Source organism: Pangasianodon hypophthalmus, chromosome 15 (assembly GCF_027358585.1).
Source record: "Pangasianodon hypophthalmus isolate fPanHyp1 chromosome 15, fPanHyp1.pri, whole genome shotgun sequence".
Taxonomy (NCBI): domain Eukaryota; kingdom Metazoa; phylum Chordata; class Actinopteri; order Siluriformes; family Pangasiidae; genus Pangasianodon; species Pangasianodon hypophthalmus.
In genome coordinates, this window is record NC_069724.1 from 5001638 (window position 1) to 5270984 (window position 269347).

The window sequence follows — 269347 nt, forward strand, 5'->3', positions numbered from 1 at the left end:
CTTTGTGTTACACTCCTGAACTGCACAAAGCAGATGGTTAAAAAATAAAAGGCTTCTCCTGTCGTGACATGGGTGATAATTCTCTAGATGTGGACATAATGCAGCAGCACAGAGCACTTCCGCTGAAATGCGGTGTGTTGCCTATGCGGCGTCGGGGAATGAATGACCTTGAAGTCAAGGTCGCGTGCAGCTTCTCAATGACACCGGGAACACAGCGTTCCTCCCCTGCAGGCTATATACAGCTCTTTTATTACTGTATCCCTGCATACCCAGAGATGACTCATCTTCTCTCATTTTTATGTTTATGATTTGTGAGATGGTAGATCAGGTTGGGTTTTTTTTCCTTCATCAAACCCGCATGATCCCTGAGGTCATTCTTCCCGCACGGCGGCGGACAGCACGCGCGTGTGTTTCCGGTTCGAGTTACCGGTGGCACTGGAGACTTTCAGGCTTGTTTCCTCTGGTCTGCTCGCTCACTCTGTAGGGAGTGAAGTGTGTGAGCTGCTGCTGGTGCTGTAGTCGAGCCAGCTGACCGGGGGAAGGCCGCAGAGCTGGGTCAGTGTCACGAGACCGAGAATTTTCCATGCCATCTAAAGCCATGCGGGATTTACAACCGGGCCAAACGCATTCTGCCGCATTACAACACCACCTACTAGCCCCCAAAGCATACATCACACACATTAGACCATGTGTGACACCGTGTTTAGGCTAAATCCTTGTTTATATTATTATTGCATATGATAAATATGAATCAGAAGTGAGCTCAGACAACTCATGCATTTTTATTTGATTTATTTTAACCCAAACTTAAGCACAATTACACAATCTTTAAGCATTTTGTAACAGCGATCTGTTAAATATTGAATGTGATAAGTGAGATTTTGTAACTCAAGTCACCCTGTCTGTGCACACACACACACACACACACACACATCACTGCAGTTACTTCATATCCATGATCTAATAAAATAAGCTTCTGAATATCTGAGTCAACTCCAGTGTTAAAGCTCTGTAAACTACCAGATCTCTCTCTCTCTCTCTCTCTCTCTTTTTTTTTTACTTGTTAAAAGCCTGAAAATAGAAACATTCCAGTTAAGTTAAGCAATAAAAAAAAAAAGCTGCAAAAGATCAAAAGCATGTTAACTCGTGAGTCAGAGAGACTTCACTGTAGGCCCGAGGGCGAATCCCGAGTCGCTCCCTACACACGCGCACTACATAGGGTGTCTAATAATGGCTTCTGCAGCCTACATAGTGCACTCAGGATCTAAGAGGAACTCGTTTGGGATTCTCTCTGGCGTTGCGGCGTTGATGACGAACAAGCGGCATGGAAAAGGACGTAACGGAGAGAGAAAGGGAGGAGGAAGAGCGCGTGTGTGAGAGAGAGAGAAACGGAGAGAGGGAGAGGGAGAGAGAGAGAGAGAGAGAGACGTAAGCAGGATCAGCGGAAGACAGGATTCAGGCTTCCAGTGGCAACTGAAAGCGCTTTATAAAGCACCTCAGAAAGCTTTCCAGCGGACAAGCACTGGATTAAAAGCCCGTTCTGCTGGTGTGCACTGAAGATCTCGAGGTGTCATGTCACATTTATCTCGTGTGTAGTCTACAGGCTCGAGCTCCAATCGCAAAGCTGCTGGGAGATTAAAGTTGATCGCCACCCGGAGCCACGTTCAAGATATAGCCTCACAATTTGTGCGCGCGCGCACGCGTGTGTATGTGCGTGTGAGTGTGTGTTTATTAAAACCGGAGTGTGTTGTTGGAGGACAAGCGACGATGTTGTGCGACTCGTGAGACTTGCACCTTGTCACCCAAGTCGACTTCAGCAATATTTTTTCCACAAATGCTGGTAAGTATCTTGTTCAGAAATAACCTGATCTCGAGCCTAACTCCAATCTTCACACACACACACACACACACACACACACACACACACACTGTGTGTGTGTAATTCACTATCCACTGCACCTACCTAATCATCTATTCTGATAGTGTCCAGATATCACTAAGTTTACTTTATAAATTCTATCTTCTTGCTCTTCCTTCATGAAGTCCTTCATAACAATATGCCAGATGTTTTTTCTCCCCTTCCAGTAGTTGTGTAGCAGGGGCATGGTGTGTAAAGTAAAGAAGAAAGTCCGCATAGGCTGGAGCAGTGTGTTGATGCGTGCTGACCTTGATCATGTTGTCCTAATCCTTAGTCCATAATAATGTGTACACTACATCGGTCATTTCCCATTGGCCTTCAGTTTGCAGTCCGAAAATAAACCCGGACCCACGTCACAGCCTCATGAGGCGAACTGACATTCAGTGAAAAGTGTATCTTTAGTGTATAGAAATTGCATGATTCTGTTGAGGACTTAATGTATGATAGTCTAATTCATTCAGCAGGCACTTTCAGGACACTCCAATGTGCCACCTGGTCCACTTTGACCTACTAAAATAGACTATCATTCATTGGTTAACAAGATATTAAATAATAAACCTGGTCGGTCATGTGTACAAATCTCTCCCTAATTCAGGAGTGTGCAGTCTTCTGAGTGCATTGTGTATTACTTCCAAAACTCAGAAATTCACTTTACGGGCTTGTTCAGGCCACCGTCCTCCGAAGGACTGGGATTGACATGGGAATCCTTGCTCTTAAGAAGAAGTAATCCAATTTTAGAAATTAACCTTTCGCCATTCACTTTGCAAAGTCACCTTTAGAAGTCTGCTTTGGCAATCTTTGCTGTATGCTCTCATTGCACGTGAGCTTTAGCCAAAAAACCAAGAAGGCTAATAACCCTTGTTTCATATCTTGGCCATGAATTGGTTTTACACACTGGCCTTCAGATAAGGCAATCAGTCGATCTGTGACTTCACCTCATGTGTGATGTGAGAAGTTTTACTGCACATTTTATGCAGTTGCTGTGACTATCTCAGTCTGATGGCTCGTACGTCTCTTTCACCTTGGGCATCGTGCCACTTTTTCTCTTTACTCCCTTGATAATGTTAGTGGGCTGTATTTCTCTGCGGTGTTCATTCCGTATGAAAGCAATATACGGAACAAAACTGCATTCTGGAAACTAATCTCTTTGGCCGGTCTCTGGGCATCACATGGCACATTCTGACAATGGCTTTGCCTTTATTTTAAACCTGATATTTTATATCATATTTTCAATAATTCCTTGACATTCAGATTTAAAGTTCTGGGCTGTTAATAGTCAGGCAAAGGCAACTTTATTAATTGATGGTTGTTATCATATCAATTTGTTTAGCCTCTGTATCAACTAAATCTTTTACATTAACATTAAATGAGTTGCTCTTCATGTATTATAGAAATACCAGTAAAAGTATGAAAGTCATTCATTTAAAAAAAAAAGTACAAATGATTGTTGCAGGTCTAAGAACAGTCTACCTTTCGCACCTCTGCATATCTCTTCTAAGATCTCTCGCCAAGTCGTTACTCTAAATACACAAAGTTGAGTACTTTTACGCCTAACTTGAGTACTTAAGCTTCTTGATCTTAGCATTGTTTGCAAGTGTTAAATACATGAATTTCATTTAATTATACATGCTTTGGTAAAACAAGCCTTTCAAAACACTTCCATATAGTCACACGGAGTATTCTTACAAAGTTCTTCTTACTTTGAATTAAATCCCATCTTAACATGTCAAACATGTCATTTTTTTAAATTCATGATAACATTTATCAGCAATAAACTGCACCAATTGGAAGTTTCCTAGTTTTCCTATTAAGGAAACCTTTAAAAGTAGAAATATCTGCCTATAATTGAGTCCATACATTATTGTTCCTCTTTCGACTCACTTTTTTTTGTGTTGTCAACATCTGTAATCTCTCTCTGTATCTCTTAAAGCTTGGTAAATTATCACCCAGGTGGAACTGTGTTTTTCTGCATGCGCATGCAGTGCGATAGAGTGAGTTGCCTTGTCTGTCCTTCAAGCCCTCATGTGACTTTGACCTTTGGAATGTGTTGGAGAAGGAGGGGGGGAGTATTGTGAGCAGAAATAGTGAGTGTGTGTGTGTGTGTGTAAGAGAGAGAGAAAGAGAGTGTATGTCCCCCTGACATGGACAAAGAGTGTGTGAATGACAGTAAGCAAGAGCAGCAAATGTTTGCCTTTGAGAAAGATGAAGAAATAACCTACTTTCCCCATCCGTCAGCATTTTCTGTCTAATGGTGTTGATGCAGTGTGATAGACAGACAGACGGTCTGTTAAAGGCTGAAAATCCAATTCAGCCCTGTATGAGGTATAAGGGTGCGTACTGACTATATTCTGTGAGGTAGTCTTCTTTTCAAGTGTCATACATCACTTGAAAAGAAGACTACCTCACAGAATATAGTCAGTGATAGCCAGGATAGACAAGCCTGAAAAGTTTAAGTGTACATTTAAGTGTAATCTTGTTAAATGCTTTACTAAATCCAAAGTATTTGGCTTACAAGCTTGTTTCAGTTCTAGCTTCTATAATTAATACAGCGTGTCCATATGTAGTTACTCATACAGGGTTGCTTCTATCTTACAGTGTTCCTGATGGCTGGAGGAAACTGACCTATCGTCACACATCTGAAGACAAAAGGAAGTGAGTGGACATTGTTCGTAGCCCACGCGGGGCTGAACGTAAAAGCAAAAAAGGTAGGGCATCTCTCCGAATAAATTCCAATTCACTAGACTCTTGAATGGGAATCTAAATCAGAATTAGTTGAAGAGATATTACTCCCAAAAGGAATCTGTCCTAGTGGATTTACATGAAACAGGCTATATAGTTAAGCAGACAGCACTAGACTATTTTTACAACCATGGCACTCCAAGTGGGGGCCCCGGGGTCTGCGATTTTTTTTTTTTTCTTTTCAAGACAAACATCAATAAGTATAAAAGTATAAAAACAAGTATGCCAACTTAAATCTAATTCAATAATAAAACTAGGAGGAGCGCTCTTGATATATGCAAAATATTTCAAGTCTACATTCAGATCTCGGGTTGTGGTCTGTGAATGACTGTAAACCTCTAACGACTTCAATAAATAGATATGCTCATACTTGGTACTGAATATTTAGTGGCAGAGGTATGGTGGTGTACCAGGGTTCATTGCTGCCTCACAGCTTCAGGGTCCCTGGTTCAATCCTGAGCTTTAGTTTGTGTGTCTGTGTGAAGTTCACAGGAGTTCTCTGTTTTCCTTCCATCTCCCAGAATCATCCCGTGGCTACATTAAATTTGCTACATAACATAAAATGGCTAGATTAAGTGTGAATGAGTGTGTGAATAGTGCTCTGGGATGGACTGGTATCCCATTCAGGGTGTGTTCCTGTCCATTCACACTCATTGTTCCTGGGATAGCTTTATCCTGACCAGGATAAAACCGTTACTGAAGATGAATAGAATATAGATGAATAGATGAATAGAATAGATGAATAGAATGGAGGCATAAATGAATATTATGTACGTGTATGTGCAAATAGATACATGATATGGCTGAAAGTATGTGGACACCTGCCCATCACACCCATATGTGCTTTCTGAAGAACCCATTCCAGATTTAGTCACCATTTGCTGTTATAATAACCTCCACATTTCTGTGAAGGCTTTCCACTTTGGAGCATGGCTGTGGGGATTTGCATTAGTGAGGTCAGGCACTGATGTTAGGTGAGGAGGCCTGGGGTGCAGTCGGCGTACCAGTTCATTCTAAAAGTGTTCAGTGGGGTTGAGATCAGGGCTCTGTGCAGGCCTCTCAATTTCTTCCACATCAGTCTTGGCAAACATGGACTTTGTTTTGTGCACAGTGTCATTGTCACGAGGCCCTTTATTTCCAGTGAAGGGAAATCTTAATGCTACAGCATACAAATACAATCTAGACACTTGTGTGCTTCCAACTTTGTGGCAAGTGTTTGGGGAAGGTCCATGTACTGGTGTGATGATCAGGTGTCCACAAACTTTTTGGCATATAGTGTATATTTCACTTAATCTCTCAATGTTTTGTGTATTTTGAGATGCCTTTCTGCACACCATGATTGTAAAGAGTGGTTATTTAAGTTACTATACCCTTCCTTAGCTCAAGAATACTTTTGGACATATAGTGTACTTGACTTGACCAGCATTACAGCTAAGCATCTAATTTTTATTCACTAAAGAATTGTAGTGGCTATTTATTTCGAGAGGAAAAAAAAAAAAAAAACCTGTCAGGCTGTTAGTGAGCTGCTCCTCCTCTTCTTCCTGATGAATACCCAATGAGTACAGCCCATGTGAGGGGAAAAAGTGAAGTTTACAATGCTGTTAACTCGGATACTAGATTTACGCGCCCTAAAATTGGATTTTCGTTGCTAAAATTACAAATAAGTATCTAAGAAACAAATATTCTGTGAGGAAACACGACGGCTAGAGTAAGGAAATCTAGCACGCTTTGCTGCCTTCAACACGGCACAGGAGGTAAGTTAGCAATCACACCGAGTATGCTAAGCTAACTTTGGCTAGCGCGAGCCTGCGTGGTAACGGTAGCTTGTGTGTTGTTGCTATATTGTTAGCTTGGTAGGGCCTCCAGGGTGGTTGTGGCTTAGAATATACATCCGAGGAGCTAAATATTTAGACACACGAGCACAAAAATGGAGCTGTGGCATGTAGTGTGCTGTGTTTGACTGATATTAGATGATAGCCGTGCTAGTTTGCTAGCTAGCATAGGTTCAGAAAGACCTGAGCAAGTTATCAGCCATATGTTAAGTGTTATCTGGGTTAGTGGAAGTGACACTTGTGTGGTGGTCGTTTGAACTCCTCTGGAGGTTATTCAGTCGAACCCTGGAGCACTGACACACACACACACACACACACACACACACACACACGGTTGGTTTGCTGCGCTGTTCATTTGCATCAGGTCGTTTTTTTAAAGCAGCAGAGATTTTTGTCATGCACCATTTGATCAACCGGCGCCTTCTCAAGTCATGCACACTGAAATATGAGCGACGGTTAATGTGTTTCTTATGAATAAAAAGCACTTCAGACATGAGCTGTGATCACCTGCCTTCCCCTGACCATGTTTTTAATCATGTAACATTGAGGTTTTACTTCTTTCATTCAGTGACCCTTTCTGTTCTAACCTCATGAACCAAATGTTAAGCACATTAGACATCATAGTGTGTGTGTGTGTGTGTGTGTGTGTGTGTGTGATCATATTTATTTATTTATTTATCAGATTTTTCTCCTTGAGTTTTCTTCCCACAGACCCCAAATGAGTTAGTGTGAAAATGTAGATTTAGAGATCATATCATATATATACCTGGGTCTAAATCCTGCTGCTGCATGAGATATTTATAATCAAATCAGGGTTTCTTAAACTTTTTACAACCAAAGACTCCTTAAACTAGGGGTGTAAACCTAGATATGATTTTAAGTCTTAAGACAACGATTCAATATTTGACAACACGACTGAATCTGGTACGATTTCAATCCGTAAGGCAACGATTCGATGTTTGATGCTACCAGTAAATCTGGTACGTTACGATCTGATTCATTTAGTAGTCTCTGGTTGATATATGACCAACCATGTTCAGAATCTGCACTAGGCTTACCATTAATTTGTGAACGATGATGTAGAAAAGGACTAATTTAAGTATCAGCGTTATGGGCTATTTACACACCAGTTTAAAAATATTAATTCTATTTAACAAACCATTTATCAGTTTCTTTTCTCAGTAAAAAAATCGATTTATAATCCATTCTAATCGCTAAAAATCGAATTATGATTGTCGCCTTGATTTATTTCAGTCATTGCCTTTTAAATCGACGCATGGATCCAAATCATCTGATCGTTACACCTATATAAGAATTCCATAGACTCACTCAGCACATATTTATCTTATGCACTACTCAAATAATAGGCTCATTATCATTCAGATGTGTTTTTTTTAATGCCTCTGCTGCTAGGTGATAGAGGCATTATGTTTTGTCTCTGTGTTTGTATCTGAAGAATGAGTGGTTGAATATTTGTAGGATTTATATAGAATTATCATTGTAATCAGCAGATGAACTGTTTTGATTTAGGAATTGATCCAAACAGAATCAAGGTCACAGCCAAATGTCTGAAGTACAAGGTGTCCCAAAAGTCTCCACAAACAGGAGACTGTGTACGGCAGCAGCACATCGGTCGTGCCTTCGTCAGTGGATGTTCGCCAGTGGATGTCCACTTCTCAGTTGGTCCATAACACTTCCAGTCTTTTTGAATTTGCTAATAAGTTTGGCAACAGTGTTGTGTGTGATGTGTTTGCCTTGTTTCCTTTTATAGTCCATCGCAACCTTGTGACAGCTTCCCCATCCAACCATGAGAATGATTTCAATACAGTCTTCTTTTCTCAAAGGCATTTTTAAAGACTGTCTGGGGAAAATATATATATGTGCGTGTGTGTGTGTGTGTGTGTGTGTGTGTGTGTGTGTGTGTGTGTGTGTATATATATATATATATATATATATATATATATATATATATATATATATATATATATATATATATACAACTAATATTCTAAAAAGTGTTTATTTCCTCTATGTATGGAGACTCCCTGTAGTTTTGTTTTAATAGCTTCCTTCTTGTTTGTTATAGTGAGATGTTACAGAAATGTAAATCAAGGCCTATTTTCTGCCTATTAATGATTTTTGCCATCAGTCCATTAGTCAGTCCATCTTGTAGGACTATCTATCTTGTATCTGTCTATCTTGTTAGTCATTGTAAGTGGCATGTAAATGTAGGATTTGTATGGACTCGCTACCACTAGATGAAATGATTACACACTCGCATTGATTCAGACATGGTCACGATATATTTTAAGGGTATTGGAGGCAAACAAACTAGTCACAAGAAGGACTAGACTTGTTTGTGGCACAGGCATCCCCGTCAGTGCCGTTGGCATCGAGTTCTACTTGCTGTTCCAGAACTTTCCTCTAGCAGAGCAGGTCCGAGTAGCAATATGACAAAAAATATTATATCCCAATACTGGACATTTCTGCCATGTGTAATATGTATATAGGTTTGCCAGCAAAACAGTTTAAAAAAAAAAAAAAAAAAAAAAAAAGAAAAAGAAATACATGAAATGCTTTTATTAAATGTCTACAAAAACAAGTTTAACACTGAAAAAGAGAATGGAAAATTCTATACAAAATTATAGCTTTATTATTATTATTATTATTATTATTATATTTGACATCTAATCAGCTACTTACAGTTAGAATTTATTATTATAAGAATACTGACAATACGTATTGACACATACTGAAAATATATCATCATAGTTATCGATATTGTATTGTCATACTGCCCAGCCGTACCAAGATCCGTGGTGTTAAAGCTTCTCAGATATGACAAGTCTTCACTTGTGTTGCATATTTAAAATGTTGATAAATACTGCACATTAATAGTAGGAAGTCCCGAGTGTGTTTGCGCTCGTGTCCTTTCATTACAATCAGAGAGTGTAGCATGCTTAGGTTGAGATGTGTGGAAGGGTGATAGGGTGTAATGTCAAAGTTCACCAGGTTGCGCAAGTGGTGGAGCACAGATTGTGAGCATTGGGCCATAGTTATACTCTGTACGCTGCCCAGAGTACACTCCCATCTCTCACTGTCGCTCATGTATGCATGGACTGCAGATGACATTGGAGACACCTGCTGTCAGTTCTGTTTCTCATCAGATTCCTGCATGTCTTGCCATCATCTCTGTATATCAGTGGTGTGGTGAACACTTTGAGGTTAGGCTTTTCACTGCTGGCTTTTTTCCAAAAGAAAGAAATTGTGCAATAAATGTCTGTCTTAAAAATACGAAAATAGCAAAGTTAACTGCTAGTAAACAAGCGTTATGGCCACAACTGCTCCGTGTTCCAGTATATAGACTGTTTAAGGAGTTTTGTACTTTTCCAACCATCCCCGAAAGCATAGTGTAGAATGTCCAGTCTGCTTCTGAAATCCCAAAATGCACTGCAGTAGGTTAGTGTTAAAATGATGTACGCTGGCTCCAGAGTGGCGCAACATTCGTGATCTCTAGTTCGAATCCTGATGATGCCATCCGTGGACAGGAGCCAGGGAGCAAAATTGCCCGTGCTCTCCTCTCACTGTGTAACACACTAGCCACTAGCCATTCGTTGGCATCTGTTAGCTTATTTATGAGTAATCGGGCCAGTAGTGCTTTCCTTCATGTATGTTACGCTGCCCTGTGACGCAACATGAGCAGCAGTTCAAAAAGATACGGTTGTTTCAGAGGAAGCACGTGTGAGCCGTCACTTTACCTGGTTGGTAGCTGTCATATGATGGGGAAAGCTGTCTGGTGGGTGATCAAATTGGGGAGAAAATGGGTACCAATCCCCCAAAATATGATGGACCCCATCAGGTAGAGAATACCCATAAAGCACTTACAGGTTTGTAGGGAATAGAAATAGTGAGATTTGCATTGCGTGAGCTATTCTGAGCTATTTATTTTAAAACTAGCTAACCCTGTTTGATGATTTTGGTCATTACTAACATTAGCCAAGTGAGCTAGCAAGTTCTTTGACTAACAGTTTCCAGGTACTAGTTAATTTAATTTTAATTTGCATATCAGAAGGCACACTGGTACAGGGGGTAGCTTTGCCACCATACAGCTCTAGGGTCCCTGCATAGATCCTGAGCTTGGGTTACTATCTGTGTGGGTGTTTCACTTGTTCTTCCCCTGTCAGTGTTGGTTCCCTTTGGGTTCTCCGGTTTCCTCCCAGTGTGCAGGTAGAATTACATGAATTCTAGTGTGTCTCCCAGTGTTCATGAATTAATGAATAAATATGCATATATAGACCATGAGTGTTTAAAATCTTTTGTTTTTATACAAAAGTGTTACTGTTTCCAATGGAAATAATGTCAGTTTAATGCTTTCTTAGCAAATTTGACTCTTTGTAATTGGAATCAACCATCCAAGACAAGTGTCAGAATTTTTTTTGTTTTAAAGGTTTTGAGTTTAGGAGTACTTTTGACAGTTTGTCATAAGGTGTGTTCCTCAAGCCAGGTCAGTGAAAATGACTGTCTCACTGATGTGACTGTGAAATTTATCGTTTTGCCCGTAGACTGTTACCACGCTTGCCATTTGTAACAGTCAGCATGGAGTGGCAAGCCGATGATTAGCAGTCCGGTTTTACATCCGGGTTTGCAGCTGGCCAGATGAGTCTTTATTCCTTTTGAGTGTCATGGATACGCAGTATCGTCTGTTGTGTCAGTCATTATGTCCAGCTTTATTAGCTGTATCGGTGAGACGGGAGGTAAGAGGACACACTGATACACTCTGACAACCAGACTAGCCTGAGTTTACCAGCAACATACTGTAATTAAGATTAGCCACAGTGTGCTTTGACATTGCAAAAGTGAATTTATAAACATATCACTTATCCTCGGAAGGGCCTGCTTTTCATTTTAATTGTGTTGACATCAAAACAAGTGATATTGGTTTACGACCGCAGTGGCTATAGTGGTGTACACCAATGTTGCTATGTATTATTAAATGTCTTGAAGTGGCTGAGAGCCCGCATCTTTCTCAGGCTCTGGATATGATGGAGCTAATAGCCTAATCCCACAGCCACCTGGGAGTCTACAAATCTACTTCTGCCAATTTACCGTGGTTGCTGTTGTCATTACGAGCCTCTATCAAAGCAATATTTCCGATTAGGCAGTCTGATTGTCTTGTGTAATATCATATTTAGTAATGCCTTAGCTAACAGTTTTGAAATATCAGCAGTTTCAGGGAAAGGGAGACATGAGTCAGAGGTTTCTGAGGAAGGACGAGCTGTGGATCTGTTGAGTGCCTGGGAGACTGCCTGTCTCTGTCTGGCTTCTGTAGGATTGTACCTCCTCCTCCCTAGATTAATGACCCTAATCTGGTGTAGGCTGGTGAGGCCACGGTGTTGGGGATTATGAGCCAACGTTTTGTGTAGAATTCACTCTGTTCTGCACGCACACATCTAGCTTTCTAGATTTCCGTCATGACAAAGTTGTTTCATACTGGTGGATATTTGAATGTCTCTGCAGGCTTAATTTATCTAACTGCACATTGTGCATTGTTGTGAATGCCGCAGCTTGCTCAGACATGTATGACCCCTTATGAATTGTAGGTCTTTTGGGTCTTTTAGACTGTTTGAATTGAGATTTTACCCTGTGCTTTTATAGTGATGCTACATTTGACTGATGCACTCAAAACAATGGATGTTATTACATGCCTTTACCGGTAATATTTAGGCTTCTGCATCACTTATAGCTTTCAAGGAATATTTTTTGATGATGATTTACAGATTCATATTTGCCACAACATTTTTCTTTTTCATTGACTTTTTCTCCTGTTCTTGCTTCACCATGTTAAATCCGCTTTAAATCATCTACCTTACAGTGTTTGTAGGATAAATAACCATAAAAACGCCATCCTGTTTCCCAGTAAAGTGTTGGCTTCTGTTCACATGCAAGCCTTCCCAGTAATTTCTCAGTCTTGACAGTATATCTGGACTTTAAGTACGTATGTCAGTCTCACCCCCTATTCCTGACTCTTTCTGTCTTTCTCCCCACAGGTATCATGTCTTCCAGAGAGCGCCGCTCAGAGCTGCACATAAAGGCTGAGCCTAGCAGTCCGGAGGGCGGAGGCGGAGGCGGGAGGACGAGTCCCGGAGGCGTCTCTTCCGATTCCTCTCAGAGCGGTGGAGGAGGCGTACGGGGGGAAGGAACAGTACGCTACTCCTCACCTGTATACAGCCCAGCACTGCGCTGCCACTTTAAGGAGGATGGAGCCGATGGTGCGGACGAGGGCTCTACAGGCAGTAGCGGGGGCCGCTGCAAATACGCCCTGAGCACTCTTCCTAAAAGGCTTTGCCTTGTATGTGGAGACGTGGCCTCCGGCTACCACTATGGTGTGGCCTCCTGCGAAGCCTGCAAGGCGTTCTTCAAGAGAACCATCCAAGGTGAGCGCACCTGCCTGTCAGCAGGAGGAGAAATAATATAAATGGGAAGCACGCCTGGATGTATAACACTTTATCAAGGCTGTATTCACACTAGGCATTTTTTGTACAGAATTTGCTGCCTGATGCATTTTTATTGCTGATATATAAATAAAGAAAAAGCATCTCAGGTGATGTGCATGTTGTAACTACAACACTGTTGAAACTACTTACTTCTGCCTTGTATCCAATTATACAAGTTATCTTATATAGCTTAGGTTGCTACCTGTATTACTACTATTTATTACTATTAATAAAAACATTTATCAAGATTTTTTTTTAATAACCTAGCATTCTACCTTACATAAGGATTGGTTTCACGTTCCCTCTGAGCTCTGACATGTAATACAGTACTTTTCTAAATACTTTGCTCTAGCAGCAGTGTTTTTAAAACCGTCCATAGCCTCACAGCCTTTACTGTTCCGGTGGTTAAAGAGAAAAAAAAAAAACATCTAGTACATCCGTACACAGCCTAAATTATAACTTGCCAATATGTGTCAGGGTAACTAATGAGCTAGAACTGTATGTAAAAGAGGAAATATCATACATAAGTGAACTCTGGTATTTATTTTTATCCCTACCCCTCTTCACCTCCTTCACAGGCAACATTGAGTACAGCTGTCCAGCGTCCAACGTGTGTGAGATCACCAAGAGACGCAGGAAGGCCTGCCAGGCATGTCGCTTTACAAAGTGCCTCAAAGTGGGCATGCTCAAAGAGGGTAAGCAATTGAAAATAACGCAGCCTTTATATCAAAGTGAATGCACTCTGCTCTGTTTTATTCTGCTTTACTGTTCCAGTCACTTTAACTTCGATCTTTTCTGTTTCTGTTCACTTACATACTGTTTGGTATGACGTGTGTGTGCAGGAGTTCGTCTGGACCGGGTGAGAGGGGGGAGGCAGAAGTACAAGAGGCGGCCAGAAGTGGAGAACGCCATGTACCAGAGCACACCAATACCTGTAAAGAAAGAGGGGGAAAGAGGTAAATAATAAAATATATTACACAATTGGATTACTGTATGAAATACATTGGCCACGTTTAGATGCAATCCTGAGAGTGCGAATTCCAAGGCACCAAAACTGGTCGTGCATTCTCTGTCTCTTCTGTCAATCACTGCGAGAGTAGCCAATCGTGGCTGTCTGTAAGCTCATGTACGTGTGTTTCACGCTGTCCTGTGACGCAGCATGAGCAGCAGTTTGAAAAGATGCAGATGGCTGGCTTCGCATGTCTTCTAGGACACATGTTTTAGCCTTCGCTCTCTCCGATTGTCATATGATAGGAGGTGGGTGGGAGGGAATTGGCAGGTGACTGCCAAACTGAGGGAAAAATGGGGAGATATCCCCTCCAAAAATTGGCACTGATGAAAATCTCGTGTAATGTATAGTACATGCAATGCAGACCTAAAAAATATCTGAATTTCAGGATGTTAGTCTTGTTGTCACTTGCATTGCTGGTCCTACAAATCAGTCTCCACAAAACATACTCTAAACATTCTTATTATTCGAAAGGATGAGTCTGAATTCATGTCCTGTGACACTGTGTTTCAAGATATTTGCTGGATGCCGATCCCACCGTCTTATTTTAATTTTGAAATTGTTTAAGTCATTCCAAATGTCTAACATGTATTTTGTCTTATCGAGATGTTTTTGTACGCACTGTGCATTGTAAATACACACGCACAAAGTGTATACAAAAATTGAGTGTGAAATTTATTTACAAGGCAATTATTCAGTTTTAATAGATTACTCAGCTATTTTGTGTGCATAAAGATTAAATTAGGACCACTGACAGATTATTAGGGTACATGTTAATACTAGTGTGTCCTGCGTTATAATTGTTTGGTGTGTGTGTGTGTTTCTCAGGCTCCCCCAGCATCATTGTGTCACATCTGCTGGTAGCCGAGCCTGAGAAGCTGTTCGCCATGCCGGATCCACTGCAGCCCGACACGGCTCAGCGCACCCTCACCACGCTGTGTGACCTCGCCGACCGCGAGCTCGTCGTCATCATTGGCTGGGCCAAACACGTCCCCGGTGAGAAAGCAGACCTAGAGGGAGAGATGAAGCAGTGAAAGAATGGTCTAGATTTGAAGGTGCTGATAATAGGCTGGCATTTCTTGAAGCTGTTAAAAGACCAGCTGGAAAAGCACTGGAAAGGTAGAGAACCTGTCAGCCCGTTGTTTCGATAGCCTCCCTGAGGAGAGAGCTAGAACGTCTTGAGCACTAGAGAGTGCTGAGTAATCACACACCTTGCTGTGGAGAAACAGGTGCCTGGAGACAAAGAGACGTATAATTGAGAGAGTATCTGGAGGTGGGGATGCAGTGTGTGGGAAGTTTTTCACCTAATTGCCATCCAGGCCCACAGCAAGCTTTCCAGGCTTTTCCCTGCAAGGCGTGAGTGAGCGCCCTGGCTTTTGTTAGTTCCATGCTATTTTAAAGAGGGCTCTAAATTACCAGTTGTAACTCAGAATTCCAGGTTACAGTTGTATGCTTCAAAACAATAATACCCTGCACATTTATCCTTATAGTCTCTCTCTCTCTCTCTCTCTCTCTCTCTCTCTCTCTCTGGACGCTGTGCAGGTTTTCTGTCTCTGTCCCTGGCTGACCAGATGTCTGTACTACAGTCTGTATGGTTGGAGGTGCTGGTGCTAGGGGTGGCGTATCGCTCTCTGGGCTGCGAGGATGAGGTGGTGTTTGCTGAAGACTTTGTGCTGGATGAAGAGATGTCACGTGTAGCTGGCTTGACCGAGCTCAATGCTGCCATCTGCCAGCTGGCACGCCGCTTTAGGGCCCTGCAGCTGGAACGTGAGGAGTTCGTCATGCTGAAGGCCATCGCTCTCACCAACTCAGGTGAGAAGCTTTATCACTTCCAGTCTTTACCAAGATAACAATGTCCTGATTCAGTCTTACACCCAGTTGACTCCTATAGTTATTATATTTTCTGAACAATAAGACTCTAAGCTAGAAGCTTTTTTATTCTCATGCAGGCAGGAACGGGTGGTCAAATACAAATCTCACGGCACAAAGAAAGGCCACGTTGATTAACATGGGAGCATATTAGACGGCTCACGTCTGGTGTAAAATGGACTGAATTTGTTCTTAAAATTCTCAGTTATACTTTCATGTTAGTGAGAATAGAATATAGAGGGGCCATGTCACATTAAAATATGAAGGAAAAAAACCCAATGAAAATCAAATTCTGTTAAATGTCATTTTGTAATACTCTATGTAAAGAGCCTACAGCAAATACTGAGACATTTTTTGATTGAAGAAGTAAAATTTTATGAGGGTAGCTTAAGAAATCACACTAGGTACCAATGATGAAATAATTAAAAATTAATATGATTTTCATCGCTTCAAGAAAGCAACACCCTGTGATTTGTGCAAAAAAAAATCATCTTATAGACTGAAAAATATGGTAATCACTACTAATGCAGCAGGGAAAACACTAAACGCTGCAATACTATGGCCCTGTTACAATTCATCTTGCTGTTATTTTCCTCAAAGATGTAGTGCAGAAGAATAGTCAGCCATTTTGTTTCATGAGCCATACCCACATCAATCCTGTTTTGTAATTATATTGTAAAGAACAGAGCTGCCCACTGATTATTTTGCCTCCAGCAGGTAGAATGCCTGCACGACATCGGTTACTGTAAACATTCAGCCCAACCCCCCCACACCCAAAGCCTCTCTATTTGCTATGCAAATACTACAAGTCACATGTGATGGCCGTCGATTTTAAAAGCACACCTCTGATCTCTCAACACCGGATGTGTTAGCACACGTATTAGCAAGCCCCTATTATCCAAGTCTGGTTTGGTTGGTAGCTCACGCCCATCTGTCTCTCTGTGTCTTTGTCTTTCTCTCTCTCTCAGACTCTGTCTACATAGAGGACATTGAGGCCGTGCAGAAGCTGAGGGATCTCCTCCATCAGGCTCTGTTAGAGCTGGTGATGCAGCAGCGTCCGGAAGACCCTCAGCGCGCCGGCCGTCTTCTCCTCACGCTGCCCCTCCTCCGGCAAACAGCCAACCGCGCACTCACCACTTTCTACAGTATCAAGACCCGTGGAGGTGTGCCCATGCATAAACTCTTCCTGGAGATGCTGGAAGCCATGATGGACTCCCCTTAGAGTGAGGTACACAACGAGGTGAACAACGGGTCAGCAAAAGAAGAGAGGAAAAAATTAATCATTTTTGTAAGATGAAGAAACTTTTTTTTTTTTGTCTTTTAAAATGCAAGTGCAGCAGCCAAAAGGCAAGTCAGAAAGTCCCTTCAAATATCATTCATATGTGAAAGCTTTGATATCGAGCAGCAAGAAAGGTGATCTCTCATTCATTTGATTGGACTTATTTCTCACATCAGAACATTCACTCGATTGTTGGAATAATTTGCCCAAAATATACAAGGATATCAGAGTTAATCAGTTATTATCACACAGTTTTCTGTAGATTGCTTTAACAAATGGGACCTTCCATCAGTGTAACATTTAGGGGCTACAGCATTGCAAGGAAGTGATGTTTAGTTACTGCTATATGAAATCTCTTTCACCTGTAGCGCCCCCTTTTGAAACTATAGCTAAGCCATACAAACCACCACACAAATACAGTAATCCATTAGGTGACCTCATAAAGAGCCATGTTTAACCTTCTTGCAGTCCCACTCGTGTGTTTGTTTGTTTGTGTGTTTGTGTAGACCGTTTCATGTACCAGTACTTGCTGTACCATGTAAGTACTATCTTGATTTACCCAGATCGTTTTGTGGTTCGAATTGAAATATGCAAGACATGTACAGGAATGTTAGACCTGCAGGGTAAACGGGGGGATGTAGTAATTTACGAGTTACATTCGACAGGAGCGGAACTATAGTACATGCTATAACATGCAATATATTTTAAAGCAATATGTATAAGAAGTGCAAGTCATGCATTTTTCCGTATAGAGGGGGCGCTGTTGACTCAAAACTTTTGTTCTGTTCAAGCTGTATAATGTAGTGGTACATAAAGGGAATGCTGTCAAATAGGACACCACTCTTCTTCATGCAGTAGTGCACTCTTTATAGTTTAGCAGTCTGTTCTACAGAGTGAACGGCTAGAGAATCTTGAATTGTGTACATGAGTTTGTGTGTGTGTGTGTGTGTGTGTGTGTGTGTGTGTTTCTGTGCAGTGTGTGAGTGCACGGATGCATTGGTGCATTTAGATCAGGGTAAAAGAGCCACCTCGGGCCCTGTAGGCCAGCTGGCTCTGTACATGGAGTCTGCTGCTGTGCTGTGGAAAGACGTTGTTTTATAATCCGCCTGAAAGGACTGAGCATGAACTCATGCTCAAAGCTAAAGCTCAAGGCTTCACCTGATGTCACAAGTTCTTCACGTGACCAATACAATATTATACACTGGGAGCCCACACGGGAGACGGCACCGAGACTGATCATAGCCGTTAGTCGTTATGCCTCTGCACTCTAAATCCTCCCTCTGAAAGACTGAGAAGGAGCTGATTCAGGATCAAGATGGAGTGAAACTTGAATCCTCATGACAGACGTGGATGCAGCGCGTGGCCCTCGTTGGTCGTGCTCCGTATGACTTTCACTGTATGAAAGCAACACTTGGTACAACATGAAGAGCCTCACACTATGATGTAAAAAAAAAAAAAAAAGATCCCTCACAGCCCATGACCATTCTTGTAACTTTTTATTGACATTGTGTTGGTCACTGCTGTTTCCGAGCCGTTTTTGGGTGTTTCTTTTGCAGACATGTGTCTGGTATTATATGCAATCATTTTCAGAGCCCTACAACTCTTCTACCTTTATTATTTTATTATTATTATTAATTTTTTTTTTTTTTTTTTTTTGCATTTTAAAAACTCAACAGTAGGAAGAAAAGCCAACTGCTGTCCAGGCCAAGGCAGAATAAATAAGAAAATCGAACCACTAATCAACAGTTTCAGACCTCTGAGATTACAGTGTGTCTTCAGGGTGCTTTTCACTGTACGTTTCTAGTAATGATTTTGTGTGTACAAGATATTCTTGCATCCCATACACAGGTAATTCCCAATTCTAGGTGGTGATTGAATTTTCATAGATAATTTCCAATTAATATAAGCTTATCTTCTTGTAGGAATCCCCAGCCCAAAATGCCATGGGAATTTCTGATCCTCAAGTATGAGTTTCTTTTCTCCTTTGTGGTTTGTCAGAATTTGACCGACTTGAAACGTAGACTGTCTGTATATTACATGTCCTCAAGCTTGGTACTAAAATAAAGCAATCTGGTTGAATGTTGTAAAATATTACTTTTACTGTTGATTTTTTTTTTTTTTGCCTCTCTTTACAGTTTATTTTTCAACATTTTGCTTTTGTCATTGAGTGCTAACAATTGAAGAATAACGAAAGCCAGGGAAAGATATGTTAATGTATTTTAATGTAGCCTCGTAATAATAATAGTCTTGCAGATTTCAGGCAGTCAGTATGTGGTGTTGAACACTGAGTTATTTCCTCCATTTACTGTCTCGTTCTAGCATGGCATCAGTCCTGTTACCTGGCCGAAAGCTGTTTTTCAGTTGAAGCTATCTTAATCTAATCAACACTAAAATACTTTTGGGTTAGTTTCCTATATAAGTTTTCTATAAGTCTTTTCCTCTTTTGTATACAGAGATAAACACGTCTCTCTGTTCCTGGTCACGTTGCAGAATGTGTACAAAACTATAGATGTCTGGGTCCATTCAAAGGAAGCTGTAAACAATTGTCAATGTTTGTGTGAATAATAATAATAATAATAATATTAGCAAATATAATTCTAATACATTAGTGTTTTCATCAACTATCGACATTGTATGATGCCATTTTGTAATTGTCGACGTTATATGAGATTTTGGGATATCCGTCAGTGGGACGCATCATTTAGAAATCACTTAAAGTCACGGGTAGCTGTTAGCGTGTCTGTGTATATTTATGTAAATGAGCAATACCAGAATTTACCAAAACTCTGTTTTCACCTTTCTCTGTATAGTGACCTACTGTAAATCAAACCTCAGCAGTAATAACAGTGTTAAAAATCCACAGAAATGATACAGCTTATAAGGTAAAGAACAAATCAATGTTTGTATTTTAAAATATTGTATTTAAAAGATTAAATTCTATTTTTTACTCAATTTGCTGATGTTTATTAATATTATTTGGTTGTTTTTATTTTCTGTGGGTTTTAGTATAATGATTGTGGATGTCTCTGTGTGCTGTTTTTTTTTTCTTCTTCTTCGTAAAGCTAAATGGTTCTGCAGTAGTGACTCTTTCAGCAATTTGTTCATATTGAATCACTGTGATTAAACAGCAAACACTAAAACACCACAGGAACTTAGGGGTACTTCAAGATATTGTCGGTGTCATGTGTTTTGTAATAAATTAACACACGTCAGAACTTGCCATTTAGTCTGTCCTTTGTTATGATCTTGTTCATTTCCTGTGAAAATATTGTGTACAAACAGCACTGTGTGGTTTCAGCACGTTTGCTTTCGACATGGGACTGTGGTAACGTAGTACTCTCGCTGTTCAAGTGGTTAAAGTTGTAAGACCCCCAGCTAGCTACATTTTTAATCATTTATAAATATGAACAATGTAAAGGCACAATTACTGTGTAAACAATAGAAAACTGCCAGGAAAAGCAATGTTTTTTTTTTTTGTTTGTTTTTTTTTGCATTGGTAAATGAATCAATGCAGAAAAAAATGTGGCCTTCAGCTCAAGGTTTTAGTGATGTCAAGACAACAACCTCGCTCTTGAGAATTTCTAACACAATTTATATAAAAACGTCAGGATTAATGTTAGGGTTAATGAGGGTTTAGTGGTTCTATTTATTCATACAACTTAATTCTAATGAAATTGAATGAAGCCTTAATACATGACTTTGGCTTACTTGTATTCATACACAAAACTAAGGCATTTTGACATTCATTAAAAACCAAAGTACTAACATTCACTTCATGAGAATGATGCATTGACTGACAGCTCGCACAAACGCTTGCTGATACATAAAAATTATTAAAAATAAAATTACACTCCGTTGTCTGTTAAAAAGTTTGCCAGAGTATAACTTTTGATAGAACATTGTGTCATCGTGGGACGTGTCAGCCAGTAGGAGACTGTCTTAGCACCGCTTCAGTTGTTCACATCAGTTTTGAGGGAGATGATGTGGTTGTGGGGTAGCAGCTAAAGTTGTACAGTCAAGCATTAACCATAAGTGCAACTCATGGCGAGCCTATTTTTCCCCATTCTGATGTTTGATGTGAACATGAACTAACGCTCTTGACCTGTATCTGCATGCATTACGCTGCTGCCACGTGATTGGCTGATTGGATAATTGCATGAATGAGCAGGTGTACAGGTATTCCTAATGAATCTGGTTTTTTTTTGTTTTTTTTTGATGGATACCAAGTAAAGAAAGATACCCCCCACCCCTTGCTCTTAACTGTTCATACTTTTTCATCACAGTTTGCCCGAGTTAATTCTAATTTGCAATAATGCAAAAAAAAACAAAAAAAAAAAAAGTTGGATTTTCAAGTGGAGGAAAGGAATGAAGTCGTAAGATAAAACACTACACTTCAGGCCCTCCAAAGTGACACGGTGTAGAGCACTGTAGGATAAATGATGTCCCTGAAGGTTGTGCATCACAAGTTCCTCCTGCTTTTGTGTCAAGGCGTGAAGTTTCTTATCAGTGACTGGTCCTGGCGTGAGTCAATGCGGTTGCAGAAAACACTACAGAAATTTGGTGACCAAAGAAAAGATGAAGAGATCAGTGTGACACTGAATGGAATGGAAGAAAGTAATTGATATGGGAGATATGCTGCTGTATTTACAGGACAGAGAAAGAAGATTTGAAATAGATGTGGAGATAGCAATGTTTCTGCTTGACTGACAGGGTCTCTTTATCACAGACTGACCAATCAAACTAAGAGGGCGGAGCTAAACCACGACACTGAAGGTATAAGAAGAGCGGTGAACAGTGTTGCTTTCTAGAAGGTTGTAAGGCCTCGGGGAAGTGTTAAGGGGAAACGCTAAATGTGAACACTAAACTGTTTATTTTAAAACTACACTGGGTAAATCACCTTTGTGTGTCTGTGTGTCTATGTATGTATGTGTGTTTGTGTATGTCTGTCTGTGAGTATGTGTGAGTGTGTGTCTGTGTGTGAGTATGTCTGTGACTGCTTGTCTGTGAGTGTGTGTGTGTGTCTCTGTGTTTATTTTAAAACTACATTGGGTAAATCACCTATGTGTGTGTGTTTGTGTCTGTGTGTGTGTGAGTGCGTCTGTGTGTGTGTTTGTGTGAGTGTGTGTCTGTGACTGCTTGTCTGTGAGTGTGTGTGTCTCTGTGTTTATTTTAAAACTACATTGGGTAAATCACCTGTGTGTGTGTGTGTGTGTGTGTGTGTGTGTGTGTGTGTGTGTGTGTAGGGGGCGGGGCCTTATTAGAGAGTAGTAGTTGTGACACTTCCAGGCTGTGCTCTTCAGCTGCCCGCCTTTTCTTCCTCTCATATAAAAGCCACTGAAGTGCTGAACAGTTATGTTCCTCAGAGGACCCCGAGTGTTCAGCTTCATCAGACCACTTCATACTGCGGTCACTGCAAACATGCCCATCAAGGTAAGAAGCTCGTTTAGCCGTAGAGTCGGTGTTGTTGTTGTTGTTGTTGTTACACACAGTTCCGGTTCCACTGTTTTATGTTTCCATCACTTCCAGCACGCGCTGCGTGACGGCCATGCTGCCTGAGCTAGTGACGCAGCAGAGTGTTTTTCAGTGTTACAGCAGTATAAATGCTGTTATTCAGAGTGTTGCTGTGACCAGGCGGAAGTTTGGTCGGTTAAACATTCTCAAACATTCTCAACTCAGTCGCGACATCATCAGCTTGGTGTATTTTGCACAATGCACAATTCTTCGGCTACACGTCTTTTAAATTCATCTTGCATGCTCCATCTTGTCATATTTCTTGTCTGCAGTACACATTATGCCCAAAATAAAACTTGTGACGTTACTGAAAGGGAGGCGCTTGCACAGTCACGGTGAACTGCGCATGCGCATTGACAACAAACACTGTCAGTTTTGCTGTCTGAAGCAGCTGATGTCCAGTCCTCCACTTGTCCCCTAATGCAGGGGGTTCTCAAGTTTTCCATCCAAGGACCTTTTAAACTGTAAAATAAATCCCACAGACCCCCTCAATACAAATTTATCTCATGAATGAATATTTGAATGAATTTTGAATGAATAATAATAATAATAATAATAATAATAATAACTTTTCAGTTGTGATTTCCACCACTGTAACTACAAGGTGTCCAAAAAGTCAGGAACCAATGAGACTGGGCAAATATGTTGAGCAAAATCCACAAAAACATGATACAGCGGCTGAGAAAATGCGTAAGGGTGAACATGTAGAGCATATGTTGTATTGTAGTAAATACTAAATAAAGTATATGTGGTTTTACTCCCATTGGTTCCTGACTTTGAGAACCGCTGTTTTAAAATGTTTTCTCCTGGCAAAACAAGTTGGACCTTTTTGTTTGCACATTTTATGCCATTGTATACACGTACACAGACAAGATTCATTCATCTTTAGAAATTGCTTTATTCCAGTCATGGTCTCGGAGATATGAGGTGGCATCGGTAGACGCCGAGCCACTGTATATACTTAAATACATATCCATATACAGATTGAATGACCATATAAATCTACTTGACTTTAATACCACATGCACTGAATATACTAGAGCTTATTGTCATCCTATTAAACCTGATTAACTACCAAGCTGAATTGAGTTGAACTGTGTTTGTTAGACTAAGGAAATGCTAAAATAGACCGGGCAGGGGTACGCCAGTGAGCAGGATTGAAATACACACATGTATATCACTCTTTCCAAGGTTGGAGAGAGTCTGCCAGCTGTGGAGGTCCAGGAAGGAGAACCAGGGAATAAAATTTCCATCGCCCAACTCTTCAAAGGGAAAAAGGGGGTACTGTTTGCAGTGCCAGGGGCCTTTACTCCTGGATGCTCCAAGGTAGCTTACACACACAGCACACATGATACACAGTCCAGGACAATACAATACACTTCTGATGGTGTGGTGTTCAGTTACAAAAGATTCAGTTGTTCTGCCTACTTGGTTATGTTGTACTTGCTGCTCAAAACAGCCGCATTTATGATCATAATTCATGAATTGTAAAGGTTAACTTATTCAGCATGCATATGTGAATGTGACTGTTTGTGTGGCTCAGACGCATCTCCCTGGATTTGTGGCTGACGCTGAAAAGCTGAGGAGCAAAGGTGTGCAGGAGGTGGCCTGTGTCTCTGTGAACGACGTGTTTGTCATGGCCGCATGGGGAAAGGAACATGGCACAGATGGCAAGGTGAGCAGGGAGCCCAAGGCATAAACCACTGATTTCTACAGTTGTAGAGAAGTAATGATTTGTAATCCTATGGCGTTTACCCAGAAGAGGATGTGTTTTTTTTCAGTCTGGTTCCCGTCAACACTTTCTTCCTCATGACCTCTCAGGGACTTTTTCATTGCAACTATCGCTGTTGGTTTGTTCTGTGTTCATTTGTTCTGGATCTAAATCTATATTCATGTTTCTGTAAAGCTGCTTTGTAACAATGCCTATTGTTTAAAGCACTACGCAAATTAAATTGCATTGAATTGAATCTTATATTTACACAACTTAACGTTACATCAGTTACTGAGCATCACTGAGGGTGGGTGTAATTACATATCCCAGCCCGAGAAGCTGTTTATCAGAACAAGCTTAGAAACCTGTTAGAAACCTGATCTTCAGCCACCATGAAGGATGCTTAATGGGTTATTCGGTGTATTGTTCAACTGGAAAATGGCCTTTCTCCAAGTCCTCATATGCAGGTTTTTGGAAATTGACTTCCTTGTGAATTCCCCAACCAGCACTGTGCCGAGTTGTAAAGAATAGGAAATAAGGAAATTGCGAGCCTACATTAAAGATGTTTAACAGGTTTGGCAGCGTATTGTTTAACTGACAATCATTGTTTTGCAAAGTCATCCAAGGTAGGATTATTAGAAATTTTGGTTCCACGGAAATTCCCATTTCTCAGCATTCAACAGGGTATAATCTCCCAGTTTGTGGAAGGATGTAAAGGACAACAGTGTGCCATTATTACCCAGTAATTTAAACTGTACTGTGTATAAAGTGGATAATTTTTAAATCAGAATTTGTCATCCCAAATCGAAGACATGATTGGGAGAATTTGAACAGTGAGGGGCAATGAACCCTCTCTCAGCTCCCTTTCTCCAATCTACACCTATGTGTGAAATCATTAAGTGGTTAAAAAAGTTAGGGCTGCGCCTGTGGAAGGTGTGAGCATGGTAACTGCAAGGGAATGATGAAAAACACCACTAACACCTCATGGGAATAAATGTAAAGAATGTTCATTGATTAGGAGTGAAGTTTCCTCTCTTGGTTTGCACAAGGTAACTTGTGGAGAGCTTCAGTAGAGCTCATTAAATATTAAGTTTTGTAATTTGTGTATCACCACATTGATATCTGAAACCTTTCCATTTCATTATAGGTGCGAATGCTGGCCGATCCCACAGGAGCCTTCACTGCGGTAAGATTTGTTTTTGATATACCTACCGTTCTCATTAACAATGCAGGTATCAGGAAATTGTATGGAAATCCCTATGCAAATGTGTCTCACCACTACCCGTCTGAGCCATGCGCCGTGGTTTGCAATGTCAGGCCCTGTTTCCTGTTTTGGACATGTGAACATGGTGTAACTACAGACTACATTCTTCTTTTTCAGGCAGTGGATCTCTTTCTGGACAATGATGACATTTTGAAGGTACTTGGTAACAAGAGATCCAAGAGGTAAGAATTATTTTCTAGGGCAAATTATATTTGTGCTTGTGTAATTATAAACTATAGGGAACCCTAGCTTATTTCCAGGCAACAAAAGATATCTGCAGCTTCAGTTAAGCCCTTTTCACCCTGCTAAATAATTTAGAAGGCAATATTTTTTTAATGTTACCTCCTTATGTTATCCTAAACTAGCAAAGTTGCCAAGTAGTGAATTGCCCCAGCTTAAAGGTTCATGGGTGGTTCTCAGAAACCCCGTATGGTCTATACTAACAGCTCACTCCAGAAAATAATTAATTCAGTTGGGACTGGAACCTACAACCTTTGAATGGCTTCAACTCTGAGCCTAGAATTTGAATGTACCACAGAGCCAAAAATAGGTTTTGCAGCTCGGAATCAGTGCCAATTTCTTGGAACAGGGTTGATATAAAAGGAAAGACAGTGCTAGGATTCACACCCGGGCTCTTCTGTTTACTTCGACAGCTGCTTTAACCAACTAGGTCACAGTGACACACCTAGCTTTCAGAATTCATGATTATGTCCAACGGTAGTCACTCGAGCAGTTTTGCTTCTTTCTATAAAATTGTAATGGAAAATCTGAGTATTGAACATGTCATGACAGCATTACTGGATTATTAAACATAAAAGCTTGTCAGGTTTCAATATGCAAAAGTAGAAAACAGCAGTTTACTAGGGAAATGGGGTGAAGGTTGTAGTGTTGGAAGCATCAATCTGGAATATTCAAGTCAAAGTGTAAGTTTCAATGTCACATCAAGCAATTATCGTCATTAAAACAGGTATTGGGTGACTGACCAATAAGATCCATGTTCTTGTTCGTGTGTTTGAGTTTAAGATTCCTGATAGTAAATAAGATTTTGTGTAAAATTGCTATATCTTGTGTAGATATGCAATGGTTGTTGAGGACGGCGTGGTGAAGAAGCTCAACGTGGAGCCTGATGGTACCGGTCTCACCTGCAGCTTAGCCTCCAACATCCTCTCTGATCTGCTCTAAAGCACAGACAGCATCTACATCCTTACTGTGACTTATCTTTCAGTGATCAGTATTTTCAGTTTTGCTTCAGTTATATATATTAAAAAAAGTGTCGGTGGCGATGCAACTAAAGAAAGCATAGCAGTACTGTAATAGAGGACGCTACACAGTTGGGCGAGACCTCAACGCACAACATGAACTTCATACGCACAGTAATCTGAAATGCTGCACTGCACAATACCATTGCTCTTACTCTAACACTGTTATCTGTTTGTCTATAAAAATAATAAACAGAACTTTTGCATTCCAGGGAATGTTTTCTCAGCTTCATTATGACCACAATAAACATTTTGATTGACTTTTTCAAAAAATTTTAATCAAAACAACATTCATAAAGAAAGTTTACAAGGAAGTGATGTATATACTACATTTTTGTACAGAATAAGTAGCTGGTAAATATTGTAGAGAAAGAACATCACCAAAAACAATGAAACCGGTAATTTAAATCAACAATAATTACATCAGATACAAACACAAATCGAAGCCTTGTTCTACAGCTCATTGGACAAAACATGATTATTTAAAAAAAAAAAACAAAACATTTTCACTTTATGAAAGCGACATCTGGGATCTTTCCTCGGGCCTAAAAACAGAAACACTGCTTAGGAAATGTGTTCAGTATCAACAACAAAGTGTACTGGACTTTGCTATATTTGCACAAATTGTTTTGCAAATAAACAAGTTTGAAATGACTGATTACCTTAAGGTCTGTGAAAATCTGACCGGCCCGTTCAAAATTCCAATCGTTGTCTTGCAAGCACCTGCAAAAAAAAAAAAACAAGCAAATGACTGTCAATAACTACAATGCAAAGTACCTGTTACACATGTACCCATGTGTGGTTTTGTTGAAATATAGTACATTTCATAAAACATACTGTCAATTACTATTGGTACCACTCATGAAAATGAGCAGAAACAAATGTATGTTATAGAGAGTTAAAGAGACGCTAGTTTTATTATCTACAATATTTTCTAAACATAAATGGTTCTCTTAGTAGTGCAATTCTTCTGCAGAACGTATTTGAGACAATGTCTAACGCAGTTCAAGAACAGTTACAGATGGATCTTGGACCACTCCTCTATGCAGAACTTCAAGTTCCTTTAAACTATTACTGGTGTAGGGTTGTAACTATTTGGATCGATGCATCAATTTAAAAGACTAACTGAAATGAATCGAGGCAACAATCCTAAATCTATTCAACTATAGCTGATTATAAATCAGTTGTCATTAGAAAAAGACAGACAACGTGTGTGTAAAAAGGTAACTCATTTTTAAACTGATGTGTAAATAATTTTCTAAGCTGGAAAGGCCATTTGCTTGGAACTCTCATACGTAAAATAGTCCTTCTCTATGTTCTCATCATTTACGAATTAACGGTAAGCCTCCGATATGCATAGAAATGTCTGTATGCACGGTTGATAAATGACTGTGTGAAATACTGCATTCCTACATCCATTCCTGTGTTCTTCTGTACGTGTGAGGTCCTTATCTTGGCTAAAGATCTACCTGGCTCAGACAAACAGGTTTTGGGACAAGATATCGAGATTGAGATCCTAACTGAATGTCGACTGTATATTGTGGTGTGGGGTAAAGCTTTTAAATCTTACTTCTGAGACCACTCCAGATTCATGCCTGACTGCTGGGAGAACGCAGAGAGCATTTCCTGTTGGGTGGCAGACAGCGTGGGCACAGGGCTGCTGGAGGGGGTCGGGGCCGGTGCGACAAACGCTCGCCGAATCTCCTCCGTCGTGGCATTTCGGACAAACATCTCATCATTCACAATACACATCCTGAGAATACAAGATGAAGCATGCATCAGCAGTGGTACAAGGTAGCTGTGTCCTCCAAATCATTCAAAGATTCGAGAGAAGGGCCTTACGTTCCATTTCCAGGGGACACGGCAATGAACACACGAGAGAAAGCTCTGTATGAGTCACGAGAGTTGCCATCCACTGGAGGAAACACAGAATGAGAGAAAAACTTGGCAGCTGGATCTTGCAATAGAATTACCTGCGATACTCCAGTGTTTTTAATTAATTTCGAAATTAAAGAGCACATCCATACCTTCTTTAAATACTCCACTGACCGTGAATGACAGCAATGTGTTCTGCGAAAAGGGAGAAAAGCAAGTTAAACAGATGCTAAGCGACTTAAATGCAGACTATCTGAGCACTAGCATGGTGAAATTCACTCACAGTGTAGGTGTTGACATCGACATTAAACGAGGCAATGTCATGCTGGGTCTTGGGAAGCTCATTCAGAAACGCGACCACGTTCAACCGTGTGTGCTTCAGCAAGCGAAACCTTGTAGCTGAAGGACCAGAACAATAAAATATTACTTAAGGTGCAATGATGAAATGGTCACAGGTTAAGTCAGATTTTACACTTTGTGTAGATGAAAGAAAAAAAAATCTTCCATACAGTAATAATCCAGTAACTAAGCAACTGCAGAAAATAAGAACAATATTCTTACTGGAATCTTTCACTCGCTTGATGTTACGATTGTCCTTCAGGTACTCTCCCAAACTGCTTCTACAAGAACAATAAAACAAAGCGATTAAAAAGACCTAGCATTAGCTACACGCAGCCACTTTACCAAATAAACCTACCATATATGTGCACTTTGTAATGTAAAATTACTGACTCTGTTTGTTAGCCACCTGCTGTACTGAATGTCAGCACGGCTGTGATGTGGCTGCAGGTAATCACAGCCGTGCTGACATTCAGTACAACAGCATGATTGCAGTCGAGATAAATTTATACATTTAAAATTTATATCCAGAATTTATATATTTCTGTAAAGCTGCTTTGTGACAATGCCCATTGTTAAAAACGCTATACAAATAAAATTGAATTGAACTGGAATATTACTTAAAGTCCACTAACCAAAAATTTCCAGTCAACTGCAACCCTGTGGTAGTAAACTGACACTGATTGTGGGCTGGTGTACAATTAATACACAGTGTGCATGGGCAAAAAGAGTGTATAACTGTACACTTACACGACTGACTAACAAGGAAAGTGCACCTAATAAAAATGACCAGTTAAAACGCAGTTTAAATCTCCCAGCAATGCAGCTGATTTCGGCCAAGAGAAAAAAAAAATCCAGAAAATGAAAGATTAAATGGTTCTACAACATTGTTTCAAATCTAACACTTTTCAAACAGTTGCTAGGGGAAGAATGTTTTGACACCATGCACAGCCACAGCCACGGAAAAAAAAGACATATGACAGTGATAAAGTGATAAACTAAAAAAATTTCGTAGACTAGTTGCACAGAAAATTTTCTCTTTTTGGTCCAGTGTGTCTTTCCATCTGGTTTCAACCAAAGATTTTAATCTGAAGCATCAGCAGCACTCACAATAGCACAACAATGAGTGTAAATACAAGGTAGTGCTAAATTGTACTGTGTGTTGAAGGACATCCTATAGGTGCCAGCCAGAGAACAGTCATAAAGACAGACAGGAGGCGGATATACTCTACCTGGAAGGGTTCTGCGAGGAGAACGGGAGAATGAGTGAGAACGTTGCTCCATCGTGATAAGCATCAAGCAGAGGCTGTCTGTCTGCTGAGTCGTATATAGCGTAATACCTTAGACAAGAGAAATCTATTTATAGCTTCAGTCACAACCCTGCTTCGTATTCATAAACACAAACTAGACATTCAGAATTGTGAGAGCAACGTACTGCTGCAGGAAGCAAGTGATCAGGCCCTTCAGTTCTTCTGAGCCAAAGTAACTGGGCTGGATTGAAAAAGATTCAGATTAGCTCACATTTAAACAGTATACCAACATGCAAAAAGAGGGGTGCCAAACAAACGTCCCGCAGGCTGGGACCAGCCCGGTAGCGGTTCTAATCATGCCCACCAATTAAAGTTTAGAATCCATGTTTTAAATTAAAATGGTCTGGTTTACCGTGATTGAATTAAAAGGTTCAGGATGAAGAGCTAGTCTCTTATTCCACTAGGGGGCAGATTGGAGCAATAAACTCTACAAACTCAGCTACTGATAAGATGTGCTAATATTTAATTTTTCATTAACAAACTAAACATTTGACACTGTAAAAGCACTTTCCAAAATAAATACCTTAGGAGTGATCCTATGTTATGAATATACTGTAAATCTAAACATGTTTTAATTGTAAATAATTTTTACAAACTATTGATTTCACCTCCCTCACTTCAAAATTATGGATTATTTTGTGTGGACTGACAAATTCATTTAAGTTCCTGGCTGTAACACTTAAAAATGTGGAAAATTCAAGGAAGACGGGAAACCGTATGCAAGCCACTATGTACTTTTTGGTATTTTTGCAGTTGTGGCCTAATGGTTAGAGTGTCGGACTTTCGAGTCGAGTCTCAGGTCCGGCAGGGATTGTAGGTGGGGGGAGTGAATGACCAGCGCTCTCTCCCACCCTCAATACCACGAATGAGGTGAGACCCTTGAGCAAGGCACCGAACTCCCATTTGCTCCCCGGGCGCCGCAGCAAAAAAAGGCTGCCCACTGCTCCGGGTGTGTGTTCACAGTGTGTGTGTGTGTTCACTACTGTGTGTGCGTGCACTTGGATGGGTTAAATGCAGAGCACAAATTCCGAGTATTGGTCACCATGCTTGGCCACACGTCACTTCACGTTTCACTTACATGTTTAATCCTTTTAGATAAATGCCAACAAAAAAACACCTAAAATAAGTTTGACACCCCTGTGCTAAAGGACAGTGGACTGGTACAACATTATAAGTGAAGTTACCTTGCATGGAGGAAGAACGGCAGGAGCAACCTCCAGGTCAAAACCAATGGGAGGAGGAAGATCATGTCCATCCTGTAGCAAAGAGAAGAAACAATGAAAAGGTGTGATAACACCTTCGGCCAACTCTTTGATGTTCATGAAATATAGAGGTGAATTACAAAAATGATGTGTGTCAAGATCTAATCCTAGAAGGTGCATTTCCACTGAAATCCAGGAACATTTTGAGGAACTAAAGAGGCCTGGAACTGTCCTGGAGCACAGTGCCTGGACAAGTCTGTGTACACCACACTATCAGACATAAACTGTACAACAGAATCAGCAAAAGTACAGCAAGATACCAAACATTGACGCATCGTTGCTCTTTAGCATTTTTTGCTTTGTTGTACAATGAATGCAGAGAGGTCAAAAATTTCACCAGGCAAGTCGATGTAAAGACTGTATCTGTCCAATCAGCAATGCTCAGTACATCAAGGTCTACCACACAAGTCATAGGAAGCAGATAAGTTCCATGAAACACCCTGAAACAGTTCCTAAAAAGGTACCTGAGGCAGAAATGCACCTACTGTGTGTCAGTAAATACTGTGAGGGGTGGGGGAAAAGAAACCACTGATTGTGTCAGATACACCTGACTAAACCAGTGATGTGCAGAGCCTACCAGTTTGAGCAGTCTGGGGAACCTCTCCCGTATGGCACTGTCCAACAACCACAAAGACAGAAGACAAGAGAAATTCACGGTTATTTGAGAAGAAACTAGATAGCAGATATTTCCTCCCACTGGCCACATACACCACTGGCACAGTCACCCTGAAGACATGAAGTAAGGACAATTCATCACTGGGCATACAAAATTAAACAGGGGTTTATTTAATTAAATAATACATGAGAGACTCTACAAAATTCATGACTTAAACCTGAGGTGCTTACATACACAATCTGTTTTCTGCTAAATATATTTACCCCAGCCAAACAAGATACATAAGCTTCAAATAATTGTAGGCATCTTGTTACAGTCTGAGCAGCATCACTCACAAAGACACAGCAAAGCTGTAAGCAGGTCAATGGCAATAACAATATTCACAGTGCTTGTATGTTCCCCTACCCCAACAGGAATGTAGTACTTACCCCTCCACAATACTCACCATCGGCCCCCTACGCGCCGGAACACACTGACACGCAGGCTCTGAGGGGTGGGGGTGAGGGAAGGGGAGTGTGTGGGGTAGAGGTGGTGGACACGGTCAGTACTTTCAGGCACATAGCGAGTGGACTGAGGTCTCTCGGGGGCCGTGGTGAGTTCAGTTCGACATGCCATTACTAAATAACCGTTTCAAGTCAACTGTAAACTAATTATGAGTAGGACAACGGTATTTTCAGTGCTTAATCGCTGTGAGGTGGTTATTTAACAGTTAAAGCAGTTAACAAAAAACTATGATCAGGTAAAAATTCACATACATAGCTGTTGAACTATTGTGATTTTTCAAATTAATCTTTCTGTAATCAAATTTGTAAGAAGACTGCATTTAAGCAGAACTCAAAGTATCTAATTTTTCCTATGGAGCACACTATCTATATTGATGAAGGCCATTTAAAATAAGCTGGGGGAAAAAAAGGCAACTTAAAGAGCAGAAAACTTTACATGAGACAAATTTCAGCATAGAAAAAAAAAAACATGGCATTTGAAAGTAAGGAAGAAAGAGCAGCAATGAAGCTGAACCCTGAGCTTTTATACAGAGTACTGCAATTTCTCATAATTCTGGCGACGCAGCTATAAAGAGACAATGAATTGTTCTAAAGCGTATAACCTAACACTTCTGGACCCAACCAATGCATTTAAAAATGGCCGGGTTTTCTTTCAAGAAAAAAACAATTGAAGCTAAAGTTTTAACGCTCCTAGTCAGCTATGTCTAATTTTATGTTATTGTATCTTCACTACAGTTTATGAACTTGATGCTTACTCTAAATTTGGGATGAGAATATGGCCACAAAGCCCACATTCCAGTGTTCCTCAGTTTAGTAACAGCCAAGAGAGCACTTGCTTTGTTTAAACGTTCACATTACTGTCCATGCACCACGGACGTGGAGCTCCAGTTTTAAGCAACAAACTCCCCATTGGAGTTATAAGGGTCCCAGCATTGCTGAGAACTGCTTGGCTTGAAGGATTTTCTTAAATCCCCACTCCCTTTCCTCCTCCACCCAAGAGCTCTCCTCAGTGCGGTGTTAGCAATCCACATACTCCTCTTCTTCTCTCCTAGGGATCTTCATTGTTTGCTCTATGCTGTGTGCTGTGGCCAGCTTTGCGACTGTGCCTGCCTTAGGTTGTCCCAAGTTTATGGAGGGATCTTACCCGTCTTTGGCTAACCAGCCTTCGTCACTGGCCAATCAGCAACCTTGGGTTGAGACCTAAGCTCAACCCATATATGAGGGGTGGAGGGGATGGAGGTGGCACCATTACAGAGCGGTTGAGAAATCAAGAGCACTTCAGTGTGCATAAACTTTCCACACATGCATTTTCCTTCTCTTCTAGTGTCAGCTTAGGCCCGATGCTCTCGCAGGGTTAAGAGGCATTGGGCGTTGAGTGGTTAAATGGAGTTGTTTCCTAAATGACTAAGAATAAGCCAAGTAAAAGATTCATATGTAGACATAACTAAAGTCTTCCACTAAACTGACCTTGCTGACTAACAATATAAATGCAACTGTATGAGCAGTAACCTGTAAAGAGCAACAGAGCCAACTGCACTGCAGGAAAATACAGAAAGAACGGAGAACTGAAATTGCAAAAAGGTTGAGGAGAAAAGATAACAGATAAGCAAGAATCTTTATCCTTTATGCTATACTATACCACCACACTATTTCAGAAATACACGATCACGATACATAGTACTACTATAAACCTGTAGTAAACGCCTTGATTTGTTGTAGAGTGATTGTGTTGCGTCTACAGTTTGGTTTTATGTTTCATGACAGAAACCGGTTAACAACATGTCTTGTGTGCGTCACGTTCTGTTTCAGAACAGAAGAGGCCTAAGTGATATGATTATCCTTGCACTAGCGATGGGCTAGTTGGCAAAAACATATCAAATACCCTTAGACATGTTCAGGGAGCACAAGATTTGCTAAGATTATGATGACAAATAACTTGTAGTAGAAATGCTTGACAATATTGGCATAATAGGCTAGTATCCAGTCAGCTGCTTGTCACTATGTGGGTTTAATTCACTAGACAGAGGCCCCTCTGTTTACAGACTCCCTAACTTTTTTAAAGAAATATGCAGTTGGTTTTGTGCAGTACTGACAATACCCACCATACACCCAAAAAGCATATTGTGACTTATACCACAGCACTGTTGAATTCTCAAATCCGTTTCTTGGTAACATGTCAAGTTGCATTTTTTTTGTCTTATTAAAGAAATTACAGAAAATAAAGACTGATGACTGGTGAGGGAAAGACTGGTTATAGCCGCTATAACATTAAGGAATAATAGAGACTAAGTTACCTTCCATAACATTAAGCATATCTTCAAACTGATTGCATCATGTGATTAATTAATTTAAAAACAAAACAAACAAAAAAAACATTGTAATCAATGGCAAATTGCGATGGTATAAGTCACATGAAACAATAAAATAATAACGATATGTGCTGTTATAGGAAAATGATCAACCACGGGGAAAAAAAACAACCTCTGTGCTGGTTATTTTCCTATACAAGCACACGTCATGTTTTATTACTCATAATTTACAGAATAATATTAACATAACGTCATATTGCCCAGTGCTACCTTACACATGGTGCACTAATCTTCCATAAGATAGCAGTGCTGAAAAATGATGGACATGGTACATTTACTCCATTTCCTTTGGTTTCTACATAAGCCTTCTTCGCTTCCATTTGGCTCTGCTTGAAAGGGCTCGTTGACCTCCAGGGAGAAGATGTGTATGATGTACACACATACACACACACACACGGACATTCACTCACCCAAACCACACTCATTCAACCTTTTCCACATTTCACTGCACTACAAATTAGAAAAAGAACTGACCTAATGTAGTCGGCCTGGTCGTTAAAGTGATCGCACAGAGGGTTCCTCTGCAGTGACAACTCCACCAGCCTCAGCCCCTTCAGCTTGTCCAACTCTCTCTCCGTCCTGATCTGCAGTGAACAGAGGAGTAACTATGAGAACCAAAAAGACAGAGCGACTCCAAATGTAATAAAGACAAAACTCCATACCTCATTGTGTGAGAGATTCAGAATCTTCAGATTTGGGACTTTGCTGACAAGCTCAGAGAGGTCATCAAGTTTGTACAATCTGTTGTTGCTTAGGTTTAAACAAACCAGCTGTGAAGAGAATGAAGGACCAGGGTAAATTAGATTTTTCCATGTGATCATTAACATGTATTCCATTTCATGCTATGAATGAAAGACAAGCGATCCTTTTCTGTACCTCAGGGATGTTATCCTCAATGATCTTAATGACTGCCTGCATTGAGTTCTTCCTGCTAAGTGCCACCTCAATGTTCAAGGAAACCAAATCTGTCACAGGGAGAACGACAATGACAATGGAATAACATTAGATAAATACATTTTCTGCTACACTTCTGCTACACTTACAGCTGCAACTTGGGTCAAGTCACAGTCATAATTCAACTACATTTACCAACAGCCAGACATTCCAGATGAACTAGTCTCGCAAAAGGCTGTGTTGTTCTTCACACTTGGTTAGAATACTTTAGCATACACTCGAGACCGATCCTTGTCTCATTTGTCGTAAACAAGGAGCTGTTATCATATACGACGTTTTTGCAGACCGACAAGAAATGTGTGTTTTTCACGATGCTCTCAGTGCGAGCACATATACCACAAAGGTGGGCTAATTATAGTGCTTATAGTGCTTAATTATAGTATAAAAGACTGGTTTTATACATCAAATATCATAATCCTTTTCTTGCGATCACAAAAATAGATACAGGAAGTAATGTGACACGTTGAACCTGTCACGTTATTTGGTCTGTGGTGTCGAGAGTGAATAGCTTCTGCACCAGGGATCAGCTGAAGTGAACCCTTGAACACCTTTTTCAAGAGGAGTAGGGATCTGTTTTCTGGACTGAACCTGGGCTTGAGAACAGCTTTCATACTTCGTACTTTCATACAATCGGGCCAAACTCTGTCAAACGCAAAATGCATGGGGGGGGAACCACGCAAGTGTGAAAACGACCTAATCGCAATTTTTCCCCCATAAATGTTTTTTCCAATTGTTCTTTGTCTTTCAACCATAATTAATTTGTCATCTGTAACTTCTCTAAATATACTTTAACATATCACACAGCACAGAGAAAGTTTACAGCTGTTAAACATTTGACGATTAAGCTGTCTTCACATAATCCTAAATATTTATGAGTGTTTAATTAATGTGTGAATGGCGGCATTTTAATATGCAACCTACCTGGGTCAACTCTGATGTTGTTCAAATCAAGGGCCTGTTGTGAACCGTCAAAGCGCTTGGACATGCATTGCTGTAATAAATGTTAAAAAAAAAAAAAAGGTTTCACTGCAACACATCAACCTCTTAACTACTGCAGGGCCATTATTTTACAAGACATTTCAAGATCAGTGTCAAAGTTGCTGCATCACTCAGGTGTCAGCCAGGTTCACTCACCTTCAAATGCTCCAGGTCCTCTAGCTTCAGGTCCTGTTGGGGTAAGCTCGGAGGCTGGCACTGATTCAGCAGGACTGCTACCTGTTAGGCCCAGAGCAGAACACAGAAAACTACCGAATTACATTTAAGGTGAAAAGATATTAAACAAATGTGGTAAATAATCCGTTATTAGGTTTTCGTCTATGTTATATCATAAATCACTAATCTAGCCAGTTTTGGTACAGCATATGTATTTTATAACACTGAACCTTATATCCATCTTTGTCTGTGATTTTTCTGGATACTTTGGCCAAAGCATGCGCTGTAGTAGAATCATCAACGTAGAACTGTGCTCGGTTTCCTTCTGTATGGTACTGTAAAGAAGAAAAATGTATAGTTATTGTATTCAAACACACACACAAAAAAACTCAAACACATTTGAAACAAATTTTTTTTTATTTTTTATTGTATTTCAAATAATGTGTGTGTGACTCATAGACAGTAAAAACCTGTATTTTGCTTTGCGGTTGGAACTAATGTCAGAATCACTGTTACAGAAAATTAATCAACACCTTCTGACCAATGATAATTCAGAATTTAACAATACTGTGGTATAATCACTAATTTCATATTCCATTTACCTGTATGGCATGGAATGGAATTGTGCAGATGCTCTGGAGTGCAGAGAGAAGCCACTGTTTTTCATATTTTTTCCCATGGGGAATCTGAAGAGACACAAAAAAAGGATCAGTAAAAGGATTAAAAACAAATATTTGTTTCATTTCAAGCCATGGACATTATGGCAAAGCAGCTAATAAAACACTCACAGTCATCTTGAACCAATTCTTACGGCCTCCACCTCCATCAGCTACGTCTCCACTGCCTCCTCCACCTCCTCCCCTGTTCCCACGCCCCCTGTGGTTACCACCATCTCCTCTCGCATCCTTTCCTCCTCTTCGACCATTGCGTCGATTTTGGGGCCGCCCATAAGGATTACTACACAGAAATGAAAGCTTGTGTGATTCGGATGCATTCACTGCCTCACAATGGACACATAAGCAAAACTCTTATTATAAAGAAATAACACAGGACATTAAACAAGAACTGCGATCTCACAATCTCCGTTGCGATCCCCCGTCATGAGAGTCATCCGTCATTGCGACATCACCATCGTCGTCCTCAAATCTGGATCTGGGACCAGGCCCGCCACCTCCGCCTCCACCTCCACCACCTCCTCCTCCTTGGCCTCCACGATGTCTTTGCTTCGAGATCTGGTCGCTGTACAGTGGCGCTCTGAAAGGTCCCCTGCCTTTCCTGCGATGCCTGGGTCCGACACGATCATCGTGTTCTGAAAGACGAATAATCAATTCACCTTGCTGGGCACATTCACCATTAACACTTTCTATTCTTCTAACATGGCGGCCTTGCAGAAGTCATACACATCTGTAGCAATACCTGGACTGGGCACTACAACACAATCATTACAAGTTATATGTTGATAAATTGGTAACTCTTCGGTTACGGGTTGGAAGATTGTATTCTTAAACCATAGAAGTGTCAAAGACTCACTGCTGTGCCCTGGAGTATGCCCTAGAGTCTTTACTCTAAACCTCTGCAAACCTTTTTGAGCAGATGTTAGCGACTGCCCTGCACTTCATGTGTCTCTACAGCTCGCACAACAGCTGCTGGTTATACAAGTTTAGAGAGCAGGTTCACTCGAATCACCACCAGCGTGTAAAGCCTGACTGAGTTGCACTGAGTTCCCAAAACCCAACCGCTGACCACCATTATCATCAACACCCACTTCCTGACCACCATAGCTCCCAACAACCAATCGCTGATCATCAACGTCCTCAATAACTAACCACCAATCACCACTGTTTGTCCCTCCATAACTGTTTTTTTAACACTTTCCTTGGCTATATTTACAAGTAATAAAAGCAAGTCGTTCTCTCCGTAATCAACTAATACTTCATTTCATCTGCCTCCTCATGTCTACATGTCAGCTAAATAGAAATACATTTCCACAAAATAACATGCTTGTTTCATTTATATACATACACAGTAGGGCTGCATAATATATCAGAATTATCAAAATATCGCGATATGCATATCACAAGGGCTGGCGATAACTGAATGATTTTAATACTTCAAAAAGTTACGAAAAATCAAAGTTTTAGGGCGACATAGATAGCAGAGAATGCTTACTTTTCCTCAAAAGAACATGAAACGTATGCTGGTTATGTCATTTTCATTTTTTAGATATATAAATATAATTTAAATTGACTTATAGCATTATCGTACTGCATATCGCATTATTTAACAATTACAGCATTTTTCTTCAATATCGTGTAACTCTAATACACAGTTCTGGATATTCTTTAATTCTTTTAGTCTGCATTCTTGATAGTATTTAAAATTATATAAATGTTTGTATTATTATATATATATATATATATATATATATATATATATATATATATATATATATATATATATATATACTAATCTATGCATAAATATATTCAAATAGCTTGTGGTGCCATGACCAAATACGACTTTGTTCACTATGTTAAAATCATTTACTTTACATTCTGATAAATCTCTCTTCTATTTTATGTCTTCAGAAAAATTGAAAACCCAAGACCACCCTGATAACACCAATGTGTAAACTGGAGAATGACGTCATCCAGTAACCCCGTTACAGCCCATGATCGCAGCTCTCTGCCCCCCAGGATCTACGGTGGCCCGCAGGGCGTCTGGAAAATGACGGACATGAGCCCCGTTAAAACAAAGAGCAGCCGTCCGGCCCGGACCTCAGTTTTCCAAACGGGTTTTCTCAGCCACTTAGTACACTTGTGCTGAGGTCGTGGTTTAACAAATATTATTTTATCATGTTCTAACTATCTTTCAGGTTATTTGTAAAAGTAAGAAATAAAAAAATCGACTATTGCACCTTTAACTACTTTACCAAGAAAAGCACTGGCAGAACTGAACAACTTCAACGATGAGGCCACGCAGTGAAAAACGGCTGCTAGCTGAATAACTAGCGAGCTAATCATGTTAAAACTTAGATAAATATAAACTAGATAAATATAAACTAACCAGGACAACAAAAAAATGACAAACTTAATTAATTATTCTTGGTAGTGATTAGTTACCGAGTTAGGCGCGCGTGCGCTGAGAGAGCAACAGTTACGTTCGGCTAACAACCAGGTCACACTTCAATGCTAAAAGCTAACGTGGTTAGCCGTAGCTAGCTAACCAAACGACGACTAGCTGTAGCTCGAGAGTCACTGTAAAACAGGACTTAGGGGAAAAATAAAGAAAGGCGCTACACTGTTAGTTATTTTTGCGTAAACACACTGACACCGCTAAGCTAGTTAGCAGCCACAGGCTAGCGCTGTTCACTCACCACTGTAGAATCGGGAGTCGTCCGCTGTCGCCATTTTGCGTTAAAACAACCTAGCTAAGCGAACAGCTGTCTTGTGACCGTTATGTTTTCAGCGTACGACCAAAACCAAAAACGACAGCAATAAAGGAATAAAGCTAAGCCTTGTATGAGGTTAGCTACAGAAAAGCAGATCGTTGCTTTGTTTTCTACTGTCTTTTTTCTTTTGAACAACGCAATGTAGTAGTGCGCATGCGCCCGCTCATCTCTTCTTCTACAGTTCACTAGTGGTGTTTAATGCAAACATTCTGTTAGTGGCGCCATCTGCTGAGAGCATGCGCACACTGCAAGAACATTTAATTAACAGTAGGGCTGTAATGATGATAAAATGAATGGATGCTATAACTAAAAGTTAATTATTATCGGTTAGAATTCATTATTAATCTATTATTATCCTAAACACTCAGAAACTGGACTGAAAGAACACACACATACATACATATATATATATATATACACACACACACACAACTGAGGATCCTCCATCCTCTTTGCAATTTTTTTGCAAGTTTTTGCACATTACATTATGCTGCTACAATATTTATTATACTGTACATAGGCTGCTACTCTTATGTTTACACTATTTCAGCTATTTATATTGTACTCTTGTACTCTTTGCACTATTCTCACTGGACTCACTTTCAAACAGAACTGTGTACTGGTCGGCGCTGCACTGGGACTTACTGCGCCCAGTGTCTATCCCAGTAGTCACTGTACTGTCTTGTGCTGTCTGCACGTTTGCACTTGTGCTCTTTATATATAAATTTATGTAGTCCCTTATAGTTCTGTGTTGTTCTGTGTTTGTCTTATGTAGCACCTTGATCCTGGAGAAACGTTGTTTCGTTTCACTATGTACAAACTAGCTGTATATGGTTGAAATGACAAAAAATTCCACTTGACTTGATTATAAATAGATTATTATCTAAAAAGGACAAACTGGTGTATAAAAATAATTCATACTTTAAAACTGATGTGTAAATAATTGAATAGGCTGGCAGAGGCTAGACCATGGCTCCAATACTTTCAAAAACAACATGTATAAGGTTAAAATAATTGCATACATGAAGAACAAAAAAAGGAATTACAATGAAGATAAACAGTAAATGCTATTAGTACCATAAAACCACCTACAGGTATGAACTAAAGTCTCAATAGATTTAGCACGGTCACAAATGGTATGTTTAATGACAGAAACTATAAATAAGCCAGTTTGAACAGGATGGTCTTCAATCTGGATTTAAAAATATTTTATACAACCTGCGTTCCTAATACAGTATATTCCAGAGTTTAGGCGCAATATAACACGTGTACCCCTGCTCATTCATGCAATTATCCAGTCAGTCAATCATGTGGCAAAGGCGCCAATACATAAACTCATGCAGATACAGGTCTAGAGCTGCAGTTAATGTTCGCATCAGACATCAGAATGGGGGAAAACGTGATCTCAGTGATCTGAGACCACATTTTTCCCCATGATCATGGTTGTTGGGCTCGTTTTGAAACTGCTAATCTCCTGCGATTTTCACACAAACAGTCTCTAGAGTTGACACAGAATGGTGTGAAAAACCAAAAACATCCAGTAAGAGGCTGTTCTGTGGGTAGAAGCACCTTGTTGATGAGAAAGGTCTCAAAAGAATGGCCAGACTGGTTCAAGCTGACAGGAAGGTTAGTGTGACTCAATTAACCACTCTTTACAACTGTGGTGAGCAGAAAAGCATCTCAGCAAGCACAACATGCCAAACATTGAGGCAGATGGGCTACATATTCTAGGAAATCATGAAATATTGAGTACTCCTTATAAACAACATAGTACACACTGTTAGCACAGACGAAAGAAGTAGAGCTCCCCTATCTCCTCAGTCATAACCAATCATAACCTCAGTCACCTTCTACAGACGGACAAAGAGAGCGTCCTGACCAGCTGTCTCACCGTGTGGTCCAGGAACTGCACAGCATCCGACTGCAAGACCCTACAGCGAATTGTGAGAACAGCTGAAAAGACCATCGGAGTCTCTCTACCCACCATCGACACCTCATACAACAACTGCGGTATCCGTAAAGCCACGAGCATTGCGGACGAACCCTCTCACCTCTCTCCTGGACTCTTCACCCTCCTGCCATCTGGCAGAAGATACAGGAGCATCCGTGCTACCAACACCAACCGACTCCGCAACAGTTTCTTCCCTGAGGCAGTCAGACTACTCAACACCCTGCTGCCTCCCAGCACTCACCTGGGCTAGTCAAACACCTAACGCAGTATGACTCGAAAACATTGCATACCTGCACCTTACAAAGCTGCATCAGTCACTTTTTATTATGGAATTATTTATTTATTAATTATTATTTTGATGTCAATACTGCTGCTATACTTATTGCTGCTACACTACAAAATAGTTTACAGTTTACAGCCCATGTTCTGTGTATTTACTGTCCAGTATATCTATTGTTCTATTGTTCTGTATCTATTATATATTTATTGTCCTGCACTCGTCTCACACTGATGTGTACGGCCCTGGAGGAACAAAATTTCATGCCAATGTATACAAGCTATATAGAGAAATGCCAATAAAAACACATTTGACTTGATAAATATTATTAATAATATTAGTTGTCCCAATCTGTGACAGAACTGGCATGCCGTTTGCTTACATGAGCCAAGGTTTCAAGGTGTTCCCTGACGGTAAAAAACACTTCACTGAGACAGTAGATCTAAAGGATGTTTACTTTTACGTTTCCGTCCTTTCAGCTTACTGGCACTTGAGATTTACATCCATTCCAGGATAAGTGTGTACTGAAGTCCTACAAGAAAGCAAAACTATGTCATAGTGTGTAAACAATGTGTGAATCATAGATTTATTTATTCTAAAAAAAAAAAAAAGGACAAAGAAAAAAAGAAATTTATTACTGGATAAGCCTTTATAGTGGCACCATGCATTACAAACATGTCATTATGATAGTAATATTATTTCCAGTAGTATACTTTAGTACAGTACGGCTAGAAACACACGTCAGGTATATTTATTTCGTACAACAAGCCTCTTGGATTAATGTAATGTTGTTGGATTGTTGCTTATAACTCCACACACACACACACACACAACTTACACTCATTTTCTTTTTGCATTCATGAACTCCAGCTAAAAAATCACGTCCTTGATTTCCTTTCACTTACAGTTTTCTAAAATTCTAGGATGCTAAAGAGTGACCTGGCTTTAAAGGTCATTGAAAGGGCATGTCGTAGCTAAAATAGTTGGAGAACCACGGTCTTAAATCATCCTGATTGTATTCTTATGAGACAGAGGAAGAGATTGCCATGGTTTCAACAAAACAAATGAGATATTGTTGTAAAGGCCAGGACGTACAGCAAGCTTTAGTAAACCTGCATAAATGACCTCTGAGATCCAGACCAATATCATGTTTCCTCCACATGGGACAAAAATTCACTGTCACCTGGCAACTTTCCACACATTACCACAGTTTTATATTCCTTTATGACTTATATCACAGCGTTGTTGGATGTTTGAGCTGTACTTCTGGCTGCAAGGTCCATATTAATGCCCTTGTTGTAATACATTATTGCTTCCATAGTAAAACAGGGACTTGTATGGCAGATGCTCCACATAAACAGGTTAAAACCGTGTACACATTGATAAGTTTTCTACAGTTAGATGTTTATTTAGTATTTTTGGAAGGAATCTCCAGTGTCAGTGTATTGTAATAGTCAGAAGTAAAGCTGTAACACACAGAGGTCTTCAGGATAGAGGAGTTACGCATTGTGGTTTCTTTGTATCGTGACAAGCTGCATTTTTTTTAAATTAATTTCAAGCGAGAGAAAAAAGACAGGCTGGTGAGGGAATGCTATAATTGTAGCTGGAATTATTCAATCAGCATGATGCATAAAATCATGCAGCAGCGAAATGAGACTTTATTTTTTTTCCCAATATTTAGCTGGCCAGATTGGGTGACCCTGTGCCCAGTGTATCCTCAATTCCTGTTCTTGACTGACAGGAGTGACACCTGCTCTTGTAGCCTCAAGGTTCAATGTGTTGTGTGTTCTGAGATGCTTTTCTGCTCTCCACGCTTGTAAAAAAGCAGTGATCTGACTTGCCATAGCTTTCCTCTCTGGCCATTCTCCCTTTGACCTCTCTCAGCAACAAGGCGTCTCCAACCACAGAACTATCACTCACTGGATGTACTTTTGTTTGTTTGATTTTTACACCATTCTTTGTTAACTCTAGAGATGGCTGTGTGTGAAAATCCCAAGAGATCAGCAATTTCTAAAATACTTAAACCAGCCCCTATGGCACAATTTTCCCCATTCTGATGTTTGATGTGAACATGGACTGAAGCTCTTGACCTGCTTCTGCAGGAGTTTATGCGTTGCGCTGTTGATTGCCTGATAGTTGCATGAATGAGCAGGAGTCCAGGTGTTATTATTAAAATGTCCTGTGAGTGTATATGAGCAACTACTTAGATGAGCCAAAGGGAATAAATTGTAAAAATAAAAAAATAAAAAAATAAAAAGTTATGAAATAAATGTGAGGTTTGTAAGACTTTTATAAAGGCTGCCTCTTGAACTTGTTACTAGACATAAATTAAAAGGGAGGTGGCAGAGGAAGTCTGGAAGAACCCAAAGGAAAAGGGAGGTGGAGATGTCTCAAACTTAAGAGAGTCTCACTGTGACACAGACTCAGTGGTGCTATGACTGGAGGTGGATTTTGGATAAATATTTGAACTGTAGTTCTGTTACACCGAAGTGTTAGAAGTACCTCAGCCTGAATCATCTACCGCAGCGTAACGATGTACAACAGTGGCTATAACGGTGGCTATAACGGTGGCTATTCAGAAGCCAAACTGGGATGGTCAGCCAAGAAAATGCACAGACCAGAAGAGAAGGGATGTGGTTACTACATGAAGATGGTCTTCTTCTTTTCCTCGCTGATCCAGTCTCTCATCATTGTCAGTCTGGTGCTCTTTCTGGTTTATGGACAGCCGGAGCAGACGATAGAGGAGAAGAGAGTCCAGGATTTGGAGCAAAGTTATAATAAACTAAGGTTGGAGAAAACAGCTCTTCAAGACAAAGTGAAGAACCTCACCAAGCAACTGAATACCACTATTACAGCAAAGATGGCTGTTGAAAAAGACTTTAACACATTACGTGAACTGGCAAAAAATTCAACCATTGGTATAAGTTTCTTGCAAAACAAATGGGTAAGAATTTATTCATAGTCATGAGTCCTTAATATTATTCAGTACATTATTCAGACGACATGCTAATGTGAATTGTTATTTATTCTCCAATTCTAATCCATCATGTCAGATTACACATGAAATATTACCCCAGCAAATGTAATATTACTTTTACTTTAACTGCTATTTTTTGTTTTTGTAATAGATAAATTTGTAATCATTTATATTTATAGTAAATTAAATATAATGTACTAATACTTAAGAAATACACAGTTTTGTGTGTATTCAATGATATTATATTATATTATATTATATGGTTTCTATTAAAGATTTTTGCAGAATATTTATGACTGTATGTCTTTTTAATTTGGCAGCGACAGTGTGAGACAGAAAAAAGGTCAGTTTTGAATCCCATTTGTCCTCCCATCCATTATACAGACGGTGAGCCATCTTCATTCTTCATTAATATTCTTTAAAATAAATTAATTAATACATTTAAATGACTAACTTACATTTTAATGTCACAAAGCGAGCAAAAGCCTGGCTGAACTGGATATACGGATGTAATCTAGATTTCAAAATCTTAACAAGATGCTTCATAGTGACTTTTGTTTTTTCTCAGGCCGAAGCTGTGTATATACGCTTCAGAAGTCTGAAGAAATGCTGAAACTTGTTAAGGCAAACTTCACCGAACAAATGACTACAATGAAACTTAACTTAGAAAACACCAAAAAAGACAAACTTCTGTATCATCTGGAGGCAATTAAGCTGCGGCGAAGCAAAGCCTCCCTTGAAGAAAGGATTGAAAAGTATGAGAAATCGTGTAAGGAGGATTTCGTTAAGTCCTTACAGGGAATCCCCAATGTCACCAGGGAGTTTCTTAAAAAGGTTGATGATTTGTTCATGAAGCACGAATCCTTCCAGCTAACCTGTGAGAAACAAAGCACGAAACTTGAAGACATTCGTGTAAACTGCAGCAGCCTGTCAAGAGAGGTGGAGAACAAGCTTCAGGCATATCTGGACAAAGTGGGGAGTCAGGTCTCGTCAATTCTAGGCGCAAATGCCAAATATCAAACAGAAAACAAACTACTGACAGAGGATGCCACTTGGTGCAAGGGGAATCTCAGTGCCACTGTGGAGGAGAACCAAAAGGTTCTCCAGCAAGCCCGGCTGAAATATGACCAAGAAACGGAGAGGCTCCTGCTGCAGGTCAGACAGCTGACTGAAAATGGCAAACTTCAAGAAAATCTACTGTCTGTGAAAGAAATCGACATTAAAATTCTCAACGAGAATGTCAAGACCCTCAACGCGTCATTGACAAGTTGTAAGGTGGGCTTTCACCAAGAAATATCATATTATACTTAAACACTATGCAGTAAATGATTTCAAACTGTTCTTTGTTTCCTTACAGGGAGCACAGAAAAATAATTTTGGACAATTTTCTCCTGGAAGGCCCACCTCTTTCCAGTGGCCACATTCCACCGGGTCGCAGATGACTGGAGTTGGTGGCATTGGGCAAGGTACAGCAGGACTGGGCAATGTGGGTTCAAGCAGTACTAGTCTACTGGGTCGACCAGGTTTGGTTGGATCAACAGGGCTTAACAGTGCAGGGTCGACTGGAACATCCGTGATCAGAACATCCCCATTTGGAGCAGGACCCGGTGTAAGCGACCACCAGCTCTCAGGTAAGAAAAAAATGAACATGAGCTTTACACCTTGTGTTGTAACGAATTGTGGTGGAAGTATAACACTTTTACTGCTTCTGTTTCTGGTTCTTGTCCCCAGCACAAATCACTCAGCACTTGAAAGAGCTTCAACGGTATGCGAAAACAGACTGAAGAGACCACAGACCAGTGCAAAGATCAACCTTGTATATGGAATATATATGTATATTAATAGTTTATACCACAGTGCTGTTGAAATCTCCAATCTGATTGGTTAGGAGGTGATGATTACTTTTCTGTAACAGGTTTATACTAATGCATTGTTTCTATAGTAAGAACTCTCGAGTCTGACGCGTGCTGTTATTTAACAAAGGAAAAACATATAATCATTGATATGGTGAAGTTTTATTAATGTTTATATAACTTTTATGGAAGAAGTCTCAGGTTTTCAGCACTTTGTAACAGTCAATTTTCCTCCATGGGAGAGTCTTCAGGACAGACCAAGCAAACGGATGCTTTCCGGTTTCTTGAGAACAACAAGCTTTTTGTTTTTTGTTTTCTTCTTTTTGTCTTATTAACTTCAAGAAAGAGAACAACAGAGAAAAGAGGAAACAACTGTTTATAGCTGTGATAATGTACATGATAACCAGGAACTAACTAGTTCAACAACATAAATGTGACTATATATGGTTAAAAAAACTCTACGTGTTGTTCAATAATTACTGAAAAATCATAATCGTTGGTAAATCGCTGTGGTAAAAAAGGAATTAAACACTTTTGGACGTGCTGTTATAGGAAAATAATCAACTTCAGGGTAGTAACAGCATCACACTCAGTCATTGTTGCTTTTCATACGACAGCACACCCTGTCGTGTTTTATTCCTTACTTAAATAATAGCTTAAAATGTGCATATTTTAATGCATTATCTACAGTTGTACTATTATTCTTATGATGTTAATAAATTGCATTTGACCTGCATGACAGGACATGTAGAATCCCTTTAATATAAGGTTATAAGATCTTTAAGTCAGACTACTTGCAATCTTGCACTTTTTGGCAGGGTCCATTTATTTCTTCATGTATGAAAAAAAAAACAATAATAAAAAGCACAAATGAAAACGCTTTTTTCTCTGTGTCTTGAAAAGCATGGATGTTCATATTTTAAATCATGCATTTCAAATCAAACTGTCTTATTGTAAGAAACACATTTAAGGAGAGCACATGGCAAGAATCCAACTTATGTACGTCAAAGGAATGTGTCAGTAAACAACAGACAGGTTTGTGATGCACTTTAAGGGGCTTTACCCAATCCAAATAGATGGTCCGCCCCAGCAGAGATGAATGTTAGTCTGCCAGACTGTTTATGGCCCTGAATAGGAAGGGTGGATGAAACAATGACTCACCCATGCTCCAAAAGTCAGGTGCATGCTATCAGTAGTATTAAAGGGTTACCCATCTCTCTTAACACCCCTAAAATAACTCTGGCCAACCATAGCCTATTGTGATTACTTTTTTTTTTTTACGTCAATGGGAATTTTTTTTTTAAAAAAAAAAACAAAACCCTCTCTAACCAACGGAAATCCATTTCGAGCCAAAGTTGACCTATCATTCAACCACGTTGGCAGCAAGGTTAGATAATGTGCTTGAATGGATGCGCTCCTTCAAATAATGCAAACAATGAAAACAGGTCGAGATTGAAGAATAAAATAAACACACCTTAAATTTTGGCAGTTGATTCAGGATATACCCACCGAGAGGACACATTGTCTTTCCAAAAGGCAATGTTCGTCATGTCCACAGAGAGACATTGGCACTGATAAGCTGCACTACATGTGCAGAATGTAAAACAATTAGGACAGTTTCCCATGCTGACTTGCTTCCTGTGAGAAGCAATGCCAAAAGCATTGCAATAAAAAAAAATAGAAAAGCTTAAGCAGAGCAGAAACAAGGCGCCAATTAATAAATAATGCAGTTGCATAATGGAAGCCACAGTTCTGCTAAAAGGATATCCTTTGTTTAGCATAAGTGACTTCCACTTAGGCCTGCTTGCTCTGAGAGACGCTCGTAACGTTAGCATCTGTGACATCTGAACAATAAGTCCTTGACAAAATGTTGTGTTTATTTACTGGCATTAAAGATTTCAGCAGGCGGGAAATGTGCTGTCCTTGTCATGTGTTCAAGCTTGAGGATGCAGCGCAAGAAACTGATTTTCTTAGATATTGAAAATGAATACACTATGGTTTTTCCTAGTTTTTCTTAAAGTGCAAGATACATCAAATGTCACGTTTTGACATGTAACATTATACTGCAGGTCAATATACTGTTCAGCTTTCAAATGAAAATTTTATTTCGGAAGCTCAACCAAGCACAGGGCCTGAAAAAATGTAATATGGGTAATAGGTAAAATATCTTCTCCCCCTTTTACAGGAAGGGATCGATGCTTATTATTAAAACCTCCTTCCTAGTCTAATTGGTTATGAAACTCTGACCACTGTTATTCATATTCTCTCGATCCTCTCAACGCTAATTGCACTTCCTACATTACTGGGGCATTAGGACCCTATGGTAAAGACATTAAGAGGTCAAACCCTTTTGTTCATCTCCAAAATTAGACAGTAAACAATTTATAAATAAACTTATAAATATCTCCTTGACTCATATAAATAGCTTTCACACAGCTGCATTTAAGCTACTACTTCTACTATATTTAGTTTTTTACCCATAAATGCCATGGTGTGCAGCTGTTTTTTTTTTTTTTTTTAGCTCTCCAGTGTGAGTTAAGGTTGAACAAGTATGCTGCACTCAAAACCCAGGAACCTGGGAAAGATAGACACACATAGCTGGCTTTGATTGAAGCTTGAGCTTAAATTCTGTGTAAATCTGCAATAGGAATTTGGAGATATTAATAAAGCCGTTAAAAACATTTGATCATGTAATGGAAGGATTAAACTCTAATCGGCATTCTTGACAGTTTCAGGGGAAAATAAGACTCATGAAGTGATTTTCTTTTTTATGTGACCCACGTGCCAAACCTTCAAAATCCGAAGCATTACTCAAAGTATATACACTCACTGTCCACTTGAATAGAAACCCCTGTATTCATTCATGCAACTATCCAATCAGGCAATCATGTGTCAGCAGCACAATGCATAAAATTATGGAAAAGTTTGTGTAGAAACGTTTTTCCAATCTTCAACTGTCCCGTTTCGGTGAGTCTGTGCCCGCTGCTCTTGGCCAGTGTGGTCTCCAGCTGTTGTGGCTCATCTGCCTCAAATTTCGACATGTTGTGTCTTTTGAGCTGCTTTTCTGCTCACCACGGCTGTAAAGAGTGGTTATTTGAGTCATAGTAGCATTCTTTTCAGCTCCAGCCTGTCTGGATGTTCTCCTCTGACCTCTCTCATCAACAAGGCGTTTCTGCCCACTGAACTGCCGCTCACTGGATTTTTTTTCACACCATTCTGCGTAAACTCTAGAGACTGTTGTTCTCAAAAATTCCAGGAAATCATCCTGTCTGGCACCAACAAACACGCCACATACCACAATCAAAGTCACTGAGAACCCGTTTTTCTCCGTTATGATGTTTGTGAACATTAAATGAAGCTCTTGACCTGTATCTGAATGATTTTATGCATGTAGCTACTGCCATATGATTGGTTGATCTGAAAATTGTATGAATGTAATAAGAAATAAAGTGCACGGTGAGTGTATACTGCATAGGTTTCAAAGGATACAGGAGGTACCAAGAGCACTGATGTGTACTAAAGTTAAAGTTCAGCAGCCCGGTGTGTCTCTGAAATGGTCCGCCGCCCAGCTGTCCTTCAGCCAACGCCTGGTCAGTGCTAAAAATGATGCATCGATGAAAGAGGTGAAAGGAGACTGACACAATATGCGGAAATGAACAGACAGTCAACATCACTGCCAAAAGATCAACAAAAAAAAGGTAAAGCTCATAACACTTTGACATGAATGGGGTTTGGTAGCAGACAGCCATACAAAGGTTTGTTTTTTTTAGCCAGAGACAGAGAAAAAGAAATAGATATTGCTTAATACACATCTGCACCTAAAATAATTTCCAGTACATATTTATTCCCCATTCAACAGCCAGCACTACTACAAATTTAACTTTTTATGAATTTATATGTTTAAAATGCTGTGTTAATAGTGTCTCAGAGGACTACATCATACTAGTATATGAAAATTATTTGAAAATTTTTACTCAAATCACATTTCAGAGACAGGAAGTCCTCTGAAGCCTGCGTCCATGGCTGCCCACGAGGGCGGATCTTCTCAACAACCTCCGAGAGGAAAAAGCCATAATCATCAGTCTCACGAGGCAAGAACAGACGGAAAGAGTGGAAAAAGGAAAAATATGGCCGCGACACCTCCACAAACAATATCAGTGACAGAAATAAAATTTGCAAACGTCATAAGGAAATGAGACTGGCACTTGTTGTTGTTTTTATTGTTTTTTTTTTTTTTTTTTTTTGTAATAGTGGGCATAGACCCACATCTTATATATACTCCTTTGTTTTTGGCTCACTAACTTAACCTATGAGCCTGGCAAGCACTCAAAAATCCTCATTTCCTCAAGACAAAACATCACTTTCACGCTATGCATCTTTGGAAAGTCCACTGAATTTAAATAGCTCATGTGACAGACCACATGCCTGAGACGCCATCTCGTCACGAAGAGTGTGAAGCACACATGGAGTGAAACAGATAGATGGGGGGGCTATCAGGCAGACTCTGAAAAAAATGTTGCATCAACACCTACACAAGGGAATATTGCAAATATTGAAAAAAAATGTTTTCTACGGTACTTAGAAATAACTACACTATAACTACACCGAACCCTTTTTTTTTTTTTTGCTTTAATGTGTGAATCAGTTTAGCATCTCATGCTTTTACTTGAGTCATCCATTGTAAGTTATGGAACATTTTAGTTCCCACAGCATTCACTCAACCCTGTTAACTATGCAATATCTGGAATATTCCACCAGTCACATGTTCAACAGGACGTTGTGTCAGCCAAATTTCCTGAAGATCACGAGAAGAAGAAAAGTTCATTATTTTTACAATGCGTTATTGACTGATGATGTCACTTTGCACATACAAACCTGTTAACTGAATTACAGATTGAAAGTAAATTACGAATTTTAAAAATTAAGTAAAACATTAGAATGTCCTTAGTGTCTTCATGACATTAGCATGGATGCTAGCTTTGTGTGCTAATCTGATGTTTAAAAAAACTCAACCCTCTAAATTAACAGCAGAATTTCAGCAAAGAACGGAAACCTTGTAAAAAATGAGATTGTTGCTTGAGATGGGTTACATGCATGCTTTCTTAGATCCAGTGCTGAAAAATGATTAAAAATCAATTTATTGACTAAGATGTTATGCTTGGCACATTAGAAATATTTTTTATTTTTCACAAAATTGACCTGACCTTATGGTAGTATTTATGTAATACATGTATCTTTTGATAACGAACTGTAATGCATCCTGTAAAATGTTTTCAAGTCTTATAACCTGCTAACCAGCAGTTATAAACAGTTATAACAGCCGTAAAGATCAGTCAGTGGTCCTCTCTTTCCATTAAAGACATCTTAAAGAGCATGAAAACAAAGAAGCAATATTTTATTAAATAAATAACATGAAAACGTAATAGCGTACACATATTAACACTTCAGTATTACACCAAGCCAACATAAATTGTACTATACATTACAGAAGTCATGTAACATAAGACTGAACACAAAACATTGTATTAGTACAAAAATATTAGTTCAAACAATCGATGAGTTTAAAAACAGTTTAGTTGATGATGTGTGCTTTAATATGTGTGGCGGCCTGGGAAAACCCTTCAACGCTGAGTTTTCTATTATATGTCCTAAAAACAGGCTGTATTAAACAAACACCCTGCCTACTTCCACATTTGTAACTTATTATATTATATACCTAATATAATACGATTGACACTTTATGAAAGATTATACGAGGGTGAGTCAAATGAAGACTGTAAATGTTTTATTTTTGCATTGTTTATGGCAAATAGTTTTCACAAAAGTGTATCAGGTTTAAGGTAGCAATGGAAGGCGCTATCAAACACAATGGACCAGTAGTACATTTTTACTTTTGCAACTACAAATTGAATGCATGGTTTCTGTCGCATTTATGTCGCATTTTTAAGGTTTTCATCTGAAAACGAGTATTCACTTTGATCATCAGCTAGTTACACCGACTGAGGTAAATATCAGCCATGGCATTTGATTATCTGGAGCCTCACGTCACTCTTGACCAGACCGATCACTGTTCACGTCGTTACACCTGTGCTGAAATAATCGCCAATTAATTTAGTGTTCTCTATTCCGCTGGGTGAATTTCCAATTATTTTTTTATTAACATTTAATCATCACAACTTTGTTTGCCGTTTACAAAAGGAAGTGCTTAGGCTGACACGTATGACACGAAACTTGATCAAATGACATTCACTACGTGAGGAAAGCATACTTGGCAAGCAAGCAATTAAAACATCTTTAGGCATGTGTGTTTAACACGCTCCTTACCCAACATGATCATGGGCAAATAGGAAGCAAATAAAACATTTCAAACATTATTCTGCTGAAATATTCATATTTATGTTTTCTTAAAGTATCAGTATGTCTTTTTAAAAAAAAAAAAAAAAAAAAGCATTTTTTTGGCTGTTTGGTGGTTTTCCCAGGTCACCACACATATTTCTAAAATCTTTGGAACAACTGAAACAAATATCATGGTATTACATTCTTTACATGTTTCATACACTACCTGTTTTTAGGGTACATTTATTAGCCTCTTTAAATGATACATGGTGTCACTATGTAACATTTCACCAACGATATTTTTTACTTATTTCTGTTTAGACAAATTTGTATACATGTCTAAAGTATATCCCTCATTTTATTCCTAAAAAGTCAAACAAACAAAGGTCTACCACTTGATGCAGACCGATGGGAGTGCTCAACCAGCTCAGTGGAAATTTCCATGGTTTGTTCAAACACTCATTTGCTTTCTAGCAATGGTGTTGCGTGAACAAACAGAATACTTTGACAAACCAACTGTAACTTCAACACAATAAAGTAAAACCAATAACCCGAAGCCATAAAAGCATCATGTAACAGATGAATCTTTAATCCTGACCCCAAAGCAGCAAGGTGTTTGCTCAGAATTTAAAACCAAGTTGTGAGTGGAATCTGCAGTTGTTCACCTTCATTACAAGTGAAATAAATAAACTTAGGCGCATAGGAGTGTACTTTAAGCAGCGTGTGCATGAACACCAATAAGCGCTGGCTGTAAATATACATCTGAGCTGTGCATTAGCATTACTAATTAGTCTTTTGCAAAGCTATTTCAGACACAGCTGGAAAGCTGAGGGGAATGTTAAAGCTCAGTGAGGTAAACTGTAGAACAAGCTTACACCAGTAAACACACATTGGTACACACACATTAAGCCTGTTGTGATGTGTCTTCTCTGCACACACACACACACACACACGTCTCTCATGTAACTCAAGAGAAAATGTCCAAGCGTGTTGACTTTCTCTAAAAGAGAACTCACAGACGCATCCAGGGCCCGTGTCTTTGCCTTAAGCTGGTGTCCTGAGTGGCTCTCTGCTCAAGCTCAGTGTCGTCACTTGTGTTGATCTCCGGTACGTGTGGAACATTAAGATCTGGTGCATCAAGACAGGATGTGCGAGATTAAAAACCTTGGCATGGCATGCACCCGAGCACGTGTGTGCGCTTTGTTTACTCACCATTCTCTTCAGTTTGCGAAGGTTCACCAAGTGAACTAATTGCACCGAGTGTGTCTAGATCACCTGCCCAAAAAAAAAAAAAAGGTGTTGAACATTTTAGAGTGCTATTCTAACTTAATATAGGCAAATAACATGTTCTCATGAACCTTGCTAAAAGCCCTATTCAAGCTGGATTTGTTTTATACTGAAAGAGCTTTCAGAGTCAGCGCTCAGACCCCCACACAGACCAAGTTTCTGCTCTCTCACAGCCTCCAACACACCTGACGCAGACATTTAATGTTCTTGACTGCTTGTTTCAGGTGTGAGCTTCGAGAGAACAAAAAATGTAGATTGTCCTGGGCTGCTTGAGGACTGGGATTAAAAAACACTGACTTAAATGATTACAATCTAGCGCTGTGATTTTAATCCCGTAAGGATCATCAATATCTAGTCTGACAAGCAATATTTATAAAGCAATGATTTTCTGGTGTTAGTACTCCTGTTCTAATTCACATCACAGCAATGTAATAAATACAACCAATAATCATGTTAATGTTATAGAGTTATGCCAAGAAAAGTTACATCCAAGTTACGATGTGTAAATTTAGGCTATTTGTGGTAATTTGGCGAACTGCAGAGATACTTAATCCTGTCCACATTGAGAATGGAAATCCCTTAAAAAGACATAACTGAAACGTTTGCAAAAGTAATCCAATTTGAATAGTCCGTCAGACATTTCTGAAAATAACTGTCACAATTTTTTGGTCTTTCTTGCCATACGTCTGTACTTCTGAACAATGTCTGTAAATATGAGAGGGCAACATGGTGCCATTTGCTCCCACTGGAAAAGATTTTAGAGTCGTGACTGACTGAGCTACCATTTGCTAGCTAGCTGACATTGGCTAATCCAGCACGTTAAATTAATGTAAGTGGAGATGTATTTTATGGAGAAAAAAAAAAATAAAAAAATCGCTGCTCTCCACGATTTTCATCTAGCTCTGACACCCATCTGATGTGGGCACTTTGATGCTCATTCCTTCGGTCAGTGGAGTTTGTTTCAAAAGGAGTGACCTTACCAAGCTACTTCAAGTGATTGCTGAAGTCATACAATCAATAGTAAATTGCTATAAAATTTATCTATTGTAAAATTTTGCCTTGATTTGAGCCATCACTTCGTTCACTTACGCTGGTTTCTAGTTATAATTTTAGTACAGTGAGCTAGCTTAGACATCGAACTTCACTATTCCTGAAAATAACTTGTGGAGATGTCATTTAAAATGTAAGTTTAGCTCCTTCTCTGTTCACTTACATGGGACTCGCGGGGTTAAACATTGTTCTGCAGCCAGCCACTAGATGGCCTCAGAGACATTTCAGCTTCCCCAAGCCGTTTATATACAGTCACTGATTCTGAGTAACTCACCTTCAGCTTGCTCAATCTCTGCTGCTTGGTCTGCAGGTGCATCTTGGTCCTTCACGTACTTCAGATCTGGCAAACATTTGCAAGATTATATAAATGTATACACCAAACAACACTGACTCTGTGTAAACATTCACCATCCTGTTATTTAGCTGTGCCTGTCAGTCCCAGTGAAGGGGACGTGGCTTCCCTCTCACACTCAGCACATCCACCTATTATTGTTTTTCCCTAGAACCAGTATGAAAATACAATATAATTAAATTTAGCTGCTTGCACAATACTGAATCACAATGTATTTCAAGGGTCTAAAACTTATCGCAGTAAATCACTTATTGTGTATTGATCACGTATCGCACGTGGTGTCATACTGAAACGTATTGCAGAGGATGTGCTAGAGGAGGGTTCTTAGGGTACTTTGGGCTCTTACTTGGTGCGCTAGCTGTTGTGTGCATGCGTCTCCGGGCCTCCTCTCTCCTCTTTTGTAGACGTGTTGTGTCTCCCATCATTACCTACACATGAGATATAAAAGTCAGAACATAGCAAGAATTCACCATATACAGTCTGCTTCAGAATTATTGGCACCCCTGGAACAGATGTTTAAAAAAAGATTATGAAAAAATTTATAGTGTGTATAACAAATATTGGCAACTCTGCCGTTAGTACATCGTATGACCTCCCTTTACTAGTAATAACAGCAATGGGTCTTTTCCTATAAGGCTCGAAGAGATCAGAGGATAAAGAAGATCAGAGAGTTCTCAATACAGAATCTCTCCAGATCCTCCAGGGTCTTAGGTCCTCTCTTCAGCTCACTCCATAGCCCTTCCAAGAAGTTTAGGTCAGGGGCTGATCGGAAGGACATGAGTGGCACGGCCAAGCTGACACTACTGGGCCCTTCAGCAAGGCCCTTAACCCTCCACTGCTCAGTTGTATAAATGAGATAAATGTAAGTTTTTTGGCTTTAGGTGCATCTTTTGAGTCATCATGTTTTGAAACAGGAAGTCATAGACGACCACTTAAGATTTCCTTCACACAAAGTAAAACATAAATGGAAACATGGTTCAGTTAGTATTTCTAGGGGTGCCACCAATTGTGAAATGTGGTTTAGTTAAAAAAATATTTTTTTGATAAAGCTTTTAAGTTCTTAGAATAAATTTACTTGAAATAAAGATTAGATTTCTCTCATATTATCAGTGTGAGTTTAATCTAATTAACCACACGCATTTTTAATAACCTTTTTAGTCATCTTTACCAAGAATGCTAAAAAACCTGGAACTGACTATAACTTGTCATTTGGGACAGGAGTGCAGATGTCATACCTGGACTCTAACCTGCTCTGGGGGCCACAATCCTCCCCAGATGAACTGCAAGTAACTAAACAGCACAATCACGCTGAGGAACGTGAAGTTACTGGCAACTCCTATGACCGCTGATGTTAGAGGGAAATTATATAACAGGTATCTGTGGAGAGAGGGAGAGGGAGAGAGGGAGAGAGAGAGAGAGAGAGAGAGAGCGCACAGTGTTATGAGCTGAGACTAATAACATTAAGACATAATACAATATTGCCTGCTGAGACTAATAATATTAGTTATTATTTAACATATATACTTTTTATATGTTAGATTTTAAAACTGTTATGCTTTGTGTTATTTCTACCCACCACAAATAACTAGTTTAAGGTCAGTTGGATAGAAAGTGCAGTATATGGTAAATAGTATGGATGCATTATGAATATACTGAAGTTGCACCAAAGCAATTAGCTGTAAGAAGTGAATTGAGCTGTAAAGGAAGTGAGCTTGTCGAATCTGTGAAAGGTGGACATGGTACACACCTGATGCCAGTGAAGTAGGCGTGGATCCTAAGCTGGGCAGAATAGATCTGCACGCGCCGAGACTGAATCTCTATCACAGCCCCAATAGTGGGCTGATACTGCAAAGTAAAAGAGAAGACAGTGAAAAAAACTACTCTTGCAATCTACTACAATAAGCTGTTTTCAATATCAATAAAGAATTTTAAGGCTTATTAGACTCTGACTACTCGAAACAAAAATTGACAAACAGTTTTAACATATTCTGCTGAAATTAGGTGAATTCATCGTAGCTGATGACATCACACATCGTAGCCGTGTGTTTGTATTTCATTTAATTTTATTGTACTCACAGAGTCCGACTTGTAGTCTGAGAAGAGCTCCACCTCTATAAGCTGCTTCTGCTCCGACAGGCCTGTGAGCAGCACTGGCGAGAACAGCAAGGTGCTGAGGGTCTGCAGGAGACTGGAGCGATAATGCAGCATGGCCTGATGGGAAAACACATAGTCGCATTTATTAATCCTGATTCCAGGTTTAAAATAGCAAGCAATTGCAGATCCATGCAAGGCAAGAAATGTATTTTAGGAAATAATGCCGTGGTATGCTTCATATCACACAGACTTAACAGAGAGAGCTGGAGGAATACTTGTGGAGTCTGGAAAAAATGTGTTATTTTGCTTACGGACTAATTTGACTCTATTAAGGCGCAACTATGTAGTTACTACAATGTAGTTGCTACAGTGTGAGGTCTAGCCTAGGTAACATTTTTATTGTGCGTTGAATTAGAATTGTATTTGTATAGAAACTGATGAGTTTATGAGATTTTACAGTTTTTGATTTTCCTGTTATGTCACCTCCTGATATTACTGCTAACACTGAAAGAGTAAAAATATGTTTAAAGTAAATATAAAGCAATTTGCTTCATCCTTCCCCCCCCAAAATGCTCTGTTCCATCCTTGCGCTGTTTAATGACCTTAATTGCACAGCTACAAATGTTTTTCCTGTTGTTATGACCGTCCCTACAGCTGTCAATGCTTAAAGCCTTTAATGAGACCGTAATGCTGCACAGTAGTGTCCTGCTACTATATTGCATATCACCAGTAACCAATCTGGGACTGAAAAACCCAACAGAAATGCTGCAGTGGTGATGTTTTAAGACGAAACCAATCCCAAACCTAGACTTTTGTGCACACTCAAGTACAGGGCGCCCTCTTGTGGGCCTTGTCAGTTTGTTATTTTAATTCCATTATAAATCAGCTGATTTCCTGACCCAAATATGACACAGGTTCTAAACAACTGGACCACAAAGTTATAAACAGCTGGCCTGACATGTCCTAGTCCACAGAGGAGTGTGATGGAAAATCAAATCAAAACACAGCAACATGAGTTTTAATTCTTACTCACAGAGCGAGCCACAGTGGAAACGGTTTTCCCGTCTTTGGTGTAGCAGGACATTTTGATCATGAACATGCCGAGCTGCTCGTTAACGGGTGATTCCGGCATCTCCAGTTCGAGTGAGACTCGATAAGGCTGACCATACATCAACACCTACAGCACAGACAGAATTACTTGCTATTAAACTGTCTTTCAAAATAAACATGATTTGTGTGGCATCTAAATCATTTCAAGCAATATGCTGATAAAAAGAGACAACTGGTGAAATTAGGGCTGTACATTATGTTTGTGGATACTTTATATGAGAAGGAATAAGCAATAAATGTGAGGATCTTACCTGCTCTTTGCCATTTTTTAGGAGAGAGATGTTAGCCATTGGGAAGGAACAGAGAACAGAGTTGGCAGACTCACAATCGCTTCTGAAACAAAATATTCAGATATATTCTTAATTGTTTATTACATATACATTACATAAATACTGCATATATGCATAATATATATATATATATATATATATATATATATATATATATATATATATATATATATATGTATTATATGTTTTATATAATTATATGTATTATATTATATATGCATATACTGTATATGTGTGTGTGTGTGTGTATATATGTATATATATATCCAAAAGTATTAGAACAGCAAGGCCAATTCTTTTGTTTTTTGCTATACACTGTAGACGTTTGGGTTTGAGGTCAAAAGATGAATACGAGATGATCGATCAGAATTTCAGCTTTCGTTTGCTGATGTTTACATCTAAATGCGTTAAACAACTTAAAACAGGGCACCTTTGATAGCAGACCACCCAATTTTTAGGTGAGCAAAGGTTTTGGAACAGATAGTCTTAAAGTAAATAACGCTTAATATTTGTTTGCATATCCCTTGCTTGCAATAACATCATCAAGCTGGAGACCCACTGACATCACCAAACTGTTGCATTCTTCTTCTGAGATGCTTTTCCAGGTTTGTACTGCAGCTTCTTTCAGTTGTTGTTTGTTTTGGGGGATTTCTCCCTTCAGTCTCCTTTTCAGGAAGTGAAATGCATGCTTAGTTGGGTCTGGTGATTGACTTGGCCAGTCTAAACCCTTCCATTTTCCCCCTGATGAAGTCTTTTGTTGAGTTGGCAGTGTGTTTTGGGTCATTGTCTTGCTGCATGCTGAAGTTCCTCCCAATTAGACTGGATACACTTCTCTGTAAATTGGCAGACAGAATGTTTCGGTAGACGTCTGAACTCATTCTGCTGCTACCATCATGAGTTCCATCATCGATAAAGATTAGTGAGCCCGTTCCAGAAGCAGCCATGCAAGCCCAAGCCATAACACTACCTCCACCATGCTTGACTGATGAGCTTGTATGTTTCGGCTCATGAGCAGATTCTTTCTTTCTCCACATTTTGGCCTTTCCATCACGTTGGTAGAGGTTAATCTTGGTTTCAGAACTTTTGTTGCTCATCTCTGTATTTCTTTGCGAATTCCCATCTGGCCTTCTGAATCTTATTGCTGATGAGTGGGGTGCATCTTGTGGTATGGCTTCTATATTTCTGCTCTTAAAGTCTTCTTCAACCGGTGGATTGTGATACCTTCACCTCTGCCCTGTGGAGGTAGTTGGTGATGTCACTAATTGTTGTTTTTGGATTTTTCTTCATAGCTCTTGCAATGTTTCTTGCATCAACTGCTGCTGTTTCCTTGGCCAACCTCTTTGATGTACGGTTTTTAGCACACTCGTGGTTTCTTTCTTTTTCAGCACATTCCAAATTGTTGTACTGGCTATGCCTGATGCTTGTGCAATGGCTCAGATTTCCTTCTTTATTCAACTTCAAAATGGCTTGTTTTTCTCCTATAGACAGCTCTCTGGTCTTCATGTGGGTCTATCCTGCAGTCTTCACAGACAAAACCGAGGGCTCAGATTAAGAGTAGACATTCGGAGCTATTAACTGTTTAAACAATCAATCTAACAAGGTACACCTGGGCAACAAGAAACACCTGTCAGTCACATGTTCTGACCACTTGAAAAATGGGTGGGTTCAAACAAAAGGTGCTCAATATAACGTGGCTTTTACAGAAACTACAATCTAACATTTGCAATAAAATGGTCAAGCAGCGAAAAACCCCTTCTCCTTCTGCGACTTTATAAATCCTCTAGTCATATCTATAAATAACTCGTCTAACAGACACAGTACAGTGTGTCAGTACCTGTAGTGGTAGTTCACAGGTGTTGAGAAGCTGACGGTAGGCATGTAGGAGTAATAGAAACTGCCATACAAAAAGATCGACACCCAAAGCAGCAGCACCAACACGCAGAAGAGGATGGCGGCCTGCAGCAGCGTACGCCGAGCCCTCAGCAGAGTCACAGCCGCCACATCCTGAAGCCAGACCAGAACAGGACCCATCATCGAGTCCATCCGATTCAGTCCTCAGCCGTCTAATCAGCATTCAGGTCCTCCAGTCTGAATGCCCTAAACTCGTCATACAAACCCAGTCACACTCATACAGACCTTTTTGCTTTCTGACTGGTTCTCTTTATTGTGCTCGCTGAGAATCAGCAGTTTTAACTTCTGAATGCGAGGTCTAATTCACGACTCATTCTGAGCGTATAATGTCTGACTGGTGTCTTCTTATCTGATTGCTGTCGTCATCAAGAACCTGAGAAAGAAAAATAAACAGTACATATACTGTTATATTGTTAATATAATTAACACACAAAATATGGTACAAGACAGCTGTACATAAAATAATTATATACAAAAATAATATATGGCATTCTAGGTCTTTCATTAAAAAAAAAAAGAATTTGCTGGATGAGTTGCATTAAATCAATTCATCTTCAGCAAAAGCTTTATCCTTGTCAGGGTCATTGTGGATCTGAAGCCTATCCCTGAGGCTGGGACACACTTTGAATTGAATGCCAGCCCATGCGTGCGCCCACACACACACACTCACACACACACCTTCACACACTCACACACACACCTTCACACACTCATTCACAACTATGGGTAGTGTGTAGACAATCCACCTACTGGCATGTTTTTTGGGAGGTGGGAGGAAACTGGAGAACCCTGAGGAAACCCACATGGGCACAAAAACTCCACACCGACGATAACCCTGGCTAAAGATCGAACCCGGGACCCTGGGGCTGTGAGGCTACAAAGCTACCCCCTGCACCACCAAATGCATGCCAGCATTTAGAAACATTTAATATATATGTATATATGTATATATTATAATTAAGCAAATGTCAATCCACCATAAAAATTAAGGCTAGCCATGATGTAAAATTTTAAATATCTAGTTTAATTTTTACAGAGTGAGGTTGCAGATGGGTAATTGTGTAGCTCCAGTGTGCACATGTGTGATAGTGGACCTGACAGGTGTGTAACGTAAATATCCTAATAAACTGGCAGATGCACACAGACAGCTTTAACACTGAGCCAGTCACACAGGCGGGTACACAATGTTCTCATGAGCAGCAGAGTAAATACAGAGGCAGCTAACATTCCCATATAAAAACAAAAGACTAACAACACAAAATTTCACATAAATATTAAACATTAACTGCAGTCACTTAACAGCATCTGTAGATAAACGTTAGCCATCATCATCATCATCATCACTAAACAGTGCGCGCGCACAGATGGGCTGATGGCTAGCTAACATTACTGATACTAATACTCGTTAACTAACTAGCTTCATTATTGTTCCTAATTAATCATCGTTTTCAACCTCGAAAACGTAGGATTATGGAGTGAAAAATACCATCATACCCACCGTCTATGAAAATAACTATCACTCAGCCCTGAAGAGGAAGGAATAGTGATAGATAACAAACTGCTAGCACCGCGGCTACAAATTCAACTACGGAAAGTGCGGAGGGACAAACAGCCCAAGGCGCGCTACGTATTTCAGTTTTCTGTCATGTCTTCATGGCTGGCATGCAAGGAAATGAGAGGAAATGAATAATTATGAAGAGCAGGATACAGGGGTGGGGTGATGCACAGGAAATGAGATAAGGGAGAGAGAGAAATGAGAAAAATAACTAACTAATAACTAAATAAACAGCCTGTAGGCCAGTTTTTGTCCCCATTCTCAGTGTCACAGAGACACTTCACATGTACTCCTCCATTGCCACTTCATCACTTTACACCTTTTTTTCTCTTTCCTTATTTACCTGTACTGTATATTATACTTTGTTTATTGTATTCTTGTTCTATTTTGATCATTTATTTAAACTCCTGTGCTCTCTCTCTCTCTCTCTCTCTCTCTCTCTGTGTGTGTGTGTGTGTGTGTGTGTGTGTGTCCATCTGTCTGTCTGTTTTCCCCGTTACATGTAAGTTTTTTAAATTTTTAAAAAAATGATTCATAATTCAGTTACCTCAAAGCTCACCACAAGACTTGACATACTGTGAAAATAAAAAATAAATTAAAAAAAAAGCTTGACTTAACTGAATGAATGAATGAATGAATGAATGAATGAACGAACAAGTTGTATGTAGGTATGCTAGTAAAGAAACTTCCCAAGACAATTACAGAATTTCATTATATTTTCTAATATAATATATAATAATATTATATCATTACTATACTATTATTATATTATATTATTATGTAGAATAATATTATATATTCATTATAATTTCATTTACGTTTCTTATAATGGAGAAAAAACCAGTAAAGGAATAAAAACAAATGCTTTTTCTTATTTGTCTTATATTGCCTTTAGCGTCCTCTTTTATGAATAAAAAAATTAATATGAATTAATAATAGGATTTTCCATTAAAAAATTCATATCATGTTATTACTTGTTTTTATTGCTATAATATTTGGCACGTCACATGTTTTTCCTTGTCACTGTCACCTCGAGCTTGCTCATTAGGGATCTAAGTATAAATAGAAAAAAGATTTCTGTAATGCTGCTTTGTGAAAATGTCTGTTGTTAAAAGTGGTATAAAAAAATTGAATAAAACATTTTATTGAACCATATTCAAGGCAAATAAATACATAATGTATGTGTGAATAAGGTGAAGAAGCAATGAAAATAAAGTAGAAAAGCAAACAAATTAAATATTACCTAATGAAATATACAAAAATGTTTTATGTAAGTGAAATATACACATATCTACATATCTATTTAGCATTTAATTGCATTAATCCACTTTAACTACGTATTTTAATTAATTATGCGTTAATAAATAAGTTAGTTAATAAATAAATTTAGTAAACATACTAAAAAAATTCTTATTTTTTTTTAAATATCTCTGAAACCAATGAGAAATAACAAAATACTGCTAAGTAAAGTGTTTGCTGGATAAAATGTATGAAGAAGCTACTTGTGCTAGGTTTCAGTTACTATGTTTAATATTTAATAATTTTCTGTTTTGCCTTTTAAATGGAGAAATTAACTATAGCATAAGCCAATCCAAAAGAAAATTCAAGGTTGGGTATTAATTTCTGAAAACTGTATGATGATGATGATGAAAACGTGAAAAATACTTAATTTGTGCATAGATTGTTTGGTAATCTTTGTCAATAATATGCTTTAATTAATCTTTTAGATCTTACGGTTCATAGCTCACTAGAAGAAGTGAATTATAGTGCAGTTTGTGATATGCCTGTTCGCTTGGAGGCATTTTCACACACACAGTCTCAGCATAAAGCGGGCTTCATAAATGTAACATGAGCTGGAATGGATGATGGGGGGATGAGAATAGGCAGAGATGTTAATGTGGCCATATGGAGATGGAGCAAGCTGTAATATCTGAGTGGGAGAGACCACTGAGGCAAAATGGAGCCACACATTCACACAAAGAGGCTGAGACTGCAGCAGTTCCCATGGTAACAGGAGCCACGAGCGGTAGGATTTACTGGTGCACAAAATAACACAAACCAAACCCATATAGCTCTTAAAGCACTTTGGTTTAATGCCAAATATTACGTGCCTATCTTTTATACAGTTTGCCTTCATGCTGTGTATTTTCATCCAAACACACATCACCTCCCCCTCGTCCTACCTAACTGGAGCAGAAATGGTACAGACCAACCCGCAGAATAGAAGAGCCCCCCAGGCTCTTCCTGGCTCGTTCCACTCACTGCAGAGGGGCGTTTTTAATGCATCCATCAGGAGCCTGGTGCTCAGTGTAGCAGAATTGCAGTGCACTGGACTGGACAGAGCCGGGAAGCATCCATACTGTCAGTGAGGGTGGGGTCCGGCTGCACTGAGAGACAAAACACACACGGAGGGAAAAAGGAATAAGGAGAGAAGAGGAGGGCGAGCACCAGAAGAGGAACACAACAAGGGTAGGACAGAGGAGAAAAAGGGGAGATGGGGAAAAATTAGGAGGCCCTACACTGAGTGAATGAGATCTCAAGTGGTCTTTTTTCCCCCATCTCCTCCTTCATCCATCCTTATTTTGTTCTGCATTTGCTTCTGAAATCAGAAAGAGCCTCTCTGTTTTCACACTTGTGCTTTTAATATAGGATGTTCATTGAGATTTCATTCAGTTAGTTTATTAAATCTGATTTTTTTCATTAGGAATCAGTTGATAATGTACAAGTGGCCGTTACTGCCATGTACCCGTTTGGCCCGGTTTACTCCCTGCAGCCAATTCATGATATATGGACTGGAAACAAATCTGTAGTTTGTATTTGTTGGCAGTTTCTGAGGAATATGCTGCAGAAATATGATGATGTAACTGTTTACTAGTCTATGAAAATGAAAATCCAGCATTCTGCATTCTGATGGTGGTTAATACAACTCCCTGTATATCTAGAGAAAATATAATGTGAATATTCTAAGATGCTAGTATATCCTTATTGATTTGTTAGCTAAACAAACTGGTAATATTAGTTTAGCTATAAATATAAATCTAAATCTTGTAGTTTAGCTGTAAATAGCTAAACAAAAGGACTAGATCTGAATGAACAATGAATGGTGATCACAAGGAATTTCACTGTTTTACAGTATCGAGTGATCTATTGCGTTCAGATTGTCTCTAATCAAGGTGAGGTTTAGGTTTTCCAGGACAGGCTGGATTTAGAAGGGAAGTAGTAAATGACGCTAGTAGGGGTGAATCTCTGGAGGGAAGGACAAGTGGAGAGGACAGGAGAGATGTAAGTGGTGAAGGAGAGGATGGGCTTTACGAGAGGTTGGCCTTCTCTTTGCATCTATCCCTGCCTGATTCCTGTAAACATTATCACTGTGTATAATAATTAATGAAGCAATGGGGATTCACTGAGGTGTGTCCCTGTGGCAATTAAGATGCACAATTCATACCATGCACATTCGTAACAGTTATTCTTACTCAAATGCAACTTGTGTGGTTATTAGTCTTATACTAGTGCTGTTTTTGCCAATGCGTGGATGTCTGTATACGGCAGGATGAAAGGAGACACCCCTGTGAACAGCACCATGAGTGTCGGTCAGGCAAGGAAGCTGGTGGAACAGCTGAAGATCGAAGCTAGTTTCTGTCGGATCAAGGTGAGAGAGGGGGGATTGTTTTTAAACCTTTTCTCCACTCATAGACTCGCAGCCTAATTTGTATTACACGTTCTCACAAATCTGGAATCAGGTTAATAGGTATGGCCTAATTCTACCATCCCTTATGGATACTGTGTGACGCAGGTCATTTAATGAATCTACACAGCCGATACATGCTTGCTATTTAAAGCTCGCTTCTTTAGTTTTGGACCTGTAAGGCATGGGGTGCTTCCCAAAACTCTAACTGATGCCTCCTTGATTGCACAATCCTACCTCGTTCAGCCAGTGACTTGGAAATCAGTTGAAGTCCTCCATCTTTAAGGATGTCCAATTCTTAAAATGCAGTTATAGGAATCAAGGAGAGAGGAGATACAATGCATCTAGAGCAAGGACACACAGGTGTTTCCTATGCTCAAGTATTTATTTATTTTTTTTGTAGCATGTAGCAAATTACAATAAACGATATAATAACAAGAACCACAAAAGAATACAATATTCATTAATCCATTCAAGCTTTATCCTGGTCAGAGACTGTCCGAGGAAAATTCACTCCAAATGGAATGCCAGTCCATCACAGGGCACCATGCAGACACACACACACACACACACACACACCTACATGGAGTTTAGAGTAGCCAATCCACCTACCTGCATGTTTTTCTGCATGGAAACCAAAATTAATACAAAATACAAAATGAATAATTCAATCTTAATTAAATAAACCATTAATTTGCTTGGACAAAAGTCAGTTTCTATGCCTTGCAATAAAAACAGAGAAATCAGGTGAGGATTCGAATCTTGTTTAGGCTAAAACATCAACATATAAGTGTGCAATGATATTTTAATTAAGGATAATTTGGCATTTAATAGCTGTTCTGGATATGTAGATTTCCTTTCCTTTCATCCTTTCCTCGCTAAGGAGCTAAAAAGTGAGAAAGGGAAGCAAGGAAAAGAAACGAGGAGGTGCAAATTAATTGAAGAAGAAATGAGAAGCATCATTGGTTTATGCTTGATGCCTGACTATGCATGTGTGTGCATCGGCAGTGTTTTAGGCATTGTTCATGTGATCATCTGTTTGCCTAATTATGCACATCTGGCAGACCAAAAGCAGCTGAAACATCATCTTCCATCAGGTTTCCATGTCTACCTGTAAAATGTCTAGTTTTATACCATGTTTATCTCTGTGTCACAGAATGTAAATGTTAAGCGCATGAGCTTCTGTTTAAAACTTTCTGCCGTCACCGTGATTGTTGTCATGAGCTGCATCTCAAATCGAAAAGTATGCTCAGACCTATTTAGGCTACTTGTTTGTTCTAGATTTGTATGCAAGACAGACTTTTTGGTAGATTTGAAGGCTACATTGCTCTATACTGATTCAGTGAATTCAATTAATTCAATTGACTGTTAAGGCAGTTACAATATTGCAAAATCATTGAAATGTAATAAAAAGAAAACTATTTACATTTATGTTCTACCACGAGCAAGCATTTAGTTGTAGTTAAAAGCATGTATAAATCTAACTAATATTGTATGTGATGGATGTCTGTCTAACCCAAAATCATTCTTAGCAGTTCTTTGGATCATTAAAGTTCCTGAAAGGGTTCAATATGGAGCCCTTCAGGTGGGAGACAGAGTTTCTAAATAGAACTTTTAAGGTTAAAGGAAAAACCCGATTATTAGTTACTGATATCTATTATATTTCTAATAGTAATGAGCAAATCATTATAAAGCTGCTTAAAATCTCATTGTTAGGTTTCGTAATTTCATTTTTAAATAATTGATTTTGAAATAAATAAATAAACAAACAAACAAACAAACAAACAAACAAATAAATAAATAAATCGAAAGAAGCAAGCATTGGACACCAAACTCGTCTCAGCTGACTGAATGCATTTTGGGTAAAGGGGCTATTGTATATATTGCATATATTTTCATTTTTGGCCAAACTATTCCTTGTGTTTTCATTCCTAATGTTCTTCTGCGTCAGTTTTCCTACTGCCCTTGTGCAGAGACCACAGACCACTCAGGCAACTTCCGTGAGTCAAGTATTTCAGCTCACCTCCTTTTCCTCTCCTAAGAAAAAAGGTTCAGTCTACTAAAGGTTTTATGTTTCATTTTCACAGAGTTCCCATTAGAACCCCTTTAAGAAAGCTTAGAATCATCAACTTTCCAAAGAACCTCTGAAGAAAACCATTTTTTCAGTGTATACAGCATCCTAGAGCATGTTTCACAGTCATCAGGACCCCTCCAGACATTCTGGTTTTGTCAGCTCACAACACACCTGAACCAAACAATCAGATCACTCAGTATGACGACTGGGTTGGGAAACCCCGTCCTAGAGATTAAGAAATTTGTTGAATCAAGCACTGTTGAATGGCTCTGCTCCTGCTCCCTCAGGTATCGAAGGCAGCCGCGGACTTGATGGCTTACTGCGATGCCCACGCCTGCGAGGACCCCCTCATCACCCCTGTGCCCACCTCAGAGAACCCCTTCAGGGAGAAAAAGTTCTTCTGTGCTCTCCTCTGAGCGCCAAAGCAACAAGAATCGAATTAGCCTCATTTAGATGATTGATTTGTGTATGCTCATCTCACACACACACACACACACACATATATATATATATATACACAACACCAAAAATGTGAGTTTTAAATTTCTGGTTCTGGAATTTGATTATTTGACCGTGGTCAAGGCTAAACATCCATAACGTGTGAGGACATTTTGTGCTACGCTGTTTTTCGTGTTCTATGAGAGACACTAAGTCTCGATTTTATTAGGCAGGTGTGCATTAGATAGAAAGTAATGACACAAATATAACTATACTAAATGGTGTATATGGTGAACACACACATACTACACGCACATATGCAAGCACATGATTTTTCTAACCAATGAAAATGAAAAGTTTTACGGTTGGATGTTTTATTATTTCAACTATTTCAATTACTACACATTTAAGTAATATGTATATTGCTTTTATCCCCCACACAGTATACAATCGTGATTTATAAATTCTGTACGTTTTGGGTTTTTTAATCTTCTTTTTAAGTGGCTCTGTATTCGGAAAAGGGTACGAGAGGTTGATTTTCGGGAACTGGCCAAGTGGGATGCATTGATCTACTCAATAATTACACTTAAAAATCATCTGAAACATATGCTAAGGGGTTTTCAAAGTGAAAGGAAAGGAAATAGCTATCAGTGATCTTATACGCAGGATGGATTCAGAATAGATGACTGTTAGCTAAAAAAGTTCACTTGTTTAAGAGCCCAAGCAACTGTAAATCAAAAAAAAAAAAAAAAAACAGCCTTGTGATCCAATCTGGGGTTTTGCAAAAATACTGCAGACAAAATTAAATGAAAAATAAAAATATCACCAAGAAAGTTTGTGTTCTTGGAAATCTTGTAGTGCTTATTCAGGATGATTGCCACCTGTGGGAATGTTTCATACTTTATACAATGCATAAACCAGTTAAGAGACATGCATCACAATAAAAAAAATCCTTCTTTAGTTTTCAACTGGTGCTATGAGGCTAATGTAGCTAACAAGTACATTTATCTCACCAAGGGGTAGAAAAAAGTACTGAGATATTATACTTGTGAATGTATTATATATAATAGATCAAAATCTTACTCAATTAAAAGTGGAAATATCCAGTAAAAATGTACTCAAGTGCAAGTAAAAACAAAAAAAGTTGCTACTTTTAAATGTACCCAAGTATAAAAAAGTAAGAAGTAAATTTTTTTTACTAATGAAACTAAGTTAGTCATGTTTTCATATGAAAAGTAACTTTTTCTTTATTTATTAAAACAGAAGATGAATTTAAAGCAATTTTTAAAGCAACAACACCATTTTGCCTACAAACATCATTCAATCCCTTTAAGTCTGCTGATGGTATGCATGACTCATGCTACGTAGTTTGCTACTGAACTCATGAGAATTCAGGAAAATTCAGGAAATTCTTGAGATTTTTTAGACTGATGAACTTGATTGGATGCTAAACTGAGCCCATTTGATTGATATATAGTTTACAGTCATTACAGAAGAGACTGCCAAGATTTCTAAGGAGTACACTGAATGTCTAAATAATAATGCAAGGAGTAAAAAGTACTTTATTTTCTTGGAAATGTAAAGTCAGAGTACAAGTATTCCATTTCAGTACTACTACTACTACAACTACTACTACTAACAGGGTCCCTGGAGGACTAGTGGTTAGGCCACAGCCGCGGTCCGGGCTCGATTCCCGGCCAGGGAACTGACCCCAGCCACTGGGGTTACACACGACGGAGGGGTGTGTCAGGAAGGGCATCTGGGGTTAAAAATTGGGCCAAATCAAATATGCGGAGCAATGATCCACTGTGGTGACCCCTAATGGGAGCAACTGAAAGAACAACTACTAATAAAAAAAGTTAAATATAAATATGCCAAATAATGATTAAGTATAGTAACAAAGTAATTACTCACGTATTTTCCACCCCAAATCTCACTTCAGATCTTTTCTTCAAGTATCTGTCTCAAACCACATCCAACATCCATTTATAACTTTTGGGAGTTTCCATCTTGGGCAACCAGAATCACTTATTTCTTTTATGCATTTTGGGATTGTTGAACCCAACCTAGGCCTCTGAATATTAAACTCCAAAGTGTACCATTAAAAGTTATGCAGAAGCAGATAATGACACTAAATTTCCAAGAAACACTAAAGTTTGTGCTACAACTTCTCTTACTTGTTGCTACATTCGCATTATAACTTCAGTGCTAAACAAACATACATCAGACACTAACTGTGTTAGTTCAGGGGTGTCCAAAGCCCGACCTCGGGGCCAAATGCAGCCCGCGACTTCTCAGTTACAAAGTATTATAGCTGCTGTGCCAGTCAACGTTATATTTTCTTTTCACCTGATGGAGGCAGCAGATTGTGTTAACACAGCTAGCTAAAATACAAGAGCCTTTTTTTTCTCTGACTACACCTGCACATTGATTTACAGAACGATATTTAGTCATGACTATACAGACAAAAAGCGCAAAGTTTTGCAAAACAGTGAGAACAGGCAATTTCAAAGAGCTGGAAGCCACTAAGCATGAAAAACCTTTCATGAATTCTTGGATGACAATTTAATTAATGATTATGTTAGTTTATCTAGTTTACTTTAGGGCCCTGAAATGGAGGCATCGCATATAAAAAGAGCTGTAATTACTACACCATTCTCCAGATTTGGAAGTAAATATCCTCAAATTAAACTGAAAGTCTGCAATTGTGTTCATATTTAATTTCAACTCCACTATACTGTGGTAGACATATTTATGACTGTGTATGTATATATATTTAAAGGTAAGAGTGTAATTCTATCATTTTTGACAGGACCATTCTGGTAAAATGTGAAGCCATGACAGCAACTGGTGCAGAAGTAATAGAGGACACGCTCAGATGGACAAACTGTAATGAACTGTCATACATCATACAGATCTACTTCAGTGGTTCATAATGTAATTTTATTCAAAAGAGAAATGCATAACAGAAAAAAAAATTGTATTCCACCCATCTGCACTGTTACAGTAAACACTTACCAGTGTTTTCATGTTTTAACATTTACTTTTCAGAAGTAAAATATTTGTGATAGAGTAAACCACTTTTAAAACCATGTTAAAACACATCTAAGAGTACACAGAATGATCACTTTATTAAGGCATTTCTGTTTGAATGAAAAGACCACTGGGACATAAAAATGTAATAGCTGTTCAGCTGAACCACATTTATTTTGAACATCTTCTTAAAACAACCTTCATGTTAATGACTACACGCAGTTGTAGCAGTTTTCAATTAAAACACGTGTAGAAATGAAAAGGAAACGTCAACATCGTGTCAGTATGAGGTCATAAAACGATGCTGTCCGTTCCGTAAAGAAAACCATTGGGAAGGCGCAGCTTTAACGTGCACGATATGATCAGCACCAGGAGTACTGAATCAAAACAGCTACATGCATGCCGTGAATTCAGATTCGGTTTCATTGATTAAGCAGTATAAAACAATAAAATGTTGGCAAAAATAATCTGTGTAGTTCCAATACATAAAAACGCACAAGGAAGTATAATCCACCTGTGTCTGAAAACCCTGCTCACATTGTAGTGCTAAAGCTGTGCTGACTACTGATGTATCTTTTGGAAAGGGCAACCCATGACTAAAAAACAAACAAACAAACAAACAAACAAAGACAACAAAAAACCTAATTACAGGAAGGAGTCACACCATTCTCGAAGGCAGCCATAACAGTCGCCTTGCTGTTTAGAGTTCGCCCCACAGGTATCCTTTAACCACTCCCGAAACAGCTCTTCATCCTTCTTCAGCACCAGGAACTGGCCAAGAACAACATACGCCTGGGAGGAGAACAGAAAGTGAAAGCAACAAAGCATCGTTAGCTCATCTCTCCTCACAGCATCTCTAATACCTGCGTATTTCCATAAACTAGAGCCGCAGCTTTAATGTAACTCCTGAGGACGTGTGTCCTGAGGACAATCCACAGCTGGATTGCAGCAGCACGTCTTGTGTAAATACACGTGTATCAGCTTCAGGTTTGGCTTGCCCTTGTAACAGGACATTGGGTCTCTCTCTGGGGTAACATGGTGTATCATTACATTTGTATCATACCACAAAAGTGTTGAATTCTCTAATCTGATTGGACAGAAGGTGTTGGTTAATTTTCTATAGTAACAGACAGGAAAAACATGGACGGTTCACATAATCCAAGATGTGTTTTTATTTAAAAAAATTTTTAAAAAAAGAAAAAAAAAAAAGTATAATCTCTAATAGAGTGAAACTTTCTGCGAGGAGATGTTTATTTAAGGTTTATGGACAGAGTCTCCAGTGTCAGTGCTTTGTAACGTCAGACACAAGACTTGGTAACATGACAAGCTGTCTTAATGTCGAGAGAGGGGAAGAAAAGGGGTTGGTGAGGTGGCTGTTTCCGCAGCATTAAATGTAACAACAAAAGGATAAAAAGTATGAAGTGTAGTCATTGTCAAAATGCTGTGGTACAAGAAATAAACCCTACAAGATGTGCTGTTACAGGAAAGCAATCATCTTCAGCGTGGTAACTTCTGCATCATGTCAGGCCGCATTGCACTGCAAGTCGTTGATTATTTTCCTAAAATGGCATAGATTTCATTTCTGATTGTGATTATATGGACATACTAAATAAGTTGAAAAGAAAGGTGCTGTGGTGTGAGTATGTAAGTACAGTCAAATTACAGATTGGTGTGAATCCGTCTAATTCTATAAAGATCAGACTATAATATGTCTAGAAGCACTTGTGTGCCTACTGATGCTGATTCTTATGGATTTACGTAATACGTAATTCTGTTATACATATAGTTTCATGTATAGTCTATGCATAACTACAATTATTACAGACACCTAATACAGAACAAGACCCAATACATTTTCTAAGCGATTAAACGACAGGTTTGCTCACTTTATCAAAGCCCTTTTCCTCCAGCCTCTTTCCAAGCACTTCTCCAATTCCAGCGAGTGCCATCACCGGCTTCTCACCCATAGGCTCGGCCACAAACTCCTTGTGTTTCTGTGATGTTGACGACATTGCTGGTGTAGGTGCGTTTCCCCTTCCTTAAGATATCACACTGAAGAGACAAAAGGAGAAAAATATAATGTGACTGCACAGCTCATCTAATCCTTGTTCCTAGTTAGTGACCTTAACAGAAGTAATAATTAATCAGTTTGCCTACACACGCCAGGTTTATACGTCCTCCCAAGTTCACTGCCTCATAAAGCCAGAAGTGACGTACATTTATATTCCTGATAAAGAAAAAAAGTTGATCTCTAGCTGTAATCTTGACTAGAAGGCAAATCTGGCCACATTTTCCTTAAAGTCAAATCAGTCCAAGATGTGTATAGATATTCCTCATGTTTGATTTAATAATTGTAAGATTGCACTTCAGCAAAATTTAAGACTAAATTTACATTGCCACTCCAAATATTGTTTATATTGTTTTACAGATTATTATTTCTATATTCAACAGCAAGGAAAAAACACAACAGGGCAGTGGAAGTTCAGTGGTTAAGAATTTGGAGTACTGATTGGAAGATGATGAGGTCAAACCCCAGCATCGCCTCGCTGCCACTGTTGGGCCCTTGATCAAGGCCCTTAACCCTGAACTGCTCAGAGGTATAAATGAGATAAACGTAAGTCACTCTGGATAAGAGCGTCTGCCAAATGCCATAAATGTATAAGTAACCACAGTGTGACATAATAAAACCCATTAAATCATGTATAATCAAGAATGAATGTAACATTTATGGCATTTAAATAATAGAATGCACTTTGACAAATTAAAGAGGACTAGTCTAACTGACTTTTCACCTATTTTTAACTGACTGAGCTTTAGATTAATAAAAGAACTTCATTAATAATCAAGATATTAATCACATACAGTTTTGGACAGTTTTTCCCAATCATTTCGAGGTACTTTGTCTCAAAGACTAACAGCATGACCTATACTTACAAAGAAATAAACAAGAAAAACAAAATTCGACTCATATGTGAGTCGACTCTCAAAATTCACTCAAAAGAGTCGACTCAAAAAGCCGAACGACACATTACTGATACTCACAGTTCAGAGGGATGTGTGATCAATTCTCACCTTTTCTAATAGATAATAACAAACACCTCTTTCATTCCCAAAGAAAAAGGCAATAAGATGGTTACATAAGTTACATATTTGGACCTAAATATGTAACTTTGATCCGTTTTAAGGATTATATATTGCTAAAAATAAATTACCACACCCCCGCATTTACACACGTCGTCTAGTCCAATGATTTACATGACGGAAACTCAACCTGATAATAAAACAAACTCTATTTGCTTTAAATAAGGTATCTAATTGATTTCATTGGTCGTGAAAAACAAGTTATTTTTATACATTATAACTTGAAACACTTATCCATTGTACATTTGATGTATTTTGCAATTCTTGTGGTACGTGTAACCGCCGCTAATAATCTCTAGGGATTAATGAAAGCGAAACCTCTTATGAGGAATGTGAAAGCTAACTAACTTATGCTAATGGCCAGGATAAACCATTTAGCTAGCTAACGATTTAAACTGTTAAAAGCTGAAATATACTACAGTGACAAGGTGATATTTAACATGTACGCCTTGCAGAATACACGTTATTACAATGAAGTAACATTAATAAATGAATATTTTATACAGGAGTCAGTTTCGAGGCAGCTCGCGCAAAGATCATGCTAACTAGCACACTAGCAGAGCAGCGTATTAGAGCACGAGTGCAGATTTATTACCATATAAACTAATTATTTACTCCGCTTCAGGCATACGAGACAAATTTCAAAAGTATATTTTCTTCATTTTTTTAATTCTTTGAATAAAATAACAAAACAAAATGGGTTCATTACCTAGCCAGTGAAAGTTGTAGCCGCTGTAATCTACAGTCACTGCAATATTCTGAACTGTAGCTAGCTAGCGTTCAAAACTCAACTTCCTGATCCCGCCTTTAACAAATCGACTTCCGCTTCCTTTCCTGATGGTTTGCCCTCTAGTGGCCAGCGGCAGAATTGAAGTGTTTGTTTTTCATGTCATAACCATGTCATAATAGTCGGTTCAATACAATCTGACATCAGCTCTTAGCTTTATAAACGTGATTTATGTGGAATAGTGAATATGTTGATTACTTCCCTCCTTATAGCACTTTAACACTTGATCATCACACCCATATGTGGTTTTTCCCCAAACTGTTGCCACAAAGTGGGAAGCACACAGTTGTACAGGATGTCTTTATATGCTGTAGCATGAAAATTTCCCTGAAACTAAGAGCCTCAAACCTGTTCCAGCATGACAATGCCACTGTGTACAAAGCGAGCTCCATGAACACAAGGTTTGCCAAATTTGGCATGGAAGAACTCAAATGTCCTGCACAGAGCCCTGACCTCAACCCCACTGAACACCTTTGGGATAAACAGGAACGCTGACCATCAGTGACTAACCTCACTAATGCTCTTGTAACTGAATGAACACAAATCCCCACAGCCACGCTCCAAAATCTAGAGCAAAGCCTTACCAGAAGAGTGGAGTTTATTATAACAGCAAAGGAGGAACTAAATCTGGAATGGGATGTTCAACAAGCACATATGAGTGTGACTGACAGGTGTCCATGATCTCAGGTGTCCAAGGGTTTATATATCGAGGTTTATATACACAGGTTTATATGAGAAATTGAAATTTGGTCAGCCCTCCATTATATTCAGTGAGTCACTTAACACTTTGCAAACTGTCATGACCAGGACAAAACTTAGCTTATCATTCAGTCATTGATTTTCAGTAACGTCACTATCCAGAAGCCTATCCTGGGAACACTGGGACAGAGGCAGGAAAGCAACACACCCTGGATGGGACACTAGCCATTGGAGGGGACCATTCACATACACATGTTTACACATTCATGGCATTTGGCAGACGCCCTTATGACAATTATCTCATTTATACAATTGATCAGTTGAGTTGAGTTGCTAAGGGACCAGCAGTGGCAGCTTAGTGGTGCTGGGATTTGAACTCTCAGCCTTCCGATCAGAAGCCCAACATCTTAACCACTGAGCTACCACTTCCCTATTCATTCACACCTAGGGGTCATTTGGAGTAGCCAATCCAGGTACCAGCATCTTTTGGAGAGGTGGGAGAAAGCCAGAGAAGTTGCAGGACACCCAGACAGACACATGTGAAAACTCAGAACAGACAGTATCCCAAGCTCAGGGTCAAACCAGGGAGCCTGGAGCTGAGAGGTTGCAAAGCTACTTGCTGCCACATCATGCCGCCTGCTTACCAAAGATGTTCAGCAGCCATTCTTTTTTTTTTGTACACATTTTGAATTGTAAATAACGTACCCCCATTTGCTTTAACTGAAATGTAAATAACTCATAGCCTTTAAAGCAAGCTTGGGCTGGGTTTGGTAACCTTTTGCAAACAGATCCTAGTTAAATCTGAATACCAAAGCAAACTAGGTCTCCACAGTCTAGTCCACAAGTTTGGAACCCTGATCCTGGAGTACTCCCTGACTGTCCTGCACATTTTAGTGTTTTTCCTGCTCCCAACATGCCTGGTTCAACTTATCAGATAATTAGCATTTCTTCCTGAGTTTGAGTGGGTGAAAAAAAAAAAAGCTAAAATGTGCAGAGCAGTCAGGGGGTACTCCCGGATCAGGGTTGGGAACTTTGACAGTCGGAATTAACTAGGATCTGTTTGCAAAAGCAGGTTACCAAAGCTATCCCAAACTTCCTTAAATGTTATATGATATTCACATTAGTTAAAGCCAGTGGAAGTACTTTATTTAGCTGTACAGGCAGTAGTCCAGGACCAGGGCTGGGAGCCTGTGGTCTAGTCCATGAGCTGTTGAGCTGAGTGGACTGAAGAGTGTTCAAATCAGCAGGTTCTAATATATATAGGAAAAAGGCATGAAAGCAAGCCAAAGCCTGTGGCAATCCTACCAAAAATACACGTGCTGAAATGCAGAAATTTAAACAGAAATATCTAATCAAAGAGTACTAGAGCTCAGTATTAACAAAGAGAAATCAATAATTAAACCAAGCTGTTAAATTACACCCTAGCAATCAATGTGATTTGGGGGAAGGGAGTGATTTAATCAGATCTGACCCCAAGGTCACTGACCACAATATTTTAGACATCTAATTTCCTTTGTGAGATAACATTGAAGAACTGTACAGCAGGGCAGGAAGAACAAACCAACAGCTTTGTTTTAATGAAAAGCAACAGAACAATGCTCCTGGCGAATCGTTTATAACATGTTTCAGTGTTTCAGAGAAAAGACAAGTGAAGTATTGAAGTGTGTGGGCCATGCTGTCTTGATACTTTTTTGAAACAAAATTCTTGAGTAACTGTACCTTGTTACTGTACTTAAGTACAGATTAACACTTTAATCAAGTATTATTGAATCAAATACTTCAATTATTGAAACACTTCAATATTCAATTAATAAGTAAAATCATTTTGACCTTTAAAGAGCTTTATACATCTTAAACGCTATGCGATTTTTCTTTGTTTCTATTTTTCCTCTTTTCTTTTCTCACTAAGATTTCCCTCATGCAAAAATGAAACATCAGCCTTTAAAATTCATTATCAACGAAGTATGTTGAGTTATCTTTAAGCTTAGTAAATTAGCTCATTAGGTTAAATTAGCTAGTTAGTAATTTAGCTAGTTAAATTTGCTACTAAGTTAAGTTTTGTAAATTAGCTAGACAAGAGTTGTTTTCATTTCTCATGTGCAAATAACCCAAAAGGGTGATTAACCGGTAGCTAACCATTAAGCCAAATTCTAGGTTTGTCTGAGTTAGCAGAATAATTTCCTTATGACTGATCGCTTAGCAAACTAGCTAGTCATGCAGGATTTGTGGTCAGCGAAAAATATTAACTTTTTACTCTTAAATACTTATATGTAAATGTAGATACTTCTGAACATTCACTAAAGTAAATTTTTGTCCCGTACGCCCAGTTTTAATTAAGATTTTGTCAGAGGACCTATATATTTTTTATACTTAAATACAGTTTCTCTGTACTTTTTCCACCCCTGCACTTAAGTTACCCCTTCGGAAAGATTTAATTCTCGCATTTGGTCTACAGTACAATGAGTACAGAATAATGGTTTTCAAAATCGTGAGGAATTGTCGTAAGCAATTAAGATTGTACTGCTAAATTCTGTCATTTTTTAATAGTTGGGATATGTGTTGGTAGGACATATTATACATGGTTGGTAGGTCATAGGGTCGATGGTCCAGTACTTTAATCAGTTTGTCATCCTGTTTGTCCTGCTGAGTAAAGTTTGAGCATAGATTTTCCTGTGGGGTTTCCTCACTTGAGAGACACTTAAAGGAATGTTCCGGTGTTTTTCAACGTAATCTCTATCTATCATATCTGAATTTCAGTGCAATATCCACAGGAACCACAGGCAGAAATTTCAACATGTTCTCTGTACTGAGATCAAAAACTGTTCATTTGAAATATACATGTAAAGAAGCCTAAGGGTTGTCATTGTATTGTGTCTGTAAATGTGTACAATACACAACTATATGTACAAAATAAAATTTGAAACAATAAACTTACACTATGACAATAAAGCTCTAGGGTTTTATGTTCTCCCAAAGCTGTTCTTTTTTAGATTTGTAACAACGGAGCAATAAAATATAAAGAAATTCCAGTTACTTCCACTTTTCTGAAGGTTATGCAGTATCCAAGTGTCAGCAAAACATAACCACAAATTCTTCCTTTTTAAAAAAATGTGTACCATCTCCACATGAGTTAAATGAATGCTTAATACACAGATTCTCATGAAAGCATTCTATAATAATACATTCATCATCATGGATCTTCAGTAACCGCTTTATCTTGGTCAGGTGATTCTAAAGCCTATCCCAGGAACCTCTGGGCGTAAACCGGGTAAAACATCCTGGGTGGGAAGCTAGAGCACCATGTACGAACACGTTCACACCCTCATTCACACCCAGGGGCAATTTATCTCAGAACCTTATCTCAGAAATCTAAGAACCTGGAGGAAACCCACATAAACATGGGGAGAACATGAGAGATTCCACACAGGCAGTACCCAGGATTACTCAGGATTGAACCAGGACCCGGTAAAGTGGCTGCATCACTGTGACTGCTACTGCCACTTCTACAAAAATGCGCTTATACTGAAATCTATCGACTGCCCCAACAACTGCCCTTGGACTTCCAATATAAATGAGAAAAAAAGTGATGAAATTTATGTTTGTGCTAATCATGCATCTACTGGTGCTATAGATAGAGACTAGACTGAAAAACACTGGAGTATTTCTTTAAACTGGAATAGAGAAATAAAAGACTGACTCCGTCAAGACTGTTGAAGAGCAGATGTCCATCCTAATTATTTATTCCTTGGCTCAAAGATCAATGTGGATGTTCGATGTCTGGGATTTTATAAATCAGTACAAGCCCATACAAGGTTACTTTAAATGCTCAGACATTAGGAGGAGACTCAAGCTGAAAATAAGAATCTTGTTTTGAAAGTTGTTTTTGCCATTTAGACCAATTTCATCAGTTCGTCTTTGTCACTGGGAGAATTGGAAAGAATTGCCTTATTAAAAGCTTATGTGACAAGTTGGTTCACATGTGTTATGGCTTGCCTTGCCTTTATTATGTGTTCTGTGTAAGGCCTGCTCAGAACCACAGGACACTTTTGCTGCAGGGTGTTTACATGATATGTGATCCTTTTTCCTGCCCTCTCTCTGAGGGAGGAGTGTACAGCATGAACTAGTGTGACCTTGTTTTGCCTAAGTATTAGAAATAAGGTACAAAACAGAAGTGAACTCTTTTTTTACTATAAGACTAAAGGTGAAAATATGTCCTAATTATTGCACAGACCCCTTAGTATGAAATTATCCTATAGCTAATACATGTGTGCTCTGAACATCACTGCTAGATCTGATTGCAGTTTCCTGGAAGAATGGCTTTATTCCAGCAGCTCAGAGAACAAAATGTTAGCACAGGCCTCTTTTCTCTCTCTCTCTCTTTTTTTTTACACTTAGGGCTGACTTTGCTTTGAAAAGGGAGTACATGTTGTACTCGTAAAACTCGATTTTCATACATGAAAGGCCAAGAAAAATAATTAAATTCACACTTAACATCTCACACTTAACATCATCTTGCCTTGCATTGAAAAGCAGTCTAGCTATCTGCCTAGTCATTTCATGATTAGATCATTTCATCAATTGATCAAAGGGAAAATGCTCTCTGCACTGAGACCATGTTGAAGAAATCAGTTTCACTGCTTGCAGATTAAATTTCCAATCACATATTTACACGTTTCCTATAATTGTGGAGAACTGTGTACACATCTAACATCATTCAACCATTCAGATTGGGTAGTGATCTCTCTCTCTCTCTCGCTCTCTCTCTCTGTTATCCACACCTTTTATGGGCTTGTATTGATTTATAAAATCCCAGACACTGAACCTCCACATTGATCTTTGAGCCAAGAAATAAATAATTAGGATGAACATCTGCTCCTCAGCAGTCTTGATGGAGTCAGTCTTTTATCTCTCTATTCCAGTTTAATGAAAAAATCCAGTGTTTTTCAGTCTAGTCTCTATCTACTGTAACAGTAGATACATGATTAACACAAACACAAATTTCATCACTTTTTTTCTCATTTATATTGGAAGTCTAAGGGCAGCTGTTGGGGCAGTTGATAGATTTAAACATAAGTGCATTTTTGTAGAAGTGGCAGTGGCAGTCACAGTGGTGCAGCCACTTTACACACTCACACACACATATATATACAGTATATGTGTGTGTGTGTGTGTATATATGTACATACATTTCTCAACTGTTTAAACTGATCCTACAACTAGATCATACAACCAAACGTATGTAATCTTTCAGTCACAACCATGTTTGTTACTGAACTGAATCTGAATTAGAAGCCAGACTGTTAAGTGAGGCTGTTATTACTTGTTATCTAATTCACCTATTTAAAATCTACAGCTGTTTACCACTGCGTCTCCAGGAAAGAAATCCAATGCCTAACAACCTCAGGCTTGTTTGGCCCTCTTTGCACAGAACAGCGTGACTGGGGGAGTCTCCTAACAAAAGACCCTTTTAAGGTGGACTTGGGTGTTTGTTTGTTTTTTTTGTCAAGATTTCAGTTTTGGAAGATGGAATAAGATTTTTAGCAATTGTGCAAGGTTTAACTTGGCGAAAGTTTCATCCTAAAATAAAGCAAAATGGCAGTCAGGATTTATTTGTGTTATTAAAATAGTTTCTCTGAACCCAGTAGCATCTCATCAAGCATCTGGGACAAACCGGATCAGCCTTGGTAAATTTTTTAATCTCATGTAGCAGTAGGGTAACAATATAGCATCTATATATTCAAAAATGGCAAAATAACACAAAATCTAACTATAACAGTTTACAAAAACTGGTAGCTTAGCTGAAAGGACCCATGAACCCTACGGCATATAAATAGATCCCCCTTAAATGTGGGCGGGGTTTCAGACCTTCCCTTAGTGTGAAACCAGAATAAAGCCTGAGCATCACTGAACCAGAAAAGCATTGAAGACACGAGGCGCGACTTGACCAACCCTGAGAAAGGGATTTTATTATTTGTTCTTTTTCTTCTTCAGTATATTGACGGTAAATATCTATTTGCTTCGTTTTATATTAATTCTAACCAAAAAAAATCCTTTTACAAGTTGATATTTATTTAACACAGTAGCTTGTTATGCATCTTTGGCTGAATTGAGTCGTTTAAAATGTCCACATTGTACAGTTACATTGTTAAATAACATTGTTCATGGCATTTGTTTCTTATTCTGTTATTCTTATTGTGTTATAACTGTGTAAATGAATGGTGTTTATGTTTTAATGAGGCAGAACTGGTCTGATCCGGTTCACCAGCTTAATTCGCTGCGCGCGACTTCCTCAGGGATACTCGCTGGTTATATAGGCATGATTATTGTCATTATCAGCAAGCAATAGGCTACATTTATTTATTTTTCCCTTATCCACAAAAAAAATGTTTAAATAATAGTTATATTTGTGTTTGGGAATATTTAAAAAAAAAAAAAAAAAGCGGTCGAATTAATTGCCGGCTTGATGCGCCGTGTGTTAGCGGCTACATATTTATCCCTGAGAGTTTTTTTTTTTTTTTTAAACCAAAATGTCTGGCCTGGTTGATATGTATTTTGTTTTTGTTTTCTTTTTAATTCGTGTTTTTTTTTTTTTTTTTTTTAATATATAAATATATATTAAACCAGTTCGGTAATCCTTGCTCTACGTCACTGTATGGAAGCTGACGTCACGTTGCTGGTTACACTGATGCAACATTACTTCCCGTTTGCGCGCGACTCCGCCTTCCGCATCTAGAAAGCATGGTGTGTAAACCACTGCGCCACTCCTTTGTAGATTGTAATCCAAGAAAGCAGTGAAGATGTCGAACGAAGCTGAGGTCGACATGAAGGACGTGGAGCTGAATGACGTGGACCCGGAAAGGCAGCCCATGACCACCGGAAACGGTGATGCCAACTCAGCTGTGGCAGTAAAAAACGGCATCGTGAAGATCAAGATTCCTGATGAGAAGGAATCCAAATTCACTGGACTGTCCAAGGAGGAGCTGTTAAAAGTTGCCGGAACTCCCGGGTATGGCTGATTTATAAATATTTTTCTCCTTCATTTCCTTTACACTCCCTCAGGGTTTGATTCAGATTTCTGATCACACAGATAATCAGAGCTGTTTTCTGTCTAGGTGGGTGCGAGCCCGATGGGCGCTCCTCATTCTCTTCTGGCTCGGCTGGATTGGCATGCTCGCCGGCGCCATTGCCATCATCGTACAGGCGCCTCGGTGCAAGCCGCTTCCTGAGATGAACTGGTGGGATTCCGGGCCCCTGTACCAGATTGGAGATGTTAACGCATTCGCAGGGTCTTCTGGCCTTAAAGGTAATGGAATGTGCAAAATTAAAGATGGGACATCTTAAATGTCAGGGTGTTTCACTAAATTTAGTGCAGCTGCACTAGTCTGGGGGAGGCAATACTCATAAACACATTGTGACATGCTGACATTTCCTGTTCCTGTGACTCAACTGCAGTGATATTTCACGCCCCAAGCTCTGGTACACACCGCCCTGGGTTTACACGTCTCCTAAAATTTTATCTAAAGTTTAAAAACGTTATCTGCTAAGGCTTGAATAGTTTGTATGAAGGACACGTAATATCAATCTTAGGCAATCTTTGTTCAAGATTATTGCTGCGTTCATGATCACGTGGGAAAAGGAAAGTTTCCGACTTCCCAGTATGAAAGATCAGTTTGAATGGCTCTTCAGCTCGTAATTTCCACTCGGAAAGCAGGGTTTCTCGAGCGCTCTGACTTCTCAGAGTTGAGGTTCTGTGACGTCAATTCAACATTGTGGCGTTAATGGGGTTTTTTGAGTTTCTGTTTATGTTGGAGTTACTGGTGTTACTTTGATAATTGCAATGTTATTTTGCTTTCCGCAATTTATTTATTTATTTTTTAACTGCGCTTTCATGAAATCTTCAGTGCTATTAACAGTGAATTATTACATCCACTATAAATGATTATTCTATTATTATTATTATTATTATTATTATTATTATGTAATGTGGGCAGTAGGAGGTACCGAGTTGGAAAATTCCAACTTCCCCATTTTCGTGAGCGCAGCATATGGTCATGCGGCTTAGGGAGAGGTGCATGTAGACATCACTTATTCATAACGCACATTTTCCATCGCAAGACCAGCATTTACGTGGGGAATACAAAAAGATGTAAACACGTATCCTCGTATAGGATGTTGGTGAATATTCCATCATTTAGGATTTGGGCTGTGTTGTATGTGGTGTAAGCAGTATGTGTCGTGCACCTTGAGAAACGGTTAAGAACAAGCTAAGTTGATTTCCACAATGCTGCTTCTCCTCAGATTTGGAGGCGAAGGTTGGTGCTTTGGGACAGCTGAAGGTGAAGGGTCTGATTGTAGGTCCCATTCATGTGTCCACTGCTGATCAGTCTGATGACCTGAATTTGACGGAGATCACCCCTTCTGCTGGCAGCCTGAATGATCTGGAGTCACTTATTGCAGCAGCACACAAGAAGAGTGAGTTTTTATTTGCGCACGGTTGAAAAATGTTAAGTACAGCAATACAAAGAAATATTTTCTCCATATTATGCCGCTACTACAATGCTCATTTGTCTTTTGCCTAGGTATCTCCGTGGTTTTGGATCTGACTCCGAACTACAAAGGATCTGAGCCATGGTTCTCCAACACTTTAGTGACAAATGTGGCAGAAAAAGTCAAGGTATGAATGATTAGAACTTGTGCCAGGAATATTTTGTTCTTACTGTTCCTCAAGATTTCAGTATGGTGGTTGTTAATCCTGCTGATCTTTTTTTTGTTTGTTTTGTTTTGTTTTCAGGTTGCCACTGATTTCTGGTTGAAGAAAGGTGTGGATGGTATTCTGCTGTATGGTGTTGAGCGTGTCGCCACTGTTGTACCATCGGTTTGGGCTGGCATAAGGGAGACTGTCAGTAATCACTCTGAAGAGGAGAAGAAAAAGTAAGCATAAATCACCACATTTTATCACGATAGCTCTTGCAAGGATGTCTTCAGCCACTAAGTACTGAATTATCAATGATGTATTATCCTTGATTACCTATGAGAATTATCTTGTGTTATGAAAATGCAAAATAGTTGCCAGCTTCATAGCTCTTCACACCAAGCCCAACACTAACAAAAGGCCATTGTACTAATGCAAAGCCAATCATGAGGTTTTGGGCATGGATAGAAATGCCTGTGTATGTTTTAAAAGGTTACAGTTTAGTGTGAATCAGTCTTTAATGCTTGCAGTGCTTCATCTGGTGGTAGACATTTTGAGCTCAAATATTAGAAAGAGCTGTTTTTCCTTTTCTGAGATTTTTGAAACCGTTGTTTGTTTCTTCTGATTGAAGGGTCTTAATTGGAGTTACCCTGGCTGAATCTCCTGATGAGGTGAACAACCTTTTGAATCGAACTGGTGTGGATTTGCTCCTTTCTGACGTCCTGAGACACAAATCTGGCGCAGCGGTTGGTCAGGTTGTGCAGAATCTCTACTCCCAGAATGGCACCCGACTGGCTTGGAACTTGGGTCACCGTGTCAGGGGACACCTGGCCAGCATAGCAGATTTTATGACTGTAAAGTTATACCAGCTGCTGCTGTTTACCTTGCCTGGTACTCCCATCTTCAACTATGGTGATGAAATTGGACTAAAGGATGAGGTAAGAATACCTGATATGTGTGATTATTGAGAACATGGAATGGTGGTCTGGATTGAAAGGCACATATGGTCTTGTTTATTGACTTTATTCCTTCCTGATTTAGAATACATCATATCCAGTGATGATATGGGACTCGTCAAGCACAAATGAGACCGAGAAGGTAATGAAAATGACTAGCTTGCACATTCACTTGGGTACAATACATACTGAAAATGAATCCCATCCAGGGGTGGACAAATTTAAAATTCATTGGCAAGCCCACTGGGCAGGTGAATACTTGGATGTGCTCCAGTTATTTATTTATTTATTTATTTATTTATTTATTTGCTAAGTCATTACTATGTTTAGCTGACTCGTATGTGTAAATGGTGGTTTGTGCCCTTTTTACTTCCGGCACTAACAAGTCCAATGTTATCCGAAGCCATTTCTTGAAAGTTGAAAATTAGAAAGTAATACAGACTGGTAAAAATAGCTAGGCTGGTTTGTCCACTCCTGCCATTTAGCCTGTCATCTTCTCTAAAAACTTAAAATGGCAAGATCTGACTCTCCCTAAACTTTTTTTTTTCCTCTCTTTTTCCTGCTTTGCAGTCTGAGGTAGAACAGAGGAACTCTCTGCGCACATTCTTCAAGGCTGTGAGTGAACTGAGAGGGAAGGAGCGCTCCCTTCTGCATGGAGATTATGTGCCTCTGTACAAGAGCACCAGTGCTCTTGCATACTTGCGCTCATGGGACCAGAGTGAACGCTACGTAGCTGCATTTAACTGGTCTCCTAATGATCGAGCCACTCTGCAGCTGAGCCACGAAATGCTTCCCAAGGAAGCCAAGGTCGTAGTTAGTACTAATGAAGAAAAATTGGCCCCTGACCAATTGATTAATTTGGACCAGTTAGAGCTGGAGCCACAACAGGCCGTTATGCTTAAATTCCCTTATGCTGCATAAATAGCAGCTGTCCTACATGTGTACACTAAAACATGTGGTTGTTGGGTATTGTTACATTTGATGAAATATTGTTACTGTCATTGTGCTAATGTATTTCTAGTTTACTCCCCAATTCTGCACATTAGTGATATGTAAGTGTGCATAAATCAAAGCCCTACAGGTCAAGACCAATGGTTTTATGGTTTTTTTCCACTGCAACATTTTATTTTATCCTTATTTAAAAAAAACATTCCAAGTTTCAGCATATTTAAATGTTTTAGTGGTTGTAATGCAATTTTGGGATTGTGCAAAATGTTACTGAGTTTGATGTGATGGTGTTGGCAAACCTTGAAACCCTGTGCAAAAATAGCATTTAAAAATAAAAATAGAACAGTACTCATCATATCTGCCTGATGTATTTCTTTGCCTTTTTTTTTTTTTGGGTTGATTTTCCTTTCTTGTAAAGAGTCATGATTGAATCGTAAAGCTTTCACCAGCAATACTTTGTCCAACTGGTTAGATATACAGTGTCTGTGCATCTTTATTTAGAACAATTCGTTAAGGACAGGGGAGCGCTCCATCTCACCTGGCTATTTAAACTCTTATTAAAATAATCAGCACAAGGGCAGTCCTGGCTGAAGCAGATATAGGTTAAACAGCAAGCGTTCTGAACTAAGTCGATTCACACAAATTAAGATGGTTCACTAAAATACAAAAAAGGGTGGTTTCCATTAGGAGGGCTTTTCTCTAGAACTCGGATTTGAAGTCCATGTGGTCTGTCTATGGATTATGGCATCAATGGGGAGAGATTATGGTGCCTGTTTAGAGGGATGAAAAGAGCAGGCATTACAATGATAACAGTAGGCACTAAAACATTTTTATAATCAGAGACTTCATAGCATTTTGAATGCTTAGGGAATGTGTCAGATAATTATGGATACCTGCATTATAGGGACACTAGGACACAGGTTCCCAACCCTGTCCTGCAGAAAGCACTGAGATGTGCAGATCAGGGGGTAGTCCAGGGCCAGGGCTGGGAGGGAACCTGTCTCTCAGAGAATCAAAATCGTCTAGAGTGAGATGCCTATTAATAATGGCACCCCTGCAGCTAATATTTCAGTGACAACACATAAATCTGGTTTCTCTCTCCTGAGTTGTAATTTTTTTATAATTCGTAACGTGTTTATTTTGTACAATCCCGATTACAGGGATAATGTCCTTATTTCAGAAATAAGATGTAGGCTACTTAGACAAGTCTACCAAGACACCATCCCTGAGGTGTACTACCGCAAAGGATGGGCTTGTCTCTTTAAGAATCCTGCGCATCCCCTCCTCCCCTCAGTGACTCCCTGACGCATTGCAGGTGGACGGGAACCAATCAAATTGTTCCGTTCTGGTCAGCTGACACGCGCCAACCGCCTTCTATATATAAATCCACTGATAGCGCTGCTCAAACTTCCAGGAGAAGGTGCAGGTTATTTGTTGTTTGTGACTGAAAGCTAGTTAGTTAGTGCTAGACACGAGAAGAAATATTAGACAATCTTTTTTTTGTGTTTTGCAACAAGTATCAGCGGATCGATTTTGTTTAATCTTTTAGGATTTGCTTCGCTTTTGGGATTTGCTTTGCTTATTTGTGCGCAGGCGCACCATAGCGACAGCTCGGTTGCTAGGGGGTGCGGCGGCCCGCTTTCGACCCAAGAACGGAGGCGGAGTGATCCTGAAATTTGGGCGCACAGCGGTTAGCTGCGGGAAGGAAAGCGGAACCCAGGCGACGTTAGCTGCCTAATTTCTCTACGTAGAGCGCAGAAGAACCGTCTGAATAACAAACAGTAACAATGGTAAGTAGTGAAGCTTTGAGTCTGCACGTAAAATACGAACTGAAACCTATTTGTTGTTGAGTGAATGGCTTAGCTAATCAGTAAGCTAGCTAACAATTGAATCGTCTGCTGCAGCGCATTACCCAGATTAGCCAGGCGGCTAGCTAACCTCAAAGCGCAGGATGCTAATCTCACTAGTCTTCCGTATCGTTTACGTGAATCGATATTTATCGACTGAATTGCTTTGAGTAGTGTTTAATACCTTATTTTGGTAAGTCTTAAGCGTTTAAATGAGATTAAGCCCCGGGTCTAACGCAGTGCGCTCGATGCAGTCAGCCGGCAGCAGTTGCCAAGCATTAACAGCTAAAGCTAATTGTGCTAAGCAGAATGGATGCGTATTTAATATTGAAATGTGGCTAACTAGCTAAGCTACGCAGCAGACACCTCAAATCAGCAGATCATCAAATATAGTAAAATTATATATTTGTTTATATATGTTAAAATTATACATATATATATATATATATATATATATATATATATATATATATATATATATATATTCCTGTATTATACATTCTAGGAAACAGAATGGTGATGGATTAGGAATTCATTTATAATTTTTCCGACCAAAGCAACTCAGAAAAAAACCATTAATGAGAATTAATGTAATGGTTCCAGTTCCTCATTTTCCCATCAGTATCATTTCAAGTGCTCCATTCATTCTTGAGGTTACATTAATCACGATGTCATTAACTGGGTTTTGGTGAGTCTTAATGGAATATTTCCCACATGAAAGCTGCACATCAGTGCTTTGGTTCCTGTGTGGATGCAAATCATCTCAAGTCCATTAGGTCCATGGAATAACCATTAAACCACAGCTCATTAATCCAAGGTGACCATCATCGCCAGCCTCCTGAAGGACGACTGTGAAGCCCATCAGAAAGTGAAATTTTGTCTTGACTCGAAAACATGACATGTTAAACCATTACTGCTCTTTTGGATATTTATGATGTTTGGAAAACACAAAAAAAAATACCACCAAGTTTAACCCATTAACAAGCTGTGTTATAGTAAAATAACAGAATTGTAGACTGCAGTGTTCCTGATTGTTGTTTGCTCTGTTAACAGGCTGATCAACTAACTGAGGAGCAGATCGCTGGTAATGAACCGTCTTAAACGTTTTACTTAACATACTTTTCTCTTATTCTGTCTGGTAATTATTCCTGACTAATCTAATGCTCTTTGTTTGTATTTTTAAGAATTCAAGGAGGCTTTCTCACTATTTGATAAAGACGGTGATGGCACCATTACCACCAAAGAGCTGGGGACGGTGATGCGCTCTCTAGGGCAGAACCCTACAGAGGCCGAGCTCCAGGACATGATCAACGAAGTCGATGCTGACGGTGAGGGGGAAGTCTACGTGCACAGTTAGCTCTAAATGGCCACAATCAGGAACGTAATCGTGACTAATCAGATTTCACATCTTTAATTAACACAAAGGTAACGGAACAATTGATTTTCCTGAGTTTCTCACCATGATGGCGAGGAAGATGAAGGACACCGACAGCGAGGAGGAAATCAGAGAAGCCTTCCGGGTTTTTGACAAGGTAATGAGCGACGAGCGCTGTTTGTTCTAGGATAGTAATATTTTTCCAAGTAATATTTCTAGCTGGATGTTTAAATATTGGCTAGTGAGTGACATTGTTTATGTAGGACGGAAACGGCTACATCAGTGCTGCAGAGCTGCGTCATGTCATGACGAACCTGGGGGAAAAGCTGACCGATGAGGAGGTAGACGAGATGATCCGAGAGGCAGATATCGATGGAGACGGTCAGGTCAACTACGAAGGTTGGTATTATTATTATTATTATTATTATTTTTAAGGACTGTCACTAAACCTGTTATAACAGTGATGGAATGTGCTGCTTATACAATACAATAGTTCTGATTATAAAAGTGTCTGTAATGTTGAGCAGTTCAGGGTTGATTAAAAGGAAATTCATTTCACGTTGAACAAAGGTAAAGGTTATACATTCGTCTTGATCTGTTTTTCTAATTAAAACTTTAATCTTAAGATGAAAATGCTCAAGCAGGTTTAATGGTATATGTTAAAATACATTTAAACGTAGACTATTGAACATATGATGTTCATTGCTATAGGAATGAACGCTCCTTACATCCTTCAACGCTGATGTAAATGACTGTGTTAATGCATTTGATGCGTATATTTGGGCTCCAGGATCTATGATGTATGCAGACTGCAAAACATGGACATTGTCATGAACATTAGTTTTGCTCTCATTTTAAAATGATGTACTGAACGCTCTGCGTGAACTCATCAGCCCTTCTCATTTTCAGAATTTGTCCAGATGATGACTGCAAAGTAAAACTGGAAACCCAAAGGACTACAGCAGACCAAACAGTGGGCAGCATACTCACTGTCAACCTTCAACAAGCATTCACACTGTCCTCCTACTGCTTTCCATTACTTAGTTCTCACTCCCTTTTCCTCTTTCCTTCAGTTCAACTCTTCTCTGCTCTGCCTGTTTATCCCCCCCAACTTGTTTTCCTCGTCTTCACCTCATTATTATTATTCCATAAAAATCAAAGAACTGTTTACATATAATCTAAGATAAGAAGAAAAAAAAAAACTTAAATATATGATGTAATACATGTATCAATATTTTAAAAGTTATATAACATATACTATGGCGAACAGCAAATGCATGCTTTATTTGGTTTTGGCATGTTTCTGTGCTTCTCTGCTTGCCTTGATTTCGAACTTGCTCGCTCTCCTTTAACTCTGCATGTTTCTCATGCAACCTCTGCTCAGTGGTCTTAGAACTGTATGGTGAACAACCATTCATGGATATCAGGGGCTTTTAATGATAAGTGGTCCAAAAATGTACATCTAGTGTTAGTTGAATAGCTGCAGTTTAGTGTAATTGAGTATGTAGTAACTACACAGAATAGATACTGAGAACTTTTAGGGGAAATAAATAAAAAAATTAAATAAATAAAAATAAGGGTAGAAGATTTGGCCTGGCGGGGGGGCAGCAATATTTTTGCAAGGAATTGTACTACTTCTGCATGCCTTTTAGAAAAGGACAAAGGCAGACACTAAGCGACAGGATTTTAGTCTTAAATACAAGCCTGTTCTTAAAAAGCTCTATTGGTCCTGTCCCAAGTAAATGCCATGATCTGTTCTAGGCTAGAGAGGTCTGATGGCTCATGTCGGAGGATTTCCCAGCTGTAACACTTTTTTTTGTTTTGTTTTTTGTTTTTTTTTTTTTTTTTTTTCTTTTTCTATAGGCTGAATTTAGTTGTTTTGAGCGGTTGCTGTGTGTAAGTTTCGTATTGACGATGTAAAATAACTTCCATGTGGACGTATGGTCTTTAGATTTTTATGCTGCACTGTGTCCAATCCATCCATTCATGTCCAGTAGCTTATTCAGTGGACCATTTCTGGGTTGGGAATAAACGCACTTAAGCTGTGTACAACATTCTTCCTGCAAGGTATTGGCAAGCGTGCATGGTGTACATGGAGAAAACACATCATTATGGAAACCTTGACCTTTAGCAAGAAAGGTAGTGAGAGTAGTGATAATGTTTAAAGGCAGGATTGAATTGAATTGCCCAATAACAACAATTTTGTCAATGTGCATCATTGGAAGGTTTATAGTCATTGTAGCACCTGCTTAACACTCGTCCAGTTAATAATGAGCAAAATTATTCTATTCAATTCAATTTTTGAATTGAATTATAAATTCAAGTCGACTGTGGAGGCTGGTGCATGGACAAAACCTGCAGGAAGGGTGATGTACTATGCTTAAAATGCTGCATCCTCTATAGCGACAATCTGTCTTTTCTACTGTTATGAATGTATTTTTTTAAATGTAATTTTAACTGTTTATTCTAAGGGCTGGTTTCCCAGAATGAGCCTAACCTTGGACTAAAAAGGAGTTTCAATGTAGAATCACTGGCTTAGGCTAAGATTGGGCTTAATGCCTGGAAAAAACACCCTTCCTTCTTTCCTGCTCATGTTGTCATTTAGGGAGCATTGAAGTTATGCGTTCCATTGCAGAACTGTTATTCTTGCTAAATAAACTTCTGGGACTTGTGTTTCTATACTGAGACTCTTGTCTTTTTATTACAGATGTACTGTTTATGAAAAAGCAATTTGTCTTGTTACAGTTTCCTAATTCTCCGGTATGTAAAACCTGCAGTACCTTTAAATCACAGTATGTATATATGATAGAAATCCTTTGTCCCCCCCTCCACCCTGTGGTTCTCAGCAAACTACCAGACTGACTTCACAAATTTGCTATTTGATTTATGCAAAATATATTTTGTACTTAGGCCTTTCATAACTACAGACAAGTAATGAAAAAGCATTGTGTCCATGGTGATTGTTCTTACATTGAACTTGTAAAGGAACAGTTACAGTAAAATTTTTCTTGTACCCCAATGTAGTTTGAGACATGTTTGACATGTTTTCCAAATTATTTTTCATCATTTTTGCATTCAAGCTAATGTGTAACAGACGCTTATAGCCTCTAGTTTAGCCGTGAGCAAACTACATCCCTAAATCACACTTGCTTCAAACAGTGTCAGGACATCTCAAATAGATTTGCTTACGTCCTTAAATTATTCTTCCATGGAACTTGGAGGCCTCCTTATCGCAAGATGGCTAAATGGTGAGTGTGTATTTTATTAGTATAGTCAACATTTCTAAGAACTGCAAGCCTCCACGAATTAACATCAGACCTTCCCCAGATTGTGAACTACCATGGTAATTTGCCCTCACACTTCATTCAGAACTTGCCTCCTTGCACATTACTGACTAATTACTACATGCACCTTGTCATTTGCACTAAGCTGGTCTCTACTTTCTCTGCCTCTTACCTTGCACATGTATATACGTATGTACACACACACACACACACATATATATATATATATATATATATATATATATATATATATATCTAACCAGAAGTGCAAATATCAAAATGTCTATATAAATCTAGTGGAAAGCCTTCCCAGAAGAGTGGAGGCGCACATATGAATGTGATAGTCAGGTGTCCACAAACTTTTGGCCATATAGTCTATCTATCTATCTATCTATCTATCTATCTCTCTCTCTCTCTCTCTCTCTAATGTCTATATATGTCTATATATATATATATATATATATATATATATATATATATATATATATATATATATAGACATATTGCTATTTGCACTTCTGGCTAGATGCTAACTGCACTCCATTGGCTCTGTACTCTGCACAATGACAATAAAGTTGAATCTAATCTAATCTAATCTAATCTAAAGTTGACACAGACTAGCAAAGTGATCAACTCTGATACTTAAGTCCTTGCCTACGTCACTATCATTCTCAATTCAAGGAAAGACTGTGCACAGTTTGGTCAGAGACTATTAAATCGGATCATATACTGTATGACTAAAAACAATGTCGGATTTATAAAAACTTTTTTTAGTGTTTTGACAAACGATACGTAATCCTGCGCGGTTAGCCCCGCCTATCTAGGAAGCTTGGGATAATCTGTCCAATCACACGCTCCAGACGGAGTAGGGGTTTTGAGTGACAGCAGCTGTGACGAGTGGCTTGACGTCAATCCATGAGCCAGCCAATAAGATCAATAACAAGTATATCAAAGAAGAAATTCCGGGTGGTGTTAACCAATAGGCGCGCGACATACAGACTGGGTCAGGAGAAGTAGATGAAACGGTGCACGCGATGAAACGGTGCTGGGCTGGAACCCAATAGCGAGTGATTTCGACTCATTATAGAGTAGCTGGCTTCCAGAAAGTTCACTTGTATAGTTTGCTTTTCTCTCGGATTCACGTCGAGACGAAACTATTAAAGGCAGCACTGCCTATGTCCTTAATGATAAGCACTCACGTGCGAGCTGTAGCTCTCGAGCGTAGGCTTTATTCATCAGATCAGTAGCATTTCAGCAGCTTTGGCGTACGCAGCCTTGACATTCACAGAAAGTTACGTCGGATCTGGGCTTTACAGGTCTGCCGTTTTCTTGAGACACGCGATCACTTTCCTGGCACATAGTTTGTCTCGGTGCAAAAAGAAAAGGTAAGAGTGCATCCATCCATTCATCCATCCATCCATCCATCCATTCATCCAGTCATGCATGCATTCATTCATTCATTCATTCATTTATCCATCCAGATGTGTGTATTAATCAACACATTATTCACAGTGTGCACATTTTAGGAAAGAAATGCTTTGAGTCTTAACCTAGTCTGTTCTTGTTGTTTGCTGTTAAAAGAGCAAGCTAGTTAGGGTTGCCTTGTGGGCTGCAAACTAAAAGGGCTGGAGTTAGTTTTAAAGCCTGTGTGTGTGTGTGTGTGTGTGTGTGTGTGTGTGTATGTGTGTGTGTATGTGTGCACCAATGTCCTGAGAGCTGACACTTATAAGTATAATTGCACGAAGTTAACAAATGTTTCATGAATGTATGGTGTGTGTGTGTGTGTGTGTGTGTGTGACTCTCACGTGCGGTGTGTTTTATATATACATACACATTATATATATGTGTGTGTGTGTGTGTGTGTATGTGTGTATATATATATATATATATATATATATATATATATATATATCTCACGTGAGATGTATTTGACTTCATCTCAATTTGTGCAGAATGCTTATTAAAAAAAGAACTGTATTTATAAATGCACATTATTTTCCTGCTCACAGTAAATCTAGGTAAAACTTTACTAGTAACTCGACTACAGACAGCTTGGTAGCTTTGATATGGCAGCTGTCATGAATTAATCCCACCATGCATGGAGCAGGATGTTGGAATCTCTCCTGAATCCAGCACACTAATCACTGAGAAGGAGCTGATGGAAATGATTACTTATTAGAATGAGTGCATTAATATAAACCTGTGATTTCAAATAAGGCCTATTGCCATTGCCGTGTTGTTACAGAATATGAGTCAGCACCTTCTGACCAATCAGAATGCAGCATCACAGCACTGTGATGATTTTGATATTACGATAATTACTTGTAGCGTATGTATGTCGTCTTGGGTCACACATTACAAGACAAATGTAAACGTTCAGCTTGAATTATCCATGTTTATATCTGCAACAATCCTTATTTACCTGTCAACCCAGACTTGCTACAACTGACTCAGCGTGACTGCATGCTTCATTTACCTCACATCACATATGTTTCTAATGTGGCTGAATGCATATATTGCAATTTTAGAGAAATTTCTACATAAATGTTGAATGGTTAATAGTGAAAATCTGTATGAAACTTGCATTTGATGCCCTTACTTACAATGGTAGGTTTTATTTTAAATGGAAGTATGAACATGAACATGTACATGCAAATATTTTGGGTTGTAGGAATAATGGAGTGTCACCTGGCACATATACTGCAACATAAGTACCTACTGCCTGTATATAACTGAAATTTCTGTGTATATATCCAAGATACAATGGCATACCAGATGTTGGTGCCTTGTTGTTATAGCTGTGCTCTAATTCATTTTAGGGTGAATATCTAATGGTGAGAACTTTGGAATTTTTGGAGTATTTTCTTTCAGGTGAAGGTCGGAGCTGGACGTGTCTTTTGAATGTGCTGAGTCTGTAGATATCAGCGTGTTAAAGAGCCCTGACTGTACATCCTTTACTAGGGAGGAGGAACTACTTTATTAGGAGCCCAGAACACATCTGTTTGTCATAGCCTCAAAAAAATTCTTGACATGATAAAAGGAAAAAAAAAAAGGCTTTGGAATGGTTTAAAACCAACAGCTTGTTATTTTGTCCTGCAGAGTTGAGCGAGTAAAGCTGCCTGCTAGTACTGACTACATAGTCTAGTTTAGTCAAGACTTCACCTCTGACTGATATTTTGTGAAGGCCAGCAGGTGCCAGTTAATATGATCCCATGCTGGTGTATTAAGAAACCTGATGCCTCTAGTTGAATCAAGCTGAAGTGCAGCTGATGATGGAGGAAATTCCCTGGTAGAGTGTTTGCTCATCTACTTTTTGAAAGAGTATTCTAGTGAATTCTATCTCAATATTTATAATACTGCTGTGCTGATTGAAAACAACACACATTGGGTTAATTTTTGCACAAGACTGAATCAATAATTCAATAAGATATGTCTTGTTTTAGTACTACTGTACAACTAGTAAGAAGCAAAATCAACAGGTATTTCCTTTTGCACGCTTATTTCCTGTTGTTGGTCTATCAGTAGTGTGGCTTTTAGAGTGGTTAGTCCCAGTGAAAGGTGTGGCCTACGCAGCTGCCAGTCACAGTGAAAGAAGCATTGCCTGTTTGCCTGTCAGTCCTGATGAGGGTGTGCCCTATGCAGCTGCCAGTCCCAGTGAAGGAGGTGTGGCCTATGCAGCTGCCAGTCACAGGGAAGGAGGTGTGGCCTATGCAGCTGCCAGTCCCCATGAAGGTGTGGCCAAAGTAGCTGCCAGTCCCAGGGAAGGAGGTGTGGCCTAAGCAGCTGCCAGTCCCAGGGAAGGTGTGCCCTATGTAGCTGCCAGTCCCAGGGAAGGAGGTGTGGCCTATGTAGCTGCCAGTCCCAGGGAAGGAGGTGTGGCCTAAGCAGCTGCCAGTCCCAGGGAAGGAGGTGTGCCCTACGTAGCTGCCAGTCCCAGGGAAGGAGGTGTGCCCTACATAGCTGCCAGTTCCAGGGAAGGAGGTGTGGCCTATGTAGCTGTCAAGGCCAATTTATACTTTGTCCACATCAGGATGTCGTGTGTAGACACTCTTCCAGGGTAAAGTATTCGTGCAGGTAACATGAATGTGTCCTCTAGGAGTTGCAGTCACAAACAACACCAGAATTTACTAATTTACACAGTGTCTCTGCAAGCCACATTTACCCATGATTCCCCGAACTGTGTCGCAATCAAATATGCGTTAATGCAAAAGTATAAATCGGCTTTTAGTCACAGTGAAGGAGGCGTGGCCTATGTAGCTTTCAGTCACAGTGAAGGAGGCATGGCCTCTACCTGTGACAGAGTGAAGTAGGTGTGGTGGTTAATACCATCAGTTCCACTTAAGAGGGCGTGGCTTCTGTGCTTGTCAGTAGCAGTGAAGGAAGACTTCTACATTTCATTATAGATAAACTGTGTCTGCAGTTTACAGTGAAAATGCTTTAGATTGTATCGTATTCCAATTTAAATTGCTATAAATATATTAATAAGCATGTATTTTCTTTATATCAGAGCACGTAAAGCTCATAAAAAGCTACTTTACCTGCACTTTTACAGTTACAGGCCTGAGTGGCTACTGGTACTGTTCTACTGTAGTGAGCTTCACACATTCATGCAATATTTTGGACTCAAATTGCAGAACGGCAACAACAGCGGACGATAACAAGTAACATTAGCAACAAGCTAACCAGCAGACAATAGCGTGTAGTGTTAGCACCAATCTAGCCAGCTAACATTAGTGATAACTCTAATGTTGATGATTACCTTCTCAAAACAGTGATTAGTATGATCAGTGTTATAGATTTAACCAAGACCTGTGTCTGTATATTAACTGATCTAAAGCCAATATTGTTATAAACTAATAACAGTACAGAACAGGGAACTTTACACTGTTCAGTGTGTGTGGCCATGTTGATTTGATGTCACTCTGTAAACAGCAAAGGAACTGGCAGTTCAGAAGACTACCCCAAGCTGACGATCTAAAGTTTCATGTTGAGGGCTGTTTTCGGTGTTTTTTGCCATTTGTAGGCCGGGAATTACACGTTGCCACTTAGCCTTGAACGCAGCATAAATATCAGGAGCACAAATACTCACCATTTACATATTTACGAAGTCACAGAGAAGTACTTGTTGTTAATTTGCGTGTTATGAGCGTTGCATACTTTACAGACGGGTTTGGTGAGCTGGATTACCTGGGGAGGTAGTGTGTCGTAAATGTTTTCTTAAAAATCTCGGTGAAACCAGACCAAACTGCCGAAATGTCATGTTAATACCTCTGGCTTGGCTGACCAGTTTACAGGTTTCATCATCTTGGCATTTTCCATTCATTCCAAACTACTTTTTTTTCCCCTGCATGTCAGCGCAACACAGTCAGAGTACTGTTCATCTGCAGTGGAATGTGATCCTTAAGCAGGGGGTGGACAAAACTGAGAACTAGGTCATTCTAAGAGCATCATTAGCAGATTTACAAGCTTGCTGAAAACCAATACCTTTAAATGTACTGCTGGTATTGAACTAGTATGCTTGTAGGAAGAAGGAAGAAACAAAGGGAAGTGTTTTGGAATGCTATCATACTCCTCCTCGAAACCTTAAAAAGAAATTAAATGGAGCTTCATAAAATTGGTTTGCAGTTCAGTACATTCCCCCCCCCCCCCCCCCCCCCAAAAGATATGCAAAGCTTTATCGTATAATGCCAGTGTACTGTATAAGCAATTAAACATTCCCTGGAAAGAGATATTACTACTTATATTGCCATTTAAAAAGGATTAAACCTTTTATTTTGTACGATTTAGGCTCTTTTACTCTCTCTATTATATTATAATATAATGTATTATAATATGAACTATGAATGATTATGGTATAAAATAGCCTTCGTTTTCAGCAGCTCTGTACACCAGCTTCCACCAGGATACTCATATGCTAATGCGAAGCGTTAATGTTACAACAGTGATTTAAATCATGCAACATTTCCTAATATCCTCCGTGATTCTATGTAAACAAGGGGGCGTGGCTTATTTCCCCAGGCAGTATCTGATGCACCTTTTGACTGATCATTGTGCAGAAGTGCTTGACTGTTATAGTCTAGGAATAGTGCCATCATATTTAAGCCAATAGATGTAGTCAGTTTTTCATTTTAAGGTCAGTTGACCAACTGTGAGCTGCTTCATTGTCACAGAACATAAGCGGAAAAATTATGAAATAGATAAATGACTGAGTAATCCTGGGCTCGGGTTACTGTATGTGCATACTGTGTATAGAGTTTCCTCCAGGTTCTTCGGTTTACTCTCACCTCCCAAAAAACATGTCAGTAGGTGAATTACACACTCTAAATAGCCCCTAAGTGTGAATGAATGTATAAATGTGTGTGCTTGGTCCCATGCGATGAACTCGTGTGTATTCCCCTTTGGTCTCCGGACCAAAATAAAGTGGGTACTAAAGATGAACAAATGATTAATGTTAGGCAAACTGATCTGTATCGGTACCAGAAATGTTACTAAATAATTATTTTCCATATACCTCCCTTTTTTTTTTTTTTTTGCCATTTGTCAGTGAAGGCCCATATTTTTGTGAGCATATCATACAGTAGACTTTAAAGTAGGGCTGGATAATATAACGATATAATATGTTTTGATAAATATTGTGATTTCACAATATGCTTTTCTGAGATCAGTTATCATGATAACTTGCAAATAACTATATATATATATATATATATATAATATTATAAATGCAACAGTACTGTTGTGCAGGCAGTTGGTTAGCAAACCAATACATTATGATACACACTTTATATATACATGTCGTAGAAAAATATCGTGATATGAGGCCCTACTACTTCAAAACAGGTGCACCTTCGAACAATGTTCTGCAGTGTTTAGTTTTGCCATTGTGGATCCACACCCATTCCCCTCTCCTGCTTAAAGCTGAGTGTAGCTTTTGACCCAGTAAACATGTTTAGATATTGCCTAAGTGAAGTAGTGTATATGATAAGTGAGCAGTATGACCTTGTGCTTTCTTGTGTGTTTTCTTTTCTCTCTTTTTCTGCTCTAGCACATACTGTTCTACAGTTACGCACCACGTAGCTGCTCTTAGCCTTGTAGCTTCGGATCAAGTCATTAAATGATAATTCATTGTGTTGGCAGGAGCTGATCATCTAGAGCTGCCTTCTGGGAAACATGTCTTGTCATTGCATTCCTTCTCTCTTTGTCTTCTCCCTTTTTTTTTTTGCCCTTGAGGCATTTAATAGCTGTTGTTTATTCAGGTGTGCCACTCTTTTCTCTTGCTGCCCTGTTCCTCTTTTGTACGCCTTTTCAGCCTGATGTAGTAACAACAGCGCAGTGGTGTCTAGTGATTCTTCTGTCCCTGTGACAGCATGGTTTCTCACAGCGGGAAGTTGTAAGATAGCTTTTACTACTTCAGCTCTGCCTGTATGTGGAATTGTACAAAATGTGGCAATACCAGAACATAACATGGCTTAAAATAACTTCTGGGTGGCAGTAAGCTGGAGGGCATTTAGCAAAGAATGTCCACGTGAATTCGTTTTGGTGTTTGACATGTCTAACATTTCACAACACTTGTTTAACATTTGATTTTACTAGTGTTTGTATTGCAATTTCATTTGGCCTTCATGACCCCGTCGACCTCTTTCAGGTCCACTGTTACTTTATCTTATCGGAAATAAACCAGGCAGTGGTTTTAAAAGCTGCAGCATGGCAGCATACTCTGGACGTTATTGGAATTCAAGTGCTAATTAAAAAATGAAGTGTGACGTGTATTTGAAATTGCATTTTCTCTGTGTGTGTGTGTGTGTGAGCATAAAACATCCTCCCACAGCGTTTGATTGACAGGTCTAGCTCAGTGGCGGTGAAAAAAATGCAAATGTAGTCCGGATTGCGGAAGTGTTTGGCGTGTGGATGAGAAAATGTAATCATAAAATGTAAAGATTTGTTATTACAATTTCAAATATCGGTTAGGCACTGAAAACGAAATGTCAAATGTGTTTGAATTTGGGCAGCCATTATACAACTCTGTCGGAGTCATAATCTATGAATTGATACAGCTATGATGTATTTTTGTAATGCGAGCAAAACAGCATATAGTGACTCTATATAGATAGTGATAGATATAGATATCGATATATAGATATAGATAGACTCTATATAGATAGCATATAGTGATGGAGATAAACATGACATGTATACAAAATTGTGAATTCTGACAAAATGCTAAATCTGAAACATGCAATACTGCACTACAGAATGCTACATAAGGTGGAAAACACTATTATTAAACACTACTTTTCTCCTGGACCTTTTTTTCATTTAACTGCTTAATGTTTTATAGACACACTCATTAAAATAATTTTTCCTGCTTTTCTGTTATTGTGTTCCCCTCTGTGTATAGATGCTGCTGAAAGTGGGAGGGATGCGTGCCGCTCTGGGCATGCTGGCGGTGCGCAGGGCCTGCTGTCTGTCCCGCTCCGCTCATACATCATCACAGGCCCTGGAGTACAAGCCCATTAAAAAAGTCATGGTGGCCAACAGAGGTCAGCCTACATGGATTTTTCATTTCATGCTATACTTGAAAATATTTTGATCTTTTACTATATCATGACCGTTTACACATGGCAGATTGTTTTCTCTAATGAGTAAATGTGTAAAACTGTGTTTGCAGGAGAGATTGCGATCCGGGTGTTCCGGGCGTGTACAGAGCTGGGCATCCGGACGGTGGCCGTGTACTCGGAGCAGGACACTGGCCAGATGCACAGGCAGAAAGCAGACGAGGCCTACCTCATAGGAAGGGGCCTGCCGCCTGTCGCTGCTTATCTCCACATACCTGACATCATCAAAGTGGCCAAGGTCAGGAAGATGCTTCTTAATGGACAGTATGAATGCAGATCGTGTGTATCTCTCTTGTTTATAATCGGGCTGTCGGATAAATGACACTGTTCAGAAAATGTTCTATTTTTTCTTATGTACATATGGAAAGGTAAAAATCCACATTGTCTGTTTACACTTTTTTGTCTAAATGACTTCAGTTTATAATATAAACTTTTCAGTTTATTATATATATTCAGTTATGTTTCATTAGACAGTGTGTGTGTGTGTGTGTGTGTATGTATATATGTGTATATATATATATATATATATATATATATTTTCAAATTAAATGTTATTTTAAAAAAAAAAAAAAAAAAAAAAAAGCTTCAAACAAAGGTTTTGTCCTAAAAGTGATGGTGTGTATAAATTAATTTAAATGCTTTTTAGCAGGCACTTATTAAGGTCACTCTTTTTGGGTCCTAATATGCCACACTTGCATAGTGAGCATGTGTAGTAAATGGGTAGCCATTTTGGAATTTGGCCCTCTGCATTTGTGGGGCTTAACATTATTTATATATATATATATATATATATATATATATATATATATATATATATATATATATATATATATATATATATATATATATATATATAAAATGATGATAAGGTAGTGTGATGCTGTTACCACCCTGATGTTGATTATTCTCCAGTAACAGTACATCTCAAAGTACTTTATTCTTCTTGTATCACAGGAAGTTGCAAACAATAACAGTTTTTTAAAATTTATTAAAGAAAAGCATGTTATACCGTTTATCCTTTGAATGTTGTGGAATATCTGAGAAACAATTTCCTGTTAGCACAGCAGAGTGGAAAGGTCTCCGCCTTGAAGACTTTCCTATGTTGGAAAACCTAGTTATAGCTTTACCTCTGACTGTTACAAAGCACTGGAACTGGAGACTCCTTCCAAAAATGCTAAAGAAGCAACTCCTTACAGAAAACAATTGTTACTTTAAATCCGTTTACGTTAGGCATCCAACATGCAAGTCTCTGTTTACCTCTTTTACCACGAAAACGATAACGTATTATCAGGAACACATTAATATAAACCTGGGAATTAAATGTCAGTTATCAGTGTTGTAAGAGCTGCTGTTAAAAATTAACTCCTGACCAATCAGAATCAAGAATTCAGGAGCACTGTATTCAAGATCAAATTAGTATTTCTTTATAGAGAAGATGCTATTTCTCTACTTAAATCTTTATAGCAAATGTGTTTAGGTTGTAATGCTTGTTAGTGTTTAGACCAGTGTTGTTCCTAAGATTTATGCATCTTAAGAAGGATGTTTTGGTGTAAAAGAGTGTAAGATAACATGCTGTATATATAATCTCATGACCTGTGTGAGCGTTATCACAAAACGAAATCCAGTCCTGTTTAAACTTGATCTCGTTTTTGAAAAGCAACTCTCGTCTGTCAGTTTTCACAAAGAATACAAGGTTGACTAGACGTTTCGAGGAAGGGATTGTTCAGTAATAATCATCCAGTCTGCTTCCTTTCTACACTTTGTAAATAAGCTGTTTGTGAATGATGTTATGCATGTGATGTAGAATGTATGTCAAAGTTCACTGGGGAGTTAAACATGAACTCTGTAGGGTTGGGTTCCAGACACAAGAACCAGATTAGTCAGTAAGATAATAGATAAAATGAATAGCTGTAGAACATCTGTAGTTATTTTAGTCTCAGGCAGAGGTCAGGCTCTCGCTGGTGGAATGAGGGATTCTGGGTTTTTGGCATCTGCTGGAATCTGAAGTCTTGGATGAGAACTCCAGCTGGAATTTATTTGTTTGATAGCCATGAATCTTTCTCCAAACTATTTTTGGGATAAAATAATGTACTATTCACTCAGTGGAGACAGACTTTTTTGGCTGTTTATGTTCTTGTTTCTGATTGTCTTTCTGTATTAAGATCCAACGCTAAATAGCTGATTGGTTCCTGTCTCTGTGCTTTAGGAGAATGACGTAGACGCTATCCACCCAGGCTACGGCTTTCTGTCCGAGAGGGCCGATTTTGCTCAGGCGTGTGCCGACGCTGGTGTGCGCTTTATCGGCCCTTCTTCTGAGGTCGTCCGTAAGATGGGTGACAAGGTGGAAGCTCGTGCCATTGCTATCCGTGCTGGTAGGCAGATGTCCCTTTCTTTGGCAGACTACTCATCATGAGCGATATGGAGAATTCATCCTGGCTTTCTTGATCTGCTCAGATGAACTGACCGTCGTGATCTGCTCAGATGAACTGAGACTTTAAATACTCAGTTTGTTTTTTTGCTTGAAACAAAGGGCCTGTTCTTATTTTCTTTCCCAATTACACTTCCAATTATAAATGGCTCTAAGCTAACCTTATGATCATTCATATAACTTTAAAACATCGTGTACTATTGGTAGAATACCCCTGGACATGTAGTTTTAAACCATTAAAATGGTCTGTGGAGAATAATAATAATATAATACATATTATACAGACATTTATTATATTCAGGAAACTGCTAGAAATGGCCCAGAAACATCTCTACACCTTTATGCCAATGCCAAGACCTTTAAATGTGTCGGAATATGCAATTTACAAAACCATTGTCCTCCCTGCTCTCTATAATAGTTCATTGGTAATAGCTCATATTTATCACAGGAAGTAAAAGTCTGATATCAGTATTTTGAGTCTTGATTTATATTGTTATATACAGTACTGTGCAAAAGTCTTAAGCACCCTATATATTTTTTTTTTTTAAGTACAAATTTTGTTATAGACATTTATTTTATTGCTTCTGCATTATTGAGTCAGTACAATATATTTTATATTTCCAAACATTACTTTTCCAAAAAATTTAATGTTACAGAAAAATGCAAAAAAAAAAAAAAAAAAAAAAGAGAACCCAAAAAACCAAAAAAAAAGAACCTGTGATTCTCTGGAAGAACTGAGAGCTTACCAGACAATTTCCCTATAAAACTGGACAAATTATACTGAGACTACTTTTTTTGGGGGTTGTTTTTTTAAAAATATGTATTATTATTATATTATTTATTATATATTTTTTTATTATTATTTATTACTATTTACTGCTCTTTATAGTAGATTTTTTTTGTATGTAGAAATGTTTATTATTTTTGAAGGCTTCTTTGCTTTACATCATTTCTTTGCATGTGCCTAAGACTTTTGCTCAGCACTATATAACAGGAGCCCAACTTGTCAAAATGATCACAAAGTCAGCAAGTTGTTTTCTTATGTTGCTTCCTAAAGGGAATAACCCATTTTTCTAGTCCGATCAAGTTGCTTTTTTATTTTAGAAGTGATTCAAGTGGCAGAAATGATGATTTCCATGGGCTCTACTTATACTTTCCAGGCATACTGGGGATAAACAACCACGCAGTCTTCACTGTGTGTCTCTGTATCCTTTCTGTGTAGGTGTGCCAGTGGTCCCTGGAACAGATGCTCCTATCTCCTCCTTGCAGGAAGCGCAGGAGTTTTCCAACACGTATGGCTTCCCGATCATTTTCAAGGCGGCGTACGGGGGCGGGGGTCGCGGCATGCGGGTGGTGCGGGAGTACGAGGTGAGTCGAGCTAGGGAGGCCACATCTGCTTCAGTGCATCCAATGCAGATTAGCATAATGCAAAGTCGACAGCTAGTAAAGCAATAAGCCACTCGAGGATGTATATTACCGTGATTTTATCATGGGTAAGACCTTTCCGAAACCCCCTTACCTGCTCCAGCATCTCTGCTCATTATAGTTTGGGTGCTAGTGCGACCGTAGAGACGGTCCGCTTCAGTGGCCCGTCACGAGCGTAATTTCCCTTGCCTCTGAATCAGCAGAAAGTTTCTGCACAGTTGTAGTTCACAGAGAGTGGTTGGTGTGTACAGTTAATGCCGGCTGCCTTGCAGCGAAACATCATCCTCTCTTCATTTCTTCATTTTTCTAATCTCTCCATTGATAATTTCAGCCTTCTTATTATTATCTTTTGCTCAATTCTGTCTCTCATCACACCACTCATCTGCTGTCAAACCAAATTAAAACTGACCTCAGAGTTTTCGATTTTTAGTGCACTGCCACACGTCAAAATGTAATTAATAATGTAAAGGTTTATTGGTTTACAATCTGGTTCATTAATACAGAATTCAGTAGTTGTCATGCATTCATATAGGATATATATATATATATATATATTTTTTTTTCTGCTTTGAACATGGCTCAGCCAATCACAATTTAGAACCTGAACTTTTTTATAAAAGTTGTTTTTATGCTGCTGGAACAAAACTCTATTATTGTTTTAACTGTGTGTAGTTTTATTCAGTACCACTGTGGCATGTGTGTGTGTGTGTGTAGGAGCTGGAAGAAAACTACCAACGGGCCTACTCTGAAGCCCTGGCTGCCTTTGGCAATGGAGCCCTGTTTGTGGAGAAATTCATTGAGAAGCCAAGGCACATTGAAGTGCAAATCCTGGGTGAGTTGAATGGTGTTTAGTAGATAATCCTCAGGCAGCCTATTGTTACGCAGCTTAGAAAGCTTTAAAACCAGCTCTGGTTTCATCTCACTGTTTTGTGGCTTTTACAGGGCTGTCCTTTATCCTTTAATTATAACTCTCCCTCTCGGTGAATAGAGTGGACTTTTTCACGCTTGTACTCTCTGGCTTTACAGATAACTGGAGGCGTCTCTCTGATGTTTCTGACAGATATTTTAGAGGTGGTGAAAAGTGCAGTTTAGTTTAAAAAACATCATGAGGAACAGGGAATTAGAAAAAAAAAGCCTTTATCAGCTTTATAAAAGCAATACTGCATATACCGTATACTGTACATTTTTCTATAATGTGAATTGATGTCATGACTTTATATGACTCTTCCTATATTGTTTTATTAGGATAATTTTGGTAAACAATGACATTTTAAATGGATGGTTTCAGAAATATTGAGTGTAACAGCTGATAATCAGAAAATCATCATGTATAGTTTTAGCTATAATAGTTGGATAACCTGCAAAAGTTGTACTGTAATTATTATACATTACCAAAATGCAGTTATTTTATTCTGAAATCTATATTTTTCAGGTACAAGTTTTACTTTCTCTATCTGTAAGAAGTTCTCTGACTATTGTAAGGAACTAATACTAAGGAACTAATTTGGTCTGTTTTCCATTTATCAATTATCTGATGATTTATTTTCAAATATATATAAAATATATTCGCTTGCAAATATTGACCTGGAGATGGGTATGAATATAAAGATCTCTGTATTGTACCCGTTCTCAACATTGAAAACCATTATTCAGAAATGTAAACTTGTAGACTCAAAGGCACCACTACAGGCTGGAGAATAGTGGGAAAATAGCCCAATCCAAACCAGTACAAAAATTGTTTTGGGTCATCTATGAATCAAATGAAATGAAACCTGAAGCAGAACAAAACAAAAAATCTGTAATGAAACGAAACCCAAAATTAAACAGACGCGAACAGTCTTTAGAGGCCAAACGAAAGGTCTACATTCACTTGAATTTTCATATCATTTTAATATGAAGGAACATTGAAAGACTCGCTTTAAAGTTCATGTTGTTGGAGTCATTTGAAGTAAGCCTATGCAAAGTTTTGCCCCCAACTTTTTATTCATAATATATGCAACGTAAACCAAGAACATATTACTTGTAAGCCTCGCTGATGTTTGCACTGTTCCCTGGCTGACGGATGAGCTCTCTTGTTGGTTAGGAAACGGGCATTTTTGCAGGATGCTTTAACAAGTTGTTAGCAGATGGTTCTGACAGGAGAAACAATCCCTGTTATAATGAATCGGTTTGTAGCACGCAGTCAGCTTGTCATGATGCTCCATCATTTGTTTGTAGCAGCTTTTCCAGGCTGTAAGCTTCAGTTTTTCCTCTCTCTGGCAGGTGCTGTGACTTTTACACTGAAGTGGTGGGCATGGTAGAATTTTGGCTTTAGCACAATAAATTTTTAGTCTTTTTTTTTTTTTTGTATACAATTTCCGCATTCAATCTTTGTACGTACATTCCTATAAAGAAGTTAGGTCTTAGACATGTTCCTGGCTTGACAGAAATATGAGAAAGAACATAGTGCTGATCTACTGTGCCACTAATGGGACAAAAATGAACTGAAGTGGTGCTTCAGGTGCAAACACAATGTAAATATTGTAAGAATGCCTAGAATGTTAATGCGGCCTAAACAACAGTGAGCATACAGTATGTTAATATTTTAGGATTTAATGTGGTTTGTTATACTCTGGAATGACGCAGCTTCTAAAACATTGGGTTACACATTGTGTTGTGCAGGTGATAAGTACGGGAACGTGATTCACCTGTACGAGAGGGACTGCTCTATCCAGAGGAGACACCAGAAGGTGGTGGAGATCGCTCCAGCCACGCAGTTAGACCCCCACCTCAGAGACAGACTAACCGCCGACTCGGTGAACCTAGCCAAACAGGTATTGCTGAACACATTTACACACACTGGTTTTTACTCCAAAAAAAGCCACGAACAAAACATGATGCAACACTGGATAAGTGCATGACAAACCTACTGAGCTGCTCGGCTGATATTTAAGTACACCCACACAGACATGAAAACTCTTTCAGCACTCTAAATGTCCTTATAGTAGTGTGTTATGTAAGACCCTCACACACTCCTACAAGCATTTTATGCTTCTAGTCATATGCTTTTTTTTCTTAACCCCTCTAAAGGTCATCTTTCTCTTTGCTGTGACAAAGGAACAGTGACTCAGTTTTTTTCACTTTCTACTTTCTCGTTATTGAAAAAAAGTTTCTCTGCTTACACATTTTCTTTGGTGGAATGGTCAGTTTTTCAGGTTTTTTTTCACCGACCATGAAAAGGTTTTCTAAAGCATTTACACTTTATCTGACCCTAAGCTAGTTACTAGAGTCTTCAAGCGTCAACAGCCGATTCTTTTCTTTTTATGTTCTTTTTTTTATGACATTTTATAGTCAGCATAAATGATCAAACGCTCCCTTCTGCTGTTCTTCAAGAGATTGATATGTGCTGACTCGTTTGATTGCTGTAGTTGTCTCTACAGCCATCAGTGCTTAAAGTCCCCACTACAGCACAATGACCATATTCATCAGACTGTCATAGACCTCAACATAAACCTGCGCACTGGAAATGGCAGCTAACATTTTATAGGCATATGATGGATAAGATTGTCATACAACATCGAACTTATCTGTGTTTGGGGCACAACTGATGAATCAACATCAGTTACCAGATACCATTATGGTTTCTTATTTTATGTGAGTGTTGTAGTAATAAGCTAGACGAGAGAGCAATCAGTAGGTTACAGTCAGTAAGTTGTTAACAACAACAACAGCAACAACACCCATAATAGTAATAAGAGCAACAACAGCAATCATAATAATGACAACAATCATTATACTAACAATATGAACAACAAGGATGATAATAGCAACTGTAACAACAACAATTTATATGCTATAGATAGTACAACTTGGGATTATTTTTATAATTTATGAGTGATTGTACAGGGTGTCTGAAAAGTCTATGTACGCCAGCAGCACGTCGGCTGTGCCTTCATCAGTGGATGTTTGTGGATGTCGACATCTCAGTCGGTCCGTAACACTTCCAGTCTTTTTGAATTTGTTAATAAGTTAGGTAACAGTGTCATGTTTTGCCATGTTTCCTGTTAAAGTCCATCGCAATCTTGCGACAGCTTCCCCATCCAGCCATGAGAATGATTTCAGTATGTTCTTTTGTCAAAGGAGTTCATCGTCTGAAAAAAATATTATAATACTAAGTATGAAAACTTTTGGAAGACATTTTGCTAAAAAGTGTTAATTTCCCCTATTTATGGAGATGTTTGGGACACCCTGTATAATGAATTTATTGATGATGATGATGGTGGTGTGGATAATTTAGATGGAAATTATGTTTAATTGATCAAATTTAAGGGCCTTTTCGATCACATGTAGGAGTCTGATACAGATATTAACACCATCGGAAGAACAGGTTTTTCCATATTAAAGAAACGTTTTAGGATGAGAGTGACGACGTTCCGTTTGTAATGTGCCGTATGTACACCAGATGGCACTGCTGTGACGTCGTAGCCATCAGGTATCGAATAAAAATGGGCTCATTCATATAGGCTGCTGATTAGAGACCGAATCAAGACGTGTGGCCAAGCTTTTATCGAACAATGTGTGCAATGAATTGACATTGATTGTCATTACTCGCAGAGATCAGATTATCCTGTGACTAAGAAAGGCTGTTTCAAGCAGAGATCTGAAAGATTGTGTAGTGGAGTGTGTGTTGCTGCCACATGGCTGCTGTCTGATACTGATCTGTTTATTAGACACGGCGCACTGGACCAGCTCGCTCAACTAATTGCTCTTTATTTTGGTGACAGAACGTCAGTGTCTACATAGGTTGCTTTAGCTTGTGTAGAGAATGCCAGTGTAGAGATAATGTATACACACCCAATGTCAGAAGCACAACCACACACACACACACACACACACACTTCTCTGCTATTATGCTAAGTATACCTGTCAGCTTCTAGTCCTCTTTTGCTTTTTATTTGATAATCTCGCCATGTTTTTGGTTCTGTATATTGCTTTATGATATGTTTGTGAAATCTACTCAAAAGCAGGAGTCGACACTTCAACGCAACACACTTTAGATGTGAAATGTTCTTTTTACGTTAGCATTCTGTTAGCAAACTTTGATGAGACTTAAACAGCAAAACAATATACAGTGTGCTATATTATAATTCTTGTGTCATACTTCTAAATGGCTGTTTGTAGGCTTTATTACGGTAGACTTGCTATTCCAGGAGTTACGGTAATTTATGTATTTGTTATTATTTATTTTAAATAGTGTGCTTATCAAACAGTTATGGTAACTTATGATTACAGTACATATGGGCCAGGCCTGGGACAAACCATTTAAAAAGGGACACGCATACATACACAACCTGTGAAAAGTAAATGGCTGTAAGGTATAATGAAACTATAACTCATTCTAATGTGATGCATCGCTTTAAGAATTTCGCCGTACACTCTCTTGAGTTAGTCCTTCTTCCTTTTTTCTTTTCTTTTTTGTACACCTGACTTATTCATCATCTTAGCAAATGTGCATGAGGGAATGTAACTAATAGCCAGAGACTCCCTACATCTAAAAAGTCTGTAAATTAGCCATGAAAGTTGAAGTGGGTTAAAGCACCTACAGCAAAAATGCAGCAATCCATTGTACAAAACAGGGAGAATATTATTTGATGAGTCAGACGGTTCTTCAGATGGTTTTATTCTGCATATCAATGGACTACTAAAACCTCCTTGGCCCTCCGCCCAGCTTGGTACCGGCACAGCTTCCCTGATTGTCTCCCCGGGACAGTAGGGCAGCCATGTTATAAATGAATACTACCATTATCTAAGAGGTTGGAGTTAATTTAATATCGACTATACAATAGCCACGTTATCATAAATGATCAGTAGTGTAGGGACAGTGATTGCACAAATAAAATAAAACCTACTTGCATATTGAGTTACAAAGTATCAGCGTTCAACTTTGCTTGATATTGATTGATTTATATAAACATGTATTTATAGGCAGATATTTTCCAGAGCTGACATCAGAACTGACTTCAGGCTTTAGCTCAGGAAACATGGCAACAACTAAACAAGACCGTAGCGATAGGGGTCCCTGAGGACTGTTTCGTTAAAAAACAAGCCATTAAAAATCCTGCACTATTTAATGATTCTGACTTATAGATTAATGCCCATATATACTACAGAGCATCTATCAGGCCTGGAAATGTGGTAATCAGGCATTTTTTTTAACCATTAAACATTCTTTATTTTTATAGTATGTACAACTTGCTTTCTTTCCAGTTATCTGGACTTTGCCCATGGCAGTATTGCCTAACTCTGCTGCTGGCTTATGAAACTGTTCCGAATGTACTGTATGTTAGTCATCGGCTGTCCCTAGAGATCAGATCTTTATCGATTTGTTATTGAAGAGCTGTTAGTCCTGACCCGCCTGTTATGTACTCCATTATTCAAAAATATTTTGCATGACTGAGCCTTATGTAAATATAGATATTGATTAGTATTTAGGTCAGATTTGTTAAAGCGGTGCTAAATTTAAATTTTGAGGATGTATGAGTGTGTGTTGATCACGCAAAATAGACTGGAGGCTTAAACTGAGCATGGATCGGTATGCAGTTTATTAAAGGATAACTGTGCTAGCTTTGAAACATTGCTCGTTGTGATGCATTTTGCCTGATTTGGCTTCAGGTTCCAAATTACAACAACTCAACACTGCAGCTGGCTTAATGTTTAGTTGGTTGATGTTCTCGTTGAAAGTGAATAACGCAGGTAAACCCAGATGGATAACTGAAATGAGACTTCTGACATATTACTTCCCTGATTTTGGTGGTCGGAGGTCATCTGTTCGGACGAGTCAGTCTGCAGTTCTTGCGTAGAGGGCTGTATTTCCACTAACGTGGCCTCCCGCCATTCTGTGATACCACAATTCAGCGTAACAACGATAAGGATGGAATTGGGACGTCTGCAGGAAATGGGGGCGGTTCCAGATTGAATATCATGCATATTCATAGATTCCTGCTTTCTTTATTAGGGTTAAAGTGTAAAGATCAGGGGTGGACAAATGATAAATTTATTAGCTAGACCGCAGGGCAAGTAAAAGCTCCAAGGTGCTGCCCAGTCCAATGTTTTGTTCTCCTGGAAAACAAACTGATAATGCTACAAAGTGGTAGCTAACACAGTGTAATAAGATGTGTTCAGCAAATTATCTACTTAAGTGTATAAAGGTGTATAAATATAAACTAAGGGAAACTAATGTATATATGATTATCCTTTTCTAACTTTTCTTCTAATGTAGCACATCATGTTTGCTTTCTAGACAGCAAATCATTGTCAGCAAGTCTTTGCCCAACGTTTAGGCCAAGAACTTCTGTCTTCTCCACACCTAAAAGATGCCCTTTACACTTTGCTCGCTTGTATCAATGTTTCTGTGTACCTGCATAATTCTGAAATGATCGTTTCATATACTTTCGTGGCTTGAAGATTCGATGTGTTGTGCGTTCTGGGATGCTTTTCTGCTCATCACGGTTGTAAAGAGTGGTTATTTGGTTCAAACTGGTTCAAACTGACATGTTAACTCCTTCTCGTCTTTCCTCTCTCATCAACAAGGCATTACCGACCCACAGAAACGCTGCTCACTGGATGTGTGTTTTTTGTACCATTCTGTGTAAACCTTAGAAACTGGTGTGTGTGTGTGTGTGTGTGTGTGTGTGTGAAGATCCCAGGAGATCAGCAGCTTAAGAAATACTCAAACCAGCACATCCAAGTCAAAGTCACGGAGATCACATTTTTTTCCATTCTAATATTTGATGTGAACATTAACTGAAGGTTAACTGAAGGGGGTTTTTTTTCCCCGTTTTATTTTCTTTTTCTGTTAGTTGTCTGATGGAGGTTCAACAATGAGCCTGAATGTGAAAACTGCTTATCCTGGCACCTGGGCTAGTGATATGTCCACCACTGAGAGATGCTGCTAGGCCATTTTAGACTTTCCTGTGCATTAAAACCATATTAAACAATGAATTATTCAACATGCATGTTTTTTAATCATTTAAAATAATGGATATGCAAGATGAAATGAGCAGTAGGGTTAGTCATCCTTTTAAAATTCTTGAAAAAGTTTGTGCAAACATTGTTTGTGTGCTCACAGCACTTGTTAAAAAGAGGAAAAAAAGCAATTTTTGAAGAGCTGTTGTGCCTGGCACTTTTGTAAAGCCCTTTCAGAATCTATTGGATGAGTCACAGTGAAATCCGTCGCTTAATGTTGCCCATTTAATGTTTGCAACCGATTTCTGGTAATCGTCTAATGATCAGTAAATGAAGCTTATGTAACGTAAAAATGTCAATGCATTGCTTTTAAAAGGGCCTGTTGTAAAGCCTCTCTTAACAGGAAGAATTCATTAACTCCAGGCTGAAGGGGCTTCTTATGAACAAGAGGCTGAAGGACGGTTATTCTGAGTGAGCTCTGCTGTTTAAAAAGTCTGCATTACCTTTAATGGTCTTCCCATTCCTCATTTAATCAGCTCATTTAGATTTCCTGTTTTTGTCAATTTGGAAATGTCATGGTCTGTAGCATTTATTGAACATTTCTGTTCACTCAGTGACAGATGCAGTGAAAGAGATTGTGAATGCTGTGTTTTCCAGACTATAGGTCACGCCGGAATGAAAGATTCACTTTGTGTATTAACACACTTGGCATTTTTCTGCGCTTTCTAGCACATATTAACCATTTCCAGTGACATAATGTACTACACTGAACATACTCAGCTGCTTATCATCTTCTCCTAGTCTGCAGCATTTCATTATTATAAAATATATTACGGCAAGTATGATAAAGAGTGGTGGTAGCTCAGTGGTTAGGGTAAGGTTGTGAGTTCAAATCCCAGCACCACCCTTGAGCAAAGCCATTAACCCTCAACTGCTCAGCTGTATAAATGAGAGAAATGTAAGTCACTCTGGATACTGAGGGCGTCTGCCAAATGCCGTAAATGTAATAATTACTGAAACTCGTGATTTTTGCATCACTTACACCATGGCCATGAAAAATGCATTACTGACTGGCTGGAAAGTGCTATTTTAGGACACATTTAATGTTGATCCAATCAAAAAGTGAAGCGTAGTTCTAAATTAGATCGCCTCAAAGTGTGTAACCATGTTACACATGTTGGAATGTAACCATGACAACAATCACAATCGTTTTCTTTAGGCCTATGTTGCAGTATTTGATTATGGCATTTTAAATTAAAGCTAAAGGAATTGCGTGCTAGCTCCAGTACAAGGTAATGATTTAATTAAAAATGTCAAGATGCTCAAGATGTAACCAGAGCAACAAGTGTGGGAGTAGCCTATTCGTGTGTGTGTGTGTGTGTGTGTGTGTGTGTGTGTGTGTGTGTGTGTGTGTGTGTGAAGTATCTGTGCTGTCAATGTAGGTAAGCACGCATGACAGTAAATTAATGCAGAAATTCGATTGTATACGTTGCTTTTCGTGACTCTTCACATATTCTGCTGAATTATAAGCAAGATATGGATTGCACCTCTGTTTATGAAGGTTTAGACTCAGATCAGACTTTGCATACATATTTTGGGGACTGTGCTTAGGCTCGCGAATGGAAATAAACAGCAATTTATGCATTTAGCAGATACACATATAGAAGGTGAAGATACCAATGCATAATTTAACACTCCTTATCATTTGAATTGGCTCAGTAAATAAAAGTCGGTTTGAGCATATACTGTGTGTGTATGTAATATCTCCATTAAGCAGCTGTGCTTATCTCCAGTCTGTGAGAAACATATTGACCCTAGTAGTACATGCGCACTCGCATGTATATGAAAAAATGGCTATGAACATTTGCATTCACTCAATCTCCCCTGTTTATTGATTAGCTCTGAGAAACCTCTCCATTAACGCTCCTGTGCGTAGTGGCGAGAGAAAGCGTGCATGCACGCGCATGTGTTTTGCATAAGTGAGAAATGAGGGGATTTGGAGAGACTGAGAGAGCGAGAGAGATGAAATTCCTCCCCCATCTGTTCAGTCATATGGCAGAGAAGAGGAAAGAGGAAAGTTAGGATGGAGATAACACTTGGCGAGGCTTTGCGGATTTCTCAGTGCTGACACCATGTTCAGGCAGTCGAAGCCTCTCGAAGCCTCTTTAGCATTTTATTCAGCACTGTTCCTCATAACACTTCCATTACTAACAAGATGGGTTCAGTATTCTTGAGGTAAATTACTCATCACTTGTGTCGTGGTTCGATGACTGAAGCTCTATTGAGTAGTTTACCAAAGCAGGAAGTATTATGATGGCTACAGCAGCGGTTAAACGGAGACGGTTTTCAAACACAGACGAAGCCTTTAAAGAGAACGGTTAGTTCTTCGTTCTGAGAATAGTTCTTTCAGGAGAATATGTAGCGCTTTTCCACTGGATGCCGCAGCACGTCTCTGCACGGCAGGTTACCCAAGATTTTTGTCACTGTTTTCACCGCCATGAGAGCCATTTAATTATTGGTTAAACGCAATTGTTGTAGAATCACCCTGACATTGTACCAGTCTGGAATCCCAATTTTTCTCATTGCTATTTAACTTTTACATTTCTTTCTTGTGATCCAAGGAAAATAGGGTTCTTTAACCGGACTGGACTTTAACCGCGTTTATCTCCGTCACACATGATTCTGACCTTTTAACTTACGCCCATTTTTCTTACACGGTACCGGCTCGAGTGAGACGCAGTATTAAAGGTGCAATAGGCAAGATTTGTCAAAGTTTTTCAAGATTAGGTTTCTAATGGTTAAATAGGTGGAGTTGAATCAAATTTGAATAATTAAAAAATTTTTTTTTTTTTTTTACTCCTTGAGCCCACCCCCCACTCCTGCCCATGTACATGAAGCTCCACCCCCAGAACCCATGGTGGTTCAGCTAGCATCAGCATTAGCAAAGACTTCTATGACACAATTTTTGAAGTCCATTCGGCCATTCAGCTGCTTGAGATCCGAGTCATAACACCATAAACATGCGGAAATCGGCTTTGAGAGAGCGATCGATTGTGTCTTCGCTGTCCTGTTTTTCTTTGAGATAAAAGAATGTTTCTGCTTGATTCATTATGTCTAGGCAGCCATTCGAACAAATCGGACCTTTTTATACAGATTGCATTTACAGACCTGTCCAGGAGCATTGTCACTAATTCTGCATCCAGCTTCCTCCCTGTCACCAGTAATAAGTTGCTCCATCATGGAAAAGCACTGCCTGTGGTTATTCTGGGTTTACTGTGGTGTTTTTTTTATCTTCTCACAGGAGAATTATCTGGCTGTGCTGGGCGCAGGGGATTATATACAATATAAAATAACTGACAAGATGCCCATGTAAACATAAACAAGCCTTCTGGACCATAACACAATTTTCCAAATGGGTTTTCTCAGCCACGTAGTACAGTTGTGCTGAGGTCATGGCTTAAACAATTATTTTTTTTTATCACGCTCTACATATATTCTAGGTTATTTGTACTAGTAAGGAAAAAAACTGTACCTTTGTACCTTTAAATCCAGAGCCACTGTCTGATCATTTTCAAGGAACCACCATATTTCATCCTGTAACACAATTTGGACAATTCAGAAAATGTATTAAATATAAAATGAGTTAAGTCTTTGAAATGCATATTTGTTGCTCTGACTTACCAGTCTAGTGGGAAGTGTTGTGTTGTTATAGGATAATCCACACCGGGGTAGTGTGTATACGTCCCAACACAAAGCAGCCTGGTTTACACTTGACGCATGATTTTGCATGCACATGCAGAGTGGCGTTATAGTTCACACACTCACTGCATGTCTTTTAAATCTTACAGAGGTGCATTAGATTAGTTTAGTTATTCGCTAGATGGCACATCAGAGCCGAAAAAATCCGTCAGGTTTCCAGGTCAGACTGTAAATGTGTAGTGATTTTTGCACAGCAGTGTTAAACACACTGGCAAGCTTTCTGCTGTCGTCATGACTGCTGTCATGGGCTGAATCTCAAATTACCAACTCTGTCCTTACATTCAAAAATATTTGCTAATCTCGAAATTCCAAAAGAGATCTTTTGCTATGTTTAAAGGCGACATGAGAGTTTTCTTCGAAATTCATACAATCACTCGAATAGGAAACCAGGTTAGTGTTAGTACTCAGTGTTCTAGAAAAGTACATTTCATATGCGATTTGAGCCAGAATGCAAATTTGTTTAGTGGAGGTGGATGGATAGGGAAATTTGTCCATTTTTTGGCTGAAGTAAATTAGTGCAGGGTCTCGGGATAGTGAAAAAGACTAAAATAGCACGTATTAATTTAATCGTGGCTCGTCTGAATGTGACTTCCAGTAACATTTCAAAAAATAAGTGCACAAAATCCGTCTTTGATATTTTTATATTCATTTGTGAAACAATTGAATGAAACAAAAGGGGAGATTGTGAGTTTGTCACACAACACCATTTGTAAATCAGGAGTCCCCACATAGGGTCGTGACCCCTAGTTTGGGACCCCTGTTCTAGAGTGTAAGGTTAATTTTTGTTAATTTTTGTTTGCTTAGAGAAAAGAGAAATGTACGTCACATTTTATTGGATAAGCTTTATAACTGCTCTAGACCTTTATTTTCTGTTTGTGCTGCATTTAAAACAGCGTTTCGGAGACACCATGAAATTAGTCGATATTACTTTCTCTTTAGTGTTGCTGTAGTTCGGTCCTGATTTTTATTCATATACAAAATGTATTTCAGAGTACATGCTTTAGGAAGAAGTCATTAAATAGTAATCTTTCTAAACACTTTATGAGCAGCTTTGGTGCGTCACATCAGTGCCATTAAGATAATTCTAATTTTGCAATGCTATGAAAGCGGATGATAGTGTACCATCCTATAATATTCCTCACTAACTAGGAAATTAATAACAAATGAGAATATTACTAATATATATATATATATATATATATATACATATATTAATGCAAAAGAGAAGGCAAAAGTGTGTCTTGGTACTCTGTATATACCAAAGTTTCCAGGCTATAAGGTCTGCATAAGGGCTATAATATATTATATTATATATTATAATATAATATAATAGATATTTTTAAATAAAAAATAAATAAATAAAATTACTTTATCTCCCATCACATCCCTGTTTGATTTATAAGTCAACATCACCATTTTAAGTAACCAGTAATTCACTGAAATCTGTCTTTATCCAGCTCCCGCATGGCAGGAAATGGTTTTCTCCAAATACATGTCAAAACAATGAATCAGGTATTGAGTTTAGCACTGAATCGTGTTGAATCAGTGAGTGTGATTGATTTGGCTACTTCATGACTGAAAGAAGACTGTCTATCACTTGTCTCTTAGGATACTTAGTGCTGGACTGCAGATACGCTGGATTGCCACTTTATTAGGTACACCTGACCTAGTGTGCGTCTTTGTCTTGGCGTCAATCCTGTGTGTCTGTGTGTTTCTGTGATGGTCTGTGGTTGTGCGTATCTGTGCTTGTATCTCTGTGTCTGTCTGTGTGTGTTACACACAACCTTCATCAGGTTTCATCATCTGCTCATATCGGAGAAGCCAAAACATCATGTTTAATTAACGCAATAAGCCACGAGAGTGTGTTACAGTGATTTTTATCACACGTGAGGGTGCTCTTGGGCACAGTGCACTAGGCCCGGTTGTGTGTTTGTGCATCAGAGTGCTTGATTTTAACAAAATCTTCGTCTGTTATAGCCTGGTGGTGTCTTGAATTGACTTGATCCTCTTTGTGAAATGTTTGTGCTGCTCCAGCTAAAACGTTGTTGCTTGTGTTGAATCTTTGAGGATACATCAAGACATCAAGGTTAAGTCATGTCTCAATGATGTATCTGTTCAGTCTCACGTTTAAGCTGACATATGGGTAGGGTGAAGGCTAACACACCTGTCATACAAGACACGTGAAGCCAGCTACCTCATCGTTTCACACTGCTGCTCGTTGCCGGTCATGTCACAGGGCAGCTCAACAGACTCAGGGGAAAGTGCTGTCTGCCCTCTTCTGCATACATGAGCTCGTAGCCACTCACGATTTGCATCGTTATGCTTGACGGAGGACTGAGAGAGGCCACCCATCCCACCCAGAGAGGCCAATTATGCTTGCTTGTCTCCCAGCCATGGATAGCTGTGGCATTGTCAAACCCGTGCTCTCGTACTCAGGAGCTCTTTTGAGCTAGTCGATTATATAATTATCTAATCCTTTAGTGCTGACTCTGGGAGAGCTTTTGTTTATCTATTTTTGTTACCGTATATCTGACCAATGAAAGAGTTTTAAGAGAACGTTTTCTGCCCTACACACCCCTCGACCAACTTTTTTTCTTTTTTTTTTTGTTAATTATGTGCAATGAACCAAAAGTATCAGTTTCTGGACTCAGTAAATGGATTAATAGGTGTGAAAATGCACTTGATTTTTCTAATATTTCTCTTTTTTTTTTTTTCTCAGTCGTCTTATATTTTTCCTCAATTCTGTCCAATGCATCACGCCACTTGTTCACTGTTATCGCACCATAAATAAAAATTGACCTCAAACGTTTCCATTTTAATGTGCTGTAAGAACTGGAACTAACTGATAGGGTACCAGTGGTGGTGGTTTTAAACCTGGCGTGATGTTTTTATAGGTGTGTGTATATTGCTTATTGTACACTAGCTTCCAGCATGGCTCGGCCAATCAGATTTGAGAACTGAAACTATTTTATAATGAACTCGAACAAAAGGCTGGCACCATATTTGAATGCAACTGGGTTGCAAAACTGTATTAAATGTGGGTTTAAACAGGATTTCAGATTTAAGATCTGTCTCCTCAGTTAGTGCTACTTAGAATTATGGGTGCTCTGTGCTATATTATGGTGATTACACAGCCCTCTGACCTTCAACAATGATCTACTCCTGCTTTTATTACCCCGCCACTGGTGTTGCTTTCTCCATCTCTCCTGTGAGCCTTGTTGTTTAATTGACTTGCAGCTCTGTGCTACAGTGATTGGCAGGAAATTTGATGTAGCACAGACTGATTTTAATCTCTTACCCCCAAGACGGGCCTGGCGTTTTCCTAGCCTCTCGGTGCAGCATGGCGAAAAAGAAAACGAGCGCTCTTCATGAAGCAGGGGAGTGAAAAATGCGCCACTCCAGATCCCGTGTTTGCGCTCCATGGTGCTGTTCGACTTAGCTGTTGTGTCCCTGTCGAGAAGGTAACTGCATTATGGTGCAGTGTGGTGTGAGCAAGATGAATGTCTTGCTTACAAACACGACACCAATTATCTGAGAACTATGTATGTGTGTTTTTTCCCCAATTTGTTTTTTTCTTTTTTTTTTTTTTTTTTTTGGGTAAAGCTTCATAAATTGCATCATTTGTTGTTGCCATTCCAGCAAAACAATGCAGTTGGTCATTATTTTTTTCCCCCTCAAGTGGTGAAATTAAATTAGAGCTTGTAATTAAACGACATTCGAAACATAGGTGGCGGCGGCGGTGGTGGCGGTGTTGTTGGGAGCAGGGTGGAGTGTTTGGGGGGGGGGGGGGGGGGGGTCTCATGGAAGTCGATTTGACTTTGTCTTGCGGCTTTTGTTGCTATGGTGACAACTGCAGCTCTCACGGTCTTGCGCACAGGTTGGCGATCTCAGCCTTGACATGGATCCTTCAGCACTCTTCGTTCCAGGTCTGCGTTCACCTCTTGGACATTACTTCTTCTCTGCTTTCTCGTCTCTTGGCCTGTGAGTGTGTGAGTGAGAGTGTGTGAGTGAAGGCTAAACTAGAAAAACTCCGGCTATGTGGACATAGTCAATGAACGGCATATCAGAATAAGGTCATCTTCATCTGACCTTGGTGATACTATGGTGCTTTATATTCTTCATTCCTGGTTCATCTTTCTCTCATCACTTCTTCTCTACATCCCTCTTTCTCTCCATCATTTATTTGTTCAGCCTTGGTTGAACGTCCCTCCATGTGACCTCCCTTGACTTGAGTGCTTCACATCACCCAGAAATGTTGGTGCTGTGGATGCTGTGAGGTAATTACAAATCGTATCAAGCTGTGAAACTTGTAATTACTCATTTCCCTTGCCCTCTTCCCCCTTCTTATGCCTCTCTGTGGAATGCCATCTGTCCTCATCTTCGTTCTTGTCCTCACCCACCCCCCAATCCCCACCTCCCCAAAACCATTTTCTTTTTTCATCTCATTATTAGACCTCTCTGTTTACACACCTATTGAATCAATCTGCCCTTTTACCATAGCAACGCCACGTGTTTTCAGACACTGAGCTAAAAAATCCACAGAGTTATAATGTAATTTGAGGAAATAACGTTATCCAGACCTAGGCAGCGATGCAGAATACCGTTTTTTTTTTTTTTGTGTGTGTGGATTTAATAAATATCAGCATTCTATAGAGAAAAACTATACTTCATGATTCATGAGTATTAATCAAACATTATTGTTTTTCCAGAATCATCCATCGTAAAGCAGTGACACTGTACACTGTATTGTTTCAAGTGAAAACGCATCATGTGTTCTACATTTTGTAGATTTCAATCACACAGCAATACAGTATTTTTTATGTTGTATTTAACAAAATGTACACAAGTTTTACACTCTGAGACAGCCCCTTGTTGATGAGACGGGTCAGCGGAGAATGGCCAGACTGGCTCATACTGACAGGAAGGCTATGGTAACTCAAATAACCACTCTTTACAACTGTGGTGAGCAGAAAAGCATCTCAATATCCACACCATGTTGAACCTTGAGGCAAATGGGCTACAACAGTAGAAGACCACGCTGGGTTCCACCTCTGTCACTCCAGACCAGGAGTCTAAGGCTACAGTGGGCACGGGCTTGTCTAAACTGGACTATAAGATAGCGTGGTAGGATTTACATGGTCATAATGGTGCACTGGCAGTTCATCGCCCTTCCCCGTGACACACTCTCTTTCGCTCTGTCAGTAGTATGTATCAGCATGAGCAAGTGAGTGTCTTGAGCGTGGAAGCAGGAGGATGGATGGAGGATGCTTAAGTAATCTCTACCTCACCTGACGGCTTCTCTTTTTCAAACCTGCCATGCCCAGACAGTGATGGAGTGCATGCTGATCACGTAGAGTCGGGGTTGGCGAAAGTGGGCAAAAATAGTGTTTTTAATGTTCTTTTGTGGCATAATGATATTTTTCGTCTTGTACTGCAGCACGGCTGAATTCTCGAATCTGCATTAATTTCGTTTAACAGCACAGCTCGGACCGTAGTTCCGGCTGGAAAATGAATGATAGGTTTATATTAATGTGCTCGTTCTCATATGTTATTGTTTTTATAGTGACAGCTCGCGCACAGGGACTTGTATAGTTGACGTTTCGCAGAATCCGAGCCTAATAATAAACGAATAAAAAAAACGTGTTTTAACAAAGAAAAACATATAATCGTTGATGTGGTGTGAAGCTTGTTTTGTTAGATGTTTGTCACATTTAGGGAAAGTGTCATGGTGCTTTGTAAAGGATCCCAGCACGGGAGAGTCTTCAGGACAGAGGAGTGTACGCTTTCTGGTTTTTCTGTTAAAAGACAAGCTGCATTTTTCTCATTAACTTCAAGACAGAGAAAAGGACAGGCTGGTGTGTGAATAGCTGTTTACCGTTGCTATAATGTAAGCGAAACAGGTACTGACTTGTCGTTCCACAGCATTAAAATTCTAATCGTTGGCAAATTGTTCTGGTATAAGTGGAATAACACATTTCAGACCGTGCTGTTATATGAAACGAATAACACCATTCTGACACACATTGTTTTTGTAAAACAGCACGGTCTGTCTTGTGCTATTCCTTTCATATTGCCCACCTCCTACTGACTGCCTTTGGCGGCTAACTAGTCTCTTCTGTATACATGAGCTAATAGACGTCTAGTGTCTCTCTCTATTAAATGAAAGAAAGGAAAGCCATGCTTCCTACCAGGAATCCTGGTCATGCATAGCTACAGCGTTGATGAATTACGAACTTGTGACCTCCTGACAATAGGATGGGAGCCCTGTAACAGACCATTGTTATTGGTTTTGGAGAATGAATAGGCTGTTGAAATATTTCTCATTTGGAAACACCGGGTAATAATCGAATCCTGTAAGATGGTGGGCTACGTCAGGCAGCGTTGCCGCACCTGCAGAACCACACTGTTCCCCCAATTAACAGCACTGGAAAGTTATCAGGCTGGGGCTCCAAATTTAAATGCCAACCCCTGACTTTGACTACGATATAATCCGTGATTAATTTATCTAGGGTGAGTTTATTGTAATTGTTGTTTTGGAGCTGGCTGTTTTTTATACACACTGCTGATTGTGGGCTTGAGCTGAGCCGTGTGATCATCGCGGTGTGAAGGTGCGGTCTGCCGAGAGGAGCTGAAGATCTATTGGATCGTGTCTCTATGCAATCTGGGTTTGGGCTTATGAGAGACTCCTGTGTGCAGGGAAAAAAAAAAAAAAAAAAAAAGACCTGGTAACAGATTACCTGCTGTGCTTCAGCCTGCTCCAGCCTCTCCTCTTTCTCATAATCATGCTTCTATGCAGGCAGCAATTTTAAAGGTCAGCTCTAAATGTTTAATCATCTCATTGCCTTAAGGGTCCGGCAATATTTTTACTTCTAATAAAACCCGGGTACGCTGATATTTCTGTTGAAAACATAAAGCTACTTTACGTTTGTTGAAATAAACTCTGGCAGCATTACCTAGTCATTACCTAGTTTGCTTCCTTTTTTTTTTTTTTCTTTCTTTTTTTTTTTTAAACTCATTACTGTCGGACACTAATGGCGTTGTGATGGTCTTAATTAAGTTTGGAGGTTTAGTAGGCAGCCTCTACGATTCTAATCGATGTCTTTTAATTGCCTTAGCAGTGTGTGGTCCTTAAATCTGTTTCCTCTCCCTCAGGTCGGCTACGAGAATGCTGGCACAGTCGAGTTCCTGGTGGATAAGAATGGAAAGCACTACTTCATCGAGGTGAACTCTCGTCTCCAGGTGGAACATACAGTTACCGAGGAGGTCACAGAGTGAGTGAAGACTAATAACACACACAATTTCATACATGTGTTCACAGCTCCGAGCAGAACGAATACATTTATCTCACTGCTTGTGTCCCAACAGCAAACATCCCTAAACCAGTTAGAACAGAATTAAAACCTGGTTAATTTCATTCCTTTTGCATTCTCTGTATGTAATATAATTAATATTCTATGTTAAAGTCCTCATGAAATAGCTTCTTCGCTGTGATTTAGTTCCGTATGTTGATGTATTTCCTTCTGAAACAGGAAGTCAGATTGACTGGGTGTTAAAATGCTTGATTGGCTTTGACAACAGCCAATAGCATTTGAGCCTTGGTATAGTAATATAATATAATATAGAAACCACAATGGTTGTCCATCAATAATAAGATTTATTTGGCTCTAAAGTGTTGCTGTGCTGTAAATATTAACCTGTGTTATGTTTTGCTAGCTAGGAAAAAGAATGGTGGATATGTGGAATCTTGCAAGCACTTAAACATGCAATACGAAGTGTCAGGTTTTTTGCAACATGCTAATTAGAAACAAGTCTGCCAACACAAAGCGAGTCGGTTAGGCCTTTGGAAGTGAAGCTGTTTGTGAACTCAAAAACAGAATTGCAGCCTAGAGCAGCTCTGGTGCCAGCGAAGACCTGCGAACCTTCACACGTTTTGCACAGCGGCTCCACATCGTAACATCAGAAGTGTATGCCGAAAGAGCCGTCTTCTTTTTTTTTTTTTTTTTTTCCTTCCCCCCTCCCAATAAAAATTGCAGATGAAACAATTGACGTTACTGACTCTGTGTAGGTGTTTTTGAATTTTCCGATATTAGCTAACAACACCTAGAGGCCCGCCCCCTTCCTCCATCGCACATTAGTAATGAAGATGCAAGCGCTATTGCTTCCTGTGAAGGGAACTGGACAATGTTTTGAGTTCTTTAACGTGAAGTCAAATCCATCATTGTATGTTTGACTGCTAACATTAGACAAATACAGAGGTAACGTCAGTTTATTTATTAAGGATACACTGATATGTTGACGACCAAAATTGTTTTCGTCTGAAAATGATCAAAAGTGGATCTTTGGCTGAAAGAAAAAAAAAAAACCTGAAGATTGTAACCAAAAAAGATTAAATAATCTAACAAAGTTTTGAAGTATCTAATATTGTACTTTACAAATAATTTTAACGTTAATGATAATTAGGATGTGATTAAAAATGTTATTTGCTCTCCTGCGCCAGTCAGCATAGACACATTCAAACAGTTTCAGCAGCACTTCAACAGTGAAGATGTCGACCGTGTGGAATCATTCTATGGTTTCAGTGAAAAATATTTTAGTAATATCTCAATAATGGTTGTGGTTTTTTTTTTTTTCCCTTCTCCTTCTTTAAGAAGAACTTTTTTTTTTCCTCTCTCCAAAAATCCTGCCCTGGTCACATCACACGCCCGTGTCAGCTGACTGGTGAAAGCAACCCAGTGTGAGAGCCGCTGAACTGTATATATCGCTCAAGTGACTGCTTTATCAAACACATCATCTTGCACCACACTGAAGGCCTGACATTTCCATTCTCACAGCCACTTTTTCTGCTCTAGAGAACTCTCGACAAAATATTCGCTGACATTTTATCAGCCCGCAATTAAAGCCGCATAGCTATGAAATGATTTTTACCCTCTTTCCGGAACGTTATTATCCACCCCTTGTGACAATTAATGTTTTGGTTGATGTGATATATACGTGTTTGGATGCAGGATGAAATCCCAGTCTGTAAATGAGGTAATGAAATCTTGCCATTTTAAAAGATTTATAGTGTTCCCCTGTTTTCTTGGAGGGGGGGAGGGGGAAGGGAATTAAGCAGGGGAAGAAGTAGGTCTGAAGCAGACTGCAGAGTAAGTGGATCTCGAAGGAAACAATATGGATATAAATATCTCTCCTCTGCTCTCCGACTGGAAAGGAGGTGCAGAACTGCTTCGTGTGTCTCTGCATCTCTATGCAGTGATAGACAGGCAGCATTTGGCAGAGAAAGAAGCAAGTTTTGGTACAGATAACAAATCGTTTACTAGTGTGTGTGTAGATATATCCGGTACGTACTAATATTAAAAATGTTTTGCATAATTACTCAGCATAAATGTATACTTATGCTACCTTTAAGCTGTATTTAAACCAAAAGAACATAAGTGACACCTTAACTTCACCACCTGGACGTCCCATTGGTGGGATGAAATCGTCATTGTCTTGAAGGAATCAGTGCTTCTTCTCAATTCCTTAAGTAAGGGAGATGCAGTTGTTATGTCTCATGTAACTGGAGATAGCAGGCTAACTGTTAAGGCAAACACCAGTTTTTTCAACACGACCTCGTCACACGTTATCTCTCGGAACTCCTACAGCCCCTAAATGAGCTCTCGGGTCCACCATCACTGGTCTACTGGTGGTGCCTAAAACCAGACTGACGTCAATATGGAGCAGATCTTTTATTCTAGTAATGAGCACGTCGTGCTGAGTTTAATGTTTAAGCTGTTGCATTTAAACAGCATCTTTTCTACAGAGTGCTCGGAGTAGTATCGGCGAGTGCAACATGCCGTGAATTGAGCCTTGACTCACGAGCAAAGAGTAAACCCTGACAAGTGGTGTGTCAGTGCTCAGTGCTCGCTGAACTGAAGTGCTCTCTCTCATGCGCGACAGTTTCTGTCACTGGAACTCGTTTTTAAATAACATGTTGTTCAGCTTGGCCACCCTTGTGCTGTCTATTAAAGGTTCTGTTTACAAGCAATAAGACGTTGATCTTGAATTGTTGGAAGATGCTTTTATTGTTGGAAGAACACAGTTTGCTGTCTGCTTTTTTGATTGCCATCATTGATCGTGAAATGCATCCAGATCACTATCATTTCCTGCTGTCTGTTTGAGTGTAGCAGTGTACGCCAGGCTTATGTCACCTAGTATCATGCAGTATAGAGTATTCGTATCGGAGCATTTTGCGAGTATAAGTTTGAGTAAAAGAGAACAGTATTTGTCCAGTACCTGATGCCAGTATTGGTATCGATGCATCCTTAATTTGTCTGCAATTTACACACATTCAAAGTATTAAATTACCCTTTGAACAGTTTTGTATTCCTTTTATTCCTTTTTAGACTTGTCTGTTGTTTTCTCGACTCCTCCCTAAGCATAAATTAATACCTGATGATAAGTAGGAGTAATTAAGCTATGGCAACGCTGCCTCTTTGGGAGATGAGAAAAAAAACGGTAGGCTTATTTGAAGAATGCAAATACACATCCTTGTGAGCACACACACACACACACACACACACACACACACTGTGTGCAGATCTCACCTTTCGTTTTGGCATTTATTTATTTATTTTTTGCTTGTTACTTTTTCCAGCCCAGCAAGTTCACCGGCCGTGTGCAGAAGCAATAGTACTTCATTCATTATAGATGTCTGTCTTGTCACCTGAAATTGCAGCTGTCGGGTCTAATTTGGCGTTCCACGGCCACCGAGTCTGAGCCCCAATGAGCACGTTTCTACCGTCACCGAATGTTACCATTTCCACACCTCGAGCTGAGGCTGCAACCTGTACGCCTTGCCCTTAACCACTAGCCGTGCTTGTGTTTTTCCCTACTGACTCATTCTATAAACTGCCTGACAGCTGGGTTTATACAAGCATGAAGAAGTTGAGGCAGGTCTTTTACACTCTGTTAAGATCTGCACTCTCAAATGAAATTTCAACCTTGGCCATTACAAGCAAAAAATTTGAAAGACTTAAGTTTGGCATTAGAAGGTTAAAAACCAAGGCAATCTTTTGAATTATGGAATTTTGTTCCCTGCTTTCATTTTTCGTCACTGTATGTTATTCATTCTGATATTCTGTACCCTTGATTAGAGACTGCGCCACATAATTCCTTTAACTGTTTAGCTGTAAATTTACAGTATCTTAGTTTCCAGGTACTTACTGAGATTACTATTTACAGCATTAATACTACAGGCATGGACAAATCCTAAATATATGCCCACCTGACCATTAAAAGCGCCAATGTCCCATTGTTTGGTTGCTCAGAAACAGGCTAAAAAGTTTGTTACCGTTAGGTAACAATGTGTGGAAAGGTAGTTAAGTGCATCAGTACAAAGTAAAAGAAATAATCAAGTACTTAAAAACTGGCAAACCTTTTGGGTATGATTTGTTGTGTTCCATCTGCGCTTTACATGTAAAAGGTATTATTCTGGCTCGCATCATTATTTTCCCGCAGGAGAGTTATGACTGCTTTACGCTACACTTTGGATTCAGAACGAGTAACTTGCACTGTAACGTGGAAGTGTGTTGCATCAGTGTGAAGCGCATTACATTTAAACATAGCTTACAATGAAAATGTCTGTTTTGCAAAAGTCAGTGTATTAAAGTATAAAAGTGTGTATTAAAGCGATCATTCGGTAAATTTTTCTACTGGAATACTTTGTGTTAGCAGGATCTAGTTATTCGCTAGCAATATTAATGTTACCTCTCCTGTTAGCTGTTGTTCCTGATGGAGGTCAACATGCATGCTCTAATTCTCATCAGTTTTATATATATATATATATATATATGTATGTATATGTACATATGTATATGTATATATGTATTTATCATTGATCTAAAGTCAGGTTACCTTTTTTAACTAGCAGGACATTAGGTAGCTAGCTAGCAAATATTAGCAAGCTGGGTTAACAGGTCTCCTGCCAGGTCTCGCATATAGCTTTAGCCCTGCTGATATGATTGAAGCTATGATATTTATCAGAAATAATGTAAAACTGGAAAAAGGAAACAATTAGCTGGTAGAGAGGAGTCTATTGCTGCTTTTTTTTTTTTTTTTTTTTTTAACTGGCTAGTTTTGCTGTAAAGTGAAAATATCATAAATATCATGCTGGTTTAAACAGTGGAAAAAAGAAGGTAAATCCTGGAAGCAGATCTGAAAATATAAGAGATTTACACACAGACCCTGAGGCGTATTTGTATGCCGATGGCCTGCTTGTCCTCTTCCCGTGGCTGTTACTACGTCTGAGTTGTGACCTTCATTTAGTTACATTAATTAAGAACAATTACCCTCGGCCACTCTGTCACTTTCTGCCAGTGGAGCGGTAACGGTTGATGCCAGCTGCCCAGAAAATTCCCATCATGTGTTCACAATAACTAATTTTACTGCCTCCACCTGTTTAAGCATGCCAGGTCCAACATCTCTCTCGGATTTTGTCGCTCCAGCTGCTCCCTGTTGCTCCATCATTCGGCGCATTTACATATGCGTGACTGCTGTATTCATCTTGCAGCCGGCGCTGATGAGAGCCGCCTGCGAAGTGTTTGAATGTGTAATTTCGGATGTTCTATTAGTCACAAATCCAGCCTGGCATTTACAACATAACATCCCCTGCCTGTAAAAAAAAAAAAAAAGGAGGGTAAACTAATAGATTATATTACCAAGTGAATATTAAGCTACATGGACATGTTTGTTAAGCCTCTCAAGTGCATCCAGGTGTTTACTTTTTTTTTTTTTTTTTTTTCCTGAGACTGTGAAATGGTTTGACAGACAGTTCTAAGCGAAGCCTAAGGTTACAAGATGAGCATCAAAAAAGCGTCTCATCTTTAAAAAAAAAAACAAAAAAAAAAAACAAAAAAAACAAACCTGTCTCCCATGGCATTCAGGTGATGTGTAGTCACAAATCTGAAGCCAAATCAAAGAGTTTACAGTTATTAGATTTTATATTGGATGTGTTTGCCGTTATAGGAAAATAATCAACAGCAGGCTGGTGTGATGTGAACAGACACGAGTTCCAACCTGAATGCTTTAAGGCAGAAAATCCTACACACTCTAACCCAATAGATAAGGAATAAAAATCAAGTTGATTATTTTCCTATAACTGCATGCCTTGGAGTGTTTTATAACTTGTATACCACAGCAAATGGTCATCAGTTACAACTTATGATTTTCTTTATATATAAAGTAATCAGACTCAAGAATTTACATCTCAATATTCTTCCATTTATGTACTGCTTAGTATATTTACATTTACTGGTTTATTTTTTTTTCTCCTTATAGTAGAATTAATTATAATTTAAAGGAAGGGATGTGCGATCATGCAAAAAATATTGAAACAGCTTGTGGTACCTACTGAAGACCTACAAATATGTTGGAAATGGAAAAGTTGATGGAGCATGAAGACGAGAGATGAAGACGAGAGAGATGGGCGACTCGGCACATGTCTGTTCTTAGCATACAAGTCCATGGGAATTCTTTTTAAACCTCTTTAGTATATACTGTATTTATTTAATTATAACAGATGTAGCCTGTATAAGGGGTTACACAACAATTCATTTACTACATGCCCGGCAGTTCGCATAATTAAAACAAACAAACAAAAAAAAAAGTAGTCGACTTTCATAGTTAAAGCAAAAACTGATGAGAGAATTAGACTTCATGCGAAGTGATAAAGTCAAAAATTTGGAATAAAGCAAAAGAAAATACTTTCCAGTGTATATAATGTGTAGCTGAATGTAGAATATTATATCTAGGCTGCTTTTTTGCCATTTGCCTGCATTTGCTTAAAGGGAAAATAGCTTGCTGTTTTTCCTCTGAGTTGAAATCCTCACAGCGTCAACTATTGGTCTAATCGACTACTCTATGCAACTTCTAATAAATAAATAAATTAAAAAGACCCACCAAACAAACTTTAATTAGTCTGAGGAATGTTATCACTAATAAGTTTCTCTTATCCCTTACTAAATGAATGAACATCCTCTTTTAATTGGATAGACATTGTATTAGGATCGACCCAGTCAGTTTAATCAATTCCGTTTCAGCAGTATATGAACATTTTTAAAATTAGATTATTATATCATAATAAACATAACTGTCTTCTTTATTATTGATCAATCCAGTCTCCCCATGCTACGTGGTCTTAACTTATTCTCAACATGCACCAGGACACACATTATTGCACTAGGAAGATTTTTTTAAAGTGTTAGTTTAGCCTTGGATTTAAAAAAATAAGAATAATATACAAGTTTTTTAGCTACAGTATGTTAAAACCCAGCACCCAGCTCAAGAGCTGAACCACTGAGGAAATGTTCTTGATGTGTTCTGCGTTCTGTAATATGAAAAAAAAAAAACGGAAGGGCAGGATCAGCTTGCGGTAGCGTGGGTTTACCTTGCGTTTGCTCGTCCTGTATTTAGTAACGCAAACATGCAGGACATATTGTGTTTATTCTCTGACTACTAATTTAATTCTCTCCCAGCAGCCCGGCTTTTCTGTTCTGCCAGCCTGCTATTTCCAGTATTACAGCTATCAATCATGTATCCAAAAAAAAAAAAAATCTGAGTATGGCAATATAACGGATGGGTTGACAGTGTGTCCAACATGGCTGCTTATTATGAATGATCTGACACTCCTCTTTGTATTTCAGAGACAAAAGTAGAATCGGGACTGTTGGGTTTGCGTTGGTTTGTGGTCACTGGCAGATTTGATAATACGCCAAGCAAGCAGGCACTTGGCAGCTGGCAACTCGTCCCTTCCTCAGCTGGCTAAGTGACGCAGAGAAAATATGAGTCGGATGACAAAGTTGATCAGCTGCAAGTATGATAAGACGGAGCTAGACAGCTGAAATGCAGAACTGTCAGACGCATAGCTGCAGTTTGGGCTACTTAACATCACTCGCCGTGTACCGAACATTGTTCTTTTCTGAATCGGCATGTCTGAATGTTGAGTGCTTGCTGTGTGAGAGTGTCATTTTAATTCACATGCTTTTGATCCAACAGGCATTGTTTTTCTTTCTGCCTAGTGTATATGCTGGGTAGGCAGTTTTCTGTATTTTAAGTACCTTGAAGTACTGACAGAATGGTGTTCATGTTTTATGGATCAGTTATGGTTTAACTGTGACATTTACCTTCCATTTTAGTATTCATTTAAAAATCCATTTAGTTTTTTTTATTGCCTGTCAGTGCGAACAGTTGACTTTGTAAAGAATAACGCACAACGGACCGTGCTGTTATATGATACAGAGCGGAATTAGATTATTTTTGTATAACGGCACGGTCCGAAGTGTGTTGCTGTGCTTCTACACAGCGATTTTCCAACAATGACCATATTTAATTTATTAATGATCAACATATTGCATGCTCTTAACTGTTTATATTTACATCTACTGTTATGGGCGGCCTATGAGACAACATAGTTTATTGCTTACGTTATAATATATTCCCACACCGGCTTCTCTTTTAAAGTTAAATTTAAAACGAACTAACAAAAACGTAGCGTGTCATGTTACAGAGAAACCGCAAAACGTAAACAACACTCTTCTGAAGATGTTGGGGAAACTTAGGGACTATTACCTAGTCCTGACACTGGAGACTCCTTCCGTAAATGGTAAATAAACATCTACTTATGGAATGCTTCAGCATGTCAGTAATTATACGTTTTTCTTATTTAAACATGTTTATTATACAAGTCCGTTTATACGAGTACTTCAGGAACGCTGCCGTATTAGAGCTAGAGTTATTTATATAGGGTTATTATTATAAACCTGTCACGTATGTTACAGCCAGAGCTACTGTCAGAGCCATGCTGCTATTGAAAATAAATACCTTCTGATCTGAGAAGATCAGATAAAAACTGTGGTTAAAAATTGATTTGAACACACTTACTGCATAAACATAAGACATCCAAGCATAACCAGACACTCGAGACAAATATCAGCTCATCAACAGATCAACACTGAATTATGCTTCTATTTGTAGGTATTAATAATCCAGGCCTTAACTTTTTTTTTTTTTTACCTTCATGACAAGAGAAAAATGTCATTAACTGCATTCGACTGGAGTGATAAATATGAGCGGTGGTTGTTCAGGAAGGGAAAAATTGGCAAATGTCTTATTAAAAGCATCTGAAATTGAAAAGAAAAGTACTCTCCGAGTGTTAGACAGTCATTCATTCAAGTGTAATTTTTGCCAAAGGTTGATTTTTGTGCCAAATTCTCTGCTTTGCTTTTTGACTTTTCACTTATTCAAGGCTTGAAAGTGTACCGGAACGGACGTTGACTATTTAATGGCTTAACTATTTCAAATAGTTTTCCAGGGGATGCATTTAGTTTAAAGTGAAGTGAGTTTCTATTGTCTAAAATCATAATCCAAATCTTCACAGCTATTCTCAGACTCTGTGTAGATGTGGACCTGAGATAATCCATTTGCTTCAAATCTAATCATACAAGATCTTTTTATATTTCCTGCCAGTGAGCGATAAAGCCATGACACGCCTTTCCTGAAAAATAATCTGGATAAAATCAGCTCGATTGAGCCTGGAGCTTTAATAGGATCCATTTAAAACTGGCATATCTCAGAAATGGGAGTTGGGCAGCTGCATCTGTGATTTTTCTGCTCTGTGAATTTACCAGTCAATTTAAACACTGTTGATTTAGGAGCGAAATGTAAGAGCCAAACAAAATTGGATAATGTTCCTAATTCATCAACGCTCCCATTTGTCTGTTTATTGTGTATAATCATTGAAGATGAAAACATGTGGCTTTGCTAACTGGCAGTGACAGGGTCTGTTTAAAAATCTCCTTTCCCCGTGAATGCCGTATGGCCTGTAAAAATACGGGTTTGAAAAAGTGGAAGTGGCAACAGCATCAGTCATAATTTCAGTAAAACTTGTGAAACTATGGTAACTTGTAATAGTGCAAGGAGGACTTTAAATCTTTTTCAAAATCTTTTGCAGTTGAGATACTAAAAGAAGTCAACATGGTCTAACTACTTGAGTGAATGTGGTGACATTTTACAGACTGTCGAATAAGTTTTACTTGATTTTTCTTTGCAAAAACATACAGTACAAAACATTTTAGAAGAGTTTTAAAGAACATGCGTAACACACTCGGAGGAAAGCGCTGTCTGCCCTCTTCCGCATACAAGAGCTCACAGATGCTAATGATTGGCTAGTGTTATTGTGATTGACAGGGGAAAGAGAGTGTGCCCGCCCTCCCTCCCTCTCACTCTGACCGTCTGCCCACGGATGACTGCGGCATTGTCGAGATTCAAACTTGCAATCCCTGGACCACAGACATGAATGTGAAATATTTATATTTAACAACTGAAGCAACAATTAACTTCAATAAATAATAAAAACATTATTGTTGTGATAATCAGGTATAATTAATATCATAAGTGGGTTTGTAGCTACAAATATAAAAAGGCACATGGAGCAATAATAAATGAAATTGCTATTAAAATGTTAATTAAATCAAATTAAAGCTAACATTTAATATAAGTAGCTTTTTATTTAAAAAAAGATTAGTGTTCCTTTTTTTTTTTTTTTTTTTTTTTTTTCAAAAGGTGACACATAGGGCAGTGATAAATGTATTTGTTTTGGTTTTCTTTTTTTCTTTTTTTTAATATGGGGATAAAAATCACCTGTATTAGCAAACTTCCTTGTTTGCACTGTGTGTATTCTGCAGCAGGAGCTATACACACATCTTAAGACAGTAATGATTGTGATGAAGCCCGGCTGTGCATTGCACTGTTAAACACATTGAATAGCCTATAACACAAGCAGATTTTAGGTCAGGGTGATTTGCAGACTGTAAACTTGTCTTTCGTGTGCACAGTGGAAGATGAATTTCAGTCGTGTTTAACCTGCCGTGCCACTAATGCAATACTTCTGACGGTATAATTCATTCAGGGAGTATTTCATGAGTCTCCATCCCTCATTCGCTCATCTGTCTCTGCGCAATCTTTCTGCATGCAGAATCTAGTTTTAAAGAAAGCTGATTTACTGCTCGAGTTTTCTGAAGAAGAGATAAGCGTCCTTTTTGCTTATTCCCCATGGTCTCTGCACATGCGGTAACTTCTTTAAATTTTATTTTATTTTTTTTTTCCCTCTCTTTTTCTCTCTCCTCCAAGCCATCTGCATTCGTGTTTGTTTTCTGGGCTGGCTTGTGGGTGGGCTCTCTCGGGTGCCCTTGGTAATGGGGTTGTAATTACTCAGAGTTGCTGCTAAATTGCAGGCGCTCGTTTGTACCGGGCCGCTTGTTGTCAGGGAAAGATTAGACAAGGACATTAAGATGGGAGACGGATATGAAGGTGGGAGACAGAGAGCAAGACTAAGAAAGATGAATGAGACAGATGGCTGGACGCTCTTCCAGTCTTACGGGGCACCGAGTGAGGCATTAGCGCGTCAAACCCGTTTACGCTAGAACATTGATTCGTTTTTGAATGGGAGCCCAGAAATTTTGGAGCCAGTGGATGATTTTGTATAGAGCTGATATTAAATGAAAATTGTGGTGAAGGAATCCTGAGTTAGTAAGTAATGAATAGATTTAAAGCGAAGGTCAGGTAGTTGATTAGGAAGATTTATAGGAGTTTCTGTCTGTATCTATCCTTTCCATCACCTGTTGTGATGCCTCTAATCCCTCACTGTCATCGGCGTTATGGCTGCGGGCCACTATTCTCTCGTTATCTGATCAAATTGAGCTCTGCTCACATAACCTGTTTGTATACTGAGAGAAATAAACAGAAAGATGTTCAATTTTGGTAACTTGTGCTGTCCCTGAGCTGACACACAACCACAGTTTCTTAAACTGAGCAACGAGACTGTAGAGCTGATTATCGGAAAAACATCTTCAACTGTCCAGTTTCGGTGACTCCGTGCCCACTGTAGCCTCAGACTCCTGTTCTTGGCTGACAGAACTGGAAACCTCAATGTGATCATCTGCTGTTGTAGACCATCTGTCTCAAGGTTCCACGTGTTGTGCATTCTGAGTGGTTATTTGAATTACCGTAGCCTTCCTGTCTGCTCGAACCAGTCAGGCCATTCTCCTCAACAAATCCATCTGGCACCAACAACCATGCCATGATCACATCTCCCCCCCCCAGGAACTTATGCATTGAGCTGCTGCCACATGATTGGCTGTCTGGATAATTGCATGAATGAGCAGGTGTGCAAGTAGCTGTGGAGTGAGTGTATAGCATTGAAATGTATTGTTTCTGCCATCTTGGCCACTTTAACCTCACTCTTGTGTTGTGATTTCGTATGTGCTTGGCCTTGCTAAGTATACACATACTCTTGGGTCTTGTTTGATACAGCTGCCATTTGTTGGCAGATCAGCTCCAGTGATCAGTAAATAACAGAGGGCGCCGCTGCTGTTTAAACGAACCGGTCATCTGCTATATGCTCATGGCTAGAGATTAGACACACGTGCTGAGTGTAACAAAGGCCCATGGCAGCAGAAGTGCATTCGGCTGTATGCTGCCGAGTGTGTTACCGTGTCAGACGTCCTTTAAAACGGAGTCGAACATGGCCAGTGGGGATCTGACGAGTCTAGACTCTGTGTACAAAGCTCATCTGTCATTTTTGTGTTTTGTGTTGGTATGTGGAGACCGATGCTAGTTCTTCATTCTGCCACTGCGTATACTGCTGGCTGGCAATTAAAATGGAATAAAAAATCAGAGTGAATATATTAAGAGAGCACACTCGCTGAACCTCCACCTCTAGTTCTGTGCACCACTGCTCCTGCACACACCTTTGAGATTTGCAATCTCTTTTGTTTTGCTGTCATCTCCCCCCCCCCCCCCCCCCCCCCCCCCCTCTGTTTTTGCAACCTCATTCCCCTCCTTCTCTGTCTAAGTTTGCTTTTGCACCTAACTTCAGAAATGATCTGGAAATGAAAATGCTAAGGGACAGTAAGTTAGGGGTGTGTGTGAGTGTGTGTGTGCTGTCTGCAAAAGCATGATTTGCATACACAGCAAGCTAAGGTATGTGTAACCTGGAGCGCAGATGCATAAATTAACACCTACATGAGAATGCTGTGCAGAATGCAGAGAGACACAATCTATTTTCCCTGGAGACGGCCTTGTAATTTTTTTTTTTTTGTTAATAGCTCTGCATGCATGACTAGAGACACCCAGCATGCAGAGATCCTACAGCTGGATTTGATTTTATTAAAAAAAAAAAAAAAACTATTACATGTCACCTCTATTCACACACTATATATTCTACGCATTAGGATGCACTTGAAGAAAAAAATGCTTATACACGCTGTATTTGTCACGGTAATGTACATGATTTTTCATGATGTATTGGTTCCAGAGCTACACCCCTTATCTTAATTAGAGAGCTGCAGAGGGATGTGGACAGCGGTAATACCATGGTTATCTGCGAGACAAAATTGAAAATATTCCCGTGGTGACGGCGGTAATGGGGATATGCTTTGTGGTGTCCCCATGGGAATGGTGATAAAATGGATTTTAACATGGCAGTAATGAAAGGACTCGTGTTTAACAAATAAAAAATCAATATCTCCGAAGCGCAAGAATTGGCTCCACGCAGAGATTTTTTTTTTTTTTTTTTTTTTTTTCTGTGCCGAGCATTGAAGCAGGTTTTCAAGTAAGCCTACTATATTCCTTTAATTTAATTCACAAACCCGTGTTCAGCGATGATGGAGGCACTTAAGGCACGCGTCCCTCTGCTCATTTGCCAGAAAAACACGAGTGTAAATTTCTGCTCGAACAGTGTGATGAGTTTTTTTTTTTCGAATGTTCGGAAAGATTTCACAAATTATATTTGACACATTGTCTGGTTCGAGAGTTTGCATTGTTCTGGAAGACTTGTGGGTGTAAATAGAATGTGTTTGAATGTTTGGCTTTTGTTTGGTGTCTCATAATTAAAATGTGAAAGAAATATTGCATTTTTTAAAATTTTTTTTTTATAAACGTTGCTAGACTTGTAATGGGAACAACGAAACTCAGTGTCTAGGATTCAAAGCTCCACTGTACATACATGTGACCTGTGACTTTCCCAACACCTGGTCCCTACATGCTCAAACACCCTTCCATTACATACAGATACAGTATCTCTCATCCTAGAAGTTTCAAGTTTATTTGTCATATATATAAGTGTCAGTGACCATGTACATTGAAATGCTTTTTGTGAGGCTTAGGCAGTCTACAGCAGTACAGTAATAACAGAAATAAATAATAAGGTGGCAAGCAAGACAGAAATTTAAGAGACAGAAATGTAGAATAATGATTACAACAGATTAAAAAAAAAAAAAATAGAAAGTGCGCAGGTGCAAGGTTGAGGTGGAGATTTTGAATACCAGTATTTACAGTGATCTGCTTCACATTCATGTATAAAATGTAAATATTTGTCAATATTTTTGCCATTATATCCTTATTATTGTAGCCCTTCATTTAGCAGCCTTTTCCCTCCAGAGATGTTCATTATATATAATGGAAAATCCACCCAAAGGAAGATCTATACATCTTTTTCAGTGACAACGGAAATGTAGTGCAATTTGTAGTATTACGAAAAGAAGTTGGTCTTTCTAAAGTTTTAAAAAAAAAAAAAAAAAAAAAAAATTGCCAATTGCATTTTAAAGCACTAGCTTTTTGCAGTCATGGCTTTAAATCTGGATCTGCACACTCTCTCAAATTGCCACTTTTGTTGTAGTAATTGTAGTAATTTCCAAAATCTTAAAGCCTAGACAAAAAAAAAATAAAAAAATCTATGTGGAGCAGTGTGCATCACCTAAAGGAAGCTACTGTGATTTGGGAATTTTGTTGGTTATGAGAGAATTTATATCAAGCCATGAAGTGGATGTGAACTGCTCTTTTTCAGCTTGTGCCCATTGTAGCCCCAGGTTCCTGTGAGAGGAGAGGAACCTGATGTGGTCTTCTGCCTTTGCTTTTCTGCTCACCGTGGTTGTAACGCGTGGTGATTTGAGTTACTGTAGCCATTCCTGGTTTCTCCCAATTTTTGTGTTTCTCCGCAACAAGGCATTTCCACCGGAAGAACTGGCACACACTGTGGTGTTTTTTTTTTTTTGTTTTTTTTTCTTTTTTCTCCACCCTTCTGTGTAAACGCTAGACACTGTTGCGTGTGAAAATCCCAGAAGTTTCTGAAATATTCAAACCCAAACCACGTTCAGAGTAACTAGGATCACATTTTTTTTTTTCCCCCCATTGTGTTTGATGTGAACATTAACTGAAGCTCTTGCTGTACATTGCGCTGCTGCTGCTGCTGCTACATGATTGGCTGACTGGATAATTGTATTAATGAGCAGGTGCGCCTATTAACGAAGCCAGTGTACAAATAGCTGTTTCAACGTGAAACACGTTGTAAGGCAGAGACAGGTAAGAATGTGTGAGTGTAAGTGTGTGTGAGTGTGAAGGATTTCGCCTGAGTCGCACCAGCATTACCTAATATCCAGAGACTTCACAATCATGGTATATTTAAAAATTAATGATGTGAAATGTTTTAGTTTCCACAGCATGTCCCTTTGGAGTGTGTGTGTGTGTGTGTGTGTGTGTGTGTGTGTTTTTGTGTGTGTCTGTGTGTGCATTTCAGAAGTCTTAAAATTGGTAAATCTATCTTGGTAACTTGATTTATTGATAAACTGCGAAAGCAAGAACAACTGTCGCTTTCTCTTGCTGTCTTATCTGTTTAAGATAGGCTATTTCCTGCCTCTCGCTTTCTTTAACCTGCCGGGCACGAACGAACACACACACACACACACACACACACACACCCACTTTACAACACATCCTTGTAGTTCGTTATTCATTTAGCAGAGACGGAAGGCTGATGGAGTATGCAGTTGTTAAATTTTGCCTCGAAGCTGTTTAAACAGTATTCTGTTCTTATCATCTTTCTTCTGTCTTGTGAGAACTATATGTAATCAGAATATAAACAGCTCCAAGCGTTTTTTGTTCTTCCTCGAGTGTATTTTTAATAGAATTATAGGTTCACGTTATGAAGGAGTAGGGTGAACTCGGACGACACGGGACGAGTTTTGCAATTTTGACTTTTCAGATGTTTTGTCATCAATCCAATATTACAGAACACATCAGCCTTCCCAAGATGACATCTAATCGTATCTAAACAAAAACTGTAAGGTATCGCACTCACAGGAGACGTGACCAATCATTGAGCGTTCTTTGTGCCAAAACAATTTTCATGTATTAGCTTTATACAATCCTAAGTCTGCCTGTTCAATTCAAGACAAGATTTTCTTCCCCAACTTGCATACAAAATACCACATTGTGTGTATTTTATTAAATCTGTCTTTTAATCTCCATTTTATATTTGCAGTGTGTTTTGCATTGAAACCTATTTCTTATTCCCTTATGTTTAGGATTGGCTTTAGTCTTTGCTTCTACTGATCCATTACATTCACCACAAACTGAACAATTGAACTAGTTTAGATAATAAAAATCATGATATAATAAACTACAACTTTTAATGTTGGGTAAAAAATAGCATTATCAATGTATTATTTACATTATGTAAATAATAATGTGGAATAATCCACAAAGGATTATTATAATTATCTGGCTCAAGTATTGTAATTGTATGCTTAATTATTGTATTTTTGATATTTTAAATTAGTAATCAGTGTATTATAAGATGCCCTATAAATTGTGGTTTATAATTTAAAAAAAAAAATCCATTTACAGTATAACATCTTACAACGTTTATAATATATATATATATATATATATATATATATATATATATATATATATATATATATATATATATATATATATATATATATATATATATATATATATATATATATATATATAGCTGGCGTTTATAGCTGGCATTGGGATAACTACTGTGTATTGTGATTTCTATTGTGCAAGTAAAACCAGTATCCTTGTTGACACAGGAATGAAGAATTAGGATGTGTAGCCTGTTATAACTCACTATATTGTCATATTGACACTTTATAAACTATGAGAATTTAAACAGATTTACAGTATATTAGGCATTGCAAGGTATTTTATATGCAATACTACACTTCTATATGTTTATAGTGCTTTTTGAACATTATGAATACAAGAATTCAAGCGTCACCTGATATTTAGGAAGTGTCATCTGATATTTTAATAACATTTTTTATAATATGCTGTTGTATCATAATGTGAGTATGCATAAATGCTTATAGAGCCCCAAAAACCTGTTACACACACTCACGTATGTTTCAGCTGTAAAATATCAGTCAGTAATACAATACAATACAAGTCAGTAATACTGTCATGGTGTCCCCATTCTTTGTCCCCTTGCCGATGAATGGCACGTGCTTGTGTTTGCTTTGCTTTCTGTTCTTAATCTGTCTTTGCCCCTGTTCTGTCATTGGTTTACTGCCTGATGGTGGTCACCTGTTCTGTGTTTAGTTCTTTATTAGTATGCTATTTACGCCCTCCATCTTGTTTTGAGTATTATGTCTCTCCCGGGTTTTCAAATCTTGTCTGTGTTTTGACATTGAATATGGGATATTCTTATTCTGAACATATATATCCACAATGGCTACATTTTCATGCACATCAAATTCCATTTAAGGTCTATATTCGAGTTGCAGCCATATTCCGAATACGATGTTTCTATGCGTACTGGCATCAGAATATTCCTGTATATGTGGTTGATATAAGTCTGCCTGTGTTGCCATTCCTAAATACCTAGCCTACAGCTAAGCATCTGTTAGCACCCACAATTCCTTGCAGACTGAGCATGCGCATATATCTCCTTTCAGTGGATTTTCTGAATAAGGTGTTTACCTGCAACATTCTCCATCTAAAAACAGGCATATTCCAGGGGTGGGAATCGGAATTTGGGGAATCAGAATATTGTCTTAATCTGAATCGGGCAATCTGATTGTAACGTTTACGTGACTCAATACTAATTAGAATATTGCCAAATTCCGATTAATACTGGAACATTGATGTGCATGTAAACGTAGCCTATGTCTGTAGATGAGGCTTTAAGCAGACGTTAGCTGTCTTCCTGTCTGTGCTTTGTCATATGTCAGTTGATTTGTAAGGCAGCCCTTTGATAGCTTGATGAATACCTATAACAAAATGGCTTGAAACCGTTATACGTCGTGTCACCATCAGGACATAGACATATGCTAATTCAGAACTATCACCAATTTCTCCACTAAAATCTCCTAATCTCCTTGTTTTCTGCAGCCACAGGATTACAGGATATATTGAATTGTTTTATAGGATTCTATTAGGTGAAAATAGTGATCTCCTTGCTTAATAAATCCACAATGATGCTCTGGGGAGCTCTTTCCAACAAGATAACAGGTTGAGGTGTAGAAATGACCAGCTCATCCAATTCTGTTAGAGATCGATTCGATTATTGAAGTGAGCACAGCCCACAGCATTGATGCCATGATGATGATGTTGGTATCTGTGTGTGATTCTGAGGCTATAATTGTGAACCATTTTAATCATACTAGATGACTAGTCTCATTCTCATTGTCTCTCTGTATATTTACGTATTTGTTTCTCTTTGTTTGTGGATCTGTCTGTCTCGCTTGTCTCTCTTGGGTCCCTTGGTTTTCTTTGCCAGGTAAAGGAGCTGTTGACTGAGAGAGCGGGGCTGTCAGACTGGTATAATAGGGAGCCACTGGAGCATGACGGCATCCCTTCCCTGTAGCACTCGCAATGCTGGAGTGAATGTCACCAGGCTTTCAGATTTTTTTTTTTTAGAATTCGAGGATGTGCAGATAGCACGGGGCCTATATGCACAGCATTAGGTTTACAGTAATTTGATTTTTTTTACTTTTTATCTCTCTTTCCTTAGAAAGTCCTAACCCATGCCACAGCCATCCATGGCTGGGATGCCAAGGGAGCAAATTTGCCCATGTGCTATGTGTGGGAGGGATGCCATACGTATTCTTTTCCCTGTCAATTACAGCAACACTAGCCAATCATGGGCATCTAAGAGCTCATGTATGCGAAAGAGGGCGGATACTGTGTAGCATGAGCAGCATTTCTAAAAGATGTGGTTGGCTGGCTTTACTTATCTTGAAGAAAGCATGTGTTAGCCTTCACCCTCCCCAGCTGGTAGCTGTTGTGTGATGGGGAGAGCAGGCTGGTCGGTGGGAATTGGCAGGTGACCAATTTGAGGAGAAAAATTGGGAAGCCAAAGAGAATCCTAGCCCAAAATTCCTACCATACTGAGTTCTGACAAAGTTAAAAAGTGCCATGATCATTTCAGTCATCTGGATGAACAAGCAGATGTCGCCTCTTAACTGAAAAATTTTTGACAATTTGTACACCGATAGTATCCAGAGAATGTTTTCTTTCTTCTGTCAATCATAAAATGATGGATCCTTTGGCAGAATCACTGCTGTGGCTCGTGTCTCCATATTGTGTTCACTGGGATCTCATTAGAAGGCGAAAGAAAGTCAATCATAAGAATGAGAATGCCATTCCAAGCTGATTAAATTGGTTATTACAGTGCAGTGACAGCTACAGCTGGTATTAAACCACAATTTATATTCACATATGGCACTCAATCATGATTGTACTCTTCTATAAATATATTTCTGATTCAATATTGTGATCATTTTGCAAAGCAATCAAGTTTGGACATTGAGCTTTGGGAAGTGAAAACTGCTGGAAACTCACTGTTCATGGAGCAGAGTCTCAGATATTTTATTAGAGATTGTGTATTTTACTCAACCAAGTCTGAGCAAGGCTTAAAGCTGAGTGAAGGAAGTGTGTGTGCTCAGTAGTGTTTTATTTGCTGAATGCTGTTTTTGGTGTCTATAACTGATTTATTACTGTCTTGCTAGCTCACTATCACCTCAGCTAGCTTACTGTCAGTACCTTCAAAATACACAATGTTTGGCAAAGATTATAAATGCTTTTGCATCAAGAAGAATAGACAGTACATATTCTATATTTTTAATATTTTTATCTATTTTTCTGCCCAAATTTGCTCATCTGCCAATTCCCAGCCATTACCTAGGTTTCCATATCACACAACAGCTATGAACCAGGAGAGTGAAGGCTAACTTTTGCTCTGCGACACAATAAAGCCAGCTACTGCAGCTTTTCAAACTGCTGCTCATGCTGCATCACAGGGCAGCATAACACACTCGGAGGAAAGTGCTATCTGCCCTCTTCCTCATACACGAGCTAACAGATGCTGATGATTGGCTAGTGTTGCTCTGATTGACAGGGGAGAGATCATATACCTCCCACCCAGAGAGCATAGCAAATTTTGCTCACTAGGGCTCCTGGCCACAGATGGCTGTGGCATTGTCCGGATTTGAGCTTCCCGACGACGCGGTAAACACTTTTCTGTTGCGCCACTCCAGATCACCAAGGGTGTTATTTTAATCATGTTCCTAAAGGAATTTTCATCAATCCCTCTCATTCCCACAGAAATTTTGACCAGTCCCACTCACTTCCGCAGTTGTAATTGTTTGTACCTGAAGGCAGTATTTTCTCATGAGCTCAGGTTCTATTTAAGTTATATTTTGGTTCTGTTTCTCAAAATAGAAACCAGTTGGGAATTTTAAACCACCACGACCCTAACCAGGGTAATGATGAAAATGAATACTGATACTGAAGATGAATGAACAAAAGTAGCAAATGTGTCACGAGTATGCTTCTGTGTTATTCCCATTCTTTGTCCCACAAACTTCATACCTGACTACTCACTCCCATCCACATGAAGGTAAAAACCGCCGCTGGTGCGACTTATTGTCGTGTCCCACAGGATCCCTGTCCCAAAGCTCACCTCTAGAATAGACTGCTCCAATTCCAATACATTTAACCACTTTACCGGAGTCTTGAACTTTTACGCTTAGCTTTTAGAATAAATTTTAAAATCCATAGCATTTTCAAATGTCTTTATCTGAGTCACATGATTCTTAAATAAATGCCACCTAGAATGCTGACAGCAGCAACCTGGTCATTTCCAGAAACCCAATGGAGTGTGAAGTGTCTGATTTTTGTGTTTACGGAATTACCTCAGGGCCACAGAGCACTTTAAAAAGACATTTTAAAACCTATTAGTTTGCCATTGCTTTTGAAGTTCCCCCTGGGTTTTAATTTCTGAACGTGCTATATACAGCTACTTATTTTTATTATTACTCATATCACTACATTTTAGGGTAAATGATCAAATTAATTCAGTTTTATTTTAGTAGCGCTTTTAACGATGGACATTGTCACAAAGCAGCTTTCCAGATATCCGCATACAGATATAGATTTAGATCTATCGCTAATGAGCAAGCCAGAGGCTGTGGTGACGAGGAAACGCTCCCTGAGACTGCATGAGGATGAAACCTTGAGTGGAACCGGACTCAAGAAAGGGAACCCATCCTCTTGCAGATGACGCCGGATAGTGAGATTATAAATCAAATTAACACTGTTGTGTCTCTCTCACCCTCTCTCTCTCTCCCTCTCTCTGTCTCTCTGTGGCAGTGTGGACTTGGTGCACGCTCAGCTGCGGGTGTGTGAAGGCCGCAGCCTGCCCGAGCTGGGTCTGAAGCAGGATAAAATCAAGATCAATGGCTCTGCCATCCAGTGCCGTGTGACCACTGAGGACCCTGCGCGGGGCTTCCAGCCGGACACAGGGAGACTAGAGGTAGGCAAGCAACAGCTATCTGCCTCTCCAGTCATGTGTGTGGCAGGAGTGTGTGTTGTGAATACAGTATAAGACAGTCATTGGATCAGAAAGATCTGTCTGGTGGTGATTTATTAATCAACTATTAATATCCACTTTTTTTCGAGTTACACAGCCATAAATCTGGCCAAGACTGGCATAGCATCTGGGTATACAGAGTATCCACGTGCGTGTAGAACAGGTCCAACAATGTGACCATGCATTTGATGTGATAATGAATCATTTTCAGCGCATCCACATATCTATATACACTATATGGCCAAAAGTATGTGGACACCTTCCAAGTTTGAAGCATGCAATGGTCTAGAATATCTTTATATACTGTAGCATTAAGAATTCCCCTTCTTTGGAGCTGAAGGCTCCAAACCTGTTCCAGCATGACAATTTGTAAAAACACACGGTTTAACCAAGGTGCAGAAGAACCTGACATAGCACTGAGCCCTGACCTCAACCCTGCTGAACACCTTTGGGATGAATTGGAATGCTGACTCAGCACCAGGCCTCCTCACCTGACATCATAATACTATAATATAACATAATAATAATAATATAATGTAATATAACAATGTATGGTGAGCTAGTTAGCTAGTTAAATGCATTAATACAGACACGAGTGTATAAATTCCCATGTAGGATACCACTCTGCTATAGTGTCTTGTGTTTGTGAGCTGTGACTTCTCTTTGCATTCTTCAGACCTGAAAATTATTTCCAACCCAAGCTGAAACAACTGCTCAGCTCAGCCCTTTTCCTCATGAGGCATTTATAGTTTCCGCAGATGGGGTGGGGTCAGCTGGGGGAAAGGGGAACGCTCATCACAGTCATTTTTTTTTTTTTGCTCTAATGAGGCACTTGTAACACACAACATACATTTGTCTTGTAATTGATACTAGCACTGGGTCTGTTGTCTACAAGCTTAACTGTTCCCTCAAATTAAGTGCACATGCCTTTAATAAAGCATTCATTAGCAAGTTCCGTTGGGGTGTGAGAGCAACCATTTCTTAAATACAAAAATGTAGATCTTTAGTGGAAAACACTGCAGCCTGTTTTACACTGTGTGATGATCTTGGCCGGATTTTATAACGGACTGTGCAGTAACGTGTTCTCCATGTCCGATTATAAATTGCGACGAAGATACGCTACCGATAGACCTATGATTAAGGAAAATCACGTTCTGCTTAGGTCAGCAATCCTGAATGAGTAGAGATTGTGCAGAAAATGGGGTTGCCTAAACAGAAACATGCCCCAGTGTAACATTAGAAATGTTATGTCTACAGAAAAAACGTTTTAAAAGATGAAGAATGGGTGTTTGAAGTTGTTTGTGGCTGGGTGAAAGAAAACAACATGAAGTGTCTATTCTTCAAAGTGAGCTTGAAGTATTAAGAATACTTTTCTGTCCATTAGCATGTGTGGTTGCTTCGCAACTCGCTGTGCGAGAGGCCAGGTATGTCGGCCAGAAATGTTATATTTGTTAATGTGAACAAGTCAGTATCGCATTCTCCCATGCTGCTCTCCCGTTGGTCACTTTTAGATGAGCATCACTGCAGCGGTCTCAATATCGGTCACTGACAGAACTTTTTTTTGACTGCGTTTGTTCGCAATTGCAATTGTTCACTATATTGGCTGAAGGTGAGCACATCACATTATGCATCCTAAGATCACCAATCTCGACTCACAATATGCCTTTTTTTTGCGACAGCAAAATTGGACTGAAAATTATACAGTGTAAACCCTTAAGACGCTCAGCCATCATCACTGGAGACAAACGTCAGCCTATGATGAGGGGAAAAAGCAAGCTGTTATTACTCTAAGGAAAATATCTATGAGCTCTGTTGAAAAGGCTTCAGGAAAGAAGAAAAAACCTGGCAGATCAACAACAAAATCTGATGAGAAGTATATAAGGATCTCTAGCATGTGTAACAGAAGGCTGTCTGCACCAGACATAAAAGCACAGCTGAAATCTCAACACAAGGAAGTGTCCGCTTCAACAGAGCATAAGAAACTTCGGGATGCAGAGCTGATGGAACGCTTAGCAGCTCGGAAACATGCATTTAGGCATCAAGACATGGTCGAGGGGCTTGCGTGGGCTAAAAACCGTAAGACCTGGACTGCTGCTGAATGGAAGATTTCACAGAGGTATGAACTGGAAATCTTAAACCTGGGCTTATCATTAAGAGTTTGTGTACACTGAACTGGTGATGAAGTTCATGTATATTTACAAGGCAACAGTTCAGCCGGTTGGAAGTAGCGTTATGCTTTGGGGGCCAGTACAGCACTGAAGGAACAAGTGCAGTTTTCTGCAACAGCATGCCATTCTTCTGGGCAGCAGATAGTGAACTAAAGCATAAAGTCAAGCTTCATCAGAGCTACTCGAAGATGAAAGGTTGAAAGCGACGACATGGTGTGTGCAATGACTAGGAAAACATGTTCACCTTTATAGCGGACGTCTTAAAGCAGTTGTTGGGAGAGTCAGTTAATGCTCTCGTGAAATTTCAGGAATTTTCAGGTGAATTTATAAAATAAGCTGTAAATCTAGGAGACTACTTGAGAGGAATTTGTGATTCTGGGTTACCAACACAGACATACAAACAAGTTCATGCCTCAGTTTCAGTCTCATTATGCATGTACACCAGAAACCTTAAGGAAATTACAAAGAACAGAATTAATTTGTTACTATATTGCTAAATTATTGGAAAGTTGGATAAAATGGTGTAACATTCTCTCGTGTCTCTCATCCTAAGACCTCTTTTAATGTGTAACAGCTGTAGTTTTTTCTTTGCAGGATGCAGTCACACATTTGACACGTTGATTGATGAAACTCAATAGTTGCCCTTAAACTTCCATTATAAATGGGAGGCTGTTTCGAAAAAGTAGTAGCGTTAAATTCTAGCTCTAAAAACACCTAACCCCACCAAACCACCCCCCACCTAAAATAGTGAACCAATTTTTGTGTTTTTCTGAAATAAATCAGGCTGTTTTCCTGAAATAAATTAGCCTGAAGTATTCCTTTTACCATATTGATTTGACTTGGGATGAGCTGCATAAAAAGGCTGAGGCTACGTTTTGTGAGGACATAGAGGTCTTGGTTACCTAATTGCCATTCTGTACCTTGTTGTTTTGTCGATGGCACAAGTAGTGTTTAAACCGTAATAAAACATTTATCTGTGTTCAAAACACTTGATGGGCAACATATATGCCGTTTATAATATGTTTTAATACGTCTCCTAGAAACGTGTATTGCACCAATCAGATCATGCATTTGCATTGCTTTAGCATTCTGTTACATTGTTCGTGTGCCAGTTTATGGGCGTCGGCCAGAAAGCTTTCCATGATGCCCCTGGGGTGTGACTCGCTGTATCACTGCCACCCAAAGAGCCTGGTTATGAGTGTGAGATCATGGTATAGAATTATCTCCGGTCTCTGACTGCTCCTGATGGCGAGTCTCTGGCTATACTATTTTTAGAGCACCTTGTTCATAGGCCCCTGGCTTCTAACAAAGTGCTATCCACCCAATTACCCACATTCAGCCTGCTCAGCAGCTAGACACTCCAATAACATGCTCCTCCCGGAGCAGCCTTTCTTTTTTCACATCGTATTCAGTGTGCTCGAAATATGTTGTTAAATCCTGCCCTTATAAGATAATAAGAGGTGGGACCTGTACCCACCTGCGCAATGAAGCACAGATACATCGGATGTATCCTGTGCATAGATTTATGAAAAGCTGTAAGGAGGGACTGAAAGATGGAGAGAAAAATGATACGAGTATGGACAGGTGTTGGCACAAGCATTAAAATAGACGGCAAGCTGAATTATGGATACATATTGACGAATCAATAAATGGCCCTAGCGGCCAGATGGCTGAAATATGGGATGAATGTTTCATGCAGCTCGGCTCAGGAACTCAGGTGGAAGGTATAAGGAAAGAAAGAAATACCAGGAGGAAGTGGCAGCGAGATAAAAGACATGATGCTCTTAGCGCTTGTATAGGTGTATGAGCAAGGCTCAAGTCCTCCCATGTTTCAGTATAGCCTAGAAATGTTACGTAAGATATGTGTTAGAGGAGACAGGAGTGGAACAGCAGCGTCTGATATGAAAATCAGGCAGTGGCAAGGGAAGAGAAAGAGTCCCCCTATCTCTCTGGCTCTCTGCTTTCACAGAAATATGCGGTATGGTGCAAGGCTGGGTGCGTCTGGAGTGGCACGGTTTTTGTTGTGAAAGGGTAACTAAGATTATAATGGGTAAATAGAACGGCTGAGTAAATAAGTGTAGAAAATAGGGGCTGAAAGGGTCCTTTTTGGAGCTCTAGAGTGTAATGGAAGGCTGTTTTTCTTGTGATGGATGTTTATGGGTGTGAGACTGATGCAGGGAGAAAGAGAGAAGGAAGTGGAGACAGTCAGCGCTGTGAGCGTCAGGGTAGCAGTTAGACATCCGCAGCACCATCTTGCCTCAGCTCCCTGTAATGTTCCCTGTCAAACGCTGTTTAAAATCCTGGACTCCATCTGTGCATGTTACAGAGCTTTTATTAGGGCTTGGCCATAAAACGATGAATGGCTGCTTTAGCTCTTGGCAGAGCTTGTTCCATCTGCTGTGTGTGTGTACGTGTGTGTAGTTTTGATCATTAACACCAAGCACTGGCTTTGTCTTCATCCGCATCCTTATCAACATCTTTACGATAAGCGTAATTATCTTGAATGTGCTCATGGTAAAGGTCTCACTGTTCTGGAAGTAGTCCGCATTTAAAGAGATAAGTGTTTGAATTGTGGAATCGGATTTGTCAGAAGGTGCTGATTAGTTTTCTATGACAGCACAGTTCTGAGAATGATTACTCAAATCACAGGTTTAAATTAACACAATCATTTAATTAGCTTTCTATAGTAACAACTCATTCACAGTGACTTGCATGGAGGATGCTTAATCTAATCTAAACTAATAAACAGATGAACTTAGAAACTGGTTTAAATGAAGAAGGTTTCTGTAAGGACATGTTAAATAAACGGAAATGTACGGAAGGAGACTCCAGTGCCAGCGCTTGACCTAGGTTATCTGTTGTCCTGGTTCAATGATTGTCCAGTTATTTGTTGCTGGTGAATGCAAATCTTGCATTTTTGTATGAAATCATCAAAACTTCTTAACCTCTGGTCATTCTCGTACCCACCACCATCCAGCACCCAACCAACCAACAATTCTTTCAGTTTCTTAGCAACATGACATACTGCTCTTTTTTTAATGCAACATTAAATGTAACTATAAATGGTTAAAAGCCATGATGTATCATTCGTTAATAAATAAAAAAACTGTAATTGTTGGCCAATCGCTGTAGTGTAAGAGGAATAAAACACCTTCGGACCTCCTGTTACTGTAACAATGCTCTGTTACGCATTGTGCCTCGTCACACCACCTTGCGTGGATTGTTTTCCTATGACAGCATGCCTCGTCATGTTTTCTTCCTTACCTCCAAGATGAATGGGACTCTTAATAAAGGATACGTTCTCACTGTAGAAGCAGAGTTCTTTCTTTTTTTTTTTTTTTCCTCATTACTTTGAACGTCTCTGTTTAGTTGTGAAGTCTGGCTCACCATCAGTGAAACATATTGCTTGAAAAACATACGATGTTTTGAAGGCTCTCGAAGCTAGTCACCAGTCAGTGTAAGACATTCTGTGTTCTAGAAAAAGACAGACTGTGTGTGTGTGTGTGTGTGTGTGTGTGTGTGTGTGTGTGTGTGTGTGTGTGTGTTTGTGAGTATGAGATTGCTTGAACGTGAGCACATGGACCTGTTAGGATGGGCATGTCTGGAGCATACCTGCATGCCCCTTAGCTCTTCATCTGTCACACTGCCCGCTAATACACAAAACCTTGCACGCTCACACAGGCTGCAAAAGAGCCATCTCACGTCCATCCTTATTAGAGAGGGAATGAGGAAATATTGTTTTCTCAGCCAGATGGCTGGCGAGACAAGCTTGTCTCATCTGGTTTGTGTGACACGCTTCTCATCGAGTGTGAATGCGGCTCGTGACTAGGATCGTGATTTTCTTTTTTCCTCCTCTCTGGTCTGCACTTGGCTAGGCATTAAATTATAAAGAAACAGCAACAAGCTCACATTTAACAGTAAACAGCCTTGTGCTTTTTCTTTAATGTGCTCTGCTTCTTTCTCCTCTGTTGGCACTTTTTGGACAAGCCGAGTGTTTGGTTAATCAGCATGTAGTGGTGAGCTGAAGTCTGTAAAGGGCAGCCTGCATACACACTGCTCCATTGTGGAGCACGGTCTCCTGCTTTCCTCCCACTGGAGCCCCATTTATAATCATATTATTTGCTGAACTGCTGCTACTGCAGGAGCCGGGTTTGCTTCATGGCAATGTGCAAGCAAGATGCCTGGGGATGTGATGCTGTTACACACTCAGCACATTGGTATTCCAGTGGTGTCCCTGGCATCACACATCCAGTTTACACAAAGCCACTGGAGGCGCGCCAGGACACGACCACAAGAATGCCATTGTGCCGAGATGAACCGAGTCACTCTTGCTGTCTGTCCGTGATTAGTCTCTTGTGTCTCAATACAGTTATCCACCAGGAATTAAGGGCCTTTCTAGAGCTAATGAGACGGCTCTACTCAGCCGCACTTCAGGTCCGATGGGGGGAAAAAAGCCCCTTATTTTCCCTTATGTCTCTCTAATTCATTGTTGGTTCTCTTCCTAACCTATTTTCGCAGAGCCCCACCAAAAGACTCTGACTCAATCTATAAATATTTCTGCAAGTTCATTCAAAGTCATTTTGTGAAACCCTGGACACTGTCTGGGCTGTCTGCACTCCCTGCAGTGTGGGTTTACTCTCTTCTTATCCTAGTTTTCCGGTCTGCTGTCAGCAAGTAGTACTTCACGAGGCAGTAAACCTTTTCCGCCTCGTAATGATGTCGGTGAAAAGTGCAACACAATTAAAGCAAGCAAGTAGAGGAATTCAATACCCAAGACGGATACTGTGCGCTCGCACTTTCTTTTAAATCTGCCACACACAATTGTTATATAGAAGAAAGGTTGGAACCTGGGTCTTCTGGATACTACACTGGTTAGCCGGCAGCTTCCCTCTGCATGCAACTGCCATGTCTGGCTTATTAATTACACAAGTGTGACCTCGAAACTGTTCCTCTGTGCGCCCAAAGCCGCCTCCAGCAGTTCCATGTTTCACCTCTCCTCTTAATGTTGCTTTTATTGCTCGTGCCTTGACCAAACAGGAAACCCTTTGCCTTACTGTGGGCTAAGAAAAGATTTCTACAAGATTTGCTGTTCCCTTTGCAGACGTTTGATAATAGCTCAATGTGTCCGCATACTTTGAATGGCCAAAGTGGCTCCATGTGGATTTTAATGCCAAGCCAATGATTTTTAAATGGAATAAGGTAGTGGAAAAATGTGAGAAATGTTTAATTTCTTAGGCAGGCACCATGGCCTCCATTTCTCTATTAATAATTGTTTTATCCTGGTTATGGGTACACACACATGCAGAAAGACTTACCACCTGTACCTGAAAGGACAAAACAAACTAAACAAGGGATGAAAGGGAAAGGGATGAAAGTTTTACAGTGAAAGTTTTACACAAGTCTGGCTCAGTCACTGCAATATTCACAACTCTGGTGTACTGGCTGAACGACGAGCTGGGTTAGTATTTTGTTGTTTTTATTTTTCTGTTTTCGTGATCCTGACTCTCAGAACCTGATGTCTTGCAGAATTTCTCATGAACAATTGTAATTTCAGATTAAAACAAGCACAGCGGATGACCGTTCAGCTCTGCTGTCATTGGGTATCAAGGTTGCAAGATAGTTGGTGCCCCACCCACACTACTGGTTGTTTAATGACTGGACTGTGAGTAGATTGGAGGGGTTATATTTGGATTTTACACCCCTCACACCACAGGATAATCTGGGAAAGCCATCATTTTAAAACCAGACTAAAATTGGGACACCTTTTGCGACCGTTGGGAAGGGCGAACCAGCCTCAAAATTGACCTGATTATCCTCTAGTGCAGGGGTTCTCATACTTTTTTTTTTTTTTTTTTTGCAGCCATTGTCATCATACTGGCTGCAAAGTACATGATACTGATACCAAAATGATTAACTTACTTAGTTTTAAGCAATCACAGATGTCACAGAATATTTTATTTACCTCTGTGTATGTTGATTGTGTTGCTGTGTGGTGCTAGTAATAATCTCCTTGTATTGAATATTATATTTATGATTTTATGCCATTTAAACATGGTGCGTTGCCATTACGAATGAGTGCGTGGTGCCGTTAATTGTACCTTGACGTGTGAGGGAATTGTAGACCCTGGGGAAAGGAAGCGAATGCGTCTCAGTGCTGAGTGCTCCTAAAACTGAAGTGCTCTCAATTGTGACATTTCCCCTCAGCACAGATTTTTTTTTAATGAGTATAATCCAACTATTCAAATACTAAGCTTATTATTTTCATGTGTACAACAATATATTGGATTTTTATTGAAACCATTGAGCTTTTTATTCATGAACTTTTCAATGGCGGAGCACATTAAGTTGTTTTTGAGTTACTGAGATTCAGATTAAACCCATTCAATTCAAGTGAGCAGGTTAAAAAAAAAAAAAAAAACGAAGAGAATTGTAGATTGTAGATTTCATGTGCGTTTGAAAATTAGCCTGTATCAAAAAATAATTGGGAGAACTTCTATATTCCTCATTGGCAATATGTATGACTGACCATGAGGCAGAATTGTTCTCAAAAGATATGGTTTCATTTAGATAGAGGAGGGAAAATGATCTATACCTCCTGTAGAGTTTTAATATTTATTCTCTGTCTTTATTGTTTGTTAAATCTGTAGTGTGTAGCGTATCTGTATAGGTTTATCCACGTTGGACTGGCTCTTGCACAGCACATATTTTGTGTCTCGGTCTGATACGTATCTGGACACCTTCATTACAGCAAGGCATCACCTTGCTAAAAAAAAAAGTATGTTTCTGCCTCCCTCTGAAATGAAACAGAAAATTTCCCATTTACAGAAGTGTGCTGAAATGAACATCGCTTCTCTCCACCTCCCCTCGCTCTCAGCAGAAAGCTCAGCAGCCAGCGCTCGGCTCTAACCGAGATTGACATTTTCCTCCTAATGAAATATGCTCCAAAAATTACAATCCATATTTAGAGGTAATGAAATCATCCAGAGTCTCTCTTTTCTGGCACTCCTCCCCACACCCAGACATTTTTATTATTTTTTTTTTTGCCATTTGCTCATTATTCCTCATTCACTTGCAGTGTCTATGGATAGTTCCTCTGCTCTCCTATTCCCTCATTCATTTTTTCCATTTTCGCTGTTCTGCTCTAACTGTTTGCATAGTCTGTTTTCCCCCAGTTTTGTTTCCAGACTCTGAAATCCTAGCTATCTGTCTGTACTGTGGGTTGCTTCATTTCTCCACTCTTGTTCTCCTATCTGCATTTTAGGTTTTCTTTCATATTTAGCATTAAATGAGATTTATTCTCTTCCCTATTCTTCAGCATTGTGTTCATATCTTGTATTGTCTTTGACAAATGTTTTTTTTTTACTTTTTACAGTGATCATTTTATTATTTGGTTATTTTTTTCCCCCCATTCTCTTCTGTTTACTTTCTATACTAGGCTGCCTGGTTTTTTTCTTCATTTAACTGTCTTCTGGTTCTAATGTTCTCATTCTCTCTGCTCTAACTCGATGACTCTGGAAAGGCCTAATTATGAGATGTTTAGTTGAATCGAGTGTGTTAGAGCAGGAAAAACAACAAAACATACCAGTTCTCCAGGGCCAGGGTTGGGAACCTCTAATACACTTACTTTACTAATGCTTCAAATAAAGAGGACTTGTGTGTGCAATCTGATCATCTGCAGGTGGTGTTCAAAGGATAATTACATGCGTAGTAGGGTGAGAAAACGACATTTAAATGAGGTTGTGGGTGAAATGAAAAGAATAACTGGGGAAGTTAAAAATAAACGGAATTAGGTCCCCATGAAATGGCTTCTTAGCTGTGATTTGATTCCACATATTCGCATATTTCCAACTGAAACAGGATGTGCTTGACTGATTTTCACAATACCCGGTAGCATTGTAGATATGCCACACCCCCACAGACTAAACAAAATTGACAGCAGGTTAGCAAGCTAGCTGCATGTAGAGAACAATGAAGAGATAGAAGCCCTGATGGTGCATAAAGACGGAATTGCGTTCTTGCTCAGTCTGAGAAAGAGACATATTTCACCACTGAAGAGCCTCAAGTTGGTAAAACACCTCCGAGAAGTGCCATAACCATGACCTCATACAAATTCTAACCACTTCACAAAGGAATACACACCAAATTTTTTTTTTTTTTTTTTTCCTTCAACCAAGGGATGGAACAAGGAACAGTGTGTGGTCATACATACAGCCAAAAACCTACTAATGAACTATGTTTGCTGCTAACCGGCTGTAGAGAAAGACCCGCCTCCTGGGCTGGACATATCCGTTCTAGAGAACATTTAATTGGACGATCACAAAGTTTTGCCAAAATATGAATCTTTGAATATTTGGGATCATTTTCCTGGAAGTGACAAACTGTAAAATTAAAACCAAACAATTTTTTTTTTCAAATATAATACATCACTGGCTATAAAACAAAGGGACAAAACGCTCTGAAAATGATCTCTCTCTTTCAGGGGCACTTTACGTTCCTCTAACGAGTATAATGGTTTTAAAAAAATGCTGATATGGTTTTGCAAACTTTGTACTACAAGAAATCTAATTTTGAATATTTGACATTTAATTAGACAACTTAAAAACAATTAATGACACTTTTTTTCCCCAAAAACATTGATATTATAACTTTGTATTACCGCAGTAGATTTGTTTTTATTTTTGTTTTATCTTTTTTTTGGCTACAGTTGCCGTGGTCTTATTAGTCATAATTTTAAAGAATTTACATTGTTTCATGATATTATATCATAACATTGACAAACTTTCTTTTTGTACATTTTTTTGTGCTTAAAATGCTGAAACGGGATGCAGTTAACAGCTACTATTGATTTTATTTATTTATTTATTTATTTTGTCGATACATGTTGAATTGAATATTTATTAAGGCAAATATATTAAATGGCCATTATTTTTTTTTTGCAGGCTTTCTCGTGTCTCAAATATAAACTTTTACCTGATCAGAGATTTAATCTATTCATGCCTTTCGCTTACACACAGCTTCATTTGAAACAAAGCTTTTAACAGAGTGTTTTAGAATCTTTATAATATTTAATTTGCATTGCAATACAATAAAATGTATTTGCATTCAATATAATCAGGGACACTTTCATGCTTTGTTCATTAAGACCTTGTCCACTTATTGTATAAACTGTTAACAAGGAACTTCAAAGGGTTATATTTTGACATGACTAACTACACTTTTTTTTTTCTTTTTTCTCTTACAATACCTATGTATCTAACAAATTGCTGAGAAGTTGCTGAGTTCCCACTATTGCTGGATGCACAAATTGCAGGAATGCTGGTCACAAAAACAGCAAAAAAAAATTTAATGCATCCAGAGAGACAGTGTCTAAAATTATGACTGCTTATTTAAAAAAAAGAGAATAGCTCTCTGGGGAAATAAGAGCAGCTTTAGAAAGTTTCAGCTCAAGGACAGGGCTAGGTGCTCACATACAGAGGAATAAGCTGGGGTAATGAGAACAAGGCCCATCACACCATCTATACCTCAGAGCTTTGGATTTTTTATTTATTTTTTTTAAACAAATTATTTTTTTTAACTGCCTTTGTTCTCAGCCGCTCAGCATGATAGCCCTCCTGTTATATATATAAAATGGCTCGTTTTCCCCCAAAGGTGTTGAAAAGGCCTGAAGCATCTCTGAAGACAAAAGGCAGTTGAACTAGATGCATAAAGACCTAAATAAATCTACTGTCTCTTTTCAACAGTATGATACTGACTATAACGGGCTGCTAGAAGAGACAAAAAACAGATTTATGTAAATAGCACTGCTTTGGGCCACATTCTTAAAGCTTTTTCTTTAAAGACTAATCGACTCCTTGCTTTGCACGTATTGTTGTTTATTAAAAGTTGACATCACCAGTCAACAATTTATCACCTCTGCAGGTTTACGACAAACGGGAGCAGAAGATTTAAAGGGTGAAAGTTGGGAAAGAGTCATAACGGTAAAATGGAGTAGCGTTTCGGTATTTGAGGTATTAAAGTTTATTGGTTTAAGTCAGGAATAAAACACTTTGGGATGTGCTGTAATAGGAAAATAATCAACAGTGGGGTGGTGTGATACCATTACCAACCTGAAGGTGATTTTCCAATACCGGCACATCCTGAAGTGTTTTATTCCCCTTATACTACAACAATTTGCCAATAATTAGAATTGTTTTATTTATTAATGAATGGCATATCATACTTTTTAGCCGTTTATAGTTACATTAATCACTTACATTATGGCAGCTATAAACTGTCTTTCAGTCTTTTTTTTTTCTTTTTTTTTTTTTTTTCTTCTCTCTCTTGAAGTTAATAAGACAAAGAAATGCAGCTTTTCTTGTTCCTAAGAAACTAGAAAGGTCTCTGTAATGACGAGTTCCCTGAGGAGGAAAACCTAAAGGAACAGCTTTACAGCTGACTCCTTATAGAAATGTTAAATAAACATCTCTTTACAGAAATTTTACAATTTGCAAATTTTAATTTTAAAATTTTATTTATTTATTTATTTATTATTATTATTATTATTATTATTATTATTATTATTATTTTTACAAATTTTACAATTCACAATATCATTTCCTCAATCAATACATTGTTCTTTGTTAAATAACACTGTTGATTATCCATCATACAAGCCCCTGTGAATGAGCCGTTACTATAGAAACGATGGTGTATTAGAATGAGCACATTAATATAAACCTGTGATTTACTTTAAAGCCAGAACTATTGTCAGAGCTGCTGTTATAGAAAATAAATCAGCACCCTTTAATCAAACAGAATTGAGAATTTAACACTGCTGTTGTACAAAAGTATATAACCAGCTGCAACTCTTCTTAAATTGAATTAAAAATCATTTCTACCTGAATTTTATAGCCACCATATGGAACACTATCTTAAAACTAAGTGGGTCTGTGCACACTGGACCTGAATTGATGAATGCTTTTGGGCAATACTCAATTTTTGGTTCATAATCAAACTTTTGATGAACGAACTGATGATCTGCCAGAGGATTCGGTGTCGGTCTGGGACATGTTCCATATCCTGTATGACTCGCCCGAGTCTCCAGTCATCATGGTGTCATCTCTGTTCAAAAATATAGATCTTGAGTTCTTTTTAAAGGAACTGAAGGCACTAACTTGCAGGCTGGAGCATGTGGAAATTTAGAAAGATTAACTGACTGGGCGAGCTGGAATCCAGCTGAAACCGTTCTTCCTAGGTACTACTGCTTTTGTGATACTGATACTGAAACCTCGAGTATCAGCTAAAATATATATTTGTATTTTGTTAGCAACAAACTAGCCATTCAAGTTATATTTGTACTTTTATATTTATATTTGCAGTGTTGGTGATTATCGTGTAAAATAACTTTATAGAAAAGCTGCGTTTTTTTCCTTTTTTTGTGCTTGTGTATATGTGTATATATATATGTATATGTGTATATATATATATATGTATATGTATATGTGTGTGTGTATATATATATATATATATATATATATATATATATATATATATATATATATATATATATATGTGTATGTGTGTATTATAGCTATACATAGCTAAAAGCACAACTTCCTCAAAACTGCAGCTTTTTTATAAAGTTAGGTTCATTCTCACAAAAATCAGTTAAATTGCGAATATAAATATAACAAAGTATAAATATAATAAATAAAGCTTCGTTCGTACCTTGAAAGTGAGAAGTAGGAGTTCGGAATGACGTCATTTTTGACCTCGGAGCGTTCGAGCTACAAAGTGGGAAGAAAACATATCCGCCTCCATGTTTGTCTTTTGTTAGCAACAAACTAGCCAGTTAATTGTGATGAGTGATGCATATTTTTCTCCTCATAACAGTGAACTGTATAGTTAATGTTACAGATTTAACAGCCAGTTATGTCTGTATGTTGATGGATTTAAAGCAAATACTTGTATACACAGTGTAACTTATGTAAAGGTAAGAAGCGCTACTTGGTTTAGTGCTAATGCTGTGAGCAGCCATGTTGATTTGATGTCACTTGTCAGAGGAACGCTTAGTTGAGGAGACCATTGCGAGTTGAGGGGGTTCCTCCCCACCCCCACCCCCCAAAAAAACTTTATTATATTTACAATTTAACAGCTTTTTTTGTGCGAAAAAGTTTTTGTGAAGTGTTTTGGCTTAAAAAACATTTAAAAACTTAGTTTTAAAGAAAACTCTATCAGATGGATATCTGTATTGGCTGATATTCAAGGTTTCAGTATCCGTGTCGGGTAAGAAAAGTGGAGTCATGCTATATCTAATATTAAAAAAAGTCTCTTTCTATGTAAATATTTACACTTTCAAAAAAGAATCTTTTCCCATTCCAACTTTTTCCATTTGTTAAAGGATCAAATTCATTCTTTTTGTCCTCTGATATCCAGTTTTGCAAAGTACTGGATCAGTGCCATTTCTATTCTCAACCATCGACGTCTGGGAGTCTGTAAGAGCACAGTTGGTGCTTCTCAATGAGTGATGGCGAAGATTTAAACCATGCTTTTATGGCAGTATGGAAAGTTGTTAAGCTGCACATACAGAACAGTCATAATTTCCTGTTCTGTGGTGCTAAATGAATCACAGATCCACAAAAATCCACTGATTTGGTGTAGAGGAAGCATGGGTTAGTCTTTTCACCCATTGTGCAGTAAGGATGAGCTAGAGAACGCAAGACATGTGCAAACAGGCTGCCATTAACAGTTGCAAGACGTTTCAGTAAAAAAAAAAAAAATATATATATATATATAGCACTGAAGTTACGCAAGTACATGTCACCTCTGAAAGTTGATTCCACAGTTTTGACAGACTTGGAAGTTCTGTTATATTTAAAGAAAAGTGAAGCTCTTCACATTTACATTTCATCACTTCAAAATGTTCAAGAAAAATGTGCAAAAATGTGAACAATTTAAATCCTAACCACATAAACAATAGCACAAGTAGATACAAAATTAAAAGGTGGAGGAGGAAGCTCATTCCACCAATGAGAAGCCAGGACAGAGTCAAAATTTTAGTGAGGTCCAGAATGAGAAATGTGTCCTAAACCAATAGCTAATTTCTAATCTTATGTTATACATCTATTCTTCCTTAAATTGCTCTGATTAAATATTAATAATGGGCTATAAATATGTGGTTTACAGTTCTTTCTCTCTCTGTCAGTGTGTGTGCTCATCCTTCTTTTTCACTCTTGCTTCTGTAACAGGGCTAAAAGTGATATTTACATATCAATTTTGGACTATTATTATTCTTATTATTATTATTACCCTATTTACACTGTAAAATATGACTACAACAGCCAGCTGTGAGTTGAGCAACTGTCATTTATGCCATTTAAAAGATGAGCTGGTGGGTGTTGACAGCTTTTGTATCCTATCCTCAATATGCCTCAAGGTTTGATGTGTTGTGTGCTCTGAGATGCTTTTCTGCTCACCATGGTTGTAAAGAGTGGTTATATGAGTTACTGTAGCCTTCCTGTCAGCTAGAAGTAGTCTGGCCGTTCTCCTCTGACTTCTCTCAACAAACAAGGCGTTTCTGCCCGCAGAACAATTGCTCACTGGATGGTTTTTTTTTTTCTGTGTAAACTCTGAAGAGTGGTGTGTGTGTGTGTGTGTGTGTGTGTGTGTGTGTGTGTGTGTGTGTGTGTGTGTGTGTGTGTAAAATCCCAGATCAACTGTTTCTGAAATACTCAAACCATCCCATCTGGAACCAACCACCATGCCACAGTCACTGTCACTGAGATCAGATTAAATGAATGTTTAAAAGAAGCTCGACTTGTATCTGCATGATTTTATGCTTTGTGCTGCTGCCACATGATTGACTGATTGGATAATCACAGGTGTACAGTGAGTGTGTATGTATTTTTATAGATGCAATTTACAGGTGAAATGGGGTGTTAAGTTTCCAGGTTAGGAGTGGTATTGCTGTACTTGGCGATGTGCTGCAGGTATGTCTTCATATAGCACAGAATTTTTGACGTCTTCACAAGTTTTGCTCGACTAAACTGAGAAGACGAAGAAAGTGCGAAATTAAAAATTTGTTAACAGTAAAACTACCATTTTTTTTTTTCTCTCACTTCATTTGACCTGCCATTAATATTTTGTTACCCAATCCATTTGGAGCTCTTTCTAGCTGATAACAATGTGCTAATAAATGCATTAAGTGTGTGTGTGTGTGTGTTTAAAAGTGTGTGCATGTGTATGCTTACTTATTATTTCATGAATAGCCTCAAAAATTGTATGTCAGACAGAATCTGCCTTTTCTGATTTTTTTTTTTTTTTTCACTGCAGTATTCTTGACGTGTAATCATGTGGTTTCTCGAGCATGTTGACCAGCAGACTTGTGTGTAATAATTGCTAGATAGAGGCATGATGGAGGGATAGATGGTGAAGAACAGAATAAGTGAGCGATGGTGTCTTCCCCTGATGGTCTAATTGCTTGGCTGGAGCAGCTGGGTTGGGCTGCTGCCATCTCACTGTGATTTGTTCGATCTGTGAAAGCTGGGAGGAATTCAAAGGCCATTTTTTTTTTTTTTTTTTTTATAGCCCTGATGGAAAGGCAAGCCAAGTCCCTGTCATGGGTCTGTAACGTTTGTGTGCATGGACTCATCACTGTGCGTGTATGTGTTTTCAACTGGGCTGTATTAGCTGAAATCTGAATTTTTTTTTTTTTTTTTTCTTCTTCCCTTCCAGACAGTCTCTAAGCATATAAGTAAATACCTGACAAATACACAGCAGCTGTAGTCACAAAACTTGAAACATTTTCACATAGCTGCGATCTACGCAAGGTAAGTGTAGGGATAATTGAAATATAAAAAAAAATGTGTGAAAATGGAAGATGAAACTGACGTGAACCCAGCGAAAGTAATTAACTGTTAAAAATGAGTAACATCGTATTTTTTTTTCCCCTAAGAAAAACTAGTAAGATGCAACAGGATGCTTTTCACTGAGGAATATAAAGGAAGAGAGCTCAGGTGCTTTGGACAACTTCTCTTTGACTTTCGCATTACTCATTATGCCAAAACTCGGTAATCATAAATTAAGACACTAAGACGTTTGTTCCAGGCCATGAGCAGTTTTAAAGGGAAATAAAAAGCCATTGTAATAATGCTACAGTAGGCAGAATAATGGGTGACGCAGCTGGTACACTCTTAAAATTAATGGTGGCGGAAATGGCTTTTTAGAGTGATGCCATAAAAGAACCATTATTTTTGGTTTCCTAAAGAACATTTTGATGGATTTTTGGCCTTTGTTTTGGTGCCACAGAGAACCAAAAAAAAAAAAAATCCCCATACATATTACCATTATGAACCAGGAGGGATCTTTGTTTTGGAAAATTGCAGAGCTTGAAAGGTAGTCACTGTTGTAATTCCTCCTTCTCCTCCTTGTTTTTCTTTCCCTCCTTTTCCTTCTTCTTCTCCTTTTCCATCTTCTCCTCTTCCTTCTTCACTACGTCCTCCTTCTTCTTCTTCCTTCTTCTTCTTCTTCCTTCTCCTCCTCCTCCTCCTCCTCCTTCTTCTTCTTATCTGGTTCTCCTCCTCATCTCCCTCATCCTCCTTTTTCTTCCGTCTTTCTCCTCGTGGTGGTTTTTCTCCTGCTCCTTCTCCTTGCTAGCCAACCAATCAGCAGCACTGCTTTAAACCCTTTAAGCTTCTTTCTTGCTTTCTCTTCCTTCCTTCCTTTTAGCTCCTTGCAAACACTGTATTTCCTTCAGGAAATACAGACATAATTGTTTATTCTGGCAGCAAAAAATGGTTAAAGTATTATAGACTGAAGAGTGGTGTTGCTGCCTCACCACTCCAGGGTTTGGGGCTGAGAAATGAACTCAGGTTACCTGTTTGCCTGTGTGGAGTTTGCATGTTCTCCCCGCAGATGCCTGGGGTTCCTTTGGGTTCTCCAGTTTCCTCCTACAGCCCAAAAACATGAATGTAGGTGGATTAGTAACCAGGGGCCATATTATAGAAATCTTATCTGTTTAGTAACCATGACGATTAGAAGTACAACAGCTATATTATAGACTAACAATTCCTAATTTCATTACCGGATAGGAATAGAGGATTACAGAAAGATCCTAACTTGCCAGAATCCCATAAACGCTGTCTTAACATAGGAGAACGTTTGTTCTTCTGGGTAACTGCTTTACATCTGTTTATAATGCAGCAGGTGAAAATAAACACTAAATTATATAAAGCCTTGTAAAAGTGGATGGAAATGATGAATCAGTGACAAAATGCTTATTACTAACTCTGGCTCTGCAGTTAGAGACCAGTGAAGCGTTTTTTTTGCTTTTCTCTTTTTACAAGCTACCTAACTATAGCTGAATCCTTTATAGAGCACTGCATTTGAAATGGACCCTTTACATTTTTAAATCTTCAATTTGCGTCTCATAGCCACATTTACATCATTGGTTTCTAGGTAGCAGACACGAGGTTTAATTATATCCTAGTTTGAGAGAGGATGGAAAAGATATCACTCATAGATTAAGATAGGATTTCCTTCTGTATTGTGAATTTGTGAAAAAAATCTGGCACTCAACTTATCTTAGGATGTAAGATAGGAATTTTCCGCGCTATATGACCAAATGTGCGTGGACACGTGACCATCACACCCATGTGTGGTTCTTTCCCCATCTTCCCCAAAAAACAAATGTCTTGAATGTCTTTGTATGCTTTGGCTTTAAGATTTCACTTCACTGGAACTTACAGGCCCAAACCTGTTCTAGCATGACGGTGCTCCTGTGTACAAATTGAGGTCCATGAAGGCATGGTTTGCCAAGGTTGGATTGGAAGAACTCGAGTGGCCTGCACAGAGCCCTGACCTCAACCCCACTGAACACCACCTTTTGGATGAACTGGAATGTCGACTGCACACCAGTCCTCTATGCTGAAATCATTCCCTGACCTCATTAATGCTCTTGAAGCTGAATGGACAAATTCCCACAGCCATGCTCCCAGATATACTCTAAAGCCTTCCCAAAAGAGTGGAGGCTGTTATAGCACCAAAGGGGAGGAAAACTCTGGAATGGGATGTTCAACAAGCACATACGATTGTGATGGTTAGATGTCCACATACTTCTGGCTATACAGTGTATATTCCTATTGTGGCTTAGTAGATGTGCAGAGAAGAAGAAAACTGAGCGGGTGTCTGGTGCTCAGGGACTGTAGCTGGGCACTGGAAAGCTGCATGGGGGCAAAATGCCATCTCTGCTATTTATAACACCATTCCTGTCCTGTCACCACAGGTTCCTTGTCTGTTTCTCATCCCAACCCGACACTATCACATTACATAACAGTATGTCTTCTCAATCCCCCAAAAAACAGTGTTTCACAGTACTGTTAACACATGTATAAACATAATTCACCAATTATTTATTTACCATTTTTTGAAGACATTTTGGACACATTGAAATTAATTACAAGATGAAAACTAACAACAGGTCACTTTGTCCATCGGCTTTGATTTAAGAAAATTCTTCCCAAATATTACTCTATTCTCAGTCACCGGAAAAACAGTAGTGCTTCTGTTTTTTTTTTTTTTTTTTTTTAAAAACACAGCATGCTAAACCTGAGCATCATGATTACTATGTAAGGACCAAACACGACAGGATTTTTTTTGTCTAACATCACGGCCTGAAATGTGTTATTCGACTTATACCACAGCAATTTGCCAAAAATTACAATTTTTAATTTATCATTGAATGAAACGTTGCGCTTTTAACTGCTTTTAGTTACATTTAATGTTACGAAACGTCTGCAAGACAAGTTGGTTCCCATCATCACTTACGCTATACAAACACAGCTTGTCATGTGACTGAGAAACTTGGTAGCGCAAACTTCTGTCTTGAAGACTCTCAGTGCTGACACTGGAGACTCCTTTCATAAATGTTAAACGACAGAAAGCTTCTACACATTATCTTTTCTTGTTAAACAGCATGTTTTTTTATGAATAATTTATTATTATCCTTGGATTATGTGGAGCATCTGCTATACAAATCCCTGTGTGTGAGCTGTTACTATAGAAACGATAATATAGTAGAACGCGCACTAACCTGTCATTTATGTTACAGCTGGAACTACTGTCAAAGCTGTTCTGTTCTAGAAAATTAATGCACCTTCTGACTCAAGAATTTCATCCTGCTGTCGTATAATATCGGCCACGATTTCTATGTCCTGATGTCTTTCCCATAGATCTAAATGCAGATATCGCATTAGTCATTGTTCATATTGAATCCCAGCCAGTTGAGCAGTATGTGATTGAAGCTTCTCCCATTCGTCTCAGATAATGAACCCTCTTTCAAAGTCACTTAGATCTTTTTCCTCTTGCCATCTTCATCCAATGTTATGTCAAAATGGATATGCTTAGCATTATTACACATACCACAGAACATGGAAAGATGTTAACTGCTTAATTGTCATGCACTACACACATCTGGAATCATCTTAGTTCCTCCGCTCATTTGTCACCTGTCTGTATATGTCCAGCAGTCAAGAGCTGAAATGCATGAGGTTTAGTTAAAAACAAAAACATGTAATATACTGTATAATGACTTTAAAAAATGAGTGTCTTGCCTCCTTCTTACATCCAAAACTGTCCTTTCTTATACAGCTCAAAATTATAAGTAACAAAAAAGGCAACTGCTAATAAATCAAGTGAACTGACTTCAGAGGCTGTATTACAGAGATATCCTAACTGTAAAAATCTTGGTTAGTAAACCATGGCAACTAGAGTTTAGGACATTTAGGACAATGGCTATGACAGAATAACAATTCCTGCATAAAAGAAATGTAATAAAAAAATCTTAACTCCCGGTAGAAAAAAGAGGATTACAGAAGCATCATAATAAAAGTGTCCTTTAGGATGACCCTAATGCTGGCTTCACTTTGACTTTAGTTCGGGTTTATAGCTTTTACCAGGAGACAAAATGTGTAGCACAAACATTAGCTTGCTTACTAACATTGTCTTGAGCCTTAAGCCTTGAAATATAGCCAAAATAGTAAAAGCTGGCTGAAATTATGTGATGTAATTTCATTGACAAAATGCTTATTACAACACTTATTGTGACCTCTTTGGAGAGACCAATGCAACTCTTTTATCCTTTATGGGGGAAGCTAAATTTGTACTGTTTCAGTTGGTCTAACTTCAGTGCATACATCATCAGTTGCTAGGTAAGAATTATATCTTATACAACATGTATCTTGTACCATGGATTTGCCAACAACTACATTTTTAAAAAATTTATTAAAGAGTGACAAATTGCATATCATATTTTAACTACTGTTTATAGTTACATTTAATGTTGTGGAGTGTCTATGAAACAAGTTATTTCCTGTTATCACTTGTGCATTAGCAGCTATAAACAGTCATTCTATCACCATCCTCTTTTTTTTTTTTTTTTCTTCTCTTGAAATTAATAAGACAAAAAAAAACACATCTTGTCATATTACAAAGAAATTGGAAAGCATAAACTCCTCTGTCTTGAGGACTTGAGGACCCATAGCAGGGAAACTTACTGTTACAAAGCCCTGACACTTGAGACTCCTTCCATAAATGTTGAATAAAACATATCAATGAGTATATTTTTTCTTTGACATGACACGCTTTTTTTTTTTTTTTTATCCATTTATTATTAGCTTTAGATTATGTAGAGTGTCCACCATATAAGTCTCTGTGATCGAGTTGTTTCTGTACAAACAATATTAATATAAATCTGTGATTTGAATTACAGCGTGCCCTATTGTCTGTTCTATGCTTTTACAGAAATTCTCCTTCTGACCAATCAGAATCAAGAATTCAACCCCACTGCTGTATAAGACAATTGATTATCTACTAGTTCACAATTACTTAACTTGAAATTAGATGTTGTAAGAAGATAATATTCCAAAAATATGATTTCTTTTTGTACTATGAATTTGTGGAACATTCTATCTTCCACTTTTATGTAGCATAACCCATGAGTTGTGGTGTATTTATTTATTTATTTACATCCAATTTCAATGACTCACAAATGAAACTGCAATAGAAAAAGCTTCCTCATGCACGTTAGTTGAGACTCTAGTGAATGTTAATTAAAGTTGTGTCTGTGTCAGCCTGTCAGTAAAGCAGGGACACACACACGAGGAGAGAGAGAGAGAGAGAGAGAGAGAGAGAGAGAGAGAGAGAGAGAGAGAGAGAGAGAGAGAGAGAGAGAGAGAGAGAGAGAGAGAGAGAGAGAGAGAGAGAGAGAGAGAGAGAGAGAGAGAGAGAGAGAGAGAGAGAGAGAGAGAGAGAGAGAGAGAGAGAGAGAGAGAGAGAGACTCACTCTAGTGTCAGTTTTTTTTTTTTATTTACTTTTATTTTTTTAACCCCTGTGAGCTTGGTCATTAAACTTAGGTTAATGAACAAGATTGTAGGCTGCTAGCAGTGACATTCGGAATGAAATCCTGGACTGTAAACATTGAATAAACTCCATGACCTACCACATGCTCAGGCTTTAGAAATTAAAATATTAACAGTTACCAGAAGCTTTTAGTGATACAAACTGGCAATTTGCTGAGCTCCAACAAAAGGGAAATTATGCATCTCAACAGTGAATAGTACCATATTTTCCAGCGTGTAAGAGACCTTTTCACTGTAGAAGGTGGTGCATTTAATGGCCAAGAGTGATTATATTTACATTAGCTGAATTGTCATATTCCTTGTACATCTCTGTATATAGTATTTGTGTTTCTGTTCAATGGCATCTCTTTATGAAAGTACCTAGTCCTTCAAATTGATTTTAAATTTGTGCTTTCTATTACCGACTACAGCACTCTAGCATTGGTACAAACCAGTATTAGGCGTTCAGATTGTGAATACTTACACCTGGATTCAGATACCATTAGCACTATCACAGCAACGGGGTGAATACTTTTCTCCACTTCAATATTATAGGCTATTTTGTTTACATTCAAGACATATAATCCAAATATACACTAAGTATGTAGTAAAACCATATTTCAGAAAATTAGTTTTTGGTCAGTTCATCTGTTCTGTAGACGATGATTTTTCCAACCTTGTGCCCACTGTAGCCTCAGATCCCTGTTCTTGGCTGACAGGAGTGGGGCCTGATGTGGTCTTCTGTTTTTGTAGCTCGTTTGCATCAAGGTTCAATGTGTTGTGAATTCTGAGACGCTTTTCTGCTCACCATGGATGTAAAGAGTGGTTATTTGTTACTGTAGATTTTGTTAGCTTGAACCAGTGACATTGAACTCACTGGATTTTTTATTTATTTTTTCTTCCCCCAAAGTCACCGAGATCACGTTGTGGATGTGACCATTAACTGAAGCTCTTGACTTGTGACTGCATGATTTTATATGTTGTGCTGCTGCCACATGATTGGCTGATTAGAGTAATTGCATGAATATGCAGGTGTACTGGTGTTCCTAATAAAAGTGGCTAGTGAGTGTATGTTCAATCCATTTGTGCCTTCAGACTGTCGCTTTCAGCTAAATGCTCATAAACGAACACATTTATGAGGAGGAGTTGTCATTGCTCTTCTAAACTGAAGTTTGGACTGTGTGTAATGTGGCCTGGTGATAATTAAAATAAGTTTGACAGTTCTGCTTTCGGTGGCAATGAAGGGCTCATATTTAATTATTCTTTCTGGGGTTTTTTCTTATAAAATCCAAGTTCACAGCCTTTTAAACTTTTATATATTTATGGAATTAAATCCAGCTAATCCTCCGGCTTAAGTGAACTGAAACCCTGACAATCAGCCCAAAGCAGCAGTTCACAGCAGATTTCTTGAGTCAGCACTCAAACGGGGTGGAGGTCACGATCTTAATACACTCGAGAGGCGCTAATCAGGTTTCTAGCTTGTACTGCCGTCCTCCAGAGTACGAGTGCTGCAAAGTCGAGCGTTGGTGAGGCTGTGTGATGTATTTTTCAACACTGTGTTCATCAGGAAATACCTGCTCAGGCTTGTCTTCAGATTTATTCAAATTCACGAGTAGACAGTCAGACAAAACATGCAGCATCGTTTAGCATTTCCTAGCCTTTGTATACACAAGTTGCTCTTGGTGATCAATTTTAAGGGCTTTGTAGTTTTCAATTCCACACTGTTATGTCTGGAGGAGGAAAAGATTTTTAGTCAGAGGAGTGGAAGGCACGGACAGCAGTGCGAGTTAAGGACTGGGAGCGAGTGCTGGAGAACGATCGATGCTGTATTTAAGGCTAAGGAGAGAAAAGAGAGAAAAAAGGCCACATGGGTAGTCTGCATTTTTGAGTTGCCGCAGTGACCGTGGGAGGTTTTGGCATACAAAGATCATGGCAAGTAGCGTATGACTGTGTGACCCATGGAGTGCTGGTATGTTATGAGCAAGACCCTTCACACCTTTAATTGGTTCTTTCTCCAGATGGAGACACACAAACACTGATGAGCTGAGGCCTCCAGCATTACTCACCATCGTGTGGAAATGTCACTAGACACACACATGCACACACTCTGTGCTGTTTAGAGAGACCTGATGGCTTTCTTTTTCCCTGGCTAAAATAGATTTTTCCAGGTTTTTTTTTTTTTGTTGCTGCCCCAGGCATGCATTTCATAGTTTTTCGTCTTTGTGGTAAGAGAAAGTCTGAATAGAATACATTTGCTTAGGCATCCATTCTCCAAGATACTGGACATAACGAGCACATTCTAGGTTAATACTACAACACTAATGGGTTCTTCACATTGTCCCTCTGATGGACGCTACGATAGAGTGTTTCCCATTAATAAAACGTAGAGAACCTTTTTAGAATTTTTTTTGCCGGTGATAAAAAATTGTGCTGCTGTACAATATCATCTTCCTGTGAACATTGTGTTTTTCCGCGTCTCAGTGATGCTTCATAGGGTTGAGATTTGGGGACTGTGCAGACTGCTGAAGCAGGGAAAACTTGCTGTCATATTTCTGAAGCATTCAGTGATGGTCCACGTCCTGTGACATGGTGTATTGTCATGCTAGCAGGGTCCATCTGAGTGTGGATAAACTGTAGACACATTGTGTTGTTAGACATTCGTCAGTGGGAATCAGAAGCCTGTAAGCGTGTCAAAGACGTGGAGCAGATGTATTCCGAACTTTTTCTGCACGGGGCCCACTTCCCAGTTTTTTTTATTTTTTTATTTTTTTATTTTTTTTTTTTTTGAGAAATTGTGCCTCCCTAACCAAATAAAAACAAACTAGTCAATACTCAAACTACTGCAGCATGTACGAAGGCTATTAAAAAAAACAGGCCAAGTCATCCCATTTGCCAAAGGCTTTTATTGCCGATCACAGCCTGGGCACACACTGAATGTTATCTCCAGTAAAAATATCTGGGTTTCTGTGAATATCTGTGTTGCTGTGGTTTGCTGTAGGTTGTAACATGCTTGGTTACCAGAAGCTCAGCAGTAATCGGATCCATGCTTAAATCTTCCCATTGAAACTTCCCATTCTCCATTTCATTCACATTCACGCTCATTATCGGAGGCGTGGAAAGCAGGCTTTTTACCATCCCAGGGGCCTCTCTTTCCACTCCACGCTGCAGGTGGATTTTGTAATTGCATTGTGTCCAAGACCCAGATTTCTACCCAAGTACAAAGCGGCGGTCGATAAGGAGGGGTTAACACTGCTCCTGGAACATTGTGTCCTCCTATAGTGCACTCTCGCTGGTTGAGGAGGAGTAGCCACAGGCTACCTTAATCTCCCTCTGCACCCATGCTACACAGGGAGATGATACGGAGCGACTGATGGAGATAAGAATGTGTGATTCACATGGAGCTTGGCATGCATTCGGTTCTTCTCTGATCTTGCATCTTAAAAAAAATCTCTGAGTTCTACTGTGTAAGGCATTTATGAGATAATGATCACAGCAGAGTGCAGCCCTTGGGAAGCCATGAACGCCAGGTTGTCTTCTTTATTTATTTTTTCTAATTCCCTTTAAACAGAAAGAAAGCAAGATGGTGTTCACGGCTTTTGGAAAGCTGGTCCGAAAGCAAAAAGGGCCATGAAGTGAGTGTGAAACGCTTGTTTTGCTTGCCTCGTCCTTCTGACGAAATTTTTTGTCAGATGGTTCTTGGAGCCATCACTCACAGATGACCTTGTTGTAAAGGTGTGAGTATGGTATGAGTATCTACCTGATGGTATTCTCATCAGCGCCAGCAAGTTCACAGTACATTTTCTTTAAACCTTAAGTCTACAAGTGTTTGAAATATCAATACGTATCAAATTTGACATTAAAACTAGAGAACCTGAGCTTTCTGATGTACTTCACTGTGTGATACTTCCTTATGAAATCCCAAGCCGAGTGTACACTACATCTACAGGGGAGACGTCAAACTCAATTTCTGTCCGGTATTTTTGTGAGCTGCTGAAGGGCTATAAACTAAACTATTCACTAAGCCGAGTCGGTTGCCTGGATGTCGTGCTTATGCAGTGTGTAGCTGTAGAGCAAAGTGATTGCATAATAATGATGCATGCAATCAGAGTATACATAAATATATAGTTTATTTTTTATTCCACTGTCTTATGTCATGTTTTAAGTTAACAGTACTGTATATACATCTAGCCCAGTTTCAACTATCCCTATCTACCGTGTTTCTCTGGCACTGTTGCACATATTGTATGCATTTGAATATTTTATTACAATGCATTTAAATGTAGTATAGAGAAAGTATGTATAGAGTTTTTTTTTATTTTATTTTTTTTTTTTTGTACCTGAAGGAGTCATGGCTGTGAAGAGGGTAGAAAAAAGAAAGAGACAGACTCTCTGAAACACTGACTCTTTATATTGTGGGTGTAAACCTCATGCTTCCACATTATACTATATGATTTCTATTCCTAAAGCAATGATTAAATATTTGACAGTACCACAGAATCTGCTATGATATACATTCATTTTGATTCTTAAGGCATTGATTCAATATTTAGTGATGCCACTAAATCTGCTATGATGCAATGATTTTGATTCATCAAGCAATGAATTGAAATTTTTAGATGATACTACTGAATTTTTAATGATAAAATACAATAAGATTTTGGTTCATAAGGCAGTGGTTCGATATCTGACTATACTAATGAATCTGCTACAATACGATTTCGATTCATAAGTCAGAAGATATGCGGCCAACTTGGTGTAGGCCTACTGTTAATTAGCGAATGATGGCGCTAATACCATTTTTAAGTAGCAGAGTTGCAGGCAAGTCAACTTGCTAGCTTATTTACACATCTATTTAAAAATATGAATGATTTTTTCACAACAGTTGTCCACAAGTCAGTCCTTTATCAATAATAATCGATTTACAGTTGTAAATTGATTGTTACAATTCACTTTGATAGTCGCCTTTTAAGTCATTGCATCGATCCAAATCATCTGATCATTACACCCCGATTGTTACGGGGAAGTGCTTACCTCTGACCAGAAGATAATGACCAATGAAGTGACTGTTTCTGGAAGGAGGAGGAGGAGCTTTGGTCAATATGATAGAGTGTGGCACAGAGTAGGGGTAAGGGATGTTCAAAGCCCAATCCAATCATGTAATAATACAGTGCTACATTAAAATTTTAATCTTCCCTATGCACCAGTGCTGGCTGTGGAGCAAAGCAGCGGAATGTATTCGAGCCGTGGACTTTGAGCCATTTTGGACCTTGAGACACTTGTGATCTACAGACTGCTGTACTGTCTGCTCACTAGACTACAGCAGATTTTTTTGGGGGGGGGCTCAATGAATACTTTAACTACTTTCCACCACAATGTCTGTCTGTAAGTCAGAAGATTAATCAGTGTTTTTTGTTTCCAAAGATGACTTTAATGTCAGCGTTAATAACGTTTAAGGTGACAATGGACTTATGGACAATACGAGACCACAGTATTAAGTTCTACCTGGGAATCAGTGTTTAACCATTCCGGATAGCAAAACTCTAAGGCACTGAAATCTACACTAACAACAACGGCTACAGTTCAGGGTCACTTTAAATATACATTATCAAAATTTTGAGACAAATACATAGAACTATATTATTCTGTACTCAAATAATGTCTGGTTTTAGAGGTTCTGGCTGTTTCTATTAAGCAGTCCCTCTCAATAAATAATTAATAAATGGTATAACTCAGCAAAGAATGAGATTTTTAACACCACATTATCAAGAATGAACATATTCTCTGAGATCTATAATGTGGGAGAATTCACTTCTGAAATGCCAAATTTAAGATATTTGTAAAAGATATTTTACCTTAAAATTTTATTTTGAAACATCTATCAACCGTTACATCGCAAGTGCATTAAAATACTGATTATTAGAACATACACTTGTTTCTGTGCACACACTCATATTACAAACTCTCAAGTCTGCTAGCTGACTTCAGTTTATTCAGTTTATTAAGTAGCATGAGTAATAAAGTTAATGTTAAAGGAAATACAATAATAGTATTTGTAAGGCAGTTTTGTTTTGTGCACTTACTCTAATCAAGTCCGCTGTCATGTAAATAGGTAAGCAATTTTAGGCTCGGACTTGAGTCTTATAAGATTAACTCTGTCAGTTAAAGTGGTAGGAAGTAAGTGGACTGGTTACATAGCGAAGTAGCTGTAATCTCTTATCTAATAACAGAAGCAAAAGCACAGCTGCTCTTAAGCAAATGTAACCACTATCAGTGACTACCCATACAGTAGTTAAATCATTCTTTTGTTTTGTTCTTGTTTTATTTTCTGTTTTCTCTCCTTCTCCATTTCTCACATTTCTTCTCACCCTCCATCACTTTTTCTCTTACACATCACTGTTAGCACTCTGGCTCGATTTTCTGCCAGGGTTGAAAGAGCACAACTGCAACAGTAAATGATGACCGCACTTGGGTGATGGGTGTGTGTGTGTGTGTGTGTGTGTGTGTGGGTGGGTGGGTGAGTAACATCATCTCAGTAAAGTGCTCTCTGTTCTGTTTGATTTTTGTAAACCCCCAATCAGAAATCCCAGAAACTGGCAAGTTAATAGCACATCCTCTTTAAGTGTACAAGTGTAATCGGAAGTGCACGTACAATCTTTACTTTGTAAACTCGCAACTGCTTTAGAGCTGATTGATTCATGATCTTTGGTACAATTTCCTCATAATAGTAATAGTGATAATAATTTACACTAGATAGTACAGAACATAGTGTTGCAACAAATCGATGATCTCATACTTTGTCATTATTTCTATTTTTTGACTGTACCATTATTACATACCTGTCCTGAATTTGGTTACTATTTTTGCTGGAGTACTGAGAGTACTGGACAAGGACATACAGAAAAAGCAAAATTGGTGCATTGATTGTCAAATCCGGTTGCCTTGAATCCTCTATTGAGTAAGAAAATTGCTTTTGAAGAAGAAGAAGAAAAAAAAAGTCAAAATAGTTTGTTACTTATATATTATAGTTTGAACAATAGAACAAGTATGTTTGGGATGTAGCCTAACAGCTAGAATCACTTCTTTGCCATAATGCTCTCCTGGGTTTATGCCACTTTTTCTTTGATCACTGAACACAAACAGAAAAGATGTAACTGTTTGTTTGATCAAATGAATAAATGCACTATATGGCCAAAAGTATGCAGACGACTGACAATCACACTCATATGGGCTTGTTGAACATCTCATTCCAAAACCGTGGGCATTAATATGGATTCAGTCCCACTTGGCTGTTATAATAACCTCCACTCTTCTGGGTTTCATGGACCATGCTTTGTGCACAGGGGCATTGTCAGGCTTTGGGTTTGGGCCTCTTAGTTCCAGTGAAGAGAAATTTTTATGCTACAGCATAGAGAGACGTTCTATACAGTTGTGCGCTTACAACTTTGTGACAACATTTTGTAGAAGGCTTATTTGGCCATATAGTGTACACTGGTTCTGGTTCAAATTCTGGTTCTGTCATCTGACCTTTTGTAGAGTTTGTACTTTGTTTGAACGGAGTGTGCTGTCTGCTCAACTTTTAGTTTCTCCTCCAAAGGAATTTTGTAAAAGAATTGGTGGAAAGAGTAAATAACCCACCTTGTTCGTGTTCATGACACCTATGACTGTATTTCACGTGCGCCTTCTTAATCACTGCTGATGACGTGTTCCTGATGTGTCAGTGACCTGAGCTGGAAAATATCAGCCGAGATGCACACAAAATCTAGAAGGCATGACATGCATTTCACTGAATGCATCTACAGTCTGGGCCAGAAAGAAATCAGACCCAGCATTGCTTGTTCATAGCATTTTGTTTATTTGTGTCTTAAATGTGTTGCATTTGGTTCCATAAAATCCCATAATAACAATAAAAACAATAATAATAATTGTTATAATTATAGTCGCTAGTGTATTATAGTCATTAGTTATAGTTGTTAGTGTTTATTGCAACCTCTGAAGAACACACATGATATGGTGTAAAGGTTCTGTAAGTAACATTAATCTTACCCCTTACCTCTCTATCTGTGTCTCTGCAGGTTTTTCGCAGCGGTGAAGGGATGGGCATCCGGCTAGACAGTGCCTCTGCCTTCCAGGGCGCCGTGATCTCCCCACACTATGATTCTCTCCTGGTTAAAGTCATTGCCAGCGGTAAGGACCTTCCTGCTGCCGCTGCCAAAATGAGCCGGGCCCTTGCCGAGTTCCGCGTGCGTGGGGTCAAGGTAAGAATCCAGCACTCGGCTTTAAAGGTCAATCAGGTAACCTACATTCCCCTTGTGGGTCTGCAGCAATAAAGCAGGAAACACCTGAGTTCAGCAAGACAATTAAAGCACAATCCCTCAGCTGAGGTCAAAAGTGCTGAAGCAGCAGCTCTGTGAATGCCATGCTTGTTTAGCATAAAACATTTAAAGACGTTTGCAGTGCTAATGCCTTAGTCAGGAAATGATGCACGGCCCAAAGTTCTGAAAGTGGCAGCCTGTCTCATGAGACGCAGCAGCGAGGGGACAGAGTGACGGGACGCAGAGAGAAAGAGATGGGCAGCGAGTGATTAAAAGTGACTAGTGTAGATGTTTGCACCGAGTTCTGTTCATTAGATGTCATGCTTATGCAGCTAGCTAGGAACCTGTCTTTTCAAAAAAAAAAAAAAAAAAAAGGGATGGTCATGTCACATTATGCCGTTTCCCTGTCCTGCATTCTGAAGCAGAGCTAAAATTTCTCTGCTTTGAAGATGTGGGAGTTCAGAAGTTGAGTCTAATTATATGGAATGAGTCACACTAAGCTGTAGTCTATACACACACACACACACACACACACACACACACGTGCTCTACATTTACCAGACAGCCCAGTGATGGCTATAAACTGAATGCAGTGATTGCAGGCTACAGCTATTTCTGCTGAAGTGTTGATGAGGGGTGAGGAGATCAGAGGGCTTTTTCAGGTCATGTTTTCCCTCAATCAGCTTGAATTAAATGTGTTGTGTTTGTGTAATGGTTGTGTGAGAACAGTAAACTCTCGTAAGTAAGATGTGGGGCTTTGTGCGTCCTCTGTTTAGTGAATCTGTTTTTTGTTTTTGCCAGCTCTGGCTTAAAAATTGACTGACTGCCGCCTTTGATAAAGGTGTGTGTGTGTGTGTGTGTGTGTGTGTGTGGGTGTGGGTGTGGGTGTGGGTGTGGGTGCGTGTGAGTTGGAATGAGTAGTCGAGTGAGGGAGCGAGAGCAGCTGTGTTATGGCACAGCTGAGCGTCGAAGTGTAGACAGTAGACAGAACCTTTTAATACTCCACTTTATTATGGACCTTGAGTTTTGTCACCATATCTTATTCTTTCGGTCTAGGTCTCTCTTGATCTTTATACTCTCTGTGCATGTGTACACACACACTCACACACACGCACACGTTTCTTCCCTTGCTCAGTCAAACATCAGGTGAAAAAGTCCAGACTCTTTCCAATTTTGAGCAGGATGAGAAGTCTCTCTATTCTGACCACACACACACACACACACACACACACACAAAGTCTAGTTTCTGCCTCTTTCTTCTTTCCACTGTTTCTTTCTTAGCTCCTGTTCTGCTCACATCTCAGTGCATTGTTTATTTCCCACCACGAGTTCCGAGCCCGCTGAGCTGGGTGCTGTGTTGTAATAGGCAGTAGAGCAGTAGTATATTGAATATGGCTGCAGGTCCTTATGCAACACAGCCTGACCATATTAAATAATGACTGAGATCCGTCCCCTTAATGCACATTCTCCCCTTAAAATACACCAACACTCAAACACAATTATATAGCTTAATAATTGAGTTTATTATTGCAGCACTGAAGTATCAAACTCGGGAGCGCTACATTTAAACTCCGTATGCGATCTCGCAGAATAGGCACAACAGCTCGAACCTGCCTCGGTTACTTTTCTACTCGACTATACACCACAGAAATCTCTGATAGCATTCGCATTGAGCGCTGCAGAAGATCTGGCTGGTTTATGTCTCTTCACATAAAACCAAATGCCGAATGAAAAGCAAATCAGACCTTGAAGCCCCTCCATTGTTGCTACTGTCGTTAGTGTTTTCTGCATGGTGTTAATGAACTGTGGCAGCTATGAGAGAAATGCTGTTTGTGATCTCACGGCTTGAAGCTGTCATGGACTGATATGCAAATTATTCAAGGATGACTTGGGATCTGGCAGCTTGGAAATCGCTGAGAAGATGGCACTGTAATTCGATAGTGCAGTGCCGCTCGTGTCTACCGAAGTACTAACATTGTGCTAAAATTGTTCCCTAACATTACTAGACATATCAACTTGTAATGGCCGATTGATGCTGCTGCTGTCGCGTCTGGATGTGTATTGTCCAGTGGTATTCTTAGTTCCGATCAGAAACAGTAGTAGCCAAAATGTAAATGCTTCTTAAGATAACTAGTTAAACACAAATTAAGTAATGCACTATTCGGTATAAAAATAGTTTTTTTTTTGCAAGGGTTTTAGCAAAATTAAATGTAAGCTAACTGTACTAGCTACATACACTCAGACACCAGTGATCTCCGGTACCTTCTTCCAAGCTTTATTTTTCTTCATGAAGTCTAGATACACAATTAATTAGAGGTTGTAATTACAGCCTAAGCTGAAACCATGATTATAAGATTTTCTTCCAGTTTTACATGTCAGACAGTAAATGCAAACTAATTGCAGAAAGGAACTAAAGTTGTAATTGGGGAAGTGAAGAAACATCAGACCACTAGAATTGGTCCGAGCCACTTGTTTGGATTTGTCGCTTTATCGTGCCGTACCTAATTTGCATGGGATTGAGAAATTCTCCATTCTTGTTGAGCTGTTGCTGAAATTCCTGCTCCATGTCACGGATGTATGTAGAAAATGATGGCAAATATCACGGGTACTTACTAATCACGGGTGTTTACTCGGTTTCTTCCATTCTGTCCATTCCCTGTCTCTCCCTCTCTTTTCCTCTTGTGTGCTTCCTCTCAAAGGGTGAAATGCATCTGCCACTGCTCCAGGGTGCTTGAATTGCTCCTGTCTATTTTTTTATTAGGCATCTTTATTAGGCCAGTTTGTTTAGTACCTTGCCATCACAGGAGATTAAATTACCTGTTCAAATACCAGGGCTTACTTAAGTCCCGCACAATCCTTAGAGGTATAATGAGCAAACCGCGGCGTGTTGGCGTCACCAGCGAGGCTCTGGCGTTCAGGGAATAGGCAGGATGGTGCCCAGGTAGCTCAGAGGGAGAGGAATTAAACAAATGAGACAGATAGAGGGGAAGATGGAGAGGAAAACTAGGACAGGTTTTATTAGGAAACCATCGATTCAATACTGAGCATTTCTATCACACTGATTTTGCCCTGTGTAATGGAAGTTTTCTGCTTTTTGTGCAAAGTCACCTAGTTAGAGCAGTTATTTTTTTAAGCACATCATTAGCTAAGAGAAAATACTGTCAAGTAGGGAGTCCTCAATGCAACATCTTTTAAGTGGCTTTGGTAATGTTTGAATTGGAAAAAAAAAAAAAGTAAAAATTTTGGGTTTTAGCTGATTTTCCAAGCTGGAAAATGAAAGTGAGATCAGCCAGTAGTAGAGCCAGACCTTTTACAGTAGGGTGGCCAAGTTAGACCCAGTGACTTTATTGGGGTGGCAATCTAGGGCATGGCAAAATACTGATCTGCAGCCATAGAAAATGACGTAATGTGGCTACTCTTATCTGTGTATGGCTTGAGGAGGATCCCCATCAGACATAAGAAGCCCACAGCTAAGCAACATTTGTTTATCATCTAGCAAGCTACAAAAAAAAAAAAAAAAATCGAATCATTAGGCTTCTTCTTAAGAAGTGTGCTAGAATTACAAATTCAGTATCATTAGCTAATGTTAGCTAAAAACAAACTGACGAAATCCACTGTTATCCTCTGAATTATGAATATTGTTAACATAAAAAAAAAAAAAAAAAACCAATGTTTCCCCACCTGTTTGATTGTTGTGGTCTGTGGGGCCAGGGAGTAGCTGGCTTCTGTGTTAGCTAGCTAAACTTGTTTGTTTCTGCACGAAATTACACTCATTAACAATTGTCAATATTGGACAGTGATGAAACTAACTTGCCAGAATTGTTGTTGCTCACTGTAGCCTATCACAACTCATTCAGTTTTGCATCATGTGACATTGGTAACTGCACTGATGATGACTACTACTACTATTAGATTAGATTAACTTTAAATTTGGTCACTGAGCAGTGTCCATGTACGAAGCCAATGAGATGCAGTTAGTAAAACAGCAAGGGGGGCAGTCGTGGCCTAATGGATAGAGAGTTGGACTTGCAACCCGAATGTGAACCTGAAGGTTGTGGGTTCGAGTCACACATAAGTAGCATTAAGTGTGCAGTGCAAAAGAAACAATGAGGTAGGATTGCAGTAAAGTGCAGTTACGTGCACATGGCATGGTATCAACAGTGCCATTGAAATATAAGGAATGGAAGACAGTACAAATGGCATGACGTGTGTAAATGATTCCGGAGACATGCATTAAACTAAGTGAAGACAGTACAGTACAGTGCAGTGAACAAAGCTGCAAAGTGGAATGGAGGTGGTGAAGTTGGATCCAATGAAATGAGAGGAATCTGAGACACAACAGTACAACTGAATATAAGGTGCAATTAGGAGCATGTGCAAGATTGCAAACTGTTTAAGGTTAGTCCATGTGCAGAAGTAGGGGTGCGTGTCTGCAGTATTTGCAAGCAGTGTAAGTGTAAGATGTACTACTGCTACCGCTGCTACTATTACTACTACTACTGCTACTACTAGTACTACTAATAATAATATTCAGTGCACTTTAGCTCTAGGCTTGATCTGGGTATAAGTTTGTCTTTTTTTTTTTTTTTTTTTTCCCCCCTCATGTGTCTCTCAGTATAATCACTGCTAATTATCCATTAATTAAGTCTGCCTTTATGGTACAGCAGCTACCCTCATGGTTGCTTCTGGTTTTCTCAACTGCTCATTTACAACCTTTCTGCAGTTTTGGTTTCACAACTGTCAGTGTATGTAGACAGACTTTCACACATTTTTGACAGTGTTGACCCAAAATGTATTGCTGGGATGTTTTTCTGCAATTGCTCATATATTACATATCGTAGGACTGCCGTGCTCTGAAAATATCTCAATATATCATATAAAATGTGGCAGGTACATTTTGGGAATGTGTTATGCAGTTGTCCCCATGCTTTGAGAGAACAACATGCATGAACACACCTAGCCCTGTCCTACCTGAAGGATTTTGGTAGAGACTTTGAAGACAAGATTCACATCTAAACGATTCCAAAATGTGTGACTGACTTTCAAAAGAGACCAGAGGAGGCCGAGGAAAGGTGTTAAGATTTGGATTTTCAGCAAGCGTCTTTTGAAATTCTAAAAGCAGTCCATCCCAAAAAAGAAAGACACTGAGAGCTTTATGACTCTTCACAGCTCCCTGATGAAGAGTGATAAGCAGTTTAATAAATGCATAAATATTTCCCCTCATGTTCTTATCTTTGGTGCGGTTTTGCCTGCTTCAAAGGCTCAAGCTATGTTGGCTACACATTGCATGGTTCTGAGGGATTCCACGCCTGAGCCGCTTACTGCTGCAATATTCATCTCACGTTTCTGCTTGCTCTCTCGCTCTGATATGTGCTTGTTCTTTCTCTCCGCCTTTACCGTTTTCCAGACTTTCCTTCTGTCCAAGAGGGAAGCTGTTATTGCATGATACCAAGGTGTTGCACATCACTGTCAGGAAAGTGTGCCATGCTGTGTGCCTAGAGGCCATATTGGATTTAAATGGAAACTGTGGGCATGGAAAGAGAGATGGACTGAGAAGAGAATCTCTGTAGTAGCAGAGGTATCAGACAGTGATGGAGAAGCAGTTGAGACAGATCATCTACAAAAAAAAAAAGATGGAGGGAGGGCGGAAGAGTGAGCAGAAAAAGAGCAGAGGAAGAAAACTAACCCAATCATCCTCTGAAGTGAATATGGGAAATTGAATAAAGTAGCAGACTTAAATATGCCCTCTTATTGCCCTAGGGAGGTTTGGAATTTTTCTACTATAAGAGGAATTGGTCCCTTAGCAGTCATATCGAGGCCTTTTCCTCCGTTTCTGCTCCCTGCAGCCCTTGAGTGTCAAATACTCACTCTTAAGATAATAAATGTTATATTCCCATGGAGGTGCAAGGTTGTGCACGTCTGAATTGCTGCTGTGTTCTGGTGCCTGTTAGAAGCTTCCGGCTGAGGATGGGTGAGGGTAGCTGAACCTCTCTTCAGTTTGGCTGACCTCATTAAACAAGGATGTGCTACTGAATCGATATATCTCTTTCCTGGAAAACAGTGGGGCACAGATTTGGGGTCCGTTTGGGCTGTATTGCTGCCGTACTTCACGTACAAATGTGGGCGAGAGCTTTGACTTTCTACTTTAGCATTGATTTAGCATTGGTTCTGGGGCAGTATTGTTCTCCCGGCACCTGACCCTGTGGTCTATGCGGTCAATAGTATCTTCTGTCAGCTGGAAGCTTTTATCAGTATTTTGATATGAGCCTTCGTAAAGACTTATGCGTCCCTCTGACTAAGAGATCTCAACTGTCCTGTTTCTTTTTCCTGCTTGAAAGGAAAAAGAGGCCGTGGGACCTGATAACATCATTGTATTGCAAACACCTGTCCTAGTGGGAGGAGGCTGACCCAACTAACCTCAGAGATAACAGGGGAGGTATGGGGGGAAAAAAAAAAAGTAAAAAGAACAAGTAAAGGTTAGTGGGTAATTCTGATCTGGCTGGGGAAGGCTTACAATATGAACGTGATTTGCTTCTTAAATCTCTCTTGTATTCCTCTCCTGTACACTCCACCTCCTCTCTTTTCCCACTCAGCTTAAATTGGAGGCAGAATGGGTACATCATGACCCTTCTGCCTGAGAGATGTCTAAACACATCCGTTCAGCCTGTCTTCCTTCAATATGACTGAGACACAGGAAGACAAACGTAAAGGAGGTAAGACAGGGATGTGGACAAGACAAGAGCCCTATCTACTTTACTGCATGGTTCAACTTTTTTTTTTTTTTTTTTTTTTAAATTCTGGTCCCTACATTAATCTTAGCTGAACAATGTGCGCCAGGTGTCCCAATTAGCTCAGCATGCTCTGCACTCGAGACTACCGAGTGTCAAAGAGCAGCATGCAAGATCTTTATCTTTTCTCAGAGGTGTGGTGTGTGTGTAGCTATTCTCTATAGAGCATCTAGGCTGACATCCGAAAGGCACAAGTCGAGCCTTTTGTGCCTGGTGTCATCGCATGAACAATGCGTGTCAGTGGAGGGAAGTATGCTCTCGCTAGTGTAGTTTGTGTGGGAGCCAGTATGTGGAGCAGGTCTGGAGTCTGAGACAGAAAGCACAGTTGGAGATGTTGAAGCTGAGACTGGTTTGCTGTGGGTTTGAAGAGCTAGCTAGAGCCCTGTCAATAGCCAGAAAAAGAGAGGGAGCTACAGTGGGTGCAGCTGCAGCAGAGTTCTCATAGAGAGAGAACAAGCTGTCTCTGTCTGCATAGCTGGTGCCTGTCGTCCTGCATACGTGATCCACTGACTGAGCACATGTCTATCAGCGGAGCTTAAAGGTATAGTTAGTGATTTTGGAGGGGGTTCAGTGTTCATTCCAACACCACTCTCCAAAATACATTCAGGTGCTTGTATGTGATTGACAGGGGATTGAGGTGATTTACACTGCATCTGTAGCACGAGCGATCATGCATGCTTTCGCACTTTCCTGTCCTTGTTGCCTTCAGACTAGGCTTGCGTGATATAAGGATTTAACCATTCCTGCATGATCTTGAGATACCATGAGGTCCAGCAATTTCCTCCTGCTATATTAATTTGTGCAAGTTTGCCATTTAACTATTGAATTTACTCTTTGATTGTCCCACATTGGTCACCTGCCAGTTCCCACCCACCAGCCGTCTCTCCCCATCATACAACAGCTCCCAACCAGAGAGAGTGAAGGCGAACATGTGCTTCGTTTGAGACCCATGAAGCCAGCCAAATGTATCTTTTCAAACTGCTGCTTTACATGGCAGTGTAACACACTTTGAGGAAAGCACTATCCACCCTTTAATACAATATATGAGCTCGCAGACGGCCACTTGTTTAATGGTGTATTGTGATCAGGGAAAATCAATATTGCACAAGCCTAATTCAGTCTTATCCTGTAGGCACTGTATAGACACCCCAGCCCTCAACTCCATTGTGTGCACTACACACTGTCTAAGATAAAAGAGGCATCTAACCTGGTTACAGCAGAGGCCTCCTGCAGCACGGCTAGATCATTCCATTTCTATTCCACACACAAACTTTTATCCCTCCCTCCCTTGTTCATGCCATCCATCTCTAAGCCATTCTCAGCCCCTTTCGTCTTTCTGTTCCACAAACAGTCCCACCATAAGTCTGTCTACTTCTTTCAGAAACCATATTCTTTATCTGACCAACACGGGGAGTGGAGAAGTATGCTGGAAATAAAAAAGTCTTGGCAATAAAGCCATGAGTGATGACTGAAGCAGCATTATGTGGACTTTTAACGAGGTATTTGTTCTTTCACTTTGACATCTGTGCTTCCCTGGCTGGTCAGTTTTAGCACCAATAAAGACTTTGCAGCAACACTTTGGGAGGTGACACAAGCATTCGTAACACTATATGAAGCTGACTTCGCAACCATCGCAATTATAACACAAATTGATGTTTTTGAGTATTCTGGTAAATGCAAAATGGGCTATGATAAAAGCACACATTACTGTCTACACTCACAATCAGTGACAACTCTGTTTTTTGCATTTATTCTTTCATTTGCTTTATACTGGTCAGGGTTGTGGTGGAACCAGAGACAATACCAGGAATATTGAGGGCAAGGCACCAGGCAATACACAGTCGCACACACATTCACACCCAGGGACCATTTTGTATAGCCATTCTACCTTCCAGCATGTTTTCGGGAAGAGGGAGGAAACCAGAGAACCCTGAGGAAATCCACACGGACATGGGGAGAACATACACAGACAGTAACCCGAGCTCAAGATTATAAACAGGGGACACTGGAGCTGCGAGGCGGCAATGCTGCACCACTGTGTTGCCAACAATTTTTTTTTTTTTTAACACTTCTAACAATTATATAAAATGTCTCAATTTTCATTGAATTCTCTTGTGCCTTATTTCTCGTGTACGATATCTTATGGGTAAAAATGACATCCACAGTTTTATCACAACTGACAATCTGAATAAATGAAGGTACGTAGACAAACTTTGCAATATTTCAGGAATTGTTCTGAAGTCTTTATGTACAATGCTACGCATGCTTGCTTCTCCATTTATCTGAAGCTTGGCAGTGTTTGTCTTCCTTTCTACTCTTCTCTGAGATCTTAAGACTTTTATTACTTTGTACATTATTAAATCTGTGTCAGCATGAATTCTACTAAATAAATTTGTCTCAGTGTAATTATGTTAGCACATTAGCAGCGGAAAGTTTATAACCGTTATAACAATAACCAGCTGTCATATATTCATATCTGATTCTGTGTGTCGTGTGAGGTATTTTCCAATTGATTAATGATTAAAAAATAAAAACTCACTTTAGCAAAGTTCCTATCATGAAGGATTCAGATTCTCAAAAATAGCAAATTTATTCCATAACTCAGAATGTCAGTTTAACATAATTTTTTTTTTGTTTTGTTTTATTATTCTGAAGGAAAATACCAGATGAAAACACTCAGATTGTAAGTCAGACCAGTGGAACTACTGTTGTATGATGGTAGACAAATAAACAAAAACATCCTTTTTAAGTGTTCGTAGTTATAATACTGCAATTCCAGTAAAAAAAATTCTGAATTAACATGATCACAAAAAAAAATTAAAACCTTATATTCATTCACAACCATCTCCCTTACTGCAGTATGTTTTAGGAGATAATGTGCTTTCTCTCTAACTTTGATTTAAATTTCTGACACATTTTTTTTTGCGCTTGAGCTCTTCATTTGCATTTAGAAGCTCTTGCACTGGTATAGGGCTGATTTATTGAATAATGTATTAATTGGTTAATTAATCTTGTCGAAACAGAAGCTCCAGGTTGTAATCCCATATGCTTGGGGCCTGTGGACCAAACAAACGTGTCCTTGAATCTCATTTTTCCAAATTCTGCCTCCTCATTTATTTATTTATTTTTTTTGGTGTGTGTTCATTTAATTTGGCCTCTCAGATTAAAAAATAACACCCAGCAAAGAATAGGTGTTTGTAACATATTACACCATTCCTTCCTGATAACATTTTATTTATTTTTTTTAACTTTTGCTTTCCTTGCTTCCATTGTATGAAAACATTTACTTTTTCTGTGTTTCGAGTGGCACATTTATTAGCTTGGCACATGCTGAACATGGTTTTCCACCAGCTTAATCTTTCAGTCTTGCTTTTCTTGCATCAGTCACTAAACCACGCTTTCCTCCAGGTCTCCAGGATTGGCATCCATGCTACAGTTTGAATTTGAATTGGAGTTCGAGTTGTTGGAGGCGTAGGCGTGCAGATATCCATGCACCAGTACGTGGCTATACTGCTCGCTCGCTGTGCTGGACGTGCTGGTGGTGGACGCGCAGTGGACCAGCATGCTGTGCAGCGACTGACTGCGACGGGTCCAGATGACACTCAGCCGCTTGGCGTAGCTGTAACATGTGGTGGTGGTGATGTCACCTGCATCAAAAGAGCAGCTGCGCTTGGCCCCTAGAACACACCTCTCTCCAGGCCAATTTGAACTCCTTTCCTCTCCCACCTGTCCTGTCTGAGTGAGGGCCAGTGACGCTAAAGATTGCTTTACACCTTGCACCGTGTCTTTGTCTTTCTCTCTCTCTAGAGACCGCCGCAACTTCAGCTTGCAGTCGTGCGTCATACCTTTGTGTGCCGGATGGGGCAAGGTGTGTGCACTTTTGGCTGGGGAGTAGTAGAATGTCACTTTATCACACTCTGGTGTGATAGAGGCATTGGGTTTCTGCCTCACCAGGTCCATGTCCGAGCCCTGACTGCAGTGGGGCTCATTGCTCAGTCTGACCAGCATGTGCTCCTTATGCTTGGCTTTGGCCTGGACTGCTCTTGTTTGTTGGGCCAGCAACCTGTTTGGCAAGGGCACCATCATCATGCTGTTATTTCCATTAGTCTGGGCATAAACATCCACTCCTTTGGCTGGCAGGAACTCGCCTGGCTGCCCGACATGGTCTTGACAACCTCCACATACTCTGTGTCGCATCATCATAGCCACAGTGAAGACCAGCAGTGTTACCACCACCACACCACCTACCATCACTGTCAGCGTGCCACCGAGGAAGTGAGCTTGCAGAGAGCGGCATTCTGGATAATCCTCTTTAGTGCTGAACTGGGTGCAACCTAACACTTTTGTGGTGGCCAAGGTGGAGATGCCGTCGTCAAAGATGGCCAAAACACACAGGCTGTAGTCTGCACCCGAGACCAGATTTTTCAGCATGAAACTATTAGTGGTAGGTGGCAGAATTCTGCAAAGAAAGAATAAAGACAAGATGTAATTGATGTGTCATATACGTGCCTGAGAATTAGGGTGCTAATGATGAGTGGAGTTTGTCTGAGAAAGATAGTAGTTACTAGAGCTGCCCTTTTGTAGTGGAAATTGTCTAAGTCAATATACTGCAACAGTTTGAAAATGAAGAAGTTCAAAGGAAATCACGGATGCCTGAAAACAGGCAGTATGACAAGCAATGATGCATTTTTGCTATGAAGCTGAACCTGTGTTCTCTTGCCTTCTCTCTCCTGCATTAATTACTATTTTGAAATGATCACCTTCTCTGGCTCCTGCTAAAATCTTAATGCATCACTCCATCAGTGGCTGTACAATACCATTAAGAATATGCTCTGTGTGGCTAAAGAAGAATCAGGCATTTGCCACTGGGAGGTAATTTTCAGCTATTGCATGAAGGCCTTGAGCAATTTTTAATCTTCTCTATACTGGCTTCAGGCTGCTCTCTCCCCTTTTCGTCTTTCCTTCCATAGCTATGCCAAACTGCTTTTGTTGGATTAATTGCATTTGCTGCTCTTCCTTTGATCCCCGCTAAGAAGGATTGTATGATCATTGAATAAATTCAGTGTTTATATGCAACGTCCTGCTTCATTGCTTTTATTATGTGTCCTATGGTTCTATTATGAGAACGCATAGAACTGTACTGGGGGATGAATGCCATTCTTCCAAAAGATGTTCCCTCAATTGGCCACTTCACACTGGAATTGTCACGTCAAGCGTCGCGTCAAGACCTCGTTCGGTTCCATTTTAACAAGCGTTTCAATCTACACTGGCTGCATCAGAGGCACGTCAAACTCAAACCCATCTTTTTTTTCCCCTTGCATGTGAGTGAAGTGTAATCTCCACTGAAATCACAAAACCACACTTTGTGTGTGGTGCCCCTTTCATGTTGGAGTATCGAGCAGATTTCCTGTTTAAAAATTTGAGTTACAAACTGGTGGCATTTATACAAGAAACTAAGGAAGTAATGAGCAACAGGTGAGTGCAATTAGTAAACAGGAGAGTTTGATCAGCTTGGCTGAGAGGGTGGCGTGGTTGTCAGTGGGGGATTTAGTAACTCTCAAACTAGGCTTATTCCGGTAATTATTAAGCATGTCTCTCAAAAACAAAAAATAGCCAGAAGTGTATTCACCTACTCAGAACTGATAATCGAATGCTGGAGATGAAAAAAGATTAAAATCGAACATGCACTGTTGCTTGTTCTCCTGCCAGTGGTGCATAAGGAAATGCATCTGAGAGGTGTCTGATCTGGATGACCTGAGGTCTTTATGCAAAGCTAAAGCAATGGTTCTGGTGTGAATTCGGCATAATAGTCAGTCAAGAAATCTCTAAGTGTTCAATTGTGTTGAGATCTGGTGACTGTGAAGGCCATTGCTCATGATTACATCATTCATACTCATCAAACCTTTACTTTTCCCTTGTGCTGTGTGGATGGGGATATTGTCATCCTGGAAGAGGCCATTCCCATAAGCATAGAAATATTTCTTCTTAGGATAAAAGTGGTAGTCCAAAAGAATATTTGTATTGATTTGCAGTGACCCTTTCCTCTAATTTATTTTTTCATATTCATATTTGAAGGAGTATATCACAAAGTATATCTTGCAGGATCCTACTGTATATCGTCTTGCTATGAATTACATAATTCCTTCAGCTGCTGTAGCAAAACTAATTGGATGCTTTTAGCATCCAATATTCTGATTTACGTCCTACACCTTCATAACGTATGTCTGTCAGTCAAATATCTGGGCGACACCACTTAGGTTTGTACATTTCTCAATATTTTCAAATATAATTGAATAAAATCAGAGTCCTCTACTGGACACATTTTGTTTGTTAAATGCAGATAGTGTCATTATAGATGTTTTCTGCTTGCTCAGACTGGCTTTGGGTGTTTAGACTGAAAATGTTTGCATGTTGATAAGTATTAGTAACCTATTATGAGTGCTATTGTCCTGCCCTCCCACTCGTCCTTTCATCACTCTGCCTTTCATCACAGAGAAACTGATGGTAAAAGAGAAACCTCTGAGATTTATCTCACCTCACTTCTACTCTTTCCTTCTGCATTCAACCCCCCTCTCCATATATTTATTTCTGTGTCACACTGGCTTGGCTCCCCTCCCTCACTCTGTGCATTATTGATTCCCATTATAGGACACCAACAGCATATTGCTCTGTAGTAGTTCCATTTTCAGCCATTCTGTCATAGTGCCTTCTAATGGCAAATCTATTTAAAATATATTGTTTATGCCTGCTGTTTTAGTATTTTCATATATCTCCATTGCATTGCAGGCACGAATGTGGGTAACCTGTATGCTGGTGTAGACAATATGTGGGTTCAAATGCAGTTTGGTTTATTTTGACCACCCTAACAACGTTTTTGAGTATGATGAGCTGGAAACCGAGAGATCCTGCGAGGAGGTAGGGTTGGCTGAGAGAGAAAATAAATGAAGAAAATTGAGGCAGGGATTGAGCTTATTTCATGCCTCTGGTAGGGATGCAGAAAGCAGACTGTCAGTGATGGTTTCTGACCTTGGAAGTAACTTGTTGTGTAGAATTACTGAGACAATCTCTCTACCTCTGTGAACATCTCTAACATAAAAGGTTACCACAGCCCTGTTTCCCCATCGTGTCCTGCCTTGTCTCACTGCCCTCTCTTTCCTTTCTCCCTCTATTTAGATCCATTTCAGTCACCCTGATAGGTTGTGGCACGATTCTAAACTCTGTAATTTGTGCTCTTTTAAAGAGTTCATCCTTTCTTCCCTGTAGTCAGCAGGCCTTCTCACTCCATTTTTCCACCTTTAGACTATAAATATTCTCTAGTGTCTCTGAAACCAAGTGACTCAATTATCACTTCTCCGATTTGCTTCTTCTTTCGTCACTATTTGCGCCTTAGACTTTAGATGAGATCCCATTAATCTGTTTATATTAAAATGTGATGACAAGATGTATCTAATTTGTTGTAACTGCGAGTTTAGCTAAGAACATTCTCTTACCTGTACACAAGGGCGTCATCGGCTGTGCTGTTGTATTGAATCTGGTACATCCACACCAAGTAAGGCGTTGAAGTTCTGCCCATAAACCAGTGCACCTGAGCAGAGTTAGAGGTCACTTCCTGAACTCCCACCAAGCGCTCAGTTCCAGTGCTACTACTGCCTGTTCCATCCTCCCCTTCACCTCCAGTCATGTTCCTCACTGTTACCATCCCTCCTACAGCCCCTCCCCTACCACGACTCATATCAGAGGCACCAGGGTCTCTGGGGTTAATGAGTGGGACTGTTCCATTTCCTCGGTGAGGCAGTGGGATGATTTTCAACTCCACCTGGGCAGTGGACTCCCCAGCTGCATTGATCGCGATGCATGTATAAGCTCCATCATCTCTGGCACGGGTTACCAGAAAATCCAGGGTTCCATTGTAATACGAGTGTATGCGGCTGGAGTTAGCCACAATTCGGTCATCTGGGGACACCCAGTGGATGACTGGCTCAGGGTCACCAATAGCACGGCACTTAAGCATGGCCCTCTGCCCCTCTAGGACCCACAGCTTGTTGGTATTGCGGGTGATTAGTGGAGGCTCACATATGAACTCTTCCTCTGGGATGGACCAGAAGTAACGTCCAGCAAGGTGTGCAGGTGTGGCACAGGTCTCCATATCATCCTCACGGATCAGCCTCCGCAGCCACAACAGCTCGCAGTTGCAATGCAGAGGGTTTCCACCAAAATTCAGACTGATGATGGCATTGTAGGGTGTTGGGCTGACTACCCCAATTTGTGAACGAGAGAACAAGGGATCAGGTGGAAGTGTCTGGAGCCTGTTTGAGGTCATATCCAGACGAGAGAGCTTGTAGAGCTCACTGAAAGAGCCCTCAGCAATCTGGTCTATAAGATTGTGGTCCAAATTGAGGGTGCTTAGGCTGGCCATGTTCTGGATGGCTTCCCAGGGAACCCTGCGAAGGTTGTTGTAGGACAGGTCAAGGTCTTCCAGGGTTAGCAGGAAGTCATCAAAGGCATCAGCTGAGACATCTGTAAGCTGGTTGTTGTTTATGAAGAGATGCTGAAGGTTGAGAAGGCCTGTTAGATCCTGAGGTCCCACCACAGTCAATCGGTTAGTGTCCAGGTGAAGTGACCGCAGGCTTTCCAAATCTCCAAAAGCCAGTGGGCGCAAGGCATGGATAGTGTTACGAGACAAGGTCAGATCCACTAATCCTGTCATGTTGGCAAAGTCATGCCCACTGACCTCCAGGATGTAGTTGTCTGCAAGACGGAGCTCCACAGTGCGGCGGTCAATATTGGGTGGGACAAAGAGCAGTCCTTTATTAACGCAGAGTGTGCTTAGAGACTCTGATAGGTTCCGACACACACAGTGGAAGGGGCAGATGGAGACCATGCCCCATGTCTCTCCAGCAAACACACCTGGACAGCAGCCCAACAGGATATAATTCACTAGGCCTAACCAGAGGAAAGACCAAGGGCTTATAAGACAGGTATCTGCTCTTTTGGGGCCAATGCATTTTTTCTCATGCAGCTGTTCCAGTGGTGGATCCTTTATTCTGGATATGCACAGCAGTCCTGGACTTGGCATGATAGATTTATTTATCCACAGACCTGTGCAAGGAAGATAAGCCACAATGTTAGCTGTTTCATCTCTACAAATTACCTGCAGCAGTGGGATTACTTCACCTGAAATTAGGTTAAATCAATAAAATATTAACAGCTTAAAAGACAGTGCTAGCTGGGCATTTTTAGGCTTGGCTTGTACATCTGAATTATTTCTACTGATATTCTATAGGCTTGATCTTCCATTAAGGTATTCTCAGCATAAATTCAGCAGTCTGTTAATTACCAATGCATAGCCTGTTCTTCCAGCTACAGATTGTCATCACAAATGCAGTGGTCCATAAATTACCAATGTGTCTTAATGTCCATTAATTACCAGTGTGCCTTGGTGATGTGCCAACATGGGCATCCAGGGCTTGGTTGATTACTTTAACTACATATGAATTCAGAGTGTAACTACAGCGAAGCTTAGTGATGGATATCTACCACGGTGAAAAACAGTCTGCCTGAATTCACTGGACGCTTGCTTGAATTTCTAGGCACTCATGCACAGGGTTGGAAAAAGTAATGGAGATATAATGCTTAAGTGACAGTATCGATAATACATCAAAATCCTACTCAATTAAAAGTGAATGTATACAGTAAAAAGCTTTTAAAAAAATAAAAAGTAAACTTTATAACTGATGAAATTATGTAATACTTCTATTATTTATCTAAAACTGTTAGAAGCAACTTGAAATCATTCAATCTCTGTAAGTTTGCTGGTCGTATGCACGAATAATGCTGTGTAGTTTGCTAATGAATTAATTAGAAGTAAAATATAAGGTAAATAACCAAAATTAGCCATTAGCTAGAACTCAACTTACTGCGTAGCCAATTATGTTAGCTACTGGAATAGATACTAGTCTTACCTGGCATTGTCAAAGAAAACAGGTTAACGTATATAGCCTGATGATGTAAATAATAGTTAAATATATCAATTAATGTTAGCAAATTAGCGTAACTTACCTCAACATGCATTTTCAAATTAGATGGAGTTCATGACTTTTCATTTTATGCGAATAATGTAGCATATTGAAACATTTTACTGAGGTAGGATCAGGGGGTGCTCATTATTGATACTTGATTGGATGCTAAACAGAAAGTGATAAACTGATTGATAAACTGTGCCTATTATGTATAGCGTACAATCATTGGCTGGATGAGAAAAGAACAGGCCTTTGAGATTAGTGACGAGTAATGTGCAGGTCTAAATAAAAATGTAAGGAGTAAAAAATGTAATTAAAGAAGTACTCGAATTTTTCAATTTCAATAATAAAGCAGAAATCTCAAAATCATACTTGAGTATAGTAACAAATACAGTTACTCAAGTATTTCACACAAGTGCAGTGATAATTTACTATCGTGCTAAGTAATGTGAATGAGAGCTGGTCCCTGTGTGATTTCCTGAGACACAAGGGCTTGTGTGATCTACCACAAATCAGTGACGAATGATCTCTTCTATATCACGGCTGTGAGATTGGATGATTATTGATGTGTCTGTGTACACAGGCAAAGTCAGTTTACTTTGGCTCTGTATCCTTTTGTTTGTTCTCAACTCTATTGCCTGCTGCTTTCCTCCAGTGGTCTGATTGCTCCATTGCTCTGATCCAAGACTGCCTGCATGTGTGCATGCAGGGTTTTGTGTGCTGTATCATGGTGTGTGTTATAACCCTGTCACTGTGTAATGAAGCTGAATTGGTTTTGTGAGTGTGATCAAAGCTCTGCGGTTTCTAATACACCAATAGCTTGGATGCTTGAGTGGATTTAATGTGCTGCAGTTGATGGGATTCTTGTATCAGGGTGTTGTATGCTCCTCTCTGTCTTTGACTACGAGTATTTGATTTCTGAATATTTGATTTTATGGGAGTCTTACATAATGGCTCCACTGTCAGGCACAATGACTATGAGAGTGACTTTTGGGGAGGGGATGGAGAGAATGGGATTGCGGGGGTGGCATCAATATAACCTATGAGTAACTACATGAAAATTAGTTAGCTTAGTTTGTCTGTGCACCATCTTAATATTACTATTTAAATGCATCATTTAGGTGTTGATTTGTTCATTTTATAAAGGTTTGAAGGAAAGGGCTTGTTTTCTTAAAACAAATTAAGCCTGTTCTTGAATGAAAAAGAGGTTGAGTGATTCATTACTAGTGACAGCATAATCTATTGCAGCATTAGGTTTTCTATCCTGAAGAAAGCGTCCTGCAAGCATCTGGATAGTGTCACGGAATTTCACCTGGCGTGTGTGTGCGTGCGCATGTAAGAGAGAGAGAGAGAGAGAGAGAGAGAGAGAGAGAGAGAGAGAGAGAGAGAGAGAGAGAGATTCTTCATACCTGAAAAGTCTGTGTTGTATCAAGATTTAAAATGATCCCTTATCCTGCCCATTCTTTTCCACATGATGTGTCACAAATATCAAAGGGGAAAATCCAAGAGAGAGAATGGTGTAGGCCAAACAGAGCATTGATTTTATTTATTTTTTTTTCCTCTACTCCTTGAATTTCATTACGTCCATGCTCCTTCAATCCAGGAGATGACCTAACCTATTAACTGGTGACAGTCACATTTTTTCCCATGACGTCCATTTCCCCATGGAGTCCTCCGCAATACCCATGGCGTTTACATACAGGTTGTATGTATAGGCACGGCTCATTATTGGCAATCATCATTCCTTGTTAAACTGTTTTTGTTGTTTTTGTTTTTTTTAAATTCATATATTCAAGGTAAAATTTTCTCCATCTGTGTCAGAAATCCCATATCACTGCACAAGGCTGCACAATTTTTTGTAGCGTTATTGAGACCTCTCCCCAGCTACAGAAGGGCTGCAGTTTGTCCGACTGGGTTGGTTGCTGGATGAGAGCTGGCAAATAAAAAAAAAAAATAAAACCAACATATTAGACATTAGACATGAATGCTGTCAAAGAGCCATTGCTCTTCTGTTTCTGTCTTTCCTGCCAATGCTACTTTGACTTAGAATCTCAATGAAAGCTTAAGTACATGTGCTTTAGCCTTTTGGCATGCATGCTTAAGGACTTCATTAATTATTCATATTAACCAGGAATTTTAAACATTCAGAAAAGGACTTCTCTCCATTCAGCATGATTAGCTTTAGAGGTCGAAAATTAATTAATGAAAACCGATGCATTAAAGCAGTTAATCCAATTAGGCAAGCTTTCACATCATCCCTGTGGGCTGTGATACAACCGTTTGTGTGTGTTCGTGTGTGAGTGAGTGTGTCCCCACATGCATTTCAGCCTGACTTAAGGTACATCTATGAAACTTATGTTTCTCTGCATGATTGTTTGCTTTTTGTTGTGATTAGTCTATCGAGTAGCACATCTGTGTACAGTTATTTTTAAAGTTCTCTCTCTTGTCTTGCCTTGTAGCCATTCCAGAAGACAAATGCAGGAGGGGAAAACCAAACTCACCTTTTTATGGCTCTTTATATCCTCCCAAGAGAGATCTAGTCCTCTCCAGAGAACTGGAACATTACCCCTCTGTCAGCTCTCCACCATATACTTTCCTTTATAGAAATGTCTTATGGTGCCTCCTGGCATCCGTGTTCCTTTTCCTGCTTCTGTTTTGTCTTAATCCTGCAATCGTCCAGGCGAGCTTGGCGACTCTAGATCACTAGGTGATGTTTTTAAAGAGATTGTGCAGTGCTGCCGATTGCTGCTGCATGTTTGCAGTCTTAGTCATTGCTTTGTTTTGCCATCCCGTCTCATTTCCGAGCCGCTCCGGTTTATGGCTTTTGGTGCAGGGACCGTGTTGGTGTCGGAGTCTGTGTGCGGGAGTGAGACTGCAACGTGCCTGCTACAGCGAGGACAGTGCGTGAGGGAGGAGAGAAAGGAGAGAGTGAGAGGGAGTGAGAGAGGGAAAATCGAGAAAGGGAGGGGGCAGTGCAAGAGCCTGGAGCAGCCTTTGCTTGTGATGTGAGGAGAGAATCAGAGGGGAGAATGAAAGGAAAAGTTAAACGGAGGCAAGTGGGGGCAAGGATTGCGTTGGGATGGAACTGCCATTACAGAGTGAAGGATATGGGATGTATTTGGTGGAGGACCATCCCGCCAGTTTATCTAAACCTCAGTATGTGGATGTGAGCTGGCTGATGGATCATCAGGAACCTGCAGAACTTAAAGGCTGGATTGTTCTTCCTAACAAACAGGATTCTGAAGCATTAATAAGGTCAGAAAAGCGCTTCAGTGAGGACGGAGTAAGGAAGTCGGTTGGCTTGGGGTGGAAATGATGTTGACAACAACTTGCTATTTAGCTAGCTATTTTTTTTAAATTAGTACAGACTTAAAGAGGAATTTTGTTCCTGTTTACATCTTTTTGCATATCTTGTTTCATGACAGCTTGCAAATATATCCAACTTGTTCACACTAGCGAGCATCATTTTCTATGTATGGTGCGTGACATGGAGGTGTGATTTTAGTGACGGTGACAAGTGACAAAGCGACAGCTCAACAAGCAGCATTTGAATTGAGATTTTTTTCAGCCAATTAGCAATGAAACTGTAAAGCAAAAGATCCAAACAATTTGTTCAAGTGTGGTCCGATGGTACATAACATGGAAATCGAGCTTGAAAACATTTGAAATGAAGGTGGTTTGTATAAATTGTATAGTGGGCTATATATTTTGGTATCGCATTGAGGTGAAGAAAAAACTCTGGACAGTGCATGGTCACAAGTGCAGCAGTAGCACTCGCTGAACACCCACAAGAGACAAACTACAAGCAACAAGAGTGACTTGTCGCTTGCTAGTGTGAACATATGAAAAGACTTCCTACTATACTGGAAAAACATGCCTCTGCCTGGGTTTTCATTTATTTTGGTCTCAGAAGATCCCAAACCTGCGATGCTTTCCAATTGGAAGTTAGCACCCTAGGCATTTTTGGGCAGCATCTATGCGCTCTCACATAAATGACTGTCTCAAATGGAAGGCGGCTGCCCAGTGATCTGCCTTATTTTGCCCAGATTTTGCATTACATATATCCTTCTCGGACGAGATTTTACACACTTAAACGTGGGCAACGCTGCATGGCAGACTCTGATGGGGTAAGTGTGAGTGAATGAGTGACCGGAGCCAGTGTCTCTCTCTTTGGATCCTGTTGCCTGTGTTGTTTTCCTCGGCCCAATGTTTTTAGGTGTCAGGAATGAGTCAATCTTGAAGCACAGCTATATATAGAGGTCTGACTGTCGGCAGCAGAGCGCCGAGCAGCTCACACCAGACAGAAGTCATGCAGGCCTGGTGTTCAACCTTATCGTGCCTTCTGAGTTGAGAACAGCACAGCAGACTTGGTGTCCTTTATTTTATAGCATTCACTATATATCTCTGATTCAGAGCTCCTGCTGGATGGGAACAGAAATCCATACCAGACGAACTGCAGGGGGTGGGATCTCATTGTCCGAGCATAATTTCCATTTAATATGCATCAGCAAATAAATTCTGTGTTAAAAACTTGTGGTTCATAAATCAAACTGCCCTAACAACACTTTGAGAATCCTGCATACAGTGCAGTCTTGGATATGTCATGTTGTGGGTGTGTTTAATGTTTGTAACCCATTCATGGCAATTCATGGAAAAATAGATCACAATACTGTGAGACATTTTTACAATACACAATATATTATGATATTTCATTCTGATAACAATGTGCCTCTAAGGCTGCTTTCACACCAGGAGATTTTTTCATCAACTGCCAGCACAAGTTTTACAGGTAATCCTGTGGGAAGTGGATGCAGCAAGTGTAGAATGTCACTGTGTAATATATATATATATATATATATATATAATGTGTGTGTATTATATATAAGTCCTGCAAGTTGTGAGGTGGGGCCTCCATGGATCGGACTTGTTTGTCCAGCACATCCCACAGATGCTCGATAGGATTGAGATCTGGGGAATTTGGAGGCCAATTCAACATCTTGAACTCTTTGTCATGTTCCTCAAACCGCTCAACAATTTTTGCAGTCTGGGGCAGGGCACATTATCCTGCTGAAAGAGGCCACTGCCATGAAGGGGTGTACTTGGTACACTTGGTACTTGGTGCCATCCACATGAATGCCAGGACCCAAGGTTTCCCAACAGAACATTGCTCAGATCATCACACTGCCTCTGCCAGCTTGCCTTCTTCCTATAGTGCATCTTGGTGCCATCTCTTCCCCAGGTACCCTTTTCAAAAATTTGTGCCACAGTAGCTCTTCTGTTGGATCAGACCAGATGGGCTAGACTTCACCCCCCACGTGACCTTTGGGTGCCCATGACCCTGTTGCTGGTTCGCCAGTTGTCCTTCCTTGGACCACTTTTATTAGGTACTAACCACTGCATACCGGGAACACCCCACAAGACCTGGCGTTTTGGAAATGCTCTGACCCAGTTGTCTAGCCATCACAATTTTTCATCAAAGTCGCTCAGATTCTTACGCTTGCCCATTTTTCCTGCTTCCAACACATCAACTTCGAGAACTGACTGTTCACTTGCTACCTAATATATCCCATCCCATGACAGGTGCCAGTGTAATGATATTCACTACACCTGTCAGTGGTTTTAACGTTATGACTGATTGGTGTGTATCTGTGTGTCTGTGTGTCTAAGTAAGTTGAGGAGACCATCCCAAGTTCAGCGTAGGCTGATTTCACTACATAGATACAAAAAGGAATCTGAAATGCATAATTTATACCATGCATTATTTTAACAATTTATAAACATATATATTAATTTTTGAATTAAATCTAAAAACAAAAAAATGCTTCACCCAAAACATGGCATTACTTGTAAGTAATTAACAATTTCCAGCAGCCTCTTTTTAGAGTCACTTATCTATTTATTTTTTTGGTGGCGAAATTTCAGCTGATGCTCTGTTGTGCATTTAGGGTACTATGCAGATTCTACATCACCATTATTTTGTACCCAATGCAGTGACAACATATAGTTAACCGAAATGAATCTGGGATTTGGTCTAACTCTGTTACATGGTTAAATAAATGAAATATTAGTGACAACAAGATGATGTCATGGTTTTAGATTCATTAATAAAATATAAAGCCATTTAAGAAAAAAAAAATAATAACTATAGTGTGGGTAAATAGTTAAAACAAATCTAATCACAATTATGACCGTTTGCACCTTATATGGTTTATGCAGTACAAAAGGTGCTTTCTGTGTGGCAGTATAAAGATATGGGTAGCATTTCTAACATTGAGATGTACTTTGTTAAAGGCATTTTAACCTCCTAACAGCTTAAGCATAACTGCAGAAGATTTATTTCTGAAAGCTTGAATGGCTAGCGACTCTCATTTAAACAGTATAATGCTCTGTAATGGCAAGTGGTGTATATCGCAGGTACAAAACAAGTCTTTTAAATTGTCTTTTAATGCTCTTTACAATTCATATTGACATTAATGACCACCGAATTGGAGAGCAGTGCATTGTTTTCCTTGGAGACTTTCAACTTCATGAGCAGCTCCTCAACTCTCTCGAGCACTTCTTCGTTGTAAAACCTGTCGGCTCAGACAAGCTCATGTAAGCTGCAATCCAGCAAACATCTCTAGTTTTATTGCCATTGGTTTTGCTCTGTAGTGGTGTCTCTGTATTAATACATTTCTCTCTGTGTACTATATTATTGCCGGCCAGCTCTCTGGCTGCTACCTGCCCCTAATTTCGCCCATTTGTTTAGGCAAACAGTTGGCCTTGAAGCGCACTCCGTGTGCTTTGAAGAACTGCATTGTGCTGTGAAGGTTTTTTTTTCCCTGAGCTGCCGCCCACTTGATGCAGTCATTGTGAAAACCGTGAGGCTAGTGGGCAGTATTTTTTTTTTCCAGTGGTGTACTGCTGTTTATCTTGGCAGGGGAGAAAACTGTGCGCGCGTGTGTGCGCACACACTTCCATATGTGTTTTTGTCTGGACTCTGTAGGCATCACACATCGCTGTATCAAGCATACTGCTTACAAATGCTACAATGACAAATAAGTAATGCCATAAGTAAAGAAAAAACACTCCAGTCCATGCTGTTATAGGATAATATACAACAACGGACTGGCATTATACTGTCCTGCAGTGGATTATTTTCCTATAACAGCATTTTTCGGGGTGACTTATACCCCCAACAGTTCTCCAAAAATAACAGTTTATTTGTTAAATTAATTACTGAATGACATGTCATACTTTTATCTGTTTATAGTTATGCTTGATGTTGAACATCTGTGAGACAAGTTTGTTCCTTTCGTTCCCTTGCCAGCCTTTTTTTTTTCTCTCTCTCTCATTAAGTTGCAACTTGTCATGTTACAGAGAAAATGGAATGCCTTATGTCCTGACGTTATTACCTTACTTTCCTGTGTCGCAAAACTTAATTGCCTCTGAAGCACTGACACCGGCGACTCCTTCCAAAAATGAATAATAAATACATGTCACATCACCAAAAACTTTGCCATATCAGTGATTACACATGTTGTTAAATCTGTTTGTGCATGCAAGTCCCTGTGTAAGTAGTGACTATAGTTCTATAGTTGTGACTATATTCCAGTTTTAACATTGGAATATCCTGCTACAAGTTACCACTCAAAAATACGTTACTAGAGCAGTTGTTTTTCCCCCCATTTAAAACAACAGATGAGCCGATCAACATATGAATTTGGAATGATTGACAGTTGTGCAGCGGTTTTGAAGTCTTTTATATAATAACACCTCTGAAAGCATTGCCCGCTCCCCTGCATCCCATACTGATAATCTCTCATTTAGATTTTTCCCGCTTGAAAGAAACGGCACCCTTGTTTTTTAGTTTATTAATGTGAAATAAAATATCAGTGAATGTTGGCTAGGATTAGACAAGTCTATAACAAGCATCATTAACTATGTTTACTAGGGACGTCAGCAAAACATTTTTAAAACAAAATGAAAATAAAGTGACGTTTTTGACCATTTGCAACCAAAATCTTTCAAATAAATGGTCAAAAATGGATGAGAGAGGCACCCTTCTAGATGAAAGAGAAAAAAGGGCAAAACTAGCCTACAACAAACTTTCAAATCTAACAGTTTCCAAACAGCTCTAATGATAGTGATAATTAGAAAGTTATTAAATTGCTGTTTGAATTGTCTTCGCTGCGAGTCAGAGCAGATGCGCTCTCTCTCTATGTATGTGTGTGTGTATGTGTGTGTGTATGTGTGTGTGTATGTACATATATATAAAATATGGTGTTCTATGGTAACCACCAGGTGTTTGAGGAAAAACAGCTGCCCCTCATCTGTTTTAGTTAAGATGTAGACACTGGAGAAGTTTACATGCACACTTTCCTCTTAATTGCTGTATGTGTGTTTTTTCTTTTTTCTTTTTTTTTTTTTTTTTTCCCCTAGAATAGGAAGAAAGTAAGCTTTTCTGTGAACCTTTCCTCCTTTCCTGAATGTAATCTTTACTGGTGTCTACATCATTACTGAAACAGACAAACTCATGGTTAAAGTAAAACCCTCTACCTTTTCAAAAACCTTCCATGACTGTTATTATGTGGACGGGAGTCCAAAATACAGAGAAAAGTTTTGTTTTTTAAAATATCCGTATAGTTATGGATGGTGGTTTTGTCCTTTTTTGCTTTTGTTTCATAAAGATTTTTCAACTTTCTTCTTTATGTCCTTTAAGTGCGACAGGATCGGATTTATTAATATTCCAACCTGAGAAAAGAATACGCTTGTAGTCTGTTGAGCCTGACTGAGCCTGTATTAATTCTCTTTTATTTCATGCCACTATTAAGTTTTTAAATTCTTCAGCTGACATCTTGTGTTCTGCTTATGTTCTTTGTTGATAGCTATTTGTGCTCAAGTCTTGTACTGTTTAATGTGTAGTGGGAGTTAAAGGGGAGTATGCGATGTGGCGTAGTGAAGGATGTAATATTGGTTCTGCAGTCACAGGAATCTGGGTCAGAGTGTGCTGAGTCTCTCTCTTTCTCTCTCTCTCGCTCTCTCTCTCTCTCTCTGGCTCTATCTTAGGGATGTAATTGAATATGAAGACATTTTATCTGTTCAGAATGGACAGATAATGTGTTCTAAATGGATACAAATACAGATATGAATAGGAGGTGCACTATTTTATTTATTTTTTTTTTTCGGAAAAGTTCACAAGTGTGTATCAAGAGTGGGACTGCATGGGAAGCAAAATAACGTCACACAGGTAAGAGGTTCTTACTTACATGTAGGCTTGAGCGAGTGGTCAGTGGTCAGCTCATGGGACAAAGAGAGTGAAGCGCTGCACTATGCATTTACAGCATTCATTCGTTCATCCTTGGTAACCGCCTGGTCAGGGTTGCGATGGTTTCAATGTGGCTACTAGTTTGTTTATATTTTGGGATCTGGACCCGACTAAATTTTGTTACTGTATTGTGTAACATGCACAAACAAAAATCATAACTGCATAAGTCTGATTAGTAAAAGACCAATTAAAATTGAGACCAATTATGGGCTTGAGTGATCTTGGTTTAGGAACTGTCAGAACCTTTGGGTTTTTTCAGTGGTTTCTGAAAGTGTAGTGGTAGGGGACATATTTAATTAAAAAACACACACACACACATATACACACACACATCTTCCAGTTTAGGCCATTCCTACTTCTGGTTAAGATACAGTTAGAGTTATTTGGGGCACTAAATAGATACTGATAGTGGCATTAGGTTACACCACTACTCTATCTCTTTCTTTCCATCTCTCTTTCAATTTGTATGTCTCAGTTTCTGTGTGTGTGTGCGCGTGTGTGTGCGCGTGTGTGTGCGCGTGTGTGTGCGCGTGTGTGTGCGCGTGTGTGTGTGCGTGTGTGTGTGCGTGTGTGTGTGTGCGTGTGTTTGTGTCTGAATGTGATGATAAGGCTGGGAATTTGGTAATATGATACTTCTATCACAATAGAGCATGTTGGGTATTCTTAGGTTGTTATGTGTCAGTACTGTTAGAACACTACCAGACTTCACTGTAATAAGCAGCTTGGTTGTTAAAATCCTTTTTTGTATGAAATATGTTTTGTAAACATGAAATTGTGGGGGATAAAAAAATCAGTGTTTTTCATTTGTTTTGCTTTTTTAAAAGATGCCGCTCATGTTTGCAAAGCTAAATATCACCTTACATATGGAGATATGATATTTAAAGACATGAAGTGCAACTCACTGTAGTGAGTCAATCATGCTTAAAGTCCCGTCAGGAGTTTTTACTCATTCTGAAGTAAAATCCGGTAAAATGGAAGACCCTACAAGAAAGGCTAAAGCTCAGCACGATTGTACAAACTGTGAGGCTAGTGGGCAGAATTATTTCCCAGTGGTGTGTTACTGTTTACTTTTCGTGTGTGTGTGTGTGTGTGTGTGTGTGTGTGTGTGTGTGTGTGTGTGTCCGTAGATATTCAGTATTGAGCGTGGGCAGGATGCGGTTGTGTGATCATGATGCTATTGAAAGCTCCCTGTTGCCTCTGTATCCCAAATAGCATTAAAACCTCAGCATGTCAATCAGACCATTATCTGCCTGAACCACACCTTAAAAAAAAAAAAAAAAAAACGTGTGTGTGTTTTGTTTGACTGATAGTATGACTATACAAGCCTTATTTACTTATCAGGAGAGGAATGGATACACAAGTACACAATGCAGCATCTTTTTTTATTTTTATTTATTTATTTATTTTTTGTTAAGACAAGATTGATTTTTTTTTTTTTTTTTTTTTTTTTTGGTAGTCTTGAAAAGATTGAAAATCCTTACATGAAAGACTATAGCTCAGAGCATTTGTGTTAATGTGTATATTGAAATCCACTTATTATCCACTTGTGTAACCATTTTATTTACACGTTATTGCCTTTAACACTTGGTCTGTTGGTTCATTTAAATCTATAATTTAAGCTATAAATTCGCCAGCTGTTGTACTTGGCTGCATTGCAGATCAGGGTTCCTCCTCAGTGGACTCTGCTTTTAAATAGTTTGGATGGAGGAATTATTTTTTTCTCCATATCACCCACCCCCAGGTGGTAGAGCTTGGAAGGGAATGTGCAGTGGTCCAATGACCTCAAGCTCTCTCTAACAGGCTCACACTGCCATTTTGCATCCCATTTCCTGGCCATTTCATCAAGTTGAACTGTTTTCTAATGCTATCTGAGCTGTGAGCAAGTCGGATCTCGCATGGAAGGTGTTAAAACCTTAAAAGCAGTGATAGCCAGTCCATGGGGGCAGGTATATACACCATATACGATGGATATAAGAAGTCTACACACCCCTGTTAAAATGGCAGGTTTTTGTGATGTAAAAAAAATGAAAGTAAGATAAATCATGTCAGAACTTTTTCCACCCTCAAGGCGAAATTACAACATATAAAAATTAAGTGAAAAACAATCAAACATTTCATGGGAAAATAGGAAAAATAAAGTTACAATAAGCTGCTTGCACACCCTTTTATAACTGGGGATGTGGCTGTGTTCAGAATGAACCAATCACATTCAATCCCATGTTCAAAAGTAATTATCATACAGTTGTTATCAATGAAATTATTCTGATTAACCCCAAATAAAGATCAGCTGTTTCTGTAGGATTTTCTTCACATCATCTTGGTTTCATCCAACTGCTGAAGCCATGGTCCACAAAGCATCATGTTTTATGGCTGCTTTTCTTCGGCCAGAACTAGCGCTTTTATCAATCACAAATAGCTACAAATACCAGCCAATTGTAGTGCAAAACATTTCAGGGGTCTGCTAGTAAGCTGAAGATGAAAAGGAATGTCCTCTTTTAGCATGACAGTGACCCAAGGTATACATACAAATCAACAAAGGAATGGCTTAACCAAAAGATCAGTGTTTCTGAATGGCCTAGCCAGAGCTTGAAAACTAAAAATCCGTGGGGTGACCTGAAGCAGGCTGTACACAGGAGATCACAATTTGATGGATCTAGAATGTTTTTGCAAGAAAGCGTGAGAAAATATTTCCAAATCAAGAAGTGCCACACTGATAGACTCTTACCCAAAAGCCTGAGTGGTGGTATAAAATCAAAAGGTGCTTATGCAACTAGGTTATTGTAAGTTTATTTATTTATTTATTTATTTATTTTCCAATCAAAAAAGTTTGATTGTTTTTTTATACATAGTAATTTCACATTGAGGGAGGAAAAAGTTCTGGCATGATTTATCTTGGTTTCATTTTTTTTACATCACAAAAACCTGCCATTTAAGCAGGGGTGTGTGGACTTTTATATCCATTGTATGTCAGCTGTTCAACACATGTTTCTTCATTAAGTCCTTATTCACAAATCTATACATTTTAAAAATCCATTGCAATATTAATAACCTTTTTTGAGTGACTAATGATTTTAAAAAATGATGTTATTTGATAGATATAAGCTCATGTTTGTGTAAGCTCACTACCCATTTAACTCTATAGAGATATTATTGCTCCTAGTGGTCATAAATGGGAACTGCAATATGTGCTAATAGAGGCTCACTGGGGCAGGAAGCACACTGCCCCACGCATGGAGCAGCTAATAGGACAGTTAATGACAGGACTGCCAAATTGGGCTAGTTAAAAAAAAAAATTCTGTACGGTCACCAAGATCTTGTTTTATAGTATAATAGATTTCCACAAACAAAAGCAAAGTGTATGTACAGACAGTTTGTCTATGATACACAGAACTGTTTCTATTATAAAATATATTGCAAAGACTGGGAAAGGGAAAGCGAGATTGTGGAGTGGATAATATCTGCACATCAGATATTCATGTGCACCATGGTGACCTTGTTTCCCACGCAAAGACTGTGAAAAAGAAGCAAATGTGTCTCCTTTTTCAGCGCTCACATTATATGAGGTGGTTGCAGGTCGTTTGTGTGGTTTGAGATGTAGTCGGTCTGGTCCTTTTGCTGAAACCTGGTATTCCTGGTTAATGGCAAAAGGGAAACACACCTGCTGTGTCAAACAAAGGTAAAACCATTCAGAACGAGCTACTAGAATACATGCTGGATGACTGTGCTTCTGTGTCTTAGCTACCTATTTCAGAGTTACGCTTAAACTTCACTAGGTAGTAGCCTATAGAATAAATCAAGTGTGATAGGCTCTCGAGTTAATCTTCTCTGACCCCCAATAAAATCTATGGTCTCAAGCCGCTGCTGGTTAAAAGGCTTTCATTTTTGTAAAAAGTGGTGTTATTTCTCTGTGCTTGTGCACTGTGTAGACTACTATATAACTGCATCTCTCGCTTTGCACACACACATGCAGAAAATATTGTGTGATGGAAGGCGTATTGAGTGTTTAGATAATGGTATTGATTTTAGGCTTACACCCTGAAAGGCCTCATTTGGCAGTGTAGAAGCATTAGCACCTGAGCTGTGTGTTATGTCTCTGCAGTGTGTTGTGTCTAGAGCTTTCAGCTTCTGTGCCACTCAGCAATTTCTCGGTGTAACCACTATTTTGGTCTCTGTCTGTTTTTTTTTTTTTTTTTTTTTTTTTTTTTTTTTTTTAAATCTTTCCTGGCAGACAAATATCCCTTTCCTCCAGAACGTGTTGAGTAATGACCAGTTCCTTTATGGCACCGTGGACACGCAGTTCATCGATGAGAACCCGGACCTTTTCAACCTCAAACCTGTTCAGAACCGAGCCCAGAAACTCCTGCATTATCTGGGTAGGGTTACACGAGCATAATAAATTCTTCCTGACTGACACATTTTTCAAGCCTTAGTTAAAAACCAGCAGTCTCTGTGCGATGTTCGAGTGTAGGTCAAGTTCACGAGACAGCGTGAGTGGGAGGAAGCAGGCACATATCATCAAAAGCTTTCTTTATGTAGGATCGATACGCTTTCATTTTAATGGAAACGCATCCATCGAAGGCTTGTTTTTCTTTACTTTCACCTTTATATTGATGCTCAGGTTTCTCAGATCGTATTTAAAAGGCTGCCTCAGTTGGCTCATCATATCAAGCTTTTTTAGCTGGCCTTTAGATAAAATAGCTGTAGCTTTGAACTTTCTGTTGAGTGCAGTATGATGTCAGGTAGCTGTCTAAATGTGTGTGTGTTTGTGTGGCTTTTCCAATCTCAGGTCATGTCATGGTGAATGGCCCAACGACTCCCATCCCTGTAAAGGCTAAGCCTTCCTCCATTGATCCAGTCGTCCCAGCAGTGCCTCTTGGTAAGCAATGCACCTACACGCACATGCACGCTGTCAATATGAGCTCTGTGTAAACCCGCTGAGAGGAAATTAAAGTTCAGTCCCAGTCCCTTGTCATTCTACCGAGAAACCAGAAAGCGTGTACTCCGTCCTGTCCTGCTCTGACACCCAAGACTCCATCCATAAATGATAAATAAATGTCTCCTAACAAAAAAACATCGATGTTTATATGTTTACCATCCATTTATTATTGGTCTTAGAGTATGTGGTACATCCACCATACAAGTCCCTGTGTAAGAGCTGTTACTATAGAAACGATAACGTATTAGTATTAGTGCCTAGTATTAGTATTACTGTCCGAGTTGTGCGTTTATACAAAAAAAAAAAATGCACACCAATCAGATTTGAGACTTCATCTGCACTGTGGTATAATTATTATTAATGTGTAGGGCTGCAACTAATTGTTTTAATGATTGATTACTTTATTGATTATTTTAATAGATTGACTATATTGCAAATGTACTAAATAAAAAAATATTTCTTTAAAAATATTTCTTTCCAACCTTTCAATTAACTAATAATAATAATAATAAAGAAATCTTAACTAGGCTTATTAAATAAGAGGTCACTAACTAAATGCAATATTACTGACATTTAGCAGACAATGTGTCATGGCATATTATCAGAGAATATTATCAAGATCTATCAATCTATCTATCTGTCTATCTCGTTCCTCATATTTTTTTTGCAGCTATATCTCAGTGTGACCAATAGAGCAAAGATCACAATCACTGGGTGGGGCTTGCCTGTATTTCAAACCCTGATTTGTTCAATTCCAACCAGTCACTTTCAAAATGAAGTCCATTATCCATTGGCTGTCTTGTTAACGGAAATCCGAAATTCATTTTGCTTGCCATGTGTGCACAAGGCAAATCATTTTCGGTGCATGGAATCGACTTTAAAGCTCTTTGTTTTCAATGCCTGGAGTCAGGGAATCGACTCCTTTTTGGATCAGCTTTCAGCAACATCGATGTGAACCAAAAGCAGGATGGTGCCTTAATGACTTAATGAAAAAATATAACTTCTTAGAAGGTAATTGATTCAGATATCTTGTGCGGATGCTGCAGCCCAGCACTGAGTAATGCACATTCTGATCCACATAAATGCATTATTGATGTAGGACATCAATTATGAATAAAATATGCAAATGCAAAATACACTCTAAATGACTGTTTTAATGGTTGTATCTTGAAGAGAGAAAACGTTAGACTAATCTTGCTGATCATTTGTAGCAGTACTAATTATGTGATATCCAATGGTGCCCAAAATGTATTAGTGGTTCAGGCATAAAATGATGGAAACCCCTTTGGAATTGTTAGGAATTGTTGGGATTTTACTTAATATTTGGGTTCTGCGTTAAAATGCTATGGAAAGAAAAGACTGTAAGTTGTAGAATCTTTAAATTTTGCATGATGGTACAGAATTTTCCCCACTACTCATTGTCAAGTCAAGGGACCCGCACTGATACACTGTAGTTCAGCATTTTACGTTTTGGCCCGTGTCTTGAGGACTGTGAGTTGTAGAAATAAAATTCTATTTTCCCACAATTCATTTGTTATTCGGAACCGTTTTCCTTCAGCTACATAGGTTGTGAACTAATATACAAGTTATGTTAAATCTGCTTGTGAATTACCACTAGAATTTTCGGCATGGGTGTACAAAGATGGAATAATCAGTGGAGTTCGAACCTCAATAATTATCATAAACACGTTGACGGTTTTAAACAATATGGCTACCACATGCCAATCCATCTCAGTGTGGTGGGATTTAGTTTACTCAAACAGCCATAACTCATGATTGGTTACTTGGATTTGCTTGTTCAGGACTAGATTCTAGTTTGTAGATCATTCATGGAGAAGGGGTTTAAATTCAAATATTCATCTGCATACTCTATGCAAACATATACGGGGTTCTAAAGCTTCAACTTCCATGCTAATACCGCTGTCCTTGATCAAAGCCACTGTGCGTCATATGTTGTAGCTCACTAACTAGCCAAGCTGAGTTTGTTGCCAGACATGCATTGTATTGAATTCTGGAATTTTACTGAGACTTCAGTTATCTCCCAGTACTTCTACATTTCTTCAGATTTCTCATTATGACCTTGAACACTGCTGAAAAATGGTGAGAAAAGAAGCTCTTGTTCTTTTCTTTTTTTGGGTATAACAGCAAAGCTTGGTAGGAAATGTGCTGGCAATGTCTGCCTGTCACATCACACATCCACTAACTTATCACAAGAATAATGAAAATACAGCATCAACCAATACATTAGCAGCAGCACCGCTACAGCCATAACAAATATTTCAATACAAATGTATTTAATGTATTTCATGATGGAGTTTTCCTTTAAATAAATCTATAATTTTTGCCCCAGTTGGTTCATTTGCATTAACCATGGAAAGTTGTCACTTTCTTAGACAAAGAAAATTACGAGGAGGCAGCGTTCTAATTTTACCATCAACTTTAATGTTTAGATGTAAGATTTATTTTAGGTATATTTCTTGTTGCTTCTAATGATCATTTCTGTCTTCCTTTATGCTACTTTTATTCAAGCTCTCTCCAGCACCCTTCAGTTTAGTTTTAGTTGTATAGAGCTTATAAAAATTGTCACGAAGCAGCTTTACGGAAATCCAGATGTCGATCTACAACCCCGTTGGTAGATTGTTAGTTCGGGAACATTTGCAATCTTTCATGCAGTTTTACTGAACCTCCTTGTTTTGTTTGTGAGGTCCTTAAAGAAAAAGATGTGCTACAAAAGTCCATTCTTGTTAAACCATGTTTGCCGGAATTGAATGACACAATATTATATTATGTTTGCATATTTCCTATTTTTATGGCATATTGTTATTTCGTTCCAGTGTTGCACTACATCTTGCACAACATTGCATATATAGTCTCAGGATTATATAAAGCATGTCCATGACAACTTTCTAATGTTTTTTTCCTTTTCTTTTTTTTAGACATTGCTGTTATTTATCTTTTATTTTACTTCATTATGACAAAGTTCTAGAATCTTGAATATTATTTTGACATTAAGGTGTGCTTATAAAAGGATCTTCTGACTTATTGTGCTTGCTCACATTGTTTGCACTTCTGTGTCATGTTTGCTTCACTTTATTTAAGGTTATGTGATAAGGGTCCAGAGAAATCATTGAGTGGATTGCAAAGACGTGTGTGCGTGTGTGTGTGTGTGTGAGTGAGAGAGAGACACTGTACAATATAGAAGATACAGAAAGTATGTGAATAATGGTGCTATTAAAATGGTGATTCTTTTTCTTTGTGGTTCTCTACAGTCTGGTGGTTCTGATAATGTTTGCAGTATTGATTACTGTGTGTGTGTGTTTGTGTGTGCGCATTTTAGGAGCGCCTCCAACGGGTTTTAGGGATGTGTTGCTGAAAGAAGGCCCTGAAGGCTTTGCCAAAGCGGTGCGTGCCCACAAAGGTCTGCTTTTGATGGACACGACCTTCAGAGATGCCCACCAGTCTCTGCTGGCCACTCGGGTGCGCACTCATGACCTCAAAAAGATTGCACCATTTGTGGCTCACAACTTCAACAGCCTCTTCAGCATGGAAAACTGGGGAGGTGCGCCATTTCCGATTCTCTCTCAAGCTATTTTTTTTTTTCTGCATTATTTATTTCACGGCTTCTTCCCTCACCTTTAGCCAGAATTTGGTTTCTTCTTTTGTTTGTCTTTGCATTATTAATAATCAGAAAATTTTTTAGAAAATTCTTGAAGAGTTGGCTTAGGGAAAGTTAGTTTTTAAAGCTAGATTACTTCTCAAGTCTTGCTTCATCGGGGGCCATATAAGTATTATATATGCTATAGTACAAGGCCTTATACACATCTCTATAATTATTTATTAAAAGTCATTACATGTTGTAGTATTGTTTATAATGCATTTATATCACCATTATACATTGTCAGCATTATATCTCCTCATAATCCACTAATTTGGTGTTATAAAGTGTTATGACCACTACATACTGTATGATGCAGCAAGATAACAAGTCATAATGCATATTAATGATAAGAATGTGTATATAGTTTAGTACAGATATGACATAGAAATGGTCACCACTCTCTTTTAAAAAAAAAAAAAAAAAAAAAAAAAAAAAAAGTGTTCTCATTGCAATTTCTGTGCTGCCCATTAAACATATCTCTGCATTATTAATAAATGCATTTCTACATAAGTGGTTCTTCCATAGGACATGAAGAAGTGCTCTTAATCTCAACTTAATTATTTACATTTAAAATAAAATATTCATAGTAGACATATTTGTTTAGATCTCATGATGACCAAAGGGAATGGTGGAAGGCATCCCAGTAAATTTCCCCTCACACTGAGCTCTGGCTTCAGATTTATGCGGTTGTAGGTTTGACCCTTTTGCCGAGGGTTCACTTGTCCAGGTTATTAATAAAAATAAGGTCTTTCTTGCTGTAAAGGAGCCACGAATCCTCAAACTCTTACATATTTCTGCTTATCTCACACTAGACTTGTGTTGGTATTCCTGTGTTCCCAAGGTTGCAGCAGGAGCAGGAAGGAGAGAAATGGCATTAGAGAAGTTATTGTATTTCATGATTTGCTTAAAAAAGCCATGTCTGTATCACTTTTTCTCTAGGTGCTACATTTGATGTGGCAATGCGCTTCTTGTGGGAGTGTCCTTGGAAGAGGTTGCAGGAGCTGAGGTCTCTGATCCCCAACGTGCCTTTCCAGATGCTTCTGAGAGGAGCCAACGCTGTGGGATATACAAACTACCCAGACAACTCAGTCTACAAGTCAGCATCATACACCCACCCACCTTGGTTTCAGTCTAAAATCCAAATCTGTAAAGGTGCTTTCACATTTAATCTGTTCGATTCGAACCAAAATATCCAAGAGCACCTGATCGAAGTGGCTCGGTTGACCAGCTCAGTTCGATTGACTTAAGAAAAAGATTCAACGCCGATTCGACTACAGGAAGTGAACAAAACATGCCATGGATTTTTGGTTGCGAGTCGCTAAACTGAACCAGAGAATGCAAACTGAGCCATGGTACAGAACTGCAGAAAATAAAAAGTGGATGCAACACACAATGTTTTAAACGAGTTATTTATATAGTTATCTAGTAATTCATTTAGCACGGGCTCTGTGTTCTCCATGCTTGGGTGATCCACCCATCCACCCATCAACTATTTAATTTTTTTTGCCTTTTGGTTCGTTTAATTATGTACAGTATGAAATTAAACCAAACCACCTAGCAAACGAATCAAAAGAATCTATTTCAGATTCAGCAACAGGTGTGAAAGCACCCTTAAAGTGGTTAAAAGAAACTAATGAAAATGGAAAACTGACTCAGACGTTATTATAAAAAAATGAATTCTTTCGCAAAACGATACTGTAGTAACTGGAATGGTGCATAATGTGATGGCTTCGTTCCAGGTTCTGCGAGGTGGCCAAAGAGAACGGCATGGACATCTTCCGTGTCTTTGACTCTCTGAACTACCTGCCCAACATGCTGCTGGGAATGGAGGCAGCTGGCGCAGCGGGAGGTGTGGTGGAAGCAGCCATCTCTTACACAGGCGACGTCTCTGACCCCATGAGACAGAAGTACTCTCTGGATTACTACTTGAAGCTGGCTGATGAGCTTGTGAAGGCTGGCACGCACATACTTTGCATCAAGGTGCAAGATCTTTAGTCATAAACAGGATGATGAATATCTTCAGGCTGATGTTGATTGTTCTGAAGTTCTTTGGGATGAGATTTCTTCCTGTTTTTGCTAACGTTCCCTTTTGCATGCTGTCCTCAGTGGTGCTTTTCCCACATAGCTGCCACCCACTCTTACAATACCCCGCTGATCTACTGTCTGTCTCATTCTAAAGCATGCGCTCACACACACACACACACACACACACACTCTTTGACAATCTCTGTTTCACGCTCTTATTTGCTCCAGGACATGGCCGGGTTGCTGAAACCAGAAGCTAGCAGTTTGCTGATTGGTGCGTTGAGGGATCGTTTTCCTGACACGCCCATTCACGTGCACACTCATGACACGGCGGGAGCGGGCGTGGCAGCCATGTTGGCGTGTGCTGAAGCTGGAGCTGACATCGTGGACGTTGCAGCGGACTCCATGGCGGGTATGACCTCCCAGCCCAGCATGGGTGCCATCGTCGCCTGCACCAAAGGAAACAAACACAACACAGGTGAGATCTACTGATCATCCGGATGTTTCTTTAAAGGTGCAGTTTGTTACATTCGAAAGTGTTTTTAGATGTGTAATAATCATATAATTTTCAAATACCTTGAGTAGTAATATCATGCAGTGGATCTGGCAGGTTTTTGTTTTTTGGGTTTCTTTCTTTCTTTTTTTATTTATTTTTTTTTTCTGACCCAGAAATCAACTCCACCCTCCAATTCAGAAGGATTATAAATTTCAAACGATAAGAATTTTTTTTTTCTTCCCCAGTTTTTAATTCACTACACAGGTAGAAGAGGGATCAAAAATTACAGACCGCCCCTTTAAGTAGTAAAATGTATGTTTTGGACAGTTTTAGGAGTGACTAGAATACAATTTTGAGACTGATTCCTGATAGTGAGTTTAAAAATTCACATAATTTTCTTTTTTTTTTTTTTAATTGCCTAATTGATCACATTGTTGTTTGCCATAGTGCCTTGTTTTTCTCATCAAGGCATGGTGCACTCTTCAACCAGGGCAATCTCAAGGGGCGGCCAGTGTGTGATTTTTGGAATGAGTTCACTCTCATGCTGTAAACATTTGTTGCAACCTCTTTGTTTTAACAGAAGCACACTTACCACTGCATTAATGTCGCCTGTTCTAAAGCACCCCCATCAGCCCAAGTGGCACAATCCAAATAACCACGCACACTCCAGTAACCCCATTTTCATAACCACATGCACTTGTAGTTGTTTGTTTAATTTATGCAGCTTTTCTTTCACTATTTTTTTTTTCTTTGCACAAGCGCTTCCTCCTGTTCGACTTCTCTACCTCTCCAAGGGCGAGTTGGGTTGAAGAATGTCAGCCATTACAGAACTAGCTCGTGAACAGAACACGACAGACAAGCCCGGCTAATAAAAGGAGCACAGAGCATGCACATAAGCGAAGGAGAGAAAGACTGCGTAGGGGTGTGAGAAAACGAGTGAGGAGAAAAAGTGTCTGCGTAGGGGTGAGAGTGAGAAAAGGGCAGCAAGAGGGGTCAGAATGCATGGGCATCATTTTGGATGTGCTGAGTGACCTTGTGACCTTTCCTTAATTGTGACATTACAGCAACCACTGGTGCTTAACCTCATCTTATGAGCTTGGCACCTTGCCTATGTGTGTGTATGTGTGTGTGTATGTGTGTGTGTATGTGTGTGTGTATGTGTGTGTGTGTATGTGTGTGTGTATGTGTGTGTGTATGTGTGTGTGTATGTGTGTGTGTATGTGTGTGTGTATGTGTGTGTGAGAGAGATGCCAGGGGAATAGGGCAGATAGTTTCCAGTTCTGTAACCTTTCAGGTCACTGGACTATCAACGAAAATTTTAGCCCCTACTCACCCCTGCATTAAAAACATGATTTTTAAACAGTTAACTCATCTTCTGTCACTAATTCCTATTATTAGGATGGTATGTGGGCTAAAATTGTTAATCCGGCAATAAAAATTCACATTTTTTCGTGTAAAACTTGGCCTTTCAAAGTACATCCATAAAAGATTATTTGTTTCATAGCTCAGTTTGTGATGTCATAAAACAAGCTGCATGGTTTGAACTTATTATGGTTCATGCAGATTATTACATGAATCTTATTGGTCAGAAGGTGTTGATTAATTTCCTATAAGAGCAGCTCTGATGGCTGTAATTCAGATTATAGGCTATATTCATTTCGCTTGGTCGAATGCGTTATTGTTTCTATGGCAGACGCTTACAATCTAAGACAAATAATGAATGGGTAAAAAAAAAATAATAATTTTTTTTTTTTTTAAATAAATGCGTAGCATCTTTGATGTGGTGAAGTATTCTGTAAGGAAACGTTTAACATTCATAAAAAGGGAGTCTCCAGTGTCAGTGCTTTGTAGCATTTTTCCTCTAAAGGAAATTCTTCAGGACAGATGAGTGTATTCTTTCTGGTGCCTTTTTTTTTCCCACTTATAAGCTAACATAAACTAAGCTGGTTAGGGAACAACTGTTTATAGCTGCTATAATGTAATTGATAACAGGAACTAACATGTCTCATGGACTCGTTTAATATTTGACAACATTAATTTTATTATAAACGGACAAAAAGTACGATAGGTTGTTCATTATTGAAATAAAAATTGTACTAGTTGGCAAATTGCTGTTTTGCAAGAGGAAGAAAATAAGCCACATCTGTTTGGTAAAATTAACCCTGTCGTTGATTATTTTCCTTTAACAGCATGCCCTGTTGTGTTTTGTTCCTTACTTAGAGAATGCACTGAAGCTATGGAAACATTAAATAGTCGTAATAGTCTTTGTTGTTGGTGTATTGGTTTTTGGACAGGTTTGGTTTTTGTTACTGTTACATAAACCACTGAAAATATGATGATCGAGACTCTGATACTAAAACTTGACTCGTCTATGATAAATGTGAACTGGTTCAAAAGCAGTTAACTAGCTATGTGCTAAGCCGCATACGAAAAGATACAATAGAGTTTTACAGTAGCAGTGTCTCAACTTTTTCTCAAACTTTTCTAAACCGTTCTGATACATCAACAATTCCCAGATTTTGGTGGACAGATGGTTCTCACCTACAGGGTTGCATTTTCTCAGATGGCCTCTAGACTTTTTGTGAGAGAGCAGTGGGTGGTTGGGGTGGATTGAGGACATGTTTGCATATTCATGCATATTCATAGATCCTTGCGTACTTTATGGCGGTAAAGGTTTAGCGATGTTCCTAGGATATTTTAGTACTTTCCTGAGCATATTAAACAGTTTATCGTTTCACACATTATTTTTCTTATGGTCTAGAATTCAGGGGTGGAAAGTGCTTTAGTAATTGTTCTTCGTTACTATACTTAAGTATTATTTTGACATATTCGTACTTTACTGAAATGAAATACTTGTACTTTTATTTGATTATGTTTTCTAGGAAAAAACACATACTTTCTGAGCCTCATTTCTCTCTTATTCTCGTACAAGTATAAAAAATGAACACAATCCACTCAGTTCCCGCTCCTCTCCTCTCTGCGTTGTTATTAAGTGAAAAATCCTACCCAGAAACTCCCCCAATCCCGACCTGCTTGTCTTCTCAGCAGCATGTCGTGGGTGTGTGACATTGGCAGAGAGAATCACATCAGAGCACTCGTCGCGATGAGGAGGCGTTCGCTGCTTTGACGATTCGATTTTGTCTATCGCCAGCAGATTCCTTCCTGTGGCCCTGTCTTTGGTTTTGGCTTCTGGAGATGATGCCTAAGCAACTGAATTGTCAGGAGGCTTGAGTTTATATGAGCAAATGCTGCTATCAGTGCTGTCCCTACTGCATGACAATTTCCTACTTGGCAGCCATCCGTGGTGTACAGAATTCATCGCCAGCTTTGCATTCCAGATGCAGGACTTTCATATGCCATGCAAAATCTGCGCTTTAGGAATTCTCACATGTGCAGCTCAGCCAGTAGTGTGAAATTACTCATGAGAAACATTCCTGTAGTCTGCAATAAACAGTTTCACAGTGGATGACAATACATAAAGGCCCTTCAGTGTGTAATTCAGTTAAAAGGCCACTAAAAACAATTTGCACTACAGTAACCGTGGCAGTATAATAATAGCCACAGTAAGGCAAGGTTATAGTAAATGTAACGGCTGAAAAGGTGTGTGTATTGCATTAAGTGTGCACATGTGAGTGTCTCGAATATCTTGGTATTTTTTTGAGGGTGTGTTTCTTCAGGGCATAAGCTGCTTTAAATTCTTGGTCTTCTGTTTTTTGATGCCACAGTAGCTCACAAACATTTGTAGCTTCGGGTTGCTTGGATCCTGCCTTTATTCCCTTGGCTTTACTATGGCTAGTGTACCTGCACAGGAAGCGGGAGCACTGATTATCTGGTTCTTTGTGTAGTACTAACAGTTCTTGCTGTTGCCTTCTAGCACTTACACTCCCCGGCCACTTTATGAGGAGCGCCTATACACCTGCTCATTTATGCAACTATCCTAATCATGGATGAACTATCCTAATCATGAATCATAAAATCATGCCGGTACAGGGCAAGAGCTTCAGTTAATAGTCAGAATGGGGAGAAAATGTGATGTCAGTAACTTTGATTGTGGCATGGTTGCTGGTTCGAGACTGGCTGGTTTGAGTATTTAAGAAACGGCTGTCCTGGGATTTTGACGCACAACGGTCTTTATACAGAATGGTGCAAAATACAAAAAACACCCGTTGATGTTTTTGGTGGTTTTGGGGAACAGAATGGCTTGCTGATGAGGGCTTGTTATAGCACTTGCATGTGCTGTTCAAGTGGTTTATGTCATGAAAACACTGTTGCTTGGCAGCTGAGAAACATGGATTTCACTTGGTATAAAAGCTCCATGAATAAGATTACACTGTAACTACACTTAGCATTAACCTCAAACCAAGTTCTGCCAAATTGAGAAATGTCAACGTTGCGTCACAGCTCGAGAACGCTGTCTGGAGGATTGGATTTCTGAAGTTACCACAGGAATGCGCAGTTCAGATGACATCTTCTCATAAGAGAAGACCCCATTAGATGACCCCATTAGAACATAGCAGAAGTTCTCTAGTAGTAGTAATTTCTCTTCCTCATATGCTGTTAGAAGTAAAGATGCTGACATGCCGTTTCATGACCACGCCATTGTGTTGCATTTTTCAAGAGAACAAATCCCAAGGAACCTGAAGCTGTCTCCACTGTGGTCCCATTAAAGCTGATTAGCACCCAAGTGCCTCCCTGAAGTTGATTTTTATTTTAGGACTAGGTGGTCATTAAGGCAATGCTTAGTGAGCTCCGTGCCCTCATTTCAGCATGTAGTCATGTTGTTGATTAGTCCAATTACTGCAGGATCACCAGCACATTTGATAATGTGGGTTGTAGTCGTGCATTGCAATATGTTAGTTCTACAGTGTCGGGCAAATAGCATATTTCTTCCTCTCCCTTGTTCTTTACAAGTATGTTTCTTCTCAATACTATGAATGCAAATAATGCACTTGAGTTACTTTATGAGAGTAGATCCAAAAGGACGTGAGTATGCATAATACCCTTGTAAAGCACCTGAGAAATGGTAAGTGCTTCTCTTTAGTTCTTGCAGGTTCAAAATTCATGTGCTATGTCACAAGATCACTGGTAGGAATTTAACTCAAGGAATGAACTTAAGGTGCCCCCCCAACCAACGCCCCAACAGGACAGTTTTCCTTACAGCTGGGAACCCTCGTTTAGAGCAGGGACCCAATTAACCTCCCTTTAACTCAGAAACTGCTGGTCTCCTGGCATTTTAACATGCAACAGTCTCTAGAGCTTAAACAGAATGGTGTGTAAAACAACCAAAAAAAAAAAATCCAGTAAGCTGAGTTCTGTGGGTGGAAACTTGGTGGGTCAGAGGAGAATGGACAGACCAATCTGAGCTGACAGGAAGGCTACGCTAACTCAAATAGCCACTCTTTGCAACCGTGGTGAGCAGAAAAGCATCTCGGAACGCACAGCACGTAAAACCTTGAAGCAGATGGGCTATAACAGGAGAAGACCACATCAGATTCCACTCTTGTCAGCTAAGAAAAGGAATCAGAGGCTACAGTGAGCACAAGATCACTGGAACCAGACAGTTGAAGACTAGATAAAGACTTCAACTGTCTAATTTAGCCCCAAACCTTAAAATATGAGGATTTGATTTGTTCTTGATGTTAAACCACCAGCTAGTGCAGCCTTGATATTTGGGTATAATTATAGAAGTATTATATAAGTACATTTCTGTGCATTTTAAGCATTCTTTGCAGTTGCATTCTTCAGGATCGGCATTAAAGCCGCCGTCACACAGAAAACGACAGAATAAAAAAAGAAAGAGTGCTGAAAGACACCCGTGGAGTGCCCACTGTAATGTAACCCTGATGGCAGTGTGCAGATGGAGCTGTTCAGACATTGAGTGAGTGCTACAGGCTGGTGCGTTTCCTATAGTGAGGGGCTCAGTGGTGAAACAGTGGAGTAGACAAACAGTGTCTGCTGATGTTTCTGATTGTAGGAGTCAAGGGAATGGAAGCCATGTTTCAGAAACAAGAACGTGTGCATTCGTGCATGGAGGAACTGGAGAGAGAGAGACAACCCGTCTCTCTCTCTCTCTCTCTCTCTCTCTCTGACTCACACCCTTTCGCCCTGATGTGCATTTGCATTGAGAATTTAGTGGTGATTTAATTCTTTCTATCTTTTTTTTGCTCCCCAAACGCACACACTGCCTCACATTCTGAGAAAGCTTTTTTTTTTTTAAGCTTCAGATGTTCTATTCAGTGTTGGGCTGTGAGTAGAAGTAAAGAATTTTAAAAAAAAAACAAAAAAACTTCAAGACATGCCGTAATAGGAAAATAATCAATGACAGGGAAGCGTCATGTGTTGTTTTCTTATAACAGCACTTCCTGAAGTGTTTTATTCCTCTTATACTGCAGCAGTTTGCCAATGATTACAAGACAAATCAGTTCCTGTTATCACTTATGTTATAGCAGATATAAACAGTTGTTCCCTCACTAGCCACTCGTTCTCTCTCGTCATGTTTCCAAGAAACCTGAAAATGCACAAATCCTCTGTCCAGATTATAATTGTTTTTTCCTCTGTTAAATAACACGTTTAAAAAAAAAAAAAAAAACATTTATTATTAGGCTTAGATTATGTGGATCATCCACCGTACAAGTCCCTGTGAATGAGCTGTTACTATAGTAACCATAACAAAAAGGTAACCAAAATCTGCTGGCCAATCCGATTCGAGAATTCTACAGCGCTGTGGTATAAATCATAGTGTGTACTACCATTTATATCACTTAAATGTGCTTCATGAATCATGTACTTCTTTCCATTTTGCTTTTCTTTCACTTCATCACCATGTCAGTCTGTCTGCCCTTTCCCTTCACTGATTATCTCATCCCTCCATCATTCTCTCAGTAGGTATCTCTCCATTATTACTGTTTCTCCTCGCTCTCTCTCTCTCTCTCTTGGAATAATACCAATTCCTTATGGTTAAGAAGTGGGAAAGCAGAAGAGTCACGTTTACGTCAGTATCGCCTACAGAGCCTGTCGACTTTGTGGTGCTTGGGAAGAGCGGAAAAGACGTGTGCATATGTGAGCGTGGGAAAGTGAGTGAATAAGAGTTCGACTGAGTGTCAGAGTGTTTACTGTCATTTGTAAGTGTACGGGAGAGCTCGGTGTGTGTGTGATTGTTTGAGACTCGGGTGCCGTGTTGGAGCTCGATTGTGCTGATCATAGTGCTGGGTAATTAGGGAGGGTGAGTGGGTTAAATGTGCATGTAAACTGTTGCGAGTGAAGCGTCTCGTTGATTGATTAATTGGCTGCTGCTGATAAGTGATGGCACTGTGAGAGGCAGGAAGCAATCTATGCCCTGTCATCCATTCTCCCGCACCCCCCACCTCGTGCCTCCACACACTCACTCTCTTGATTAAACACTCCAGTAGGTTTCTGCGCCGCATGTTTGATTAGCAGTCACAGCCAGTAAAGTAGACAACTTCTTTTGATTATTAATAATGAAATATTAATGACGTGCAGCTATTTGCTTTGTAGTTTTCCCGGCGCTGGCGTAGCCTTTGGCTCAAACTCTTTCCTCCATCTTTCTGAAGACTCGGTTCTTCAGCTTCAGGGTGCCTGGCGTGTCCTCCACAATCTCATTGGGTTAGTGTTTTGAATTCTCAGGAGTGGAATCAGCTTTCCGCTCTAGTCCAAATGGCCCCAAGTTTCCATTCCTTCCATAGTGATTTAACTATTAAGACAATACATCATCTAGAAAAACATTTCTTTGTATTCTGAACTTACTTGCTATGAACCTTGTATTATAATAAATTACAAATGTCATTGTAACATGTTACATAGCATGCATAATACCTTATAATGCCTGAGATAAGCCTACATCTCTCATAAGTACTTATAGTTACATGCAGTCACTTCCTAAAGCATTAGCAAAAGACTATTATTATGATGTCAGGTTACATAATGTTATAATATTTTTTCATAAGAACATAACACACACTAATATTATAATGCAGGTTCTAGATTATACCTTCTTGTACAGATATTATTCCTCACAGGTCTTCACTTCAATCCTGAGCTCGAGTTACTGTCTGTGCGGCGTTTCACGTTCTCGCTGTGTCCGTGTGCTTTCCTAAGTGTTCTCATGTTTCCTCCCACCTCCCAAAAATATGCCACAAGACAGGCGACGCTAAATCGCCCTAGGTGTGAGCGAATGTGAAAAGTGATGTGTTCACGCCTCGCATCCAGTGATGGGTGAATTCCCGCATCACATCCAGTGTTCCCAGGATAAGCTCTGAATCCACCATGAAAGTGATTACTGAAGATGAATGAATGGGATTATGTGTTATGTAACCTGACATTATCAAGTTCTGATGCTTTAGAATTCATATAACTACAACTACACATTTACAAAAGCTTACAGGCAACTGTAAAGGTATTCTCTGGAATACATTAATAATACTGCATTTAAAGTATTACTAAACTTTTCACTGTTTCATTTTTATGCAGTTTGTCCTTTGATTGCTACATGAAACACTCTAGAACTTCTCTAGACAAACCAGCATTTGTCTCAGGTTACAATATTTCAGGTTACATATCCTTGTAGATTCTGTGTGTACTTTGTATTTTTGCATCTTTAGCAGTTGGTATGCTCTCAGGAACAAAATGTACCAAATTGTACCATTGCTTGTCACTGGAGTGTACCTCAAGGGTATGTATTTATATGTATCTTGCACGGAGAAATGAATGTAATGTACCTTTTAAACATATTTATGCTACAGCTATGGTCCTTCAGGTAAAATAAGATTTAAAGGTACACTACATTCACTTTGTCAGGTAAAAGATACTTGATGTACCCTTGACATACACTGCAACAATAAAAAAAAAAGTGCAGAGTTTGGTACCATTTTTCTGTGAGTGTACTTTTTAAGTTAAAAAGTATTCGGGATAAAAATGACTATGGTTGGTCTGAATACTTGAGTGTGCACTCAGGACCAATTCTTGGTTTGTTTGGGGAAGGCTTGTTTCATAATTGCAGCTTTGCTTTCACGTTGAAGTATTCCTCCTGAACCGTGGATCGATTGCGCAATTCCGTATGTCACTTTAGGGCACGCAGGTTTTCAAAATGGTAGGCCCACGGCAGTTTCATCCATCTGCTGTTTTTTTTTTTTTAAATAAATTTCCCTATGGTAATAGTACTCAAGCAGAGAAGAACAGCACTTGCATGCATTGTGCAGGAATACCTGCAAATGAGGAAATGTTTTCGTATAAGATTTTTAGCAGTGCAGGCCGGTGTGAGACATCTCACCAAATAAGATAATTACAGTACTCCTGTCCTCTGAAAGTCTGGTTTTATACATCAGTAAGACATTCTATATCCTCTGCTAACCATATCAACCCTCCCGTCATGAAACTTGAAACAGTAAGTACCGATACAAGTTCAATCAATTGCGTTACACGACATACAAAGCTGAGAGTGGATAGCTTCTACACATGATGTGGACCGCACGAGGGTTTGGTTGAAGCGAGCCCTAGACTAACTGTTTCAAAAAAAGAAGCAGGGATCAGTTCGAAGCTCTGAAACAGCTTTTGGTACATTTGGTGAAGTGCGAAAGCTGTTTTAGAGCTCTGGAGCAGTGCAGAGAACCACATGCAGAATAATGGTGTGGAATTGTACGCTTTGCTTATCACTGCGGTGTACCTCAAGGATATATCATGTATCTTTCACCTGACAGTCCAGGGGGGAAAAAAAATAATGCAAGTGCGAAAATGACATGAATGTATATGTCTTTCTCATACACACACTCTCCCTCAGGCATATCTCTGGATAAGGTCTTTGACTACAGTGAGTACTGGGAAGTGGCCCGTGGTCTCTATGCTCCATTTGACTGCACAGCCACTATGAAATCTGGGAATGCAGACGTCTATGAGAACGAGATCCCGGGAGGCCAGTACACCAACCTGCACTTTCAGGCTCACAGCATGGGCCTAGGCAACAAGTTCAAGGAGGTGAAGAAAGCCTATGCTGAGGCCAACAAACTGCTGGGAGACCTCATCAAGGTAAGTGGACCCCATCCAAGCAAGTCTTCTCTTTTTTTATGGAAGAGAAGTACAGTGCAGTCATTTCAATTGGGTTCACAAGCTGCACCGTTTATGATTGCCACAGTGCCAATCAGTGTTCTTTGAGACCTGTGGCAAGTGTGTCGAAAGTGCCATTTCGTCAGCGGCAGCTGTTTGATTTGTAAAAGAAGTTTGAAAGCGCAGATATGCTGTAATTAAATAACAATTTTCGTACAGCACGCTCTCTATAGTTAAATATGACTTAATTATCACATACTGCTTTGACAGAAACCTCGCTCCGCTCTCTGCAATTCACGCGTACATTCGCAAGATCACAAGAGTTCTGGACCCAAGAGCTCCACTCTGCCTTCAAGTTTTAATTGCACGCTGACTTCAATGTCACTCTCCTCTTGCAATCCTTTCAGTTGTAATAAAAATAGAAAATGGCATAAACACCACACAGGAGGGGTGTGATCCTGTCACTGGGTCCTTTGGAACAGAGACGGATCAAATTGGTCACTTTAAGCAAATTATAACTCCTCAGAAAATGTTATCTATGTGCCCTTTATCCGTTCACCTCCTAAGTCAATGACATCTATGCATATTTGGTCTCACCTTGCTGCTTTTTATTTCCCAGTGTTTAATTAATGGCTGTTGTTCTGTTCTCTTCTTCAGCCCAAGCGGAACAGGCAAACAAAGTAGCACAGCATTTGTGTGCCACGCTAACACTGGTTTTCATTACCGCCTCTCCATTGTCTCAATCACGCCATTTCATTTTCCCTTGCCTTCATGCTGATGGCTATGGGTGACTAGAAATGTAATCTACTCTGAGTCATATCCTCTCAGCCAACTTCACAATGCTAAGGCAACACAGAGAAGGAATGTATTGTAGTGGTTGTGGTGTTGGAGAGATTGACGCGTTAAATAACTTGTCACTCATGTCTCTCGCCAGGTGACCCCCTCTTCAAAGATCGTGGGCGACCTGGCACAGTTCATGGTGCAGAACTCCCTGACGCGGGAAGAGGTGGAAGAGCGGGCCGATGAGCTCTCCTTCCCTCTCTCGGTGGTGGAGTTTCTGCAGGGCCACATCGGCATCCCACATGGAGGCTTCCCTGAGCCGTTCAGGTCTAAGGTAAGACCTCGTCGTAATGCTGAGCTTCCAGCTAGTATAAATTATAATGCGAGCAGTTAGTCTCTTTAATCTGATCTTGCCACTGGAAAGTGTAAAGTGTTTTGGCAGATGGCAGGTGCTTTACAGCAGTATCAGATTATTACTCGTTTGTTAACATTGCATATATATATATAAAATTCCAAGCTGCTAGTTCAACTTGAAATTGGCTAGAACATGAAAGCTACCGAATACATGGAAAAAATATAGCAAATAAATACTTCTTGATATTTCTAAAGCCATGCTGTCTAAAGCTTTTGAGTGAAGTACAATTGTACAAATTACAGCAAAACAAAAATGATGTTTTACACTGGAAAACTTGATTATTGGAAAATCGGTTAGTCCTGAACTTTAAATATTTAAGCACAAACTCATAATTATTCTTTCCTTTATTTATTTTAAAGCTGCACTTGTGTGTATATTAGGGGAGTAATATAATGCCACTGTCTGATCTGTACCTGTATATCGCTCCAAATATCTGTATTTATATTTGGATTTGTACTGGAAGTGGGCGTGGCCTACACCGGATGTCCCCGAAAACAATGGAGAAAACAGGGGGCTGCTGGAGAAAATATTAATTTTCAATTCACAAAATATAATATCAAATAGCAATTTGTTGTACAAAATTTTAGAACAAAACTTCTACAGTTCCTCAACCTCAGCTACATCACTCAAGTTCATAATCAGTCTCAAGCAGATGTCCTCCAGATGTGGCATTTTCTGGAATGCTTTCTATCTATTGTTATTGACTATATTCTTTCTTTTGAAAACAATGATATTTTTCCAAATGAAGTCGTTTTCATTTGACAACAGTGTCCACCTAATAATATTTTAACAGATTTACTTCTGTTTTTGGGCTTATTATATTCCTAAAAGATCAGAAAAGTTTGCTGGATACGCTATTAGAATCTACTACGACGCTGGGACACAGTGCTGCTGTAAGTGAAACTGGGGACTGTTATAATGCCCATATTTCCAGGACGATATTCTGTTAATAATGATGGAGAACGTTCTTTTAAGAACCACGAGAAACATGCTCAATGAATTTCTGAAGACCTCAGCAGAGAGATGCTGCTCTGTGCATAGTCTGTTTTCTGTGTGGGCTTTATAGATAAATAATAAAAAATAAATAGGTAGATAAATAAATAAATAAATAAATAAATAAAAAAAAGTGTATTTCTTTTGTGACTGATGCTAGAAATATAGTTTTATTTTGCAGCTCAGTAAAGCAGTGTTTAGATTGGGCTACTGGAGCAAACCACATATGATAGACTACCGAAAAAGAAAAAAAAAAACCTAATCTCCTATTAATATCTGTATTTGTATCTGAATTAGTATCTGTTTATTCTCAATAATGTATTCACATTCAGATAATCCCTACTGAGAGTGAATGAATGAATGCTGTAAATATCTTGTGCTCATATTAATGAACGTGAGCTTTGTTTGTCCCCTGAGCTTTGTATCTGAGAGCTTGATCGCGCCCGCATGAAAGTAAAAACCTTGCTTCCCGCGGGATCTCCAGTCTCAATCAGATGTTATGTCAAGCTTCCTAAAAATAAACAAATAAAAAAATATATATATAGTGCCTCCTCTTCTCATCTCCATTTGTATCCATTTAGAAAATATAATCTGTTCATTTCATATTCATATTTGGTTACATCCCTAGTGTTTATGTACGTGTTCTGAAATAAGTTTGGATTTGTGCGGTTTCACTTTATCCCTTAGAAAAATAAAGGTTATGGTGCTTTACACTTGACTTACTGATTACTTAAAATATTAGTCACTTGAAGCACCCGGTGATGACATTTTAACTTTTGATATTCTACATTTTTTTTTTATAATCCTTAAAAAAAAATACTAGAAGTGCCTTATAATGGTGTCTAGATCCTTATCAGCCATGACAGCAATGCGGTACGCGGTACGTGGTTTTATAATGAGCAGGGATATGTTTCAGTGTTTACAAGTCACCAAGGAATTAATTATAGTACTTCGCCGGAGCTTTTTGATGCATTATTTGTGTTTATAAAAATGCTTTCAGGGCATTGTTACTAAATTACAAAGAATCATTAGGACATTCATAAAGCTTTCTGAGTACAGGCAGAACAGAAAGTGGTAGCAAAGTTTATTTATGCTCTGTAGAGGCACTTTATCAAGTTAGGAAAATATGATGCTGTTTAGAGTGGGCCTGTCTGATTCACATTAGTGTTCAACATTTTGTTGTTGTTGTTGTTGTTTTTTCCCCTTTTTTTGCCTTATATGACTTCATCTCTCCATATCTCAGACACTTTTTCTTTGCCTTTTTCCCCTCACTTTAAATAAAATTGTTCTTTTATAGCCATCTCTTGCGTCTTGTGCTCCCCATTTGCGATTCGTGCCCCAATTACAAGCAGCCTCTTCTGTGCAAGATCAATTGTTTCCCAGACAAATGTGTGTCCCTTTTGCAGTTTGGCTAATTTATTGTGCACACTGGTTGAAAATAAATAGGGAAACTGCTTAGCATGCTTTGTGGATAACAAACATGTTCCGTTGCATTGCCCCACATTCTCAGCATACAAATTAAATATTGCAAAATTAACAACGCTCAGCTTTTATCTCAGTGTTTGCCTATGGATATGAAGAAGTGCTTTATTTTAGCCCACAGCATTTTTCCGGGCGTTTCCTCCACCAGAGTAAGGCATAAGCGAAATCCACATCAAATATTAAAGTTTCATTTGCACTTGTAACTGCCACCACTCAAAGGATGTCCTTAAGGAGTACTATCCAGCTGATTTGTCTAGCCTCTTAAATGGAGGCAAATGGAGAGGAAAAGAGGGGAGGATTAATTGAGCTCGCTGTAACGACCATATATAAATACTTGTACAGTTTTGTGCCAGGCTTTGGGGGATTATAAGCACTCCACTCCAGACATATGTGCATATGGGTCCTCTTTGCATGAGTGGTTGGAGTGAAGAGCTTACAGTCTCTCTAAGGGAGGCTTTAAACTACATTACAGAGAGATTCCAATGTTGCTGTTAATCCTTGGATTCTCTGGAGTCGTGTAACGGATCGTGTCTGGTGCAGGTGTTGAAATCACTGCCTCGTGTAGAGGGTCGTCCAGGTGCTTCGCTCCCCCCGATGGACTTCAAGGCTTTGGAGAAGCAGCTGCGCGAGACACATGGTGATGACATCACTCCAGAGGATGTGATGTCAGCAGCCATGTACCCCAAAGTGTTCCAGGAATTCAAAGAGTTCACCACCTCCTTCGGACCTGTCGACTGCCTCAACACCCGCCTCTTCCTGGAGGGGCCAAAGATCGCAGAGGAGTTTGAGGTGCTGTTCTGTCTCATATTTACCATGCAACATCGCACACGTCTTGGCATACATGCTAACATTTTGTCTTTTTAATATTTCATTCAGGTGGAGCTGGAGAGAGGGAAGACTCTCCATATTAAAGCTCTGGCACTGGGGGATCTAAACAAGGCCGGTCAGAGAGAGGTCTTCTTCGAGCTCAATGGTCAGCTGAGGTCTGTCCTGGTCAGAGACACCGTGGCCCTGAAGGTATAAGAAGCTGGAGAAAAATCCTTGACTACACTCTGTAGTTTGTGATTTGTGATGGGATTCATTCAGGCCACTCATTTTACTTTGACATCTCGCTGTACTGCACTATTTTGGGAGTTCTGCCACTCTGTAGTCATGTCTAAAAGTACTTTGGATAATATCTTGTGCATCTATGAATCCCAATACTGCAATAGGTTAGAGTACCCTAGCTGCTTATAAAGGCTAAGGAGCTGTGTCTGAGATCACTCCCTCACTCACTCGTTCACTATTTACTAATTGGTTGTTCTGTATAGAGCACCATGTAGCGTGGCAGTGAGGGAAATGCACATTACTTTAAATATTATAAATTACTTGGTAACCCAAACCACAAGTATTAAAAAAAAGATTTTCTGTATTAAATACACCACCAGCAAGCACTTGTTGGTTCTAATGTTTGTTAAATTTACATTTATATATGAAGATGGTGCTCTGGTGTCCATCCTGACCAGGTACGTTTCAGTCTGGTTTATTTAAGTAAGAAAGTCCAACATAGAAATTTGCATTTTGACAATATTAAGCACCCTTTATACAAGAAGTATTCAATGGAAATTTGTACAATTCTATTACATAAGTCATTACATATGAACGTCTGGATAAGCAACAGATGTGACTGAATGGTTGACCTTTTAATTTTAAAAGGTTTAACCATTAGTGAATAGTTGATGCTATGAACAAGACCGTTTGAAGTGGCTGTATTTTGTTTTGTACTGAGTGTCACATTACCACTTTTGACTATTGCCATGGACGGAAATAGATGTGTGCAAATGACTGTTTTTTTTAATCTAAAGCTCCCACTCCCACAAACAGTTTGACCAATCGCACTTGCTCCCGGGAGTATGTACCCATCTGCAACATTTTCTGACAAACTTAGTTGTTCTGTTTCCCAAAATTGAAATAAATTAGTCATTTAAACCACTGTGACCCCTGACTGACTCTCTAACTCACTCTGTAGCTCTGTAGCTAGTGTCTCGTCTGATGGGCTACTTTCAGCTAAATAATTTACATTTAAGTGCATGTGGGTTTGTTTTTTTTTTTTTGTGCTCAGTTTAGTCCTGTGAAACACTTTGCCGAGTTCTGCATCCGGACCACAGTCTGCCATTCGACAACCCCTGCTTCCTCCTTTATTAGTGTCTGTCTCCTTTTCTTTGTGCCCTTTCCGGTTCTTTATAAGCGATAGTCTAACTTCCTCTCTGTGTGTTGCTGCAGGAAATGCACTTCCACCCAAAGGCTCTGAAGGACGTGCGGGGCCAGGTGGGAGCGCCCATGCCAGGGAAAGTGGTCGAGGTCAAGGTCAAGGAGGGCCAGCATGTGGAGAAAGGCCAGCCTCTGTGCGTCCTCAGCGCCATGAAGATGGAGACGGTAGTGAACTCGCCGCTTTCCGGCACCGTGGATAAAGTTTACGTCAAAGTTGACAGCACCCTGGAAGGCGATGACCTCATTCTGGAGATCACAGAGTAAACAGAGCAACATCGCAAAACATCCAGGATACAGCTTGGAAAATGATCAGCTCCTGTATGGGGCTTTACACAAGCACAGAAACATACATACATACACACACACACACACACACACACACACAATACAAAAGCCCACACATTTTGAAGCAGATGTATGCACAGATTTTGTAACTGACAGAGGGAGGGAGTTCAATATTTAGTCTTAAATGATCTACACATAGTTATTGCCTAATGTATCTGGAAATTAGTGTTTGTGCACTGGGTACAGAAGAGTTCTTGTTTTTGTGTCATCTGAATCTATTTTACATAATCACCTGTCATGTGTAATCACCAGAGCTAATGATCCATGAGCTGGAAACTAGTGTCACATTAACATTGAGTGTCTCTTTTAATGTTGATGTCATTATGTCTTAGAAATATGTAGAAATAGGATTGTGGCGGTAAAGAGATGTTTCATTAAAAAAAAAAAAAGAGCAGTAAATGAAGAGGGTATAATTATGAAATTATGAGTAGATTCAAATTTGCACAAAAATAAATATAAATAGGTCTAAAAATAAATACAAAAAGATCTAATTTCTTATCCCGTAAGCTTTTGGGTGTTGCCTTTAATCCTGAAGAAACCAAAAGAGAAATGAAAGTGCCCACGTAACCCGCACCTTTGCCTTCTGCCTTTTTCTGTTCAGTTGAGATCATTTCAGACTTTTTATTGTTAGGTAACACATTTCCACTCACTGACAAAAATATTCATTTACAAAGCGAAGTAATAACGTCATGATGAATGTATGGCCTTGTTAGCACAGAGCCTGAGTGCTCTGCTGTGGTTTACCCAGAATGCATTAGTCAGAGTTAAAGAGTTGGCTGGCTAGCCACTGATGCGTTCTTGGCTGAATTTCAATTATCACAATGAGCACTGATGATGAGATGAGGTCCCATGAAACCCTGGAGTCCCAGAGCTCATGCAGAATGCAGAGTTAGCAGGAACCTCGTTCCCTGACGCTGATCTCAAATTATTGTTCCAATTTTCCCCTTGAATGTGAATATAACACCAGTCCTGTTACATTCCTCCTGGGATCAGACGCACCATGTTTTGGCCTGCAGAGCTGTGTTCCTTAGGTTTCTTTCCTTTTCTGTCACTCACTACAGCACTGCCACTGGAGGTTTCTCATTTGAAGTGTTATCTTTTGTAGCTGGGAATCAAATGTGAGGTTTGCAAGAGCCGTCTATGGAGAGCACTCAACACCGAGCGTTCAGACACTTGAATAGTGGCGAATTGGTAATCCATTAGGCAACACCTGGAGTGCCTCGGCTTCAGCTTTGGAGTACTGTTAAATTGGGGACTAACGTTTGCTCACTATTGCTGTCTTTTAACCTATTAACATTAATCTCTCAATACAGTTGAAGAGGTCTGGTGTAACCATGTTAACTATGCTAATTTTAGTCTATAGACACAACTCACATGCTACAACTGTAAATTGATGATATTGTAGAACTGAAATATCCTTGTCCCATTGTGCACTTGTGGAAAAATAAACTGGAATGGCTGCTAAAGAAATGTTCAACCTAATGTCCCTCCACAGCATTCTTACAACACGTTTCCCAATGCTGAGAAATCAACATCGAATCCCATTTGCTGAAACTCATAAATGGAGTCTAAGGGCAGTTGTTAAATTCTATCAAACACTTTTAAGAGTGCAAAACTACAAGCAGTACATCAATAAAGGTGCAATTATGAGACAGATATGAGAAGTCTTACCAACGCTGGTCTTATGCAGATTTATATAGCTTTCAACCACTTGGGCAATACAATAGGAAGCAGTTCTGTTTACTTTTAATTTCCTGAAGATTTGTGGTATCCATGAGCAATCTGTTGGAAAGTAATGACTAACTGTAGCTGCAAAATTTCCGCTGTATAGAAAGTAAGGCACTAAACTGAATCCACTTGTTTTACTTATCTTATTAGAGCAGTGGGTTACTTTTTACTGATACTTTCTCAGAAATTTAGCTTATGTTTTATATTTTGTGGAAGCATGGTGGCACAGCGGGTAGCTTTGCCACCTCAGGGTCACTGGTTCAATCCAGAGCTCAGTTTACTGTCTGTATGGACTTCCACATGTTCTCCCCATGTTTACTTGGGTTTCCTCTGGGTTCATTGGTTTCCTCCCACCTCCCAAAATCATGCCATCAGGTGGTTTGGCTGTGCTAAATTGCCCTTCATTGTGAATTTGTGAGTGTATAATGTGCTGCAATGGACTTACCTGTCCTTAAGAGTGTATTCCCTCCTCACGCCAGGTTGCTCAGGATAGGCTCTGGAATCCACCATGACCCTGACCAGGATACAGTGTTTACTGAAAATGAATGATTGACTTATTACATCTGAAAAGATTTATACCAATGAAGAGCTTAATTTACATATTAGTTTGAACTGAAGAATAAATTGTTTCTTTTAAACAGTGATTTACTGCCCCAACAGCTACCCTTAGACTTCCATTGTTAGTGGTTAGGTCCTTCTTTGTTTTCTCAGTACAGAGAAACATGTTGAAATGTTTTGTACGTATGTGCTCCAATCACTTTAAAAGGAAAACGTGTACAGCTGCTCATTCATGCTATTATCCAGCTGATGTCTTTCCACTCTTCAGCTGTCCGGGAGTGAAACCCCATGTGGTCCTTCTGCTCTTGTAGCAGAAGATCCACCTCAGGGTTTGATGTGTTGTGCATACCGAGATGCTTTTCTGATCACCACGGTTGTAGTTATTTGGGTTACCTTGGACTTCCTGTTAGCTCAAACCAGTCTGGCCATTCTCCTCTGACCTTTTTGATGTGATCATTGACAGTAGTGCTTGACCTGTATCTACAGCATACATCTGTGACAGCATACTGCGCTGCTGTCACATGATTGGCTGATTGGATAATTGCATAAATGAGCAGGGGCAGTCCAGTGAGTGTATGTGGTAGATAAAGATTGGGGTGAAAATTTCTTGTAATAGCTGCATAGGCGTCTTTATACATTTGAGAAAATCTCAACAGCTCTGGACTTCTCGATATCATGACTAGTCACTTGTATTTGGTCCTCATTGTGGCATTAACTGATGATTTTTTTTTTTTCTAAACAGGTTTAATGCAGCCAAAAGAAATATGAAGTTTTGCTAAATGTGTAATGAGTTTTACTAGAAAACTGCTGTTTACTTCCTGGTGTATGAGGGTTTTACAAATGGAACAAAGATGTTTCTAAATTCCTGCACTTATTTCAAACTGAAATCCAGTATGCTAAATTATAGATATTAATAATCAGGATCATGCTGGAGAGAAGTGGATCTAATCTTACAGGCTTGTTGGGAATGATAGATTTAATAGTGTTTATCTCGGTGTGCGTTTATTTCCCTGACATATGTTATAATACTGATTTGTAAGAGTTTATGCAAATACTAATTCACCATTTGGTGTATCTTGAAAAAACTAATATAAAATAAAAATGATAATGAACTGACTGCTTGCTTCTTGTTATTGGGAATTAAAGTCTGAGACCATGAGTGAAAATACTTCTGCATTCTTTTCTAACTTTAGAATCTTAGATTTTTTTTTTTTTAAAACAATTTACATGAATATCAGTATTCGGTATGTCCTTCTTTTGCTTTAATGACAGTGTGCACTCGAGCTGGTATGGACTGCAGAAGTTCATAACGATGTTTGCTCAAATCCTTCAGAGTGTTATTTGAACACGTCCTTCAACAGAAGGGATAAGACTCAAGGAAGTTAACATAGGAACAAGGGAGTTAACATATTGCAAAGTGACCTAGAAATAGTGCAGAATATTGAATATTCAAGATATGGAACATTTCCTTTTATTGTTTTAAAGCTTATTGTTTTTAAAATTCTAAAATTATTTGGTCTTTTGGACCCCACTGTATATAAATGATGTCAGTAGTATACCTTAGATATGAATATTTGAAGCAACATGGATGGGGACAAAATTAAAAAAAAAAAAAACATTATTTCTAAATGGAAAAACATTAACAATGCTGCAGTTGTAATAAGTGGGTTTTATTACTGCTTCAATGGTCAGCGGCCTTGTGGTCACATGATCTGTAACGGCTGAGGGAGTTTATCGATCAGCTGTCAACCTAGCAGTCCCTTTTAACTGTGGAAAACTCGGAAAGTGAGAGTATATACAGTATGAGAGAGAGAGAGAGAGAGAGAGAGAGAGAGATCAGGGCATGAATCACCAATCAAAGTGTATTAGTATGGGTTCCATAAAAACATCAAAATGCAATGTGTGTGAGAATCAGAATGAGCCACTTCTACTCAATTAGACGTTCTTTATGATTGCCCGAAATGACTGAAATGATGAATCCACAAGCGCAGTATGACAGGAAGCGTGGGGTTTAGTTAGAAATGATGGATGGCTCCTCCTGTCATGGAATACCTGTGGGGGTGGGTCTGTGGAAACTATCTTTTTTTTCTTTTTTTTTTTATATTGCACAGAAGAGCCACAGCAAATACAGAATATTAAGAAAGCTGTGCACTTTGGACAGCCAGAAGGTCATTTTAGAGTTGTTTGCATTGATTGTGTGGGCCAAGATTAAAAATAAGAGGAGAAAAAATATAAACATGGCCAATAAAAATGACAGGAAGAAAGCAGATGGCAGGGAAATTCAATGATCTGACAGAGGCCTAAATGAGTAGTCATCAGGGACTATTCTCAGTCATTCCATGAGTGCCATTTAATTAAAAATGAAACTTTTTTTTTTTAATCATTTTTAAAATGGAATCTAAGAACCCATGCATTTGATCATTCTTAAATGAGTAACGGGTGCGATTTCTAGGCTAGAAGTAGCAAAAACACAAATGTGATTCTCTAACATCCATGGTAATGGAATACGAACATTAAGGACATTCTAATGATTTACTGATTTTTTTATTTGTAAAATATTACTTTCATTCTATAATTTTGGTAACAGTGTTGTACTTTCCAAGTGATCTCACTAGTCAATATTACAATAGACTGAGAAAACTTTTCTTCTTCCTGGGAAATTCAGAAGATGCAACTTCCTGTTGAACATGTGACCTTTATTGGGGTGAGTGTGTTCAGGTAACAGGGTTGACTCCATGCTGTGGATGTTTTGAGCATGAGATGTTAAATGAATTTGCACATGAATACAAAAATAGGTTTGTTGAAGTATTTTAATTTACATTAATTATATTATTGAATTACTGAATATATTTCAAATTAAAGTGTAGATATAGCAGGCCGAGGCAGGCAAAATGCTGCTTTCTAAGTACTATAGATAGATTTTATTCATGTTACGTTTGTCATTTATCAGAAACATTCACATGTTGTGAAGGACACATTAGCTAGGATTAAAAAGTCTTTTACCTATATGTATTTATATTCTTTTATGAATATGGGCTTCATAGAAAATGTGACCAAATATTGTACTATTATTTTTATACTCGGCTTGCCCTACTTATTTTCTGTAAAGTTCTGTTCCATTGATTATACCATGATTAGTGAAAGTTTGACCGAGAAAGAATGACTTAAGGGGAAAATGAAATGATCCCATTCCTATATCATTTTGTGTAGCACATGGAAGAAGTGTGGCCTAGCAATGTGGCACATCCAAGTGTGAAATATGACTACGTGATAAGTGATTATATCTCTGTCTGATTATCTCACAATGCTGCAACACTTGAGGATTAAAGCGAGTTGGTCTTTTGCTTCAGCTGCTTTGTCAGGCATATCAGCAGACATTCACATCAATGCTCCTCACCCGAGTTTGTCACTACAGATCATCTATAATGATCCTATCCTGCTGTCTCCTGCTTTCATCTTCCAACGCCACCCGTTCTTCGTTATCCATTCTCTTTCCCCTCCTCTTCTCTCTCTTTTACTCCCCCCCTCTCCTGAATCACAGTAGCTCTGCGGGCTTCCATCTTCCAGTTCTCATTAAGTATTCAAGGATGCTTAGAATGCCTCAGCAGCACCTGTAGCTACAATGATGAATTAGACATGAATATTCAGAGTGCAACCCTGCCACTGTCTAATGACCCCAATGTCAGTTATTAAAATATTTATGACCCCCAAGTAAGTTGAGCCGCACTTTCAGAGCGGCACGAGCCCCTGCTGCACGTTGCACTCACATAAAATCGATGAGTTTAAACAAAGCCACAATCGATAACGGCACGGTCTGCAGCAATTCCCTTATCCTAAAAGGCTTTAAAAAATGTCTCACCTCTGTTGCTATTACGTTTTGCTTTTGTGGATTGTATTTGACTCGGTTTTCTGAAATTCTACATTACGTTTGTTGTCCTGACAGGTTCACACTAAACACATTTCTGTGTCTCAACAAAAAAAATAGTACAATCCACTTTACGGGTGTGAGTGTACGGAAGCTTGTTTCTGCCATATATGAGAAAATATTATACAGATTTATCTCGCAATTGTGATTTAATGTGATGTTTTATCTCACAGTTGCAAGATAATATGCCACGTCATTCTTCTTCGTATTAAGCTATCCACTACCCCTAAGCAAGCCACATCAATACCACAGGCACGCTATCCTGTTCAACCTAAGACCTTCTCCCAGAGTGTCCAGTTCCTGTTGAAAAGAATGCTTAAAAGAAACACACACTGCTGCATACGCTTGTATGCGAAACGCACCAAGTCGCAATTGTGAAATATTAACTTACATTTGAATCTCAGTTGTGTGAAAATAACTTGCATTTACAAGATTGCAACTGAGTGATACCGTGACAACTCGCACGTGTGAGATACTATAAAGTTACAAATACGTGAAATTAAAAAGTAATTGTGAGATAAAAAGTTGCAAAAAAAAAGTGATTTACAACTGCACAATAAAATCACAGTTGTGTTACATTAACTTGCATTTGCGTGAAACACAATTACAATATTTCTATTGTTGTATGCATATGTTTCTATTGTTGTGGTTTTGTATATTGGAAATGGAAGCACTAAGTCGCATTTGTGTGATATTAGCAAGTAATTTCAAGATAAAAAAAATCATAATCATGAAATATTAACTCACATTTACCACATATAAAGTTGAATTTATGTGAAAACTTGCAAATGTTAGAAATAAAGTCGCAGTTAAATGAAAATAACTCGCACTTATGAGATAAATCATATTGCAACTGAGTGATATGAACTCGCAATTGTATAGATAAAAAGTTGCGATTATGAAATATTAACTTGCAGTTGGGAGATATCATGAATTCATAATTGTGTGATATTTAGAAGTAATTGCTAAATATAAAGCCACAATTGTGATGTTGACTTACAATTGTGAGAAAGTTACTCATGACTGAGTGATAAAATCACAGTTGTGGGACATTAACTTGCATTTGTCTGAAAAGAACTCGCAATTACGAGATACAAAAAGTTGCAATTGAGTGAAATATGAATACATTTCAATTGTTTTGCATTTATTTATTGGAAATGGAAGCAACTAATCACAAATGTGTGATATTAACAAGTAATTGCAGAACAAAAAGTTTATGAAATATTAACTTGTAGTTGCGAGATATCATGAATTCACAATTGTGTGATATTTAGAAGTAATTGCTAAACATAAAGTCACAGTTGTGATATTGACTTACATTTGTGAGAAAGTAACTCATGACTGGGTGATAAATTGTTGTGGGACATTAATTTGTATTTGTTTAAAAAAAAAACTCACAGTTACGAGATACAAAAAGTTGCAATTGAGTGAAACCTGACTATGTTTCAATTCCATTTCCAATAAATTAAACCAATACAATTGAAACATATTCAGATTTCAATACAATTTCTTGCATTTGCCATGCAATTGTGTGAAAATATCGTGCAGTTATGAGATAAAAAGTGCAGCTGAGCTGAAAAAAGTCAATTGGGGGACAGTTGGGTGATATTTTACAATTAGCAAGATTAAAAAGTCACAATTATGAAATATTAACTCACAGTTATGAGATAGTCGCAATTGTGTGACATTAAGAAATAACTGAGATATAAAGACACAATTGTCTGATAACTCATTGCTGTTATAAAAAAAATCAGTAGCCTGAAACAGATATTTTGCAATTAGTGATAAAAAGTCACGATTATGAAATATTAACTTGCAGTTGCGAGATACTTTAAAGTCATACTTGTGATAGTAACTCACAATTGAGAGACTGTAACTTGCAATTGTGTGATAAAAAAATCACAATTGTGAGATATTAACCTGCTTTTGCAGGAAAATAACTCGCAATTACAAGATACAAAAAGTCACAACTGAAAGATATTAACTTGCAACTGTGAGATAAAAAGTCGCAATTGTAAGATAAATCTGCATAATAATTTCTCTTATGTGTCGGAAACAGGCTGCCATGTATGAGTGAAATTTGAGTGTGTGCGCTTGTGTTTGTGTGTGTGTTCGCATTCACATGCACGCACGAGATAATGTGTTAATGCTTTTTTCTCCCTCTCTTGCCCTCAGGGACAGCTGGCTGCAGTATTCAGTCATCCATGGCTGCTCTGGTGGCAAGACAGGCCTGCTCTCCTCCTGTGCCCTATTTTTTGTGGCTTGTCATTATTACATGCTTGACTCGTGTTATTGTGGTACAGCTCTGGTCAGTCGGCCATAGGGTTTTGCTAAAAAAAAAAAGAGAGGAGGGGGAGACTAGACAGCGCGTCGGTGAACTGCTGTAGGAGGGCTGAAGGACCTGCGCTATTTCAATGGAGGGCAAATACCTAATTTGCTTTATTTGTGTGCTTTCAATATGCACCCATTTGCTTAATTTTCATTTGTGACAGCCAATTTGTGAGCTTTGTTTTCATGCTTTCACATGCAAGCAGCTCTCTGCACGCACCGGGGCTCTGATGGAAAAGGTCATGCTGTGCATTAACGCTCTGGTTGAGGGCTGTGAGGAGACGAGTGGTGTGGGCGTGTTTTTTTTGTTGCTGGTTTTTTTTCATACCGATACGTTTGATTGCTCTGAGGTCCCATACGGCCTCTTTAAAACTGGCTGTTCTCTGTTTCTTTGCATGGCCAATCTTTCCTTACATATGCAATTTTTCTGAAATTTGAACCCAAGCAGTCAGGGGCAGGATGAGATTTTCATGTTAACAACAATTTCAATGTAATTGCTCATAATTTCTTTCAAAATCAGTCAAACAGCCCGGCTTCATTTGCAGTTAATTCTTTCACTCCCTCCTGCATAACATATGTATTACAACAAACTCATTGCTGTCTGGTGAACCCTCATCATTAAGATTCACAGCATGCTCTGCTCCAACATTTAATTAGTCATTTGCCATAAGATCTGCTGGAGTGCTAAGGGGGTCATCTTTCCAGACCTGCTCTTGAACATGAAGTGTTTGGGATAAGTGAGTATTAGAGATAATTAAGTCGTACAGAATAATACATCATCCTGATAATCACAACACAATGCGCCTCTGTTTTCTTCACTCTGATGTTGACAAGCTCGAAATTACAAAATTGACCTTCACATATTAACAGTGATGGAAAGAGTACAAAACACAGAGAAAAACTATTACTACTGTAGTAATAATTCACTAGAGTAAAAAAAAAAAAAAGTATCAAGAAAATAATTCATCTGGTGAAATACTACTTCAGCAATTGCAGTTTTTTTATGTCTTCAATTGACAAATCTGAAAATGTTCCATATATGAGGAATGCATTTTTGAACAATTAGGTTAACTAACCCAATGAGCTATGCTGAAGTGAACACCACTCCCATTATCAATAATATATAAAGAACAGTACCATCAGCTGGCTAGCTAACTTAGCCAAATGTTGTTGGGGTTTTTGTAGCTTGCTTGGTTCGTTAGCTAGCTAGCTAGCTCGTGTTAAATCATACATGTTTCTACCTACAAAATTAACCATCTAGCAAAGATGTTCTTTAAGCATTACCCTGAGTATTACATATAAGCTGTAGCAACACTTAGATATATTTAACACAACAGGAATTCGCTACTGAATATTGAAGTGACATCTCAAGCTTAATACAGAGCTTTTATACTGTAAAGCATCAAAAGATCTGGCTAGCTAGTCTAGCTCACACAACTAGCTAATGGCTTACCTGTACATGTTTCTGCAGGATGCATGTTATGTTGTGAAATGCTGATATCGGTATTGCACTGTTTCCTTAGAAGCATTTAAAAATGAAGATAGATGATAAAATGGGCCAGGGATGCTCATCTGTCGCCACTGTCTTCTGCTGCTGACTAAACATTTGGCACTTGAAGTGTAGACTTTTGGTCTGTTTGATTAAGTCTAAAAACTGAATTCTTTAAAATGTGCACATACTGTCTTTTAAATGCATTACAGCATTCTGGGGTTAAACACAATATGATTTTTTAGTAACAGTAAATAAACCTAGCAAAGTTGAAAGCTTTAAAAAAAAAAATCAAGTAAAAATGAGGGGAAAGAGAGAGTATAGCCATCCCACCCACCCAGAGAGCATGGCCAAATTTGCTCGCCTGGATCCCACTCACAGATGGAATCATGGACTTGAACTTGTGATTTCCTGACAAAGGGGAATGCTTTTCTGTCGCACCACTTAAGAGTAGGTCTTTTTTAAACCCACATCTGCCTAACTTGGTTCAAAATTGCTAGTTACACATATAACTGTGGTTCTGTGAACCCCAGGTAAATTCCAGGGTTTGGAAGGATTTTCGAAGCATTGCTCTATGATAGCCGTACCTCATGCAAATACTGTGTTATTTGTTACTTTGTGGTTTTCTTGTATGTATCCAGGTGACTGCCCCTAGGAGGTATCCAGCATTCATAGAACTTTGTAGAACTTTGAGTTGGAATGCCTGGTTAGAAGGCAAACATTGCAAAGTATCTGTGTTCTGGGATGATGAAGATGTGAAACAGCCACACACAGGCCTGTCATTACATGGCATGAATTACATCTGATAAGCTTATTATATGAAGAGGAAGAGTCTTTTGGAACAAGTTCAGACCCCTTAAATCTAGAATTAGATGGAAACCACCATCCTTCTTCTGAATAAGGATGCATGTTGAGCAGAACATTTTGCTGTTAACTGTGGGGTCTTCCTTTTCAATTGCACTTCTGTCTGAAAGAAAACTAACTGCTCTTGTCAGAGTGACAACTTTATTGAGGTCTGATGTGGATGAGACCCTGAGGCCTGAGAAGGTTGGGTTGCTGGTGGCAGACCTGGTGGTTGTATCCCTGCAACACTGTCATCATGACTGACTGTCCTGTCCTGTCCCTGTCCAATGTTTTCATTTGTAAAGCGTCAACCCTACCAACTGCTGCCCTTCATGGGCGTTCTCCACAGGACCCTTTAGTAGTGGTGAGGATAGTTGTAGGGATTTGGGGGGGGGTGAGTAGGAGTGTCTGTTTAGACCCAGCTTCACAAGATGGATGGAGGGTTGCTCATGTGCCTGCTAGGGGCCTTAAAGAATGATTCTCCCAGCCTAAGACTTGTGCTGGGAGAATCAAGTCAGGTAGACCCTCTGGAGGCACAGAAAGGGGTTACAGGGACCTAAAAGTTCCACTTGAACAGTCCTGGATTCATGATTCTGATCCTAGTGGCCCAAGCACACAGGGCAGAGTTCACAGAGCAGATCTGGCAGAGTGGTTTGTGCTGACCACACTTACACCAGGCTGACCAAGTGTTGCCCCATATCCTGGCCTAGGTCTCCCACTGTTAAGAGCAAGGTGTTCAGCAGCTCTCCCACAGCATTTAGAGTTAGCTCATTTGGCTGACACTTTTATGCAAAGTGGCTTGCAATTAAGAAAAGGTACAACTGAGCAGTTGAGAGCAAAGGGTCTTGCTCAAGGGCCCAACAGTGCCAGCTTGGTGATGCTGGAATTTTAACTTTCAACTTTCTGATCAGTAGCCCAATGGCATGACCACTGTGCCACCACTGCCCACAGCAGTAAAAACAGCTAACACATTGTCTTTGTGTGCCACACAAACTGCAATATCATAAGTGCTAACTAGAACGTCAATAGTGTGTCTGCATTTAGCGCTTGGACAGCACAAATCTGGACATAGTGCTTTGTTGACTGGTGTTATTCTCTGCCCTCTGAGTCAAGACCAGCACTCTTGTTCACTTATCCTCAGTAGTGGTATAGTATTTGACACCCAGCAACTCAATACAATTTATTAGTTTTACAGCCAAGCTGTGATAGAGCAGGAAGCATGATCCGCACTGGCATCAGCCCATTATATTTTGCAGGCATTGTTCTCAGAGGTTGCAGGTGCCTAAAAATAGACAGCACAGGGAGTTAATCGTGATTAATATCTGTCTTTTTTGTGAAAATGACTCATTTCCCTGCACTGTATCACAGGGAAACATGTAGCAGAGCCTCAGCGTGGAGAAGGACAGAGCGAGATTGTGTCTATGTTTGGTCACCCACAGCAACAGGGGCTTTTGTATTTCAGCCACGTACTTTACAGTCCCACATTACAATGACTCATGAGATTTAAATGAAAATCCTGTTCAGGAAGAATGAAGTGATTAGAGTTACGAGCTGCTGTTCTACCTCCTTCACACATGGCTTTATAATAATGTGCAACTGTGGAGGAGGGGAGAGGTTTACACCCTCTGTGCCTTTAATAAATCCTCATTAGTCTGGCTGGATACAAGGTTATATGTGCATGTGTACGTGTATGTGTATGCGTGTGTCTGTGTATACTATATTTTTGCACTATTCCTTTGTGTATGAATAGAAAGACATTTCAAATCACTGCTTTTAGCCCTTTTTGTTTTCCCTTTTGCCATGACCACAAAAAGACAACTCAGAGTTGAGAAAATGAGAAGCACAGCAGCTCCTCCAGGTGGTTACTTACAGCTACACTCTAGCAAAAGCTTTTTGAAGCCTTCCACAATGCCTACCAGATTTCTCATGAAAATGAAAATATAGTTTCTGGGACAATTAAGTGCTGCCATCTTGGATAGGTCAACCTTCCTAATTGTAATAAAAAGTAATTCCGTATAATTACTTTGATTACATTTATAAGTGCTTGCTGCATTTTAGCATTGTCTGGGTGAATATACAGTTTACTTACAAACTTGATCCAAGTTCTTAGATAATGCTCTTATATTTGGTAGTGAAGTTTATTTTGTGGATTAATTTTTGAATAACATTACTGTTTACTGGGCAGCACAGTGGTGTAGACGGTAGTGTTACCACCCCACAGCTCCTTGGTCTCCAGCTTGATCCTGAGCTTGGGTTAATGTCTGCTCTCTTTTTGTTCACATGAGTTTCCTCTGGGTTCTCCTGTTTCCTCCCTCCTGCTCTGAAACACAAGTTTTGATTTCAGAGAAGGGCTGCACGATATCGAAGAAAAATGCAATATGTGATAACTTGTTAAAATGCGTTAACAAATGCGTTATGCGGCATGATAACACTATAAATGTGTAAAATCAATTTAAATTATATTTATACATATTTATGTATTTAAAAACTGAAAATGTCCTAACCAGCATAAATGTTTCATGCTCTTTTGGTGAAAAGAAAGCATTCTCTGCTATCTGCCTCACCCTAAAACTTTGTCTTTTCGTAACTTTTTGAAGTATTAAAATCTTTCGGTTATCGCAAGCCATTGCGATATGCATATCGCGATATTTCAGTAATTTTGATATATTGTGCAGCCCTATTTCAGAGGCATTGTATATGTTGTAGTGAAGGTATTTGTACATAATCATACACAAAATTTATACTTCGTAATTTTATGTAATTCTCAATGAATCTTGTTTTTTTTTTCTGATTCTTGTTATGTGAACTAAAATATAATTATTTTTGGATTTCTACTCTGATTTACTTTATTAAGCTTTTTTTTTTTTATTTAATAGTTATCTTTAATAAGTGTATAGTTAATTAGTGTTAATTGAGGTAAATCACTTGCCCAAGACTGGCAGGAATAAATTTTACTTTAAATGTAAGTGTGTACTTAGCATACTTGTTTTGTGACGCCTGTACCAAAACAAAAGCTGTGAAAAATATTTTAAATATTTTAAAAATATTATTATCTGGTAGTTACAGCAGATTTAATCAGGCTGTTAACTGAATTTCAATTGAATATGGCCCCTGCCAATATGGCGGATGTGTTGACGTATTACAGTAGGAAACGTAACAATGGCGTCGAGTCGGTTATGTGATAGCCTGTCATAATAAAAGTCACACATAGCGAACATCTTTTGTTTCAAGAAAAAAAAAGTATAATCCACATAAATACGGTTTCATCAAAAAAGTAAATATTAATATTAAGTACTATTAAGAGTCAAGTCGATCGTGCACGTTTTAGTTTATAGCTTAAACGTCAGTCATTTTGAAAAGTGTGTTAAAATTGCCGGCTTCACAACAGAGCGTTAAACACTTCCCCTTATTAGAACTAAGCTGACCGGGAACACTGCCATTTCATCCCAATTACAGGTAATGCGTGAATGAAAATATTGTTTATCCCCTCTTTTTAATAATACACCGAGAAATATATTAATAAATCTATATCTGAATTGATATCATGTAGGTTTGCTAGCTATCTAGCTTTATCATTCTGTCTCCAGCTAGCTAATCATGCTAGCTAAGTGTCGCTACTTCTGCTTATTATATGCAATAAGATTGTATTAAATAAGATTGCAGAATGATGCATTGTGTCTTGTTTAATGAATAATTAACACACAGGTGACTGTGACTATATAAGCAGCTTTAGTATTAAATTAACACTGAATTGCATATGGTGCAGATTCACTGAGCTAGTGGCTAAACTCGCTTTATTGTTTTCCAAGTCTGTAAAAACGGGTTCTGGAGATAAAACGTTCAATATAATCGGTTTATTTTAATAGTGGCATACTTTGCTTGCACCACTGATAATCATGTGCTGTTCTGGTTAACTCATTTGCTTATGTGTGTTTATGATAACGTGTACTAAGGCACAAGACCATCTGCGCATGCGCAGTGTTCCTGGTAAGAAAGCTGCAGAAGGTATTGGGTTTAAATCATTTCAGCAGATATTAAACACACACAGGGCCTCCCTTTGCTCTCAATACAGCCTCAATTCTTCATGGCATGGATTCCACAAGATGTTGGAAACCCTCCTCTGAGATCCTGGTCCGTGTTGACATGATTGCTTCACGCAATTCCTGCAGATTTTTAAGATGCACTTTCATGCTGCGAATCTCTCGTTCCACCACGTCCCAAAGGTGATCTACTGGATTCAGATCTGGTGATTGGGAAGGTCACTGAAGAACTCATTGTGATGTTCATGAAACCAGTTTGAGATGACTTTTGCTTTGAGACATGGTGCATTATCATGCTGGAAGTTGCCATTAGAAGATGTGTAAATTTTGGCCATAAAGGGATGCACATGGTCAGCAACAATACTCACATAGGCTGTCGGGCATTCAAGCGATAATAGATTGCTATTAACACACCCAAAGTGTGCCAAGAAATCATTCCCCACACCATTACACCACCTCCACCAGCCTGGACTGTTGAAACAAGGCAGGTTGGGTCCATGGCTTCATGCTGTTGGTGCCAAATTCTGACCCTGCAGTCTGTGTGCCTCAGGAGAAATCGAGATTCATCAGACCAGGCTACGTTTATCCAGTCTTCAACTGTCCAGTTTTGGAGAGCCTGTGCCTACTGCAGCCTCAGCTTTCTGTTTTTGGCTGACAGAAGTGGAACCCGACGTGGTTGTCTGCTGTTGTAGCGAATTTGCCTCAGGTTTTGACATATTGTGCATTCTGAGATGCTTTTCTGCTCACCACAGTTGTACAGAGTGGTTCTCTGAGTTACTGTAGCCTTTCTGTCAGCTTGAACCAGTCTGGCCATTCTCCATTGACCTCTCTCAACAACAAGGCGTTTCTGTCTGCAGAACTGCCGCTCACTGGATGTTTTTTTCTTTATTGCACCAACACCAGAATAAACTCCGGAGACTGTTGTGCGTGAAAATCCCGGGAGATCAGCAGTTGTACTCCTTTTTGTCTTTATTTATTTCTGTCTTTTGATTTCTTGCTTGTTTTCTCTCTCTCTCTCTTTCATCCCCTTCATTTTCCTTCCCTACATCATTGTGCCAGTGCGGTCTGAACAAACCAGCTGAAATCAGATGTTTAAAATTAGTAACGCAGACACTCGGTCTAGAGACTGCATTCAAGAAATAAATCAGGTTTGAGCTGCTGTGTGGATAAAACATGTGTTTCCTCGAGGAAAACATCTTAAAAGCGTTCTCATCTCATCAAATGCTACACAGTGTCATGTTCATATGTAGTGTAGCTCCTTACAGAACTGTCACCTTACACCTTTAGCAAGAAAAGACCAAAAAGAAAATATATACATACTCAAAATAGGAAAATATGGCAATAATGAAAAGATTATTTAAAGACCATGAATGATGAAAAATAATAAACAACCCAAAATAAATACTATAACTGGGTCATTAACATATAACTCCTCCCCCTTGTTTGATTGAAAAGATGGCAGTGTTATAGACCTAATAGTCAAATCAAAAAACAAAAAACAAAAACTCTTTATTTGTTTCTAACATCCTTTCAGACTTCAGCGCTCTCCATTGTGTGGACTTTTGTAATGTTGCTGTCTTCAGCTCACTCTTTTTTTTTCGCACTTTAAATGGCTTTATCCAACAGGACTCTTCCCCCTTTTTTTAGTTTTAGTTACCGAAATGTTTTTCTGCTATTTACTGTGTTCTTTTTCTTTTATTTACAGATATGAGGCTGTATTTGTTTCTAGCTGTGACCCTGATGACCCTTCTCACGGAGGTGGTATACGGGGCTGAGAAGAAGAAGCTCCAAATCGGGATAAAGAAAAGAGTGGAAAACTGTCCCATCAAGTCACGGAAGGGAGACGTACTGAACATGCACTACACCGTAAGTTTCTTATGACTTTACAGTATCCTTCTTCAGAACATAAATAACACACTTAAAGACCAAAGTGATGGATAAGTGACTCAACATTTACATGCAATATGAGTCCTTACCTGCAATAGCTTTTTCTATTTCTATTTTGCTGTTCTTCCTATTTATACTATATGGCCAAAAGTATGTGAACACCTGACCATCACATGCATATGTGCTTGTTGAACATCCCATTCCAGATTTAGTCTCCCTTTGCTGTTATAATAAGCTCCACTCTTCTGGGAAGGATTTCCACTAGATTTTGAAGCATATCTGTGGGAATTTGTACTCATTCAGCCACAAGAGCATTAGTGAGCTCAGGCACTGATGTCAGGCGAGGAGGTCTGGGGTGCAGTTGTTCCTTTACCAACCTCTTTTTTTTTTTCCTGACTTGAAGTTTAAAGGACAAAAGACAAAAAAAAAAAAGCAGCTCGTCATGTTACAGAGAAACCGGAAAGTGCAACGTCGTCTGTCCTGAAGACTTTCCCATGGTGGAAAACCTACTTACAATTACATAGCACTGACCCTGGAGACTCCTTCCATAAGGAGGAGTCACTAGAGCAAAGCTTATATCTTACTTTGTTGGATAAGACACATTTTTAAATGATTATTAGAGTTAGATTAAGTGGAGCATCTGCTATGCAAGCCCCTGTGAATGAGCTGTTACTGTAGCAGAGGTGTAATGCAATGCCATTATCTGTATTATATTTCATACTCTATTTGGTGAAGAAAGATATTTTGATTCTGATACTGCTTGTATGACTGATATTTTTTTTTTTGACTCTAAGGGAAGGCTGGAGGACGGGACTGAATTTGACAGCAGCATACCGAGGAATCAGCCCTTTACCTTCACCCTGGGGACTGGGCAAGTGATTAAGGGCTGGGACCAGGGGCTGCTAGGGTGAGTTCACTTCACTTCACTTCACTTCTGCTTCACCTGTTGGCGTTTGGGCTTGATCTTTGGTTCTAGCATGGATGAGAGTTGCTGATCCGTCTCTCTTTCTCGTCCTCAGAATGTGTGAGGGAGAGAAGAGGAAGCTGGTCATCCCGTCTGAGCTCGGTCAGTATATTACACTCTTTCTATCCGGACATTAAAAAAAAAAAGATAGAAAGACCGCATTAATGTCCAGCAAAGACATCTTTCCTTTAGAGTTTTGAAATTGGAGGTGCATTCAAATTGCTCTACACACACTGTGACCTGCCCTTCAAATGTACATGGAAGTTTCCAGCAGATTATTTGAATTTCGGCACATTTACAGAGAGCTCTTGAAATCTGAGTGTGTAGCTAGGTGTTTGTGTGGAAGGGTGTTTGCGTGGAAGGGTGTTTGCGTGGAAGGGTGTTTGCGTGGAAGGGAACCATCAGTAGCAGAAGAATGGAGCTGCAGTCCCGACGTTTTGAGAAGCTCGTGATCAGGAAGACTGTCGTCTTTAAGGAGTGTTCAAGTTTTCATGGTTTCCTTTGTTTAATCTTCCATAATGGGCAAATAAATTGAAAGTATAGAGTTATATCAAAATTATTTAACTATGTTATACAAGTGCGTTCTGTAATAGGAGGATAATCAAAGTCAGGGAGGTGTGATGGCATTTTTCCAATAACAGCACAGTATTTTATTCCACTTCTACCACAACAGTGTGGAAATACTGACATTTTCGGTTTAATAACATACTTTTTAATCTATTTATAGTTACATGTAATGTTGTGGAACATCCACAAAACAAGTTAGTTCCTGTTTTCACTTACAGCAGCTCCAAACAGTCGTTCCCTCACCTGCTTCTCTTTTTTCCCCCCTTTCTCTTGCAGTTAATAAGACAGAAAGACAGAGCTTATCATGTTACTGAGAAAGCTTAAAATGCAACGTCCTCCATCGTTAGATTTTCTAGTGGTGAAAAGCTTAAAGGAGCATTTTTGCTGACACTGCAGGCTCCTTCCATAAATGTTGAATAAAGATCTCTTTACAGAAAGTTTCACTGTCACATGATTCGTCTTTTCCTTGTAAACAACTGCTCTTAGTTCTGCTTTCTCCTAAAAATGTAACTCCGTATTACATTTCAACATCAAATGTTAAAAATGAGTCACAGTAAAACAACAAACCAATCATGTTCTTAAGAATGTTGCATTTTAAATTACTAGAAAACCATTTTAACTTTGACCCTTGTATGTGTGTTTATGTACATATTATGTAAAAAAAAAAAAGAAAAAAAAAAAAAGAAAGAAATGCCCTGCTCAAAAAGATTTCTTTTAAAAAGGAAAAGCATCCGACAATTGTAAGTACACATTATGTACACACATTGTGTGTGTGTATGGCAGTTGTACAAGTAGACGTTATGCAAACCAATAAATAATGCAAATCTTGTGTGTGTGTGTGTGTGTGTGTGTGTGTGTGTGTGTGTGTGTGTGTGACAACATTTATCTGTTTGATGATAACAATACATGATAATTACATGCTGAAAAAATGCTTTTTAAAAACTAAAAGAGCCAAAATGGCTCTTAACTAAGGTTAAGGTATTTTTTTTTTTTAAATCCCTTGACTTTTGTTCTCTTTTCACGCTGTACCCTAACAGGGTTTTGGTTTGGTGATATTCTTAGACTCTGACCTACTAAACTAGCATGAGGGTATGCTTTTGATAGAGACTATAAAACTCTGCTGTATGTCACACTGGATAAGGGCATTTGCTAAACGTTGTAAATAGCATCATTAATGCTTACGTAATCTCACATCTAGTGTATATTTGCATGTATTTTTGACAATTTTGTTGTGTGCATTAGGTTATGGTGACAGAGGCGCACCACCCAAGATCCCAGGTATGCATTATAAATATATAACACATGATATATGATGGCTCTCTAACCTGAGAGCACATTTACTGTAGTATATCTGGTATGTACCTCTGAGTGTTTTTGTTTTTTAAATATACCTTTGTCATCCTCTAGGTGGAGCCACACTCATCTTCGAAGTCGAGCTGTTGAGCATTGAAAGAAGATCTGATTTATAATGCTGTAAAATCAGAAGCCCTCACTTTAAACTGTACATGCACTGAAGTTAGCCAATCACTGCTGCTCTGGAGCCTATAATCAGGAAATTGTGAGGTTTTTTGTTTTGGTGGTTTATCATGATTCAGTGATGAAACTCACATGTGAAATAAGTCAAATGAATAACAAAACACCATCTCCACTGGAGCCAGCATTGTTTTCAGCACCATTCTTTATTTTCTTAACAATCTTACTACACACACTTGGATGTGAGAGTGCATACAGTACAGTATTTCATTCCAGCAAACAGGGATTGTGTTTACTTCTTATTGTCCAAAATGTTTGAAGTTGAATTGTTGAGTGGAATAAAAATTTTATGTACAAAAAAAGTGTTGCCCTTTTTTTTTCTTTTTGGAGCTATGACTGATATACTGCTGTCAAACATTTCACTCTGGTCTCATTAAAGTCGTAGTGTTCGATCTGCATATATGGAGGCTGGTTTAAAAACCGGTGTAACAAAAATGCACTCTCAAGGTATTGCTACAGTTCAGATTGAATTTGTTGATCTAGATATTGATAGCCTTCTGGTTTAAAGCGTCCAGAAGCAACCTAGAGCACAAAGCGGAGATTCAGTGTTCAGTTCGGTTATGTCCTAAAATCCTACTAAATGGAAAATCTCAAACACGCAAAAGCCCCGGGTTTCCTTGTTCCCCCATTTCACTTCAAAATACATCATAACCTAAGACACTTCATTTATTTAAAACAATGTCACTCACTGTGTCGTCTCTAATAGCTGCCGTAGCCCATTTTAAAACAAGCGTTACTTATGAAAGAAAAAAACAAAAGACATTAGGTGAAATCTACATGGACGGAAAAAGCCGTAACCTAATTTTCTACTCAATTACAGATGCACAAAGCCATGTCCTATGGCACTTAGTGTTTAAGCTGAATCAAAACTGAATAACACTAACCATTCCACAACACATCCTGCCCCTTACAGTACATTTAAGCTAAAAAGGGACACTAGCACACACTCTATGGGAATAATATATTAAGGAAACAGTAGTGAAACAAAGTAAGACAGTCGGAGTGATTAACCTGCAGCAGAGATTGGCTTGGCTGAGCTGAGCTCCTCGCTCGTCTCCGTTTGACACACTGTAGTGGAGTAGTACGGTCTGTGTGTCCTTCTCCACCGTGCACGGTTGGAGGAACTGGGTAACGGTGGTGGTGGTGGTGTTGGAGGAGCTGACTGGTGGTTCATGGGGTTATGTCCCCCTTCTTCTGTGGGGTGTTGAGCTTCTGCATGCCTCGCACCTTCTCCAACAGCGCTGCCACAAAGTCCTGCAGGAACGCAGCGGTGGATATAAGGGTTTTTATAAACGGTACCAAAAACCACACGTGCAAGCAGTTGATATTATTTAACAACCTGACATGGTTTGAGGCAACTGTGTGGTTTTGGCCATTACTTGTTAGCCATAGCTGTATCACAATAAATAATATAATTGCCCAGAATCGTTAGCCGTTTCCTAAAGACAGGAAAACAAGCATTTCCACCATTTCAGGGTTAAGGAGAGTGCAGAAGTGTGTAAAAATATTATCAGCTAGCTGTGTAGTCGGGAACTGCTTGCTGGCAGAGGCAATCACGAAAACTGGAAAGCTGAGTGGTGGATTTTTAGGTGATTCTGTAATGTGTAATGTGCAGTAAACTATAGAAGTTAAAAAAAAAACATTATAAGACATTTTCAATATAATCCTTTTAGAAATAGGTTGTCTGATTGTTGATGTGCTGCTCAACATGTTTGAACGCATCTGAACACTGACTGGCCCATATTTGGTCACTTTCTAATTATCATCACCTTTAACATTACTGGTGTTGATAATTAGAAAGTGTCAAATTCGACACTTCAGTTTAGGCCTACGTAATAATTTTAGGTCAAAATATTCATCCTTTCTTTCTCTTTCAGTCAAAAAGAGACTGTTTTTTGAGCATTTTTGGCTGAAATTTTTCAGTAGCTTCCCTAATAAATACACTTAACTGATGTTAACTATATACTTGTCTAATGTTAGCTCAGCTGAACACACATTGAACAGGTTTGTGCCCCTTATTTCCAGTGAAAGGAAATTGTAATGCTACAGTATACAAAGACATTCTATACAATTGTGTGGTTCCAACTTTGTGGCAAAAATTTAGGGAGGAACCACATATGGGTGTGATGGTCAGGTGTCCACATACTTTTGGCCATACAGTGTACATGCAAAAGAGAAACGTAGTTAAAAAAGTGTGTAGTTTTCAGAACTATATAGTCGAGAATGTCAAACTTTCACCATGTTAAAGGTTTTCCCAGGTCACCACACATTCTGGCTCGATGACTACATTTAAGATAAGTGATCAGTTTGTGATCACCTGAAACCAAACCTTTAACATTCAGAACTGACTTATTTCATAATATACAATAAAGTAGATTATAGGATTTAGAATATAAGAGTAGGTATGACTTATTAAATATGGACTTACATCATTAGGTTTGTAACAGTCAACAAGCAGCATCTGGAATAAAAGAACATTTATTAAAAGAACAAAAGAACATTTAGAACAGATTTTAACATTTATAACAATAAATAATCAAGATATTATTCTGCAAATCACTCAAAATTCTGCTGCAGCTATAATCATAAAGACTGCACTGTGTTCATTCCAGGACTCTTGCTCACAAGGGGCTGTATACAGAGCTCAGGTAAACAGGCATAGTGAGGATTAATACAGAAATTGAGCACATCAGTATTCAGACCTTAAACTATGGACTTACGTACTCTTAAGTTAAGTAAAAGTTGCGTGTGTGTGGTGGAGTTTGAGTAAAATCTCAGTTACACACGATTCTGAAATTGGAGCAAAGAGTAGTATTAAGTCTAGCGCCGCTGTCTGATGGTTTGATGTGATGCACAAGGTGTCACGTGAAGTGGCTTGTAAATACACTCTAAATAACTGTGGAATGCCATTTAAGGCCAACATTACATACATAAATATAACACTGTTAATTAATTAATAGTATCAGCTCTTTAAAGAGTACAAAAAAGTTGTTTTATTTTTGCACAGAGGACAGTAGAGGAGACAGCATCTTAACTGGAGACACTGCTTATCTCCAAGAGTGACTTATTTTATGGATAGTTATGAATTAACGTTATTGGAAAAACATCTCTGACACTTCTACTGAAGGAAGATCTTCTGAGGTCTGAACTACAAGCAGGTGATTTGCGTTATCTGAACGAGGAACCCAGAAATTCAACTCAAGCAGGTGCGTAACCCATCTCTGAATAAGCATAACTTTCCCGGAGTAAATATTGACTTAACTTTTGGACTTAAGTAGGAAACTCTGAATACAGCACAGTACGCTCACACTGAACCTTTAAACACACTTCGTACTGTTTGTCTTTACTCTTCTACACCTGTCTACTGTAATGATTTACCCAGGAGAGGATGGGTTCCCTCCTGAGCCTGGTTCCTCTCAAGGTTTCTTCCTTATGTCATCTTCTTACTACTTTTGCCTCTGGCTTGCTCGTTATGGATCTAAATCTAGATCTGGCTTTCTGCAAAGCTGCTTTGTGACAATGTGAATTGTTAAACACGCTTTACCAGTAAAATTGAATTGACTTACTGAGGACTGATTTTGTAGGTTACAGTTTGTTCACAGTTTTATCAGTATGCTAACCCGAATTAGAAACAACGGTATTCTGAAGTAATGCAAAATAAAATTCCTAAATGCCAGCTGGAACAATAGCCTTCAGACCCCAAAGGCAGGAATAATGTCATGGCTGGTGGGTGGCATTTTTTACATTAAACAAGTCAAAATGTCAAATTAGCATAGGTATGCATGCATATTCAGTGAGATCTTTGAAGCTAAGGAAGAAAAATCTCTCAAAGACACAAACCTTCACTCTGATGGCTCTCTCTACATCACTGGGCAGGTCCAGCAGCTCGTCCACATCAATCTCCAGCTCGGGCACTTCATCTTCCTACAGTGAGAGAGAACAGAATTGCTTAGGATGTTTGGACAAAACAATTCAACATGGAGCAAAAAAGCTTTAAATATAATACATTATCTCTTCTCAGAAGTTATAAAAATATTAAAAATGTTGGGGTAAAAATATTTTGTTGGTTCATCAAATAACTAATATCCAGGGATGGACAAATGATCAATTTTACGCTAGCTGTCTGGGAAGGTAAAGGCTCCAGTGTGCTGCCCAGTCCCATGTTTTGGTTTGCCTGGAACCTGACAAGGTTAAAAAGTGGTAGCAAACTTAATGGAATAACATATGCTGCGCTAGTGAACTAGTTAAGTGGACGAATACAGCCTAAAAGAAACACACAAGTGTATGATTTTTATCCTCTTCTAACAAAGTTTCTAATGCACATCATGCTTGTGCCCTCGACAAAAAGTCAGAAAGACGATGGCCACTGTCCTGGTTGTAAGATTTAGACTTCTGTCCTCGCATTAGATGTAAAAGATAATACACGGTTATCCAAAAGTCTCCACACAGAGGGGACTATGTACGCCAGCACCACGTCGGTTGTGCCTTCATCAGTGGATGTTCACGGACGTCCACTTGTCGGTTGGTCCGAAACACTTCCAGTCTTTTTGAATTTGTTAATAAGTTTGGCAACAGTGTCATGTGTGATGTGTTTGCCATGTTTCCTAGTCCATCATAACCTTGTGACAGCTTCCCCATCCAGCCATGAGAATGATTTCAATACGTTCTTCTTTTGTCAAAGACATTCTTAAAGGCTATCAGAAAAAAGTACAATATAAACTAAGCGTGAAAAATTCTGGAAGACATTTTGCTAAAAGTGTTATTTTCCCCCTATGTATGGAGACGTTTGGGACACGCTGTATGTTATATCTGGCTAGCGTCTTAATTTTCTGTCGACATGTTTAACCATGAGGTAATTGCGTGTAGGAAACAAGAGAGTTACAATGAGGGGAAATAAATATTCAGGCACTTTTGGTTTTTGTAATATTCTTCCAGTGCATATATTCACTTCAAATTTACACACATAATACCTCCTAACCTTGTAATTATGTATATGAGAAAAAAAGTATATATTTATTAGCATAAACAAATTTTTGTTCAAATTCTTTTCAAAAATTAAACTGATAGGGGAAAAAAAGTATTTGGACACCACAAATTACCAATATTACAACTTTGTTGCAAAGCCATTGTTGGCAATTACAGCTTCGAGATGTCTATGGCAAGAATTCATTTGATTTCTGCAGCACTGTGATTTCAGTTTTGATCCATACCTCTTGGCAAATCATCTTTGATTCCCAAGATTACAAGAACATTAGAGGAGATTTCACAATTTCATCTTTCAAACTGGATTTCAAATTTCAAACTCCTCCATAAATGTTCAATGAGATTCAAGTCAGGAAATCGGCTAGGTCATGCAAGGCCTTCTTGAGTTATTTTGGGGTTGTTGTCTTGCTGAAACGTTCAGCTTCTCCCCAGATTCAATTTCTTGTCCAATGAGATTCAATTCTCCTACGTATGTCCATCCATTGCTCCATTTATCTTTCATTCGATGACATGTAATGCTCCAGTACCACAGGGAAGCAGCCCCATAATCATGATGCTCCCAGCTCTGCTTTTCAGTGTGTGTATGGTGTTTTTGTGATCATATGTACCTTCGTTCTCCAAACATGACGAGCTGAATTATTGCAAAAGAGTGCCATTTTTGATTCACCTTACATGAGTATATTGTTACCAAAGACTTTTGATTTGTCTAAATGCTTTTAGCATCTTGTGCTACATTTTTAGCAGAGGAGTTTTGGATGGAGTATAAAAATGGAGATGACTGCAGTGCACTTCATTACTTACAGTTCTCTGATTATATATATACATGAATGACGGTTTTGCACTGCACTTTATAAAACATACAATTTATGGCCAAAATTTTGTTTTGTGAAAGGAATAGTGTTCTTTATATATATATATATATATATATATATATATATATATATATATATATATATATATATATATATATATATATATGTATGTATGTGTATATATATATATATATATATATATGTGTGTGTGTGTATGTATACATATATGACACATCTAGTGTCATATTTATATATATAAATACATCTAGACACAATCTGTGTCTTATCATTTTGTCTTCCTTTCATCTGATGAAAAGTACATTCACGGTACATTCATGGTTTACACAGCCATGAATAATTCAATTCTCTATGGTCTTTGTCCCTAATTTCCTCCTAACACAAAACAGGATGGGCTGAAACCAGTGAGTTTGTGTGTGTGTGTGTGTGTGTGTGTGTGTGAGACACGACAACCCTCATCCCCTTCCTGTCAACATAAAAAGGACACAATGTGTTTGGAGCGTTCCCTTCTTTCTGCAAACATATCCAAATGACCCTGTCTTGGCTTTACTGTCACATCAATAGCACTCTTCAGCCCTGAGGCTAGAGAAACTGTGATTGCAATGTCGTCACAAATCCAGTCATTAGCCATTTCCGCCATCTCTGTCTTTCACTCTTTGTTGAATCTGCAAGCTCTTTTAGATCTGTGCCATTTCCTTTCCCTCTGCTTCACAATCTTCACAGCTTTCAAGGACAGCTGTCATCGCACCTGGCTTTAAATCACCCTCGCTGGCCATCACACACACAATTTCTTTCATGCTGGGCACTATTCAGTTCAGTGTACAGTACATGAAGGAAGAGCCAAGAATGGAATTGGGATGGGGGAAAAAAATCTACTCTTGTACTTGCTTATTTTCCATATTCTGTTTTAATGAACATAATTAGCTCATCATACTTTTGTGTTAAATTACATTACTTTCTACTTTTTCACCTAGGTAACTGGACCATCAGACTGGCCAGCACACTGCAGCTTTGACTTGTGTGTGTGTGTACAGATCACACACACTTTTTATATATTTATATATATATATATATATATATATATATATATATATATATATATATATATATATATATATATATATATATATAAATGAAACAAAGTCAATATTTGGTGTAATGACCCCCCCCCCCCCCTTTTTTTTTTTTTTTTTTTTAAAAAAAGTGTTTTAAAAAAAATTGTAGTCTCAGGTACAATTTGTGCATATATATATATATATATATATATATATATATATATATATGCATGTATGTATAAATACATACACACTCACACACACACACACACACACACACACACACACACACACCCTTACTTTAACAGGAACACCTATACCCCTGCTCATTTATGCAGTTATCAATCATTCAATCATGTGGCAGCAGCACAATGCATATTATCCTGCAGATACATGTCAAGAGCTTCAGTTCACATTCACACCAAACATCAGAACGGGGAAAAGTGTGATCTCTGTGTCTTTAACCGTGGCATGGCTGCTGGTACCAGATGGGCTGGTTGGAGTATTTCAGATACCAATCTCCTGGGATTTTCACACATAACAGTCTCTGGAGTTTACACAGCAGGGTGAGGAAAAAAAAATACATTGAGTGAGCGACAGTTCTGTGTGTGGAACGCCTTGTTGATAAGAGAGGTCAGAGGAGGAGAATGGCCAGATTGGTTTGAGCTGCCACATGGAAGGATATAGTAACTCAAATAAATCACAACCATGATAACTATACAACCGTGGTGAGCAGAAAAGCATCTCAACATGCACAAAACATCAAGCCTTGAGGTGGATGGGTTATTCTTTTCTGCTCCGCACGGTTGTAAAGAGTGATTATATGAGTTACTATATCCTTTCCGGTGTTCCTATTAAAACGGATGGAGAGTGTAAAAAAAATGATACAGCGTCTAAAATTTTTACATTTAAAATTTTAAATGTATTTATCTTTTTTATGCTTAGGATGCAATGATTTTTCTTTGTTTTGAACTTGTTAGGGGTAAAATTTGCCTTCAAAAACATATCATTTAAAATTGGGTTACAGTTTTGAAATTTTTAAATAAACAGAACCTTAAACACAAATCTCAAAAATTTAAATCTCAAAAATACAGATGTAAATAAATGGTGAAGCACTAAATGAGTCAGCTAAAGGACAGATCTTAAGGGTTTTGTTAAAATGCTCTATAGGCACTCAAACACTGAATTATAAAGGATTAGTGATAGAAATGTTAGAAATGATCTAATCTAATCAGAAAAGCCCAAAATCTTTTTAATCATAATTTTACAACTTTACAAATGCCACATATTAATGTAATGATTTACAGTACTGTCATATATATATATATATATTATATATTATATATTTTTTTTTCTTCAAATGTGTAAACATTAAGAAAATTTTAATAGTACTCGAACATGAAATTCATTCTGACAGTCCTAATAAAAAAAAATACAATAAGCCTGAATGTCATAATGGATAAAATGTTAGTGCTGTGTTTTATAAGCTGCAAGTGGTCCTACCAGGGGGAAAAAAATCATAATGTTGGCTGTAGAAGTAAAATAAATCTCAGGAAGGAATTTCTATAACAAAGCAATAGCATCATGGTGCTCTGAATCGAAATCAAATCAAACTGTGCGCTGCTTAGATATTCTCACCTCTGGATCAGTTTTCTGATGTATTTTACATGAGTGTGAGTGCAATCAGTGAGAAATCAGAAGTGTGTCCATGTGAGAGCAGAGTTTTGAAAGAATTCATGCTGAGCTGTTTTGCTCCACATCACCACCACACCGATTTGGCCAGAGCTGCAGCTTAATGAAGCTCACACACTGCCTTTTACACTTACTGCGCTCTGTGGGAAACTCTGCCTTTAACCCTAATGATCAATTAAAGGCCGTAAATGTTTTTTTTTTTTTTTTTACACGGCTATTCTTCTAGCAGCATATTAACTTTTATACACACTGCAGCATTTTATTATATATTATTTGTAGCACATGCAGTATGCATTACATCCAGTATTGAACTTGTATTATAATTTTAAAAAACAGGACACACAACTCGATGGTCAGAGTGTGCAACAACAAAGTCACCCACATCATTATTTTAAAGGCGTCTAATTTGCTGTACTGTGAACAAGGAAATGAGTCACACCAGGGTACAGCAGTAATGAGGGGAACAGATATTTGCAGGCCAAATGATGGCTTCTCCCAATCCTTTAAGGAGAAAAATGGAACCGAGTTCAATATGATGTCATTGTACATTTCTCATTGGCTACGTATACATGCACATCAAATTCCGTTTAAGGTCTATATTCGGGTTGCAGCCATATTCCGAATACGATGTTAATATGTGTACAGGCATATAAACATTCCTGTATACAAATATTGTCTTAATCTGAATCAAGCAATCAGATTGCGGCGTTTCCATGACTCAATACTAATTAGAATATTGCCAAATTCCGATTAATATCTGAATATCGATGTGCATGTGAACATAGCCATTGTTACGCCTTTAGCTAGGCTACATTTGACATTAAATAGTGTTTTTGTTTGTTCTGCTATAACGTGTACATTTCCCAATGCTGACTACACTAGAAAACAAACATTTCTGGGACAGGAGCAATTTTCTGGATAGCTGCTCCTGTCAGATAACATGAAATTACTGACAACATTTACATTTACTCAAAGCAGTTGAGAAGTGCTCGCCTTGCACAAGGGTCCAGGAGTGGTTTTCTGGTGATCTCTGGATCTGAACTGATTTTTTTTTTTTTATTACTTGCTGAATTGTAATCACTAAGCAGTCAACACTGAGCTGCATGCCTCTATTTTTCAGGTCAATCCAGGCCAGTATAAGACAAGACACAGATCATACAAGTGGACACAAATTGCCTTAATGCCCTTCACCATTGAGCCTCTGATATCTGCAGAGAATTGGCTGAACTAGTAATGTCGGATCAGTATCAAGTATCGTCCGACATGCAGAGCTTTGATAACAGCATCAGTGATGGCTGGTGGTGATATTAGATAGGAGAGCTAAATTATAATATCTATCATCTGCAATGAAACTAATAGGGCTGAGCAATGCATTATACCATGAGGTCTTATTGTGGGCATAATAACAATAACAGTGTTTCCTCTGAATACCAAACAGTCATTAATCTTTCATCTAAATTAAAAAAAAAACAAAAAAAAAAAAACCTGACATTATAGTCCTGATGTCTGTCCTAAGTAATTTGTGCTTTGATTGGACAATGTGTGATTAGTCTATCTAGTTTTACTTTTCTCTCCAAATGCATTTTCAGAAAAAAAAGGATGACGGAGTGAATAATCCATGGATGTAAGAGTTTATTACACACGTGACTATATTTCGAACGTGGCTGAAAAATATCAGCCCAAATGGAGATCAAATCTAGTGGATAATGACTTGACACGACTGCCACTGATAAGCTGCATGAATCTACAGTCTGGGCTTGAAAGAAATCAGCCTCAGCCTCACTGCTTCTTACCTACTTCTGTGTTTTTCACTGGTGGTGGTGATGCTGCTGCTCTTGGTTGCACAAAGGACAAAAATGAAACCTGTTTATAGCAGCAGTCCCTGAACGGCATGACTGGGGAAAAAAAAGCATCGTGTGCATGACCTCCTTAAACGTGATCTTAAACGAAAAAGTGTTTTGTGCTATATAAGTAAGAAAATTCTCCTTTGGTAAAACAGAATGAAATAGAGTACTTTATTGATCCCTAAGGGGAAATTTGCTAGAGATCTGGCGCTTACCTGGGACAGGTAGACAGAGTTAGAGAGACACAAGGCTAAGCAGCATGGTTAAAGGTCTTACACAGCAAAAAGAAAAAAAAAATCCCAGTTCAAAAGTGCAGTCAGTGAGAACAAAGCTCTGTTCATGACAATAATCTGGGTTGGAGTTGTTCCCCCACTTTTCCACCACGCTCTGCATATCCGAACAGATGACATCATCTCTGGCTGAAGAGGGCTTTCTTAAAAAACCCTCACAGACAAGCAGAACATCTCGCTTACTACACATGTGCATGTTAAATGATCATGTGTCAGATAGATATATAGGTATAAAGGGCTGAGATGACTGTTTTAGCCTATAGACTGGGACTGAACTACTTATGATCTGAAGCTTTTCATGAAAAAAAGAAATGTTAGGAAAGAATATAACTGTATATAGCTAGCAGTGTGATGTAATTATGATGTAAGGTTTGGCCTGGATATCATGATGATGATGATGATCATTGTTAAACTGGTATTAAACCATCACCTGCATGGTCACCTTTGTTTTATGGCTTTGTCTGGAGTTGGATGTGGCCACGCCCTTCCATGGAGCTCCAAACCACAGAACCGGTACAGAAATAGTCACAAATAGTCAATTTGAAGACAATATTGCGGTTAATATAAATGAAAAAGACCCAGGGGTTAACATCTGGATGTGAATTAGATGTAACAAGGAGACGCGACAGTGAGAAAAGGACAACAAAGGATCCCCCAGTGCCAAAGTGATGCTGCTCGGGGAACCATTTCCTACCTCACAGTCGTATAAATTCATTAACTGGCTAACTATCCACTCCTCCAAATTCAGCCTCCTCCTCAGCTCCTTGCGGTCATATTTCACCGTCACTCGTCCCTGCTTCTGTGGAACTTCTTCTTCAGTACCGGGAGGCGTCTGGAAATAGACCCGGGGCTGAGCGCTCGATTCCGGGCTCGTTACCGCCGCCATTGTCCAGGGAGCTCGACAAGATTCCACTAAACCTCGGTTGATTTTTCAAGATGGATTTGTTTGGTTTATTTTTCGGTTTAAAATACCACACAATCAATCAGTTAATCAGTTTACTTCTCTTCTTCTGCCATGTGCACCACCTCCATTTGCATACCGTCGGACAAATCCAGGAGCACGGCTTCCTCTTGAAAACGAGTGGTGGGTTTTATCGTGTGTCTGCAGAACCTCCACAAGGCACAGCGTTAATTCGCCGGTGAAGAGTCTGACATGTGAAAGTCCATCTTGCAGCCTCCGGCTCGCGGCGTCTCAGCTCGCGGCTAGTGGGCGCCTCCAAGTGCAATGTCAAAAAAAAAAAAAACCCCGATCAATTCAACTACCATTCTTTCATGTTTCATATGGTCCTAACCTGACTTATATATACATCTTTCCATGGTATGAATATTTCTCTGATATCTCGTATAAACACGTTTTATTTATTATCATTTAAAAAAAATATTTCCTCAGCCACATAAGTGAACATCCCCTCCACCCCCCTCTGTTTTGTGCTCTTTGGTCTCTTCCACCAAATCAAATCTTTCCTCGTCTCCTCTCAGCCATGGCGCGCTGCTAACCCCGGCTTAGCTTTCTGTCTATTGAATTTACATTGTGTTAGCAGGTTAAACTTCATTTCACACACTCAGTAGATGAATAACCTGCTGCATTGCTCTTGGTTTTATCACTAGCCTCCGATATGAATGATTGTTTTGAATATCCTTATTATGGAGCTGTTTGGCTAGGAATTAGACTGTATGAAATATATGTAATATTAAATATATGTATATTTGGCAGAAGACAAATAATGGACCTCTGAACCATGTGTGTAAAAAAAAAAATTCATTCACACTGAAATCCTGCTGAATATCTCATGACACTACATGTGGAAGGGTAATTTTTATTATTTATTTTTTTAAACAGTAGATATCACAGTCAGTCTTTGTCAGTGGATTGCTGATATTCTGACAAATACCTACTTTTTGTATTGCATTTTTAAATGGCATTTATTTATACAAATGAGGTTTCATTTAATTAAATATGCATACATTTGCATACTTAAACCCAAAAAAAATCTAGCTGGGGGGGCCACAGTGGTTTAGTGGGTAGCACGCTTGCCTTGCACCTTGAGGGTTGGGGGTTCGAATCACACCTCTGCCCTGCGTATATGGCTCTTGCATGCTCTCCCCTTGCCCTTGGGGTTTCCCCTTGGTATTCCAGTTTCCGCCCCTAGCGCAAAGACATGCATTGTAGTCTAAAATTGTCCAGTGCGTGTGTGTGTGTGTGTGTAATTGTGCCCTGCAATCGGCTGGTCCCCCACCTTGTGCCCAGAGTCCCAGGCTACAAAACCCTGTGTAGGATAAGCAGTACAGAGAATGGATGGATCTAGCTGTTGGATGATGTTACAATCCAAATCTTCATTTCACAGCAAACACACTCTCCAGAGACAGATTTTTTACACAACAGCTTTATCATTCAGGATATCAGGATTATCATTTATTTATCCTTTAATTCTTTAACATACCATTTTTCAGTATAAACTCATAGATACATGAATGATTAACACTGTGAGAAATTCCTTCCATTTTGAGCTTCTAAATAGGGATTCTAAATAGAATTGGATATGTAAAATTTCATGAATGCAGGTCATCTAGAAACCATGATTTCTGGTTCTGAACAAAGAAATTCAATTATGAGAAATTTGTTAGTGTGAGAAATTTGTAAGTGTGAAGTGTGGTTCATAACATTTATAAAAGAAACTTGCATAGTATATGTCATAACACAAACTAATCTGAAAATACTTTTACAATAATGTAGTGGCTGAAATAAAAAAAATAATAAACAAACATATTACAGCTGGGTTTGGACATTTTTATTACTACAGTTTAAGAGTAGACATGTTACAGATTACCCAAAAATCTAAAACTAAAATGACTGACATGACCAAATTGTCCTTTTCTTGACTTAATAGCCTTGCTTTTAAGAAGCACTGCATCAGCGTATCAAGAACACTTAACACTGGATCTTTCTCAGTACAGTGCCTTGAATAAGTATTCACCCCTTAAACTTTTCCACATTTTTAGTGTTACAAGCTGGAACTGAAATGGCCTATTAGTTGCTCTGACTAATCCCCTCTTTATCCTCTTCGTCTCTGACTTCCGGCCTCCTCTAGACAGAGTCTCGGTTGTGTCAATTCCTAATAATGGATTTAATAGGGTTGAAAGTTTGGGATATTTTATGTAACTAATTTTATCTATACGTTTCTAGAACTTGTTTTTATAGCTCCTTGGTAGCAGGTGTATTTATACTGAGATCATGTGACACTTTAATTACCAACAGCTCGACGCCATTCAACTAATTATGTGACTTCTAAGAGCTAATTAAGGGGTTTCACTGCAAGTGGGGGTGAATATTTATGCAATCATGACTTTTACCTTTTTTTTTTTTGGTAAATAATTTTTCTAAACTATGTAGATCCCCTCATCACCTTAATATTATGGGCTATTTTGTGTAAATTCATGACATTCAGCTAGTTATGTGACAACTAAGAACTAATTGAGGGGTTTCACAACAAGTAGGGGTGAATATTTATGCAGTCATGACCATTTTTCTTGGTAGATAATTTTGGATCTGGAGCTAAGCCCAGTAAACCTAGAAAAGAGGTGGGAATACACAACCATGGCACAAATACTGTACGTGAAACAGACAGTAACACAAGCTCAAGATTAAACTTTGAGTAACAGGTCATTCCAGGGTGCCACACACAAACACACACACACACACACACACACACACACACCTACAATAATTATTAAAGTACACTGCAGTTACTCCCTGGATTCTTCTTCAGGTACTGTATATATTACTGTGGGGGCGATATATTTTCCAAAGACAAAAATATTTCTTACTCCTCCAGTGCAGTGAGGATTGCATGTGCCAGTGGAGGAGCAGTGACAAGAAGTCAATAGAATCTGTCAAAAAAATATGTGTGATGCAGTCCAGCTGGCTACAGAGCAAATGTGAAACAGTCCAAAACACACACTTACACACACACACATACACACAAAAACAAAACAAAACAAAAAAACCCTGATTCCTCTTCCTAAAGGCTTTGTTCTGTCTGTGAAAATCAACCAGATGCAGGCAGTTCTTCCCCTAAAGGCAAAGAACCTGGATAAAAAGATGCCAACTCTTGGGTTTGGCTGAGAGCTTGAGGCTGCAAAATATCCTTTGTGTGACCAGAGCTAATGTGGAGGGGTTGCATTGCCAATGTGAGAATCCTGCTAACTTTCCAGATGACTGAATAAGTAGAAAAGCTTAAAAAAATAGTCTTCAGCAAGAGGAGATTCAAATCATTACTCTCTAAAATGGTTCAATTCGGGGTATATAGTGGATAAAGCTTTATCTTTGTTGAAAAATCCCTGTGTAGTTGTACAACTGTAAATAGTGGCAATTGCATTGGGAGAGAAGAATATTGCTTTCAAATTTAATTTCTCACAGTCCATGATGGGGGAGGAAGCAATATTGCATGAAGCAGCACATTTGGCCACAAGTGAGTAAGTCTATCTACACCCAATATTGTGTCACTGTCTTTGACAGATGAAGAGAAGACAATGTTCATCTGCATTTGAGACAAAGAGATCTGCTGATTTCTTTCCAGATTCGGCTGACCATCTGAGGCTGAAGCATACATTCTTTATACAGGGGGTTCCCCGTGGAGAGGAGCTCTGCTCCTACAGTCATTACGCCCAGCACATTGTGAGCTGAAATGAACACTTTCAATCAGTTTGGAAGCTAGAATGTGGTACTGGAGGGAATGCATTTCTATTTTGTAGGCTACTACAGTTGTATTGACAATCTGACTAGGAAATGACAACCCTTGAGAAATGTGTTCCAGGGATAGAAACACTGTTAAAGGCTTGAGGGAGTTTATGTGGCACTGCGGAGACAGGCTTGCCAGATACCAATTACTTTTTTCTCTGGAGTGCCAGTCTCAAAAAACAACCAGGTTTCTCCACTATCAGACAGCCTCCAGGTACTACACTGAAACTGCTACTGAAATGGTATAGATGAAGCTCAGATACCAAGTGCTTAAAGTCTGTTATCCGTAACATGCCAAAGAGGACGACTGCTAAAGTGGACAGCAAGGGACGTAACAAATGAAGACATAAAATTATGCCTTAAAACAAAATGGGCATTGTTAAATTTACTCTCTCCACAGTGTTAAAACAAATGAAAAAATACAAACAATCCCTGAAAAACACCAACTCATTGTCTAAATGCAGCCACTATTTACTGATTTCATTTGCATTTAATTTAATATGTAATAAATAAAATGTAAACATAATAAATATGATCATTTACAATGGAAAATATTTAATCACTTTGATCATAAGCATCAAATACATCAGTCTCTCTAGCTCTTCTCATGAGATAAAGGCCCCTCATGACATTTGATGAACTGGAGCCTCACTGTTGTCTCTTAACTCAACTGATTACTGTTTGCACTTTAATCCATGCTGAAATCATTGTTGATTAATTATTCTTTTATTACAAGCATTTAAAGATTATAATTTTGTCAGTTGGCATCTCTATAGATTAAGGAACAAAATTTGGGCATCACAGATAATTTGATAGCTGGTATTTATACTGTTTACAGTCTGAATCTACTAGGCTTATGTTCCTTTCGCTATGGCACATATCCAAAAACTTGACGTTCACTGTGTTAGAAAAGCAGAAACGTAGCTAGCAGTTAAAACATCTTTAGATGTCAGACTGACCATTTTTATAGCCACATTTTTGTAACTGGTGTCTTATTTACCTAACATGATCTCTGCAGACTGAAAGATTAGATACGCAAGGTTAGAAGGTTAATAAAATCATTTCTACATCAGTTTTACAACGTTTTAAAGAGGAGGCATTAACATATGTTATAGGTGGGAAAAAAAACAATTTTGGTCACAATTATATTTTTCCCCCCACATTTTTGGATGTTTGCCAGAATTCAGTCACAGCTACGTCCAATGGGTTTTCCCAGGGGTCACTTTTCACAAGAGAAATTAAATGAATTTAAATGGAAGTGGTTTACTTCCTTACAGACTTCCAGTGCTAATAAATTTCGTAAGTTCAAGTTTGAAGTTTAACAAAGGGGCAGTTCTTCGTTTTGCAATGCACAGTGCAGAAGATCCAAATCGTAGGACTGGTGTGTTCACATGCGATTCTCTATAGTACTTCCCAGTTTTATGGTATGCAGTCAGTCATAATTAATAGCAGCAGAATTAATAGCAAAGGACATAAGGAATAATATACGACAGGATGTGCTGAAAATAATCAGTGATGGGGTGGTGTGATACGGCCCAACGCGAAGCATGTCTTAAGAGTGTTTTATTCCTCTTATACTACAGCAGTTTGCCAATGATTAGAATTATTTTATTAATTATTATTATTAATTAAGGCCTTTCTGGAAGACATTACCCTATCAGAAATCTTAAAGTTACAGCTTAACCTCAGACAATTACAAAGCACTGACACTGGAAACTCCTTCCATAAATGCTAAATAAATGGAAAACTTCACCTTATCAACAATTACATGTTTTTTTTTTAAATCTATTTAATTGGAGTGTCCACCAAACAAGTCCCTGTGTAAGTTGTGACTATAGAAACAATATTACATATTAGAATGAGTTCATTAATATAAATCTTGCTGTCAAAACTACTCTCAGAGCTGCTGTTATAGAAAATGAATCAACACCTTCCAAGCATATTACTTTAATATTACTGAGCATTCAACAATGTGCTGGTATATTGTTATTTTACATATATTATACACAATTGTACAGAATAGTACAATTATTTTCTTCACATATCT

At 39.1% G+C, this 269347-nt stretch overlaps 13 protein-coding genes across 16 annotated transcripts; 8 read left to right on the forward strand and 5 right to left on the reverse strand.

Annotated features, from left to right (window-relative positions):
• The first annotated feature begins 1344 nt into the window (after positions 1 to 1344).
• esrra (estrogen-related receptor alpha) lies at positions 1345 to 20359 on the forward strand. Of its 2 annotated transcripts, XM_026938700.3 has the most exons (8): positions 1345 to 1840; positions 4514 to 4623; positions 12537 to 12923; positions 13562 to 13678; positions 13826 to 13939; positions 14821 to 14988; positions 15535 to 15804; positions 16830 to 20359. In XM_026938700.3, exons 3-8 carry the CDS (start codon positions 12542 to 12544, stop codon positions 17081 to 17083), a joined length of 1305 nt encoding a protein of 434 aa, XP_026794501.2. In that variant the 5' UTR covers positions 1345 to 1840; positions 4514 to 4623; positions 12537 to 12541; the 3' UTR covers positions 17084 to 20359. The 2 variants fall into 2 exon arrangements, with proteins under 2 accessions (XP_026794501.2, XP_026794502.2); XM_026938701.3 differs by lacking the exons at positions 1345 to 1840; positions 4514 to 4623 and adding an exon at positions 4673 to 6411.
• Positions 20360 to 21941: 1582 nt separating this feature from the next.
• prdx5 (peroxiredoxin 5) lies at positions 21942 to 27096 on the forward strand. The gene is made up of 7 exons (XM_026938549.3): positions 21942 to 22028; positions 22384 to 22570; positions 23843 to 23977; positions 24195 to 24326; positions 25510 to 25548; positions 25744 to 25808; positions 26700 to 27096. Exons 2-7 carry the CDS (start codon positions 22493 to 22495, stop codon positions 26806 to 26808), a joined length of 558 nt encoding a protein of 185 aa, XP_026794350.1. The 5' UTR covers positions 21942 to 22028; positions 22384 to 22492; the 3' UTR covers positions 26809 to 27096.
• Positions 27097 to 27135: 39 nt separating this feature from the next.
• On the reverse strand, positions 27136 to 40893 carry nxf1b (nuclear RNA export factor 1b). Its single transcript, XM_026938548.3, has 21 exons — positions 40642 to 40893; positions 38343 to 38574; positions 38054 to 38222; positions 37868 to 37951; positions 37496 to 37600; positions 37248 to 37328; positions 37035 to 37104; positions 36036 to 36124; positions 35822 to 35929; positions 35634 to 35743; positions 32249 to 32285; positions 31594 to 31665; positions 30535 to 30590; positions 30332 to 30439; positions 29322 to 29380; positions 29044 to 29159; positions 28913 to 28955; positions 28728 to 28800; positions 28456 to 28638; positions 27548 to 27608; positions 27136 to 27430 (listed from the first exon to the last, which is right to left on the reverse strand). The coding sequence occupies exons 1-21, from the start codon at positions 40673 to 40675 to the stop codon at positions 27392 to 27394; spliced, it is 1929 nt and encodes a 642-aa protein (XP_026794349.2). The 5' UTR covers positions 40676 to 40893; the 3' UTR covers positions 27136 to 27391.
• Positions 40894 to 45343: 4450 nt separating this feature from the next.
• Positions 45344 to 48657, forward strand: plvapa (plasmalemma vesicle associated protein a). Its single transcript, XM_026938432.3, has 5 exons — positions 45344 to 45888; positions 46242 to 46308; positions 46490 to 47196; positions 47279 to 47552; positions 47653 to 48657. The coding sequence occupies exons 1-5, from the start codon at positions 45478 to 45480 to the stop codon at positions 47703 to 47705; spliced, it is 1512 nt and encodes a 503-aa protein (XP_026794233.2). The 5' UTR covers positions 45344 to 45477; the 3' UTR covers positions 47706 to 48657.
• A 4495-nt stretch (positions 48658 to 53152) lies between these two features.
• On the reverse strand, positions 53153 to 63853 carry bscl2 (BSCL2 lipid droplet biogenesis associated, seipin). Of its 3 annotated transcripts, XM_034311518.2 has the most exons (12): positions 63703 to 63853; positions 62430 to 62577; positions 62128 to 62297; positions 60255 to 60336; positions 59927 to 60070; positions 58876 to 59010; positions 58547 to 58644; positions 58035 to 58176; positions 57146 to 57227; positions 56722 to 56787; positions 55323 to 55385; positions 53153 to 55238 (listed from the first exon to the last, which is right to left on the reverse strand). In XM_034311518.2, exons 3-12 carry the CDS (start codon positions 62169 to 62171, stop codon positions 55123 to 55125), a joined length of 972 nt encoding a protein of 323 aa, XP_034167409.1. In that variant the 5' UTR covers positions 62172 to 62297; positions 62430 to 62577; positions 63703 to 63853; the 3' UTR covers positions 53153 to 55122. The 3 variants fall into 3 exon arrangements, 2 of the variants coding, with proteins under 2 accessions (XP_034167409.1, XP_026794830.1); XM_026939029.3 differs by having other exon boundaries at positions 62128 to 62577; XR_008303899.1 differs by having other exon boundaries at positions 55219 to 55238; positions 56722 to 56946; positions 62128 to 62577.
• Positions 63854 to 66008: 2155 nt separating this feature from the next.
• On the forward strand, positions 66009 to 70789 carry gng3 (guanine nucleotide binding protein (G protein), gamma 3). The gene is made up of 3 exons (XM_026938437.3): positions 66009 to 66228; positions 67309 to 67408; positions 69806 to 70789. The coding sequence occupies exons 2-3, from the start codon at positions 67310 to 67312 to the stop codon at positions 69932 to 69934; spliced, it is 228 nt and encodes a 75-aa protein (XP_026794238.1). The 5' UTR covers positions 66009 to 66228; position 67309; the 3' UTR covers positions 69935 to 70789.
• Positions 70790 to 72877: 2088 nt separating this feature from the next.
• banf1 (BAF nuclear assembly factor 1) lies at positions 72878 to 76988 on the reverse strand. Its single transcript, XM_026939031.3, has 3 exons — positions 76840 to 76988; positions 74876 to 75041; positions 72878 to 73781 (listed from the first exon to the last, which is right to left on the reverse strand). The coding sequence occupies exons 2-3, from the start codon at positions 74999 to 75001 to the stop codon at positions 73635 to 73637; spliced, it is 273 nt and encodes a 90-aa protein (XP_026794832.1). The 5' UTR covers positions 75002 to 75041; positions 76840 to 76988; the 3' UTR covers positions 72878 to 73634.
• A 6470-nt stretch (positions 76989 to 83458) lies between these two features.
• Positions 83459 to 88567, forward strand: slc3a2b (solute carrier family 3 member 2b). Its single transcript, XM_026938949.3, has 9 exons — positions 83459 to 83617; positions 84389 to 84622; positions 84729 to 84919; positions 85915 to 86088; positions 86196 to 86290; positions 86408 to 86547; positions 86940 to 87246; positions 87350 to 87406; positions 87835 to 88567. The coding sequence occupies exons 2-9, from the start codon at positions 84414 to 84416 to the stop codon at positions 88183 to 88185; spliced, it is 1524 nt and encodes a 507-aa protein (XP_026794750.3). The 5' UTR covers positions 83459 to 83617; positions 84389 to 84413; the 3' UTR covers positions 88186 to 88567.
• Positions 88568 to 89621: 1054 nt separating this feature from the next.
• On the forward strand, positions 89622 to 94113 carry calm3b (calmodulin 3b (phosphorylase kinase, delta)). The gene is made up of 6 exons (XM_026938631.3): positions 89622 to 90002; positions 91113 to 91143; positions 91244 to 91387; positions 91485 to 91591; positions 91698 to 91833; positions 92344 to 94113. Exons 1-6 carry the CDS (start codon positions 90000 to 90002, stop codon positions 92370 to 92372), a joined length of 450 nt encoding a protein of 149 aa, XP_026794432.1. The 5' UTR covers positions 89622 to 89999; the 3' UTR covers positions 92373 to 94113.
• A 1585-nt stretch (positions 94114 to 95698) lies between these two features.
• Positions 95699 to 235408, forward strand: pcxa (pyruvate carboxylase a). Its single transcript, XM_034311032.2, has 21 exons — positions 95699 to 96103; positions 103117 to 103258; positions 103387 to 103571; positions 105540 to 105705; positions 106984 to 107129; positions 107901 to 108018; positions 109848 to 109999; positions 126042 to 126160; positions 147384 to 147546; positions 178217 to 178399; positions 208799 to 208943; positions 209357 to 209446; positions 212844 to 213065; positions 214104 to 214260; positions 214904 to 215144; positions 215418 to 215667; positions 225479 to 225723; positions 226676 to 226855; positions 229952 to 230200; positions 230288 to 230428; positions 231674 to 235408. Exons 2-21 carry the CDS (start codon positions 103117 to 103119, stop codon positions 231923 to 231925), a joined length of 3546 nt encoding a protein of 1181 aa, XP_034166923.1. The 5' UTR covers positions 95699 to 96103; the 3' UTR covers positions 231926 to 235408.
• On the reverse strand, positions 188356 to 198180 carry lrfn4a (leucine rich repeat and fibronectin type III domain containing 4a). Its single transcript, XM_026938445.3, has 4 exons — positions 197765 to 198180; positions 196673 to 197196; positions 192735 to 194343; positions 188356 to 189703 (listed from the first exon to the last, which is right to left on the reverse strand). The coding sequence occupies exons 3-4, from the start codon at positions 194318 to 194320 to the stop codon at positions 188632 to 188634; spliced, it is 2658 nt and encodes an 885-aa protein (XP_026794246.1). The 5' UTR covers positions 194321 to 194343; positions 196673 to 197196; positions 197765 to 198180; the 3' UTR covers positions 188356 to 188631.
• Positions 235409 to 246200: 10792 nt separating the features above from the next.
• On the forward strand, positions 246201 to 251907 carry fkbp2 (FKBP prolyl isomerase 2). The gene is made up of 6 exons (XM_026938713.3): positions 246201 to 246333; positions 248623 to 248783; positions 249599 to 249711; positions 249824 to 249870; positions 251578 to 251613; positions 251743 to 251907. The coding sequence occupies exons 2-6, from the start codon at positions 248625 to 248627 to the stop codon at positions 251802 to 251804; spliced, it is 417 nt and encodes a 138-aa protein (XP_026794514.1). The 5' UTR covers positions 246201 to 246333; positions 248623 to 248624; the 3' UTR covers positions 251805 to 251907.
• Positions 251908 to 251995: 88 nt separating this feature from the next.
• Positions 251996 to 263779, reverse strand: ppp1r14ba (protein phosphatase 1, regulatory (inhibitor) subunit 14Ba). The gene is made up of 4 exons (XM_026938715.3): positions 263257 to 263779; positions 255709 to 255792; positions 254297 to 254329; positions 251996 to 253122 (listed from the first exon to the last, which is right to left on the reverse strand). Exons 1-4 carry the CDS (start codon positions 263446 to 263448, stop codon positions 253039 to 253041), a joined length of 393 nt encoding a protein of 130 aa, XP_026794516.1. The 5' UTR covers positions 263449 to 263779; the 3' UTR covers positions 251996 to 253038.
• Positions 263780 to 269347: the final 5568 nt, after the last annotated feature.

Bases quoted from the DNA above. Each gene is read 5' to 3' on its own strand.
- esrra (XM_026938700.3), top strand. From the start codon at position 12,542: ATGTCTTCCAGAGAGCGCCGCTCAGAGCTGCACATAAAGGCTGAGCCT. The intron at 13,679-13,825 runs GTAAGCAATTGA...GTGTGTGTGCAG, and splicing joins AGTGGGCATGCTCAAAGAGG to GAGTTCGTCTGGACCGGGTG. The intron at 14,989-15,534 runs GTGAGAAAGCAG...GACGCTGTGCAG, and splicing joins CTGGGCCAAACACGTCCCCG to GTTTTCTGTCTCTGTCCCTG.
- prdx5 (XM_026938549.3), top strand. From the start codon at position 22,493: ATGTTCCTCAGAGGACCCCGAGTGTTCAGCTTCATCAGACCACTTCAT. The intron at 24,327-25,509 runs GTGAGCAGGGAG...ATTTCATTATAG, and splicing joins AACATGGCACAGATGGCAAG to GTGCGAATGCTGGCCGATCC. The intron at 25,809-26,699 runs GTAAGAATTATT...TATCTTGTGTAG, and splicing joins GGTAACAAGAGATCCAAGAG to ATATGCAATGGTTGTTGAGG.
- nxf1b (XM_026938548.3), bottom strand. From the start codon at position 40,675: ATGGCGACAGCGGACGACTCCCGATTCTACAGTG. The intron at 29,381-30,331 runs GTAGAGTATATC...TTGTTCTTGTAG, and splicing joins TCCTCGCAGAACCCTTCCAG to AAGCAGTTTGGGAGAGTACC. The intron at 28,956-29,043 runs GTGAGTGAATTT...CCCTTTTCGCAG, and splicing joins TCGATGTCAACACCTACACT to AACACATTGCTGTCATTCAC.
- plvapa (XM_026938432.3), top strand. From the start codon at position 45,478: ATGTACAACAGTGGCTATAACGGTGGCTATAACGGTGGCTATTCAGAA. The intron at 46,309-46,489 runs GTGAGCCATCTT...GTTTTTTCTCAG, and splicing joins TCCCATCCATTATACAGACG to GCCGAAGCTGTGTATATACG. The intron at 47,197-47,278 runs GTGGGCTTTCAC...GTTTCCTTACAG, and splicing joins CGTCATTGACAAGTTGTAAG to GGAGCACAGAAAAATAATTT.
- bscl2 (XM_026939029.3), bottom strand. From the start codon at position 62,336: ATGGACTCGATGATGGGTCCTGTTCTGGTCTGGCTTCAGGATGTGGCG. The intron at 59,011-59,926 runs GTGAGTAAGAAT...TTTTCCCATCAG, and splicing joins TTTCCACTGTGGCTCGCTCT to GCCATGCTGCATTATCGCTC. The intron at 56,788-57,145 runs GTAAGAGCCCAA...AATGTTTGCCAG, and splicing joins CACAACAGCTAGCGCACCAA to ATCTGAAGTACGTGAAGGAC.
- gng3 (XM_026938437.3), top strand. From the start codon at position 67,310: ATGAAAGGAGACACCCCTGTGAACAGCACCATGAGTGTCGGTCAGGCA. The intron at 67,409-69,805 runs GTGAGAGAGGGG...CTGCTCCCTCAG, and splicing joins CTAGTTTCTGTCGGATCAAG to GTATCGAAGGCAGCCGCGGA.
- banf1 (XM_026939031.3), bottom strand. From the start codon at position 75,001: ATGTCGTCAACATCACAGAAACACAAGGAGTTTGTGGCCGAGCCTATG. The intron at 73,782-74,875 runs GTGAGCAAACCT...TTCTCCTCCCAG, and splicing joins AGGAAAAGGGCTTTGATAAA to GCGTATGTTGTTCTTGGCCA.
- slc3a2b (XM_026938949.3), top strand. From the start codon at position 84,414: ATGTCGAACGAAGCTGAGGTCGACATGAAGGACGTGGAGCTGAATGAC. The intron at 86,548-86,939 runs GTAAGCATAAAT...TTCTGATTGAAG, and splicing joins TCTGAAGAGGAGAAGAAAAA to GGTCTTAATTGGAGTTACCC. The intron at 87,247-87,349 runs GTAAGAATACCT...TTCCTGATTTAG, and splicing joins AAATTGGACTAAAGGATGAG to AATACATCATATCCAGTGAT.
- calm3b (XM_026938631.3), top strand. The intron at 91,144-91,243 runs GTAATGAACCGT...TGTATTTTTAAG, and splicing joins AACTGAGGAGCAGATCGCTG to AATTCAAGGAGGCTTTCTCA. The intron at 91,834-92,343 runs GTTGGTATTATT...TCTCATTTTCAG, and splicing joins CGGTCAGGTCAACTACGAAG to AATTTGTCCAGATGATGACT.
- pcxa (XM_034311032.2), top strand. From the start codon at position 103,117: ATGCTGCTGAAAGTGGGAGGGATGCGTGCCGCTCTGGGCATGCTGGCG. The intron at 110,000-126,041 runs GTATTGCTGAAC...CCTCTCCCTCAG, and splicing joins CGGTGAACCTAGCCAAACAG to GTCGGCTACGAGAATGCTGG. The intron at 214,261-214,903 runs GTCAGCATCATA...GCTTCGTTCCAG, and splicing joins CCAGACAACTCAGTCTACAA to GTTCTGCGAGGTGGCCAAAG.
- lrfn4a (XM_026938445.3), bottom strand. From the start codon at position 194,320: ATGCCAAGTCCAGGACTGCTGTGCATATCCAGAATAAAGGATCCACCA. The intron at 189,704-192,734 runs GTAAGAGAATGT...CTTTCTTTGCAG, and splicing joins GATGACGCCCTTGTGTACAG to AATTCTGCCACCTACCACTA.
- fkbp2 (XM_026938713.3), top strand. From the start codon at position 248,625: ATGAGGCTGTATTTGTTTCTAGCTGTGACCCTGATGACCCTTCTCACG. The intron at 249,712-249,823 runs GTGAGTTCACTT...TCTCGTCCTCAG, and splicing joins TGGGACCAGGGGCTGCTAGG to AATGTGTGAGGGAGAGAAGA. The intron at 251,614-251,742 runs GTATGCATTATA...GTCATCCTCTAG, and splicing joins CGCACCACCCAAGATCCCAG to GTGGAGCCACACTCATCTTC.
- ppp1r14ba (XM_026938715.3), bottom strand. From the start codon at position 263,448: ATGGCGGCGGTAACGAGCCCGGAATCGAGCGCTCAGCCCCGGGTCTAT. The intron at 255,793-263,256 runs GTAGGAAATGGT...CTCTCACTGTAG, and splicing joins TGAATTTATACGACTGTGAG to GAAGATGAAGTGCCCGAGCT. The intron at 254,330-255,708 runs GTTTGTGTCTTT...CTTTTATTCCAG, and splicing joins AGAGAGCCATCAGAGTGAAG to ATGCTGCTTGTTGACTGTTA.